General features: G+C 35.4%; 26 protein-coding genes, 1 long non-coding RNA gene, 1 other non-coding gene and 1 pseudogene across 43 annotated transcripts; 12 read left to right on the plus strand and 17 right to left on the minus strand.

The window, feature by feature from the left end:
* Nucleotides 1–7,046: 7,046 nt before the first annotated feature.
* On the plus strand, nucleotides 7,047–12,830 carry LOC133680556 (5-methyltetrahydropteroyltriglutamate--homocysteine methyltransferase-like). Its single transcript, XM_062103568.1, has 12 exons — nucleotides 7,047–7,225; nucleotides 8,267–8,620; nucleotides 8,728–8,815; nucleotides 9,406–9,533; nucleotides 9,628–10,019; nucleotides 10,110–10,273; nucleotides 10,572–10,652; nucleotides 10,752–10,918; nucleotides 11,022–11,127; nucleotides 11,226–11,476; nucleotides 11,566–11,767; nucleotides 12,321–12,830. The coding sequence occupies exons 1-12, from the start codon at nucleotides 7,062–7,064 to the stop codon at nucleotides 12,687–12,689; spliced, it is 2,466 nt and encodes an 821-aa protein (XP_061959552.1). The 5' UTR covers nucleotides 7,047–7,061; the 3' UTR covers nucleotides 12,690–12,830.
* Nucleotides 12,831–13,943: 1,113 nt separating this feature from the next.
* On the plus strand, nucleotides 13,944–17,210 carry LOC133679210 (double-stranded RNA-binding protein 1-like; annotated as a pseudogene).
* A 994-nt stretch (nucleotides 17,211–18,204) lies between these two features.
* LOC133679867 (inactive protein RESTRICTED TEV MOVEMENT 2-like) lies at nucleotides 18,205–19,433 on the minus strand. The gene is made up of 2 exons (XM_062102585.1): nucleotides 19,247–19,433; nucleotides 18,205–18,947 (listed from the first exon to the last, which is right to left on the minus strand). Exons 1-2 carry the CDS (start codon nucleotides 19,359–19,361, stop codon nucleotides 18,325–18,327), a joined length of 738 nt encoding a protein of 245 aa, XP_061958569.1. The 5' UTR covers nucleotides 19,362–19,433; the 3' UTR covers nucleotides 18,205–18,324.
* A 796-nt stretch (nucleotides 19,434–20,229) lies between these two features.
* On the minus strand, nucleotides 20,230–21,496 carry LOC133679155 (inactive protein RESTRICTED TEV MOVEMENT 2-like). Its single transcript, XM_062101662.1, has 2 exons — nucleotides 21,341–21,496; nucleotides 20,230–21,125 (listed from the first exon to the last, which is right to left on the minus strand). The coding sequence occupies exons 1-2, from the start codon at nucleotides 21,456–21,458 to the stop codon at nucleotides 20,410–20,412; spliced, it is 834 nt and encodes a 277-aa protein (XP_061957646.1). The 5' UTR covers nucleotides 21,459–21,496; the 3' UTR covers nucleotides 20,230–20,409.
* Nucleotides 21,497–23,258: 1,762 nt separating this feature from the next.
* LOC133679888 (17.6 kDa class I heat shock protein-like) lies at nucleotides 23,259–24,891 on the minus strand. The gene is made up of 2 exons (XM_062102615.1): nucleotides 24,587–24,891; nucleotides 23,259–23,856 (listed from the first exon to the last, which is right to left on the minus strand). The coding sequence occupies exons 1-2, from the start codon at nucleotides 24,777–24,779 to the stop codon at nucleotides 23,351–23,353; spliced, it is 699 nt and encodes a 232-aa protein (XP_061958599.1). The 5' UTR covers nucleotides 24,780–24,891; the 3' UTR covers nucleotides 23,259–23,350.
* A 1,038-nt stretch (nucleotides 24,892–25,929) lies between these two features.
* LOC133679872 (uncharacterized) lies at nucleotides 25,930–28,517 on the plus strand. The gene is made up of 3 exons (XM_062102593.1): nucleotides 25,930–26,284; nucleotides 26,360–27,830; nucleotides 27,962–28,517. Exons 1-2 carry the CDS (start codon nucleotides 26,099–26,101, stop codon nucleotides 27,059–27,061), a joined length of 888 nt encoding a protein of 295 aa, XP_061958577.1. The 5' UTR covers nucleotides 25,930–26,098; the 3' UTR covers nucleotides 27,062–27,830; nucleotides 27,962–28,517.
* Nucleotides 27,583–29,280, minus strand: LOC133679873 (17.6 kDa class I heat shock protein-like). The gene is made up of 2 exons (XM_062102595.1): nucleotides 28,995–29,280; nucleotides 27,583–28,249 (listed from the first exon to the last, which is right to left on the minus strand). The coding sequence occupies exons 1-2, from the start codon at nucleotides 29,185–29,187 to the stop codon at nucleotides 27,744–27,746; spliced, it is 699 nt and encodes a 232-aa protein (XP_061958579.1). The 5' UTR covers nucleotides 29,188–29,280; the 3' UTR covers nucleotides 27,583–27,743.
* Nucleotides 29,281–30,359: 1,079 nt separating this feature from the next.
* LOC133679871 (uncharacterized) lies at nucleotides 30,360–40,792 on the plus strand. Of its 3 annotated transcripts, XM_062102590.1 has the most exons (14): nucleotides 30,362–30,733; nucleotides 30,809–31,459; nucleotides 31,857–32,063; nucleotides 32,525–32,830; nucleotides 33,299–33,384; nucleotides 33,620–34,807; nucleotides 35,796–35,937; nucleotides 36,042–36,201; nucleotides 36,466–36,629; nucleotides 37,261–37,343; nucleotides 37,702–37,801; nucleotides 38,460–38,521; nucleotides 39,134–39,293; nucleotides 39,999–40,792. In XM_062102590.1, the coding sequence occupies exons 1-14, from the start codon at nucleotides 30,548–30,550 to the stop codon at nucleotides 40,164–40,166; spliced, it is 3,663 nt and encodes a 1,220-aa protein (XP_061958574.1). In that variant the 5' UTR covers nucleotides 30,362–30,547; the 3' UTR covers nucleotides 40,167–40,792. The 3 variants fall into 3 exon arrangements, with proteins under 3 accessions (XP_061958575.1, XP_061958576.1, XP_061958574.1); XM_062102591.1 differs by lacking the exons at nucleotides 38,460–38,521; nucleotides 39,134–39,293; nucleotides 39,999–40,792 and adding an exon at nucleotides 38,126–38,453 and having other exon boundaries at nucleotides 30,360–30,733; XM_062102592.1 differs by lacking the exons at nucleotides 38,460–38,521; nucleotides 39,134–39,293; nucleotides 39,999–40,792 and adding an exon at nucleotides 38,140–38,349 and having other exon boundaries at nucleotides 30,360–30,733.
* Nucleotides 40,793–41,908: 1,116 nt separating this feature from the next.
* Nucleotides 41,909–42,337, minus strand: LOC133680230 (uncharacterized). Its single transcript, XM_062103038.1, has one exon. The coding sequence runs from the start codon at nucleotides 42,335–42,337 to the stop codon at nucleotides 41,909–41,911; it is 429 nt and encodes a 142-aa protein (XP_061959022.1).
* A 1,873-nt stretch (nucleotides 42,338–44,210) lies between these two features.
* On the plus strand, nucleotides 44,211–57,410 carry LOC133680645 (indole-3-acetaldehyde oxidase-like). 2 transcript variants are annotated; one of them, XM_062103677.1, is made up of 11 exons: nucleotides 44,211–44,370; nucleotides 47,021–48,721; nucleotides 48,862–49,121; nucleotides 49,268–49,319; nucleotides 54,212–54,369; nucleotides 54,565–54,783; nucleotides 55,060–56,025; nucleotides 56,310–56,405; nucleotides 56,567–56,665; nucleotides 56,751–56,940; nucleotides 57,104–57,410. In XM_062103677.1, the coding sequence occupies exons 1-11, from the start codon at nucleotides 44,211–44,213 to the stop codon at nucleotides 57,319–57,321; spliced, it is 4,119 nt and encodes a 1,372-aa protein (XP_061959661.1). In that variant the 3' UTR covers nucleotides 57,322–57,410. The 2 variants fall into 2 exon arrangements, with proteins under 2 accessions (XP_061959661.1, XP_061959663.1); XM_062103679.1 differs by lacking the exons at nucleotides 56,567–56,665; nucleotides 56,751–56,940; nucleotides 57,104–57,410 and adding an exon at nucleotides 56,537–56,560.
* Nucleotides 50,196–50,332, plus strand: LOC133680688 (small nucleolar RNA Z247). Its single transcript, XR_009836369.1, has one exon. It is a non-coding gene; the product is annotated as a small nucleolar RNA Z247 (small nucleolar RNA).
* A 614-nt stretch (nucleotides 57,411–58,024) lies between the features above and the next one.
* On the minus strand, nucleotides 58,025–58,456 carry LOC133680231 (uncharacterized). The gene has a single exon (XM_062103040.1). It carries the CDS (start codon nucleotides 58,454–58,456, stop codon nucleotides 58,025–58,027), a length of 432 nt encoding a protein of 143 aa, XP_061959024.1.
* Nucleotides 58,457–62,458: 4,002 nt separating this feature from the next.
* On the plus strand, nucleotides 62,459–69,651 carry LOC133679973 (indole-3-acetaldehyde oxidase-like). Of its 2 annotated transcripts, XM_062102729.1 has the most exons (10): nucleotides 62,461–62,775; nucleotides 63,951–65,651; nucleotides 65,791–66,050; nucleotides 66,197–66,406; nucleotides 66,605–66,823; nucleotides 67,100–68,065; nucleotides 68,350–68,445; nucleotides 68,607–68,705; nucleotides 68,791–68,980; nucleotides 69,144–69,651. In XM_062102729.1, the coding sequence occupies exons 1-10, from the start codon at nucleotides 62,613–62,615 to the stop codon at nucleotides 69,359–69,361; spliced, it is 4,122 nt and encodes a 1,373-aa protein (XP_061958713.1). In that variant the 5' UTR covers nucleotides 62,461–62,612; the 3' UTR covers nucleotides 69,362–69,651. The 2 variants fall into 2 exon arrangements, with proteins under 2 accessions (XP_061958714.1, XP_061958713.1); XM_062102730.1 differs by lacking the exons at nucleotides 68,791–68,980; nucleotides 69,144–69,651 and having other exon boundaries at nucleotides 62,459–62,775; nucleotides 68,577–68,711.
* Nucleotides 69,652–73,147: 3,496 nt separating this feature from the next.
* LOC133680046 (uncharacterized) lies at nucleotides 73,148–78,256 on the plus strand. The gene is made up of 10 exons (XM_062102844.1): nucleotides 73,148–73,329; nucleotides 73,596–73,848; nucleotides 73,927–74,131; nucleotides 74,519–74,609; nucleotides 74,705–74,853; nucleotides 76,119–76,362; nucleotides 76,448–76,552; nucleotides 76,717–76,899; nucleotides 77,015–77,222; nucleotides 77,560–78,256. Exons 2-10 carry the CDS (start codon nucleotides 73,629–73,631, stop codon nucleotides 78,042–78,044), a joined length of 1,890 nt encoding a protein of 629 aa, XP_061958828.1. The 5' UTR covers nucleotides 73,148–73,329; nucleotides 73,596–73,628; the 3' UTR covers nucleotides 78,045–78,256.
* A 2,520-nt stretch (nucleotides 78,257–80,776) lies between these two features.
* On the minus strand, nucleotides 80,777–133,440 carry LOC133680044 (wall-associated receptor kinase 2-like). Of its 2 annotated transcripts, XM_062102841.1 has the most exons (4): nucleotides 133,281–133,440; nucleotides 82,757–83,616; nucleotides 82,429–82,578; nucleotides 80,777–82,190 (listed from the first exon to the last, which is right to left on the minus strand). In XM_062102841.1, the coding sequence occupies exons 1-4, from the start codon at nucleotides 133,292–133,294 to the stop codon at nucleotides 81,037–81,039; spliced, it is 2,178 nt and encodes a 725-aa protein (XP_061958825.1). In that variant the 5' UTR covers nucleotides 133,295–133,440; the 3' UTR covers nucleotides 80,777–81,036. The 2 variants fall into 2 exon arrangements, with proteins under 2 accessions (XP_061958825.1, XP_061958824.1); XM_062102840.1 differs by lacking the exon at nucleotides 133,281–133,440 and having other exon boundaries at nucleotides 82,757–83,832.
* Nucleotides 89,434–133,162, minus strand: LOC133680043 (wall-associated receptor kinase-like 8). 4 transcript variants are annotated; one of them, XM_062102837.1, is made up of 4 exons: nucleotides 94,242–95,213; nucleotides 93,874–94,026; nucleotides 91,115–92,360; nucleotides 89,434–90,349 (listed from the first exon to the last, which is right to left on the minus strand). In XM_062102837.1, exons 1-3 carry the CDS (start codon nucleotides 95,116–95,118, stop codon nucleotides 91,144–91,146), a joined length of 2,247 nt encoding a protein of 748 aa, XP_061958821.1. In that variant the 5' UTR covers nucleotides 95,119–95,213; the 3' UTR covers nucleotides 89,434–90,349; nucleotides 91,115–91,143. The 4 variants fall into 4 exon arrangements, with proteins under 4 accessions (XP_061958821.1, XP_061958822.1, XP_061958823.1 ...); XM_062102838.1 differs by lacking the exon at nucleotides 89,434–90,349 and adding an exon at nucleotides 90,667–90,989; XM_062102839.1 differs by lacking the exons at nucleotides 89,434–90,349; nucleotides 94,242–95,213 and adding an exon at nucleotides 132,451–133,162 and having other exon boundaries at nucleotides 90,667–92,360.
* Nucleotides 115,703–118,726, minus strand: LOC133680045 (wall-associated receptor kinase 2-like). The gene is made up of 3 exons (XM_062102842.1): nucleotides 117,684–118,726; nucleotides 117,355–117,504; nucleotides 115,703–117,116 (listed from the first exon to the last, which is right to left on the minus strand). The coding sequence occupies exons 1-3, from the start codon at nucleotides 118,540–118,542 to the stop codon at nucleotides 115,963–115,965; spliced, it is 2,163 nt and encodes a 720-aa protein (XP_061958826.1). The 5' UTR covers nucleotides 118,543–118,726; the 3' UTR covers nucleotides 115,703–115,962.
* LOC133680047 (uncharacterized) lies at nucleotides 125,262–128,315 on the plus strand. 2 transcript variants are annotated; one of them, XR_009836267.1, is made up of 3 exons: nucleotides 125,262–125,366; nucleotides 127,345–127,449; nucleotides 127,587–128,315. It is a non-coding gene; the product is annotated as an uncharacterized LOC133680047 (long non-coding RNA). The 2 variants fall into 2 exon arrangements; XR_009836266.1 differs by having other exon boundaries at nucleotides 127,871–128,315.
* Nucleotides 133,441–137,663: 4,223 nt separating the features above from the next.
* On the minus strand, nucleotides 137,664–141,477 carry LOC133679795 (wall-associated receptor kinase-like 8). Its single transcript, XM_062102493.1, has 4 exons — nucleotides 140,344–141,477; nucleotides 139,999–140,154; nucleotides 138,131–139,376; nucleotides 137,664–137,952 (listed from the first exon to the last, which is right to left on the minus strand). Exons 1-3 carry the CDS (start codon nucleotides 141,215–141,217, stop codon nucleotides 138,160–138,162), a joined length of 2,247 nt encoding a protein of 748 aa, XP_061958477.1. The 5' UTR covers nucleotides 141,218–141,477; the 3' UTR covers nucleotides 137,664–137,952; nucleotides 138,131–138,159.
* Nucleotides 141,478–142,262: 785 nt separating this feature from the next.
* On the minus strand, nucleotides 142,263–155,732 carry LOC133679672 (structural maintenance of chromosomes protein 3). Of its 2 annotated transcripts, none has more exons than XM_062102343.1 (30): nucleotides 155,482–155,732; nucleotides 155,113–155,153; nucleotides 154,945–155,020; nucleotides 153,679–153,717; nucleotides 153,504–153,571; nucleotides 153,328–153,399; nucleotides 152,278–152,357; nucleotides 152,086–152,164; nucleotides 151,856–151,973; nucleotides 151,598–151,773; nucleotides 150,930–151,175; nucleotides 150,720–150,841; nucleotides 150,118–150,262; nucleotides 148,643–148,815; nucleotides 148,463–148,562; nucleotides 147,532–147,668; nucleotides 147,169–147,370; nucleotides 146,456–146,543; nucleotides 146,219–146,372; nucleotides 145,759–145,906; nucleotides 145,448–145,639; nucleotides 145,171–145,354; nucleotides 145,020–145,090; nucleotides 144,795–144,946; nucleotides 144,297–144,465; nucleotides 144,050–144,196; nucleotides 143,560–143,655; nucleotides 143,057–143,231; nucleotides 142,722–142,913; nucleotides 142,263–142,633 (listed from the first exon to the last, which is right to left on the minus strand). In XM_062102343.1, the coding sequence occupies exons 2-29, from the start codon at nucleotides 155,125–155,127 to the stop codon at nucleotides 142,723–142,725; spliced, it is 3,615 nt and encodes a 1,204-aa protein (XP_061958327.1). In that variant the 5' UTR covers nucleotides 155,128–155,153; nucleotides 155,482–155,732; the 3' UTR covers nucleotides 142,263–142,633; nucleotide 142,722. The 2 variants fall into 2 exon arrangements, with proteins under 2 accessions (XP_061958327.1, XP_061958325.1); XM_062102341.1 differs by having other exon boundaries at nucleotides 142,263–142,583; nucleotides 155,482–155,731.
* Nucleotides 155,733–158,917: 3,185 nt separating this feature from the next.
* On the minus strand, nucleotides 158,918–159,687 carry LOC133679800 (protein CHLORORESPIRATORY REDUCTION 42, chloroplastic). The gene is made up of 2 exons (XM_062102498.1): nucleotides 159,279–159,687; nucleotides 158,918–159,179 (listed from the first exon to the last, which is right to left on the minus strand). The coding sequence occupies exons 1-2, from the start codon at nucleotides 159,563–159,565 to the stop codon at nucleotides 159,077–159,079; spliced, it is 390 nt and encodes a 129-aa protein (XP_061958482.1). The 5' UTR covers nucleotides 159,566–159,687; the 3' UTR covers nucleotides 158,918–159,076.
* A 1,139-nt stretch (nucleotides 159,688–160,826) lies between these two features.
* LOC133680337 (serine/threonine-protein kinase TOUSLED) lies at nucleotides 160,827–170,428 on the minus strand. 3 transcript variants are annotated; one of them, XM_062103215.1, is made up of 16 exons: nucleotides 169,309–170,428; nucleotides 168,295–168,384; nucleotides 167,880–168,086; nucleotides 166,402–166,452; nucleotides 166,106–166,213; nucleotides 165,989–166,033; nucleotides 164,980–165,092; nucleotides 164,522–164,588; nucleotides 163,763–163,829; nucleotides 163,073–163,170; nucleotides 162,787–162,966; nucleotides 162,407–162,617; nucleotides 161,986–162,250; nucleotides 161,734–161,788; nucleotides 161,305–161,466; nucleotides 160,827–161,201 (listed from the first exon to the last, which is right to left on the minus strand). In XM_062103215.1, exons 1-16 carry the CDS (start codon nucleotides 169,576–169,578, stop codon nucleotides 161,106–161,108), a joined length of 2,085 nt encoding a protein of 694 aa, XP_061959199.1. In that variant the 5' UTR covers nucleotides 169,579–170,428; the 3' UTR covers nucleotides 160,827–161,105. The 3 variants fall into 3 exon arrangements, with proteins under 3 accessions (XP_061959199.1, XP_061959197.1, XP_061959200.1); XM_062103213.1 differs by having other exon boundaries at nucleotides 167,880–168,092; nucleotides 169,309–170,417; XM_062103216.1 differs by lacking the exon at nucleotides 166,402–166,452 and having other exon boundaries at nucleotides 167,880–168,092; nucleotides 169,309–170,419.
* Nucleotides 170,429–171,571: 1,143 nt separating this feature from the next.
* Nucleotides 171,572–175,778, minus strand: LOC133680338 (uncharacterized). Its single transcript, XM_062103217.1, is given in 8 exon segments — nucleotides 171,572–172,065; nucleotides 172,067–172,818; nucleotides 172,984–173,091; nucleotides 173,891–174,007; nucleotides 174,150–174,311; nucleotides 174,708–174,869; nucleotides 174,968–175,156; nucleotides 175,303–175,778. Coding segments are annotated over 8 exon segments (1,998 nt in total). The 5' UTR covers nucleotides 175,642–175,778; the 3' UTR covers nucleotides 171,572–171,896.
* A 1,136-nt stretch (nucleotides 175,779–176,914) lies between these two features.
* Nucleotides 176,915–178,952, plus strand: LOC133680651 (protein disulfide-isomerase LQY1, chloroplastic). Its single transcript, XM_062103686.1, has 4 exons — nucleotides 176,915–177,292; nucleotides 177,404–177,440; nucleotides 178,225–178,308; nucleotides 178,658–178,952. Exons 1-4 carry the CDS (start codon nucleotides 176,978–176,980, stop codon nucleotides 178,708–178,710), a joined length of 489 nt encoding a protein of 162 aa, XP_061959670.1. The 5' UTR covers nucleotides 176,915–176,977; the 3' UTR covers nucleotides 178,711–178,952.
* Nucleotides 178,953–179,973: 1,021 nt separating this feature from the next.
* Nucleotides 179,974–181,479, plus strand: LOC133680650 (carboxylesterase 15-like). The gene is made up of 2 exons (XM_062103685.1): nucleotides 179,974–180,966; nucleotides 181,099–181,479. Exons 1-2 carry the CDS (start codon nucleotides 180,281–180,283, stop codon nucleotides 181,403–181,405), a joined length of 993 nt encoding a protein of 330 aa, XP_061959669.1. The 5' UTR covers nucleotides 179,974–180,280; the 3' UTR covers nucleotides 181,406–181,479.
* A 476-nt stretch (nucleotides 181,480–181,955) lies between these two features.
* On the minus strand, nucleotides 181,956–184,269 carry LOC133680232 (uncharacterized). The gene is made up of 2 exons (XM_062103041.1): nucleotides 182,700–184,269; nucleotides 181,956–182,600 (listed from the first exon to the last, which is right to left on the minus strand). The coding sequence occupies exons 1-2, from the start codon at nucleotides 184,267–184,269 to the stop codon at nucleotides 182,305–182,307; spliced, it is 1,866 nt and encodes a 621-aa protein (XP_061959025.1). The 3' UTR covers nucleotides 181,956–182,304.
* Nucleotides 184,270–192,469: 8,200 nt separating this feature from the next.
* Nucleotides 192,470–201,449, plus strand: LOC133679194 (kinesin-like protein KIN-12E). Of its 2 annotated transcripts, none has more exons than XM_062101727.1 (22): nucleotides 192,470–192,958; nucleotides 193,090–193,245; nucleotides 193,325–193,408; nucleotides 193,541–193,660; nucleotides 194,138–194,251; nucleotides 194,536–194,628; nucleotides 194,962–195,051; nucleotides 195,260–195,330; nucleotides 195,425–195,499; nucleotides 195,618–195,705; nucleotides 195,916–195,974; nucleotides 196,115–196,178; nucleotides 196,392–196,457; nucleotides 196,654–196,812; nucleotides 196,901–197,002; nucleotides 197,093–197,328; nucleotides 197,821–197,890; nucleotides 197,978–198,034; nucleotides 198,131–198,187; nucleotides 198,977–199,036; nucleotides 199,123–199,202; nucleotides 199,423–201,449. In XM_062101727.1, the coding sequence occupies exons 1-22, from the start codon at nucleotides 192,668–192,670 to the stop codon at nucleotides 201,140–201,142; spliced, it is 3,912 nt and encodes a 1,303-aa protein (XP_061957711.1). In that variant the 5' UTR covers nucleotides 192,470–192,667; the 3' UTR covers nucleotides 201,143–201,449. The 2 variants fall into 2 exon arrangements, with proteins under 2 accessions (XP_061957711.1, XP_061957709.1); XM_062101725.1 differs by having other exon boundaries at nucleotides 192,471–192,958; nucleotides 196,898–197,002.
* A 1,891-nt stretch (nucleotides 201,450–203,340) lies between these two features.
* Nucleotides 203,341–208,795, minus strand: LOC133679639 (mediator of RNA polymerase II transcription subunit 19a-like). 2 transcript variants are annotated; one of them, XM_062102297.1, is made up of 7 exons: nucleotides 208,452–208,795; nucleotides 206,961–207,024; nucleotides 205,674–205,957; nucleotides 205,286–205,519; nucleotides 204,905–204,964; nucleotides 204,611–204,754; nucleotides 203,341–203,677 (listed from the first exon to the last, which is right to left on the minus strand). In XM_062102297.1, the coding sequence occupies exons 2-6, from the start codon at nucleotides 206,989–206,991 to the stop codon at nucleotides 204,704–204,706; spliced, it is 660 nt and encodes a 219-aa protein (XP_061958281.1). In that variant the 5' UTR covers nucleotides 206,992–207,024; nucleotides 208,452–208,795; the 3' UTR covers nucleotides 203,341–203,677; nucleotides 204,611–204,703. The 2 variants fall into 2 exon arrangements, with proteins under 2 accessions (XP_061958281.1, XP_061958283.1); XM_062102299.1 differs by having other exon boundaries at nucleotides 206,961–207,060.
* An 810-nt stretch (nucleotides 208,796–209,605) lies between these two features.
* Nucleotides 209,606–217,029, minus strand: LOC133679638 (molybdopterin biosynthesis protein CNX1). 2 transcript variants are annotated; one of them, XM_062102296.1, is made up of 13 exons: nucleotides 216,766–217,029; nucleotides 216,562–216,688; nucleotides 216,396–216,484; nucleotides 216,116–216,217; nucleotides 215,957–216,040; nucleotides 215,096–215,323; nucleotides 214,729–214,919; nucleotides 214,493–214,597; nucleotides 214,026–214,334; nucleotides 212,276–212,430; nucleotides 212,046–212,152; nucleotides 211,540–211,596; nucleotides 209,606–209,960 (listed from the first exon to the last, which is right to left on the minus strand). In XM_062102296.1, exons 1-13 carry the CDS (start codon nucleotides 216,916–216,918, stop codon nucleotides 209,742–209,744), a joined length of 1,926 nt encoding a protein of 641 aa, XP_061958280.1. In that variant the 5' UTR covers nucleotides 216,919–217,029; the 3' UTR covers nucleotides 209,606–209,741. The 2 variants fall into 2 exon arrangements, with proteins under 2 accessions (XP_061958280.1, XP_061958279.1); XM_062102295.1 differs by having other exon boundaries at nucleotides 216,360–216,484; nucleotides 216,766–217,028.
* Nucleotides 217,030–218,651: the final 1,622 nt, after the last annotated feature.

The following is a 218,651-nucleotide window of genomic DNA, read 5'->3' on the forward strand; positions in this document are numbered from 1 at the left end:
TATGCACGATCGGAGAGTGTTGTGTTGATGGTCACTGAGATCTGCCGATTGAGCTGGGCAGAAGCTACATTGTACAAAACTCCGAAAATTAACGTCCTGAAATGTTCATTTGAGACCTTGGTTCTGGATGAGGAGGTTGGATGGATGCTTTTAAGGGCTTTGGTTATATCATCTTCATCGATAAGAGGGTGTTTGTAGGGGTCAGCTAGTTCACGGGCGATTCCACTAGTGCTAGAAAGTGAAGGGCCTTTGGTTGCTATGATTAATGGGGCATTTGGTAGCTTCATTTCTTGCTGTGCTTCTAGTATCCTTTCCGTCAGTGCTGCTTTCAACTCCTTCATTTCACCTCTCTATCACTTGAAAGTCTCTAACTGTGATAATTATGGAGGAGAATACTATTTTCCTAGTGAATGAATATTGAGGCAATGAAATGACTATACTGAAAAGATCTAAAACCTGCCAAGTTGCTTGAATGAAAGCAAGAATCTCAATCGGGCACCGTGGAGAGCAAAATCTTGATTAATTTTTACAAAAACAAAAGGTGGGGAAAGAAAGAAAAAGAACTCTTAATGATTCAGTGGTAGATGGCAAAAGCCAATGGGCCAGGGCTTATCCTTCACAAATTAAACTAGTTCTGATTTAGTGATTTTCCATGCTTGCAATCAAGAAACAGGTGCATATCCTAGTGGCATCGCAGAAAGTAAGCATCTTGAACTTGGAGTAAATTGAAGGCAATTCTTGTTTGCTTTATTCTTGAAAGAGAAGTTTTAAACTAAATGCAGCACAGATTCATGGGAAAACAGAAGTAGATCGGTCTCTGTCACAAGAAAAGTACTGATCTTCAGTCTGCCTGATCTTTCAGAGGATTCCGAGCAGGCTGGCTAGGAAAGGTATTGAAGAAAGTAGAGACTAGAACAGTTATTGGCATTGTAAGGTGTTGGTCTCCAGTTCTTGATTCTATTCTATTCAATCTCAACTGTCTTGCAGAAAACATTCTCGTTCGCTCCGAAATAAGCTTGACCATTTTTATTGCTGATGTATATTTTTTGCCAATTCCTGACAGGACCAACAACAAAAAGAAACTCCAACATTTGCGCCTGTGTGAAACACTCTCTGGGGAAAAAATTAGGGTTTTCCAACCTCTAAAATCACACCCATAAATTATAGAGAAAACTAGTTTTTTAAATGGTAGCTAAAATGAAACTTAAACCAAATAAAATTATGAAACTTTATTAAAAATAAATCTGAAAATAACTAGAAAAAAAATTGAAACAACATCTTCTCAATCTAATTTATCTTAACTAGTCATGGTGAGTTACGCGATTCATTAAAGAACTAGATTTAGAATTTAATCGCAGCATGGTCTAGCAGTTGAATTAAAAATTATCCATTATTATCAAAAAGCTGATTTGACTAGTACAGGCTTCTCCTCAAAAGAAAATACATGATAGGCTGCCGGCATCAGTCACGAATGATAGAGGATCTGGTGAGGTGCGCCTTGTCTGTGAAGGTTTCATTTTCATACCTGGAATTGGAGAATTAGAGATTAATTAGACGGCAACAAAGAAACCTGAGGGAAGTAGCAGGTGTGGCAGCAGCTAGCCAAGCTCCTAGTAGTAATTATTCCTCGCAAATATGCTGTGAATGGAGAAAAGTTGAAGCAAATTGGAAGGGAACGAAAAGGTATGCTCCATTACATTTAGTAAACCAGTAATATGTAGCTTGGAATTCTCATGTAGAGTATTTGGAAATGTATTTGAGGTAATTTTTTAAAGTGTTTTTATTTTAAAATATATTAAAATAATATTTTTTTAAAAAAAATTTATTTTTAACATCAATATATTAAAAAGATTTGAAAATTTATCTAATTAATTTTTTTTATTAAAATTATATATAAAAAGGGACGAGTGGTTCAATTAACGTACAATTTAATCTAAAAATATTTCTTTCAATCGAATTAAAAAATATAGTTGTGATTCATGTTCATTTGGTCTTTTGAAAAGTTTTTTTACGATGCATTGCTGCTGAGCAAATATATTCTTATAAGAAGTTGCATGGGTGGATAAATTAAAAACATAATATTTGAAAATTGATTTTGGTCGTGTTTTTAGTTGAATGATTTATAAAATTTTATTGATTTTAATAATTTATTAATTAATTTATTAATTATTTAGATAACTTGTATGGAATATACCATCATCAAAACTATTTTTTTAAAATATAAAAAATATTATTCTAATTCATTTTTAAGTTAGAAATACTTTAAAAAATAATTATTTATTATATTTTCAAACACTATTTTGATCTAAACTCGATTCATGAGTTGGTTTGGTGAATCCAAGTTTATTTGAATCAATCAAAATAATATTATTTTAAAAAAATAAATTATATCTTAATTAAATTAGATTTTGGATTAAACAAGTCTCAATTTCACCTAATAAGCTGAGTTGTGTCGAACAGTATTGGTTTGGTAAAGTAACTAAGCTTTTTTTTTAAAAAAAAAAAGGGTTCTTTAGTGATTTGGTAAGTATATTGTTTGGTTCGGATTAGGGGTGGCTCCTCAATCCTTGCGTGGACCCTCCAATCTTTGAGCCTCGTTTGCAATTCTGGTTAGGAGAGGTGCCATGGTGGAGTAGATTTTGGCCAATTTGATAGTTAGGAAAAAGAGGGATTGGAACTTCATAACTTTGACTTTTTGTACAAAAAGAAACGTAGAGACTGTCATCTTGACCACTGGCACAAATTTGCGAGTACATGGTTTCTTGTAACAAATTGCCACGTATCACCATACTCTCTTTTTTCTTCCTGCCGTGCCGTAACAAGTTTTTGGATGTGTTTTGGTAGGGACGCGTTTGGTATTGCTATAGCTATTATGGTTATAGTTTAAAAAAAATTATTTTATAAAAAATATTTTTAGTTGTGGTTGGTTTGAAAAAATAGATGTTTGGTTAAAACTATGATTGAAATTGAGGTTGAAGAAAAAGTAGTTTAATATGTTTGGTTAAGAATGTTTTTGAAATTGAGGTTATAAAATAATTTAAAAAAATATAAATTAATATTGATGGTTTTTAATTTAAATATTGTGGATTTAACTATTGCGGTAACATTATGAAATAAATCATACTTTATATATAAAAAAATTTATTGTTCTATTAAACTATCTATAATTCCATTACGTACAAAATTTATCTGACAAGAACTACAGTTTCCATAATTTTTTAGCGTGTAATAAAATTAGATAAAATATTATCATGTATAAAATTCACTCTAAACTAGTTTTTTTAAAAAAATTAACAAAAAAAAAATTAACACACTAATAGAAAAAAAAAAGGTCCACATAGTGCAAGTGAACAGTGAAAGAGAATTGCATTGTTCTCTATTTTTTACATGAACAATGCATCATTTTACAATGTTCATGTTGATTGCACTGTTCATTGAACAATGCAATTACGTGAACAGTGCAAAAAACAAGGAATTCTTGCTTCGAAAACACATAGAAAAAAGGTGGGACCCAGTGAACAGTATACTAGCCGCAACCGCATAACCAAACGAGCTCTAATATCAACATAAAATGAGTATTCTTATTTTTCGAACTCGATCACTCTTAAAAGAAAGAGATGCATTCATTGAGTTATTGTTCATTGATTAGTTTTTAGCATAATACATTGAATATATATTTGGAAATATTTAAGCTGAATTTTATACATATAATTCTATCTTGTTCACACTAATGTTACTAGATTGTATTTAAAAATGTAGTTGAAACTATGTTTTTTAAAAATAAATTTTTTATTTAAAATAAATTTTTTTATTTTTTTATGTTATTTTAATAGGTTAATGTCAAAAATAATTTATATATATATATATATACTATTTTGATGTATGTTCAGAAAAATTACTTTCAATCACAATTGTTACCATTATCTTAAACACCTATTTAATATTAAAAGTTAAACTAAATTTTAATCACATTAGATTAAATTAAATCTTAAATTCAATTCGCATTTTTTGTGGTATTTTAGCCAATTTGAGAGTCAATAAAAGGAGGAATTGGAGCCATCTAACTTCGACTTTTTGTACAGAAAATGCTGTGATTGTCAATTATTTTATCTGGGTCACCAGCACAAAAGTCTGTCGGTACAGAATTATTGCAGCAAATTGCAAAGTATCCCCTTACTTTTTTTTTTCTTGGTGATGCAAGCCCATGGATCCGTTTTGATGGGAACAATATTCGACTCTTAGAACTTGAAAATTCTTAAGAGAAATAGAAACGCTGATATTAATTGAGTGATAATTTATCCATTAATTATTAGCTTTGTTTGATAGTATACTTGGATTTTCTTCGAAGATATTAAACCGAGATTTTTTCAATGGTTTTTACCTTAGTATTATTCAAAAATATTAAAAAAACGTACAAAATAATATATATATATATATATATATATAAAGAGTGTGGACCATGGAGGCTTACATGTGAATATTGAATGATGGTCCGTCTCACCAACTCATTTTACTAACATGCTGATAGTCTTGCAATGACTAATTTTCTAATGAAAATTAAGTTCTTTTTTTTTTAATTTAATAACTTTGTCACCCTCTTTCTGTTTTTTTAATTGTCATAATCACAGTTTGATAAACTTCATTCTTCTCTGTTCATATAGTTTGCAGAATTTTAATTTTATCCCTGCTATTTTCTAAAATATTGTACCATACTGACTATAAATTTTTTTAAAAAAACCTGTTTTTTCATTTTTTTCCCTCATTTTATCCTCTCAAAATCATCGATAATTTTATCCCTGCAGTTTTCTAAAATATTGTACCATACTGACTATAAATTTCCCAAAAAAACCCACGTCTTCATTTTTTCCCTCATTTTATCCTCTCAAAATCATCGATAATCCATTGCAAGGTCGCTTAAATATAATAAAATAGACTCTTAGTTACATGATAATGATGTTCCTCCAATCTCCATCTAGAATTTAAACTTGTAATCTCTCACTTAAAATCCCTAGCATGTTTTTAATTGTTTTTTAAAAGTACTTTTTAATTAAAAGTATATTTAAATAATTTTTTTATTTTTAAAATCAACATACCAAAATTATAGAAAAAACTAAAAACATCTATTTAATATTTTTTAATGTCAAACACACTAAAACACATGTAGAAATAAAATGTCAAGCAATTGTAGTTAGATGTCATGAAGAACTCAACGATCAATGATAATTCAAAACTTTTTGATCCATAAAGGGTAAAATTGAAAAATTATAAATCACAGGCCCCGAAGTGGAACCTTGATGAATCTATAGTGGCAAAACACGGCTTACCTCATAGTTGGAGTAATTTTTTTTTTTTAATTCATGTGGGGTGTTCGGGCCAGCTTGCGCGCACCACGATTAATTCCCACGGTTCACTGGACATCTTGCAAGCCCAGGAGCAGGTTAGGCATCGCGGGGGTGACAGACGTGCATATAGAGGGTCGAACCCGGAACAGAGACGGAACAAGTCACATAGTTAACCACAACAACTAGACCCTCAAGTGCATAGTTGGAGTAATTTGCTTTACAGGAAAGTGGCCTCCCAGTATACATCCACTTGGCCACCAACCTCATTGACGTGACATTGGAAATTATTATAAAAATTAAAAAAATTTGGAGCTTTGTTCTATGGTCGTGGTCACATTCATTTTGGTTGAGGATATAAGATTTTAAAGATGACTCGTACCCACCTACCCCTCTAAATAAATAATAAAAAAAAAGAGATTGAAGTAGGTGATGGATTTTTTTTGTTAGGTAATTTTTTCCCTCGAATAAATTAACCTGCTAAAATCTTCACTATGCTTCTTTCTGTGATTTAATTTGTTTTTTAAAAATATTAAATTTATATAAATTTTTGATATATTTTTTTATAATTTTATGGAGCTGATGTTAACAATTATTTTAATTTAAAAACATTTTTTAAAAAATATACACCACGTTATTAAAACCGTACTAAAATTTATGACTTATTCATTAAACTTTATAATGTCATTAATTTTTAGCTCGTACATATTCAATTTATATTGATTAAACTTATCAATAGAGTTGACTATACAAATATCATGCATTTACATCAATTTCATCCCGTGAAACACAGGATGGTGTCAAAAGCAATTCGATTTTATCATGCAATTTACATGTATTCATAACAAATAATTAACGAGGGGATCTCTAAATATAGGATTTAAAACATGTTTAAATCATGGATATTCAGGTCTCCTCATTGAAAAAAGAAAAAAAACATCATGCTTTTTATTTTTAGCATTTTTCCTCTTCTAATTTTTATTTTCTATATAAAATTGAAAAACATGTTCATTATACTAGGAACAGAGATGATTTTTTTTATTATAAAAAGGGTAAAGATCAAAACAATTTTTTTCCATAGAAAATTAAAATTAATAATATTCATCCTAACGTGCTGCATTCATGGTAATTTAATTATATAATACCAATTTTTTATTTTACTCAAAATCTAAAATTATTGTAAGAAAACTACACTGTTAACTAAAATTTTTTTTATATTAGATTTGTTTTACCTTGGACATAAACTGAATATAAGGATATAAAAAAAATAATTTTAAATTTTTTCATTACTCAAAAACTACTATATAAAAAATATAGCTCACTTTTTATTTAAAAAACAAAGCAAAACTTGTAAAGAAAAATGATGAAAAATACTGTATTTGAACATGAAGCTCTTTTTTTTTTTTGAGTTTTTTCAAAACATTAAATTATTATTTCATCTTCAAATAGTCCTTTACTTCAATGGTGTTTTACCTTTTCACCATGCATTTTTTACCACTTTTCTTGGCACTGAAAAACATGAAAATATCTAAGAACTGGATAAAATAATAAATGAAAACAGAATAAAAAGGTGGCAGTACTTTTTTTTAATGAAATAAAAAAAATTAGTATCAAATAAATAAATCTTAATAATAATAATAATAATAAAAAAAAACCAGTTTGGGTTTAGATCTGAAGAGAGAGTGGGACAGTAGAACAGCGTGCAGGATTTTAGCGTTATAAATGAACCAAGTCTCTCAGCACATACTCGCGCCGTTCACATCTCTAAGAGTCATCTCGGTTGGCTCTCTCTCGTTCCCATCTTCTTTCACTATCTCCAACTCCAACTCCAACTCCAACTCCAACTCCAACTCCCCTCCTTTTCTTCTTCGCTACTTCTCTGTTAGGTACTATTTCGTGCAAAGCACATAACTTTATTTCTGAAATCCAATTTCTGGCACCTGATTGTTCTCTTGTTTGCTTGTTGAATGAGTGAATTCTTGGTAGATCTGATGGAGAGTATGCAAGTTCTTGTCGTGAGTTTGTTTGTTCATTGATCTGGTATTGTTTGCAAGTGGGGTGGTTTTGTTTTTTGTTTTTGTGATGGAAATGGTGGAGTTTGGACTGGTGAAGTTGAGGTTTTTGGGATCTTGAAATGGTTAAAGACTTGAGCTTTTGGTTTGGTTTTTTGTTTTTTAATGAAGGGTTTGTTTGGCTATAGTGTTTGAATCTGGATTTGGTGTAGGAATTTGATTCAGATCTGGAAATGGGTAATGAAAGGGTGTGGTTGACATATGTTTATGTCATGTTTTTCATTAATCACGGCAATGGTTGTTATCGTTGGGAGTTGTGTTAGTTGATTAGATATAAATATGGTTAGAAGGTTTGTTTGGATATCGGTTTTGAATCAAATTGGATTTGGATCATTACTTTTGATCCAGTTTTCCTTTTCTTGTTCATTGATGGGATAAAGTTTGAAATTTTGTCAACTATATAGATAGATCCACTTTTGTTTATAGGATTTTGGCTAGATCCCAAAAGGTGGAGGTTGAACTTTTGATCGAGTTGTATGGAAATTCCCTGTTGACTGTGCTCTTTTGTTGTTTTATTCTAATGAAACATTCTGTGTTTAATCATTGGTCCAGTTGCTCTTCTCTTTTCCGTGTCAATAGGAGTTAGTTTGGGTTTAATGAAATTAACCCATTCTTTTGTTCCCTTATTGTTATATCTGGCAATAGTATTATCAGATTTGATGCATTGTCTTTCATTTTTTAATGTATTTGTTGATGCCATAGTCCTTTTCTGCGTTTTGTTTTAGGATTGGCAGTTTATAACACTTCATTTATTATTTTGTGAAGCAATTTTATGGTTGTTTTATATGCATGTTGGCTGTTGTTTAAGACATGCATTGGGATCTAAGCTTTTTTTAATGGCTGATGTTGAAACAGAGCAATGGCATCCCACGTTGTTGGTTATCCTCGCATGGGTCCCAAGAGGGAGCTCAAGTTCGCTTTGGAATCTTTCTGGGATGGAAAGAGCAGTGCTGAAGATTTACAGAACGTGGCAGCTGAACTCAGGTCATCCATCTGGAAGCAGATGTCTGATGCTGGAATCAAGTTTATTCCTAGCAACACCTTTTCATGCTATGATCAAGTGTTGGATACTACAGCAATGCTTGGTGCTGTTCCTCCTAGATACGGATGGAATGGTGGTGAGATTGGGTTTGATGTCTATTTTTCCATGGCCAGAGGTAATGCCTCTGTCCCCGCCATGGAAATGACCAAGTGGTTTGATACCAACTAGTAAGTGTTGAAATTTTTTCAGTCAATGTGATATTCTTCTTAGTTCGTTTGAAGTCTAACAATGATGCAACTAACGCTACATGAATGACATTGAAATATTGGTGCAGCCATTACATTGTCCCTGAATTGGGACCAGAAGTTAACTTTTCCTACGCATCCCACAAGGCTGTCATCGAGTACAAGGAGGCCAAGGCTGTAAGTTATCCTCTCTATGTTATTTATGATTTCTCTCTCTTTTTTTTTCTGTTGATATTTGAATGGTTTTCTTTGTACATGATAAATAATCACGGGGACCCCTGAATCTTCCACGGATATTCAGCTTGAATATGATATTATGGAAAGAGAATGAGGATTTCTTATTCGGAATAAAAACCAAAATGAAAGTTCATGAAACATGCATGTCAATATAAATAAATAGAAGTATCATGGTTACAGAACAACAACCTTCTTGTCTTGATATCCACACTTTTACCTTGGTGCCTGTGTTAATTTTAAACTTTCGCATAGAAAGTAATTGCTTAGTCCCACCTGACAGCCTCAATCATATCGTTGACACATTGTGTTAGGATAGTGTCTTCATGAGCATGTGTTGCATAATTGAGGGAAAATAGATTGCTGGTGGTATATTTTAAATGTCCAATGTAAATTGAGCATCTTGTGCTGATTGCTGTTGTTCGGTGTGCTGCTGGAACTATTCTTGGCGTTTGAATTCAAACATTATCCTACTTTATTGTCTCTAAAGGATTTTCCTGGTTAACTAACAATCTTTTGTCTCTGTGATGCAGCTTGGAGTTGATACTGTGCCAGTCCTCGTAGGTCCTGTTTCATACTTGTTGCTATCAAAACCAGCAAAGGGTGTGGAGAAATCCTTTTCACTTCTCTCCCTAATTGACAAGATTCTTCCCGTCTATCAGTGAGTGCCCAACTTTTTTCCCTTTGGGTGGATAATAGGTTATGCTATTTGTTTCCATCTCGAGAATCTATGCTGATGATTAGTTTCTTTCCAGGGAAGTTGTGGCCGAACTAAAAGCAGCTGGAGCAACCTGGATTCAGTTTGATGAGCCTAAGCTTGTGATGGATCTTGGAGCTCATGAATTGCAAGCATTTACTCATGCTTACTCGGCACTTGAGGCATCCCTATCTGGTTTGAATGTTCTGATTGAGACATACTTTGCTGATGTTCCCGTTGAGGCATACAAAACACTAATTTCTTTGAAGTGTGTTACTGGGTTTGGGTTTGACCTGGTTCGAGGAACAAAGACCCTAGATTTGATTAAGGGTGGATTCCCTTCTGGAAAATACCTCTTTGCTGGAGTGGTTGATGGAAGGAATATTTGGGCTAACGATCTTGCTTCTTCCCTCAGTGTACTACATGCTCTTGAGGGCATTGTGGGCAAAGGTATTAATGCTTTCGTACTGTGTTTTATCATTGCCATTTTGTTGTTCTTGACATGAAGTTGAAAAATGAATCTATCTTATGCTTCTACAGACAAGCTTGTAGTATCTACTTCCTGCTCTCTTCTCCACACCGCTGTTGATCTAGTTAACGAGCCTAAGTTGGACAAAGAGATCAAGTCATGGCTTGCGTTTGCAGCACAGAAAGTTGTTGAAGTAAATGCCTTGGCCAAGGCACTCTCTGGACAGAAGGATGGGGTACCTCATTACTCAGTTTTCTCATCTTACACAACGCCTTATTTAAAACTTAAACACTGTCTGCATTTTTTATGTTTATCTATTGTGCTAATCAGGTTCCTTTTAGACATTTTTAAACCCAATCTTCGTCTAATGCATTCTGTTTCAAATGAATTGATTTATGGCTGGATGCATTCATACGTATTGAGTTGTTTGTGGTCAATTTTAGAAAACCAAGAAACCTTACTCTTAAAAGGTTCCTTAATAGAACTAGTAAAAGCTATACTAATTTCCTTTTCTCCTACTTCTGTACATCCAGGCATTCTTTTCTGCAAATGCAGCAGCTCAGGCTTCTAGAAAATCCTCACCACGGGTCACCAACGAGGCTGTTCAACAGGCTGTAAGTGGTTTCTAGTTCAACCTTAATGCTGCTGTATGGCTTATGTTGGATAGCTTGCTCTTACGTTGCAGTGTTGATCCTTCTTGGCTTCTTGCTTAGGCTGCTGCTTTGAAGGGTTCAGACCACCGCCGTGCAACCAACGTTAGTGATAGGCTGGATGCTCAGCAGAAGAAGTTGAACCTTCCCATTCTTCCAACCACCACCATTGGATCATTTCCTCAGACCTTGGAACTTAGAAGAGTGCGCCGTGAATACAAGGCTAAGAAGTGAGAACTACTGTTGTGAAATTGCTCCTATGATTTAATTTATTAGTGCTTGTGTTTCAGCTTAGCTGGTGTTGATTTCTTTTTTCTTTTTGATAAAAATTAGGGTCTCAGAGGAAGATTATGTTGAGGCCATCAAGAAGGAAATTAACAAAGTCGTCAAACTCCAGGAAGAGCTTGATATTGATGTTTTGGTGCATGGTGAACCAGAAGTGAGCTCCCCCCAAAATAAAATAGCTTAGTTTTGAATTGTGATGCATTTTCTTCCCTTTGAAATTTTACTGATTGGTAATATTTCCTCGCAATGCAGAGGAATGACATGGTTGAGTACTTTGGAGAGCAATTGTCTGGTTTTGCCTTCACTGCTAATGGCTGGGTCCAATCTTACGGTTCTCGCTGCGTCAAGCCTCCTATCATCTATGGTGATGTGAGCCGCCCCAAGGCCATGACTGTGTTCTGGTCTTCATTGGCTCAAAGTATGACTAAGCGACCCATGAAGGGAATGCTTACTGGTCCTGTTACCATTTTGAACTGGTCCTTTGTCAGAAATGACCAGCCCAGGTAGGAATAAAAATATAACTAATTAACCATGCTTGGTTTGCAGGCTGTTAATTTAATATATTGACAATACCTATCTATGTTTGTACTAGATTTGAGACCTGTTATCAAATTGCTTTGGCCATCAAGGATGAGGTTGAAGATCTTGAGAAAGCTGGAATTACGGTCATCCAGATTGATGAAGCTGCTTTGAGAGAGGGCTTGCCCCTAAGGAAGTCCGAGCATGCTTTTTATTTGAACTGGGCTGTTCACTCTTTCAGGATCACTAATTGTGGTGTTGAAGACTCTACCCAGGTTCTTGTCTCCTCCTCTCTCTCTCTCTCTGCGTGTTTTTTATTTTTATTTTTATTTTTGAAAGATACATAGTGGATGTTGGGCTAAATGGTGGGAGGTGAATCCACCCCCCTCCCATTCCATGATCTTTAACTTTAAAATTCAAGTCGGAAGTACCAGGTGAGCAATCCATCTGGAGTTTGTTGGCACAACTTCAAATGAAATGTCAAAAGTATCCAATAAATTTTATGGAAATTGAATGGAGAGTAGGTACATTTATAAAGGATAGTGACAATTCACCTTAAAAAAATGTAGTGCCAACGTCACCCACCCACCCCTAAAATCCCAAGATCATGATTTATACTTAAATGTTCGGTGGGCAATATACTACTGAAACTTGCAAATTCAGGAAAATTCTCCTACGGAGATTTTGGTGCATACAGTTGTATAGCATCCTGGATTTTGGGGAGAGGGGTGGGTGGAAGGTGTGCTTTTGTATGGCTTTACTGGCATCTCTTTGCTGGATTAATAATGCTAGCACTTGTTGATGATGCTACAACAATGTCTTGGACAGATCCACACCCACATGTGCTACTCTAACTTCAATGACATCATTCACTCAATCATTGACATGGATGCTGATGTGATCACCATCGAGAACTCCAGATCAGACGAGAAGCTTCTCTCAGTCTTCCGCGAGGGTGTGAAATATGGAGCAGGCATTGGCCCTGGTGTTTATGATATTCACTCTCCTAGGATCCCCTCAGAAGAAGAAATTGCCGACCGTGTTGAGAAGATGCTTGCTGTCCTTGAATGCAACATTCTCTGGGTCAACCCTGATTGTGGTCTAAAGACCCGCAAGTATGCTGAAGTCAAACCTGCCCTCAGCAACATGGTTGCAGCTGCCAAGCGTCTCCGTACCAAGTTTGCAAGTTCCCAGTGAGTTCAGGAAGTGTCCACGAATTCAGACTGAAAGTGACGAAGAATTCAGACTGAAAGTCCAGTGAGTTCAGGACGTGTCGACGAATTCAGACAGAAAGGATTTTATGAACTAAAGCTTGAATAAAAAGCTGTGTTTTTCTGAGATGAGTATTTTCCTTGTTTTTTTTTCTTTTAATTTAGGAATTAGTTCCTATGTAACTGGATATGCACTATAAGGTTATAAAATTTCCTAGAAACCATGGTTATAAAATTCAAACTGGAATGTTCCATTTTAAAAAAACTCTTGTTTTGGTAAAAAAAATTGGGTTGGCCATCTGACTTGTGAGCTGGCTAACCTGTGACTTCAGCTTTGAGTTGAGTTAGATTTTTCGTCGGCTCTCAGAGCTGAATATAAGTTTATTTATATATTCTCTTCAATGATAAAAAACCATCTTCGTTCTCTGCTAAAAGAACCGTTAGAGTAACGGCTAGATATGCTGGAAGATGAAGATCATCGTTCTCTACTCTTGTCTTTGGTGCTGTTGGGTTATTGTTTTTTCATTTATGTATTCTTTAGGTTAATTTCTTTTTGATCCCTGCTGATTGTCTCACTTTCTAGAACCCTAAATCGTTTCTCATGCCATTTTTCCTCTCTCAAAAAGGTAAATGTAATCTCTCTTATAGGTGAACTTGATTATAATTATTCAAAATAAGTGTAAAAGGTCTTCTGCATGAGGCAGAGAGTCGGAGACAAAACACATGCAATTCACACCCCCCTTAGCCCTTGCTTGCTTGCTTCTGCATTTTCCATTTCTATGCTGCTTTGTGATCAAATGTAAAAATTCTAAACCTGGCCAAAGATCCGGGGTTAGGTGTACAAAAAAAGTCAACTTGAACTAACTTAGTTGACTTGGTAAAAACCTGATTTGATTTTTTATTTTTTTCTAAATGATATCGTTGTCTTTTTTTATATATATAAATATTCTTTAGTCGGTATTTTCAACAAAAATATAACTTAATCCTTCATGATTGAAAACCTATAACTTAGAGAAAAGCAATGTGGATCAAAGAATCGACATATATATATATATATATATATATATATATATATATATATATATATATATATATATATATATATTTAAACATAAAGGACTAAGTTATAACTGCATTTAAATCCAGGGACTAAAAGATAATTCACTCAAAATATAACAGAACCATGGAAAAAGAGCAGGTGCATGCAGGAAGCATCATTAACAACATTATAAGCGTTTGATTTCATGCTACAAAAACCACGACATTAACATGAAATCGTTAACAAATACTGGCAACAACTCTTCTTCTTCCTCTAGATAATTGAGTTTTGAATCAGAGATTAGAGAGAAATGTACAAGACTAAGCTACAGGAGGTGTGCCATAAGAGGCAATGGGGCTTGCCAAAATACTCAGCTATGAAAGATGGACCTGATCACACCCCTTGTTTCAAGGCTTCTGTTTATGTTAATGGCATCTCCTTTCATTCTTCTGCTTCTTGCAAATCTTCCAAGGATGCCCATAATGATGCTGCCAAGATGGCCTTCCTTCACTTCACTTCTCCCCCACCTCCAAGTAATGCACTTAACACTCATTCACTCACACATAATTGTAGAATTTAATATTGTTCTCTGAACTGATGAATTCTTGGAAATCAATCAATCTCACGGCATTCTCTTCTCTGCTCGAAAGGAAGTTTTTGGATTTGCATTTCAGGCTTTCGATACCTTTTTGTACTTGTTGTTTCTGTCCTTGTTCTGTTTGTTTCGAGAGAAAAATTTCATTACGTGAGATTTATGAGTTTCTTACAGAATAGTTTCAAGAAAAAACTTTTGAGAAGGAACACAGAAGGAAGGGAATCAAATTCAGTGTCTAATTTTTCCTCTCTACCCAGTTCCTTAGAGCTGTAAGCCTGCAGCAAATTTTTGCTATGGTTAATTTCTTGGATTATACAGTATCTTGTTAGTTGACGAAGGTTTACTTTTGTGGAAACTACATACCGTGGATTATCTTCATTCATAAATGTGATCTTTGCTTCAAAAGTTCTTTAGTCTTTACATATTGGCAATAGTAATGGATGATTGATTCATAGTTCAAGAAATATACAGTGCAAAAATATTCAATTGTTCCACTAATTTGGCTGATTTTAACCATGTTATTAAACTTACTATTTACGATGCATATTGCAGCAAAATTTAGTCTGTCATATCTCTGACTCCTTTACTATCAGGTTCCTTCATGATTCCTGGAACCTTGGCCGACGGACCGGAAACTAATGAAACATCTCAGGAACTTGATAGTCATTCAAGTGTTTCTGATCCTAAAAATTGTAAGAAATTCAGAATGAACTTGAATGAATTTGATAGATCTCTTTATTTGAATTATATCATGTTCTTGATCTTACTGAATGAGGCTCTAAATTGTTGATTGTATCAGAACTAGAACCAGCTTGAAAAATAGCCTATGCTTTTAGTGCAATTATCTTTCTCCTCTTGTAATTTTTATCTTAGAAAATCTATGAATTAGCTATGGACTCTAAGGCTGCTAAGATTTTGTCAGGGACCACTGAATAAATCTAGATACAAATGCATCACGGTAGATTCTAATTTCCAGTGAAATTACGCTTGAAGCTATTCTCTCTAAGCACATGTTACTTCTTACAGATGCTTTAATCTCAAGTGCTGAGCCAAATGCTGGGGGGCAAAATGTTAAAGAAACAAATCAAGGATCAGATGTTCAATCCCTTAGTTTGGGTGTCAAAGCTGGTGGGCAGTGAGATATTTATGATTTCATCTTCTTTTTCCTTGCCTAATCTATGGAATTTATGAGTTATTCTGAAGCTTACATTTTGTTGTCAAAACTACCATAAAGTACCAACACAAAACCACCTTCTTAACATCCGACTCTTGCTTTCAGATACGCCTTTGAAGTACAAGAGCCACCTGCAAAACTATGCTCGATGGAAAAACTGTGATTTGCCAATGTACTCCAACACACGTGAGGGTCCCTCTCATGCTCCATGCTTCAAGGCTACTGTCACAGTTGACGGGCATACCATTGAGAGCCCAGAATTCTTCAATACTTTGAAGGCAGCTGAACATGCTGCTGCAAAGGCTGCCTTAATGTCGCTGTCAACAAATGGATTTCTTGAGGCTAGTTTATTTTACTGATCACACAATTATACCTGCTGTATCTAGTTTTTTGGGTAGTATGAGTGTAGATAATGTCAACTCATGAGTTACATTTGTTCATTCTTCGTGCTGTCCAGGATGACTCTGGCTTTTACAAGAATGCCTTGCAGGAGTTAGCTCAGAGAGAAGATCTATCCATGCCGGTTTATAAAATTATAAAATCTGGTGCACTTCACATGCCAACATTCTTTTCCTATGTGGAGATAGAAGGAGAGAAATTTTATGGCAAAGCGGGAAAATCCAAGAAAGAGGCAGAGTTGAAATCTGCAAGAGCTGCTTATACTGTTCTGATGGAGCGTAAGTCAATTCATTCTTTTTATGAGGCTGCCTCTACCATTATTTTGGGCACCAAAAACTTTGGTCTTCTGGTTAATTTCACCAGCATTTATGAACATATGGCTGGAAGATAAATTTCCATTCAAGAACCTGAGGTTCATTACAGCCACCTCTTCCCTAGAACAGGCATACTGGAAAATCCATGGAGGTCCATCTGATCACTAGTTGTTTTCTTTCTTATTAGGTGCATTGAACAGGAATGCAGAGTCAGATCCCCCAAATTCTTCACCAGATGAAACTCTCAACTCTATTCCTGGCTTAGACATGACCACAGCTGTAAATCTGCAACAGAACCTCAAACAAAATGGTCAATTATCATCTCCAGTCATTGTTGATGAAGAACATTCTGCAGAAACTAAAGACAGCATATCACTCAAATCTGGTTTGTGTTAATGTGATTTATATTTTTAGTTTATCCTTACAAGTTCCTAGCCTGGAACTACACTGCCGGACTTATATATCTGGGATCATGCTTATCACAGATGCAGTTCAAGAGGTAAACTTCGCTGATCCTAAATCAGGCAATGCCGAAGTTGGGCCTGCGGATTCCATACTGTCACCATCACCTGAAAAACCTGCTATTGTTGAAGTGATTGAAAATCAGGAATCATCCTCTTGTTCTGAATATGTTCCTACCTCATCACCAGAAGGCTCATCTTCCTCTACTTGGACACATAACAGCAGTTCCGCTCCCACAATTTCTGACTCAAATGTGAGGAAGGCTACAAGACCACGAAGCTACTTGCTTTGCAACAGGGTCAGGGTGTATCCATGCTATCCAGACATTGCTTTACCAAATGGCATCACTGTGATGCCAATTAGCGACAACCAATGGGTGGCTGTGAGCTTGGAGTTCCCAATGGAACAAGGTTATTGATTCAGTGCAATTGATAGATCACTTTCTCCCTAGCATATAATTATCACCTTGTAATGAGCACTGCCCAAGGCCCATAGGTATTAAACTCTAATCAATTTTTCTTTGACGCTGAGAAAAATTGACTTGTAAAAGACCTTTTAATCGTCATAACAAGTGTTTGGAACAAAAAAGCAACAAAAAATCAGAGTTTTCTTAGAAAATGAATATAAGCTATTGCCTTGAAAGCCTAGTTACAAGATCACAAGAACAAGAACAAATGACAAGAATTCTATAACATTTTTTTAAGGAATGAATACCTGTTAGATTCACAAGAAGGGTGTCAAATCCAGCCTCTCGCACCCATTCCATTGTTGGATCAATAACTTCATAGACACGACCATTAACTTTAGCCAATGGCTTAGTACTGTCCATCTTAGGCTTTCTATTGATACGATGAAGGTCCCAAATTTGTTAATCTCTTTCTCCCTGATGCATCGCCTTTTTGCGAGTGTGTTCATAGTTTAATCAACTTGATTCCAATCCCATCCGCACCTGGCTGGTTCCAGGCACAGGTCTGATCCCTTTTGTTTTGTTTTTTCTATCTTTTTCATTTTTTTTTAAATAAAGTTTCTGTAAAATATTTGCTACCTATATAATTATATTATATTTTTTTTCTTTATATTTCATGAAATGAATACCAAATAAAATTAATTAATGAAAGTAAATTGTAATTTATATATATATATATATATATAATGTTTTTCAACATTTACATAAAAAAAATTTTAAGATAGATTTTTTTCATCGAATGAATAATTTATTTTTTGCTTATATTAAAAGGAAAAATATATTATTATTGAAAAATTGTATTGAATAAGTAAAATATACGTGATATAGTAAAATGAAAACACAATGCTTTGCCTTTTAATTTTCATCAGAAGTGATTGGAACTCAAAAGCAACAGAAGATCAGAGTAACAGACCATCCAATTCTACCCTTTTTTTTTCACAAAAAAGGGTTATTTTTCTATTTATATAATATTCTTAGATGCTAAAAAAATCTGAGAAATTAAGCTGGAGAAGATTGCAATTTCAGCTTCACTTCCCTGAAGTACAATTGCATAATCTTCAAATTTTGACCTTTTATTCAACTTGTTTACCTTTCAAACATGTTTTGACACCCTGCAGAATTTATTCATAAGCACACTTGAAAAATCAAGAGGTAGTGTGTTCTTCGATCCTCTAGCTCTCATATTCTCCGTGAGACCTCATAGCTTTTTGAACATAAAGCCCAAGAACAAGAAAAAGAACAAGAACAAACAAACCAGCTGACACAACCACTGTTGTTGATATTCTCAGCTTCTTTTTATTTGCTACCAAGCCACCACCGCCATCAGTTTCATGCTTTTCACTTGTGCCCGTGGCCTTTCCCTCTTCAGGCAAGATATAATCACTCTTCTGATCCTTCAAGTTAGCCTCAGTTGAAGTAGCATTTGTTTTCTCATCAATATCTCGCCCTGTTTGTCCTTCTACCTCGGTCTTTGGAGGTACTTCTTGAGCAGCCGGATCTTGTCCACTATTTTGGTCTTCTGGTTTTTCATTTGCTGGCTTTTGAGGCTCTACAGATGGGTCTGCATTATTTTCCTGCACTGGTTTGGTTGGACTTGTTATCTTCTTGGGGTGTTTGATATAAAGAACTCCATCCACAAACCTTGCACGGACTTGATTAAGATCATAATCTGATGAAACAGTAAGCTTCTTGTAAAGACGGATCCTTTTATTGTCTCCTTGATGGCTCTCTCCTGTGATCTTGAGTTTTTGTTCACCTATTTTTGCCTGGATCCTTATTTGCTGCTTTGTAAAACCTGTAGGATCAATATAAGCAATCTTATTACACAATCCAAAAACTTAAACGGTTAGGTAAAATAACAAGAATGATTTTATATTTTTTTTGTTACACATCTTTTTAAGTGATATTGTATCAAAAAATCATTTTAATTCACAAGTTTAAGCTATTAAATTATATTTTAAGAATGATTTTATCTAATATTGAGCACGAATAAAGCAAATTACTGACTAAACACCCTTTAAAGCAAACAAATGATTGTAGACAAGAACAAATGACTAGAATTATAGAACATTTCAAGGTATGATGAAATTTCACCTGGCAGATGCACAACTAGGGTGTCGAATCCAGCATCTTTCACCCATTCCATTTTAGGATCAATATCTTCATAGACATGATCCTCAACTTTAGCCAATGGCTTAGTGCTATCCATCTCAGGCTTTCTAATGATATGTACAATCTTTCAAGTGAGCTTGAAAGGTTCCAGATTTCCTGGTTTTATACACAAGGTAAAGAAAGATTTGTAATGTTATTTCTCTTATTATTCATTACGTAAATTGTTTCTTTTCCTTCCGAAGCTTCTTTGATTTTGCCTCCTGCGCGAGGCAAAGCGCGAAATTCTTTGTGTAAGTGCTTTACAGCCTTTTATTCCCTTTGATTTCTTTTGAAGAGAGCTTTAAAGCCCATTTAAAAGGATCAAATCTGTACAAAATACAATTGCTAGATCTCTTTCTTCCTAATGTATTATCTCTTAGTGAGTACGTTCATATAGCTCAAGGAATCAACCCATTCGATTTTCAAATAGAGAACATAAGCACTAATTCATCTCTTCTTGACTCTTTCCTTACTATACTTTAGAATTACGGGTGAAGGAAGTATGCGTTATTGGTCGAAGATAGGTTAAAAAAGGATACCTTCTTGCTTCCCGAAATAACAGGTGAAGAGCGAGGATGGTATTCCAGTTCAGTACTGATCTGTGTATAGTTTAATTGATTTTTCTTTCATGCTGACAACATGACCTGGATATATAATTAAAAGCCCTATAATTGCTTTTAGAAGTTCTCTGGAACTAAAAAATGCTGAAATTCAAGGTTGTATTTTTGATGTTATAATAAGCTATTTTTTTGAAACTTCTCAAAAGATGCATTCTGTGAGTTGTCTGCTACGAACATGATTAATCACATGCTTTTCAGCACCAAATCTCAGGTTGCGTTTGATTAGTGTGTCTCATAACAGGAAAAACAAATACAAAAGGGGTAGAAACGTGTTTGTTTGAAGGAACGGAGACATGCAAATAAATCTTTTTCTAGCACATAAAAGAAGGGTTATTCCTTCTCTTTATTTAATATTATTCTGTACATATTTGCAGAAATTCTTCAATTTTTGAGCCCTTTATTCAACATTGTACATTTTCAAACATGTTTTAAGGTCATTTGCCACTTATTCAAAGGTTTACAGCACAATTCTTAGTCTCGGATCCTCTAGTTCTCAGCTTCTCCATTAGATCTGATAGCATTTTGAACATAAATCCCAAGTACCAGGACTAATAAACCAGCAGCCACAACAAAGTGTGTTGATTTTCTTGGCTTCTTCATCTCTGCTATCAGACCTCCAAAAACCTGCTTAAGATGTGCTAGTTTAGCTTTAGAAATACCACTAACGACAGCAGTTTCTTCTTCCTGTTGCATCTTTGCAGCATTCTGGACAGAGTAGCCGTCATCTTCATGCTTTTCATCACCTGTGCTGGTGTTCTTTTCTGGTTCGGCCAAGCCAAGATCACTCTTCTGATCCTCCGAAGTCTTGGGAGGAACATGAATATTGTTAGCCTCAGTAACAGTAGCATTTTCCAACCCATTGATTTTCCCACTTGTTGGTTCATCAGTTTCAGTCTTTGGAGGGACTTCTTGATCAAATTGCTCTTGTCCACTTTTTTGATCTTGTGGTTTTTCATTGTTGGGCTTTTGAGGCTCTGCAGTTTCCTGCACTGGGTTGGCTGGATTTGTAATCTTCTTGGGGTGTTTGACTTGAAGTATGCCACCCTCAAACTTCGCACTTATTTGATTAACATCATAATACAATGGAATAGGAAGCTCCTTGTGAAAACTGCTCCATTTATTGTCACCATGAGAGCGTTCGCCCATGATCCTGAGTGTTCGAGTTGACGTCACCTGAACCTTCAGTTGCTGTTTCTTAAAACCTGCAGAAGCAACACAAACAACCTCATATCAGCAAACTCTCCTCTTTTTCTTCAAGATGCTGTTATTTCTATGCGGTCCTGCCGAGCATAATTACAGAGAATTGCGAGACTAAACCTGCTTTAAAGAAAACTAACAATTACTAACCAGAGCTGTTAAAAAACAAGGAGAACTAGTGAATAAAATTCTGAAAACATTTAAAGGGATGGAATGTCACCTGGTATATACACAAGTAGGGTGTCGAATCCAGCATCTCGAACCCACTCCAATGTTGGATTGTAATCTTCATAGGCTTGATCGTTAAGTTGACCAGCCATTGCCTCAGTAGTATTCATCTTAGCCTTTCTATTGGTACGTATCTTTCAAGTGAATATGAAATCTCCCAAATCTGTTGGTTTTTTTATACTGTGAAAGAACTTTCGTTTTTTGACATGTTTTCTTTGGTTTCAGTTATTCCTTTTCTCTTTGAAGCTTCAATGGATTCGCCTGCAGAGGGTCTTTCGGCTGTGGAAACTGTAAAGGGCCTGGAGTATATATGCTTTGGATGTGTAGAGAGTTGATCACCTCATGCCTAAGGCAAAGGGGAAGTTCTCAAGTAAGCTTTAGAATTTGAGGCTAAAGACTCTGACATGTCCATCAGATGATGAGAATAATAGTGAACAGAACTTGCGTTATAGTTTATGCTCTTTGTTCCCCAAAACCCTAGTCTACAAGAATAAGGAAAAATAACAAAAATCAATTCGGAAATTCATAGATTGAACTCAATTTCAATTTTTTTAAGGACAGGATCCAGTTGTGATCAAGCAATCGAGCACTTCCTTTTGTCTGGAAATGATCAATTAAGAAATTGAATTAATTAATTATTCAATCATGATATCGGAGCCAATATTTTGGATGCCTCTATTTACTAAACACTCTCATAGCTTACAATGCTGGGTATGCTTGTATGAAGTCTGGCATGTTAAAAAGTTAACTCGGTGACCAAGCTAATCTTATTAAACTCGGAACGGGGTTAATTCTAAGATTTTTTTTTGTTCAAATGATATTATTTTTTTTTTAAAATTATCCAAAATAATGTTGTTTTATTTTTTAAATTTCAAAACGACATGATTTTAGATTTAATCTAGCAAATTTGTAGCTTAAGTCTTAAACCGGGTGTCATATCCATGCCTAAACCAGCTAATTTTCTTTTTTCATGTTAACCCATGTCTTCCTCTTTTCACTTTTTGCAGTGGCCACAACATTATTGGAGACCATAGTTTTGAAAGAAAAAAAAATTCTGAAGGAGCCCCTTTATTCCCAACACCCCAATGGTTAATACAATTTTATAGTTCTTACAGTAGTTTTAAAATCGTTCCAAACACTCTGATATGGTTATCCAAATTAGCATCTAATTTAATATTAATCTAATTCATGATTTACAACATTATCGTGTTTGCTTCTAATGTTCCAAACAACCCGGTGATTGTCCTAAGCATCCTCATCATTGTCCTAGTTCATGATCTGGGAAAGTTTCAGAGAGAGCTTCCTTGTTCCATGAATTGTAATGTTGTACCTTCAGAATTCTTTCAATTCCTGAACTTAGAGAAATGCTGACAGCACTAGCTGCCCCTTTGGTCTTGATTTGAAACAGCGTTAATGGTGTTGCCCTTAGTCTAAACATGCTCCTTATGTATATATATAGTAGAGTGGCATTGAACTTGCATGGATGGTCAAAGTTTCTGACCTGTGAGGCCTTTCGAGGGACTAAACTACAAGTCCATTTGGCTAAAGTAGACAACACCTCACAAAGATTGGGTTAAGACCATCACATTCAGTGATCATGAGATGAGATCCACGTAGAGATCTTGAGTTATCTCCTCGACGAGGATTTAAGGGATTGAACGAGGTGAGCCTGTCATGATCCCATATCAGATGTGTACTAGACTGATCTTAAGCTTATATGGTGTCAAAGTTACAAACCTATCATGTCCCTTTTGTGGGACAAAACCATTAGGCCAATACCTCGCATGGACTGGGCTAAGATACCGTCGATATACTCCTGGCTGTTTGAAATACCCTCAACATTTGTTGAAATATATGCTCCATTGATATTTTTTTGAAGTTTGGTTAACGCATATGTATATATATATGAATGAAAGGAACTTTGCTACAACTGTTGAATTATTTAAAATGCAAACATGGTTGCAGTTGTTGTAGATTCATATACAGATGTGCATCAAACGACTTAATTCTCAGATTTCTTGAAGGACCAGCTGATGGCTTTCCTGGCATACATCCCAAGTACCACAACAGATAAAATAAACAGAACCAGGTTCACCAATTTTCTTGGCTTCGTCATGTCCATGACCAAACCACTAAAATCCTTCCTGTAACCTTCCATATTTAGTTTCTGAGCTCCACTGACGAGTCCTTTTGCTGCTTTATCTTTATCCATCCTTGTAGGTTGCTGTGCCTTTTCCTGTGGTGGCTTCCCATCCAGCGTTGATGATTCCACCGGCGGTTGCTCGTTTTCCTGTAGCTCAGCATCGTCTGGAACAATTAGTTTAGGATGCTTGACATAAAGGATTCCCGTTTCATACCTTGCTGAGATCTCCTTATGGTTATAATTTGATGAAAGAGGAATCTCCTTGAGGAAACAGCTCCATCTATTGTCACTGAGTTGGCGTTCTCCACTTATCCTTAGAACACGCGATGAGCTTACTTGAACTTTTATCTGTTCTTTCTTGAAGTCTGTAGGAAAACCAAAACATGACAAGTAAAATGTTAGATTAGCCTTTCTCTGGAATTCTGTGTTAAGAATTGCACACGGATCGGGATAAAAAAAATCCCACAAGGAAATTCATAAATTCATTGAAAGGCTTATGTATGGGATGAGATATCAAAAATATTTTTTTTTTATTTTCTAATTTTTTTAAAATTTAAAACTTTCATAGGCCGGCTGTAACATTATGTTTAATTTTATTTATTTGATTAGATAAAACAAGATGATGAGATTTAACTGTTTTGATGATTAAAAATGCGTTTGGGTATAAACCGTGTTTCTAAATAATTCAATTTTTTTTTGTTAAAATTTAATATGATTTGTATGTTTTGTATCGTTTTGATGTGCTAATGTTAAAATAATTTTTTAAAAATAAAAAAAATCATTAACATGCATTTCAGCACGAAAAGTTATTTGAAAAACAACCACTATCACACTACTAAACACTCTTTAAAACTTTAGTAATCATTTCAACTTACATAATTGAAATTGAATATGGTTAAATTAGATTTTAAAAATAATTTTATATTATGATCGCAGTAAATACTATTGGCTATGCTCAACATTTCCAGGCTAAAATAACAAAACTCATTTCACAATTTTGTTCTTAATTAATTATTCTTGAAAAAGAAAAGGGAAAAAAAATACTAGAATACACTGGAAAAAAACTAAAAAAAATAAAAATTAAGAAGCCTAGACCTGGCAGGAGGACTCGCAGAGTGTCAACTCCAAGCTCTCGATCCCATTCCATTTTTGGTTCAAACTCTTCGTATACACGTCCTGCAGCAATAACTGCACCAGAACCCCTTGGCTTTGATTCCATTTTTGGTTCGAACTCTTCGTATGCACGTCCTGCAGCATCTGCAACAGCAACCCTTGGCGTTGAATCCATTTTTTAGCCTTTGTTTGTTTTCAGATTTTGTTCTGAAATCTCTGATGATGAGTGGAGAAGAGCTATGGATTCTTGGTTTTTATGCAAGAGAATTTATATAAATAAATTTGATTGCTAGAAGCCTCGTGTGTTCTGTTTATTTGTTGCTTTGGACAGTGCTATTCTTTGTGTAATTGGTATGCCATTGTTTTCGATTTATTCCTTTCAAATTGTTTCCATGGCTTCAAGTATGCTTTGTTTGGCAATATAGAGTTGGTCACTCCATGCGAACGCAAATCGCAAAAGGGAAACTTTTTTCTAGGGTTAATTAGCTAAAAGAAAAGACAGAAGATTGTGCCCAATTAGTTGCAAGGAAAACTTGATTTATATAAAAAAATCATACAATCTCCCAAACACATTCAGAAAAAAGAGATTTTTGATAGGAATAAATTGCTATTAACTAGTATGGTTCATATATATATATATATATAAAACCTTACTATTAATTAAAATGAAAATGAAAACATTTTTAGCTTGTGCTTCATCATCATATTGGACTAGAAAAAAATAAAGATACTGAAAATAAAAATATATTTAATTAAAAAAACAAAAACACAAAATAAATGCATCTTTAAAATAATTTAATTTGAATTTTTATAGCTCTAAAACAGGAAGTCCATACATATCTTTTCTATCATCATTATTTATATTTTTTCTGTTCAAAAATAATAATTAAATGCTATATTTTTTAAATATTGGTTAGTTGATTGCTTACCTATATTTTTTTTTCTAAAATTTAATTATGGTTTTTCCCACTTCATTAAACCAATTTTTACATACTAATATTGATTAAATCCTAAATCTTCTAAGAGATTGAACCCGAGACCTTCAAAATTAATCTTAAATCTTAACCATTGGCGTTTTCACTTAGCTCTTAAAAAAAAAAAACAATTCCTTTTTTTCGCTCAAATTGTAAGATGGGCCGGACAGGTAGTCCATCCCGATGGTCATGGACTTAGACCCAAGCCCACCAATAAAATCTCAATTAATTATGAACCGGATTCTCACTCATCAAAATAATCAAAAACCTAGCCCAGCCCATCTCTTAATTTTTTAGCCTTTTTAAAAGAAAAACCAAAATAGAGGGAAAAATAAATTCAGAGACAGAAAGGGAAACAAATTTCCTTTCGATTTATATCTCGGCGGCCTGCAATTTCAAAAAAAACAAAAAGAAAGAAAAGAAAAGAAAACTGAGCCGCCGCTGCCACTGCCACCGTCACCGCCAGCAGCAGCAGTGGAGAGTCTGAGAGAGAGTGTGGGAGAGATCGAGAGGAATTAAAATGGCAGTCGACACGAATTTCTCTTCATTTTTCGACAAATTAAAACTACTAGAAGAAGATCCACTGATACTCCCTCCCAAAACCTGGGAATCAATCCCTTCCCAAAATGCCCCAACTTCTTCTTCCTATTTGCCCCCCCAACCACCGCCACCACTCCTCCACCACTCTCCCTCTCCTTCCCTCTCCGTAAGTATCAATTTATTTTTCCTGATACTTCTATACAAAAAATTAATAATCTGATTTTTTCTTTTATTTTTTTAGGAGGAAAGTTTGGTGAGGCTAGCATTGAACGCACTGCAGGGTTCAGAATCGGCTCTTATCAGTATCGAAAAGCTCTCTGCTGTGTTCATATCCGACCCGGCCGATCGGACTTACCATACAATTCCCAATCTATGGAACCGGTCTACCAGCACACACGCATTGGGGAAGTTTCTGACCTCCATTGCTCGTTCCGGTTTCGTAATTTTTCTTCTCCGTAAATTTGTAGATTATTTTAACAATTTTAATTTCGAAGCATATTTGGACGCGGCCTTTTCTTATAGTTTAGTTAATCAAGCGTTTAGTGTTGCGGTAGGGAAGGTTTTAGAAGGGTATATGAGTGCGCTTGGTACATTATATGCTTCGATAGATTTGAGGCGCTCCTCGAAGACTCATGGTGTTGATCTTAAGAATTGTAGAGTGTCGTGCTTTACGAGTGTGGTGCATTCTGAAGTTACATTGTTGGAGGTGTTTTTGCATACTAAGGAATTGAGGACTCAGGTTGAAGTGCTTGGGAATGTGTGTAATGTTCAAAGTGTAGCTCTTTGTTTCTTGGAGTCTTCGGTTGAAGAGTTGACTGCGAAAGCAAGCTTGGAGTTTTGTAATTTCTATAGAGGAGGGGATCTTCTTACTTATTTGTATAGGCAACTACAGGTCAGGTTAATTAAAGTTTCAGAGAGAGCTTCCTTGTTCCATGAATTGTAATGTTGTACCTTCAGAATTCTTTCAATTCGTGAACTTAGAGAAATGCTGACAGCACTAGCTGCCCCTTCGGTCTTGATTTGAAACAGCGTTAATGGTGTTGCCCTTAGTCTAAACATGCTCCTTATGTATATATATAGTAGAGTGGCATATTGAACTTGCATGGATGGTCAAAGTTTCTGACCTGTGAGGCCTTTTGATGGACTAAACTACAAGGCCATTTGGCTAAAGCAGACAACACCTCACAAAGATTGGGTTAAGACCATCACATTCAGTGATCATGAGATGAGATCCACGTAGAGATCTTGAGTTATCTCCTCGACGAGGATTTAAGGGATTGAACGAGGTGAGCCTGTCATGATCCCATATCAGATGTGTACTAGACTGATCTTAAGCTTATATGGTGTCAAAGTTACAAACCTATCATGTCCCTTTTGTGGGACAAAACCATTAGGCCAATACCTCGCATGGACCGGGCTAAGATACCGTCGATATACTCCTGGCTGTTTGAAATACCCTCAACATTTGTTGAAATATATGCTCCATTGATATTTTTTTGAAGTTTGGTTAACGCATATGTATATATATATGAATGAAATGAACTTTGCTACAACTGTTGAATTATTTAAAATGCAAACATGGTTGCAGTTGTTGTAGATGCATATACAGATGTGTATCAAATGACTTAATTCTCAGATTTCTTGATGGACCAGCTGATGGCTTTCCTGGCATACATCCCAAGTACCACAACAGATAAAATAAACAGAACCAGGTTCACCAATTTTCTTGGCTTCGTCATGTCCATGACCAAACCACTAAAATCCTTCCTGTAACCTTCCATATTTAGTTTCTGAGCTCCACTGACGAGTCCTTTTGCTGCTTTATCTTTATCCATCCTTGTAGGTTGCTGTGCCTTTTCCTGTGGTGGCTTCCCATCCAGCGTTGATGATTCCACCGGCGGTTGCTCGTTTTCCTGTAGCTCAGCATCATCTGGAACAATTAGTTTAGGATGCTTGACATAAAGGATTCCCTTTTCATACCTTGCTGAGATCTCCTTATGGTTATAATTTGATGAAAGAGGAATCTCCTTGAGGAAACAGCTCCATCTATTGTCACTGAGTTGGCGTTCTCCACTTATCCTGAGAACACGCGATGAGCTTACTTGAACTTTTATCTGTTCTTTCTTGAAGTCTGTAGGAAAACCAAAACATGACAAGTAAAATGTTAGATTAGCCTTTCTCTGGAATTCTGTGTTAAGAATTGCACACGGATGGGAGAAAAAAAATCCCACAAGGAAATTCATAAATTCATTGAAAGGCTTATGTATGGGATGAGATATCAAAAATATTTTTTTATTATTTTCTATTTTTTTTTAAAATTTAAAACTTTCATAGGCTGGCTGTAACATTATGTTTAATTTTATTTATTTGATTAGATAAAACAAGATGATGAGATTTAACTGTTTTGATGATTAAGAATGCGTTTGAGAACGCGGTACAAACCGTATTTCTTAGTAATTCAACTTTTTTGTTAAAATTTAATATGATTTGTATGTTTTGTATCGTTTTGATGTGTTAATGTCAAAATAATTTTTTAAAAATAAAAAAAATCATTAACATGCATTTCAGCACGAAAAGTTATTTGAAAATCAATCACTACTACATTACCAAACACTCTTTAAAACTTTGGTATCATTTTAAATAATCATTTGAACTTCCATAATTGAAATTGAATATGGTTGAATGAGATTTTAAAAATAATTTTATATTATAATTGCAGTAAATACTATTGGCTATGCTCAACATTTCCAGGCTAAAATGACAAAACTCATTTGACAATTTTGTTCTTAATTAATTATTCTTGGTAAAAAAAAGAAAAAAAAAACTAGAATAAACCGGAGAAAAACTAAAAAAAATAAAAATTAAGAAGCCTAGACCTGGCAGGAGGACTCGCAGAGTGTCAACTCCAAGCTCTCGATCCCATTCCATTTTTGGTTCAAACTCTTCGTATGCACGTCCTGCAGCAATAACTGCACCAGAACCCCTTGGCTTTGATTCCATTTTTGGTTCAAACTCTTCGTATGCACGTCCTGCAGCATCTGCAACAGCTACTCTTGGCGTTGAATCCATTTTTTAGCCCTTGTTTGTTTTCAGATTTTGTTCTGAAATCTCTGATGATGAGTGGAGAAGAGCTATGGATTCTTGGTTTTTATGCAAGAGAATTTATATAAATAAATTTGATTGCTAGAAGCCTTGTGTGTTCTGTTTATTTGTTGCTCTGGACAATGCTATTCTTTGTGTAATTGGTATGCCATTGTTTTAGATTTATTCCTTTCAAATTATTTCCATGGCTTCAAGTATGCTTTGTTTGGCAATATAGAGTTGGTCACTCCATGCGTAGGCAAATCGCAAAAGGGAAACTTTTTCTAGGGTTAATTAGCTGAAAGAAAAGACAGAAGATTGTGCCAAAGAAAACTTGATTTATGGGAAACAACAAGGAAATATTTTTTAAAAAAATATTAGTTGTATGGAAATAATCATACAATCTCCCAAAACAATCAAAATAAAAAAAACAAGGATTTTTTATAGGATTAATTTGCATTTAACTAGTATAGTTAATATATATATATATTTTTTTTTTATCATACTCACTATTAAAATGAAAGCGAAAACATTTTAGTTTAAGCTTGATTATCATACAAGATAAAAAAAATATATAGAGATAGTGAAAATAAAAATATATTTAATTAAAGAACAAAAGCATAAAATAAATATATTTTTAAAATGAATTTTTAGACTTTTAAAAGAGGAACTTCATGCATATCTCTTCTATTCTTATTATTTATGTTTTTTTTTCCTGTTTAGAAACAGTAATTAATTAAATGCTATGTTTTTTTAAATATCGGTTAGTTGTTTGCTTACCTCTATTTTTTTTTTCTAAAATTTAATTATGGTATTTCCCACTTCATTAAACCAATTTTTACATACTATGATTAAATCCTATAAATCTTCTAAGAGATTGAGCCCGAGACCTTCAAAATTAATCTTAAATCTTAACCAGTGGCGTTTTCAGTTAGCTCTTAAAAAAAAAAAATTCCTTTTTTTCACTCAAATTGTATGATGGGCCGGACAGGTAGTCCGTCCCGATGGTCATGGACTTAGATCTAAGCCCACCAATAAAATCTCAATTAATTATGAACCGGATTCTCACTCATCAAAATAATCAAAAACCTAGCCCAGCCCATCTCGTAATTTTTTAGCCTTTTTAAAAGAAAAACCAAAATAGAGGGAAAAATAAATTCAGACACAGAAAGGGAAACAAATTTCCTTTCGATTTATATCTCGGCGGCCTGCAATTTCAAAAAAAAACAAAAAGAAAGAAAAGAAAAGAAAACTGAGCCGCCGCTGCCGCTGCCACTGCCACCGTCACCGCCAGCAGCAGCAGTGGAGAGTCTGAGAGAGAGTGTGGGAGAGATCGAGAGGAATTAAAATGGCAGTCGACACGAATTTCTCTTCATTTTTCGACAAATTAAAACTACTAGAAGAAGATCCACTGATACTCCCTCCCAAAACCTGGGAATCAATCCCTTCCCAAAATGCCCCAACTTCTTCTTCCTATTTGCCCCCCCAACCACCGCCACCACTGCTCCACCACTCTCCCTCTCCTTCCCTCTCCGTAAGTATCAATTTATTTTTCCTGATACTTCTATACAAAAAATTAATAATCTGATTTTTTCTTTTATTTTTTTAGGAGGAAAGTTTGGTGAGGCTAGCATTGAACGCACTGCAGGGTTCAGAATCGGCTCTTATCAGTATCGAAAAGCTCTCTGCTGTGTTCATATCCGACCCGGCCGATCGGACTTACCATACAATTCCCAATCTATGGAACCGGTCTACCAGCACACACGCATTGGGGAAGTTTCTGACCTCCATTGCTCGTTCCGGTTTCGTAATTTTTCTTCTCCGTAAATTTGTAGATTATTTTAACAATTTTAATTTCGAAGCATATTTGGACGCGGCCTCTTCTTATAGTTTAGTTAATCAAGCGTTTAGTGTTGCGGTAGGGAAGGTTTTAGAAGGGTATATGAGTGCGCTTGGTACATTATATGCTTCGATAGATTTGAGGCGCTCCTCGAAGAGTAATGGTGTTGATCTTAAGAATTGTAGAGTGTCGTGCTTTACGAGTGTGGTGCATTCTGAAGTTACATTGTTGGAGGTGTTTTTGCATACAAAGGAATTGAGGACTCAGGTTGAAGTGCTTGGGAATGTGTGTAATGTTCAAAGTGTAGCTCTTTGTTTCTTGGAGTCTTCGGTTGAAGAGTTGACTGCGAAAGCAAGCTTGGAGTTTTGTAATTTCTATAGAGGAGGGGATCTTCTTACTTATTTGTATAGGCAACTACAGGTCAGGTTAATTAAAGTTTTTTAGTTTTTGCCTAATGGTATCATTTGCAAGTGATTGTTTATTCTGCAATGTAAGTTATTAACTCTTTTGCTTGTGTTGCAAAATCTGATAAAGGTTTAAACTCTCAATGATTTTAGTAAAAATATGAGGTAATTGTGAACTATGGTAAATCCATTGCTCAAATGCTACCATTGTTGCGTCATCTTTGTGAATGGAGGTGTTTTGGTGGTTACCTGGCTTTTTGCTGCTGAACCTTTAAAGTTTTATTTTGTTTAAAATTCTTCCAGATTGCTTCCGGGTTTTGGATATTTTTTTTGTTTCTTAAATTGTGAAAGCATATTTTCACATTTCTTGTGGTTTTGCTAAAACAATAGTTCTTACCAATACTTTTTTTTAGGTTGCTGATCCTGCTCACCGTGCTCTGCTCAAGTTCCTGTTTATTCGCTCATGTCAACCATATATTGGATTTATAAGATCGTGGATATACGAGGCAGAGATTAGTGATCCGTACAAGGAATTTATGGTAGAATATGCTGATAATCTATCTCCTCATCCACATTACAAAGGTGGCATCCCTATCGACTTTGTGTTGGCAAGTATTCAGGTAATGTCTTTCATCCAAAAAAAAAAAAAAAGTACTAGGAAAATGCAGTTTATATTAACATTCCTACATTGAATTTGAAGACTCTATTGAGGTGCTGTCAAAGTAATCTTATCTGATATATTGTGGAATCTGACTAGAAATCCAATGGATCTTGAGACATTAAAACAGAGTTGGCTCTGATAATATATATATATCAAAATCTAAAGATTTCAATCCAATGAAAAATTTGGGACTAGATAGCTAGGAAAATATTTAAAGAAATATTTTACGTTAGTATTTTGAGTTGTTGATTCTCATAATGTGAATTTTCTCATTGATCAAGAAAGTCATTTGGGGTACTCAATCGAATTCAGGTTGAAACTAGGTTCAGGCCCAAGCTTTTGACATGTGTTGTACTCTGAATATTTTGTGTTAAAGTAGATTCTCATAATATGGTTGGGTACTGTTTACTTCATGAGCAGGACAGGGTTGCTGTTCCTTGTTTTCTGAAGGACTTTTTTATTCCAATTGTCAGAGCTGGTCAGCAGCTTCAAGTGCTAAAGAAATTGCTTGAATTATGTAATTATGTTGGCCCTGAAGAGTATACTTGTGAGGATTTGCTTCCCAGTTGGAGGGGATATTTAAGCAATCATTTGTTTTCTGCCTCTCCATTGACTTTCAGTAAAGGATATCTAGAAGCCATGGTAATTGCAAGGAACAATTATTATGAAAACATGCTAGAGAAGATAAAAAATCTGTCGTCGAAGTTGGAATTTAGGCATCGGCAGGTAATAGTTTTGTGATCAGAACTCAATTTCCTTGATATTTTTTTTTTGCATTCTGCTATCATTGATGGTAGAAGATTGAAATTCACTATCTTGATACCCTTTCTCTTGCCTTTATATCTTGCTGTTTGCTATATAGTGAAAATGCCAGTTTGCTTGGCATTTGGGATGGGCTATTGTTATGACTTCATTTAATGGTGAAGAAAGTAAAAATAAAATCAATATTGTTACTCGTAACTGGTAGAACCATGATCCATAATGTCTAGCCCCCTCTTGGTTCCATTCCTTATATAAAATAAATATATTCACTGGTAGTTATATGCTTTACAGTTTGATAGTTTTCTAGAGGGGAAGATTCTTTCATGTTCAGTAGGTGATTGTCATGCCTATATGCTTTTATGGAGGCTCTTTTTGCTGCCTTGCTTTTATGATAATCATTCAATAGGTGATTTATATATTTCCATTTTTCAGGTTGTTCCACATGGCACTATATCTATTGCCTTTGACAATGGTGAAGAGAGTTCAAAGAATGCAGTTTCACATATGTTTTTTGACAGGTTGATTGTCCATCAACATCTGTTAAATATGTGCAGTGTGTATATTTGTCTGTTATGCGCTTGAAATTCACTTAACCATATCATCTTGAGAGTGCTTGGAGTGTCACGAGAGACGGGTGATACCCTGTAACTTGTATTGCATTTATTTCATCATTTATCATTCTTGCTTTTATCAGTCATTTTTCTTTTCTATTTTTTTGTTATGTCCACTGATTTTGTGTTTCTGTGCTTCTAGGGCTGTTGATAACACCAATTTTGATGACTCTAGCACAAGTGATGAGTTCTATGTGTTGGGTACATCTGATTCATCTGAATGTTCATCTTTAAGTGGGTCTGAAGAGCAAGCTGAGGCTGAGCAGCTAATTGAGCAGGGTAATGGTTTGGTTGGAGATGAACAGAGATACTTATCTTCCTTGAGGTTTTCCATGAGTAGCCCAACTGATACTGCATTGCGAAAGCCTACTCGAAATGAAATTTCACATGACATCGAAACTGACTCATGTAAAATTAGTGAAGAAAACAATTTTGTTGGCCATTTCATGTGTGTTTATGATAAGAAAAGAACTTCGAGTCATGAATTTCCACCCCCTGATTCAGAGGAGTCAAATTCATCATGCATGTTTGATAATACAGATAGTGTAATTGGTAAGTGCTGGCAGCTTGGCGTTCCAAAAAATTCTGTTTACAATGACAAATGGCACAGCTTTTATCCATGGTTAGATCATTGTGACTCTGTCCAAGAAGCGAGTAAAACAAATATGGGAATTTTGAAAGCAGATCTACCATATTTTACCCATTTGACTTCTGCTAAAGATGTTTTAATAGAGAAAGCCTCAGGAGCTGATCAACTTAAAAACAGAAACTCTACTTCAAGTTTATTTGCATTACAGCCATGGAAGGTTAATTACCACTCTAATTTTCTAAGTAGAAACCCAATGTTGAAAAAAAATGCCTGCTTTCACCTTGTAACCATGCCCAAAGAGAAATGCAGCACAACATATGGACCATCATTACCTTGCTTTGACTTTTCAACTGTTGAAGACCCTTGTAAGGCATCTGTAGAAAAGTTCGCTGCCAGTTTCCGACATGAATTTGGGTCTCAGGTTCCGCTGCATATTACTTCTCCAGCTACCAGTGGTAAGAGTCATGATAAGGGTAAACAAGGCTGTGATGGAGAAGCTGTCTTGTTTGATAATGCCAGAGCATGTGTTAGTGACTCGTCAGTACACTTGAATGAACAAGATAAAGAAGCTGTTGTTTCAACAAATGGTTGTGGTGGGACTAGTTGGCAGAGCCTGCTTAAGAGTTTTAGTTACACTGAAAATAAAAGTGTTGGAGATCACAGGGAGAGTTTGTCATCCACATTCGAGATTCCACTCGATTTTGTCATCGACAAATGCTTGCTGCAGGAAATCTTGCTCCAGTATCCTTTTACAATTATTTCTTAGTATATATGAATGTGCTCTAGATGCAGTGCAAAGATTAATCTGATACTGTTTCAGTTTTTTACCTTTCCCCCCTCCTTTTATGAGCCCTATACTCTTTCTTCACATGGCTTCCCAACAGCATATTTGTTTGTAAAGGACCACCTGCCTTTTACATTAGCCTCTCACTGTATTTCATCATTGTCTTTTGGTATTTTGTTTCTGCTGTGTATAGATTTCTAGGCATTTATTTATGAGGTTTGGTGCTTGTTTTTTCTGTGTGGTTTAAAGAGGCTGTAAGAATAGAGTTTTCCGAGGGACCCAATTATTGAATTATTTTTTAACCTTTTGAGCTTTTGAATTGGCGTCCTTTTCTTTAGTTTTATAAATGGGAAATCATAGATTCCTTTCCTTGGTGGCCATTGCCTAGTCCAATTGTAAAAAAAATGATCTTGCATCCTGAGAATACAAGTTCGAATAATGAGAGCAGTCACTTCATGCAAAAAATGATAAAGGATAGGGCTTCTCAAATTCTCCCTCTTAGTAGGACTCATTTTGTGGGGTTCATATCTAGGTGAAAAGCTAACAGAACTCTTTACTTCCCTTGTCTTTGAGCATGTATTGGATGTTTGTCCAGGGGTTTGGAATCATGAGAGAAGCCTTTGAATAGTCTTTTTTGAGACCTGCAATTATCTAATTCAAATCAGAAACCTGAGTAAGTTCTTGAGGGTTTCTTGTTGGAACTGATAATTGATTTCTCGTAAGCAATCTTAATGAAATGGAATACAATGGAAGTTCTCTGATGTTTGGAAGAATCAGTGCATGCTTTAGAAAAGGTGTTGCTGATTTAGTCTTTCCTTCTCATCTTTCTTCTTTCTGTTTCTCAGCATTATATATCATGCATATCCTTTCTGATTTCATGCTTAACACGGTGCCTTTAGGAGAGAATTTAATTTTGAAAAACAAAATTTCCCTTAATGATGCTAGATATAAATATGTCAGCAGGCTTGCTATTAAGCTGCTTGAAGAGGGTTTTGATTTGCAAGGACATTTACAGGCTTTGCGGCGGTACTACTTCATGGAATCAGCAGACTGGGCAGATTTGTTCATCATGTCCCTTTGGCATCATGTATTTCTGTCTGCTAATCACTTTTAATGTGTTACTATTATGGTAATTTGATTCAAATACCAGAGCTTCTGATCTTTTCCTTCCTTTTTTACATGAAACAACAGAAGTGGTGTGTTGCCAAGGCTGAGCAGAGGGTGTTAGAAATTCAACGGTTCCTTGAGTTGTCAGTTAAGAGGTCATCATGTGAACGAGACCCTAATAAGGATCGGTTGTTTGTCTACATGAAAGGGAATGACACAATGCCCCTTTCAGCATTTACAATTGGTAATTTTTTTCATTGCAGTTTAAGTGCTAAGAGACTGACAAGTCATTTCAATTATGTATAGTTTTCATTTTTTTTCTATCCGAAAAGAAAAACATGCACCTACTTTGCACCATACTTGTGTGCTCTGGAAGACTTTGGTACCTTAGTCTTAGTGCACCTTGAGTCTTAAATAGAATGTTCTGAATATGATTTAGGCTTACTACTGTGAACTCTTTTTTTATTATTTTAGTTTGTGCTAATATTGACCTTGTCAATGATGGCAGGAGTGCATTCCTTCAATTTTTTGGGTTTGGGTTACCGAGTGGATTGGCCAATTAGCATTGTTTTGACTCCAAGTGGATTGAAAATATATGCTGAGATATTCAGTTTTCTGATACATGTGAAGCTTGCTGTTTTCTCTTTGACTGAAGTATGGCGCTCACTGAAGGTATTAATACCCAGATAATGTCTTAGTTTTTGAAAGACAGGATGAATTGGTACTTTGTGATCGTTCTTAGTTAGACAGAACAAATCTAACGGTTGGCTGTCAACCGCAACAATACCTGTGGGGTTTTTCCCTAGAGTCCCAGACTGATCATCTTGCATAAACTGCTCTTGATTATTATATTTCAAACAATATCCTTGTGTTGTTGCAACTACTTTATGGATTGCTTAGAAATAATTTTTTTTATGATCCAATGATAATTGAACTACTGTTGCACCATATTTATCTTCTCTTTGTTACACTGTTCTCAGAGTTTCTGAGTTGCGCAATTGGTTGTCTGTATGGTCCTTTTATGTAGTTAATTCTATGTGTTTATGAAAGAATGGTGCATCTTTGAAACATCACTTAAAACTCAAGTCTTCTATCCTTTTTTGGATGGAAGTAAAATAAGTGTTTTAAATTAAATTTTCAGAGATCACAGAAGCATGTAAGTTTTGAGAAGGTTTGATAAAATCATCCATATAAGAATCAGATAGTAAATCAGCTTCTTGGTGTTTGATTTTGAATTATGGAAGCTAATGGAACTGAATTGGCATTGTTTGTAAATTTATAACATGTCACCTATGTTTTACAGGATATGATGCACATGGTGACCCGAAATCATTCTACAACACAAGAACGCGGAATTCGCCATCTTAACATTTTGATAAAGATGAGGTACTCAGAACTCTTTCTTTCTTATGTAAATTTTATGACATTTATTTCCTTCTGATGCCAGAAGGTGCTTTTACTTAGTTGATAATGATAATAATGGCATTGTCTTCAAGTATATATGCTTTTGTATTAATTGTTGATTATCTAATGATGACGACGATGACGATGATAACATGGAAAGTTTTTAGAGTACTTGGTTATGTGAAAGTTGCATGAAATGTCAAAATGCTGTATATTAGTCGAAACTTCTGCTGGTTTAGCGTGATTTTTTTAGGATGCTATTTTTAGCTTCGAAGGTAGTTTTACATTAGGCCTGAATTTTTATACAAACAAGTATATTTACTCCTCTGCTCCATGACAGGCACCACATCAATCATTTTATATCTGCATTGCAACAATATGTGCAGTCACAGTTATCTTATGTGTCATGGTGCAAGTTTCTCCACTCCCTAAAGTATAAGGTTTGAAGCAACTTACTTTCACTTCTTTTTTTTCCAGTCTATGATATATTTCTTTGGCTTCACTAGTATGTGTACTGCTGATATATATTATTCCCGCATACTTTACGTGGTGGTTGAATTTATGGTTTACTGCTGAAAATGATTGCGGAAAACAATTTAATGTTATTTCCAATTTCTAATTTTCCATTGGATTTTGAGGCATTATACTTTGGTTTTAACTCTGCATTTCTCCTTTCCTGTGATGTGGCATATCTGTAATATGAATTTAGGACAACTATCTAACTTATTCAATGTTGAAAATTTGAAATCAAAATGAGAAATCAGTTCTTCTTTGAAAGGGAGAAAGAAGAAAGGTTTTTGGAGGCGCTGGACGAGAAACATTCCAATTGTTGTGTCCTTAGATCATGGAGATGGAGGATATGCTTGAAGATCGAATGTGCTTGGAAAGAACTTAATGATTTTCAACAAGAAAGCTGTGGGGACTACAGACAGTATTCACAACCTTGATTGAACGTGTTCTAATATAATGCAAATTTGTGACACTATTACTGCTGTTATGAGAGACCATGGAAAGATGAAATGCAATTGATGGAGATTTTTAATGATAGAAGGAAATGAACCTATCCATTGACCAGTCTTGAACTTTGTTGTTTTCTAGGTCAAAGACATGATGGATCTGGAGTCAGTGCACATGGCATATTTAACTGATTCACTACACATGTAAGTTGAGGCCTTTTTCTTGTTTGAAATTATTGGTACTTTGTGAATGTGGAAAAAAAGTTTTTCGAATCAGAAGTTTTTGTTTCTTGTACAGTTGTTTCAATACACAATGGAATTTGATGGTGGGGGGGGGGGGGATTTGAAGTCTCAGTCATTTAATCATTTAGCCTAATTGTGCATGTGCATGTACCAGCGCACTATGAATGAGAGATGGTTATATCCTTTCATAAAGCACTTGCCTAAATATTCTTGTCAGATTTTAAGATACATGTATATCTGAACCCAGAGGGGCATACTACACTCGAATTGAGTTGTGTCATTTTCATCATTTTCAAATCATATTCAACACCACATTTTTGTTTTACAATGTCTTAGTGACAGTTTCCTTCGATATATTTTATTAAAAAAAAACTTTGCGCCTTTTCTTTAAAATGCAATTAATTATTTGCTAGGTTGGTGTTGGACTGGGAAGTGTGTCAAATTTTATACCTGATTAACTTTTGGTTGATAATGTTATTATCCATGCCCCTGCATACCTTCCATGCCATTAGATGCTGACATCTATCAAAAAAAGAAGAGATTATCTGTTAACATTGAGCTTGATCTTCGCAGATGTTTTCTCTCTAATGAAACACGGTCTGTAGCCATCATTATTGAAAGCATTTTGCAATGTGCCTTTGAGTTTCGGTCCTGTTTTACTGGTGGCATGTGGGATATGGGACTGGATCAAGGAGACTTGTTGGGTAAACTTTCTAGAATCAATATATCCCAGGTAATTCTTGCACTGTATCTCCAATGTGTTGCCTTTACAACTAAAAGCTGCATTTGCATGCATAGGTATTGACATGATTAAACTTGTGTTGATATGGATATATTTCTTAAGAGTCAGGTCTGACAGCCTACCATATATCAAATATTGAGACAACTTATGTGTTTTATTGACTAAATGTGCATATGTCACTATTTGCCTATTTGTCTTGATATACGTGAGTCGTTGCTTCTTAATATGTCTGTGACCTTCACCTACTGATAGCATGCATGTGTTTTGGCTCAAGAATATTACACTTATATTACTGACAGTGGTTATGACAAATTAAGGCGTGCTACTAGTGTAAATTGACTTCTAGTTGTTGGACAATGATTGAGTTTGTTGTACACATGAAAGATAATCCATCCTTTCAAAAAGAAATATACTGTAAAACTAAGGATCATTATATTGAGCTTGTGGATGGGATAATCCATCCTTTCACATTTCGGTTTCATATGGCAAGTGATTCATCTTAGTTTGAAATGTACTTTGAGGGTTCCATGAAACATGTTAATGCACAAGGTCTTCTTATGTGCTTGAATTATGACTGCATGTACTGTGCAGTTACAATTCTAGTTTGCGTTAGCTTTCTAGTTTTACAGCTCTCTGAAATGTTTTGAGAACAATAACAGACTGCATATAAGCTTTACTGGTGCATCACTTCTGCAGGTGCTTGCCATAAAGCAAAAGTTCGACAAAAATTTGAAACAATTGCATTTATGCTATCTCAAGTTTCCTAAGCATGGGGAGTTTGGGCTATCCCGTTTCTGGGGATATCTCAACTACAACAAGTACTACTCAGATGTTGGAAATGAAATGGACCTTTATGCCTTGTGAGCCTAAAGTTCTATGACATGCCTATGATGCTGAACAGTGGATTGCATACCAACGTGCAAAGAGATAATAATCCAACCGAGTTCCATAACAGGATGGCGTTGCCAAATGCCAATCCCAGTTGCTGATATCTTAAGGGTCCTCCTGTTGTTCACCTAACACTCGCAATTTCAGCCGTTGTCCATTCAAGGTGGGAGCTTCCTCTTCTTTTAGGGTTTGGTGTTGTGATGCTGAGTTTTTCCTTTGCTATAGGGTATAAAAATAGGTGTGATGCTGAGTTGTAAAATCAATCTCCATGGTGTGCTGTTTTAACCATCTAAAGAATGGGCAGAGATTCCTTCATTCTTTAGCCATCTGGGGGCATGTATTATACTTGCCAGGTTTATTAGCCTGTTGGTTTGTGCTAGGGGAAAGGAATTATGTACTTTAGTGGGATAGTACAAAATCTGTATTTGTATGGTAGCATAGAAATTACTGTGCGTACACTCTCTATACAATGTAAATGTGTACAGCCAGCCGCTTTGCCAAATTTATGTAACTAGAGAGTGCCCCGCACGATGCTGTAGGTAATATAATGTTTTATACTTTCAAAATACTTTGGCATATAAATAAATGATAAAATTGTCGTATACATTTTTTTTATTTAAAAAAAGAGTAATATATAGTTTCAATGCATAGGAGCAAATACAAAATAATAATAATAATAATAATAATAATAAATTGTTGTATACATTAATGTTAAGATCTTATTTAATTGAGGTTAAAATATTTTTTTATATGGTATCATAGGGTTTTGTAACTAGACAGTTAATTAAATAATTAAATATATTATAGTGGTGAGTCCATGTAAATTTTGTGCAGTAATAAAGCTAAGAAGGAGCAAAATTATTGTACAGCAAAATAGTACCGATCTCTCTCATGAAGAGCAGGACGACGTACAAGGACAAGCAAGCTCAAGGTGGGCAAACTTTGCAAGAAAAGAATGGCCTGAAGGTTCAGGTGGAGATAGCTTGGAAAGACGTGGAAATACAACAGCTCAAGGACCAGCTTTATCTAAGAGATGTGGAAATTCAGAGGCTTAAAAAGATTATTGATTCTGATAAGAATGCAGAGATCCAGAGGCTTGAGAAGACCATTCAGTCTGCTAACGACGCTTATAAATGATCTTCGCAAAAGCTTTCACGGCTGCTTAAAATGCGTTTACACCTCCAAACGAATTGTCCAAAGTTGAAACGAAGTGCAGAGAAGAAAAAAATAATCCTTGATGTTAAGCTGATCAGGTTTGGACAGGTCTACCCACCGAATTATTCGATTTAAATTAAAACTTGACTTGAATCTATGATTTTTTGGGTCAATTTGCTGACCCGAGCTAAGTTTAAGGTTGGGAAGGAAATGATGATTAAAAAAAATAGGGCATGGCATTAGATTTCATAGACAATAATGATAGCAAGAATCAAATGAACGATAACTAAGAAATACTCACTCACATAAAATGCGACCTTGTCATAAACTTCAAAATTATCGTGGGCAACTTTTTGACACAATGAAACTTAACCTCCATGATAAAATCAAGAATCTACCCAAGCAAAAAAATAAAATAAATTGCTCTAATTCAACTCAGAGTTCTCTCATAGCTCTCCTCCATCTCTTATTTCCAACAATGCTAGAAAATAAAAGTTAATAACCCAAAACTTATTCAACTTGATGCAGGACTTGGCGCATTCTTAGGAATCCTTGACATGTTATTAAGTAGAACTTGGCACGACTGGTTCAGGACTTGGAGCAGATAATAGTGAAGCACAGCGTTTCCTGATCCACAATGGAGGCAAGAAAGGATCAAAACTAAATCCTTTAGGCTTGCACTTGTCATCAATTACAGCCAAGGCACTGCAACATTTAGGGCCGACTAAGTTCTTTTGAAAGGTCAGCACCAAGGAGGCAACCTCATGCAAGCAAATATCTGCGTGCGCCTTGATGGTTGCCAAGCACTCTTGAATTTCTACAGGGTTCCGACCGAAAAATGGTGTTGCAGGAGCTGCCGCTACACCTGAGGCGACCACCATGAACCCAAAAGCTAGCGTTAATACAATCGAGCATGTCATGGTAGCTTGAACCATCTTGGGTGAAGATAGACGTGGACCAGCTAAGTGTGATGGAAGGGTAGAGGATGCCATTTTAAAGGACCATGCATGCAAGGCATAACGTCCTTGTAAGTAATGTTGATTTAATTAGCTCCTTTGTATAACCGGCTAGGCATGGAGTTAATTGAGTTTGACCATCTTCGCTGTTTGTTTGTTTCTTTATTTGAAACTGAAACTAATACGTTTTAAAAGCATATTTGGTATAAAAAATATTAAATTAATTATTTTTTAGTATTTATTGATGGTTTTAACAACGTGTTGATATAAAAAAATAAATAATTTATTTATTTTAATATATTAAAAAACACATGATATCAAAGAAATAAAATTACGGTTTACTGTGTTAAAGGATTGATTTATTGGTGGGTCAGTTTTCTAAAATCCAGGAAGATGAATGGATAGAAAAAAAAAGTATATGAAAAACATAACAAAAAAAAACTGATTAAGAAGAATTATATTATTTTAGTTTAACAGTAAATACTATCAATAATTACTAGTTAATTACTCCATAACAGAGATAGATAAGGAGAAAACAAAAAGAAAAATCAGAGAGAAAGCTAAAAAAAAATCATCTGAGAAGAAATATTAAAATTTAATAGAATTCATCATAATTCTTTATTTTCTCTAAGTAGATTCATAGAATAATTATTTAGAATTATATTAATTTAAAACTTCTTCGATATAATACTTAAAAAACTTACTGCATTAATTCAAGTCAGTTTACAAGTTAGGTATGTTGGATCTATCTAATAATCTTTCCAGTACATATATCTTGGATTAATTCGATGCTGGTTGGATTTAAATTATAGTTAATTAAGCTTAATTTGAGATTGAATTGATATCAAATTCAAGTTATAAATTGAATATATTAACTCATTGACTAGGATAATTTTTTTAAAAAAATTAAATCAAATTTTAATTAATTTAAATGAATTAAACAGATCAACTTCTGAATAATGTTTTTCATATAAGCCGGGTCCGAAGATCGACATATGGAAATTTAATAAAATATTGTATACAGGAGATATTTATAAAGTTGATTTTTGGGCTTTAGGTACAAATGAATGTCACTTTCTATGATCCCTTTCCCCCACTTATCTCCAACGTAATCAATTTTGTCCCTCGCTACTTAACTGTCTCCTTGTCCTAGTTTTACCCAGAAATATGAGAAGTCTTGTCTAAAAAGAGTTCGAGTAATTTCCATTGTCGGTCAACTCTAGAGTTGTCGAGACAACTCGGGTAAATTTTTTTAATTAAACATCGTTATTTTGTTTTTTTATTAAATCACTAATGTTGTCATTTGATCACGTAAACATCCTTTTCCATTAAAATTAAAATATATTCAGATTCAAAATTTTTAACGGTAAGTTTTTCAGTTGAGCACATGCAAGCCCGAGTTAAAAACTATACTCTTTACAGTTATCATATCTTATATACTAACCATGTATTAATATAAAAATATTTGAAAGTGTAATAATGGTTATTTTTTATTCATAAATAAATTAAAATAATATTTTTATTTTAATAATTATTTTTTACATCAGCACAATGATTCAAAAACATAAAAAAAATATTATTAATTTAAAGTAAATAAAAAATAAAAAAATTTAATTTTTTAAAAACACCGGAAAACAACAAGCTGTACATGCATCTTATCGTGTTGCGTGCATATTTAACTTGCAGACTGACCCATGCGAGGTGGAGAAGGATGTCTGAGCATGCGACCTACGTTAAAATATACAATGGGGCCAAATGAAATGAAAAGGAAAGTGAGATGCCCCTCCATTTTATAAAGCAACTAGGCTCTTTGAATGTGAATTGTTGGTTTTAGTGTGTCTCTCATCAGCCATCACAAATAATTCTGATCCATTTTTGTGTCTGTCACGCACAAGCATTTTACACAGTAATGGAAGAGAAGCAGAGGGAAACAGGCAGAGGGAGTCTAGTTTTTGCCGTCAACGGACAGAGGTTCGAGGTGTCGTCGAGATTAGACCCTTCAACAACCTTGCTTGAGTTCTTGCGAACCAGGACGTCTTTCAAGAGTGTCAAGCTCGGTTGTGGCGAAGGTATTGTTTGCCCTTTCTTTTTCCAGCACTGCACTTGATTGTACGTTTGCATACCGTGTCTGATGTGTGATAGGCATAGGGTCATCTATGAACTGTTTTTGTCTGTTAAATTATAGATGGATAACATCGCCTTGCATTTCACCAATGTTTTTAAGCTTCGCAAAGCCTGTGACTCGGTGCAAGGCTTGAGTTACCGGAGAAGTAAGTTAATCCGAGTAAATTACAACGATGCAATGATATCGCTTTGAATTCTCTTCAAAAAGGTAAAGTCTTAATTCGATCAAGTTGTGGGTTGACCTATTATAACTGATCATAACAGTTAATTCTCATCTAAATTTTATTTTAAACACAGCTCGAATCAGGTGTCAAGTTGACCTGTCAAGTTGGATTTAATATCACTACATCTCATATGCGCATTGTTTAGAATATTTTCCATTTGCATCTTTTTTTTTCGTACAAATTTTAATCAATGAAAATTCATAATCTAGCAAATATAAGTTCAAATAGGCTAATAGCAAATATACACATCAAACCACCACTATGATTTCAATATGGTATTGAAACTCTAAAAGCTTACAATATTACTATTTGAATCTCAGGTCCGTGACCGGCAACGCATGAACAATGTCTAAAAAAACATTTCATTTATGTTAAGCCTCAAACATGCTTCTTATAAAACGAATTGTATAGAATCACACAATATTTCTTACACTTTCAAGATATTTCTCAAAACCAATAAAAATAATAAATAATTCAAAATAGTCATTACATTAAATAAAATTCAATATTTGAAATAAAAATCTAAATTTGAATAAAAAAAACATAATAATAAAGTGTCTAAGATACTAAATAAAAAAGAATAAGAAGAAAAACCTCACAGAAACAAGCAAGACATGTTAACAAATATAGTAGGAATTCTTAACCAAAGGTTAACTTGCCAACATAAGCTAAAAACCTGAAAATAATATTAAAATGAAAGGGTGAGTTCAACTAACTTAATAAGAGAATAATATTTAATATACATTATAAATATTCACAAGTTATAAGCCAAAATTTAATATATTAGGAATATAAGAACAGAAACAAGTGTATATTATACATATTAAGCATATTAGTAATATAATAGTGAAATACATGTTAGATAACAGGCGAGACCCTAGTGTTTTGATAATAGACAAGGTTTGTGGCTCAGATAACTATGAGAGAATTAGTCGTCATAGGCTAGTGTCTCTCTTACCAGCTAGGTGTACAGACTATTATATACACATAGACTAACTACTTTATCTTAGTATTAAGTTTTTAACTAGTATACTGATATCAAGACATAATAGATACCCGCATAGTTATCAAAGCAAATGAATTTCATATCGAATAGAATTTAATTCAATGGAATGCGAGTGTAAATTCAAGAATGGATGAGTACTCGAAAAATAAAGTAACATATATAAATATTCAAGAGTTTACCAATTTTACTCGTCATATAATCAACATGCATATATTATTTATATTACATGCATATTAAAAATTATCTCACTCATCCGACAAACAAAGGTAAAAGACAAACAAATATAGAATTGGGAACTGTTGATGATCACTAGAAGAAACGCCAGCAAAACCTATAACAAATACAAGAATTACACAAAAAAAAAACTCGAAGCAGATAATATAAAAGATTTCAATTCTAATAGTAGAGACCAAAATGAAATTATAAAACTGAAACAAATTCACCCAATTTATCTTGAACATCTCCCAAACTGATCGAATTGAAAAGAATCAATCAGACCTTACTGCTCAGTCAACCGGTCAACTAAAATAACCAACCAGTCAACCACCACCAGAAGCCAACCAGTCAACCGGTTAATTGAGACTCCATAATACTAATTTGCTAGTTTCCAAAAAATTTACAAATCCTTAAACCAATAATTTCAATTCTCAGACAGTTTGTTCTAAGCTAAAATTAATATCTTAAACATCAATTATACCTCTTAAATCATCTATATATCAAATCAATATATTAAACATCATATAAACCCTAAAATACTTTTTTAATTCATCAAATATCAAATTTCCAATAAAAAACAACAGAGAAAGGAGTCATGATACTTACTTACTTCTTTAACCCTTCTTAAAACCCAAAAGTTTAAGTTTTAGAGCTGAATCTCTTAGTGAATATGAGAGGGAAGTCACAGGGAAAAGAAAAGAAGAAGAGAGAAAAAAAATCAATTTTCTTGCAAAAGTTCTCTTTAAATACATATGTTAGATTGGGTTCGTGGGTTTAGGCTAAACTTAGACTTGAGTTTTTGTACCAAAACACGGGTGTTACATATAATGTTTCCCAAATCTATTATATTTATTTCAATAGTTTTTTTTCCTTTGCTCTAATCAAACGCCTCTTATTTGGAAAATAAAGGGTAATGAATGGATTATAATGAAAGATAGATGGAAAATATTCTTATCACAGTTGTTTGAGGGCTCATTTGAAACTTATATTATTAGTTGGGAGGCATTTTTAAAACTTGATTTTTCAATATTACTCTTTCCGGTTCAATCAAAATTTTGAGGCTATGATGGTTTTTTTTTCGAAATTTCTTTTTATAAAAATTGAGCCTTCAGGTGGTTTCTCATGATTTGTTCTAATTTATGGTTTCAGGTGGTTGTGGTGCTTGCATTGCTCTACTCTCCAAGTATGATCCTGTGCGTGACCAAGTCGAGGATTTCACAGTCAGTTCATGTCTCACACTGCTTTGCAGTGTGAATGGATGTTCAGTTACAACATCTGAAGGCCTTGGAAATAGCAAAGATGGATTCCATCCGATTCACCAGAGGTTCAGTGGTTTCCATGCTTCTCAATGTGGCTTTTGTACTCCTGGAATGTGTGTTTCACTCTTCGGAGCCCTTGTTAAAGCTGGAAAGAATGGCCAAAGGGAGCCTTCTCCAGGATTCTCCAAGCTGACAGTCGTTGAAGCTGAAAAGGCTATCTCAGGAAATCTTTGTCGCTGTACTGGATATCGACCCATTGCTGATGCGTGTAAGAGTTTTGCAGCTGATGTTGATATGGAAGATTTGGGATTAAACTCTTTTTGGAAGAAGGAAGAGAGTCACGAAGCGAGGATGAGTAGGCTACCTTTATACGACCATAATCATGAGATATGCACTTTCCCTGAATTTTTGAAAAGGGAAATAAAATCTTCCTTGCTTTTGGATTCTGAAAGATATTCTTGGTGCACACCTGCTACTGTTGAGGAGCTTCAGAGCTTATTAAAAGGCATTGATGCCGACTGCAAAACCAGGATGAAACTAGTGGTTGGTAACACAGGTATGGGTTATTACAAGGAACTAGAGCACCATGACAGGTACATAGATCTCCGATGTGTTCTGGAGCTCTCGAGTATTAGGAGGGATGAAGAAGGAATCGAAATCGGGGCAGCTGTCACTATTTCTAAAACTATTGAAGCTCTGAAGGAAGAAAATAACAGTGAGTTTAATTCAGAATGCAAGATTGTGTTTAAAAGAATTGCATTGCACATGGAGAAGATTGCTTCTGAATTTGTTCGAAATACAGGCAGTGTAGGGGGGAATTTGGTGATGGCACAAAGGAAACATTTTCCATCAGATATTGCCACGATACTGCTGGCAGCAGGTGCATTTGTTCACATTCTAACTGGTACCTTGCATGAAAAGCTTACTTTAGATGAGTTTCTGGAAAGGCCTCCATTGGATTCCAAAAGTGTGCTCTTAAATATTAAGATTCCAAATTATGCAGCATCCAAGAACATATCTTCTGAAATGGACAGCAGGTTGTTATTCGAAACTTATCGCGCTGCACCGCGACCCCTTGGAAATGCATTGCCCTATTTAAATGCAGCTTTCTTGTCTGAAGTTTCCTGTTTGAAATCTTCTGGTTCAGCCGTGTTAAATAAATGCCGGGTCGTTTTTGGTGCTTATGGAACCAAACATGCTATCAGAGCAAAGGACGTTGAGAAATTTTTGTCTGGAAAAATACTAACCATTGGTGTTCTATATGAAGCTGTTAAACTGGTTAAAGCCAATGTGGTTCCTGAAGATGGCACGCCGAGTCCGGCCTACAGGTCAAGCTTAGCTGCTGGTTATCTCTTTGACTTTCTCTACCCCTTGATAGACATCAACTCTAAAATTTCTGGTGTTTGGTCGGATGAATATTGTAATACTTCATTGTTCAAGGATGCAAAAATAAAACAGAAGTACAGCCAGCTTGATCATGTTCAATTACCCACTATGCTGTCATCATCAGAGCAGGTGCTTGAATTAAACAATGATCATCATCCTGTTGGTCAGCCTACTAAGAAAGTTGGAGCCGCCCTTCAAGCTTCTGGTTTGTATTCCTTCCATCATCGAGTTGCATAAATAAAGATCAGCGTAATCTAAGGGCTGCTTCCCTCATAGAATTAAGTGCTGGTCTCATTTATCTCACTTTTAGGTATCTTCACTTTACTCATCTATCAAATTATGCAGGGGAGGCTGTTTTTGTGGATGACATTCCCTCTCCTACAAATTGTCTACATGGAGCATTCATTCATAGCATGAAGCCTTATGCAAGGGTCAAGGATATCAAATTCAAGTCTAAATTACTACCAGATGGAGTTTCTGGGCTGATTTCGGTCAGAGACATTCCAAAAGGTGGGGAGAACAGAGGTTGCACGACTAGGTTTGGCACTGAATCTTTGTTCGCGGATGAGCTTACGCAGTATGCTGGAGAGCGTCTTGCTTTTGTGGTAATCACCTCATCCAGTATTTTTATCTCATAACATCCACCTCAGTTCTGTTGATTTTAGATGTCATTATTTAAGTGAACTATGGAAATATATAATTGGATTGTGGGAATTTGTGCCTAATCTAGTCTACCAATCGACCCTCTCAGGTTGCAGATACACAGAAACATGCTGATATAGCATCCAACCTTGTTGAAGTTGATTATTGTAGAAGATCAAGTAATGGTTACTGAATTCAAGGGTGAAGATATTGATCCACCCGTGAATGCAGTGACAGAGACTGTAAAGGATCACACCAAACAATCCTATGAAGAACAGGAATCTGATACACCCGTGATTACAGCAGCAGCAACTTATCCTCCGTGAAAGCAGCAGCAGATAAATGATTTGAAGATATGATTATATGCATTCAAAATCAACAGCTGGTAAAATACGTTAGAATCTGTTAATGTAATACTATATATATATATCAGGATATGTACAGAACAAATAAGAAAGAAGAAGTGTAATTCTAATATACACGATCAGTTTGTATTTTCTTATATGGTATCAGAGCATCAAAAGACTAATGTCTAAATGTCTTCCTCAAATTCTCCTGCAACTCCACCCCACTCTTCTGTCATCGCCATGCCTTCTGTTGCTACTGTCAAACTCAACCATGACAACTTCCTTCTCTGGAAAGCACAGCTTGTACCATATTTTAGAGGACAAGATCTCTTCGGTTATATAGATGGTAGCATTCCCAAACCACCTAAAATCATCTCTGTTACTCACCCTGAAACTTCTGTTGTCTCTGAACGTCTAAACCCAGCCTACTCTCAATGGGTTCGTCAGGATAATCTCATTCTCAGCACTCTTATGACTTCTCTGTCTGAGCCAATTCTTGCTCAAGTTGTCACTTATACATCTTCCAAGGCTGTATGGAATGCGTTGGATGATACCTTCTCCTCTCGGTCTCGTGCGCGCATTCTGCAAATCCACACACAACTTGCAACTGCAACAAAAGGAAGCAAGACAGCCACTGATTACTTCCATTACATCAAAAGACTCACTGATGAATTAGCTGTTGCTGGACAACCACTGAATCATGATGATATTATAACATATATTCTTGCAGGACTCAGCCATGAATATGACAGCTTTATGGCCTCTATATCAGCACGTACTGATGACATTACTCTTGAGGAAATCTATTCTCTATTACTAACTTCTGAAGCTCGCCTGTCAAGGCATCAACTCACCCCTGTCATCCAGCAACCTTCTGCCAATATTGCATATCGACAATACAACCCTCCAAGGCGTGGTGGTTTTCGTGACAGGGGGCGTGCTAGTCGTGGTGGTTATAATTCCAGCAACAAGAATCATGATCAACCATCTGTTGTTTGCCAGATATGTGGTAAGATTGGACACTCTGCTAAGAAATGCTATTTTCGTTTTGATTTATCTTACCAGGAAGCACCTCCTCTACCAACAAAACACGGCCTGGTCGCTATGCGTAATAATTCCAACCATACATGGGACTCCGCATGGCATGCAGATACAGGAGCCACACATCATTTTACCAATGATGCGAATAACTTGACTCTTCAGAAATCCGACTATGCTGGTGGAGACAGTGTGCAAGTTGGAAATGGCCAAGGTTTGCAAATCTCAAAAACTGGGACTTCCAAAATTTCCACTCCCTCTTCTACCTTTGTTCTTAATAACATTCTCCTTGTTCCTGAAATACATAAAAATTTACTGTCAGTGCACCAGTTCTGTGTTGACAATAACGTGTATTTTGAGTTTCACTCATATTATTTTCTTGTGAAGGATTACTCGGGGAATGTCCTTCATCGAGGCTATCTTCATGATGGACTGTATCAATTCACCAATAATTCCAGTCTTCCTCAAGCCTTTTCTTGTGTTCGTTCCTATGAGTGGCATCGTAGACTTGGCCATGCCTCTGCTCCAGTGGTCAATCAAGTTTTATCCCTTCTTTCTTTTCCCGTAGAGAAAAATAAAACACACAATGTGTGCCCTGAATGTCAAATGGCCAAAAGCCATGATTTGCCTTTTAAAAATTCTACTTCTATTTCGTTGCACCCTTTGGATTTAATTTTCACCGATGTGTGGGGACCTGCATCGGTGCCTTCCACAACCGGTGCTAAATATTATGTTAGCTTTCTTGATGATTATTCCAAGTTTCTTTGGTTATTTCCTATTCACCTTAAATCTGATGTTGAACGTATCTTTTTAAATTTTCAGACTTATGTTGAAAAACAGTTTGACAGAAAAATAAAAGCAATTCAATCAGACTGGGGTGGGGAGTATCGACGACTAAACACTTATTTTCACCAAAATGGTATTAATCATCGCCTAGCTTGCCCACACACTCACCAACAAAATGGCTCTATTGAACTCAAACATCGACACATTGTCGAAGTTGGTTTGAGCTTGTTAGCTCATTCACATTTACCTATGATATATTGGGAAGATGCATTTCAAACCGCGACCTATATCATAAACAGATTTCCAACACCTGCTTTACACCACAAGTCTCCCTTTGAAATTCTTCATAGTAGGATCCCTGATTATCGTTTTCTACGTGTATTTGGTTGTGCCTGCTGGCCAAACTTAAGACCATATAACAGAAATAAACTCAATTTCAGATCCAAAACCTGTATTTTCATTGGTTATAGTCTTTGTCATCAAGGGTACAAGTGTCTAGATCTCTCTACGGGTAAAATCTATGTTTCTCGCAATGTTATATTCGATGAAACTCTTTTCCCTTACTCACAACCCATTGTCTCCGTGAGTGATCAACCTTCTCCTTCCACGTCTGTTTCTCTTCCTCACCACATCACTGTGCCACAATTCCTATGTCCCATAGAGTTGCATCCTAACCATATTACTACAGGCACACCATCTGCACCTCTTATGTTGATTCCTGCAGAAACAGATCAGGCTCCGCCTCCAACACACTCTCCAGAAACAGAACCTGCTCTGTCTCCCATTGTTTCTCCAGCTACGACTCCAGTTACACATGCTGATACACTGCCCGTTCCTACCAACATTCACTCTATGGTCACAAGGTCCAAAAATAATATTCATCGCCCTAGACAATCAAGTGATGACTTCATTCGCTATCCATTACCGAAAGCATTGACAGCGGCACTTGTTCCCACAACAACAGAACCAACATCATACAGTCAAGCCTCCAAATCTGTGCATTGGCGAGAGGCCATGAATCAAGAATTCTCAGCATTACTTCACAATGGCACCTGGTCCTTGGTCTCACCTCCCACACATGCAAATATTGTTGGTTGCCGATGGATTTACAAAATAAAAAGAAAGGCGGATGGAGCTATTGAGCGTTACAAGGCTCGCCTAGTAGCTAAAGGATTTCACCAGCGAGAGGGGGTTGATTTCTCTGAGACATTCAGCCCGGTCATCAAACATGCCACCATTCGGTTAGTAATTTCTATTGCAGTAACATATAAGTGGCCTATCAAACAGTTGGATGTGCAAAATGCTTTCTTGAATGGTGACTTGCATGAAAATGTGTTTATGCTTCAACCACAAGGCTATGTTCATCCTCAGTTTCCCAACCATGTGTGCAAACTGCACAAATCACTTTATGGTTTACGCCAAGCTCCCCGCTCTTGGTTCTCCAAACTTTCAACCAAGCTCCTGTCCCTGGGGTTCAGTGAAAGTAAGGCAGATACATCTCTCTTCGTGCTACAGAAATTTGATTCTGTGATCTACATTCTTATCTATGTTGATGATATATTAATTACTGGCTCCAGTGCATCTGTCATCAACAATATCATTCATTCTCTGCAAACCACCTTTGCTGTCAAAGACTTAGGTAGTCTTGCTTATTTTCTTGGTGTTGAAGCACTTTGGTGCACCGATGGCATGTACTTGACTCAACGTAAATATATTGCTGATTTGCTTAAAAGAAGCAAGATGGAGAATGTTAAACCCTGCACCAGTCCCATGGCATCCAACTGTCGACTTACTTCTACTGATGGTACTCCATTTGAAGACATCAACCTTTATCGCAGTATAGTAAGTAACATGCAGTATTTGGCTTTTACGAGACCTGATTTAGCATTTGTTGTTCATAAAGTGAGCAAGTTTATGCACAATCCTCTGGACACTCATTGGCAGGCTGTCAAGCGTATCCTTCGCTACCTCAAGCACTCTATTTCAACAGGTTTGTTCATCACCAGCAATGTTAATTTCACCTTGCAGGCATTCTCTGATTCTGACTGGGCCGCCAACAGAGATGATCGCAGATCAGTTGGTGCTTACTGTATTTACATGGGTTCCAACTTAGTTTCTTGGAGTTGCAAACAACAACCCACAGTAGCACGCAGCAGCACAGAAGCTGAGTACAAAGCAATTGCCAATGCTGCTGCAGAACTCATCTGGTTCAAATCCATACTTCGTGAACTCGGTCTGCCCCCGCAACATAGCCCAACCTTGTGGTGTGATAATATTGGTGCAACTTACCTCACGTCCAATCCCAAATTTCATGCAAGAACCAAACATATCGAGATTGATGTTCATTTCGCCCGTGACCAAGTTTACAACAAGGAACTTGTAGTTCAGTTTATCTCCAGCAAAGATCAGTTAGCCGACGCCCTTACCAAGCCTTTGCCACCAATTAAATTCAAAGAGGTTCAACACAATCTGAATGTCCGTGACCTACCCTCCAGATTGAGGGGGCGTGTAGAAGATCAAGTAATGGTTACTGAATTCAAGGGTGAAGATATTGATCCACCCGTGAATGCAGTGACAGAGACTGTAAAGGATCACACCAAACAATCCTATGAAGAACAGGAATCTGATACACCCGTGATTACAGCAGCAGCAACTTATCCTCCGTGAAAGCAGCAGCAGATAAATGATTTGAAGATATGATTATATGCATTCAAAATCAAATGATTTGAAGATATGATTCTATGCATTCAAAATCAACAGCTGGTAAAATACGTTAGAATATGTTAATGTAATACTATATATATATATCAGGATATGTACAGAACAAATAAGAAAGAAGAAGTGTAATTCTAATATACACGATCAGTTTGTATTTTCTTATAATTATGACATTGAAAATCTAGAACCACCCATTTTAACTGTAGAAGAGGCCATTAAGAGATCTAGCCTTCTCGAGGTTCCTCTTCTCCTCTACCCCAAACAAGTTGGTGATATATCAAAAGGATTGGTTGAGGCTGATCACAAGATTCTCTCTGCCCAGGTACTTTCGCTCCCTCTTCCCTCCAACTCACTCCACTCATTTGAATAGAAAATAGAAATGAAGAAAATGTTCTTTTATGAGGGCATAGATAGTTACAAGCCTAAAAAGTACACAGACTAGGTGCTTTTCTAGCATCAGATTTCAACGTTGTGCATCTGTGCTTACTGCTAACTTTCTGCTGCTTCGTTGCTTTAGATAAAACTCGGTTCACAGTACCATTTCTATATGGAAACTCAAACTGCCCTTGCGATTCCTGATGAAAACAACTGCATGGTGGTTTACAGTTCAACCCAGTGTCCCGAATATGCACATGTTACCATTGCAAAATGTCTTGGTATTCCTGAGCATAATGTGCGTGTGATTACAAGGAGAGTCGGAGGAGGCTTTGGTGGAAAGGCCATGAAAGCAATTCCTGTGAGTTTCATTCTAAACAAATCTCCATGTCTTAAACTTCCGTCAACAAACTAAGTCTTGGTTTCAATTCCAAACTTATTGATCTTTTGTTACTACGTTCCTGTTCTCTTGTGTTTAGTGCTGAACTTTCTATAAAATTTGTGATATAATCCTTTTTTCACCGCTTCAGTCCACACGATTTTCAGTTTATTTCTCCTTGATGATAGATTTACTATTCCATTTCTCTGTTATCAATTGGTGCGAGTACTTACAATGGGATGGAATGTTAACGTTTAGGTTGCTACAACATGTGCTCTTGCAGCGCACAAGTTTCGTCGCCCTGTGAGAACGTATTTGAATCGCAAGACCGATATGATAATGGCAGGAGGAAGGCATCCCATGGAAATAACTTATAATGTAGGATTTAAATCAAATGGGAAAGTCACAGCCTTACAGCTTGATATATTAATCAATGCTGGAATATCTTTCGATATAAGTCCACTGATGCCAAAAACCATTCTGAGTGGGCTAAAAAAGTATGACTGGGGTGCTTTATCTTTTGATATAAAGGTATGCAAAACAAATCATTCAAGTAAAACTGCAATGCGAGCCCCTGGGGAGGTACAAGGATCATACATTGCAGAAACCGTAATCGAACATGTAGCGTCTACCCTTTCCATGGATGTGGATTCTGTGAGAAACATAAATTTTCACAGATACGACAGCCTTAAATTATTCTATGATGTTGCCTCAGGTGATTCTGTAGAGTATACTCTAACATCAATATGGAATAAGTTAGCAGAATCTTCAAGCTTCAAACAAAGGGTTGAAATAATAAAGGAGTTCAATAGGTGTAAGGTGTGGAAGAAAAGAGGTATTTCTCGAGTGCCTATTGTGCATCAAGTGTTCGTGGGACCAACTCCGGGGAAAGTAAGCATTCTAAGTGATGGGTCGGTTGTCGTTGAAGTCGGCGGAATAGAGTTGGGCCAAGGGCTCTGGACAAAGGTAAAACAAATGGCTGCATTTGCTCTCAGCTCAATCAAATGTGACGGGGTAGAAAATCTTCTGGACAAAGTAAGGGTAATACAAGCTGATACTCTGAGTTTAACTCAAGGAGGAATGACTGCAGGGAGCACCACATCAGAGTCAAGCTGTGAATCAGTTAGACTTTGCTGTGCAGTCTTGGTTGAGAGACTGGCACCTCTAAAGCAATCGTTGGAGGGGCAAATGGGTTCCGTAACATGGGATGCGCTCATTTGCAAGGTACTTGTTTACATTTCTTGAACATTCTATTTGAGATATTTCTTAGTTCGAACCTCGAGACCGAAACTTGTCAATGATTCCTTCAATAATGTGGTCCTTTCAGGTAGGTTTTCTTTTCTTTCTTTACATTCAAGTATTTGTTATGAGAAGAAATCTTCATGCATTTTTCTGAATTGATTGTCAGGCTGCTATACTGACAGGATATGAACTTCGATATTCTTTTGATATTGACATTTAGATGCTCAAGTTCTTTGCTACCTTACTCTTAGTCATTCAAAATGCAGGCATATCTGGGATCACTGAATTTATCAGCATCTTCACGTTACATCCCTGACTTTACTTCGATGCACTACTTAAACTATGGCGCTGCAGTAAGTGAGGTAAGGTTTTCCAGAACACCTCTATCTAATTTCCTTCAGTGCATGATCTGAAACTAGAGTAAAACTTCTGAATACAAACTGGAAGATGGGAATCCTGCTTCATAGAAGATTACATGCCTAATTTTCTGCAGGAATACTAATGTGAAGCTATGGTGACACAGGTAGAGGTAAACCTTCTGACAGGGGAAACTACTATTTTGAGATCAGATATTATATACGATTGTGGACAAAGTCTCAACCCTGCGGTGGATTTAGGACAGGTTCGCTAGCTGTGACAACTCTGAATCAAATTCTTAAGTTCATAGCTGTTTGTAAATTTTAAGAGGTTAGGATTGGTGCATGTAGATTGAAGGAGCCTTTGTCCAAGGGATTGGTTTTTTTATGCTTGAAGAGTACACGACGAATTCTGATGGACTAGTGGTTGCAGACAGCACATGGACATATAAGATCCCTACAATAGACACCATACCAAAACAATTCAATGTGGAAATACACAACAGTGGACATCACCAGAAACGTGTTCTCTCTTCAAAAGGTAAGCTTTTCATAGTTTTGTTTCTTTTACAGAAGAGCATAATGGAAGTCTCTATGGATGCAAGGCAATATCTTTTACCTTGCCATGGATGAATGCAAGTAGTTGGTCTTCTTAGACTTCCATTTATAGGTGTTTGATGATGAAATTATTATGCTTTGTGCAGCTTCCGGGGAGCCACCGCTACTCCTTGCAGCATCAGTTCACTGTGCTGCAAGAGCAGCTATAAGAGATGCTAGACAACAGCTTCACTCATGGGGTTGCATGGATGAGTCTTACTCAACATTCAGCTTGGAGGTCCCTGCCACCATGCCTAAGGTGAAGGAACTTTGTGGGCTGGACAATGTGGAAAGCTACTTAGGGTGGAAAATGGGTAGAAAGTGAACTTCTTCAAGATTGGGCTGCATAATTTGTGGGAAATGCTGCTGTTTTTAGCCACAAAAAAAAATCATATAGCCAGAGAGGTCGGTCATCTAACAACATAAAGAAACATAAAACATTACAATACTGCTAGTACTTGCACACAACACATTAGATTGTTGCAGTCGTAGATGTTCTAACTCGGGCTTTTTTATTGATGATATTGAGATGTATTCTGGAGTGTTTAGGTAAGATAATGATTATTTTTTAAAGTGTATTTTTATTTAAAAACATATTAAAATATTTAAATTGAAACCCGATTCGAGTGGATAATTTCTTAGATCAATTTGCCGAGCCAAACAAAATTTAAAATTGGGAAGGAAACGATATAAAAAAAAATTGGCATGGCATTAGATTTCATGGACAATAATGCTAGCAAGAATCAAATGAACGATAGCTAAGAAATACTCACTCACATAAAATGCGACCTTGTCACAAGCTTCAAATCGTGGGCAACTTTTTGACACAATGAAACTTAACCTCCATGATAAAATCAAGAATCTACCCAAGCAAAAAAATAAAATAAATTGCTCTAATTCAACTCAGAGTTCTCTCATAGCTCTCCTCCATCTCTTATTTCCAACAATGCTAGAAAATGAAAGTTAATAACTCAAAACTTATTCAACCTGATGCAGGACATGGCGCATTCTTAGGAATCCTTGACATGTTATGAAGTAGAACTTGGCACGACTGGTTCAGGACTTGGAGCAGATAATAGTGAAGCACAGCGTTTCCTGATCCACAATGGAGGCAAGAAAGGATCAAAACTAAATCCTTTAGGCTTGCACTTGTCATCAATTACAGCCAAGGCACTGCAACATTTAGGGCCGACTAAGTTCTTTTGAAAGGTCAGCACCAAGGATGCAACCTCATGCAAGCAAATATCTGCGTGCGCCTTGATGGTGGCCAAGCAATCTTGAATTTCTACAGGGTTCCGACCGAAAAATGGTGCTGCAGGAGCTGCCGCTGCACCTGAGGCAACCACCATGAACCCAAAAGCTAGCGTGAATACAATCGAGAATGTCATAGTAGCTTGAACCATCTTGGGTGAAGATAGACGTGGACCAGCTAAGTGTGATGGAAGGGTAGAGGATGCCATTTTTATAGGACCATGCAAGGCATAACGTCCTTGTAAATGTTGATTTAATTAGCTCCTTTGTATAACCGACTAGGCATGGAGTTAATCGAGGTGGCTGTTTATTTCTGCATTTTAAACTGTATTTAGATATGTTCTAAAAATATATTTGGCATGAAAAAAATATTAAATTAATATTATTTTAGTATTTTTCAATGATTTTGACAATATTAAATTAATATTAAATATATTTAGATATGTTCTAAAAATTATTTTAATATATTTTTAAATAAAAAATGGTAACAAGCAAAGAAAATTACTGTTTACTGTATTAAGAGGTTGGATTTATTGGGGGGTCAGTTTTCTAAAATCCAGGAAGCATTGGGTATTGGGCTAGCGTATAGATGGATTCCGGACATTTAACCTTGTTTGTGAAGAAATATCAAATGTTTCCTTAGCACAGTTTATCTTTCTTTTTTTAAGTGTTTTTTTTTAATAAAATAAATGATAAGCGTAATCGTACGTCTTGATATATTCAAAAATAAATTATAAATTTTATAGGTCAAAAACATGATTTTATCTTCAATATGACATCATTTTTTGAATGAGTTTGTACATTAAGATAAATTTTTTATATAAATTTAAAAACTTTTAAATGATATATTTTAAAAAGTTAATAAATTTTCATGAATTAAACATATGTTTTTTTTTTAATTATTAAGTCAATTCCTTGTCACCCCCCCCCCCCTCTCCCACAGCAATACATCGAAGATGAATGGATAGAAAAAAAATATAACAAAAACATAACAAAAAAAAAAAGAAATGAGTAACAACGATTAAAAAAACAGAAACTGATTAAGAAAAATTATATTATTTTAGTTTAATAGTAAATATTATCATTAATTACTCCATAACAGAGATAGATAAGGAGGAAACAAAAAAAAAAATCAGGGAGAAAGTTAAAAAAAAAAAAACTTATCTGAGAAGAAATATTAAAATTTAATACATAATTCTTTATTTGGTCAAAGTAGATTCATAGAATAATTATTTAGAATTATATTAATTTAAAACTTCTTCGACATAATACTTAAGAGGTTCATATTAGGAATATAAAAGAAAAACTTACCGCATTAATTCACCCCAGCTTGCATTGCAGGTTTGGTACGTTGGATCTATCTAATAATCTTTTCAGTACATATATCTTGGATTAATTCGATGCTGGTTGGATTTAAATTATAGTTAATTAAGCTTAATTTGACACATTGACTCATTGACTAGGATAAATTAAAAAAAATCAAACCAAATCAAATTTTAATTAATTTAAATGAATTAAACAGATCTGAATAATTCTGCGATATAAACGTGGTCCTAAGATCGGAATATGGGACCGAACTGAGTTTAATAAAATATTGTATAAAAATCTACTGAAAAGTAGAGGAGATCTTGGCAGAGATATCATATTTGATTATTGGGCGTTAGGTACAAATGAATGTCACTTTCTATCCCTTTCCCCTACTTATCTCCAACGTAATCAATTTTGTCACATTGACTCATTGACTAGGATAAATTAAAAAAAATCAAACCAAATCAAATTTTAATTAATTTAAATGAATTAAACAGATCTGAATAATTCTGCGATATAAACGTGGTCCTAAGATCGGAATATGGGACCGAACTGAGTTTAATAAAATATTGTATAAAAATCTACTGAAAAGTAGAGGAGATCTTGGCAGAGATATCATATTTGATTATTGGGCGTTAGGTACAAATGAATGTCACTTTCTATCCCTTTCCCCTACTTATCTCCAACGTAATCAATTTTGTCACATTGACTCATTGACTAGGATAAATTAAAAAAAATCAAACCAAATCAAATTTTAATTAATTTAAATGAATTAAACAGATCTGAATAATTCTGCGATATAAACGTGGTCCTAAGATCGGAATATGGGACCGAACTGAGTTTAATAAAATATTGTATAAAAATCTACTGAAAAGTAGAGGAGATCTTGGCAGAGATATCATATTTGATTATTGGGCGTTAGGTACAAATGAATGTCACTTTCTATCCCTTTCCCCTACTTATCTCCAACGTAATCAATTTTGTCACATTGACTCATTGACTAGGATAAATTAAAAAAAATCAAACCAAATCAAATTTTAATTAATTTAAATGAATTAAACAGATCTGAATAATTCTGCGATATAAACGTGGTCCTAAGATCGGAATATGGGACCGAACTGAGTTTAATAAAATATTGTATAAAAATCTACTGAAAAGTAGAGGAGATCTTGGCAGAGATATCATATTTGATTATTGGGCGTTAGGTACAAATGAATGTCACTTTCTATCCCTTTCCCCTACTTATCTCCAACGTAATCAATTTTGTCACATTGACTCATTGACTAGGATAAATTAAAAAAAATCAAACCAAATCAAATTTTAATTAATTTAAATGAATTAAACAGATCTGAATAATTCTGCGATATAAACGTGGTCCTAAGATCGGAATATGGGACCGAACTGAGTTTAATAAAATATTGTATAAAAATCTACTGAAAAGTAGAGGAGATCTTGGCAGAGATATCATATTTGATTATTGGGCGTTAGGTACAAATGAATGTCACTTTCTATCCCTTTCCCCTACTTATCTCCAACGTAATCAATTTTGTCACATTGACTCATTGACTAGGATAAATTAAAAAAAATCAAACCAAATCAAATTTTAATTAATTTAAATGAATTAAACAGATCTGAATAATTCTGCGATATAAACGTGGTCCTAAGATCGGAATATGGGACCGAACTGAGTTTAATAAAATATTGTATAAAAATCTACTGAAAAGTAGAGGAGATCTTGGCAGAGATATCATATTTGATTATTGGGCGTTAGGTACAAATGAATGTCACTTTCTATCCCTTTCCCCTACTTATCTCCAACGTAATCAATTTTGTCACATTGACTCATTGACTAGGATAAATTAAAAAAAATCAAACCAAATCAAATTTTAATTAATTTAAATGAATTAAACAGATCTGAATAATTCTGCGATATAAACGTGGTCCTAAGATCGGAATATGGGACCGAACTGAGTTTAATAAAATATTGTATAAAAATCTACTGAAAAGTAGAGGAGATCTTGGCAGAGATATCATATTTGATTATTGGGCGTTAGGTACAAATGAATGTCACTTTCTATCCCTTTCCCCTACTTATCTCCAACGTAATCAATTTTGTCACATTGACTCATTGACTAGGATAAATTAAAAAAAATCAAACCAAATCAAATTTTAATTAATTTAAATGAATTAAACAGATCTGAATAATTCTGCGATATAAACGTGGTCCTAAGATCGGAATATGGGACCGAACTGAGTTTAATAAAATATTGTATAAAAATCTACTGAAAAGTAGAGGAGATCTTGGCAGAGATATCATATTTGATTATTGGGCGTTAGGTACAAATGAATGTCACTTTCTATCCCTTTCCCCTACTTATCTCCAACGTAATCAATTTTGTCACATTGACTCATTGACTAGGATAAATTAAAAAAAATCAAACCAAATCAAATTTTAATTAATTTAAATGAATTAAACAGATCTGAATAATTCTGCGATATAAACGTGGTCCTAAGATCGGAATATGGGACCGAACTGAGTTTAATAAAATATTGTATAAAAATCTACTGAAAAGTAGAGGAGATCTTGGCAGAGATATCATATTTGATTATTGGGCGTTAGGTACAAATGAATGTCACTTTCTATCCCTTTCCCCTACTTATCTCCAACGTAATCAATTTTGTCCCTCGCTCCTTCACTGTCTCCTTGTCTTAGTTAAACAATGTGTTCTTTCTATGAAACCACCGATATAAAAAAATATTAATTTAAAACAAATTAAAAATTAAAAAATTAAATTTTTAAAAAACACTAAAAACCAAACTGTACCTGCATCTTATTTTATTTTATTTTATTTTATTTTTTTGCAGACTGACCCATATATATGAGGTGGAGACTGATGTTTGAGCATGCGAGCGACGTTAAAATATACAATGGGGCCAAATCAAATGAAATGGAAAGTGAGATGCCCCTCCATTTTATAAAGCAACCAGGCTCATCAGCCATCACACATAATTCTGATCCATTTTTGTGTCTGTCACGCACATATATTTTACACGGCAATGGAAGAGGAGCAGAGGGAAACAGGCAAAGCTGGGAGTCTAGTCTTTGCCGTCAACGGACAGAGGTTCGAGGTGTCGTCGAGATTAGACCCTTCAACAACCTTGCTTGAGTTCTTGCGAACCAGGACGTCTTTCAAGAGTGTCAAGCTCGGTTGTGGCGAAGGTATTGTTTGCCCTTTCTTTTTCCAGCACTGCACTTGATTGTACGTTTGCATACCGTATCTGATGTGTGATAGGCATAGGGTCATCTATGAACTGTTTTTGTCTGTTAAATTATAGATGGATAACATCGCCTTGCATTTCACCAAAGTTATTATACTCGTGACTCCTTGCAAACTCGAGTTATTGGTTAAATAGGTTGATTCAAGCCCATTAAAAGTATAATAATATTGTTTTGATTTTTTTTTTAAAAAAAGTAAAATCTTATTTTGATCAAGTTGTGGGTTGACTTATTATAATTGAATATATCATTTAATTCCCACCTAGTTTTTTTTAAAATGCAGCTTGAGCCAGCTTTCGAGTTGAGCTCTCAAGCCGGATTTAATAACACTACATTTCACATGCATTATTTACAATATTTTTCATTTGCAGCTTAATTTATTTTGATCGAGTTGTGGGTTTACAAATTATAACAGATTATACCAGTCTGCTCCCATCTAGTTTCTTTTTAAAACCCAGCTCAAGCTAGGTTTTAAGTTGACCCGTCAAGCCTAATTTAATAACATTACATTTCATATGCATTGTTTTTTATTATTTTCTATTTGCATCTTAATTTATTTATTTTTTACAAATTTTAATTGGTGGAAATTCTTTGTCTGACAGATATAAATTAGGACAGGCAAATAGCAAATATACACATGAAACCAACAACATGGTTTCAATCTGGTAGTGAAACTCTAAATGCTTAAATGTCATGACCCAAATATCTAGTTCATGACTAGTAATGCAGGAGTGGCACCTATAAAAACACTTTATCTATGGTAAACCTCAAACATACTTCTCACAAAACAAATTATAGAGAATCATTCAATACTTCTCACAAAACAAATTATAGAGAATCATTCAATATTTCATAAGCTTTTAAAATATTTCTCAAAACCAATTAAAATAATTAATAATTCAAAATACTTATTACATTAAATAAAATTTAATCTTTAAAATAAAAATCTAAACTTGAAAAAAAAAACAGCATAATAATAGAGCTTTCCAAGACTATTATATTACTCTTTCCGGTTCAATATTATTGGTTGGGAGGCATTTAAAACTATTATATTGATTTTAAAAAAAAATTGAGCCTTCAGGTGGTTTCTCATGATTTGTTCTAATTTATGGTTTCAGGTGGTTGTGGTGCTTGCATTGCTCTACTCTCCAAGTATGATCCTGTGCGTGACCAAGTCGAGGATTTCACAGTCAGTTCATGTCTCACACTGCTTTGCAGTGTGAATGGATGTTCAGTTACAACATCTGAAGGCCTTGGAAATAGCAAAGATGGATTCCATCCGATTCACCAGAGATTCAGTGGTTTCCATGCTTCTCAATGTGGCTTTTGTACTCCTGGAATGTGTGTTTCACTCTTCGGAGCCCTTGTTAAAGCTGGAAAGAATGGCCAAAGGGAGCCTTCTCCAGGATTCTCCAAGCTGACAGTCGTTGAAGCTGAAAAGGCTATCTCAGGAAATCTTTGTCGCTGTACTGGATATCGACCCATTGCTGATGCGTGTAAGAGTTTTGCAGCTGATGTTGATATGGAAGATTTGGGATTAAACTCTTTTTGGAAGAAGGAAGAGAGTCACGAAGCGAGGATGAGTAGGCTACCTTTATACGACCATAATCATGAGATATGCACTTTCCCTGAATTTTTGAAAAGGGAAATAAAATCTTCCTTGCTTTTGGATTCTGAAAGATATTCTTGGTGCACACCTGCTACTGTTGAGGAGCTTCAGAGCTTATTAAAAGGCATTGATGCCGACTGCAAAACCAGGATGAAACTAGTGGTTGGTAACACAGGTATGGGTTATTACAAGGAACTAGAGCACCATGACAGGTACATAGATCTCCGATGTGTTCTGGAGCTCTCGAGTATTAGGAGGGATGAAGAAGGAATCGAAATCGGGGCAGCTGTCACTATTTCTAAAACTATTGAAGCTCTGAAGGAAGAAAATAACAGTGAGTTTAATTCAGAATGCAAGATTGTGTTTAAAAGAATTGCATTGCACATGGAGAAGATTGCTTCTGAATTTGTTCGAAATACAGGCAGTGTAGGGGGGAATTTGGTGATGGCACAAAGGAAACATTTTCCATCAGATATTGCCACGATACTGCTGGCAGCAGGTGCATTTGTTCACATTCTAACTGGTACCTTGCATGAAAAGCTTACTTTAGATGAGTTTCTGGAAAGGCCTCCATTGGATTCCAAAAGTGTGCTCTTAAATATTAAGATTCCAAATTATGCAGCATCCAAGAACATATCTTCTGAAATGGACAGCAGGTTGTTATTCGAAACTTATCGTGCTGCACCGCGACCCCTTGGAAATGCATTGCCCTATTTAAATGCAGCTTTCTTGTCTGAAGTTTCCTGTTTGAAATCTTCTGGTTCAGCCGTGTTAAATAAATGCCGGGTCGTTTTTGGTGCTTATGGAACCAAACATGCTATCAGAGCAAAGGACGTTGAGAAATTTTTGTCTGGAAAAATACTAACCATTGGTGTTCTATATGAAGCTGTTAAACTGGTTAAAGCCAATGTGGTTCCTGAAGATGGCACGCCGAGTCCGGCCTACAGGTCAAGCTTAGCTGCTGGTTATCTCTTTGACTTTCTCTACCCCTTGATAGACATCAACTCTAAAATTTCTGGTGTTTGGTCGGATGAATATTGTAATACTTCATTGTTCAAGGATGCAAAAATAAAACAGAAGTACAGCCAGCTTGATCATGTTCAATTACCCACTTTGCTGTCATCATCAGAGCAGGTGCTTGAATTAAACAATGATCATCATCCTGTTGGTCAGCCTACCAAGAAAGTTGGAGCCGCCCTTCAAGCTTCTGGTTTGTAGTCTTCCATCATCAAGTTGCATTAATAATGATCAGCGTAATCTAAGGGCAGCTTCCCTCATAGAATTAAGTGCTGGTCTCATTTATCTCACTTTTAGGCATCTTCACTTTACTTATCTAACAAATTATGCAGGAGAGGCTGTTTTTGTGGATGACATTCCCTCTCCTACAAATTGTCTACATGGAGCATTCATTCATAGCATGAAGCCTTATGCAAGGGTCAAGGATATCAAATTCAAGTCTAAATTACTACCAGATGGAGTTTCTGGGCTGATTTCGGTCAGAGACATTCCAAAAGGTGGGGAGAACAGAGGTTGCACGACTAGGTTTGGCACTGAATCTTTGTTCGCGGATGAGCTTACGCAGTATGCTGGAGAGCGTCTTGCTTTTGTGGTAATCACCTCATCCAGTATTTTTATCTCATAACATCCACCTCAGTTCTGTTGATTTTAGATGTCATTATTTAAGTGCACTACGGAAATATATAATTGGATTGTGGGAATTTGTGCCTAATCTAGTCTACCAATCGACCCTCTCAGGTTGCAGATACACAGAAACATGCTGATATAGCATCCAACCTTGTTGAAGTTGATTATGACATTGAAAATCTAGAACCACCCATTTTAACTGTAGAAGAGGCCATTAAGAGATCTAGCCTTCTCGAGGTTCCTCTTCTCCTCTACCCCAAACAAGTTGGTGATATATCAAAAGGATTGGCTGAGGCTGATCACAAGATTCTCTCTGCCAAGGTACTTTCGCTCCCTCTTCCCTCCAACTCACTCCACTAATTTGAATAGAAGATAAAAATGAAGAAAATGTTCTTCTTTTATGAGGGCATAGATAGTTACAAGCCTAAAAAGTACACAGACTAGGTGCTTTTCTAGCATCAGCTTTCGACATTGTGCATCTGTGCTTACTGCTAACTTTCTGCTGCTTCGTTGCTTTAGATAAAACTCGGTTCACAGTACCATTTCTATATGGAGACTCAAACTGCCCTTGCGATTCCTGATGAAAACAACTGCATGGTGGTTTACAGTTCAACTCAGTGTCCCGAATATGCACATGTTACCATTGCAAAATGTCTTGGTATTCCTGAGCATAATGTGCGTGTGATTACAAGGAGAGTCGGAGGAGGCTTTGGTGGAAAGGCCATGAAAGCAATTCCTGTGAGTTTCATTCTAAACAAATCTCCATGTCTTAAACTTCCGTCAACAAACTAAGTCTTGGTTTCAATTCCAAACTTATTGATCTTTTGTTACTACGTTCCTGTTCTCTTGTGTTTAGTGCTGAACTTTCTATAAAATTTGTGATATAATCCTTTTTTCACCGCTTCAGTCCACACGATTTTCAGTTTATTTCTCCTTGATGATCGATTTACAATTCCATTTCTCTGTTATCAATTGGTGCGAGTACTTACAATGGGATGTAATGTTAACGTTTAGGTTGCTACAGCATGTGCTCTTGCAGCGCACAAGTTTCGTCGCCCTGTGAGAACGTATTTGAATCGCAAGACCGATATGATAATGGCAGGAGGAAGGCATCCCATGGAAATAATTTATAATGTAGGATTTAAATCAAATGGGAAAGTCACAGCCTTACAGCTTGATATATTAATCAATGCTGGAATATCTTTAGATATAAGTCCACTGATGCCAAAAAACATTCTGAGTGGGCTAAAAAAGTATGACTGGGGTGCTTTATCTTTTGATATAAAGGTATGCAAAACAAATCATTCAAGTAAAACTGCAATGCGGGGCCCTGGGGAGGTACAAGGAGCATACATTGCAGAAACCGTAATCGAACATGTAGCGTCTACCCTTTCCATGGATGTGGATTCTGTGAGAAACATAAATTTTCACAGATATGATAGCCTTAAATTATTCTATGATGTTGCCTCAGGTGATTCTGTAGAGTATACTCTAACATCAATATGGAATAAGTTAGCAGAATCTTCAAGCTTCAAACAAAGGGTTGAAATAATAAAGGAGTTCAATAGGTGTAAGGTGTGGAAGAAAAGAGGTATTTCTCGAGTGCCTATTGTGCATCAAGTGCTCGTGAGACCAACTCCGGGGAAAGTAAGCATTCTAAGTGATGGGTCGGTTGTCGTTGAAGTCGGCGGAATAGAGTTGGGCCAAGGGCTCTGGACAAAGGTAAAACAAATGGCTGCATTTGCTCTCAGCTCAATCAAATGTGACGGGGCAGAAAATCTTCTGGACAAAGTAAGGGTAATACAAGCTGATACTCTGAGTTTAACTCAAGGAGGAATGACTGCAGGGAGCACCACATCAGAGTCAAGCTGTGAATCAGTTAGACTTTGCTGTGCAGTCTTGGTTGAGAGACTGGCACCTCTAAAGCAATCGTTGGAGGGGCAAATGGGTTCCGTAACATGGGATGCGCTCATTTGCAAGGTACTTGTTTACATTTCTTGAACATTCTATTTGAGATATTTCTTAGTTCGAACCTCGAGACCGAAACTTGTCAATGATTCCTTCAATAATGTGGTCCTTTCAGGTAGGTTTTCTTTTCTTTCTTTACATTCAAGTATTTGTTATGAGAAGAAATCTTCATGCATTTTTCTGAATTGATTGTCAGGCTGCTATACTGACAGGATATGAACTTTGATATTCTTTTGATATTAACATTTAGATGCTCAAGTTCTTTGCTACCTTACTCTTAGTCATTCAAAATGCAGGCATATGCGGGATCACTGAATTTATCAGCATCTTCACGTTACATCCCTGACTTTACTTCGATGCACTACTTAAACTATGGCGCTGCAGTAAGTGAGGTAAGGTTTTCCAGAACACCTCTATCTAATTTCCTTCGGTGCATGATCTGAAACTAGAGTAAAACTTCTGAATACAAACTGGAAGATGGGAATCCTGCTTCATAGAAGATTGCATGCCTAATTTTCTGCAGGAATACTAATGTGGAGCTATGGTGACACAGGTAGAGGCAAACCTTCTGACAGGGGAAACTACTATTTTGAGATCAGATATTATATACGATTGTGGACAAAGTCTCAACCCTGCGGTGGATTTAGGACAGGTTCGCTAGCTGTGACAACTCAGAACCAAATTCTTAAGTTCATAGCTGTTTGTAAATTTTAAGAGGTTAGGATTGGTGCATGTAGATTGAAGGAGCCTTTGTCCAAGGGATTGGTTTTTTTATGCTTGAAGAGTACACGACGAATTCTGATGGACTAGTGGTTGCAGACAGCACATGGACATATAAGATCCCTACAATAGACACCATACCAAAACAATTCAATGTGGAAATACACAACAGTGGACATCACCAGAAACGTGTTCTCTCTTCAAAAGGTAAGCTTCTCATAGTTTTGTTTCTTTTACAGAAGAGCATTATGGATGTCTCTATGGATGCAAGGCAATATCTTTTACCTTGCCATGGATGAATGCAAGTAGTTAGTCTTCTTAAACTTCCATTTATAGGTGTTTGATGATGAAATTATCATGCTTTGTGCAGCTTCCGGGGAGCCACCGCTACTCCTTGCAGCATCAGTTCACTGTGCTACAAGGGCAGCTATAAGAGATGCTAGACAACAGCTTCATTCATGGGGTTGCATGGATGAGTCTTACGCCACATTCAACTTGGAGGTCCCTGCCACCATGCCTAAGGTGAAGGAACTTTGTGGGCTGGACAACGTGGAAAGGTACTTAGGGTGGAAAATGGGTAGAAAGTGAACTACTTCAAGATTGGGCTGCGTAATTTGTGGGAAATGCTGCTGTTTTTAGCCACACAAAAAAAATCAAATGCCCAGAGAGGTCGGTCATCTAACAACATAAAGAAACATAAGACATTACATTACTGCTAGTACTTGCACACAACACATTATGTTGTTGCAGTTGGAGATGTTCCAGCTTATGATGGTGCGGTGTTGTCGGGTTGTTTATGAGTATAGTAGTGATTATTTTTAATGTATTTTTTATTTGAAAATATATTAAATTAAAAAAAAATTAAAAAATTTATTTTTGACATCAACACATCAAAATGGTCTAAAAATTTTAAAAAATAATTTAAATAAAAAAATAAGTCTTATTTTCAGTTTTTTTTAAAATATATATTTTAGAAATAAAAAACAAACCTCCCAACCAAACCACAATGAAACCCAGTTACATTAACTTAACTAAAATGTACCCGACCCGGTACTTCTACGTGATGAAACAATAACCCTAGAAGTTAAACGATAACCTGGCCAAACCAAAATGAAAATCAGTCGTATTAACTTCATTTTTTTTTTTTAATATCTAGAATAGTATTGTTCAGGAAAAAATGATTTATTATTGGATTTTTAAATCTTAATTAGGCCAAGCGTCTAAGTCAAAATAAGTATTTAAATCTTAAATCTAATCTGACTCTGAATCTAATATGAAAACTATAGTTTTCAAACTATTTACATTTTTTGAGGTTTGAAACACGGCAATAGATTAATATATGGCCGACCTTTCGGCTATGGAAAGACATGCTCGTCCACATGGTTTTGCTTTGCTTTGGTGTTTATTTTGTCATGTAGTGTTATTCTACTAATTTTCTTGCATGATCAACGGTATCCGATCCGTAACACGCCCGTCGCCAGCTATGCATGTCATGTCATTGTCCCTCATCTTTCCTGTTATTAATGGCATTTTTGGAAACGCCGTCTAACTCTTATTTTTAAAATTTTAAGTTTTTTTATTTAAAATTAATTTATTTTAATATTTTTGAATTGTTTTGATATATTGATATTAAAAATAACTTTTTAAAAAATAAATAAAAATATCATCTTGATGTATTTATAAGTTTAAAGTATTTTAAACCGTAATCGTTACCACAATCTCAAACAAAACTTTAAAATAATATGATATACCACCTCATATTTTGATTAATTTTCTTTTCTCTTTTAAATATTATTATTAAAGATTAAATTGTTTCAAGAACTTGCTAGATCCGAGTTTTAAAAAAATTGAATAATAGTTAATCTAAGTAATTCATCAGGTCTATCCATAACCGGATCATGCAGTTAAAATTTGGTTGGATATCATGAAGTCCATCATTAGATTTAGATTATTTATTAACAAATTAAAGTTTTGTGTTCGTAACGGTAATATTCTTGAATGAGTTTAAAAATCCTGATGGGAAAAAACAAAAAAGAGACAGGTCTGAACAACTTTTAAACAACCTTTAATCAAAGTTGCCCATCCCCTTGTCGAAGGAAATTGGTTGGCTTTTCAAAATTATATATAAATATTTCCTCAGTGATTTTATGAATATAGCAAAGTATTTTATTAAGTGGAGTTTTTTAAAGGAAATTGGTTAACTTTTTAAAATATTAAATAAATATTTCTTAGATATAAAAATGTATTTTATTTAGTGGGATTAAGTCGTATTTTAGAGAGAAAAAACATAATATAGAGTACCGAATTGTTGATTTTTTATTCTCAAGTAAAAAAAACTATGAAGAGAAAATATTAAAAGACAGGTGGTCACTGGGCTATGGGGTGCAGCTGGGCCCATGGGGTAAGGATGATAAATCAATTACTTGAAAAGTACAAATTGTTTGCATCCTTCCTCTCTCTCTCTCTCTCTCTCTCTCTCTCTCTCTCTCTCTCTCTCTCTCTCTCTCTCTCTCTATATATATATATATATATATATATATATATATATATTAATTTCCTTCACCTAATAAAACAAGCAACTAAGTTGTCCGATCATGCTTCTTTTGGAACCGTTTCGTCACTTAACATAAAATATTTGTTTTCAACCCCTGCTTTGGGTCTTGAAATCGATTGGGCAGTAAAAAAACCTATATTTTTTTAAAAAAATAATGTTATACTGGAGTTTTTTTAAATAAAATCTAGATTAATTTATTTGTTTTTATATTTCAAAAATATTTTTGAAAAAACTTAAATTTTTTTCTTCAAATTAATATTTTTTTGTATTTTCAAATCATTATAATATGCTGATGTCAAAAATAATTTTTAAAAAATAAAAATATATATAATTTTAATACATTTTCGAATGAAAAGTATTTTAAAAAACAATCATTATCACACTTTCAAATATTCATTTATTTAATATTTTTGAAAAAACTTGAAATTTTTTCCAAATTATTATAATATGTTGATGTAAAAAATAATTTTTTAAAAATAAAAATAATATTATTTTAATATATTTTCAAATAAAAAATATTTTTACTATATTTTTAAACATCTATTTATTTAACATGACCAGCTAAACAGGATTTTTTTAAAAATTACTTCATTCCCTTGGTAGGATTCAGCCTTTTTTTTTTTAATTTAATTTTTCAGTCCAGCTTGCATCCTTATCTTGGCATTTTCAAATGTTAGGCAAGTTAAGCTGCTTGCTTTTCCTTTGTCCACAAATGAAAAGGATTAAGAGTTTACTTTTAATGTTATCCAAAAGGGTATTAACAGTATATTTGATATTATAAAAATAATTGATTTTTAAAATATTTTTTGTTTGAAAATATATCTAAATAATATTTTTTAAAATTTATTTTTGACACTAACATTTTAAAATAATAAAAAATATTACAAAATTAATTTTAAATAAAAAAATTCAAAAATTTTAGAAACACGCGGCCAGCTATATTTTCATAGAAGCTCGATGTGCACGACAAGGACGTGTAAGATAATTTAAGAAATAAATAAAAATATGTGTTTTTTATGCGTTTTAAAATTGGATAAACTTTACTCTTGCCAATGTAAATTCATCAATGTTCCAATAGTTAATCTTGCCTGATGTTATTGAACATCTATTGATATCTAAAGGTTAGCCCTCCTTTTAATTTATTTTAGATTTTTAAGTTAATGAAATATTATCACATTTATGAGTAGATGGTGGTATGCAAATGGATTAAGTAGATAGCAACAATCCAATTCATGTATTATTTGTTAATTGAAATTCTCATTTCTCAAGTCGAATTAATTTTTAAATTATTTAATTTACTTGATCAAACTCTCTTAATTTTAATTACCCCAATTCTATTTTTATTTGCTTTAGATCCATTATTAACTATCATTTCAATTAAAAATATAATTTAGAAATTTTTAACATCAGAACAGATGGAAGATATTTTACAAGCATATAAAAAAGTTTTTTTAAAAAATATAATTTTCATTTCCTCTTAATCATTTTAATTTAAATATTTTTTGGGTTTCACCCCATTCGAACACATTCTCTAAACCACATCTTAATAAGAAAGAAAAGGGAAAATAAGAGAAAAAAGTGGAGTAATTTTGAAACCTTTTGAAAAAAAAGGGATATTGTTAAGAGATTTTAAAATGTAGGTATGAAAGTGGAAAAAGAATAAAATCACAGGGTCAAAAATATAGTTTTCCCTTCAAATCTTGTCCGTTACTTGCAAATTAAAATATCCAATTAAAGTGAGATTTTGAAAATTGAAACCACCCAAAGTTAGACAAGGAAGAAAATGATAGTAATGGGTTACAGACAACGTCACAAACTTCTCTATAAGTAGACAAAGCTCTCCTTGAAACTCCAAACCCGAGCGCTTAGCAGTGAGCACTGTGCCTTTTTGTAATCCAAAGCCAAACCCTCTCTCTCTCCCTCTCTCTCTCTCTCTCTCCCCCCCCCCCCCCCTTCCCCTTGGAAGGTTAGCCTGATAGCCTCTGAGATTTCACCTCACCATGTGAGTTCAAGAAAGCTCTGTTGTCATTGTTGGTTCTTGTTTTTTTTTTTTTTTTTAAAAAAAACTTGTTTAAGTTCTGAAGTTGCACTTTCATATACTTCATTGTGGTTCTTTAATGAGTGTGTGAAGATTGAAGTTCTTGTATCCATTCCTCTGTTTCCTCCCCGCTTTCAAGTGTTTTTTTTTCTTTTCTCTCTCTCTCTCTGTTTGTTTTTCTCTTTCTTTGATTCTCGGATATTGAATTGACTTGTGACTCGTATCTGCAGATATCAAGCGAGTAGGTGATTTGGGGAGCTAAAATGGGGAGATTGTCAAGACCTATTTTGGGATTTCTATTATTATGCTGCTTGATAGTAGCTGGTGAAGCAGAATACCTGAAATACAAAGACCCCAAGATCCCAATAGGTGCAAGAATCAAAGACTTGATGAAAAGAATGACATTAGAAGAAAAGATTGGCCAAATGGTGCAGATCGAGCGCACTGTTGCCACTCCAGATGTCATGAAGCAGTATTTCATTGGTACTCACTCACCTCCACAGTCTTTACGGTATTTTCCAGTATTTAATACTTGAATGATGAGTTGTACTGTAAATGTAGGGAGTGTGCTGAGTGGTGGAGGGAGTGTGCCAGGACCAAAGGCCTCAGCAGAGGCTTGGGTGAACCTGGTTAATGGGATTCAAAAGGCGTCTTTATCAACCCGTCTTGGAATTCCTATGATTTATGGGATTGATGCTGTTCATGGCCATAACAATGTCTACAATGCCACCATTTTTCCTCACAATGTTGGGCTTGGAGTGACCAGGCAAGTTTTTTTTTCTCTTTAATTTTGAACAAACAAGGTTATCTTACCATTTTTTATCCGATTAGTTAAGATTATAAATTCTTGTCTTGTACTCAACTGCTTGTCAAGTTTGTCTTTGTTTAATTTTAGAGAACTCGTGTTAGCTGTCAAGGTCATCTTAAAGATTAATCTATGTAATGTATGCTGTTGGTTACCGCTTTTTTAAAACACTGTTACTGATTTATGATAGGGACTGAGGATTTTATGATTTGTAGTTAGCACTCGACAAATACGCAGATTAATTGTTAGATTAAAGTGTGAAAAAATCTAGTGTTTGAATTGCAGTACTATAGAGTGATTAAATGATATCAGCTTTATTAGAATTCTGACATTCTTTGCTTCCACCAGGGATCCTCAGCTAGTCAAAAAGATTGGTGAAGCAACTGCTCTTGAAGTTAGAGCTACAGGAATCCCTTATGCCTTTGCTCCGTGTATCGCGGTACTAATATGACAACAAATTGATTGTTATATGTTATAGAAAATTTTAACCAATTTTTCAAGTATGTGATTTGTCTTCTATGTTTGATTTTACAGGTTTGCAGGGATCCAAGATGGGGTCGCTGCTATGAAAGCTATAGTGAGGATCATAGGATTGTTCAGTTAATGACCGAGATCATACCTGGTTTACAAGGAGAGTTACCTGCCAATTCCAAAAAGGGTGTTCCCTTTGTTGCTCCTGGAAAGTAAGTGACATCCCAGCACGTAGCTATTTTTATCTCTCTTGTTGACTCGGTGAAGTTAGGGTCCTAATTACACTTGTTGCATAGTTTTTGCCTATCAAAGCTTTTGCTGCTGCTCATAATTCTTCCCGTGATTGAAGCCCTTTGATTGAATTTCGGAGAAAAAAAAATGAAAATGTTTTCTTCAACTTATAACTGTGCTATTCAACATGCTGTAATGTGTGATAAACATCTAATATAATCACACAACGTTAAAGGGTCAAAGCCCTCTTAATTTACCATTATTTTCCTATTTATTCCTCTAAATAAGGAACAAAAATAAATGGCAAGAAAAATAGGTAGGTCAGACCATATTCAAGCTTCATCTAGAAGACACTTCCATTATCTGATTTTAGGGGAAAGTGTCAGCATCCTTAGCACATATCAGTTTGTCATTTACCTGATGTATACTAGTAACTTCTTTTTTGGGTGGTCCAAAGCTCAGCCACGTGAAAAAGTGGCCCGCCTTTATTGGTGGGGCATCGAGTCCTGTGGATAATCATCGAAGATCATAGAACATGGCAATATAAATCTTCCAGCATGAGCATTTAGTCCTTTAAGATCAACTCAAGCTTCATATTTTTGACCTAATGTGCTTGCTTGCTTTTGTGGGTCTAAAAATGTCGGTTCATTTTGAAATTTTAAAATGGTGGACCAATAGCTTTAGATGCTTGGGAAAATTGTCTGCCTTTTCAGTCACAGGAAATATCTTGTAAATACAAAATTTTCTAGCAGAATAATCACTGGCAGTCAGGTGCACGTGCAATTAATAGGTCCCATATGCCAAATCCATTCATTGGATAAATGCTAATCAACTGCTGATAATATTGAACCTGTATGTCACCAAATCTTCAAGCTTAATGCCATATTACCATTAGCCTTTTCACCATCAATGGTTAAAGATACATACTAATATGATCAGATGATGTATACTAATACCATCAATTATAAGAAAAATCAGGTGAGTCCAGAAGTCATCTGGTAGTGTACCCTATTGCTTAGTTATACAGACAACTTCCATTTTCTGGTTTCTTTTCTGGATTGATTCTGAAAAATGAACTTCAAAAAACAGGTCTTGCTGGAATATTGTTCCTTAATTTATGGGTTTATAGATAATCAAGAAAGTAGTTTTGTTTTCTGTAATGAATTTAGTTCATTTGGAAGTATTATTTTACACTAGAAACCTTATAAGTAACATTTTCCCCTAATCAATTTTTTACTTTGATCAGTACCAAAGTGGCGGCCTGTGCTAAGCACTTCGTGGGAGATGGTGGCACAACAAAGGGCATTGATGAGAACAATACTGTAATCAGTATGAATGGATTGCTCAATATTCACATGCCAGCATATTATAATGCCATCAGCAAGGGTGTTGCTACAGTTATGGTGTCTTACTCGAGCTGGAATGGGAAGAGGATGCATATTAATCGTGATCTTGTTACCGGATTCCTCAAGAACAAGATGAAGTTCAGGGTAGAACAGCTATTAAAATGTCCATTTTTTTCTCGAGATGGTTCTGGACATTCCAGACATAACTTGTTTCGATATGTTTTCTCAGGGATTCGTGATATCAGACTGGCAGGGTATTGACAGGGTTACCTCTCCTCCACATGCTAATTATTCCTCTTCTGTGCATGCAGGAGTTGATGCTGGAATTGACATGGTTAGTCAAACTTTACTGTGATCTAGAAAATAATTATTTCAGCATCACACAATGCAGTAAATGAGTTGAAAATTGAATCCAAAGGATGTTCGATGAGCAGAAGCTTTAAGTTTCTTATTTGCTTTTTCCTTGTTTCCTTGCTAATGGGTGTCTTTTGTTTGCAGATTATGGTTCCATTTAACTTCACAGAGTTCATTGATGATCTAACTTATCAAGTGAAAAATAACATTATCCCCATGAGCAGGATTAATGATGCCGTACAAAGAATTTTAAGGGTTAAGTTTGTCATGGGTCTCTTTGAGAAACCATTGGCTGATCTCAGCATGGCCAACCAACTTGGCAGTCAGGTTTGCCTATTCAATCTTCATTCTTTAAAGGCTTGTACATTTCATCTGTCCTTGTAATATGGTGAAATTATGGCAAAATTCTGTATCTGTTGATCACATGAAGTTCACTAAACAGGAACATAGAGAATTAGCGAGAGAAGCTGTGAGGAAATCACTTGTTCTGCTAAAGAATGGCAAGTACAGTACTGCTAAGCCATTTCTACCACTTCCTAAGAAAGCGCCAAAGATACTAGTTGCAGGAAGCCATGCTGACAACTTGGGCTACCAATGTGGAGGCTGGACAATCACATGGCAGGGTCTTGGTGGCAATGATCTCACAACTGGTATGTTTCTCTTATTACTCATAGGCACTGAAAGACTTGCCAGGAAAACCGACTTTGTTGCAAACCCTGAAACAGTTCCAATTATTTGAGATTCCCAAATGGTTTATTGGAAGGAATTAATTAGTGAGTTTCCACCATATTTTATTATCAAGCAGCACACGCCGTCGTCAAGGGATCCTAATTTTACTTCCTTACACGTAGATAACAGCTAAAATGTATTAAGGCTCACCGATGGTTAGGAGAGATGTCACCATTTTCTAGAAATTTTAGCAGAATTAATCTTTTTTCTCCTTGTGTTATTATAATGTTTGTAATGAATTACCATCTTGGTAAACAGGTACCACAATCCTCAATGCAGTGAAGAATACAGTTGATCCTACCACCCAAGTCGTCTACAATGAGAATCCAGATGCAAACTTTGTCAGCTCCAACAAATTCTCCTATGCTATAGTTGTCGTTGGTGAGCCACCATACGCTGAAATGTATGGTGATAGCTCCAATCTAACTATATCTGAACCTGGCCCTAGTACCATCAACAATGTGTGTGGAGCTGTCAAATGTGTCGTCATCGTTATATCTGGCCGCCCTGTTGTGATCCAGCCCTATCTTGAAAAAATAGATGCTCTTGTTGCTGCTTGGCTTCCAGGAACAGAAGGCCAAGGTGTTGTTGACAATCTTTTTGGTGACTATGGGTTCACTGGCAAGCTTGCACGAACATGGTTCAAGACAGTTGACCAGCTTCCAATGAACGTTGGCGATCCACATTATGATCCTCTATTTCCATTTGGGTTTGGTATCACAACTAAACCTGCCAAACACTAGAAAAATTCGCCAATTTCTGAGTGATGTCCTGCATTATTCACATCTTGTCCCACTCCTTCGTGGTAAAAAAAAACTTGAGGCTATTTCCCCTCTCCATGAGGAGTTCTATAGAGTGTTAAGAAAGAATAGAGACAAGGTGCATGGCTGCTCCAAGCTGTAAGATTCTAAAACCTTTTTGGGTTTTAATGACTAGCATCGTATCTTCAAAATGATCCAAGGTCCAGGTTGTGAAGTGATCAATTCAATCTTTTAATCAATACAGAGGATTAATGTTCCAATACAAAAGAAATACAAACTTATTTGATTGATATATAATAAATTTAAACGATTTTATTCTTTCAAAACAAAATTAAAATTATGTACATTAAAACGAAAGAGATTCTATGAGATTAATCATCTTATTAAACTAAATGTTTTTTTATTTATCACGGTGTTTTTATTCATAATTATCTAAAAATATAAGTGTGTGATTTCTTGCATGAAAATATGGACGGTTTAAATCCACTATCACACTCATGATTTAACACAATCCAATAGAATTGGAGTCAAAATCAATCATCAAAACTATCCGAATTCTGCTAGAAAAAAGTGTCACAATCACTCACAAAGTGTGACACCACTACTATTATAAAACCAAACACTCACTCCCCATGTATTTGTTTCAGTCAACAAATTATGGGTTCACCTCTGTCACTCTTACTAGGTTCTGGACGTGATCAGGTAAGCACTAGTTGATATTGTTACAAGAGGTACGAGGATGTTGTTCATGTTCATGTGAAATAGTTCGTTTTATTTTTAATCAATTCTCTCTCTCTCTCTATATATATATATGTGTGAGTGTGTGTGTGAAATAGTTGATTTTATTTTTAATTAATTCCATATGTGTATATATGTTTTGATAGTTTTGAAGTCTCAAAGAGTTTCTTCAAAGACAAGAAGATGTCAAGGATTCCAATCCTTATAGTGGGATTTCTCCTGTTATGCTGTCTTGCAACTATTATTCAAGCTGAAGAAGATTACATAAAATACAAAGACCCGAAATAGCAGACTAACGTACGAATAAGGGACCTGATGAGTCGAATGACATTAGCAGAAAAGATTGGTCAGATGACACAGATAGAGCGATATGTTGTATAACATCTTGAGGGATTACTCTATTGGCAGCATCCTAAGTGGTGGAGGAAGTGCCCCTCACTTTAACGCCAAAGCTCAAGATTGGATTCATATGATTAACGGATTCCAAAATGCTTCACTCTCTAGTCGTCTTGGAATTCCTATGATTTATGGGATTGATGCTGTTCATGGGCACAGCAATATTTGGCCACTATATTCCCCCATAATGTAGGTCTTGGAGCTACAAGGTAAGATATCATTTACCTTTCAAAATTATTATTATACTCGGATATTATGATGACCGATTAAATATATCATATGAAAAGAATGAATTTTTAATATCCTATTCTTTCATAGAAAATAACCTTGTTAAAAAGTTATCACCTAATAGTATAGTCATTATAAACCCTAACTATAAAAATATAGTTTCAACTCTGATGTTGGTAAATATTATATAGTTATAAAAATAAAATAAATTTAAATTAATATTTTTATTCTTAACTCTAGCGTTAATAAATAAAAAAAATATATTTTTACATATATATAAAATTTTTATATTTTTATTTTGTTATTTTTTAGACTGGATCCAGCTCAGCTCATATAAAATGTGTTAGACCTAGCCCAACCGGTCACTGACCTAAACCAGTGACTCCGCTGCGCGTGTTGCTACACTGTTAGTGAATTAAAATGCACTTGAACAATGAACAGTACAACGTTGATGAAGTTGAGCGCTTTTCTAGCTATTCCTCTGTTCTGCTCCTTCTCCTCTCAGTGTCTGCTTGGTGTTGGAGCTGGATGACAAAGACAATGGTGCAGATGTGTTGATTGGACAAAGCTAGCTTCAGGTAATTTAGTCTCCAGCCATCTGGGCAGCTAGCACATATTAATTCTTGGATTCTACATGTAAATCTGCATTTATCCTTTGATTCAGCAACTACCCCATGCTGAATTTCTTAAAATGCAGAAAAATATTAAAATAACTTCTTTATAAACAAACATTTGGATATGAGATTCTTGTGATTAGATAAATTCACCTTTTATACTTCAAAGATACATCTATTAACAGTTTTGATAAGTTTTTCCCCATAATTGTAGATTATATATTAATTGATCCGTCCCTACACACACACACACACACACACTACTCCTAGTATGAGAACTGAGAAATTAGATGGGGGCATGGTTTTAAAGCATCAGCGAGAAAGGATTTACAATAAGTCAGAGGTGGCAAAAGCAACGAACAATTATGATGATCATCAGAAACTTGGCCAAGGTGGTTTTGGCTGCGTATACAAAGAAGTTTTACCATATTATACCCAACTTGCAGTCAAGAAGTTTAAGGGAGTAGACAAGGCTCAAATGAACGAGGAATTTCAGCATGAAATTTTAATGGTTGAGCATCTTCAAAAAGGTTTTGTCCTAGCTTTTCAAGAAAAAAAAATTTCCTAGATTTCGTTGCTGAGCTTGCAAAAACGATGTATAAATAGCAGCACTCCTTGAGGCCAAGCATTTGCTTGGCTAACAGCACTCCATGAAGACTTGCGGGATCAGAAAAACAGTGAAGAGATAGAGAATTTGCTAGGCAAATCAGCACTCACTTTCCATGATAATGCAAGTCCTTCAGAAAAACCTACCATGCAAGGTAAATTGATCGCTTTATTACGATCTTTATCTTGTAAACCCACAATTTTTACTTTACATGATGAAAAAAGAAAGGATGAATCCAGAAACATGTTGAACTTGCAGGATCCTGGAGGCAATAATACTCAATCACTACCAATAAAGCTGCAACTTAATCAAACAACCTATTAAGTACACGCTTGACAACAATTTCTTGGCCCTCCGAAAGTGCAGCATGTTTCCTTGGCAAATTCAAATTTTAAATGCTATCGGTGTAGTTTTCAATCTCAAAGGATATGACAGTTTGGGATTGACTCGTGGGAGGACTTGCGTTGTTGCGGAAAGATTGTGATGATTCGCCTAGCAAGTGCTCTGTCTCATCGCTATTTTGCTTGGCCCATGATTTCTGATTAAGGGCTTTCAGCTTAGCAAGCTCCTCGGACACTTCCTTCATGGATGGGCGGTTTACTCCTATGCTATTCAGGCATCTTTTAGCAAGCTCAGCAACAGCTTCTATCTCATCCATCTCAGCTTCATCAGCTGCTTGAAAATCCAAAATCCCAAAAAGATCATTATTTTCCAATGCTGAGTTGAAGTACTGAATAAAGTTCCGTTTATTTCCTGACTTGGCATTTGAGTTTGGCTTCTCCCCTGTGAGAAGCTCCACAAGAACTACCCCAAAGCTATACACATCACTTTTTTCAGTTAAATTACCCGTCATAAGATACTCTGGATCCAGGTAGCCGAAAGTTCCTTGTATTTTCGTGGCTAAAATATTGGTCTGGCCTGGAGAAATAAGCACCGAAGCTCCAAAATCTGCTACCTTTGCCGTGTAATTATCGTCTAATAGAATGTTCACCGACTTGACATCCCCGTGAATAACTGGAGGGTCCGCTAGAGAGTGCAAATAATCAAGCGCGAGAGCAGCCTCCGATGCAATCCTCAGACGATTGCTCCAGGAAGCCAATACCTGTGACCTTTTGTCATGGATGTGCTTGAAAAGGGTTCCATTTGAGATGAACTCGTAAACTAGTAATGGCACTTTGGTCTCCAAGCACAGGCCCAGGAGTTTTACCACGTTCTTGTGGTTGACCTGTGAAACAACGCAGATTTCATGTTGGAAATCCTCGTTCATCTGAGCTTTGTCCACCCCCTTGGACTTCTTGACAGCAACTACTGTATTGTCTGCTAAAACTCCTTTGTAAACTGAACCGAAACCACCTTCCCCGAGTTTTTTATCATCATCATAATTGTTGGTTGCTTTTGTCAGCTCTGCCTCACTGAAAATCCTTACTCTTTGATGCTTTAAAACCGTTCCCCCATTTTCTCTGAAGTTCTTGTCCTTTCTTCTTTTACTCAAGATCATGAAGAGCAATAGACAAATAATCACCAGGGAAACTATTGCGCCTATGACTGCATACAGAAAATCAATGGAAAACAAATGAATCTCTTGAACAGAAACGTTTCCATGCCATATTTAGTGGCTATGCTAATCTCATGTGTTGAGAGGGAGGAATAAAGGATGTATGCAAAGCAGAATCCAATACCAGGAGCTTATTGGTTCTCTGAGTACTAAAGGTGGAGCTCTGGAAGCAGTCAAAGCAAGCAATAGCAACCACTGGTATAGAAGAAAAATGCAAAGGACATTTACCTGCTATAATGGTAGTGATAGCAAATCCTTGACAACCTACTTTGCCATCACCATGCATGCCAAGTGAACATTTACATTCGTAATCCCCAATGGTGTTGTGGCATTTACCATGACATGAGTATTTCTTGGGATCCTTGCACTCATCAATATCTGTAAACATAACAAATTATGAATTGACCTTAATTCAATACAATTTAGTCTACACGAATATAAATTCTAGAAAAGTTCTACGCATTTAGAAGTTGTTTTGTTTCATCAATATCTGAGAAGAGGAATAACAATCTTTTAATTTCAATTACGTAACTACTGAAGGCATCTGTCACTTTACCTTGGCATCCTTTTTCAAGATATGGGTTTCCTTCGAACCCTTTTTTGCATGCGCAACGATATCCGTGGCCATTATCAGAGTAATTGCAATTTGTATTGATGCCACAAGCATATGAACTCTTAGTGGCCTGAGCCTCTTCGCATGTCTCGTTTTGAGCTACCCATTCGATCACAACATTTGATGTATCATTAAGTTTTGGAGTACGAGAGAGTGGCCAATCCGACAGGTCAAGGGAGTCTTTGTCCTCAAGGAATGCAAAGCCACAGGGGTTAAATTCGGAAACATTCATGTGGTTGTCATTGCTCCCAATGGTAATATTCAGAGACTTGAGACCCTTGGGAATCGAGGTCTGGCAGCATCCAGAACCTGAGCAGGGATTATTCTTTGACATGGTAACATTTACAGTGCATAAAGAGAGACAGGCAGCCCCGAATGTCTCCTCCTTGTTGGTCACTGCGGAAATGGTATCACAACCAACTGCTGTGAACATATTTCTAGAGTCTGAAAATGTGTAGGCTGGTCCAAGTGTCATAGACTGATTGAAAAGCTGCGACTGTCGCCCTGATTTTTCATAGCAATCGAACGATGCAAAAATGCCTACAGTGACTGTGCCATTATGCAATGATATATTGCGAGTAGGCATGTTCTCTCCCAGAAACAGTTCATGATGACCATCATCAGTGGAATTGCAATGTAGAAAGAAGTTTTCATTCATGGCACATCTTTGTTCCCCAATCCCAAACGGGTAAGGAACAATAACATCCCCACACCTTTCTTGGCAGCCATCTCTCACATCTGGATTTGCTGTTGCTCCTGTTACTGCAGCCACTAGTAGCAACATCATCAGCAAAAACACCCACCTGATCTGAAGTATCATTTCCTATACACCACCACCCAACTTAATATATGTATACAAAGAAGCTCCGAACCAACTCTCTCCCGCTAATTTTTAATTGTGCAACTTCATTTCCTGGTAGACAATATATAGCTAAGAGAGACTGACAGAAAACACTCATCATATGACCAATTCCGAGATGATCAGGTCAACGAAGTCTTGTGAGTCCTTTCTTCGATCTTTCTTTTACAGCAATCCAAAATTATCCCATCCGAAGTCATGAGTCAATGAGGCCCCTGTAATTAATGAATCATGAAGACTAAAATAAATGATGTGAAAGAAACAATAGGAGAAACAGACAGGGAAAAGAAAAATCCTCCTTAGAATACACTATACGCTAGTGCTACCTAGAAGTGGTCAAGGGACCAAAGTGTCCATTTGTTTTTTCATTTCAAAGTTTTTTTTTAAAAAAATTAAAAATGTTGTTTCTACTCTAAATTAATTTTTTTAGTATTTTTAAATCATTTTAATATATTAATATTAAAAAAAAAATTAAAAATTAAAAATTATTCTAATATATTTTTAAATAAAAAATACTTTAAAAAATATTATTTAAATCAACTTCTTCGTTGGTATCTTATGGTGACCATATCCGCTGGCATGTAACTGGTGTAGACCGACGTCTGTGGTTCCAATTCTTTTGGAAAATTCAGTCTTTCTTGTATTTTTTTTTTTTTATCCTATTGGAAAATATCTCATCCTAAGTCAATAGACAATGAGGCCTGAAGACAAAAACAAATGTTGTGAAGGAAACAGACAATGAAAAGAAAAGTCCCTCCTTAGAATAGTACTGTTCTATCGGGATACTCCACCACTTAGGCAGGCAGCCTTTTCCTCAAGGTATGTTTTAGATCTCATTGGAAGATTTACTCTTTGAAAATGAACATAAAGCGTGTTAGTTTTCTTCTTCACAAAGCGTTTTTAAAGGTTTTTGAATTCTTTTTCTTTAAATTCTTTTTATATATATATATATATATATTTTAATCGTTTTGAAACTGCAGCGTTTCCAAACAAGCCCTCGCCGTCTCTACTCAAAACAAAAAGGATGTTTAACAACCATGCTTGAAACAAAGCAGAGGACAAACCATGCATACAATTTCTTCTTTCAAGATTCTTTTCTTTTTTTATTACATGCGAGTAATTCGTAGAAGATGATCATACACTGTCAAACACTCAAGACTTTCCTTGACCTCAAGCAACTGAACACCTTTTCTACGTAGGTGAGAGTTGCATGTGATTTCAAGGAACAGTATTAAGCTAAGATTTCAGCAAAGTGGGGAAACTTGCTCAAAGCAGTAGCATTCACAACAGGGGTTGAAAAAGCTTTCATACCTCTTTGAAGAACTGCAGTGCCATGGACTTCATGCTGCCCCTTCATCGAGAACACATGCTCGCGCCGGTTCTTTGGTCGTGCTCGATAAAATCTAGTGCATCTTCCTTGGAGACAACATTGACACGGCTCACCCTGTTTTTGTGTGTCACCCCATATAACTTGTCGGCAACCTTCACAAGTTCTGGCCTGAAAGTGGTGGTTATAAATTGTGTGTTGGCCATATCAGCCAGGCGACGAATCATGTCTAGCGAAGAAAGTAATTAAGGATCACCTCCAATGGTTACATCTGATGAATAAACAATAGCTAAAGACAATACAGGGGACACATGACTACACACCAACAGCACTTTAGATTTTCTTTACAGATTTGACATTCCTATTTTCACTGCTTGCAGATACAACCCAAGATCTTGCCATACATATGGACCTACAATATCAGATGAGCAGGAGTTTCAATGTTCCCAATAAAACAATTTTTTTTTTATTGTGGATAAAAAACATTTTAGTTTAAATACTTCAATTTAAAAAAATAACATAATATTTTTTTAATGTGGAATTTAAAATCCATTAGTATATATACTCTATGTTCACAAGAAAAAAAGTCATGTTTCTTCAATGTGAGATTTAAAACCCATTAGTAAATATACTCTATGTTCCCAAGAAAAAAGTTATGTTTTTTCAATGTGAGATAAAAAACTTTTTTGGTTTAAATACTTCAACTTAAAAGCTTAACATAACATCTTTTTAATGTGGGATAAAAGAACTTTTCAAAATATTCTTTTAAACTTTATTATTTACAATATGTATATGTATAGCCTATATTTACATTGATTTTTTTTTAATTTTTTCAGATAAAATATTAAAACTTTAATTTTTTTTATTTTTCCAGGTTGACCCAAGTTGACCCGGGTTGACCCATGAAACTCGGAACCCAGCCCCTTGGCCGGATCAACTCCCGGACCGGGTTTAATAACTATGGTTTTTTCCAGGCAATTTTTTATTAACGTGGGTATCCGGGCCAGCTTGTGTACACCTCGACTAATCCCACGAGCCCTGAAGTTAATGACCATATAAGCCTCCAATGACCCTGAGGCTTGTGAGACTCGAGCTGGTGATATCTAAAGAGTAAACTTTGAGTCTGACCAGTTAAATTACATCCTTCAACGTTTATAATTTCTTAAACTTGGGTGTGGAGGCTTTTGGTTTGGGGCTATTTGTGGGACTGGTAACAAGGTAATGTAAGATCATTTCTAACTCTTTCTTTTTTGAATTATAACCAGTAAATTTGACATGTTAGGGTTTGATAAATAAATTTAGGTTTAGAAGGATTTTTATATTTTTGATGGAGTCGACTATGGAAAACTTCTATTTCAGTTTGATGCTCTTCCTTTTCTCCATGAGTTTGTATAACCACCAGCTACCAATAAACAGTAACAACACTCCAACAACAGCTGCATTTCTAATAATAATAATAATAATAATAATTTCATGATTGTTCATCATTTAATGTTCATATTAAGGGTCGTTTGTTTACTTGAAAAGTGGTTTTTTGAGAGCTACTTTCCAAACTTTCTTGTGTTTGTTTGTCAATAGAAAAGTTGGTCAACGAAAAACATTTTTCAGTCAAAGAAAAATTTAACTTGATTTCTAGAAAAGTATTTTCCTTTTATTTTGGGCTGAAAATACTTTTCAGAAGTTATGAAAAAATTAGAGATATCATATTATTTGCTGATTATATCAAATTTGGTCATTAAACTTTTGATTAATATATATTTTGTTTGAATTTTTTTTTTCAATTTTCTCCCTTAAAATTTAATTTGATTTGATTTTTATATTAACTTCGGTCCTCATTTTTATGATTGTTATTTGCTTTTCTCTTATCATTTTTTAATTGAAATTTTTTATCTATCAAATTTAATCCTCATTCTTTTGATTGTTACTTATTTTATTTGAAATAATTTATGAAATTATAATTATTATTATTTTAATTTCATTATTTTTCAAATTTTTTATTTGTTATATTTGATCTTCATTATTTTGATTATTATTTATTTTATTTTAGATAATTTATGAAATTATATTTTTTTTTCAATTTCATTCTCATTCAACGTTTTAATTTGTAAGATTTGTTACTTATTATTTTAATAAATTTAAAAAAAAAATAAAACATTAATAAGCTATTTTCCAGCTCATTTTCCATAACATAACCAAACACGAAAATATTTTTCAATTTATTTTTTATAATAGTACCAAATATCAGAAAATAATTTTCTTTCTAAAAATTCACTTTCTAAAATAAATATTTTCTAAAAATAAACTACTTATTAGCAAATAAATCATATCTAAAAATCCACTTGGAAATTTAGTACTATCTGCGTTCTCAAAATCAGAAGCAACAAAAGTATATTGGAGTTTTAATGTGTTACCAGTCTCTGGAGTTTTAATGTGTTACCAGTCTCTAAACCTAAAAAGATAAATAGCTCAATCTAAAAAATGTGGCAGATGAATTAATAATTTAAGGTTTATTTTTTTATACTACTGCATATAGTTTTTTAAAAAATTTATTTATTTTATTTATTTTTGAATTTGATTAATGTTAAAAATAAATTTAAAAAATTATTATTTTAATACATTTCAAATAAAAAAATATTTTGAAAAATAACAACCACCACAATTATAAATACTAGTCTAGATAGTCTTTGTAAATATGATAATAATTATTTTAAAAATTTTTAAAAATAAAAAAATTAATATATTAATATATTTTAAATAAAAAAAATCTTTTAAAAAATAACCCTCATTATAATTATAAATATGTTTAGATAGTGTTTATAAATATGATAATAATTTTTTAAAATTTTTTTAATAAAGTTTTTTAAAATAATATATTTTTTAATAATAAAATTTTAAAAAACACAATTTAAAACCAATCAGCCATTGAATATGCTTCCATAAATTACATATAAGATAGTTGAAAAACAAGGAATACCTACCACTGCCACGTATTGAAGTGGATGCACATTAATTACCTGAAATAATAATTGTAATGATACGGCAACCTCTTTTGCCATCACCGCTCATGCCAAGTGGACATTTACATTCGTAATTCAGGGGAGGATTTTTTGTTAGGAAGATAAAATTAATATAATAAAATATAATATTTATTTTAATTTATTAGACATGAGTGGTAAGAAAAATTAGTTTTATTCAAATAATTTATTACAAATATATAATAACCTTTGTATAAGGTACAAGATTTGGAGCAATACCAAATTGAATTAAAATAATAAAGTTAATTTTATTTTATTGATTAATTAGGTATTTCTAAATTTAAACATGATTGCTTGGATCTATAATTAAATGAGTAATGTCGATTCTAGTAAGAGGTTGCTCACTAATCAACGCATAAACTGAAGCACATTGGGATTGCCCAACCATAACTTTAACATTACATATTGGAGTTGATTTATTAGGCTGTGAATTATATATATATAAAAGAATCAATTTTTCTTATTTTGCTCATGGTTCAACCTAAAATCAAAACGTATATTGTGAGAAAAAATTGATATTTTTGGTGGCTCTGCTAAAAAAAACATAAAAAAATTCAAATATAACCAAGACAAAACAATAAAATATATAATTAATTAAAAAAATCACTATAACAAGAATTTAAAGATAAATTAATAGAACTAACACATCTGAGTAAAAAAAGAAAGCAAAAATGGTAGAATTATAAAAAAAATTTCATTAAATTCTTAATAAAAATTTTAAAATAAAATAAAAATAAATTTTAAATTTGAATTATCAATGAGCAATTACCTTATTTTATTAGATGAGAGATTAGATGAAAGATGAATTAATTATGGAATTCCGCTTGCTTACTAGTTATCTCCGAGTGTTTGGGAAATTCTGCTTGTGATTTGTAATTTTTTTTTTTTTTTAACTTGCTGCGCTGCAGCCTGTAGAGAGAGAAGATAGCAAAGTACATTTAATTGAAAAAATTATTAATGATTTTATATTTTTTTCTTTCCACGTAAGTACCATAAAATAAGGAGTAAATTTAAAGATAGCAAATATATTTACTGTAAGAGAGCCCAAATTTTTAAAATAAAAAAAAAAAATTGAAATGTCTTGCAAGGCCCTGCTTGCCTCCCCTTAATTCCACCCCTGCCCAATGGTGTTATAGCATTTACCATGGCATGGGTATCTCTTGCCGGCATCCTTGCACTCATCGATATCTGTGAACATAACAAATTATGAATTTACATTGATTCAACAGAGTAAAAGTTAAAAGAAGTTCTGGCAGGACTACGGATATCTGAGAAGAGGAATGAACAGTCTTTTAATTTCAATCACTCAACTACTGAAGGCATCTGTCACTTTACCTTGGCATCCTTTTTCAAGATATGGGTTTCCTTCGAACCCTTTATTGCGTGCGCAACGATATCCTTGACCATTATCGGAGTAGTAGCAATTTGTATTGATGCCACAAGCATATGAACTGTTACTGGCCTGAGCATTTTCGCATGTCTCGGTTTGAGCTACCCATTCGATCACAACATTTAATGTATCTTCAAGTTTTGGAGTACGAGAGAGTGGCCAATCCGACAGGCCAAGGGAGTCTGTGTCCTCAAGGAAAGCAAAGCCACGAGGGTTAAATTCGGAAACATCAGTGTGGTTGCTTGTGCTCTGAACGGTAATTTCCAGAGAATTGAGACTTGTCCTATCGCACAATGAGCTGGAACCACCATCTTAAGTGGTATCTCAGCCGCAGTTGATCCAAGTGTTGGGTAATTCCAGAACTCAAACTTGGCCAAGGTAGTTTTGGCTACGTATACAAAGGAGTTTTACCATATTATACCCAACTTGCAGTCACCAAGTTTAAGGGAGTAGACAAGGGTCAAATGAACAAGGAATTTCAGCATGAAATTGGCTACAAGTCAATCGCAAGAATGTGGTCAAAAGCTACTTGGACTATTTTTACAGACCAAAGAGCCTTTACTAGTTAACAAATTCATCTCAAACGGAACCCCTTTTCATCATATCCATGATAAAAGTCCCAAGTGTTGAGAACTCGGACAAACCGTTTGCTTGCACTTGCACTTTGATTATTTGCATTCTTTTAGCAAACCCTCCAGTGAGCATACTTCAGGATGAAGATTTCACAGTAAAGATAGCTGATTTTGGAGCTTCAGAGCTGATTTCATCGGGTAAAGCTGATATAGCCAAAAAAAATACAGGGGAATTGTGGCTACCCGGATAGTGAGTGTCTTGTGATAGGTAATTTAACAGTAAGGAGTGATGTCTTCAGCTTCGGAGTGGTTCTCGTGGAACTTCTGACAGGTCAGAAGCCAAACTCCAATGCCTGCAGAGAAGCGTAACATCATTTTCATCTCATCATTGGAAAACAATCATCTCCTTAAAATTCTAGATTTTGAGGTAGCTAAAGAAGAACCGGAGGAAATAGAAATGGTTGCTGAGCTTGCAAAAAGATGTACAAATAGCAGCTGTATAAAAAGGCCAAGCATGAAGTATCTGATGAGCTATCTAGGCTAACAGCACTTCATGAATACTTGTGGGGTCAGAAAAATAGTGAAGAGATATAATCTTTGCCAGGCAAATCATCACTCTTCTCCGTGAGAATGCAAGTCCTTCAATAAGTGAACCTAAGACAGACAGTCATTTCCTTGGAGATTGAAAATTTCCTTATTGAAGTCCAGAAAGTCCGCTACAATCACAAAGTCCAAATTAAATGCTACGTTGAAGTGGTCTAGCATCGTCCTAAATCACTGGGATCAAAATTATATCACGTCTCAGGAATGGCCTTTCGGTCCACAGTAAACTTCAACAGGACCATCCGGCCACCATAGGGTATTTGCCATAGCAGAAACAGAGGAGAGCTAGGGACTTTTACCCATAAATTAGCCTACAAGACAATAATCCCAGCTTTTGGCGCCATTAGCAACAATCTGAGGAGGGACTGTAACAGCCTAGTTTCCATTCTCCTTCAGTGGATGACCAAAAAAAAAGGGACAACGATGGCTTAAAGCATTTCGCAAAACAAATACCGAAACAAATGGTCTTGAGTTTATCCAAGAACATTAGGAAAAACGAAAAAGGAAAAACTTACAGAGTCGAGACACGTTTCTTATTAATGGATCACCAAGTCTTGAAAGGGACCAAAGGTTCGACATCTGATGATGATAGAGCCTGATCAACTTGAAAACTGCTGCAAGTAATTGATGTAGAAGCATCATCCCACGCACTGACTACTTCAGCCGTGATGCTCTCAGCTTCTTCGTTATTTTGTTGAACGTTCTTCTTTTGTGGCAATTGAATGATCCTCTCCAACTCTGATGTGACTTGTTTCATTGTCGGTCGATTTTTTCCATTCAAATTCAAGCATCTCATTGCAATATTAGCTACACCGATGACATCCTCCTTGGGGCAGTGCTCCTTAATTTGAGCATCAACAATATCAAAAATTCTGTTCTCTTCCATCAAAAGAACAAAATGTGCAGCCAAGTTTTTGCGTTCTTGTGACTCGTTTGTAAGAATTGCTTTTTGTCCAGTTAAGAGCTCAGCAAGAACTACTCCAAAACTATAGACATCACTCTTATCTGTATACTGACTGGACCAAAAGTATTCTGGGTCCAAGTAACCATAGGTGCCTTGCACACTAGTCGTCAAATGAGTTTGATCAACGGAGAGTGATCTTGAAGTCCCGAAATCAGCAATCTTTGCTCGATACTTGTGATCTAAGAGTATGTTGGTGGACTTTATATCTCGATGATAAATTGGAATGGAAGCTGCTGAGTGAAGATAGCAAAGTGCCCCGGCAGTTTCAGCAGCAATCTGTAATCTCATTTCCCATGATAAAGGGAACTCCTCATTTTGGCGAAGGAGATACTCGGAAAGAGTTCCATTAGGAATAAATTCATAAACTAAAAGAGGAACTTCTGCCTCCAAACAGCAACCAAGTAGCCTGACTATATTTCTTTGGTTGATTTGTGAAAGAATACAGACCTCGTTGATGAATCCTTCAAGGTTTTCTTCACTCACCATTGTGGACCTTTTGACCGCAACAATTACTCCATCTGATAGCATCCCTTTGAACACGGTACCTTGGCCACCTTGACCAAGTATCCTATTCACATTGAAACCATCTGTGGCAGTTTCCAACTCCTCTGAGCTAAATACTTTGGTTTTGGAAATACCACCTTGATCACTTGAGGATAAATGTTGCTGTAACAGTAGACCACCATTCTGTCTGAAAAACTTCTGTTTCAGTTTGATGCTCTTCCTTTTCTCCATGATTTTGTATAGCCACCAGCTACCAATAACCAGTAACAACACTCCAACAACTCCAACAACAGCTGCATTTCTCAAAAAAAAAATTAAAAAATAATAATTTCATGATTGATCATTATTTAATGTTCATATTAAGAGTCCATTTTGGGAATGCAGTAGTATATGCGCTCTCAAAATCAGAAGCAACAAAAGTATATTTGGGAATGTAGTACTCTATATGCGTTCTCAAAATCAGAAGCGACAAAAGTTTATTAGAGTTTTACTGTGTTCCCAAAACGGTCTCTAAATCTAATAAGATAAATAGCTCAATCTAAAAGTATATTTTCATTAATTATAAAAAATCTATAAGTCATAATATAATAGATATGAATATCTAATTATATACCGATTGAGTCATTAATCATTATTATATTGCAAACAAAAGTTAATCGATGAGCAGTATTGAAATTTTCTTATTTCTATAACATTTTCAAAAATTATAGTTTTTTTTTTAATTTCTAAAGCTTTATACAAAATTTTAAATGGTTGAGCATCTTCAAATAGGTTTTGTCATAGTATTTCGAGGAAAAAATTTATTCCTTTAAAGTTTTAAAAAATTTAAATTTATTTTAAGAAATTTATTTTTTATGTTTCATGAGATTTTCAAGAAAGACAAAGACGATCCACTTTTATTATTTATTTATTTATTTTATCCTATGAGAGAATAACTTGTTATTAAATATTGACTTTGAGTGGCATATGCGACAAAGCATTGGCGAGTGAAGGGGCCATCACTTTTCAATTATTTTCAAATAAAATTCTATGATAGATTTTCATATTTTGAATATTTTTTAAAATAAAAAATAAACCAGTTTTTCGATTCGTCTAATTTTGTAATTGAACTGAAATTAAACTGAATTATAAAACCTAGCAAACTGAATTAGATGAACAAAACTAACATAGCTAGTTTTGGCGTCGATTTTCATGGTGTCGAGGAGAGCGGCACGGCTGGTCACGGTGCTGCTGCTAGAAATTGCGAGGAGATCAGGTGGTTGCTTTTTCGGAGGAGTTCGGGTGGTCTGTGAGGCTACTGCTGTCAGGATGAAAGTAGGAAGGAGACAGTCCATCTGTGGATTTCCAGCTGGAGTTGGCGTGGATTTGATGGTGTGGAGGAAGAGTGGCGCGGCTGGTTCGTCTGGCTATGGTGGTTGGGATGGTAGATCTGTGGCGGCTGGTATCTGGTGGAGAGAGAAGTGGGAAATGGTAGTTTTGTTTTTTTATCTCTAGGGTGGTTTTATCAGGGGGTCATTTTATTTCGTAGCTAAACAGTGTTGGCAAGTTTTATAACATTATTTTATTATTTATTTAAAAATATATTAAAATAATATTTTTTTATTTTTCAAAATTATTTTTAATATTAATATATTAAAAAATATAAAAAATAATTTTTTTAAAAAATATAAAATTTTAAAAAACACAATTTCAAAACCAATCAGCCACTCAATATGCTTGCATAAATTACATGTAGGATAATTGAAAAACAAGGAATACCTGCCACTGCCACGTAAGAAGTGGATGCATACGAAGGACATAAATTACCTGCAATAATAATTGTGATGATGCGAAACCCACGGCAACCTCTCTTGCCATCACCATGCATGCCAAGTGGACATTTACATTCGTAATTCCCAATGGTGTTATGGCATTTACCATGACATGGGTATCTCTTGCCATCCCTGCACTCATCGATATCTGTGAACATAACAAATTACGAATTTACATTAATTCAACACAGAGTGAAAGTTTTAAGAAGTTCTGAGAAGTTGTTTCGTTTCATAATTTACCAAATTATGAATTTACCATGACTGTGGATTTAGAAGTTCTTTTGTTTCAAGTATATCTGAGAAGAGGAATGAACAGTCTTTTAATTTCAATCACTCTACTACTGAAGGCATCTGTCACTTTACCTTGGCATCCTTTTTCAAGATATGGGTTTCCTTTGAACCCTTCATTGCATGCGCAACGATATCCTTGGCCATTATCGGAGTAGTAGCAATTTGTATTGATGCCACAAGCATATGAACTCTTATTGCCATGAGCATTTTCGCATGTCTCGGTTTGAGCTACCCATTCGATCACAACATTTGATGTATCTTTAAATTTTGGAGTACGAGAGAGTGGCCAATCCGACAGGTCAAGGGAGTCTATGTCCTCAACGAAAGCAAAGCCACAGGGGTTAAATTCGGAAACATCAGTGTGGTTGCGAATGCTCTGAATGGTAATATCCAGAGACTTGAGACCCTTTGGAATCGAGGTCTGGCAGCATCCAGAACCTGAGCAGGAATTATTCTTTGACATGGTAACATTTCTAGTGCATAAAGAGAGACAAGCAGACCCGAATGTCACCTCCTCGTTGGTCAACATGGCAGTGGTGTCACAACCAACAGCTGTGAACACATTTCGAGAGTCTGAAATTGTGAAGGGACCTGATCCAAGTGTGATAAACTGATAGAAAAGCTGCGACTGCCGCCCTGACTTGTCATAGCAATCGAACGATGTAAAAATGCCTACAGTGACTGTGCCATTCAGCAATGATATCTTGCGAGCGGGCATGTTCTCTCCAAACCACAGTTCATGATGACCATCATCAGTAGAAGTGCAATTTAGAAAGAAGTTTTCATTCAGGGCACATCTTTGTTCCCCAATCCCAAACGGGAAAGGAACAATAACATCCCCACACCTTTCTTGGCAGCCAGGTTTCACATCTGGATTTGCTGTTGCTCCTATTACTGCAGCCACTAGTAGCAACATCATCAGCAAAAACACCCACCTCTGAAGTATCATTTTCTATACACCACCACCCAACTTAATATATGTATACAAGGAAGCTCCGAACCAACTCTCTCCCGCTAATTTTTAATTGTGCAACTTCATTTCCTTGTAGACAATATATAGCAAAGAGAGACTAACAGAAAACACTCATCATATGACATAGATGATCAGGTCAATGAAGTCTTGCGAGTCCTTTCTTCGATCTTTCTTTCATAGCAATCCAAAATTAATTAACCCAACTGTGATGTAAGTAGATTTATTTTATTTAGTTTTCTATTCTTTCAAGTTCGGAAAATATCCCATCCGAAGTCATGAGTCAATGACGGACGCCCCAGTAATGAATCATGAAGACTAAAATAAATGATGTGAAAGAAACCACTAGGAGAAAAAAACAGGGAAAAGAAAAGTCCCTCGTGAGAATACAGTACTATACCCCACAAAGGCAGCCATATTGGAATATTTTCTTGTTTCTGCAAGCTAAGGTTCCCTTTCCTCAATAAAAATGGGTATGGTATTAATGAAGTTATCTCATTGGAAAATTTACTTCTGAGTATGAACATAACTTTATCATAGCTAGTAAACTTCAACAGGACCAGCCGAGCTCCATAGGGTATTTACCACAACAGAAACAGTGGAGAGCTTGGGACTTTACCCATAAATTAACCTACGAGACAATAATCCCAGACTTTGGCGCCATTAGCAACATTATAAATAGTGTTTTTGGTCTAATCAATTTTTTTTTAGATTTAGATTTTTAAAATTTTTCTTTTTATGCAATTCTACTCTCATTTAATTTTTACTTTGTTAAGAAATAAAATCATTAAGATGGTTGGGAAATATTGTGAAGATATGTTTTTATAATATTGATAAATACTTATTTTTTATATTAAATCATTTTTTTCGCTTTATTTGTTCACTACAAGATTTCACAGTTTTACCAATGGAAAAATTCCGTCGGTGTGTGATTAGAAGTTCGTCGGTGATTTTTTTACCGACGGATTACGTCCGTCGGCTTTCCCTTCGTCGGTGATTCCCCATTCCGTCGCTATATCGGTCGGAAAAACAAAAAAAACATTTGCCGATGGTTTTACAGACGGAATTTGCGCGCCAAAAAAAAAAGATTCCCGCTTGAAATATACCGACGGATTTTTAGTCTGTCGGTATATTGTGATTAACCGATGGAAACTATCCGTTGGTAAATCTGTCGGTGAATGTATGAAATACCGACAGAATATGTCCGTCTGTAACTTCGTCGGTGATTGTGGAAGCTACTGTTAAATGCCGACGGTTTAATTCCGTCGGTAATTCTGTCGGTGAGTGTTTAAAATACCGACCGAATTAATCCGTCGGTAAAATCCTTGGTAATAGTTTTTTTCTTAATTTTTTTTTTAAAAATTATTTAGGATATATAATATAAAACTATATAAATTAATTGTAATACAAACCAATTATGCAAATAAAATTTATATTAAACATAAAAAAAAAAAAACAAAGTTAAATAATATTCATTACAAACTGAATATGTTTCAAGAAAAATAATAAATGAAGTTTTAAAGGTAAATAATGTTGATTACAAATTAATATAAAGATGATGGAGCTTGAGGAGGAGGAGGAGATCCTGGCGGAGGCTGGTGGTTATACGGCCAAAAAGGATTAGGCGCACATGTTCCGTTATTTGATAATTTCATAATCATTTCGTAAAGCTGGTCATAAGCCGCGTTTTGCTGTTCATGAGCTGCTTCATACTCCGTTTTTTGTTGTGCTTGAGACGCTTTGAAGTGCTCAGACTCCGCTCTTTGTTCCGCTCTTTGTTGTGCATGAGACGCTTTGAGTTGTGCGTACTCCGCTTGTAGGTTATCGTATTTCTCGATGAGTTGCTGCAAAGCCACGAACTCCTTAGATTGGGAGCTCGATATTGATTGGGAGCTCCCAACGGTTGAAACACTACGGGTCGACCGCAAGTTGTTGCCTGTAGTGTTGGAGAGCCCGTAAATCCGATTTTTATCGGGTCCACCTGACGAGCCAACCTCCATCCACAAATCCGGATCGAATTCCGGATGGGTCAAAGTATCGTCCCCGTATCTCTCCCTCAACCGATTATTATAGGTCTCCTGAAAATAAAAATAAAAAAGTAATCATCATATTCAATACAATAAACATAATAACTTACAAAATAAAATGGTTGAACAAACATACCACGAAATGCTGAGCACGGTTATCAATGACCTGTTGCGCCCCCTTCTAGCGGTCTTGACTCCGCACGTGCGTCTCCACAAACAGCTCCATCGGGCTCGGCTCACGTCCAAGAGACGCAGCCTATAATGAAAAAAGATATATTAACAACAACTGAATTTAACGATATATTTCATTTAAATTAATCTTACCATCCGTTTCGCATGTGCAGCAAACGGAACGGAGCCGCCAGTGTGAGTTGTCACCGCGCCATGAATTGGCCGATTCCGGTTGCCAGCACCGGACTGTGAGTGTCGTGTGAACCGCTCAAACGTCACGTGCTCAAGATAGTGCGGCCATATATCTTCCGGGATGTATATCGGTTTGAAATCCCTCCCAACCGCAACATCGTTCCAGCCTTGGAAACCCCTATCCCTCGCGGTTTTTTTGCCTTTTTCTGTGCTTCATACCAAAAATCACGCAACCTGCTTCACGCAACCAAAAATTACATTTCGAAACATAAATTTTTGTCTAAAAAAAATCCTGTATTGTTTTCGATCTTACCTAGTTGCCGCGTGATTTTCCCACACCCTCCTCACAACGGTGTTATGCTCAATGTCCCAGCAGAATTTGTACTTTGTATAAATAAACAAGTTTAAATAAAAATAATAATTTATTTACAATTATATTAATAAGCTGAAAATTATAAATTAATACCAACCTCAAACCTGTTAAACCATGCATTGATTTGAGGCATCCATTCAGGATGCTTGGATATCTGACTCCATTGAAACAATGGAATCTCCATCGACGATTTAAACGCCGATGATATTACTCGGGCGGCTTCAATGTTTGTGAACCTGAAAATAAATGAAATAAATTCAATAGTGATTACTTCATACATTATGTTGTAATTTTTTTAAAAAAAAAACTAAAACCTTAACAAACTTACATTGAAAGGTCGTCCTTCCACTGTGCCTCGTACTTGCGGGTAAATTGATTCCGCTGCGAAGGCACGCTGCCTCTGCGCTGTGAAGTACCGCTGGAAGAGGCAGCATCGGTTGACGGCGCAGGTGGTGTAGGTGCCTCTTCTTGAGAGGCACCTAAGGAAATATCATCATCGCTGCTAGACGAACTAGCTGCGACCGTACGTGAGCGACCAACTCTGCTTTTCATTCTACGCATCTACACAATTTTATACAAATAATTATATAATTAAATTCAAATGTTAAAAAAAAATTCGACAGCACCTCCCCTATACCGGATACTACCCAAATCCACAAACCTGCACATATTAACAATAGCCACAACTAATTTACCCAATCTATACTAATTATTCCAACATATTCAATTACTAATCCTAAGGTAAATTCAACATTAAGAATTACAATTCAAGTAATTATTCAATAAATATGCCAATACAACAAAACAATAAATTAAAAAAAAAACTCTAGAATAACAATCAAAATAAATGGAAAAAATTAAACACAAATCATGCAATAATAAAGTAAAATTAATAATTATTCCAACATATTCAATTACTAATTCTATGGTAAATTCAACATTAACAATAAATATTCAACAAATTAACTAATAATAATTATGCCAAAAAAACAATAAAAAATATTCAATAAATTCAAAAAAAAAACTATAGACTTTAGCAATGAATTATGCAAAAAAAAACTATAGACTTTATCTACATTACAAAAAATACACCAAAACAAAAAAAATAACCAAAAAAATAGCAAAAAAAACCATGAAAGTAAAATGAAATAGAGGAAACACTAACCTTTTAATCTGATGGAGATTCACGATAAAAAAAGCTTGAGATCGGAGTAAAGAACGGAGTGAAGAACGGAGAGGAAAAAAATGGTGAAAAACTGAGGAGAAGAGAAAATGAACTGAAGAGGCGGTCGGGGTAGGTTAGAAGCCAGTTTTACCGACAGATTTACCGACGGATATAAAATTAATTATTATTTTAATTTATTCCGTCGGTGATGTGTTATAACTCCGTCGGTAAATTTTGAATTTCGCACCAAAATTTTTAATGCCCCTCTGTGGTCCGTCGGTATTTCTGTCGGCAAGATTACGCGGTCAGAGGCGCATTTAATGTGCAACCCTTTGAAATTCGTGCGGTCCGTCGGTAATTTTGTCGGTAAAATTGACCCGCCGACAACGTACCGACGGATTTAAATACGTCGGTATTTACCGTCGGTGATCGGGTGGCATTTCAAGTAATTATTTCCGAACTCTCTGTGAAATGTCGACGGACTTAAGGCCGTCAGTGTGGCCGTTGGTGATCGGGTGGCATTTCAAGTAATTATTTCCGAACTCTCTGTGAAAGGCCGACGGACTTAAGGCCGTCGGTGATCGGGTGGCATTTCAAGTAATTATTTCCGAACTCTCTGTGAAATGCCGACGGACTTAAGGCCGTCGGTGTCGCCGTTGGTGATCGGGTGGCATTTCAAGTAATTATTTCATGTCACAAAATATATCATCCATGATCAATAATTATTTCAAGTAATTATCTCATAATTGTGGCATTTGAACTAATTATTTCAAGTAATAAATATTTTGTGTTTCAAAATATATATATCATTCATAATCTAAATTACATGAACAAAAGGGTTTTACATAGGGCTTCATTTTGGTAGTTAGTCAGAATTTTCTTCTTCTTCGTCATCAATTGAATTGTCATCACCTTCATCGCAATCTTCAATATGAATATCATCTTCTTCATCGATATTTGGTTGTCCGCTAGAGCTCAAAACAAAATTTAACTCCTCTGCGTCAACATCAACAAGACTATCATTGAAAACACGAAAATTTGAATTTTCTTCGAATTCAATCGAAGGAGCAACTCGATATGGTTCAACCACCTCACTAACTTGAAAGACTTCATCTCGCACACTTGTGTCTTCGTTCTCATCCTGAACAACCTCGACACGACCCCGGGGTTTCGTTTTTAAAACGGACAACCAATCCACTCTTGATCGATCCTTTCTAAATGAAGGGGTGTATGTGTAATAAACTTGTTGACATTGCTTTGCGAAAACAAAGACATCGTTTATGTTGCGGAGTCTAGCTTTTGAGTTGATTTCGACCAGACCATAGTGCAGATCAACTCTGATTCCTCTGTCAGTCGTGTCATACCAATAGCATTTGAATAAAAACACTATATTCTGCTCGTTATGATATTGCAGTTCGACGACCTCTTCTAATCTACCATACTAGTCAACTTCTAACTCACTACTAGTGGATCCCTTAACACAAACACCGCTGTTGTATGTCTTTCTTCCTTGCCCGTAATCTTCAGTATGGAAAACATATCCATTGACAAAATACCCGTTGTTGCACTTACATTTTCTTTCAGGCCCAAGGCTTAGTGAAGACAATGACTTAGGTGCACTCCTTCCCATTTGATAAACCTTGTATGTAATGTACATCAATAAACAGTAAATGAACGAGAATCTCGTAATGACATGCATACGTACAGTAATTTTGCAAGTTAGAATGAGTTTGTGATAGTGCTTACATGTGTTCTGAACCACGTGGCAAACTGCTCATCTTGTAATTGAAAGATCTGGGATTCGGTCAGCTGTGAGTCATTAGAGAGCAAATATTGACGATGTTGCCTGCAAGTGATAATGAGTGTATGATATTACAATATATAATTAACAGTATATTACTAACAAAGTTTACTTAGTATAAACTTACTGAATAAAAGGTCTCAGCTCATCACAGTTAAATAGAACATAGTTGTGTGCTTGTTTGAACTCTATTTCCGACAAATATCTTCCTCTTACGACATTTTTAGGTGTGGGTCGTCCAGTATTGGAGAATATTGACAAGTTCCCACTAGAAGGCACTTCACCGCCATCATCATGCCGTGGAACACGATTGATTCTCGTTCTCAGATGAGGTTCGAAATAGTACGAGATAAATGTTGAGATCTCCTCAACAATATAGGCCTCACATATCGAAGCCTCAACATGCGCCTTGTTCTTAACCTTTTTCTTGAGATTAAACAAGTACCTGCATTGAAATATTAATCAAGTATTTTCAATTAAGAAAAACATATAAAATACTTTTATATATGAATTACATTGCAACTGTAATATCTAACCGTTCGAATGGGTACATCCATCTATATTGGACCGGTCCTCCAGCTTTTGCCTCGAACGGTAGATGTATAGGGAGATGCTCCATTGAGTCAAAAAATGGAGGGAATATCATCTCAAGTTTGCATAGTGTCTCGACGATATTCGTTTGAAGCCTCTCAATGTGATCAACATTCAACTTGCTGGAGCATATATCTCTAAAGAAACGACTGATCTCCGTGAGTGCATCCCATATTCCCTTTGGCAACAAATCACGAAAAGCTAATGGGATGGGTGTTTGCATAAACACGTGGCAGTCATGACTCTTCATTCCATACAATCTGCAGTCCTCTATATTAACCAGCCTTGATATGTTCGATGCATGTCCATCTGGAAAACGCAGACTCTTAAGCCATTTGTAGACTAGCAGTTGTGCGTTTTTCTCTAACACGAAGCTTGCTCTTGGTTTTGCGACCCGTGACTCATCATAAACCAACTCCATATTTTTACGGTTACAGTATAAAGCTATATCCAATCTAGCCTTGATGTTGTCCTTTGTCTTCCCCTTCACATCCATGACGGTGTTGAAAATGTTCTCAATCATGTTCTTTTCGATGTGCATGACGTCAAGGTTATGGCGGAGCAGATTGGTCTTCCAATAAGGAAGCTCAAAAAAGATACTTCGCTTTACCCAATTATGGGTCAAACCAAAACCAGGAAACTTTTGCTTACCTGATTGAAGGCCAAACACAATGTCACCGTACTCTGAGACAACATCATGCAAGTCTTCACCAGAAAGACGCGGGGATGCAACATCTTTTTCAATTCTGCCAACAAAGAAATCTTTTCTGTTCTTTCTGTACTTGTGATGAAGTGGCAAGAAGCGACGGTGATAGTAAAAAAAAGAAGCTTTACCTCCATTTGCTAGCGTGAATGCCTTGTTGTTTTCCATGCAGTATGGACATGCGAGTTTCTCATGCGTGCTCCAACCAGAAAGCATTCCATAAGCTGGAAAATCATTGATAGTCCACATCAATACCGCCCTCATAAGGAAATTTTATTTCCTCGATATATCATAAGTCAGAGCTCCAGAGGACCACAACTGCGCCAACTCATCAATCAACGGTCGAAGACAAACATCTATATTCCGCCCCGGGCTTCTTGGACCGGGTATGACAGTAGATAAAAACATGAACTCCGGCCTCATACACATTCCCGATGGCAAGTTATAAACTGTGAGTATGACCGGCCAACAAGAATAAGGAGCAGCAAATGACCCAAATGGGTTGAATCCATCTGTACACAACCCAAGACGCACATTCCTTGATTCAGCTGAAAAGTGAGGATGAACACTGTTAAAGCGTTTCCACGCTTCGCCGTCAGAAGGATGAACCATCACTCCATCAACCGCATGGTGTGCTTGGTGCCATGTCATGTGCTCAGCAGTCCTTGGTGACATGAATAACCTCTGCAGTCTAGGTGTGATCGGGAAATATCTAAGTTTTTTATATGCCACTAGAGTCTTTCCCCTGCCAGTTCTAGGTTTGTAACGGGAATGCCCGCATGTCATGCACTTGGTCATCTCAGCATTTTCAAGGTAGTATAACATGCAGAAGTTAGGGCACATGTCAATTTTCTGGTATCCTAAACCGAGGGGTTTCATCATGGACTTCGCAGCATAGAAGTTCTCTTTCAGCCTGTTCCCTTCAGGTAAAATGCTTCTTGCCCATTCAATAATCTTGTCATACTCGGCCTCACTCAACCCGTGATCTGACTTGATGGTGAACACCTGTGCTACGGCCGATAATTTACTGTGGTTCGTGCAGCCATCCCATAATGGTTCGTCAGAATCTTTCAACAAATCAAAAAACCTAGCTGCATCTACATTAGATTCTTCTTCTACGATTGGACATTGACTGCCATTACCTTGATTCATTCTCATTGCATCCATAACCATATTTCTGTAAGGATTAGTGTTGTCATTTGCCGTTTCATGCACGTTGCTAGCACTAGAAGTAGACCCAACCACCGTTTCTTCCATTCTCCTCTCACTCTCGCTAACAAATACTTCTCCATGTGCATACCAACACTGGTAATTCTCCATAAACCCTTTGTGTAGAAGATGCATCATTACAACATCTGGATGCAGATACTTTTTATTTTCACACTTCCTGCATGGACACCTAATACCGCCTCCGGTAAAATTTCTGGGAATAGATGTTGCGAAATTAATAAAACCCTGAACCCCATTACAATAATCCATCCTCCGCAATCCTTGGGGTGAATCTCGATACATCCATGAACGATCATCCATGACTTATATCGAACCTCTATAAAATTATGATGACATCATGTATTAATTAACTAAGTTAAGTAAATAAACTTGTAAAAATATTACTTTACCTCGAGATTATCCAACAAACCATTCACAACTTCTCATAAATATTAAATATTCATTATCATTTATCAACGTCCATATGAATTAAAATATATAAATTTACAGAAATTACCACTCCGCAATACCATTGATAAAACTTTAAACGGGCCCATTAAGCAAGCTATTAATTATTTCAAAATAGCACATGTAATTCGGTAATTCCATAAAGAAATAACAAATTACAAACAAATACAATCTTACAAAATCTAAAACAAACCATAACAGGTACAAAATTATACATTCATATACTACAAGTTTGTTTGAGAAATAACAATAAAACATGTACATCTACTAACAAAATACATATACTAAAAAAACAATAAAATTGACATTTAATTAAATCTTAAAATTTAAAAAGATATAATTACTTACAAAAATTGATAAAATCCGTCGGTAAATCAGAACACGGATGTTGTGACCACAAAATTTCAAGAAATATAACTTGTTGTGCTGATATGAGGAAGATTTTTTTTTTAAAGGGGGAGGGGGGGCTGGTTGTTTGCAAATGGGGAGAGTTGGGATGAGGAAGAAGAAGGAGAAATAGGGGATGAGAGGGTCGGCAGAGCTGTCATATATTAACTTTTTCCAACGGTTTTACCGACGGAAACTCCGTCGGTGATTACGTCGGTGATTCTGACGGAAACATAGACACGTCACCATACGGATCTGCCATTTCAAATCCCTCGGTGATTCCGTCGGCAATTTAAACGGCGAACCGGTCGCATCACTGTATAGGCTGTCGTTTTGAATCCGTCGGTGATGCCGTCGGCAACAAATAACCCGCTAAAACCTCCACGTTAGCGACCCGCCTTTTTTTTAAATTCGAAAACTTTTCCGTCGGTAATTTCGACCTCAAAATACCGACAGAAATATTCCGTCGGTAAATCCGTTGGTATTTAGCGAATTTCTGGTAGTGGTTGTTGAGATCTTATTTTTTAATGATATTATTAAATTAATCAGGTTTATTAAACTCATTTGAGCCAATTACCTGAACATTATATATTTTATTTTTTAAAAAATATTGATTTTTTTTTATATATTTTTTATATGATAAAAAAAAATTGATCCGCGACGTAGTGCAGACCATCTAACTAATGCTGCCTAAAAGTGGTTAATCATTGTACCAAGTGTCCATTTATTTTTTCTTTTCAAAGTATTTTAAAAACAATTAAAAATATTGTTTTTATTTTAAATTAAATTTTTAGTATTTTTAGATTGTTTTTTTTGTGTTGTATTAAAAATAAATTAAAAAAATAAAAAATTATTTTTAAATATTTTTTATAAAGAGTAATTTAAAAAAAATCTACTAACACAATTTTAAACGGGGAGTAAATCACTGGCAGCAAAATTACTAAATGATATCTTTAATTATCTCAGGAATGGGAAAGATTTAACGTGGACATGGGAGCTTTGGCAGCACCTTTCCCACGTCATTTTCAGCCCATGATATGCCTACAAATCTTGAAATCTGAATGAAATCCCCTCTTAAATATATTCTAAGACCTGCAACGTAATTATTAAGAATTTGTAACAAGAAACAGAACTGTTTCTGTCAGGAATACCATTACCATCATCATCATCATCATTAATACTACTACTATTACTACTGATCATTTCTTCATTGTTGTTGCTGTTGTTATATTATTATTGTGATAACTCAATTTTTAACTTTTTATATTTAAATTATTTTTATTACTGAAAAAATGATGAAAAAAATGATAAAAAATAAGTAAAAATAAAATAAATAAAGAAAGAATTAAAATTTGGGTTAAGAGCAACATAATTGGAAGTTTAAAGATTTAATTAAACTCTTGACTAGTTTAATTAATCAAATCAATGGTTTAATTGGAGAATTGATAAGTTTTGAGACTTAATTGATCTTGGAATTAATTTAATTAATCCAATTAAGGGTTTAATTGGAGAATTGATAAGTTTTAAAACTTAATTAATCTTGGAATTAATTTAATTAAGAGTTTAATTGGAGAATTGATAAGTTTTAGCCTTAATTAAGTTTGGAATTAACTTATTCAGGGATTTAATTGAAGCAATATTAAAGTGTGGGCCAATTACAGTTTAAACGAGGGGCTTCATTACAAAACGTTTAAAACTTCAAGGGCCAAAATAAAAATAACCATTAAACACAAAAATAGTGCCATTTCTAGACATTGTTCATCTTCCTCAACGGTTCAGTCGCCCGCCGCCACCATTACACCTGCAATCAATGGATGAAACGGCATTGTTCTCTCGATATAAAAGCCAGAGAACGAAAGGCCACAAAAAAAGGGGGCATAACCGAAAAGCCACTGGTGATCATAGAACCGGGGGAGAGGAGAAAATAAAAACAGACTTTCGTTTTCCTCTATTTCTTCTCAAGGAAACAGAGGAGGTGAAAGAAAAAAACAAAGCAACGAAGAGGGGAAAAAGGAGCAGAACCGAGAAAAAAAAAAGAAAGGAACAAAACCAGGGAGGGAGGCTGTACAGAGGGGAGCAAAATTTGTGCCCCGGTTTCTTCTAAAAGAAACACAGGCGTTCGGCGCCATTCTCTGGTAAGCCAGAGAAGGCCACAGAGAAGGAAACGAGTAACTTAGGGGGCACCACCTTCCCCCCTTCCTACTGAACTCACAGACGAGAGAAAAGGCCATGCACGCGGAAAGAAAAATGAAGAAAACAGAGGAGTAATGACAGAACCGGGGAGGGAGAAGAGCAGGGGAACTGGGAGGAGAGAGTGAAGGCAGAAGACGAAATAGAGAGCACGAACCAAACCAAGAAAAACACAGAGAGAGAAGAAAAAAGACGACGAGCAGGGGAACAAACCGAAACAGAAAAGAAGAAGACGACAGAACAAGGAAAGCTAAAACAGAGGAGAGGAAGCAGTGTTGGTGGAACAGCCCTTCCACACCGCCATCTTCGTTTGCAAGCAGCAGATTCCAGGAACAGACGAAGAAGGAGAAGAGAGGGAGAGACCGGGCGATAGAGGACTGATAGACAAGAAACCAGGAGGGAGAAGACATCGTCCGGCCAGAGCTAACCGGTCGCCACCTTCATCTTCGCCTTCACCCCGCAGCTGCACCACCTCAGCAGCTCTTCCACACCGTGAACATCCAGCAGTCCTCCATTGAAGCAGCCGTGTCCCTCAGCCTTGCCAGGTAAGTTCTTTAGTTTTCCTTCTTTTGGTAAATTAATTACCCTACTACTATTGCATGCATGCGCGAGTGATTCACGCATGCATACAACAGTGGCAGCCGGGTCACTGGTTCAAACCAGTGACCCAACCTTTTTTTTTTACCATGCAACATAAATTAAAAATAAATTTAAAAAATAAAGAAAAAAAACAGAAAAAATAAAAAAGTAGAAAAAAAGATGTGTGTGCATGAATAAAAATAACATAAATTTATTGGTTTATTCACCGATGCCAGAGTCAAGAATAAAAATACCGGTTTAAATTTATATTATTTTTATTCATTATATTTTATTTTATTTAGCTAGAAAAATAAAAAAATATGTGCATGTGTAAAAATAAATTTATTTTATTTGTTTATTCACTGACGCCAGAGTTAGGAATAAAAATATTGATCGAAATTTATTTTATAGCTATGTAATATTTACTAATATCAGAGTTGAAATTATTCGTAGTTGAATATTTATTGGCGCCAGAGTCAAGAATATTGCAAGTAAACCATCAGAGCATAAACCAATAAATATTTAGAAATTTAAGACAAAATCAGTAATGCAGTTTGCCTCAGGCAGAACTTTTAAGGGGTGATAATATCTTCCCTTTTACGTAACCAATCCCGTACCATAGAATCTCTGTTGACCAGTTAGGGTTCCTAGTGACTATAATACTAAGTGACGACTTTTCCCCTAAAAGAACAAGATGTCAGATATCTGTTCTTTTTTCTTAAATCAGAAAATTATTTTTAAGGTCGTCGCGATGTCGGTTGCGACAATTACCTTCTTTAGTTTTAGTTTTTATCTTAAACAGAACTTTTCTAATGTAAAAATAATTTCTCTCTTTTGCTATCTCTGTTTAGTTTTAGTATCTTGATGATTAAACTTGCTCAAAGCAGCAGACAACAGGGGTTGAAAAGGCTCTCATACCTCTTTGATGAAAAACTGCAGTTTTTCCATCCTTTCACACTCTCCTCATCCTCAACGTTTGTGATATATCCCACAGTTTTGCCAACATTAAAAAAATTATTGGAAGCAATGGTTGTTTAGTCTGAAATCAATGCAACATCAAAATTTATAAAGATTCAGTGTTAAACAAATAAGATTCAAGAGGATGGTTGAAGGGGAGATAACATGACGTGGCATGAGAGAGATGGAGAAGGGAAAGAAAAAGTATCTTAAACCAAAATTTAACCCAAATGTGATGTAAGAAAAGTCTAGTGGAATTGGATTTTTTAATAATAAAATTATAAATTAAAGTTGTTTGGACGACAGAAAAGGAAAGGGTTCTTTCCCAGCTAGCTTTTAAGCACTGGTTCAGCTGCTCATCTTTCTGTGATGCTCTTACTCCGACCGCTCAACTTCGTCGTTGGCATCTTGTACTGTTCCCTCCCTGTCTGTCCACCTCTCCGAAGACAATATCTTGGGTGGTGACCACATCCTCTGGGATGTGATGTTAATTTGGACATAGAATCGAGTCCTTGTAAATGGGCAGAGCCAGGGAACTGACGTCTGTGGTCCCATGAGGCCAATTCTTTTAAAAATTCTGTCTTTCTTATATTTTTTTTTGTTTGCGTTGGAAAATATCCCATCCTAAGTCATAAGTCAATGACGCCCCAGTAGTCAATCATGAAGACTAAAATAATTGTATCATGTTCCCATTCAAAATCCCCATATGATCAAACTCTAATCTCTCGTCTTAACTAATTAGCTGAATTTAATTATATTAATCAGTTGATTCTTTTATATAAAAACTATAATTTTATATAAAAAATTTAAATATATTTTAGAAATCAAAATATTCATTTATATCCAACTTATAAAATAAAAAATAATTAAAATCTCTAAAGCTTATTGTTCCCAAACAAATTATATGAAAGGCCTAGCAAAAATATTTATAAACTAATGGAATAGATCTAAGCGTAAAAAGAGATCTGGTTATGCCATATCAGAACAACTGTTCAAAAGAGTTTTAAATTTTGATCCGACCATTGGATTACGCTTAAAATTTTACAAGAGTTTTTAGGGGCTATTTTTTTTATTGTAGCTACTGCATAGCTAAATAGATTGTCGGATCTTTGAATATAAAAAATCTCGCCGGGACCTTATGGTTTTGATAAATTTGAGATTTTCCTCGTTATTTTTGGAAATTCGTTGACTGGTTTCACTGATCTTTACGAACCGGTCGACTGGTTGAGCTAGAAACAACATAGTTTGACCATGTCGCATTTTTAAAACATGACATCTCAAACTATGTTATTTCATCAAATCTTTTTGTTTTTATATAATTCGTTAATTTTTTTAATTTTGTGTTCTAATTGCACAATTTATCCCTTTTTTCTCATTACAAATGGGTTGTTTTTTCATTGGAAAATTTACTTTTAAGAATCAACATAAAGTGTGTTTGTCTTCTTCTTCTTTCAAAAAAACGTTTTTAAAGATTTTAAAATTTTTTTTCTTTAAATTAAAATTTTTTTAATCAATTTGAAAATGAGCAATCATTTTTTTTAATGTTTTTTAATACGTTAAAACATCGTTTCCAAACAAGCCCTCGCCGTCTTTACTCAAAACAAAAGGGATGTTTAACACCTATGCTTGCAACAAAGCAGAGGACAAACCATGCATCCAATTTCTTCTTTCAAGATTCTTTTCTTTTTTTATTACATGCGAGTAATTCGTAGAAGATCATACACTGTCAAACACTCAAGACTTTCCTTGACCTCAAGTAACTGAACACCTTTTCTATGTAGGTGAGAGTTGCATGTGATTTCAAGGAACAGTATTAAGCTAAGATTTCAGCAAAGTGGGGAAACTTGCTCAAAGCAGTAGCATTCACAACAGGGGTTGAAAAAGCTTTCATACCTCTTTGAAGAACTGCAGTGCCATGGACTTCATGCTGCCCCTTCATCGGGAACACATGCTCGCGCCGGTTCTTTGGTCGTGCTCGATAAAATCTAGTGCATCTTCCTTGGAGACAACATTGACACGGCTCACCCTGTTTTTGTGTGTCACCACATATAACTTGTCAGCAACCTTCACAAGTTCTGGCCTGAAAGTGGTGGTTATAAATTGTGTGTTTGCCATATCAGCCAGGCGACGAATCATGTCTAGCGAAGAAAGTAATTAAGGATCACCTCCAATGGTTACATCTGATGAATAAATAATAGCTAAATACAATACAGGGCACACATAATGTTAGGATATTGCCATTTAGTGGCAATACCCCACCACTAATTGTGGCTTAGTGGAAGCACCACTAGTGCCACAATTAGTGGCATGATTTTAGAATCCATTGTCCCCTTGATGTGCTGGAGAAGGCTACTAAAAAATGCATATAAAGGAGGCTTATATTTGAGAGCAAAGTTGAGAGAATTGTAGAGGGTTGAGAGAGTGAGAACGTGAGATTAGAGAGAAAAGAGAGAGCTGCAATGACAGAAGCCTTGCTGCCATTGCAGCAGCTGTAAGTGCAGCAAAAGAGTTGGGAGTTGAGTTTGAGTGAAGTGATCCTCCTCCTCCATGTATGTTGTAATCCTTTCTCTATATATCTCTAATAATATGGACTCTCCCGTGGATGTAGGCGGTTTTGCCAAACCACGTTAAATATTGTCTCAGTGTGCTTAACCCTCCTATGAGTAACTATCATAACACCACCGGTCCGCGCATGGAGAGCCAGAATCCCCAACAATTGGTATCAGAGTCTAGTTTAAAGGGGTGTTTGATTTTTGCTCAAAAATGAAAGTTGTTAAAATTGTGTTTTGACCATACCACTGTGTAGAGGAGGAAGAGACGAAGCCACTGGTGAAAACGGTGTCAGAATCGGACGTCGGACATGACCGCACTCTCCATCACTCCCTGGCAAGGCGTCTGCCCACGCGCGCAGACGCGCCCCACGCGTCTTCTTCGCCCGGATGGGCTGACCCGACCCGAATACCAGTTGACCCGACCCATGTGACTGACCCGGATATGGATGACGTCAGCATGGCATAATTGTGATGTCAGCATACACAGTAGGCATGCCAGGGATGACATCAGCCTGATGTAAGTGTGATGTCAGCATGCACAGTCAGCAGACACGTCAGCAAAGTGGGACCCATCTGCCATATCATCAGCCGCGAGCCGAGCCGAGGGACAGGATCCAGTGTAGCTGATCCTATGTACAACCGAATCTGAGATTGAATCTGAGCCGTTAATCAGGCCAGAATTGTTTTGATCAAATCTTAGCCGTCTGAAGTGCAATTTGGACGATATCAGATTGTTTCCAGCTAATTTGATCGTTCCAGATGTAATGGTACGGTCCGATCGTTGAGATTTGGGACCAAAAGTGGTGGTGGTGAATTATTAAAGAGAGATTGCCCGATCAGGAGGCATCCGATGGTCTTCATGGTGGTCGATGAAGATGAAGAAGAAGGTGCACATGTTTACCCAATTACATGTGCTGAACTGCTAAGTGGGGAGAATTTTTCAGTTGCCTTGAGGAAGGGGAAAAATGGTACACTCTGGACACCCGATCAAGTGGACAATTAGCGGTGTAGAGTGAAAACTGATGAAGACCAATCTTGACGAATCTAAGAACTGGTAGTCTCGCCAGATATTGAGAAATCATGTATTAAACCAGTATATTCCAGATCACTTGTAAAGGAAAGCCGGGACAAAGCTAGCAAATGGTTGTATATACGGAAAGACAGTACGATGGATAGATATGGCCTGAGAAGTTATGTCTAGGAGATTGGGTTTTAAGCGGGATCAGTGTGACCCCTCCAATCTTTCCTGGGAACTTGCTTAGTGGAAGGATTATCCATACGGTACTATTTTCGTATATATAACAGTTTGTAATGAAACAGTTGAAGACTAGCAGGATGACGGCACAAGGGAACAGTTGGGTTCCGTATGATCAAGGATCTGATGAAATGGTGATTTCTCCAAAGAAGTTAGATTCGGTGACTGTGATTTCTCGAGGGAAGAATTGATGAAGACCCTGATAATGGAAGAGAAATACAGCAAGGGGATAAAGATTGGCACCCTATTTTGACTTAGACAGGTGTTATGACAGGATGAGCTGCTGTCAAACATAAGCAAGGAATAGGAAGAAATTTGGAGAACATAAATTGCACGAGGGCACACAAAGATTGTGCAGGAGTACCCGTAGGATCCAACGAGGTACTGTAATGAGACAATAGGTGCAAGGAGAAGAAGAGTTCCGAGATGAAGCTCAGAGCAGAGACTGTTAAAGTTTGTACAACAGGAAGTCTCTTGTGCTCTTAATGAAGACAACAGGCGAAGACATTTCCAATGCATGCAAGGATGGAAAGAGAGCTGTTGCAGAGGCACCTAATTGAGGGGGTGCAAATGTTTGTGATATAAGGCAACCGCCTATGATGAAAGGCGAAGACACCAAAGAGAGTTGGTGTAGGTGGAGCTGTCAAGCAGAAAGGCACAGAAGCTCCAAACATAGAAATCGAGGTGGAGGATTGCGAGGAGTATACCGCAACTTTCTCTTTCTATGTAGTTAGTGGCAGTAATCTCTCCCATAGTGCACATGGTGGTAGAGACTTTTGGAGCCACTTTGAAGCATCTCAGCTGAAGGAGGATGCGACCACCTATGAAAGGTGAAGACACCTTAGATGGAAGGTGTGAAGGCAGTGATAGAAGCCCCAGTTCATACCGTCGTATGGTGACGAGCGGAGACACCTAAGGAGAAGGTGTGTGGGCCACGATATGAGCCCAGTTCAGAACAACCCCAGAGCCAATGTGATGTCTAGATATGAGTGGACAGGTGTATAGCCAATGAAGTGGCTATGATAAGTATGGAGACAAATGCAGGATTGACTTTCATGGATATTGCCCCCATGCTAAAGATCAATAAGCTCGAAGACATTTGCCTTGGACAATAAGTGTGTGACTTGTGGAGCATTAAGACGCGGCTGCTATGAAGAAACAGAATGGCATGCACAGGTTCCGAGAACGAGTTGACTCTTGTCAAGGTGGTGAACTCGGTAATGTCATTGTAATACTCAGAGTATGAAGATAGATATGGATCAACCTTTATGGGCTGCCCCCATGGTTAAAGGTGGAGAGCTACCTGGACTCTTACGACTAAGAGCGAGAGACTCACGGAGAAGTAAGGCATGGTTCCTAGGGTGGAACAGAGGGCAGGCGCAACTCCTGGATGAGTAGACTCTTAGAAGAGTGGTGAGCTTGTGATCACATTGAAATACTCAATGACTGTTGCACTTGGAAATATTTGTTTGAGGGGGTGTTGTAAGCCTTGGTGTAAGGCTTGAAAAATCATTCCGGACCGAGCATGGTTGATACGCTCGAAGGGGAATGTTGTGTTGAAGACGCTCTCAGAATGGTAAGCTTGGAAGAACTGCAAGATGCAAGCCTGTGCTGAAGAAGCAAGAAGACAATTGCCCACACAAATGGCAAAAGGGGTGATTGTTAGGATATTGCCATTTAGTGGCAATACCCCACCACTAATTGTGGCTTAGTGGAAGCACCACTAGTGCCACAATTAGTGGCATGATTTCAGGACCCATTATCCCCTTGATGTGCTGGAGAAGGCTGCTAAGAAATGCATATAAATGAGGCTTATATTTGAGAGCGAAGTTGAGAGAATTGTAGAGGGTTGAGAGAGTGAGAACGTGAGATTAGAGAGAAAAGAGAAAGCTGCAATGGCAGAAGCCTTGCTGCCATTGCAGCAGCTGCAAGTGCAACAAAAGAGTTGGGAGTTGAGTTTGAGTGAAGTGATCCTCCTCCTCCATGTATGTTGTAATCCTTTCTCTATATATCTCTAATAATATGGACTCTCCCGTGGATGTAGGCGGTTTTGCCGAACCACGTTAAATATTGTCTCAGTATGCTTAACCCTCCTATGAGTAACTATCAGAACACTACCGGTCCGCGCATGGAGAGCTGGAATCCCCAACACATAACTACACACCAACAACACTTTAGATTTTCTGTATCCACATTTCTGCAGAAAAATAAACGCAGACCTTCACTTTCACACCTATGTATTTCTCAACCCTTCCCTCCAAATCTGCCTCACGAGGTCCGTCATCATCATAATCATCATCCCCACGATCACCTTCATGTCAAGATATTAAGCCATGACATTTTTAAAATGCACTCCTACAACATCAAAATCAAGAAGAATACTGATTAAGCTTGGAAAACAATAAAAAACACAAATGAAAAATGATTTTTATTTAAAATTTTTTAAAATCAACTAAATAAATCAGTAATACTACAATTAATTAATCAATCAAACCCAAAGTAAAATCTTCAAAACCCTAATCTTCAACAAAACAAAAAATCAAAGCTAAATAACATAATTATACATAACAATCTTATATTTTAAACTTATTTTCTTTACCTATCTTCTGATTCCTTTATCTCTTTCCCTCTTCTCTATTCTTCTTCTTTCTCCCTTTTCTTCTCTCGTGCCTGTTCTCTCTCTCTCTCAAATTAGATTTTCCTCTTTTTATTTTTTTTATTCTATTTATATTTGTCAAGCTTTATTCAATTATAACAATACATCTTATTTATTTATACCTATATTTAAGCCTCCAAGTGCCTTTTCCAATTTATTTTTCCAAAACATCACAATTAAAATTACGTACAGTGTTGTAACAGTGTTAGAATGCAGATTTATTTATTAAATTTCAACTGCTCTATTTTAAGGCAATAATTGAAGTCAAAACCCTAAACTTATTCTAACAGTAGATGTTGCGAAATTCTTGTTCAAAGAAAACAAGCCATGAGATTGTATTTTCCTGATAGATACATAATTAATTCCGCTAAAAAATGGTGGGTGAGACTGCTGCAAACAGTGTTGCTTTTGCTTTCGACGTTCTTTACTTCTTCTCTATGTGATTTTTGATTTGTGCAACTGTTGGATTGTCTAACAGAGTTGGCACTTCATATACTCGTTCAATTGCTTCCCATAGATCATTAGCATCAAGATAGGCTTCAATTCTAACAGCCCATACTTGATAATTGATCCCATCAAATATTAGAGGTGCAACTGTAGTAAATGACATTTCTGAGTTCATATTAGATGTGTTGTGTTTAGATGAAAAGTATTTGAAGGTTGTGTTTAGGCTCTCTCAATCTCACAAGTATTTGAAGGTTATGTTTAGGATCTCTCAATCTCACAAGTCCCTCAAAAAAATTAGCTCTGATACCAATTTGTTATATATATTGAAGAGAAAACAAAATTTTGTTGTTGTAGTTGCAGTAGAACACATTACTTTATTGATTTTCAATACGATTATTTATACAATAAGAAAAAACAGAATTGCAAAATATTCTCTTAGGATATCTGATTTTCTGTTACATGGAATAAAAATAGCCATTAGACTAGCAACAAGAAACAAACTCTAATACTGTAAACAAACTTATATTCTGCTGAGATTTTATTTTGATCAACACCAAGCATGAAGTATCTGACGAGTTATCTAGGCTAACAGCACTTCATGGATGCTTGTGCGGTCAGAAAAATAGTGGAGGTATAATCTTTGCCAGGCAAATCATCACTCTTCTCCATGAGAATGTAAGTCCTTGAATAAGTGAACCTAAGATGGGTTCCTTATTGAAGTCCAGAAAGTCCGCTACAATCACAAAGTTCAATTAAATGCTACGTTGAAGTCCAAAATCATGCTGATCGCTTTATTATGATCTTTATATCACATCTCAGGAATGGCATTTCGGTCCATGGTTCCACAAAATCTACCATGCAAGGTAAATTAATCGCTTTATTATGATCTTTATCCTGTAAACCCACAATTTTTACTTTACATGATGAAAAAAGAAAGGATAAATCCAGAAACATGTTAAGCTTGCAGGATCCTGGAGACAATAATACTCAATCACTACCATTAAAGCTGCAACTTAATCAAACAAACTATTTAGTACACGCTTGACAACAATTTCTTGGCCCTCCGAAAGTGCAGCATGTTTCCTTGGCAAATTCCAATTTTAAATGCTATCGGTGTAGTTTTCAATCTCCAAGGATATGACAGTTTGGGATTGACTCGTGGGAGGACTTGCGTTGTTGCGGAAAGATTGTGATGATTCGCCTAGCAAGTACTCTGTCTCATCGCTATTTTGCTGGGCCCATGATTTCTGATTAAGGGCTTTCAGCTTAGCAAGCTCCTCTGACACTTCCTTCATGGATGGGCGGTTTACTCCTGTGCTATTCAGACATCTTTTAGCAAGCTCAGCAACAGCTTCTATCTCATCCATCTCAGCTTCATCAGCTGCTTGAAAATCCAAAATCCCAAAAACATCATTATTTTCCAATGCTGAGTTGAAGTACTGAATAAAGTTCCGTTTCTTTCCTGACTTGGCATTTGAGTTTGGCTTCTCCCCTGTGAGAAGCTCCACAAGAACTACTCCAAAGCTATAGACATCACTTTTTTCAGTTAAATTACCCGTCATAAGATACTCTGGATCCAGGTAGCCGAAAGTTCCTTGTATTTTCGTGGCTAAAATATTGGTCTGGCCTGGAGAAATAAGCACCGAAGCTCCAAAATCTGCTACCTTTGCCGTGTAATTATCGTCTAATAGAATGTTCACCGACTTGACATCTCCGTGAATAACTGGAGGGTCTGCTAGAGAGTGCAAATAATCAAGCGCGAGAGCAGCCTCTGATGCAATCCTCAGACGATTGCTCCAGGAAGCCAATACCTGTGACCTTTTGTCATGGATGTGCTTGAAAAGGGTTCCATTTGAGATGAACTCGTAAACTAGTAATGGCACTTTGGTCTCCAAGCACAGGCCCAGGAGTTTTACCACGTTCTTGTGGTTGACCTGTGAAACAACGCAGATTTCATGTTGGAAATCCTCGTTCATCTGAGCTTTGTCCACCCCCTTGGACTTCTTGACAGCAACTACTGTATTGTCTGCTAAAACTCCTTTGTAAACTGAACCGAAACCACCTTCCCCGAGTTTTTTATCATCATCATAATTGTTGGTTGCTTTTGTCAGCTCTGCCTCACTGAAAATCCTTACTCTTTGATGCTTTAAAACCATTCCCCCATTTTCTCTGAAGTTCTTGTCCTTTCTTCTTTTACTCAAGATCATGAAGAGCAATAGACAAATAATCACCAGGGAAACTATGGCGCCTACGACTGCATACAGAAAATCAATGGAAAACAAATGAATCTCTTGAACAGAAACGTTTCCATGCCATATTTAGTGGCTATGCAAATCTCATGTGTTGAGAGGGAGGAATAAAGGATGTATGCAAAGCAGAATCCAATAACAGGAGCTTATTGGTTCTCTGAGTACTAAAGATGGAGCTCTGGAAGCAATCAAAGCAAGCAATAGCAACCACTGGTATAGAAGAAAAATGCGAAGGACATTTACCTGCTATAATGGTAGTGATAGCAAATCCTTGACAACCTACTTTGCCATCACCATGCATGCCAAGTGAACATTTACATTCGTAATCCCCAATGGTGTTGTGGCATTTACCATGACATGTGTATTTCTTGGGATCCTTGCACTCATCAATATCTGTAAACATAAGAAATTATGAATTGACCTTAATTCAGTACAGTTTAGTCTACACGAATATAAATTCTAGAAAAGTTCTACGCATTTAGAAGTTGTTTTGTTTCATCAATATCTGAGAAGAGGAATGAGCAATCTTTTAATTTCAATTACGTAACTACTGAAGGCATCTGTCACTTTACCTTGGCACCCTTGTTCAAGATATGGGTTTCCTTCGAACCCTTTTTTGCATGCGCAACGATATCCTTGACCATTATCAGAGTAATTGCAATTTGTATTGATGCCACAAGCATATGAACTCTTATTGGCCGGAGCATTTTCGCATGTCTCGGTTTGAGCTACCCATTCGATCACAACATTTGACGTATCATTAAGTTTTGGAGTTCGAGAGAGTGGCCAATCCGACACATCAAGGGAGTCCTTGTCCTCAAGGAATGCAAAGCCACAGCGGTTAAATTCGAAAACATCCGTGTGGTTGCTAAAGCTCTGAATGGTAATATCCAGAGACTTGAGACCCTTTGGAATCGAGGTCTGGCAGCATCCTGAACCTGAGCAGGAATTATTCTTTGACATGGTAACATTTCTAGTGCATAAAGAGAGACAAGCAGCCCCGAATGTTGCGTCCATGTTGGTCACCATGGCAAAGGTATCACAACCAACTGCTGTGAACATATTTCGAGAGTCTGAAAATGTGAAGGGGCCTGATCCAAGTGAGATGGACTGATTGAAAAGCCCCGTCTGCCTCCCTGACTTGTTATAGCAATCGAACGATGGATCAATGCCTACAGTGACTGTGCCATTCAGCAATGATATATTGCGGGCAGAGATGTTCTCTCCAAACCACAGTTCATGATGACCATCATCAGTGGAATTGCAATGTAGAAAGAAGTTTTCATTCATGGCACATCTTTGTTCCCCAATCCCAAACGGGTAAGGAACAATAACATCACCACACCTTTCTTGGCAGCCATCTTTCACATCTGGATTTGCCGCCACTAGTAGCAACATCATCAGCAAAAACACCCACCTCTGAAGTCTCATTTCCTGTACACCACCCAACTTAATAAATGTATACAAAGAAGCTCCAAACCCACTCGCCCCCGCTAATTTTTAGTTGTGCAACTTCATTTCCTGGTAGACAATATATATATAGCTAAGAGAGTGACAGAAAACACTCATCATATGACCAATTCCGAGATGATCAGGTCAATGAAGTCTTGCGAGTCCTTTCTTCGATCTTTCTTTTATAGCAATCCAAAATTAATTAACCCAAATGTGATGTAATTAGATTTATTTTATTTAGTTTTCTATTCTTTCAAGTTCGGAAAATATCGCATCCGAAGTCATAAGTCAATGACGCCCCAGTAATGAATCATGAAGACTAAAATAAATGATGTGAAAGAAACCACTAGGAGAAAAAAAACAGGGAAAAGAAAAGTCCCTCGTGAGAATACAGTACTATACCCCACAAAGGCAGCCATATTGGAATATTTTCTTGTTTCTGCAAGCTAAGGTTCCCTTTCCTCAATACAAATGGGTATACTGTATTCTCAGGATAACAAAGTTATCTCATTGGAAAAATTACTTCTAAGTATGAAAATAACTTTATCATAGCTAGTAAACTTCAACAGGACCAGCCGAGCTCCATAGCGTATTTGCCACAGCAGAAACAGTGGAGAGCTTGGGACTTTACCCATAAATTAACCTACAAGACAATAACAATAATCCCAGACTTTGGCGCCATTAGCAACATTCATGTATAGTGATTTTGGTATTATAATCTAGGTTACGATTTTAAAAGTTAACAGTAGTAGTTGATTTTTTTTGTCATATTTTTTTATTTTTCTTTTTATACAATTACTTTCTTTTTATTTTGTTAACAAATAAAATTATGGAGACGTTTTGGAAATATTATGAAAATATATTTTTATAATATTAGCAGGCGTTCATCTTTTGTAAAGAATCATTTTTTTTTTCATTTTATTTCTTATTAATATCTTATTTTCTAATGATATTATTAAATTAATCAAAATTTTATTAAACTCATTTGAAGCAATTACATGAACATTATATTTTTAATTTTTTAAGAAATGTTTAATTTTTTTTAATATTTTTTTTGCAATAAAATAGATTAGCACGTGATGTAACGCAGATCACATACCTAGTGTTACCTAAAAGTAGTCAAGCATTGTAGCAAGTGTCCATTTGTTTTTTCATTTTAAAGTGTTTTTTTAAAAAATAAAAATATTTTTTTACTTTAAATTTATTTTTTAGTATTTTTAGATTGTTTTGATGTGTTAATGTTAAAAATAAAATTTTAAAAATAAAAAATATATTTTTAATTTTTTTAAAACAAAAAATAGTTTGAAAAACATAAACAATGATAAACAAAATCACCGGCATCAAAATTACTAAATGATATCTTTAATTATCTCAGGAATGGGAAAGATTTAACGTGGACATGCATGGGAGCCTTGGCAGCACCTTTCCCAGGTCATTTTCAGCCCATGATATGCCTACAAATCTTGAAATCTGAATTAATGAAATCCCCTCTTAAATATATTATAATACCTGAAATGTAATTAATAATTTGTAACGAGAAACAGAACTATTTCTGTTAAGAATATCATCATCATCATCATCATCATCATCATCATCATCATCATCATCATCATTGTTTTTGCTGCTGCTCTGCTGTTGTTGTTATCATTACCTCCTTTAGTTTTAGTTTTATCTTAAACAGAACTTTTCTAGTGTAAAAATCTCTCTCATTTGCAATCTCTTTTTAGTTTTAGTTTAGAAAGTTTGTCCGAAAGAAAGATAATAGACTGAATTAATGAAAAATCAATTTATGAATAGATTTTGAAGAAGAAGAAGAGGAGGAGGAGGAGGTTATATATCGCTTGGTTGACATCATTGACGTAATTAATCAGTGAATTAATTAGGATCAAGTGTATCTTAATGATTAGTAGGTTAATCAATACAAACTCCAAGTGTGCTATTTTTTCAATTATTTTTTTTAATTGTGTTACTTTGATAATTTTTTATTTATTGTGTTAAAAAAAACCCCTCTTGGTTCAGATACTCCGACCTCTCAACTTCTTTGTTGATATCTTATGGTAATCAAATCCGCTGGCATGTAACTGGTGCAGACCGACGTTTGTGGTCCCATGAGGCCAATTATTTTGGAAAATTCTGTCATGGTAAACTTTAATATATTTTTTAAATAAAAAATACTTAAAAAAATAACTACTAATATAATATTAAATGCCATTAAAAACATGTCTTATCGTTCTAAAGTTGGGTTGGGTGCATGAACTGTTGACGGTTTCATGTTTCTTCAACAGCCCCTGCAGCTAGCTAGGTGGAATCCAATGTTAATTTCTAAGGATTTATATAACCATTTGTATATATTATAAATGGATGTTAACATCAAGCTTAAAATAAGTGACACTAGACCTAGAAATTAACATATATATATATATGTTAATTTCTATATATATATATATATATATATATATATATATATATATATATATATATAACCATTTATATAACCATTTGTATATATTATAATGGATGTTAACATCAAGCTTAAAATAAGTGACACTAGACCTAGAAATTAACATATATATATATAACCATTTATATAACCATTTGTATATATTATAATGGATGTTAACATCAAGCTTAAAATAAGTGACACTAGACCTAGAAATTAACATATATATATATAACCATTTATATAACCATTTGTATATATTATAATGGATGTTAACATCAAGCTTAAAATAAGTGACACTAGACCTAGAAATTAACATTGGATTCCACCTAGCTAGCTGCAGGGGCGGTGGATTCAAGACCACAAGCAGGCACGAATGCAGCTAGTAAATGAGAGAAATAAAATGAAAATGGCATACATAGACAGCAACCTTGAAAGTCAACCTTCTTTTGCAGGACGCCATCTCTTCAACGAGATGTCATCTACTTTGGTCTCAAAAACTTTGACATTTCAAAGCGACTTGCAAATTAAATGCTACGGGCTCGTGTTAATTGTTTCCATTTTCCTCCAAATAACAAAAAATAAAAATAAAAATGAAGTTGATTAGCCAATCATACAGCAGTAGATTAAAAGTACCAGTAGTCCTAAGACCGACAATTGCAAGGTCAGACGTAGTGATCATGCACGCACTGCATGTTTCCTTCCTCCATTGCAGTGAAAGGATACATTTTACCAGGGCTATTGAGTGTTGTCTCCAAAAACATAAGCATAAAAAAAACTGGCCAAACCTACCGTGTACGTAGCTTCATCCAAAACAAACAAGGCAGGCTAACCTAGCTACTTCCAGGGCATCATCAAGGAGTAGGACACGGAAGTGTAAAAGGAAGTAAAAAACGTATCTTTACTTTGCCTATATAATTAGCTCCTACTAAAAAATAACTTTATCATAGTAAACTTCAACAGGACCAGCCGAGCTCCATAGGGTATTTGCCACGCCAGAAACACTAGAGAGCTTGGGGCTTTACCAATAAATTACCCTCCAAGACAATAATCCCAGACTTTGGCGCTATTAGCAACATTCATGCTTACTACTGATTTTGGTATTAATTATAATTCAGGTTAAGGTTTAAAAAATTAATAGTAATAATTGATTTTTTTGTTTTATTATTTTAGATTTATTTAATTTTATTTAATTTTTACTTTGTTAACAAATAAGATTATTGAGACGTTTTGAAAATATTACGAATATATATTTTTATAATATTGACAAGCATTCATATCTTGCAAAGAATCATTATTTTCTTTCCCGTTTTATATATTGTTGATATTTTATTTAATTTATAATGATATTATTAAATTAATCAAATTATTAAATTCGTTTGAGTCAATTATCTAAACATTATATTTTTATTTTTCAAAAAAATATTAAATCTTTTTTATATTTTTTATGTAATAAAAAAAATAGTGTTACCTAAGAGTGGTGAAGCATTGTACCAAGTAAAACAATGAGGCCAATTCTTTTAAAAATTCAGTCTTTCTTTTATTTTATTTTTTTCCTATTGGAAAATATCCCATCCTAAGTCATTAATTAGACAATGAGGCCTGAAGACTGAAACAAATGTTGTGAAGGAAACTATATAAATATAGGAGAAACAGACAATGAGAAGAAAAGTCCCTCCTTAATTAGAACAACCCAACCAACCATTGCATAGGCAGCCATTGCATAGGCAGCCATTTTGGAATGTTTTTACGTCCCCGTCAACTATCTAAACAACGAGAAGAAAACTTCATTTTGTCTACCTAATCTATCGAACATATCTACGTAACAATTTTAGAAAGATTTACAATTACATCATAATTTATTATTTGCTATTTGTGGAGGCCTAGATTGATGAGTCAATTGAAGTCCTTTCAAGAAAATAGAATATTTTTCCTAATGACACCCCACCACATGCACATAGCTTCCCTTTTCCTCGAGGTGTGTTTTCTCATTGGAAGATTTACTTCTTTGAAAAACTGCAGTGCCGTGGTCTTCACGCTGCCGGCCCCTTCATTGAGAGCACGTGCTCGAGCTGTTCTTTAATTGAAGGGGGAGGCGACTGTGAGAGAATGATTTTCGTGGAATATTACTTCCTCACCAAAGGAAAACTTGTGCACGAATTTTAATTGGGAGAAAGCATCTAGAAGCGCGACATGAAGGCTGATGGAAATCCAATCAGCAACAGTGCCAAGAAAGAGAATTTTCCAATAATTAAATTACAGAACATATTGAAAAACATGAAGGCTGATAGAAATCCAATCAGTAATGGTTTATCACTGGAAATCAATTTCACCAAATCCCAGATCTCACTCGAATATTGAAAATATCAAATAAACAAGAAAATGCTGGTGTTTGGCTCACCCTGTTTTTGGGTGTCACCTCATATAACTTGTCAGCAACCTTCACAAGTTCTGGCCTTGGTGGTTATAAATTGTGTGTTCGCCATATCAGCCAGGCGACGAATCATGTCTAGCGAAGAAAGTAATTAACGATCACCTCCAATGGTTACATCTGATGAATAAACAATAGCTAAATACAATACAGGGCACACATAACCACACACCAACAGCACTTTAGATTTTCTTTACAGATTCGACATTCCTATTTTCACTGCATGCAGATACAAGCCAAGATCTTGCCATACATATGGACCAGCAATTTCAGATGAGCAGGAGTTTCAAAATCTTACTGTCAGTCAAATTATTCAAACCAGTAGTAGCTTAAGTGGACAAATTATCTGCAGATGTAAAAGCAGGTATTCAATTATGGACGAGGAGCATGCATTTAAATATTACCAACTTCCCGTTAGATATAAATAACTACTTCCACTCGAGGAACCTAAAGATCAACTCCCTGCAATGGGTGGCAGCAATAGGTGAAGGGCACGGTGGTAATGCAAAATCTACATCTAGACTCAATACCAATAGCCAAAACAAGACCACAAAATAGAAACCATTAAAGCTTTAGGGAGATGCCGAAAAAAACGACATAGAAATAGGATTTTTCCAACAGCAGTCCTGTACTGGGGGTCCAGTGCTGCGTCTATCTCATCAAAAAGATAAAAAGGCAGCAGGATCACATCGTTGTATGGCAAATATCAATGTCAGGGCTACCACAGTTTTCTGACCCCCTGATAACCGCTTCATTGATTGTGTTTCCCCTTGCCCTGTAAATGAAACCTACATACCAAAACCAACTTGAGAAGCAGATTTAAATTCGAGGATGCCCATTTTCTCGAGGATAGAAGATGCTGTAGGCAAAATACTTCTGCTCACCCTATTTACTAGAAGGCAAAATTACAAATGAAAACAACATTTGCATGCATTTCATGGAGTACTGCTTTTAACAAGACTAGCTGAATCCTAATTAATCTCACCACTTTTGTCAATTTCAATACACAGAAAGTGCACTAAAAGGCTATTTACTATCCAATCCATCCTGTTTTTTTTTTTAAAAAATAAAATTCTGTATCCACATTTCTGCACAAAAATAAACGCAGACCTTCACTTTCACACCTATGTATTTCTCAACCCTTCCCTCCAAATCTGCCTCACGAGGTCCGTCATCATCATAATCATCATCCCCACGATCACCATCATGTCAAGATACCACAGATGTAAGCCATGACATTTTTAAACTGCACTCCTACAATTATCTCAAAATTTCAACATCAAAGACCAAGAAGAATACTAATTAAACTTGAAAAACAATAAAAAAACACAAATAAACAATGATTTTTACTTAAAATCTTCCAAAATCAACTAAATAATCCATTAACAAAAATACTACAATCAATTCATCAATCAAACCTAAAATAAAATCTACAAAACCCTAATTTTTAACAAAACAGAAAATTAAAACTAAATAACATAGTTATATAAAACCAAAGTATAAATCTTATATTTTAAATCTATTTTCTCTAACTCTCTTCTTCTTCCTTTATCTTTCCCTCTTTTCTGTTCTTCTTCTTTCCCCCTTTCTCTCTCAAATCAGATTCTTGAGTAATATGGTTGAAAATCAAAGCTAAATAACATAGTTATACATAACCAAAGTTTTGAAATTCTTTGTAATGTTTTGAATTAATGAGTAGAAAAATACAATAAAGTCCTTGGAGGCTTAAAAGTTGGAGTATAAATAAATAAGAGTATTTTAGTAATTAGATAAACATAAGAAATATAAATAGAAAGAAAAAAAAAGAAGAGATCTGAATATTTTGAGTGACAAACCGTGAGAGAGAAGGGAGAAGGGAGAAAGAAGAAGAAGAAGAGAAAAGAGGAAAATTAGAAAGGAAATAGAAAGGAGTTGGAGGAAATAAGTAAAAAGGTAAGATTATGTATAAATATGTGTTAATTAAGCTTTAATTTCGGTTTTGATAAATGTTAGGGTTATGAAGTTTGTGTTTTGGGTTTGATTGATGGTTTAATTTGAATGTTATAGAATTAATTGTTGTGGGTATTTGATTATTTGGATGATTTTGAGAGTTTGTAGATGATTTTCAGATATAGTTTTGTTGAATGGTGAATTTGTGTTAGAAATAAGGAAAGAACAGTGGGTTTTCTGTTGAAAATTCTGGGTTTGAGGTTGAAGATGACAAAAATTCAATTTGGTCCCTCAATTTGTGAAAATTACAGTTTAGTCCCCAAACTTTGGAAAATTTGCAGATTGGTCCCTGAAGCATATTCCGAGATTCTGAACAGAATAACATATTAATTATGGGCAGAATTACTGTATAGATATGAAAATTTAACACAATTTGGTCCTTCAATTTGACAAAAATTACAATTTGACCCTAAAAATTTGGTAAAATTCCAGAATGGTCCCTGGAGTATAATGAGATGATCTGGACAGAAATGAGGATGAATTATGGACATAATTCCACTATATTAATGAATTTATGATATGTTTAGTTTGGTCCTCCAATTTGACAAAAGTTGCAATTTGACCCTTAAAAATTTGGTAAATCCCAAATTAGTCCCTAGCTGTAATATTAGCTTTTTCAGATTAGTTTGATGAATAATTAAGGGTTATTTAGTGAATTATTGCCAATTTTATTAGTTGTTTTATTATGGATTAGATTTCGGGAAAACCGTTAAATTTTGGGTTTTTGAGAAAATTGACTAGTTAGTTCAAAAACATTTAGGGTTATGGAATGCACCCTTAAATAAGTGTATTGAATAGGTTATATATATTCTTTTGAGTCATTCTTGAATATGTCTCATTTGTGTTCAGATAATCCTGATATTCTACCGGCGGAATGTTAGTAGGATTTTCTTCGGTGTTTGCTTTTGACTTCTGTTTGCTTTCGAGTCAGGTGAGTGGATAATTTTCCATATGCATGAGAAATATTATAAATATTTGATTTGTTAATATGAATTGGATCATGCTTCTTGATAATATATATGTTGATTATTATCCTTGTTTTGATAAAGTATGATCAATTGTTGAATCTGAATTCTTGATATGAACCAGTATATATTTTGAATTGAATTCTAAATTGATAGCTCCTCATTTGATTGATGTCATGAGTTGAGCCTTGAGATATGAATATGTCTGTTTGATTATAATTATGAACCTATGGTATGTCAGTCAGAATACCCATGCTAACAGGATAGTGTTAGTCTTTGTGCACATCGTATCTGAACCCTAGTTGGTCGGGGGAGTCACCAACCTGTGTGGACTGATCATCCCACAGTACGAAGCCTCATGCTCATTGCATTTTGATTTTCTGACGAGCTTTACCTTCTGATATTCTTGTTATGACCTATTTGAGAAACCTTTCTATAAGAACCTAGAGTCATACTTGTATATATATTTCTTATTGTTGTATTACCTCGTGTGTGTATATTGAACGTTATCTACTCATTGAGTTGTTGAACTCACCATCTCATTATTTATTCCTTTCAGGCTTATAGCTTGATAGCAGATCATTTTGTTGGACCTTCAGAACCTGCTCTTTTGGTAGTAATTTGCACCTTCTTTTATGTTTAGTTAGTGCTCCAAAACTCTGAACTTATATAAACTCTTGTATTAAGACAATTCAATTATATTATGAAGTTGATTTTATTATTAATGTTGCGTTGAACTCTGATTAAGTTAGGATAAGTTTGGGTTCGCATAGGTATGGAACTTTGAAGGGAAACATTGCCTATGTGCCGGTCATGGATCCGGGATTCGGATCATGACAACTGCTTAGTTAAATTTCTTATGTTTTTTATTAAATTATGTATCCAAAACCAAGTCATAGAATATTATGAAAAGCAAACAATTGTAACCTTTTGCTTTCACTTTTTGAATGTCGCAGGGTTTTGTCATCTCTGATTGGGAGGGTGTCGCTAGGGTTACTTACCCTCCTCATTGAAACTACACAGAATTAGTTCTGAAAGGAATTTCAGCCGGCATTGACATGGTTAGTTGATTCCTACCTCTCTATTCTCAAAGACTAGCAGAACCTTGCCTATTCTTGTCAAACAAAATGTTTTTTTTTTCTGGTTAATTAGAGCTGTTGCTTTCCTTGACATTGAAGCTTTAACATGTGTGTTTCAGATCATGATTCCATACAACCATACCGAGTTCATCAATATTATGACTGACTTAGTAAATAACAATTATATGTCCATGGACCGTATTGAATATGATGCTGTCAGGAGGATTTTGCGAGTGAAATTCACTTTAGGTCTATTTGAGACTCCCTTAGCTGATGAGACCTTGGTTGACCAGCTCGAAAGCCATGTAGCTTTATATGTCTGAATCTAAGCATTCCTTTCCCATTTTAGGAGATTAATTATTTGTCCGAAAACTTGCCACTTGTTATGAAAACTGGCTCACAGAGATTTGGCAAGGGAAGCTGTGAGGAAGTCACTGGTGCTGTTGAAGAATGGAGAGAACGCGGATGCCCCAGTTGTACCCCTCTCTAAAAAAGCATCTAGGATCCTTGTAGCCGTAAGCCATGCCAACAATCTGGGCTATCAGTGTGGAGGATGGACTGCAACTTGGCAAGGCGTTGATGGCAACAATTACACTGCTGGTATAATTAACATGCTTCTCCTTTTTGCTTCCATTTCAAGCACGATTCTCTTGAATTTAAGTATAATAGTAGCAGTATTGATGGAGCTTGTCCTATCGCACAATGAGCAGGAACCACCGTCTTAAGTGGTATCTCAGTCGTAGTTGATCCAAGCACAGAAATCGTCTACAGCAAGAACCCTGATGTTGATTTCGTCAAGTCCAACAACTTCTCTTATGCCATTGTTGTGGTCGGAGAGACTACTTATGCTGAGACAGCTGGAGACAGTTTGAACCTAACCATAGGTGAACCAGGTCCAAGTACGATCCTCAATGTTTGCGGCAATGATAAGTGCGTTGTTGTCACAGTATCTGGCCGTCCAGTCGTGATTGAGCCCTATGAGTCACAAATCGATGCTCTTGTTGCTGCTTGGTTGCCAGGCACTGAAGGCCAAGGAGTAGCAGATGTGCTTTTCGGGGATTATGGATGTACTGGAAAGCTGCCTCGAACTTGGTTCAAGGCCGTTGATCAGCTCCCAATGAATGTTGGTGACTCTCATTACGATCCCCTCTTCCCCTGTCAATGCTAGCTATAAAATCTGCTTTTGAAGACATGTAATGTTACAAGACACTTAGCGGAGTCATGCTTTTTGCTTTGTTTTTCTTTTTTTGAACAGATTGTTGTTTGAAGTTTCAGTTAGTATGGAGATTGTTGATTTGATATGTCTATGCATTGCATGCCATAACATAGGAGTTATGTTAGCTAGAAACTTGTTGTTTTTGGATAGATTGCATGATTAGGTACCAACTTACTTGGTGAAATAGTATTGTTGAAAGAAAAATTTTATTTGAAAAATAGTATAGCCGAAAAAAAATCTTGGAAAATCATATTTTAAAAGATTGTGCCACAGTATCTTTGAAAGGTTGCCTCAATGAGAGTAGAGCAACTTTAAGAAAAAAAAGTAATTTGTTTTAGTTCTTAGAAATACAATCAACTTTGATCAAGGCAATATTATATCAGAACTAAAGTAGATGGTCTTATGTGGTATCGCCACAGTAGCTTCAGGTAATTTAGTCTTTAGCCATCTGGGCAGCTAGCACACATTAATTCTTGGATTCTACATGTAAATCTGCAGTTATCCTTTGATTCAGCTACTACCCCATGCTGAATTTCTTAACATGCAGAAAAAAATCAAAATAACTTCTTTATAAACAAACATTTGGATTTGAGATTCTTGTGATTAGATAAATTCACCTTTTATGCTTCAAAGATACATCTATTAAGAGTTTTGATAAGTTTTTCCCCATAATAGTAGATTATATATTAATTGATCCGTCCCTACACACACACACACTACTCCTAGTATGAGAACTGAGAAATTAGATGGGGGCATGGTTTTAAAGCATCAACGAAAAAGGATTTACAGTGAATAGAGGTGGCAAAAGCAACGAACAATTACGATGATCATCAGAAAATTGGCCAAGGTGGTTTTGGCTGCGTGTACAAAGGAGTTTTACCATATTATACCCAACTTGCAGTCAAGAAGTTTAAGGGAGTAGACTAGGCTCAAATGAACGAGGAATTTCAACATGAAATTGGCTACAAGAATGTGGTCAAAAGCTACTCGAACTATTTTTGCAGATCAAAGAGCCATTACTAGTTTACAAATTCATCTCAAACGGAACCCCTTTTCATCATATCCGTTTGAGGGTAGCTGCTGAGACTGCACTTGCACTTGATTATTTGCGTTCTTTAGCGAACCCTCCAATCGTTCATGGGGATCTCAAGACAGTGAACATCCTTCCGGATGAACATTTCACAGTAAATATAACTGATTTCACCAGGTGAAGCTGATATAGCCAAAAAAAATACAGGGGAATTTTGGCTACCTGGATAGTGAGTTTCTTATGACAGGTAATTTAACAGTAAAGAGTGATGTCTTCAGCTTCGGAGTAGTTCTCGTGGAACTTCTGACAGGACATAAGCCAAACTCTAATGCCTGGAGAGAAGCGTAACTTCATTTTCATCTCATCATTGGAAAACAATCATGTCCTGAAACGGAGGAGATAGACATGGTTGCTGAGCTTGCAAAAAGATGTACAGATAGCAGAGGTGTAAAAAGGCCAAGCATGAAGTATCTAATGAGCTATCTAGGCTAACAGCACTTCATGAATACTTATGGGTTCAGAAAAATAGTGAAGAGATATTATATTTGGAAATGATCACTCTTCTCCATGAGAATGCAAGTCCTTCAATAAGTAAACCTAAGATTGGTCAGACAGTCATGTCCTTAGAGATTGAAAATTACCTTATTGAAGTCCAGAAAGTCCGCTACAATCACAAAGTCCAAATTAAATGCTACGTTGAGGTGGTCTAGCATCTCCCTAAATCACTGGGATCAAAATTATATCACATATCAGGAATGGCCTTTCGGTCCATGGTTCCACAAAATCTACCATGCAAGGTAAACTGATTGCTTTATTATGATCTTTACATGATGAATAAAGAAAGGATAAATCCAGAAACATGTTGAGTTTGCAGGATCCTGGAGACAATAATACTCAATAATCACTACCAATAAAGCTGCAACTTAATCAAACAAACTATTTAGTACACGCTTGACAACAATTCTTGGCCCTCCGAAAGTGCAGCATGTTTCCTTGGCAAATTCCAATTTTAAATGCTATCGGTGTAGTTTTCAATCTCAAAGGATATGACAGTTTGGGATTGACTCGTGGGAGGACTTGCGTTGTTGCGGAAAGATTGTGATGATTCGACTAGCAAGTGCTCTGTCTCATCGCTATTTTGCTTGGCCCATGATTTCTGATTAAGGGCTTTCAGCTTAGCAAGCTCCTCTGACACTTCCTTCATGGATGGGCGGTTTACTCCTGTGCTATTCAGACATCTTTTAGCAAGCTCAGCAACAGCTTCTATCTCATCCATCTCAGCTTCATCAGCTGCTTGAAAATCCAAAATCCCAAAAAGATCATTATTTTCCAATGCTGAGTTGAAGTACTGAATAAAGTTCCGTTTCTTTCCTGACTTGGAATTTGAGTTTGGCTTCTCCCCTGTGAGAAGCTCCACAAGAACTACCCCAAAGCTATAGACATCACTTTTTTCAGTTAAATTAGCCGTCATAAGATACTCTGGATCCAGGTAGCCGAAAGTTCCTTGTATTTTGGTGGCTAAAATATTGGTCTGGCCTGGAGAAATAAGCACCGAAGCTCCAAAATCTGCTACCTTTGCCGTGTAATTATCGTCTAATAGAATGTTCACCGACTTGACATCTCCATGAATAACTGGAGGGTCTGCTAGAGAGTGCAAATAATCAAGCGCGAGAGCAGCCTCCGATGCAATCCTCAGACGATTGCTCCAGGAAGCCAATGGCTGTGACCTTTTGTCATGGATGTGCTTGAAAAGGGTCCCATTTGAGATGAACTCGTAAACTAGTAATGGCACTTTGGTCTCCAAGCACAGGCCCAGGAGTTTTACCACGTTCTTGTGGTTGACCTGTGAAACAACGCAGATTTCATGTTGGAAATCCTCGTTCATCTGAGCTTTGTCCATCCCCTTGGACTTCTTGACAGCAACTAGTGTACTGTCTGCTAAAACTCCTTTGTAAACTGAACCGAAACCACCTTCCCCGAGTTTTTTATCATCATCATAATTGTTGGTTGCTTTTGTCAGCTCTGCCTCACTAAAAATCCTTACTCTTTGATGCTTTAAAACCGTTCCCCCATTTTCTCTGAAGTTCTTGTCCTTTCTTCTTTTACTCAAGATCATGAAGAGCAATAGACAAATAATCACCAGGGAAACTATAGCGCCTACGACTGCATACAGAAAATCAATGAAAAAAAAATGAATCTCTTGAACAGAAACGTTTCCATGTCATATTTAGTGGCTATGCTAACCTCATGTGTTGAGAGGGAGGAATAAAGGATGTATGCAATGCAGAATCCAATAACAGGAGCTTATTGGTTCTCTGAGAACTAAAGATGGAGCTCTGGAAGCAGTCAAAGCAAGCAATAGCAGCCACTGGTATAGAAGAAAAATTCAAAGGATATTTACCTGCTATAATGGTAGTGATAGCAAATCCTTGACAGCCTACTTTGCCATCACCATGCATGCCAAGTGAACATTTACATTCGTAATCCCCAATGGTGTTGTGGCATTTACCATGACATGTGTATTTCTTGGGATCCTTGCACTCATCAATATCTGTAAACATAACAATTATGAATAGGCCTTAATTCAATACAATTTAGTCTACACGAATATAAATTCTAGAAATTTCTGGCAGGTCTACGCATTTAGAAGTTGTTTTGTTTCATCAATATCTGAGAATAAGAATGAACAATCTTTTAATTTGAATTACGTAACTAGTGAAGGCATCTGTCACTTTACCTTGGCATCCTTTTTCAAGATATGGGTTTCCTTCGAACCCTTCATTGCATGCGCAGCGATATCCTTGACCATTATCGGAGTAGTAGCAATTTGTATTGATGCCACAAGCATATGAACTCTTATTGGCCCGAGCCTCTTCGCATGTCTCGGTTTGAGCTACCCATTCGATCACAACATTTGATGTATCATTAGGTTTTGAAGTTCGAGAGAGTGGCCAATCCGACAGGTCAAGGGAGTCTATGTCCTCAAGGAAAGCAAAGCCACAAGGGGTAGATGTGGAAACATCCGTGTGGTTGCGAAAGCTCTGAATGGTAATATTTAGTGACTTGAGACCCTTGGGAATCGAGGTCTGGCAGCATCCAGAACCTGAGCAGGGATTCTTCTTTGACATGGTAACATTTCCAGTGCATAAAGAGAGACAAGCAGCCCCGAATGTCGCCTCCTTGTTGGTCACCGTGGCAGTGGTATCACAACCAACTGCTGTGAACATATTTCGAGTGTCTGAAAATGTGTACGCTGGTCCAAGTGTCATAGACAGCCGCCCTGACTTGTCATGGCATTCGAACGATGTATGAATGCCTACAGTGACTGTGCCATTCAGCAATGATATATTGCGAGCAGGCACGTTGCGTCCAAGCAACAGTTCAAGATGACCATCATCAGTGGCATTGCAATGTAGAAAGAAGTTAGCATTCATGGCACATCTTTGTTCGCCAATCCCAAACGGGTAAGGAACAATAACATCCCCACACCTTTCTTGGCAGCCATCTCTCACATCTGGATTTGCTGTTGCTCCTGTTACTGCAGCCACAAGGAGCAAAAACACCCACCTCTGAAGTATCATTTTCTATACACCACCTAACTTAATATATGCATAGAAAGAAGCTCCAAACCAACTCTCTCCCGCTAATTTTTAATTGTGCAGCTTCATTTCCTGGTAGACAATATATAGCTAAGAGAGACTAACAGAAAACACCCATCATATGACCAATTCCGAGATGAAATGGTCAATGAAGTCTTGAGAGTCCTTTCTTTGATCTTTCTTTAATAGTAATCCAAAATTAACCCAAATGTGATGTGTAAGACGCTACGATGAATTGAATATGGATTTATTGTATATGAATATGGTGATCAAAACAATTCAAAAACATAAAAAATATTAATTTTTAAAAAATATTATCCAAAAAACAAACACATTCTATAATAATTATGAAATAGAGTCGCACCTAGAAAGAGTCCCCGTTGCTGCAGTCAAAATCCAAAATTAAAGGATGTATAATTATATATATACACGCGCGGGCAAAACCCCAAACTTGACTTGATCGAAGTACTCCACCAATTCTCTCATCTACCAACAGACCAAAAATAAATGTATGTATGATTTGTGTTGTTTTGTGTATAATCATATTTTTTTTGTTAAAATCTTTTGGTGATTGTTTTAAATCTTACAATACCTTTTTTAATTCAAGTTGTTCTTTTTTTTATTATTGTTGAAGGTATTAAAATATTTTTATAATAAAAATAATTAATATTAAATTTTAAAAAGCCGATGACACATGTGATGTTGTTTGATGGTGGAACATGCCTTTTCGCTCCCCCTTTGAATGCGTCGTCGCATCTTCTTTCTCTTGATAAGGCGCATGTTATCAAAGAGTGGATTATTTGTCTTTGGTCAAGCATTTTTTTTCTTTGTTTCTCTCACCTCCTTCCTAAATTATAGATTAGTCTTCTTGGTTTTTTATATTTCTACTTTAGCCCCTTTTCATTTAATTTTTTTAATTTTTATACTTGGTTTTTTAAAAAAACAATTTCTTTTTAATTTAGACCTTCAATTAAAATTTATATATATTATATTTTTAAATTCAATCCTTATTCTTTTCATTCTTTTTTTTCTTGGCCTTTTTATAAAAGTTTTATTGATTTTAAATTTTATTATTCAATCCAAGTTTATGTTGTGTTATTATTTTCAATTTGGTCCTTATTTTTTTTATTTTTTTTCTTTTTGTTGGAGTTATTTTTCTTTCAAATTTAACCCTCCAATCAAAAATTTGTCATTTCTCTTTTAACTTCTTAGTTTTTTCCTTGCCCTTTTAACACAAGTTTTATTTCTTTTGAATTTATTTTTTCAATTATAATTTGTCAAATATTTTTTTTTAACTTGATCCTTATTCTTTTAATTTTTAATTTTTAATTTTTCTCATTGGCCCTTTTATAAAAAATTTATCAGTTTTTAATTTTATCTTTTAATCCAAGTCATGGTGTGTTATTTTTAAAAAAAAAACATTGGTCCTCATTCTTTTATTTTTTTTTGTTGGAGTTACATTTCTTTTAAATTTAATCCTCCATTCAAAAACTTTTAATTGCCCTCTAATTTATCTTGTATTTTGATTTTCACCATCATTCTTTTAATTACCATTTTTTAATTTAGATCCTTTTGTGTTGTTAATTTTTGCCCCCTATTTCATTCTTCAAAGTTTAATTTGTTAGGGATTATGCTTCACCATTTTTTCATGTTTGAAAAGTTGATGTTGGTTGACATTCTTTTTTTTTTTTCAATTTCACCATTCATCATTAGTTTTGTTTTTTTTTGAAGAATTGACTCTGTTGTTTTCTTTGATTTTTTTTATAGAATTATCTCGATCTCATGACCTGGACCATGAGTTTTGCGGCAAACCACAGGTTGACTAACCCCTTATTATCTATTTCATTATCATTTAGCATTAGTGTTTTTTTATTTAAGAATTGACTTTGTTGTTTTATTTGATTTTTTTATATAGAATTATCTCGATCTCATAACATGGGTGTAATGTTTTGTATTAAAAAAGATAGGAAAAGACAACAAAGCCCTTGGAGGCTTAAAGAGAGGGTATAAATGAATGAGGGGTAGTGTAGTAATTCAACAAACTTGATAAATATAAATAGAAAGGAAAAAAAAAGAGATCTGAAAATTTAAAGTGAAAAACTGACGGGAGAGAGAAGGGAGAAAGAAGAAGAAAAAGAGAAAAGAAGGAAATTACAAGGGAAATAGAAAGGAGTTGGAGGAAATAAGTTTAAAGGTAAGATTATGTATAAATATGTGTTATATAAGCTTTAAATTTTGGTTTTGATGAATGTTAGGGTTTTGAAGATTGTATTTTGGGTTTGATTGATGAGTTAATTTGAATGTTATAGGGTTAATTGTTGTGGGTATTTGATTATTTGGTTGATTTTGAGAGATTGAATTGAAAGATTATGATTTTGAGTTATGATTTTGTTTGAATGGTGAATTTGTGTTATAAATTTGGAGAGAACAGTAGGTTTTCTGTTAAAATTCTGGGTTGGAGCTTGAAGATGACAAAATTTTGGTTTGGTCCCTCAATTTGTGAAAATTACAGTTTAGTCCCCAAACTTTGGAAAATTACAGATTGGTCCCTGGAGCATATTCCGAGATTCTGAACAGAATAAAATATGAATTATGGGCAGAATTCCTGTATAGTTATGAAATTTTAACACTTTCAATTTGGTCCTCCAATTTGACAAAACTTACAATTTGACCCTAAAATTTTGGAAAAATTCCAGAATGGTCCCTGGAGCATAATGAGATATTCTGGACAGAATTGAGGATTAAATATGATCAGAATTTCAGTATAGTCATGGATTTATGGTATTTTTAGTTTGGTCCTTCAATTTGACAAAGTTACAATTTGACCCTTAAAAATATGATAAAATTCATATTGGTCCCTAGCTGTAATATTAGCTTTTTCATATTGGTTTGATGAATAAATGAGGGTTATTTAGTGAATTATTATCAAGTTTTATTATTTGCTTTATTATGGATTGGTTTTCGGGAAAACCGTTAATGTTGGGTTTTTGAGAAAATTGACTGGTTAGTTCAAAAACATCTAGGGTTACAGAATACACCCTTAGTTAAGTGTATTAAATAGGTTAAATGTTCTTTCAAGTTGTTCTTGAATATGTCTCCTTTGTGTTCAGATAATCCTCATATTCTACCGACGGGACGTGAGTAAGATTTTCTTCGGTGTCTGCTTTTGACTTCTGTCTGCTTTCAAGCCAGGTGAGTGGATACTTTTCCATATGCATGAGAAATATTATAAATATTTGACTTGTTAATATGAATTGGATCATGCTTCTTGATAATATATATATATATATATATATATATATATATATATATATATATATATATGTTGATTATTATCCTTGTTATGATAAAGCATGATCAATTGTTGAATCTGAATTCTTGATATGAGCCAGTATATATTTTGAATTGACTTCTGAATTGATAGCTCCTCATTTGATTGATGTCATGAGTTGAGCCTTGAGATATGAATATGTCTGTTTGATTATGATTATAAACATATGGTATGTCAATCAGAATACCCGTACTAACAGGGTAGTGTTAGTCTTTGTGCACATCATATCTGAACCCTAGTTGGTCGGGGGAGTCACCAACCTATATGGACTGATCATCCCACAGTACGGAGTCTCATGCTCATTGCATTTTGATTTTCTGACGAGTTTTACCATCTGATCTTCTTGTTATGACCTATTTGAGAAACCTTTCTATAAGAACCTAGAGCCATAATTGTGTATATATTCATCATTGTTGTATCACCTCATGTGTGTGTGTGTGTATTGAACGTTATCTACTCACTGAGTTGTTGAACTCATCTTCTCATTATTTACCATTTTCAAGCTTATAGCTTGATAATAGGTTACTTTTGTTAAACCTTCCGAACCTGCTTTTTTGGTTGTAATTTGTACATTTTCCTTTATGTCTAGTTAGTGCTCTAAAACTCTGAATTTATATGAACTCTTGTATTAAGACAATCAAATTATATTATGAAGTTTGTTTTGTTATTAATGTTGCGTTGAACTCTGATTGAGTTAGGATAAGTTTGTATGTAAGTTTGGGTTCGTATAGGTATGGAACCTTGGAGGGGAACCTTGCTTATATGCCGGTCATGGATCTAGGGATCGGATCGTGGCAATGGGTCATGAGTTTTGAGGCACATCATGAGTTGGCTCACCTCTTATTATCTATATTACATATTTATCCCTCTATCTCGGGTTGACTTAAATTTTTTTATCACTTTTTATCTGATTTTGTGCCTTTATGATTTTTTTTCCCACGGTTTCGTGTTTTTTTTTTAAGAATTGTTTGTTCACAGTTGTTGCGTATTCTTTTATCATCTAATTAAATTTAAACCAACTTATTCATCTCAATTTCTCTAATTTCTTTGAAATGCGCTTGCAATATCTTAATATTATTTTTACATGACCATCCGGCCACCATAACAGAGGAGAACTTGGGACTTTTACCCATAAATTAGCCTACAAGACAATAATCCCAGCCTTTGGCGCCATTAGCAACAATCTAAGGAGGGACTATAACAAACCAGTTTCCATTTTGCTTCAGTGGTTGACCCAGAAACTCAAGCATTCAAAGATGTCCCTTCTAGGCACACCAAGATCACTCCATTTCTTCTTGTGATTAATTTGCTATATTTTCCCAAGGTGAGAAGAGAAATAATAAGATTAAGAGAACGTGAGCAAGATTTATATAGAAGAAAAAACAGTAACACCGATGGCTTAAAGCATTTCCGCAAAACAAATACCGAAACAAATCGTTTTAAGTTTATCCAAGAACATTACGAAAAAAGAAAAAGGAAAAACTTACAGAGTCGAGACACGTTTCTTATTAATGGATCACCAAGTCTTGAAAGGAACCAAAGGTTCGACATCTGATGATGATAGAGCTTGATCAACTTGAAAACTGCTGCAAGTAATTGATGTAGAAGCATCATCCCACGCACTGACTACTTCAGCCGTGATGCTCTCAGCTTCTTCGTTATTTTGTTGAACGTTCTTCTTTTGTGGCAATTGAATGATCCTCTCCAACTCTGATGTGACTTGTTTCATTGTCGGTCGATTTTTTCCATTCAAATTCAAGCATCTCATTGCAATATTAGCTACACCGATGACATCCTCCTTGGGGCAGTGCTCCTTAATTTGAGCATCAACAATATCAAAAATTCTGTTCTCTTCCATCAAAAGAACAAAATGCGCAGCCAAGTTTGTGTGTTCTTGTGACTCGTTTGTAAGAATTGCTTTTTGTCCAGTTAAGAGCTCAGCAAGAACTACTCCAAAACTATAAACATCACTCTTATCTGTAAATCGACTGGACCAAAAGTATTCTGGGTCCAAGTAACCAAAGGTGCCTTGCACATTAGTCGTCAAATGAGTTTGATCAACGGAGAGTGATCTTGAAGTCCCGAAATCGGCAATCTTTGCTCGATACTTGTGATCTAAGAGTATGTTGGTGGACTTTATATCTCGATGATAAATTGGAATGGAAGCTGCTGAGTGAAGATAGCAAAGTGCCCCGGCAGTTTCAGCAGCAATCTGTAATCTCATTTCCCATGATAAAGGGAACTCCTCATTTTGGCGATGGAGATACTCGGAAAGAGTTCCATTAGGAATAAATTCATAAACTAAAAGAGGAACTTCTGCCTCCAGACAGCAACCAAGTAGCCTGACTATATTTCTTTGGTTGATTTGTGAAAGAATACAGACCTCGTTGATGAATCCTTCAAGGTTTTCTTCACCCACCATTGTGGACCTTTTGACCGCAACAATTACTCCATCTGGTAGCATCCCTTTGTACACGGTACCTTGGCCACCTTGACCAAGTATCCTATTCACATTGAAACCATCTGTGGCAGTTTCCAACTCCTCTGAGCTAAATACTTTGGTTTTGGAAATACCACCTTGATCACTTGAGGATATTTGTTGCTGTAACAATAGACCACCATTCTGTCTGAAAAACTTCTGTTTCAGTTTGATGCTCTTCCTTTTCTCCATGATTTTGTACAGCCACCAACCACCAATGAGCAGTAACAACACTCCAACAACTCCAACAACAACTGCATTTCTCAAAAAAAAAAAGTTCTTGATTGGTCATTATTTAACGTTCACTTTAAAAGTGTCTTTGGGAAGATGGTATAACCCGCATTCCTTTTTTAAAAAAAATAAAAAATAAAAACATCAGAAGCAAAAACTTTTAATTTTGTTTTAGAAGATCGGTTGTAAGATCCAGAGACATAAAAGGACTCAAGAAAATTAGTGAGCCCAAAACAGTTCATAATGCAAGTATGAGAAATTGTTTTCTAAAATAATTAAAAATTATCTAGTAAAATAAAAGGAAAACAATGTTTAAACAAGAAGGGTGACTTTTGGAGTTTTTTATTTCTAAAACTCTACGATTGAAGATTTTCATATTTTGAATATTTTTTAAAATAAAAAATAAACTAGTTTTTCAATTAGCCTAATTTTATAATTGAATTATATATTTCAGTTTGATTTGATTATTTTTTTCTAACCCAGAAGGCAAATCCCTAGTAAATGATGCAGGTTGTTGATAGCCCAACTTATTGTTTTGGACTTTTGGGTGGATTGATGGATTAATTAATAAATTAAATATAGGATATTTGAAAAACAAGGAATACCTATCACTGCCACGTATTGAAGTGGATGCACATTAATTACCTGAAATAACAATTGTGATGATGCCAAACCCACGGCAACCTCTTTTGCCATCACCTCTCATGCCAAGTGGACATTTACATTCGTAATCCCCAATGGTGTTATGGCATTTACCGTGACATGGGTATCTCTTGCCGGCATCCTTGCACTCATCGATATCTGTCAGCATAACAAATTATGAATTCCCCTAAATTCAACACAGAGTAAAAGTTCTGTGAGGTTGTTTTGTTTCATAATTTGCCATGAGTGTGGATTTTGAAGTTGTTTTGTTTCAAGGATATCTGAGAAGAGGAATGAACAATCTTATAATTTCAATCTCTTAGCTACTGAAGGCATCTGTCACTTTACCTTGGCATCCTTTTTCAAGATATGGGTTTCCTTCGAACCCTTCATTGCATGCGCAGCGATATCCTTGACCATTATCGGAGTAGTAGCAATTTGTATTGATGCCACAAGCATATGAGCTCTTATTGGCCCGAGCCTCTTCGCATGTCTCGGTTTGAGCTACCCATTCGATCACAACATTTGATGCATCAAAATTTGTTGGAGTTCGAGAGAGTGGCCAATCCGAGAGGTTGAAGGAGACTTTCTCCTGAAGGAAAGCAAATCCACAAGGGTTAAATTCGGAAACAGTCGTGTGGTTGCGAAGGCTCTGAACGGTAATATTCAGTGACTTGAGACCCTTGGGAATCGAGGTCTGGCAGCATCCAGAACCCGAGCAGGAATTCTCCTTTGACATGGTAGCATTTACAGTACATAAAGAGAGACAACCAACCCCGGATGTCCCCTCCTTGTTGGTCCCCATGGCAATGGTATCACAACCAACTGCTGTGAACATATTTCTCGACTCTGAAATTGTGTAGGGGTCTATAAGATCCATTGACAGCTTGTAAAGCCTCGCCTGCTGCCCTGACTTGTCGTAGCAATCATATGCTGGAACAAAGAATATAGTGACTGTGCCCTCCTCCACCGATATATGGCGAGCAGGCACGAATCCAAACCACAGTTGTTGATGACCATCATCAGTTGAAGTGCATCTTAGAAAGAAGTTAGCATTCATGGCACATCTTTGTTCCCCAATCCCAAACGGGTAAGGAACAATAACATCCCCACACCTTTCTTGGCAGCCATCTTTCACATCTGGATTTGCTGTTGCTCCTGTTATTGCAGCCACCACTAGTAGCAACATCATCGGCAAAAAACCCCACCTCTGAAGTATCATTTTCTAAGCACAACCCAACTTGATAGATGTATATAAAGCAGCTCCAAACGTTCTTTTTTTGTTCTTTTTTTCTTTTCAATGAATCAAGAAACTCGTTCAAGGAAGAATTGTTACAAAATGGGGCCACACCTAGATAGGAGTCCCCCGTTGACCTTACCGGATTCCAGAATTACGGGGATGTATGAAACCCCAGTGAAACCAACCATCTTAGCGAACTCCACCAATTCTTTTTTTTTTATAAAAAAAAAAAAAGAAGTACTCCACCTATTCTCTCAGCTACCAAAGAGAGAAAAATAAATGCTGCCTTAAAATAGTCGAGCATTATACTAAATCAACGACATCAAAATTACTAAATTCTATCTTTCATTATCTCAGAAATGGGAAAGATTAGCGTTGACAGGGGAGCTTTGGCAGCAACTTTCGCAGGTCATTTTCAGCTCTTGATGTGCCTGCAAATATTGAAATTAGCATAGTTTTTAAAGTCCAGGTCACGGGTTCTGCTTGGGTCAGTATTCAGATCAACCTCAATTTTTTTTATAAATCAAAACATCATTTGGGTTAAAAAAAAATAATCAACGAGTTGTAACCGGATTTTTGAGTAGGTTTTGCTAAGTCACCCAGATTTTTTACTTTCATTATTTCATTTTAAACCCGGTCCAGTTCCAGCCTCGAGTTAGTCGAGTCCCGAGTCAACCCATCAGGCCGGATCGGATTTTAAAACTATGAAAATTAGAATAAAATCTGTTTTTCAAATTATTTTTTATTTGAAAATATATAAAAATAATTTTTATTATTTTTTAAAATTTAATTTTATATCAGCACATTAAAATAATTAATTATTTTTTAAAAAAAATCATTAAAAAAAGAGAGAAAATAATTTTGTGTTTGGATGAGAGAGAATTTCTAATCTATTTTTAGTTTGAATTTATAATATATTATATAAGAGTGTAGTTTAGTTTTTTCATTTAATTTGAAATTTTGATTTTAATTGGGAGAAAGCATCTAGAAGCGTCATGAAGGCTGATAGAAATCCATTCAGCGACAGTGCCAAGAAAGAGAATTTTTCCAATATTTAAATAACAGAACATATTGAAAAACATGGTTTGCATACTTGCCTAGGTAAAAGATCCGCACAGCTGCAGATCTCCAAGGTTTCCATCAATTTTGATACTGAACTAGTTCCTAGGCTAATATTGAAGAGACATGAGAAGCTGTGTGCTAATATAGCTCTGAGCTGTTTAACATCTATTTACAATCTTGAGATTCCAGCTAAGAAAATATAGTACATGGTAACAGCAAACAAATTTATCACGGCATCCTCGTATAGATCGATTTATCAGTCCTCCATCAGACCATCAGAGTTTGGCTGCACCAGCCATGAAGATGAAATCAGATCATTTCAGTAATGGTTCATCACTGGAAATCAATTTCACCATATCCAATATCTCACTCAATTGAAAATATCAAATAAACAAGAAAATGCTAGTGTTAAAAATATTCCGACCTTATTCAACATTATGAGATTGGTCGTGCTCAATAAAATCTAGCGCATCTTCCTTGGAGACAACATTGACTCGGCTCACCCTGTTTTTGTGTGTCACCCCATATAACTTGTCAGCAACCTTCACAAGTTCTGGCCTGAAAGTGGTGGTTATAAATTGTGTGTTTGCCATATCAGCCAGGCGACGAATCATGTCTAGCGAACAAAGTAATTAAGGATCACCTCCAATGGTTACATCTGATGGATAAACAATAGCTAAACAGCCAAAACAAGACCACAAAATAGAAACCATTAAAGCTTTAGGGAGATGGCAAAAAAACAACGTAGAAATAGGATACTTCCAACAGCAGTCCTGTACTGGGGATCCAGTGCTGCGTCTATCTCATCAAAAAGATAAAAAGGAGCAGGATCACATCGTTGGATGGCAAATATCAATGTCAGGGCTACTACAGTTTTCTGACCCCCTGATAACTGCTTCATTGATTGTGTTTCCCCTTGCCCTGTAAATGAAACCTACATACCAAAACCAACTTGAGGATATTTAAATTTGAGCATGCCCATATTCTTGAGGATAGAAGATGCCGTAGGAAAATTACTTCTGCTCACCCTATTTACTAGAAGGCAAATTACAAATGAAAACAAGATTTGCATGCATTTCGTGGAGTATTGTTTTTAACAAGACTAGCTGAATCCTAATCTCACCACTTTTTCAATGTCAATAAACAGAAAGGGCACTAAAAGGCTATTTACTATCCAATCCATCCTTTTTGAAAAAACAAAATTACTGTATCCTCATTTCTTAAAAAAATAAACACGTATAAATGAAAGAACAAACACATACCTTCACTTTCACACCTATGTATTTCTCAACCCTTCCCTCCAAATCTGCCTCACGAGGTCCGTCATCATCATAATCATCATCCCCATGATCACCATCCTGTCAAGATATCACAAATGCAAGCCATGCCATTTTTAAAATGCACTCCTACAATTATCTCAAAATATCAACATCAAAGACCAAGAAGAATACTGATTAAACTTGGAAAACAATAAAAAACACAAATGAAGAATACAAGTGCATTGTAGAAGAAAAAATTGATTTTGACTAGTTATTTTGTCAACATTTAAAAAAAATTCATCATCACAGCAGGACAAACAGTGCAAAAGTTAGATTTTGAGCAAGAAAAAATATGCTTATGGGACACTAAGAAAGGAATGGATTTATAAATTATGAACCAGCATATTGATTAGAGCAGTTAATAAAAAGTGAAACAGTAGTTAGAGATGGGAAAAAAAATGAAACTAAGGCTTAAAACACTCCTTTGACTAACCTTTTTCTTCATCATGACCAGATGACCATGACCACCCTGCACAAGTTCAGAGAATACTTCGCGAAAGTGTCGAGCAACACCCTTGAAAGTGCGTTCTATTGATTCATCCTTCCGCTGATCTAGAGCAGATATAAGTTCTCTTATTTTCTGCAAAAAGGCATTAAAGTAAAGATACAGAAATCATGAACTCATGTTAAAAACAGTAAGTACAAAAGAAGAGATTTAAATATAAAATTCCATACAATACCTCGTCACCTGCTTCCAGTTCAGCTTGCCTTTTCTGAAGTTCCTCCCGTTGCTCTGTGAAGTTTACATATTGATCTAGTGCCTTCTTGTTTACATGGCTGAACTGCTGAAGTTGCTCATTGCACCTATGAAGCATTTTATGCAAATCTTTCACGCCTCTCCGCTTATACCTATACGCTCCAATACAGGAGAGTATGTCATTTATCAAAAGAAACAATATATAAGTGGAAGCATGCAAACATTACCTGTTTCAACAGGTACCAGGTACATGCCAAGGCAAGACAAAAAAAAATCATCTTCGAAGATTTCAACATAAATATTGGCGGGAAAAACAGGCAGAATAAATCAATTAAAAAAACCTCGGGTCTCAGTTGATTACAAGACATGACAGTTTAACAATACAATAAAACCCAAGCACGAGAAAACTGAAGCTCAGATTGAAGTCATTATCACATGAAGAAACAATGAGGTAAATTTGAAGTTCAGAGAGAAGCTATACGTTTCAAAAGCATCTGATGACAAAGGACCCAGTTCCCTAATTTTGTTAGAGTATTCCTCCTGTTTAGCAAGAAAAATACTTCGTTTACTCAATAGCTGTTCCAGTTCTTTTGCTTCATCTTGAAGTGTTTTTTCATATCTGTCTTCCAAAACCTGTAAACACAAGTTGTCATCTTAGCTGCTGCAACAAATCCTAAAGATCAACAGTCTGCAAAAGGTGGCAAACCTTTAGTTCTGTCTTTTTATCTTTTTTCTCCTTTAGTTCCTCCTTTAGTCTATCTATCTTGTCAGAAACTCCTGAGAAGAGTAACCAGTCAAAAAAAAATTCTTCTTACATTTAATTATTAAAATCAAATTTTTAGAAACTCATAGCTCACTTTTGAGTTCCAGTGTTGTGACTTCAGCCAGTGATTTAGCATCGTTCAGTTCCTGCCTCTTCAATTCATCTTCACCATGTAACGTGTCAGAGTCAACCGTTGATATTATGGCTTCCAACTCTTGCTTCCGTCGTTTCAGGTTAGTTGTAAGATTAGTCTCTAGCTCCGCTTTTCTTGTTTCAGTCTATGTAATGAAAAATGCACATTCATGTGAAACAGAACACATTCCACAAAGGACACTACAATTACTACTAGACAAAAGGATGAGATTTCTAACCTCGATGCGATCTGTTCTACAGGTAATAAGCTTCTCTTTAAGGTCTTTTATTTCAGGGTTGAGTTGGGATAGTTCATATTTTTCCTCTGGTGTTAAGTGATCAATGAGCTCTGTGCCCATCTCTGCTTGTTTCATGACCATACTGGCATTAAGCTGTTCTATTTGATTCCGGACATCTGCAAGTGATTTTTCCTATAAATAGGATCCATTGAAAGAGGAATAAGAATACTAACAGCAACAATGTAATGGACACTCAAGAAAGGATAATCTGCCAGTGGTAAGGTAAGGGTGACTTGACAGTCTAAATGTACCTTATTTTCAAGAGCCGTGGAAATGAATTGTTTCTGCTTATTAGCATTAGCTATGTCCTGCTTAAGCTGTTCCAACTCTGATTTATCATGAGCCCGCTTGGCATCAATTTTCTGCTGCTCAGTGACGCGTTCAGTTATTCTCTGGTCTATATGTGAGATCAATTTAGCGAAAACAAAGTAGACAATAATAGATGGATGTAATTTAAGCTAAGGAATTAAGGAAACATCTGTTGAACTCTTCAAAAGATATTTTAGCAGTCAAGAGTTCTACTGTTCAACAATCAAACATCAAGCGTTGTTTGTTTACAAAAATTTTAGGAGTAAGATAGCATGGGGGATGTATTTACACATTTTTGCGACTATGGACAAGAAATCATACCCTAGTTTTACAATTAAATGAAAGCATAAACTAAAAGCACTCATTCAAAAACATTTTAAAAAAAAACAATAGTGAAAAAGGATATCTTGTAGCATAAATCTGACTTTTTCAAGTTCTTCTTCCTTAATGTTAATAGATTTTGTATTCTGCATAATCATGTTCATAAACTTCAACTTTGAGCGCCGATGGTCATAAAAGCCCCCTGTCATACCACCTTTCTTGCTTACTTGATCACCTGATCAGTAGTAAATTGTTACGGCATCTCGATCACATATGAAGGTCATAGTGCAAAATAAAAAAGAAGATTTCTATGCTAACCATCCACAGTTATGCAGTCCAAACCATCAGTTCGGGCAACTCTTGTGGCCACATCCAAATCTCGACAGATCACGGTTCTAGCAAATACCTGGAGAAAAAGAAAGAATATGTGGCAATATAAGCATGTAGCACATCCCACACCACTCCAGGAATCGTATCAACATCATAACAGTTTTAGCTCATGCAAATTTTCAAAAAGTGTTAACACATTTATATACAAGACCAATGGCATCAACAACGTTTCACAATCCAAAAACATGCCAGTCAAATAATTTAAGAATGCACAAATATCACATCAGGGAAAAAGTGTTTCACTTCACGAGTCTAGCATTGTGGTTAGGGGTGGACGACAGTAGCATATGTGTAGGTACTTCATAGCCTTCACTTACTTTTTTAAAGTTAGTGCCAGTCACCCAAAATTATCAAGTTCAAACTTTTTCCCATCAATATCCATCCTTAGATTCCCAAAGCAATCACTACAAGCTTCTCACAAAAAAAAAACTCCAACAAGAATAAATAACTACTGAAAACATCAGCAATCAATTGATAGAAAACACAGAGAAATAACCTCCTAGAACAAAATAGCACAAGAAATTACTGATTTTCAGTTATGTGCAGTCCGACATAAAAATTTCTAACAACAAAACTCACATCAATGTTTCTGCTGGGTCAATACCGTTTCAGTAAGAACAAACATGAGGAGGAGAACTAACCTGAGCAAATGCTGGCGTAAAATTGGGAGAGAACTTCAACTTCTTTAGCAAAGGTACCACATCAGAACTCTGTGGATAAGTTACTCGAGGTGCCTTTACCCTGTTCAGTGGAATAAAAGTAACTCGTCCTCCTTTCAATGCATTAAGGTGCCTAATTATCTGAGTTGATATGTTATCATCCTCAACCACAACATGAAATAAGCTGCTCAAAAGACAAACAGATATTAAGTACATCATTCAACGATGAAGTGATCAAAGCATAAGGTCAAAAGACTAATAGCGAGTATGCCAGCTTGTCAAGCAGATTGAGAACACGGCTCCAAGAGAGAAAACAATGAACATAATAGAATAGATTTTACATACCTGTTTCCAGCTGTAACTTCAACAGCAGTAAAATATTTCTCATCACAATCAAGCAGCTCTATTATTGGACCGAAAACTCCACTAATTTTGTACTCTCTGCAGATACGCCGAATAGAATTGAGCCCTCTCCTCACATCCTGATAACATAACATTGGCAAAGTTGCCAGAAACAGGAAGGGGTTCAGATAACATATAAAAACTAACTTCTACCAAATGATCATTGTTGTGTCCAGCCATCAAACAAGCAGGACATTAGGCTAATATGAATGCCTACGGCATTAAAATCAACCAATTGCAATGGAGCACATATTGCTTGTAACATGCATATTTTGGATGGAAGATAAGTTGAACCAAGTGGCTTAAACTTTCCTTCTATGAAAAGGATTTTTAAGCTGAGCTTGATCATGATTTATTTTCAGACATGGCTTGCTGTTTAGAAAGCTTGCAACTTGTTGAGCTTGGCCCAAATGCTCAGTTCATTCACAAATGACTGGTCACATGGCAAGTGATTTTATCAGTGTTGAGACTAAAACAGAAGCCAGAGAAATGTAAGAATTAATTAAAAAAAGAACGAGGTTGGCATGCTGCCCGGGCATGAAACATAGTCAATTTTGTTCATTAAACTGCTAACCATTTTAGCTTGTATTCTAAAAATATTACACAAGGATCTCAAGTACAAATTAAGGTCAGAAGAGTGGGCCTGAAAGTTCATGTTCATGGGCCCATTCAAGGCAAGCATGGGCCTGATTGGTCTTGACTTCAATCACAAACAAGCCTCACTGTGACGCTTGAACTTGGTTGTAATGAAACAATCAAAGATCAAAGAAGCTTTTTGTCAAGTTCAATTCAAGCTGTTCATACTCATGGAGGCATTTTGATAACTAAGTTTGTAAAATTAAAAGCTAAATAAATAAAGGAAGAAATCACTCACACCAGGAGTTGCATGATCCAGGCTCTTCTCTGCCTTGTCAACTTCTGTTCTTAGCTTATCAATTTCAGCAGAAAGTTCACTTTCCTTTTTCCACAATGATCTACAGAAACAAGAAAAAAAAAGTCAACCTGAGTACTTTCAGTAGGCCTGACCAAAATAAATACAGAAAAATAACCATACTTCCGCTCATCTTGCAGCTTGTCTCTCTGTGCTTTATGACTATTGAATCCTTCACGTGACTGGAAAATGAGAGAGTCTAAGGTTGCAATTTCAGCTTTGCGACTCTCAATGTAGGCATCTCGCTCTTTTAAGTCTGCATTCAGCCTATAAATTTCTTCGTGGAGTTTTTGCTCCTGGGGATATACACAAGTAGACAGCTTATTTAGCATCAGAATATTGAGGAAACAGCACGAGAGGCACATGGACTTGCAACAACAGAGCTAAGAAGTTCAATTCCGTACACAAACCAACTAACAAAACTTCTTCAATGAATCCAAACAGGCATGCACAAACCTTGCAGACAGTTCAACATAGAAGTAGAAATTCTCTTATAGCTCTTGTTTTTCGTTTAATTGTGGGCACCTATTACTTACTGCTATCGACCTAGACACCATAGCCATGGTACATACACTATCCAGAGATTGCACCAAAGCAGAATAAATGCCGAACATTTGAAGCCAGGACAGCATATGGAAAGTGTAACAGCTTTCTCCTCAAAATGTCCAGTTCATGCAGAAAAGAAAAATTAATTATTTCTCATAGCATGAAAGTTCCATTTCCTTGGTCCATTTTACTAGGGGTAAAATGAAAAAAATACCCAACAAGGAATGAAGGGTAAGGAAAAAAAATCTAGAAATCCACAGGAAGCTTCCTTGAATCTACAAGTGGAATTGTTGACATCCACATGCAAGGAATTATTCAAAATAGCAGAAACTCAAAACATGCTTCTAGTATTAAGACTCAGAAATATATGTGCAAATATAGGTGCCCCAAACCCTACAAGGTCAAACCAAGCCAGGAATAAAATCCCAATTAATTCTTAAATAATGATGTTCTAATTACTTATTAGCAAATCCTCCATCTACAGTATGTTCTATTATATGTGTCATGTCAGCTGTATGCATTAGTTTATTGACAGTAAAGAACAAAAAACTAATGTGAGAGGCACTTTCAGCTGAAATCATAGCTTAGGGAGTAATTTACAGAAACTTTTAGTTGAAAAGAGACCTTACATTTTAGCCTTTTCTAAGGTATACCACTACTAGTCAAGAAGTGCTAACATTGTTCTTTTCACACCTAAATTTACTAAAGAGAAACCTCCTGAGATTGCATACCCTAGAACAAAAGAAAAGGAGGAAAAAGACACCTAGGACAACTAGCCTATAAGGGCTGTAATCCATGGATTGGAAACAGGATACAAGAAATTGAACAAACAATATACTAATGAGGTTAATCATTCTATTCAAAAAAAAAAAAAACTTGACATTGTGTTTTGATCTTTGAATTATCTGATAAGAGGCCTGGTCCTTTCTTAATTAAATGATGGGCATGAGATAAGAAAGTGCCTCCTAATCTATCCACTAGGAAAATCCTGACAACAATAGTTCATCAGAGATGATGTTCAAGTATCAGAATAGATTAATGTGAACTCTTGCCTGAGCCAAATTTGAAGAAAGAACTCGTTGTAAATCATCAATTTCCTTTTGAAGCCATTTGTCACGAGCAGCTTTGCTGGAAAACTGGGTTGCACGACCTTGTTTTTGATAAAGTATGCTAAGCTGCTTTTCACGCTCCATTATTCTGCAAGTTGCCAAAACCGTTTATGAAAGAAAGGTACCGCACATGGCACAAGCTTTTCTCCCAAATAAATGTGCTATTTTGGCATAGACAATGAACCATCAAAGGCCAAGAAAGAAAATACACTTCAGGAGCGCAAAGAAAATCAAGAAATTTGTAAAATAAAGCAAACAAAAACTTTTTACTGAATAAATCTATCAGAAAAAAAATTTTACTGACTTGACATCATGACTGATCTAAGGCCTCCTTTACATGTCCGAAGTAATGGAGCTGCAGCAAACCCTGGACACTATCTGAATGCAGTCTGATCTTTAGCATGTTCACTTTAAGTACCAGACAAGACTAAAACCCATACACTAGGACCAAGCAATCTCAGAATTCTAGTAGTAGACAAAACAATTGCGCCTGGTCCATGTGCAATATGCAAAAGCATGCGCAAAACTGAGAATTCTTGGCTTACCTCTTGGTGATATCCTTTTCCTTTGAAAGGTGTTCTTCATAGATGGGACTGATTTTGTTGAGCTCCTTCTGAGAATCCTGTATTTCTTTCTGTAGAATATCAAGTTGCTTCATGGCATCATCCTGAAAGCATGTGCATACATTGAATAAAAACATTCAGCATTCTTTATCCTTAAAAAATAATTAACATTTCTCTGTTAGAGTTTAATACTTTGGCTTGGATATTTCCAGAAAATCTCTCTAGCATATCTTTCACATCAAGCTCAAGCTCTGTCTGCTTCTTTATTGCTTCTGTTTGTTGTTTCTCTGCTGCCTCTTTCTCTTTGTTCAATGCTTGAACTTCTTTTGTAAGATCTTTGAGCACCTTCTCCAAGTCCTTGGACTCTTCATGAGCATTCAACACATCGTTATACATCTTCGCTGATTTTTCAGAAACCTTGCTCCGAGCATCCTCAACCTGAGATGGGGACAGATAAATATATATAGGCACTACCTCACCTCAGAAAAAAAAAACGAAACAATAAAGTTCAGACCCTGGACAGGTCTTAACATTTAAGGCCAAGACAATCTAACACTGCTACAACACCAGTTCCCCATTCAAAACTCCAAAATTATCTCATAATAAATAGGCGCATAAAGAACAAGGTACAAGAACCGGTGGAAGAAATGAAAGAGTTAATACATCTAAAATAATGAGTTTCATCACATTTATTTGCTGTCAGCTAAATTTTGAGCAGCATATCCTATTTATGTTTAGTCAGTGAAATGTCTGTCCGGTATATACTTCGACTAGCAATTTGGTGTAACATTCTTCATGATTCATAAAAGCAGTACATGAAGAAACCTTTATGCATGTCCAAGCATCTGACATGTACTAACCTCCAACAATTTCTGTCGAGCATCATGGAGTTCCTTATCATAAATAGTATATTCTAGAGATTTTCGCTGCTTGTCAAGCTGCTGATATTTTCTCAGCTCCTCTTTCTCTTCATCCAGTTCCTTCAGCCTCTCATCCAAGTACTGAACAACTTGAATTATCTGCTTTCTTTTGTTCCCTGCTTGACAGAAAACATAAAATTATACACATACTGGAAAACATCCACAAAAGAAAACCCAACTCCACTATTCCTTCCTTGCCTGTTTCCTGCATAATTTTCAAACTCTCACGGCGTCTCTCTTCATACACTCGGGTGCCACCGATTTCTTTCAATAAATCGAGACGTTCAGAGTCTTTCATCAATGTCAACGATGCTATCTATGATGTATCACAAGAAACAAAAAGGAAATTAAAAAATAAACAAGCAGGAAAAGAATATACATAAATTTTAAGAAGATTATGCCATGAAGAAAGGTTTAAGGTGTCAAACCTTTCCTTGCTGCACTACATAGTATGGATTAGAGCGAGAGAACCCAGCACTTTCCAGTAAATTCATAACTTCAGTTTTCCTACAAATTATCAGACTTTCTATCATTGAGCTTACAGAAACAAATTGAAACGCAGTGAGAAATAAAGTAAATAAAGAACATAGATTTCTTTTCTAAAAAGGACAGATACTCACGTAATGTGCTTTCCATCCAAAAAATACTCATCCTTTTTCAAACCGATTGTTCTTCGAAGACGCACTTCCTCCTTATCAACCTGTTGATAGGTGAAAAGGCATGCTTAACATGTGAAAGAACAAGAAGAAAAGGACAAATGAAAGCACACCATATGTAACAATATCTCTTATGAGGAAAACAAAACATGGATCGAGGGGACATTGTATAAAGCAGTTTGCAGCCATGTTAAGATAATATAGCAACAAAGAAGTGCCAATCAAATTTTTTTTCTCCTCTTCCACAATTCTTGCATGACCCACACACATAACTGCAACAAAAGGCTATTCCCCAAAAGTGTAGCAACCATTTTCTATCACAAAAATAGCCATGCCAGTAGCTTGCCATTTGAGGTGGCCATCAACAGTGATAGAGTTGGTTCCAGTTGTTTGATGCAGGGACTACATAGTTGAAATAGAGACTTCCAGCCCAAAACCCCAGGAAGCCAGGAGTATAAGGACTTGGCATGATGGTAGTAATTAAAGACAAAAGCCTAATAAAATATTAACCAATCTGGGTTGATCTATATGATAACAGATTTCACAAAGAACGAGGTGGAGATTGAGCACTTTGGAAGAAGAAAAGAGTGATCAGGTTCCTTTCATCTTTTGAAGGTTAGGAGGGATGAAGAAAATAGAACAAAAAGAAAATCCAATGGCCACATTTATTGTTTTTTTTCCCTAGTTCTTCCCGTAAAGCATTAAAAGGTTGCCAATTTTATGCATGGCTGCAAGGATAGTGGCAGAATCCTGGATCATTGTCCTAACTGATGGAGGCCACAGCTTGTCTTTATGAACTTCTTAAACAAAATTATGCCCTCATCAGAGAAAAACTAACTCAAAGGAAATTCTGGAGCACAATGGGAAAAGAGTAACAATATCGAAAACTTATATGTTAAAAGAAGAAAAAGATGAACATAAAATAAGGATCTTTCTCCTTTTGTAATAATATCTGGACCATTATTTAACCTCCATAACCCAGTAAAGAAAACGAAGTAGGTTGTGAAGCATTACCGGGATGCGATTGTCAGAATTATCAAACACAATCTCCACAAAAGCAGATAAAACTTGATGGCCTGCACCTTCCTGTTCAATAGCAGAAATCAGCATAACTCAAACTTAAAAGGGTGACAAAAAAAAATACCTTGATCTCATAGATTGGAATTGAGATAGTATATGATGAAACATACATGGAGTAATTGATGCCTGTCATCATTGCGCAGGTTTTGGAAGAGATCACTCAATACAAAACGAATGGCTACAAAAGAAACATATCATAAGCCTGTGATAGATGTTCGATTTCAATTAATTTCAATAAAAGTTTATCAAAAAAGAAAAAAAAAATTCAGGGACATGATCACTCACCATGGAAAAAGTTTGTCTTGCCAGATCCATTAGCACCAACTGCAGAAGACATATAGGACTTACAGAAGAATTCACACGATAGCCCATTTTATATGGATCAAGTCAGAAAAATAAATTGACAGAGCAAAGAAAGAACAATAAATTAAACATTAACCAAGATCCAATCAGTTCCTTGAAACAGGGAGCTGCAAAAAAGAAATGCATTCCTCGTCCCTGTCATGGTCTTGGCTCCCCCTCTTTTAACAGCCATCAGGTACTCTTTTTGGCCTCCCAACTTCTCTGAGCATATAACTCTCCATACCCTTCACACTTACAGGTTGTTTGGAAACTTAAGGTTCAAGTAGAAATGATATCATTTCAACACCATTTACCTAATTCTAGTGTTTGCAAAGCTTTAAGCAGCATAGATGAATTTTAAAACCAATTAAAATTTGAGATTTTCATAGATTTGCAAATCACACTAAAAGGGGGGTGATTTGCTTCAAAATTGACCCATTAGAAATTAATCCCAAAAACATCCCTCTCTCTCTCACACACACACACACACATACTTGGAATAAGTTTTTCAGGGGTGGGGGCAAGTTGGGTAAATAATTTATTTTCATTAACTCAAGTTAATGAATTCCTCGATTTTAAAACCTATTCCAAACAAAAGAATTCAATTAGCAAATCAAATCAATTTAATCAACTTAAATAGTTGAAATCATTTCTGGTACAGCATTGGTTCTGAACAAGCTGTTATAGTTTTAACATTTTCAGAGTTTCAAGATTTTAAAAGGGATTCCACACACGCACATGTATGATGACAAAGTGATGATATGTATATTACATGGCAATGCTTCTATTAGATGGCAAAGTTATGGAACTACCAAACTTTCTCGGGATGATTCTTGGTGCTGTACATTACTAGATGGACAATTTCTGTTCTCTTTTGAGAAGATGTGGAAATTCTACATTTGATGAAATTTTGTGGGAAGTGGTTCCTGATCATGCCACATTTTTCCGCTGCTTACAATTTAACTTCACAGACACCCGTAAAGAATTGGAAAGCTATTCTTAGAGAGACACTGCATAAAAATGCCCTAATCTAGGTAGGTTTCCATATTAAAAAAAAAATTGAGAGGGAGAATTGTGTAAATTTAAGGGGACCCTGGAACCACAGCTCCTAGGTTTCAATCAAAAAAGTATTACCACTCATCACTCAATATATTATATCCCAAAAAACAAGTTAATAAAAATAAAAACCACAATGAAAAACAAACTTACCAACACAATTAACCTTCGGACTGAAAGGCTCGGTTGCAATCTGTTCTCGATAGCTCTTAAAACCCTCGATTATCACCTATATCCAAACACAAATCAAATTCAGTTTTCTAATTCCAATAAAAAAGAAAATACATGCAAAAGGGGGGGGGGGAAACAGCATGGCATTACCTGCTTTATATGCATCCTGAAATTACAAAGTAACCCAGCCTCTGTCAAATAAATCAACGAATAACACCGTTAGTGGATTCAGTACTATTTTCCTTCCTGTTATTTCAAGTATTGAAAAATAAATAAAATTTAAATTTTCAAAAAAAAGCAAGAAATTAAAAGGAAAAAAAAACAGTGTCCGAATTAAAAATAAAGAATTAAAAACCTAACAACGGCTAACTGATTCATTTGAAGCACGAAAACTAGGGTTTCAACTTCCAAAAATTTACAGAGAATACCAGAATCGAAGGCTCAAACCCTAACCACTAAATAACAAATACAGACACTGAGACGACTCCGTAGCTAAGCTAAACTATCAATAAAACTTACAAAGTTGTTACTTCATAAGGTAGAGAGAGGGGTTTGACTTGGAGAAGAGAAACGGAGGACTGGGAGCAAGTGAGCGAGCGAGTGAGTTGGTAATTTAGGCGAGTGATTCGGATGCGCAGGTCAAGGCCATTAAGCAGAGAGCCCTAGCGGTTATTTTAGCGCTGCTTGCGGGTTTTAGCGAGGGAATGAAAAAAAAACATGGGCGGGCAAAGCGTGAGTGAAATTTAGTGAATGGATAGAGGAAAATGAGGAGAGGGGCTCTGCTAGTATGCGCTTGAAGCGTATTGTGCAAGGCTGGGAATGGGAGAGGGGTGTTTGTTATATGGGGTTGGGCTATCCGAGCTGTGGATAAGGAAAGCCTTATCATTCTTACTGGATCTTCAAAGGACCCATCATTTTTTTATTATTATTATATACCACCTTTGTCTAAAATCTTTGCAAATCTTTAACAAAAGAAATCATCAAAATGTTCCAATCAAGTAGAGAAAAAGGTTATAGTTGAGAAAATGCTCAAAAATATAGATTTTATGGTTTATAAAATATTAACTATGCTTAAAACTAATGCTAATTCAGTTAATTATAATATTGAATAGATTAATATCATGTATCCTATACATGTATTGAATTGATTTTATATTCATATTCAATGTTATCAAATTCAACCTGTTTTATCATATCAATTTATTAATTTATAATTTATTTTAGATTAAATTTTAATTTTAATTAAATTTAAATTTAATAAAAATTAACCTGATTGATTCATCAATTGATTAAAAAATTATTTAAATTTATTAAAAATAAAACTTGAAACAATGATATTTTTTTACTTACGTACAAGACTAACCTATTTAATCTGTAACTTAGCTAATATCCTTAAACTTTATTAATTTTTGCCGTATTCATCACTCGATCAATGGATAGATTTATAGACTACGGTAACAAGATTTTATTTCTTATTTTTCCCATCATCAAAACACTAAATTACTATGGTTTTATTTTATTTTTTATTTTGCATTTCAAAAATATTTTTGAAAAAAATTAATTTTTTTTAATATCTTTCTTTACTCAAATTATTTTATTTTTTTTATTTTCAGATTATTTTGATGTATTAATATAAAAATTTATTTTATATATTTTTAAATAAAAAAATAATTTATAAAATAATCCTAACAAACTCTTATACCCGTTAAATCAAACATTGAATTCTTGAATAAAAATTTTGTCGTGCAAGGTTTTGGACCGGAAGAATTTGGTCCACAGTCCTGTAAACCTGGGCTCTTTAGCAAAAGCCTTGTAACAAGGGCCTTTGTTGGTCTGGGCTCTTGTTTCTTCTCGTCAACAAAGTGTAAAGTCTCGAATTAAAAACAAATATCAATTAAGTCCCTTACAAAAATAAGTTTTCAACCAGGTTCTCCATTATTAGACTACGCAATTAATTCTCACGTAAAACTTTTAAAAATTGAAAACTAACTGGTTTGGTTCGGTTATTTGACTTGACTTGATTGATTTTTCAAGACAAAACCAGCTTGATTGAATTTTTTTATCCGAATCAAACTGGATTAACCACTTCTCGTCCCTAATTTTAATAAATGATGGGGATCCTATTAAGAAATTTTTTGTCTGGCTACCTTCTTGACAATCAAGTGATAATTGGGGAAAATTTATCCTTGTACCCGAAAAAGACTTGATTCTATCCGTTTCCGCGTACAACAACCAAACCGACCTCGTCACAATCCTATATTACCTTCAGGAAAAGAGCCACCGCCTATAAAAACAACCAACCTGCAACACTTCCTCTACGTTCCACGAAAAACAATTTTTTCCTCTACTTGTCACTGAGTTTCCTTCAATTTTCTCTTTCTTTCTCTGTTGATTTCTTTAAAAACAATGGAGTTCGACAAAGGAGACAAAGTGGAAGTATGTAGCACACAAGAAGGCTTTCCCGGGTCATATATTATACAGTACAGCAACAGTGGTCAAGAAACTTGACACCAACTCTCATGCAGTGCAATACAAGAACTTAGTCGAAGAGGAAGATACGTCAAAGCTACTGATAGAGACAGTTTCTGCTGATGAGGTGAGGCCAGTGCCACTGGGAATCAAATTTGGAAGCGGGTTTTCTATGTTTGATAAGGTTGACGCTTTTGACAATGATGGGTGGTGGGTTGGCAAGGTTACTGTACAGAGAGGGCCTCTGTATTTTGTCTTCTCTGAGACAACAGGGGATGAGATAGCTTACCATGTCTCAAGATTGAGGATTCACTTGGATTGGGTTAATGGCAAGTGGGTTTCATCAAAAAAGATAGTTTCTTGAATCATCTACTAAGTTTCTTTCTTGACAAGGAAACATTATTATTATTGATATCTGTAACCGCAAGCAAGATTGAGGATTTGTTTCGTAGATCGAGTAGTTAAACTGGGAAAACACACTGACGAAATTATCGGTTCTCCGTGTTAACTCTTGATCAATACTTGTTTAGATTTGTTGAGATGTTTCGAATAATCTGGTGAGCTTTACTTTCTAGAAGTTAAAAGAGTTCGGATTTCTCAGTAGAAGTAGCTGATCAATTTATCTGTTTGATGGAAAAAAAAGTTGCTAATGGCCATTTAATTGTGTTTAGAGATGGAATATCAATGATCAACTCTACGAATTACTGATTAATTTCTTATTTTGGTAGTGAACTCTTGATCATGTTTTCATCATATAATGTGGTTTCGGATAAGAGAAGACCATAATTAAGATCTAGCGCATTAGGTTTTTGTTTACAAGGTTCTGTACTCTGTGAACTTTGTTTGCCTTGGCAAATTGAAATCAAGAGAAGTGAAGGGAAATCTTGTTTTCTGTAACCAATAAACCATACTTCCATGTGCCAATGCCTTCAGCTATCAGCTATTTCTCAGGGAAAAATTGAAAGAAGTAATGTTCAGGCTCATTCATGGCAATTGGCAATCACACTCCTAACTAAAGGAGCTACCTCCTCTAATTTTGGTATTTGTCTTAATGGTATTTATGCGCGCCCATTAACCTATCATTAGCACAGTAATCCATTCACTATCCATATTCACCTCAGGTTTCTCTTTTATAATCAAGCAGCATAAGATGCTTGTTTTATCAAATAGATGCAGTTTTGCCACAGATCGATGCAACGAACAGGGCGAGGATCGAATGGGATAAGAATTTGTATGGCCATGGTACAAGCCCTTCCTTCCCCATTGTACAAGAACCCCCTTCTCTCATCCTCGTGGATCACCAGCTGGGCTCTAGAGTCCTGTCTTGACTCGCAGTCATGCCAAGTTGGCTATACATTTCTACAAAGTTTATTGAACCTGCATCTGAAAGATGGGGGTCTAATTTTCTTGTCAAGAAAAAGATTGCCATTGATGCAAGTTCCTGGAGGTGAAGTCCTCTAGTTCATGCAGTGTTAATTATGATATATGGGCACGAAGAGAATATCATATTGATAAATTAAGAAAGAACAAGAGAGAAAAATCTCAAGCTTTGCCATGCAAGGCGTGTTCTACTACACTTCCATTATCACACCCGTACAGGAGCATGAAGTCTTCCGATCCCACCTGAAAGCAACCTCGTAGCTCATCATTCACTGAGCTCCAAGGGCTTGAAATATTTGCCATCTATGAGATAGGTGCCAATAGCAAGACGAACTGCCCACACATCCTTGGGCTTTCTTGACACAATTCTGCACATAACACATATCGAATCGTATATTCATCAATACTCGGTCAAGAACAATCTGCTATATATGCACACATCTTCAAGAGAGCGAGAGAAGGGTTACCTTCCCACATCACCAGGCTTAACCAAGCCAGTGTTAACCCGGAGGCAGGGCATGGTTGCTGCTGTCTTGATCATTTTGGGAGCCTCAATAACAACTACAGGAGACCCTATCCCAAGTTTGGTAGTACTTTTGGCTGGCAAATTTGTCTCTGACGATGATGATTCTCTAGATTCACATCTAGTAACCACATTGAGTTTTCGGTTCCGAACATTATTTATGCTGTGATTGGATTGCAAAGTCGGGTTTGTTCGTGGGATTGTGGAGGTAGAGGAGAAAGATAATGCCATCAGAAGTTTAGCAAAGGCAAGTAGAATTCTATGCGATTGGGATAATATTTGCGTGGTTCTAACTGAGTGGTCTGTGTTGGATGAAGTGCTAGCCAGTTCTTAGTTTTATTGCAACATTTGCCTCTCATGTATATGCACAGGATACTCAAATACGACCTGATCACTAACAAACATAAGAGGTGACTTCGATATTTTTTTTTAAGTATTTTTAAAAGATATTGATTCATTAAAAAAAATAAATTGAATTGCTATTCAATTGAATAATTGAATTGTTGAGTGAACAATTCCTTGGTTAACTCAAGATAATCGTTTTTAATTAAAAAAGAAAGTTCATTTCTTTTTTTTTTTAAAAAAAAAAACAAATTCTCTGGTGTTCACGCATTAGAATTTGAAAGAGATTTGAGCTACGTTAAATATTTCTTTTAGTTTAAATTAAAACACGATTTGGGTAAGAGATTATGAGAAGCTATACACCTTGAAGTGAAAGTGTCACATCTACCAAAAATAATTAATATTTGGACTAGTCCCTTGATCATCACGAGAGAATAAGGAAAAGAAAAGCAAAAAACTCCATTGCATATCCGATATAGGAGCTCTAAATGGACATGATTTTTTGGTCATTCTCTCCTCATAATACAAGCCCTAATGATTAGCTGAGGTAATATTCTGGCTGCAAACATCGATCCTGTGATATACACATCCATTTAATATGAAAAAAAATGCGTTATCTATTTTAAAAATAAATTAAATACTAACATTTATATTTCCATATCACGCTGGCTAGCATCCAAATTCAGATGCATAATTTTTAGCACATTATTTTATCATATCTTGGCCTTCAAGAAACTGTACTTAAGAAATGAATTAGCTACCACCACAGGAATATGGAACTGTTAAATGAGATTATTTTGTTAAACTCGAATTCTTGGAAGAATATTTGAACATATGTAGGAATGATAAATTTAGTATTAAAATGATGGTTAGTCTCCAACACACGTGCTCGCTTGCCTCCATTGATGCATGGGTCAAAACATTGCAAGGACTGATATCAAATGAGAATGGGGTGTTGAATACCATACGGACTTTGTGCGTGCATACTGCGTATCATGCCAATCATGGGGAGTGAGGCGATTAGTGGGGCTGGATTCTTTGAAGCAGGCTGGTGAAAGGATAAATGTCTAGCAAATAAATCGGTTCTCAAGAGCACGCAAAGTTAGGTTTGGCATGAGCACCAAGCTTGCCTACTGACCATTCCGTCAAGTTAAACCAATTTATCTATATATTTCATTTTCTTTTTTCCTGAAGGCGGAGAAGATACAGGCAAGAATTACAACGAACAAAACAAAAATGAACTAGGAGGGGACAGGAGAGCAGCTGCCTAGATTTGTTACCTTGAAAAAGCACGAGAAAATTACAAATCTTTACAACCTATACAAAATTCCAAGTTTTACGGCAACAACTTTGTTTCCAGCTTGGCCAAAAGGAAATCTTCCACCTCCCCGCCCTCTACAAATCTTTAATCTGTGACTTTGTACACTCTTTACCTCTTTACGTAAGTAAGGTATGGATCTTGAGCAATGGTCAAGACATCTGGTCTATCTGCTTGGTTATAGGTTAGACATCGACGAATCAAATCCTGTAATCCATCAGGAATATGTACAAAGTCATTGTCCGGCCAGTGCAGTGAAAATAAGACCCAAGCAAACAAGCAGTGAGAACTGCCAAAACACGTCACTCACCTTTGCCTCGTTTGAGATAGTAGGCTTTGAAGGGAATTCAACCCTGCGAGCTTTTATAATTGTATCTTCACGAAGTATTCGTTCTTGGGTTTGGTCATGCCCAAAAGGACGTCTGCCATAGAGCATTTGGTAAAATAGTACTCCAGCTGACCAGACATCAACCTGTATCCCAAGAAAGAGCATTTCAAAGAAGGTTAAAATAAAATACACGAAGTTTAAGCTGTTGATTGTCTCAGGTGATAACCAACTTGGAAATTCTTAAGCAGGACTAAACAGACTCAACCACTGAAAGGCTGATGAGCACACAATTCAGAGGAGCATGAGACCCAAAAATATGAGAAATCCTCATTTCAGAAAAATGCATTGTTTTTTTCTTGGCTCTGGCTGTGACTAAATGTCTTCGATGGGGAGAAAATAGAGTTCACTTACCTTTGAAGATATTAAAGGTGTCTTGCTGAGCTCAAAACATTCTGGTGGCAAATACCTAAAATTACAAAAGAAAGCAGAATCAAAATGTTGCCCAGGTAGCCAAACTAGAAAAGATTTTTTTATCACTAGTACGAGTGAAAGAGATGTCTAGTAAATTAGTGCAAGTGCAATCATGTCTTGAAAAAAAAAAAAGAATAGAACATTTACAACATCCAGGATAAATCACAAATGACAAACTGCAGTGTTACTCACCAATACGTTCCAGCTCCCTGAGATGTAAGTTCCATTCCCTGTGATCCAACATCTTCCTCCACAATCTTGCTAAGACCAAAATCAGTAACTTTTGCAATGCCAAATTCATCAAAAAGAACATTCCCAGGCTTCAAATCATAATGGATAATCTTCTGTGCTCTTTTATTCAAGTATACAAGGCCTTGAAATATCTGGACAATAATAATCCTAGCTTCCCTCTCAGGTAATACAGGTGTAGCTTTAAGAACGGCATCGAGATCTTTACCTGAGAAAAAAAAAAGGTAAATGAAAAGAAAAAATCTGAGTACTGGAGGCAAATTCTATAAATGAAAAGAAAAAATCTGTAAAAGATTGAGTTTTTAGTCTACTATACATCAAACTATAAACAGACCAACAGTTGTCAAGAGATTAAATGCCATACCACTACAGTACTCCAAGACAGTGCAGAACGTATTCTGGTCAATTTCAAAAATGTCCCAAAGCCGAACAATGTGATTATGCACCAATGTCTTATGAATATTGTACTCCCGCATTGCGTGCCGAATGTAACTTTGCTTCTTATCCTCACTCCACTGAGCATTCAGACCATGAAGCTTACATGCAACATATCTATGGTCCACCAAATCATAAGCCTGCTGGAAATTTCTCACTTCAAATCACTGCAAAAAAATATGCTTTTACAATTGCCAATGATGGCAACAAAATGATCTAGACTTTTGTCATGGTAAATAGGAAACTTGATCAAACAAGCAGTAGTTAATATTTGAATCATCAAATGAACTGACTTGCCGAAGTTCTGACCTTGTAAACCTCACTAAATCCCCCTTTACCAAGAAGATTTAGAAGGGCATATCGGTGATTTAAAATCTGAAAATTATTAAAACGTGAACCATCCTCATCTCGTATCCGTTTCATTTCACGTATGAGCCGTCCCTTTTCCAGTTCATAGCGATCTCTTTCACGCAAAATAGTCTCTTCCTCCTGCAGTGAACCAACAACTCAATTGCAAGGGATGCATGTATAAATGAACATTTCCAACTTTTGCAATCCTTACCAACTGCAGCATGGAGATAACAGAATGACTTACACGCTTCATGCTCACGAGACGAGATTTAAAAATCTCATCCTGGATGAGAAAATCTTCTTCTTGTACTCCTGATTCTGCATCTGTACCATCACCCTTGTCTTCACAGCAACAGCAACTACTGTTAATACTCAGGAGGTTGCTTCATAAACAAAAAGTAACAGGGGGGGGAGGGGATAATACTAAGCGTGCATTTATTTTCTTCTCATTTACTTGTTGATAGGTTACATTTTTTGCTGGTGTTTGAGGCCACGACACCTCAGTGAGACATCAGTCTGTCACCCTGTAGTGCAGGGGGTGGCAGTTACAAGTGATAATAAACCATTTAGCACCAAAAGGTCAAACAAAATCCACCTGAGTTAGGAAATTATACACACAGGACAACATTTGAGCAATACATTATCATACACATATTGGTATGTAGGCATGCATGACAGCAAGCATGAGGCTTATCAGGAAGTAGATCATATCTATGGGGGTAACTTGGAAAGCCACAAAAGCTTCTCATAGTTTCTCGTAGCCAGAGGCACATGCCAATATTTTAGAGCACTGACAGTCATGATGCCCTTGTGACCAAAGATCGCATAAGATTATATGTATATGTATGCTTTAATCATAGTCTAAAAGGGGCCAAAAGTATGCAGAAGGAGTAAAAAGAAGGTATTGCCAAATATTACAAGAAATATGTTTTACCAGATTGTCGTTTCTTCAATGATTTCCGCTGCCGCTCAATTGCCTCCTTGGTTTCTAATAACTGTCTCTGAAAAATAAATCATGAAAATAAATATTACAACCATAAATATAGTTCATTAAATAATTCCTTAACTGGAATTATTGCCTATTGAAACTAAAGACTGAAAAAACACAACAGAAAATTATAGCGACAAAACATGAAAGGCTGCAGGATTAAAGATATAAAACCCGTATATTGAGTTTAGTGGAATCATGGTGAAAATAGAAAGCAGCAAGCTATTAGTAGACAACATTTAAAACAATGTATTTTGGGATCTGTCAAAGCATAAGATGGGCACATTACCATTCAATGTGAAAAGAGCATCTGTAATAGAACTGGCATAACAGCAAAAATCATTCAGAAGAATGATTATTGTATGAGCCATCAAGAAAATTACCAAAACCAAGAACATTAAAGATATGTGTATACATAAACCAAACAAACATTTGTGTGTGTGGCATTTAACCTAAAAACAACTTCTATCAGATTTTATTTAAAGAATGAAGATATGCCTCAATCCTTGTCTTCTATATCCACTTCTGCTTCACGTGTTCTAAATGCACGGTAATTTAATTTAGTAGGGGGAAAAATCAGTTTATAAGGACACAACCTTGAAAACACATAAAAAAAAATCATTGTGAAGGAAAAATTGAGCTATATGAAGGTAAATGAACTAGGTAGGGGGAAGAGAGAGAGAGAGAGATCTGACGACAACATACAAGATGAATATTTAGATCTTTCAGCATTTGCCCATCCTCCCACGTCTCAGATATGATAGTTCCAGCTCTGAAATGGACAAAAGAACATAAGAACTCCCATATTAAGTGAAGGATGTAAGGAACTCGCGAAAGTTATAGATCCAAAACTTGGTGGTGTTATAGATTGTGTTTTTCCAAGTAGATTGTATTGGCCTTGTGTGAACAAACATGATCATTCTAGAGCCTATGCAAATGTTATAGAATCCAAAACTTCACATAGGGATAAAACACAGTTCAAGAGATCATGGACCCAGTTTGTTTGAGCTCCCTGCTGTCCAGATGCTGTTTACATTTGGTGGTCTTTTTCATCAATATTTTTTTTTCATCTTTCTGCTTTTAAATCACTCAGACAGGGCACCAAGAGGAGGTAAAGGTCCATTCAAGCACATTTAGTTGAAGCTTAAAAGATGTGGGTATACCTGATAACACCCACACTGCCAAGTCTTAAAGAATCCTGGCGAACTTTCATCCTGGCTTCTTGTCTCTCTGCTTTTGAAACAGATATCAGCAGATCAGATATAATTTTCGTTCTCTGCATCGAGAAGGAAATGAATATTAAAAATGGTTACAACTCTGCTAATCACAAACTTATTACACTGTTCCATGAGGAAGCAGATTAACTTCCCAGTGAGAAATGAAAGCATCAGTATCAGGATTCCAAACTGAAGTCATGTGCAGATGGTATTAACTGACAATTTCAAATCAGGCCAATCAACAAGCACAGAACTCTTCACCAATGAATTGTAAGAATGCATGCCTAAGACTGCAGAGTTGATAATAACTGTGAACAATGGTTGAATTCTTCAACAATTTTCTCAAAAACAACTTCAATCGCAGAGCATAAGTACATTATGCCACTATGAAACTGCCTTGCAAATGCATCCCATAAAACATCTATGGCAACCTTTATAACAGTTGATGTATTATCATAGCAGCAAAGAAAAACCCACCCACTACAAAGTCTACCATAACATTCAAGAGGGAAGAACATAGCATGTCTGCCTCAATATTGTTATATTTGGCTCTCAAAATTCTGTTTTGTAGGTGATGACATAAAATGATTGAAATAGGCAAATGTACAATCTAACAAGAATAATGTCAGTGCTTTTCTGCTAAAACAACATTAAATGTCTAGTTCTTTTGAAGTTTCATTGTCTCCAGAACCTTCCCGAACCATTTAAACATTCACTGTTAAACAGCAAACATTAATCTCTTTGTCACCTTTAATCTGTTCCCAATTTAAACGATGTAATTCTTTAGTAAAGCTCACAAAATTTGAAGCCAACAGCTTAACCAATTTGCTAAGAATCATATGGTATCATAGCATGCAAAGAAACTTAAAACATTTGGGTAATTTTATTACTATATATTATTTAATCAGCATGAGAGAGAGAAAAATAGATAAAGACCAAACTCCCAATAGCATACCTTTGGCTTCATTTGTTGTTCATAATCTTTGAGTTCCTTCAATTCCTGTGCAGATAAAATAAAAGAGTATTAGCATTGCGGATAGTCAAAATCCATAAAGTAATGGCAAAAGTATACCTTTTCTAACTGGTGGCAGAGATCATGATTATTAGAGGCCTCTTGACGAGATTTACGAAGATCTTCCTCTAGAATGGAAACTTTTGCACGTAAAGATGCAAGATCTTCCTAAATTAAGTTGAAAAAAAAAGGGATTAGATTTGCATGTAAAGAAGCAATATGGAAGCACCCTGAGCCTTGAGGAAACCATTCTGCAAATTGCAAAGGAAACAACAACAAGAACAATAATAAAATCTAACAAAATGCAGGAATTCTAGGAATAGAAACAATTCAATACCAAATCACCCAACTGATACCTCTAAGGATATGTGATCATCATTTCTGAAGTGCTCTTTGGGCCTGTTATCCTGCATAGTGAATATTATCTGTCATTCTAAATAGATTTCTATAGACTGCATCCTATATTTCTCACCATTAAGCTGCAGCATAGGAGGTCAGTATGAATGAATAAATGTTTATGGCTGTGGTCTTCAGTTCCTTACAGTCAATTACAAAAATAAATCAAAGGAAGAAACATCAATGAATTCAAAAAAGAAACAACTCAAACGCACTCGCCACATAGAGCTTAACCAAGGGAAAACTGATAGATGGCCTTCAAATCAGATCAACTCACTCATGACAATAAAAAGACGTGTGACTATTTTTATGACCTCTTTTACAGTCACTGCAATCACATATCAGTGTTATGATAATAAACATTAAATGAATAGTATAAGAGTTACTAAAAACAAGGAGGGTTTGATTTGAGGAAAAAGAACTAAGAGTATTTTTAATCAAAATACTTAATGAAACATACGAAAGCCATTGCCAAATAAGTTTTCAAATTAAAATACAATTGGACAAGCCCACTAAAATCATATGTCATTTGCCCATAGAGGCATAAGGCTGTTACTGAAGCTCACTATCTGTTCCTCACTGGCAACCATCAGTCAGGTACCCTGCTGCCACAGGTAACTACCACAGTTTAGCATAGCCACCAAGATGTCTTATCTGGTTTGTTCCCTCATCAAACAATGAGCATTTCCTTTCTAGTGAATTCTCGATGGGTTCCAAAAAAAATAATTAATTGGTTATCTTGACATCAAAAGGCACCATGTTACAGGGAGAAACAAAGTTGTGGCTTTATTTTGGTAGTCTTATATGTGCAAATATCCCCTAAAGTTATGTAAAAGGGTATGGTAGTGCAATGTACTCCTTTTAGATGTGGTTATTACAACTCACTTCTTCAATAAACTTTGCAGCTACTCATCTAGAGCCTCAAAAATGTAGTTAATACCCTCATTTTCAAACAAAAAAAACATGGCATGCCTGGCTGCAGAAATGAAATACCAGATGTAGATTTCCCTAGCACATAATAAATTTCTTCCTTACCAACATACTTTCAGACACCAATTAATGGATCTAAAAGCATTCAATGCACACATAAAGACATAAAGTATAAATGGCGCAACCATACGAGCAATTCAATCTATCATATGATCAGAAAATTGGCTCATTCAGTCATTTGCATCTCAACCTGTGCAGTCGCATCTTTAAAGTTTCCAACACACCCCATGGGTGTGGAAACTCCCTCTTTCACACAATGGTAGTTTATGTTGTTGAGGCATAAATACATATTTTTTTGTCCTACACCAAATTAAGAGTAGGTGAACTGAGCCCCTAAAAGGGGTACCCCTTTTCTTTGCAATGATGAAATGAAATCTACAATAAAACTTAATTTTGTTAATTAGAGGAACCCAGGATTTTGAAGAATTTGTCAAGATAGAGAATGTACCTTGAGATACGAGTTCTCAAGCTGACCATTTGAAGGTGAGGCTGTTGAAACAGAAACTTGTGATCTAATCTGATCATTAGCTCTGGAACCACGACCTCTACCAGAATTAGACTGACCCCTGCCACGACCTTGTTTTTTCCTGTTTGTATCAGAACCGCCCTTGGTCTCTTCAGTTTCCCCGGTCTTTTGCCTTCCATCATTCACTGCCTGTGTCTTTTTATTGTTTTAATCAGAGATTAGTATGCAAATATTTTGCCTAAAATGAAAGTCAAAAGGAGGATTTATGGAAAAGAAACAGCCATAAGCAATATCTAACTAAACCTAGAAAAATTTATATAAGGATATGGGCTAAAGCACTTGACATGGAAACAATTTTACATTTCAGACCAAAGTAGATTGTCTAACATCAATCTACCTCAAGATGTTCAATGACAGCTGAATTATTAATTTCTTGTAATCTCTGGCGCTTCTGAGTGTTTGCTTGTATAAGAAATTCCCCTCCATTCTGCATAGAAGAATAAAAAAGACAAAATCGTGGATCAGGAAAAATGAACAACTGACAAGTGACTGTAACGAGACAATTTTTATGCAAACAAGATGGCCTCAAAGTGAAAACAATGCACAAAAACTTATTGCCAATTTCCAATCCAGTAGAAATTGCAAATATTTATTTCGCAAAAAGGTTTGATCAACTTCCTTGATCAAAATGAAAAGCTTTTCTGCACATGTAGCATTGCTACCCAAGTGCAGCGCGCATACTCAAAAAATTCCATGTGCACCATCCCAATCTAATTGTAACAGATCAACAGATTTTTCATGTGTATAAAGAGCAAAAAGAAGTTGCAATCACAAAGCCAGAAACTGACATGAACCTTGCTAAAATGTTTTTTACAGAAGAAACATTCCAACTTGAATATCTATTCATTGTCAGTTTTATCTAACCCGACACAAAGCAGAATGCTCACAGAAGCCATCCTCTTAAACTCCCACACATAGAAACCAGAAAAACGAAAATATAATAAACCATGTTTCAGAAATAAAGAAAACTACTTTCTCTAAGTAAAATCATCGTCCACTTTATCCCATCAGGAACATATATTATCAATGCGTAAAAATTCCACTTACATCTACAGGCTCCTTACAAAATCCAAACGAAAGAAGACCAAGTAATCAATTCAACTTTCAACCAAAGTATGGTAAAGTACAAGCACATATGGAATGAATATGAAGATGTTATGCCCTGGCATATATAAAGTATGATCAAACAAGACATATAATGATTCATAATTCAATAAAAAAAATATCAAACAGGTCAATGTAATTATCCTCCAACGTAACTCCACAATCAAAATTTTCAAAATTTCTGTAAAACCCACTTCAAACTCATCGGCAAAACATAAATAAATACAATGACAAATGAAAAACTTACATCATCGTCAGAATCACTAGACTCTGCCAATTCCTCAGGAGGCCCAAATTTCGGACCAGGAGAAACAGAGGACCAAATGGGTTGCTGTTGCTGTTGCTGTTGTTGTTGATGCTGCGGCTGCTGTTGCTGTAGCTGAACAGGGGGGCCAGGAGTGACAGAAGGTACCTTGCCAGCCATACGAGCTTCAAGTTTAGCAATTTTAGTAGGCAAAGACTGGTCTGACTGGTTCGAAGAGTTTGAAGAGAAATGCATTAACATATCATCCGACATTGTGCGTAGAAAAATGGGTTAGGTTTGGAATTGGAAAATAAACCCTAAAATGTTAGCTTTTTGTGGGGAGAACCATGGGTTTTGGAAAAGTAGTGATTTTTACAAGGAAATAAAGAGGGCATGATCAAAGAAGAGACTAAAGAAGGGTCCTTTTTTAGGGTTTTGAAGATTAGTAAAGAAAAGAGGAATCAGAGAGGGAGTGAGGGAATTGGTACGGACAGGAATAACCTGGGAAGGGCAAGGTCAAGTAAAGAATGATGAGGCTTTGGTTTGGTTTGGTTTTTTTGAAAAGATTTTCGTTTTGAGTGTATTTCTGGGCAAAGGAAAAACTGAGTGTCAACGGGGTATGTGGGTGTGTACTGGTTTTGATTTGGTCATGGGATATGTTGCGTAGATGGGTTTTGTTTAACTATTTTGAATTGGAAAACAATAAAAGAGACTGACTGAATAATGACTGTTGTGGAGTTATGTTTCGTGCTGGAGAGAGTTGTGGGGTAAAGAATTTGAACAGGTTAGGTCAAGAAAGGAAAGGAGAGAAGGGAATGGCAAGGAATGAGGACATGATGGATTGGGATGGTGCTGTGACTTGGGGCATTAGGGGGGGAGGGCTAGGGAGATCTGCCTAATGTCTTTGATAGCAAGGCATGTGATGGGAGCAAGACCACTCGTTTTAAAGCTATTCTATTGATCTTTTTGCGCTACTAGTGTTGTTGAGATTTGAGAAAAGAGGGGAGGAAAGGAAATATCTCAATTAAAACCCTCAAATTCCTCTTGTTTTCAATCAATTTGTAGTAAATTCGTAGTGATTCTTGGTGATAAAACATGACTAGAGTGTAATCTTGTAAGCTCGATTGACAAGTACAGCCCTGTTTACAGAGAGGTCATGAATTTAAATACAGGTTCTCGAGAAGTGAAATAAGTGGGTCAATCAAGACGCAGCTAAGGCCTCATGAAATGAGCTACGCTTACTTCACCCTGTACAAAAGAAAATTGTGCAATGGGTTGGACTAAGGTTTCATGACATCTGGGCTGGTACAGCGTAACCTGTGATAGGACTTGTCACTTGTGCCGAAATAACACGTGAACCAGTATGTAGACAGGCTGACAATATCCTAATTTTGAGCATACAGGTTGGCCAGCAAACCTGTGATTTAGAAGACCAAGTTAGGTTTCAATTCTATAAAATCTCATCCAAGAGGTTTAAAAGAAAAGAAGAAAGATTATCTTATTTTAATAAAATAAAAAAGTTATCGATTCAATAACTAATAAATTGATCTAATAATCTAATAACTCGGATGAGGATTTTTTATCATGTCAAAGCTCGTACCAAGTTTAACAATTATGGTTGATTTTAAAGTAAGGTTGATAAGAATCAGTTTTTTTTTTTTTAACATAATCATAGAAGTTAAAAGAGAAGCTGGGTGAACATGACTGCATATTCTTTGCTGCTTTGGTTGCATGACATGCAAAGTAGACAGTCAAGATTCTAGGCCATGCAAGGAAGTACATGAAGGAAGGTGGGGTTCTGCTGGTGAGGAGTGTAAAAGGGGCTCGAGCAATTCTTTACCCTGTTGGTGGAGCAGGATGAGCTTAGCTTTGAGTTTCTCTCCATCTTGTTCTCCTCCGCCGACCGGTGATTTCAAGAATAAATGCTTCCATCTGCTTTGCTAAGCTGATCCTGGAGCGATTATGGAGTTACATGGGATGCATGTCAGTCTTCTCCACCAGCTGACAATAACTAGATGGTTCCTGCTAAAATATTTGGCTATTGTCTCTGTTCGGTTTTTATTGTCTCTGTTCGGTGGAGATTTTCCTTTCCGGCAAGAGATGCGGTATTCCTAGCAAGGAAGGAGGGAATTTTATGGTGCTAAAACTGTAACTAACGGATACAGAAATAAACACAGAAAAGAGAGAATCATATTCAGTCCCCTAGCCTCAAACATTGAATATTCCAAAATTTCAACTTCTGAAGTGATCTTTTGGAAGTCTGGGATTCAAGAAATGACAATGATTCTGACATAAATAAATCAACAAAGTTCTTTCAGAAAGAATGGGGTAAAAGTAAGTTCCTCTCAACTTAAACCACTACCTATCCTACAAAGGTTACAGCAAGGAGTGTGGATACATGCATTGAGGAAAGAATGTATAAATCACTAGAACAAGAGCATCCATGTATGAAAAAATGATTTGTCAATAACTTGCGCGCCAAAGGGATCAAAAAATTACATAACTTAGATGACTCCCGGAAAAAAATTTGGGTTCCCCGCTTCAATAGTTGGAATATAATTCGCATTTCTACCACCAACCATTGTCTCTCCTCATCCCAGTATTGCCAGAGCTGCCAAATGTGTAACCAGAGTTGCCATATGCATGGCCATAGGTGTTCTATGCATGCCCTGAGTTGTTGTGCACATACCCTGAGTTGTCCTGTGCATGCCTGAAGTTGTTATATGCATATCTGGAGTTGTTGTGTGCATGCCCGGAGTTGTTGTATCCAGGGCCGGAGTGACTGTATGCATGCCTGGGGTTGCTGTATGCATGGCCAGAGTTGCTGTATGCATGGCCGGGGTTGCCAAACCTGGATGCTGAATATCTATGCTGATAAGGTGTTGCCGACCCTTGGAATGCTGAAGTTCCTGAATGACTCCAGCTATTTTTCTTAAAAGTTTGAGAACTTGACATATGATGGCCAGAAGTCATAGGAGAACTCTTGCAACCCTTGTAAGAAGGTGTTGAAGGAGAATTGAAATGGTTCTTGGAATTAGACCAGGATACATCTCCAGGATCCTCTGTAATCCATCCACCTTTGTGTTTTGATTTTTTTGGTGTTGATTTAGATACATCTCCAGGATCCTCTGTAATCCATCCCCCTCTGTGTTTCGATTGTTTTGGTGTTGATTTAGATACATCTCCAGGATCCTCTGTAATCCATCCCCCTCTGTGTTTCGATTGTTTTGGTGTTGATTTAGATACATCTCCAGGATCCTCCATAATCCATCCACCTCTGTGTTTTGACTTCTTTGGTGTTGACTGGGATGAATTTGTTAGATGCTCTGCAATGTGGTGACCTTTGTGTTTTGATTTTTGCGGTGTTGTGATGCCTTTCTCTTGGGACTTGGCTTTTCTCTTTTTACGAGCCTTGACAAGATCATGCGGGGCAGATTTAATTCCCAAGCTTTCTTTATTTTCTCTATGAGCTTTTAGAGTCGGGGTTAATAATTCACGATTCCTCCTCCCACCCTGCTTATGGTAAACAAATACTCGCTTTACTTATATTTTTAGGGAACACACACAATATTCTATGAAGGGAAACAGAATCTTTTGATGCTGAAGAAATGAAATATGATTAAGCGGCATATAAATGAACCCTCAGACAGTGATACACATATTTGCTGAAAAACTTACCCTAGCAGAACTGGTGCACTCACGTGCAAAATGCCCTCCTTCCCCACATCTGTAGCATGAACTAGGTGATTCTGTCATAGAGGCTTCCTCGTGTAACCTTCCACAGTCCTACATAGATTGATACCAACGCATTGAAAGAAGGCTGGTCACCAGCAAGAAAATTTTGAAAAAAAAAGTTCAAACCATCTCGGGAACAGTTGGGTGAAGAGAAACAATGTTGCAATTACATATGCCAATGTCAAGGGATTTGTCAAGATCCCATAACAGAGATTCCAAAGCATGGGCAATGTCAAAGTAGCCACAAGAGGTGTCTTGCACAAACAAAATCATATATTAGCAGTATAAAAACATGTGCACCAAGAATGTTAATGTCATGTAGGTTGTAAAAATAAGGCACAACTCCAGACCATATATTATCAAAGAACAACTTATCTAGAAAGCCACGCTGTATGTACGAAATGTGATATAATGTCCCTCACTTGCAAACTTAACAACAAGAGAGAGAAAAGTAAAGCCAAGACAATTGGAAAGAAAAACATCAGCAAAAGAAAGTTTCGCCAACACTTTAAAATTCTAAACCACCATTGCTTGGACATCTACTGGGATCATGAAAGAATAACTATCAGCAATTGAGACAGTAAAACAATATTGTCAGAGCTGAACCAAATAGCACAGGGATATTAATATAGAAACTATCATATTGACAGACCTAAACCTAAAATCACAAAATACAGTGCCACTCTTTTCCACACATCATGTCAGCATGCATTCAGTCCAAGAAAGTATAGTGCACTTACAGATAAAATTTTGTCCTTAACCATAAGCATGAAAGGATATGCAGAAGGCACAAAGAGAGATGCCCATGAAGAGAGACACGTGGATATTGCAAGCAATGAATGGGACTTACCAAACCAGTATGACCCAGTTCACCACATCTGTAGCAAGAAACTTGTCTTGGACCATCATCACCAGAGGTAAAACAACATAAATGGCCAAAACTCTTGCAGATGTAGCATTGTATTTCCTGAATGATGATAAAAAATTAAAAAAAAAAGAAGATAAGAAACAATAATGATAATGATTCAAATTAGAATAAGACCACAAACTTGTAGGCATGCAGGAAGGGAAAAAAATTAGGCAACCACTGATGAAAAAGGTAGAACAACCTTGAGATCATCAACAGAATAATCGTTCATGCATGAGAGCATCTCATGCCCGGATCCCCCACATTTCAAACATATTTTTGAACTCTGATGAGTACCCTTATATTTCTCTGGACAATCTCTTGCACGGTGGCCATTTTCCTTGCAAATAAAGCAATCTTGTCCCTAAATAAAAAGTCAAGCATAACAAAACCCAGATTAAGCAGATTCTTCAGCTCCCAAACCATTTACACAGAATCTCAACACAAACATAGACATATAGACAAAATATTCCGTCATTCCAGTGTTCTTATGTTCAGGTAAAATATTCTGTTTTTTTATAGTTTGCTCTCATCTATGATATTTACACTTCAAACGAAGGAACTAAGCTATCCATATTTTCATAAAGGGAAGGTAAAGGTCCTAGTGATTCAAAGCAACTGCAGACAAATACATTCAGAGGCTACTTACCACACATGTCTAAATCAAATAACTCAAAGCCCACATGTGTAACATTTAAACAATAAAAGTCATAGATAAATAACAAGTCACCAACTTCTGAATAGTTATATCTTCACAAACCTTAGTGCATTGCTTAGCCCCATGCTCCAAACTCCCGCAAACAAAGCATGGCTTAATCTTCTTTGTAAATGTCGGACAGTTCACCGCCATATGACCTTCCTCCCCGCAGTTATAGCAATTTGACCAGCCACTATCTAGAGTATCAAAGTACCGTGGCCCCCGCTGACAGAATAAGTAAAACAGAGATACCAATCTAAGCCTTCCCATGAAAAAAGTGTTTCTTTCAAAATTGCAGATCACAACAAATATTTTTTACTCACAAGAAGCTTTCGGAGCACAATATTAACAGAGTCCTCAACTGCATTTGCACCACCATCTTCAACCAGTTCTGCAGCCTCGTCTACCTCTACCTTCTCACTCTTCTCTGCCTTCTCCATTATCTCCGCGTTGTCAACTGTTTCCGCCTCTTCAATTTTATCCACCTCCTCTTCTTCTTTCGCAATAACAACCTAATTACACATAATTAAGTACACAATCATTAAAAAAAAACTAATAAATCCTTAATACCAAAAGTAATCAATTTTCAAGCTCTAATAGTAGTAAATAATCAATTGAATTAAGAAAAAAAAATCAAGCTCTAAGAGACTAAACTCACTGAAACTTCCATCTTCTTCTCAACATTCTTTCTCCTTTTCCTCTTCTTCACCCCACGGGAACCCGCACTCGCCGATTCAGCCTCCATTGACGACGTCGACTCTATCTCCACCGCACCACCGTCTCGACCACCACCACCATCATCTAGAACGACAAAACCGTTGCCGTTTTCAGCCAATCTCGCCGCTCGCATTAACAGTGATTTCTCTACAATCTTCAAGCTCAGATCTTCATTCGCCTCTTCATCATCGCTACTAACCTCCGCTACAAATTTCTTCGGCTTCTCTTCTTCTTCTTCGATTACTTTGATTTTCGCTTTTCGCTTCTCTTTCTTTGCCATTTAATTAATTAAATTTAAGAAACCCTAATTTTGAAAAATCTAACCCTAATTTGATTTTTATGACGAGCGCAGGAGGAGAGATTTACATTCAGCTAGGGTTTGTGTCGGTTCTTTTATTCAAATCGGTTCCATCCATGCGGTTCTGATTCTGATTTAAAGTTTTAAAAAACCTCAAATTAGTCCCTAGTATATTATCTAGTTATCCTGTGAGTTCCAAGAATAATAGTTGTTGATTACGTTGCTGGTTGTTTTAGACATTTATTCAATTACATCCTTCTTTCCAAGTCTGTTAATTTTTCTGCCACATTTTCTTCAAAACCATGTTGTTTTTTACACAATCATGCACTACGAATCATAGTACTTAAACTTGATCTGATATGGATGATTAATTTAAGAAATTCAGGATTTAAAGCGTGGCTTAAGTTAGATTTTAAGTTAAATTAAAAAAATATTGATTAATTGAAACTCAATTAATTCAATAAATTTTTAATAATTTAATTGACTCAGTTAAAACCAAGCTAAAACCAAGCGTATTGTTGTAAAATATAATTTTAATAAATTAATTTTACCTTAATTAACTTATAAATTGACTTGGTAATTTAGTGACTCAGATATTTTTTAAAAGTCAGTATTTATACCAAATAGAACAATTATGTCTTGGATTCATGTTGATTTAGGAGTGTAATAACTTCTATTTTTTATATTTTTTAAAATTATTTTTAATTTAAAAATACATTAAAATGATTATTTTCATGTTTTTATTGTATTTTTAACATCAATACATTAAAATTATCGAACAAAACTAAAAAAACTCAATTTTATATCTTTTCAAAAGAAAACATGTTTAAAAAAAAATCTAAAAACAAAAACAAATGTAGTCCAAAACAAACAATAAAAATATTAGCACACATTATTAACTATTTAAATGTATATAATAAAATGGTTTATCGGTAAAGAAATGGGTGTTATGGATTGATTCAATCTTTTGCTCCCTACTTTTTATTTTAATATAGATTTTTTTATAATTTTTATATATTCTTATTGTTGCCAATAAATGCAATAAAAATAAGACGCGCGCATATATATATATATATATATATATATATATATATATATATATATATATATATAAAGAATTAAATAGAAAATTGGAAGAAAGCTGAACGAAGGGACCATATTAAACACGTTTTAACCAGTTAAAAAAAAAAAAGATCATATGGACCATAATAAGAAAATATAAAAAAAGGGGACCAAATATATATGACTAATCCAAAGAAAAACAAAGAGAAAACTCAGTACCACTGGCCTCCAAAAATTCTCCTCCTCTCGTCCATCCATGGCTCCACTCTCTTCTTGCTCCTCTCTCCACCCTCTCTCTTCTCTCTCTCCCCCTTCCTCTTCTTCTTCAAAAACACGTCACTTTCTTCCAAAACTACCCCCCTCGAAGCCTGAAATCCCCTCTCTCCCCCGCTTCTCCTTTATCAACCATAATAGCAACTATAAACTCTATCACCACCAAGCCACACCAAGCCTTCTTTTTCAGCCACAATTTTTGCTCAGTGGCTTGGATACTCCTTTGGATACCCAAACTGCCCTCTCTATTATCAGTGTCTTTGCTGCCATTGCTCTTTCTCTGTTCCTGGGCCTGAAGGTAATCTGCATTCCTTTTCGTTTTCATGTTTTCCTTCATTTCTTGCTTTTAGTTTTACGAGTGCTGAAAAATTTTAGATTTTGATTCATTAATCTTAATGGGTTTTTGCAGGGGGATCCTGTGCCTTGTGAGAGGTGTGCAGGAAATGGTAACTTCTTTTTCTTTTTTAGCTTTTCGGGTTTTGATGATTATGTTTGATGAAAGCTTTAAGCATTACTTTTAATTGCTTGTTGTGGAAATGTTAACAATGAGTGCATGAATTATCCCACCAAAGTGAACTAACAAATGTTGAATAGTTTAGCAGTTAGCTCAGGACTCATAAATTTGAAGTTTTAGGACTGCCAATATTTAGAACATTGGAGTTATATTATTGAAACGAAGGCAGCACCAAATTTCGATGCTTATTGTGTCAATTTGGGTTTGTGATGGTGTTTTTGTGACCGTTGTGTCAATTTATTGGTTTATGTTTTGGTATCTTTACTATTTGGTTTAGGTCAATGTGTTCAATAATTAACCTGTTTCTGAAATGGATGCTTTCAGTTTAATTTTGAGTTAAACAGGTCTGTTTAGTGCCAACGTTTGGGGGTTTTCTTGGCAATTCAGTGTTGTGTTTGAGTTCTGTAATCATGTCATTATTGAAAATACCACCTCTCTCCAAAGAAACTCCACTCTGCGACTGGATTCATTATAGCAGCATAGTTTGACAAACTGTAATGGAGACCTGCACTGGAAGCTTGGCTGTGAGACCTGAATTTGAGCAGGAGAGAAAGCAACTCAATTCAGCTTATTGTTAGAAGCACTACGTTCAAAACTGACTATTATGTGCAGCCTTCTCTCGCTGTTAGCAGAAGTCCTATTAATTTTGTGTTCTCATTGGATTATTGCATTAATTGGAAAGAGTGTGTCTTAATTGAACTTGTTACGATGTATAGGCGGCACAAAATGTGTGTTTTGCAATGATGGCAAGATGAAGCAAGAAACAGGCTTGATGGATTGCAGGGTGTGCAAGGGTGCAGGTAGAATCTCTCATGTTCAGATAGCTGTCACTAGCACCAATGGTGTTTTTTGATATCCAAGTATTTAGTATATGATTGATAACCTCACTTCTGTTCTTGATTACCATTAGAGTATCATTAGTTAATTCTATATAACCAGCTAGTGCATTCAGATGCAAAAATATAACTTCCCAACTCCATTCATGGAAAATTTTTGCAAGTGGATATTATTTCACTCTTGATTGTTGAACAATGTTAGTTTTAGGCGCTATCTAATTTGACTCAATTTTAAATTCAAAGTGACAAGGACATATTAAATCGCAAACTATTTGATCTGTTCACTCTCATTTGCTCCTGATTGCCTTTGTAGGATTGATACTCTGCAAGAAGTGTGCGGGTTCTGGCTATTCCAAACGCTTATGAACTTCAGATGTATTCTGCATGAATCACATATTTTTGGCCTGTAACACAAATTTGCTGAAGGTTTAATTCTTTTTTCCAGTTCTTCACTTTTTTTATATTTATTTTTCCATATTCTGTAAATTATTTTCCCTCTTCTCTCATATCCAACTTTATTATGTAATTGCAATGAGGTGGGGATAACAGAAATGTAAATACTAATGTAGCTATCTTTTAATTTTAAGATCATTTGATTCTTTAAGCCATCTCCAGCTGGCCAGATGAATTTCTCAAAAAAGGGAGTTCATTGTGTTTCTTTCTTTATTTCTTTTGCCCTTTGGTTTTGTTCTTTGAATGTGAGCAATCCTTAAATAATTCGGCACCATGGAGAGAAAATATTATTGCATGACTGTGAGCAATCCTTACATTATTCCGCACCATGGAGAGGGAAAAAAAATATTATTGCATGACGTAAGCTGGGCCTGTGGATATGAAATTTGTCAGCATTTTCTTGTGAATTTCCCACCTGAAATATCCCTTAGGCCTTAAACATCAGTTGATAGTGTACGCTTCGTAGATTATAGATATTTTTAAACTTTAAAGTCCGCCTTCTCTTTTAATCGGGGTAACGTTTTTAAGAATGCATCCCAACCCTGAGAGAACTATATTCTTACTGAAAATAACTATCGTAGGAACTTCGAGCACAGGGCATTGGAAATTATTCTAAAATGATCAGAAATTATTTCCATGTAGAGAATTTCCCAGTTGCAGTAAGTTTCTTGTCTTTATGCTGGATTGTTAGTCTTTCCGATTGGCATGTAATTACTAAAATTGCAGTTTTACTTCCATGTGACCTTGGAGTCTTGCTTGCTATAGATTGTTTTTGAATTAACGAGGCATCTTAGAGATAAGAAACCATATGATAGAAGAATTGATTAGAAAATGAATTGATCCAAAACAACCACAGGCTGGTGCTATTGTAAATGTGTCTGATCTGTTAGTATCCCTAGCATGACCTTTCAGCGTACTGTGAAATCCACCGTCTATTTTCCAAATACAATTTTCTCAGCTTGGAATTCAAAACAAAATCACTAGAACTGCGTGCATCTCCTCGGTTTAACACAGACAAAATTCTGTTTCCTCTTATGGTAGGGGACTGGGAATGCAGGGCTTTGTTGAGCTTGATCTATAGTCAAGCGGTATATGGTTCTGCAATAAATTGCTATTTTATGACTGTTTTCTATCTTTTGACAAGTCTAATTTATCTTTTTAGGGTAGATGTTTGCAGCTTTCTGTTAGAGAGTTCTAATGCTCGCCACGTAATCCACAAAGAAAGAATTGTCTATTGGTATTCTCTGCTGGCAGTATGTGACAAACACAAACAGTGAAATAGAGAAGCATCTAAAGTACTTTGTCCTGCCCAACCAAACCATACAAAAATCCAGAAACAACAAGCCATCTGTCTAATAAAGATATTCTAAGAACTTAAAAGAAAGCCGGCTCTTTTGACTCTTTCCTTGTTCTAGCTCTGTGCTTCTATCCCTCTCCTTCTTAATCCCCACTTCTTCAAGTCTTCCCTCACCATCAGAGAGAGATGTCCAACATAACTACCGGTGCCGCCGCTGCTGAGCAGCCATATGAGGTTGATGAATGCCGTGGAGTCCTTCGCGTGTACAGTGATGGCTCAATCTGGCGTTCTTTTGAACCAAGCTTCAAAGTTCCTGTCCATGATGATGGTTCTGTTGTCTGGAAAGATGCTTTCTTTGACTCCACGCATGATCTCCACCTCCGTCTCTACAAACCAGCTTCCCCCTCTTCCACAAAGCTCCCTATCTTCTACTACATCCATGGTGGTGGCTTTTGCATTGGCTCCCGTGCTTGGCCTAACTGCCAGAATTACTGCTTTAAGCTTGCCTTGGACCTCCAAGCTGTGATAATTTCGCCTGACTATCGCCTGGCTCCAGAGAACCGGCTCCCAGCTGCCATTGAGGATGGTTACATGGCCGTGAAATGGCTCCAAGCACAAGCTATGTCTGAAGAGCCGGACACCTGGTTGACCGATGTTGCTGATTTCAGCAAGGTGTTCATTTCTGGTGATTCAGCTGGTGGGAACATTGCTCATAACCTGGCAGTTCGGTTAGGAGCTGGTTCTCCAGAGTTGGCTCCGGTTCTTGTTAGGGGTTATGTTCTTTTGGCACCCTTTTTCGGCGGGACAGTGAAGAGTAAATCAGAGGCCGAGGGACCGAAAGAAGCATTCCTGAATTGGGAGCTTATCGACAGGTTTGTACACACCATTTTTCACGCTACCATTACTAGTTGTCAGACTAGACTCAAAGTTTAACTCGAATCAATCTATATTCTGAGTACTATTTGGTTTCCTGAGAAGTTACTTTTTCATTTAAACGTGGCTAGGTTTTGGAGGCTGTCTATTCCCATAGGAGATACAACTGATCATCCACTGGTGAACCCATTTGGACCACAAAGCCGGAGTCTTGAACCATTGGAACTTGATCCAGTCCTGGTAGTGATGGGAGGTAGTGATCTGCTCAAAGATCGAGCCAAGGACTATGCAGAGAGACTCCAAGAATGGGGAAAAGATATCCAGTATGTTGAGTTTGAAGGACAGCAACATGGGTTCTTTACCATTAACCCTAACTCCGAACCAGCTACTAAACTGATGCAAATCATCAAAACTTTCATAATTGAAAAATCCACCTAGTACCTGTTTGCCACCTCCACTATAATAAACTTGTATGAGCTAAAATAAAATGATACAAACTTTTATTATTCTTATATGGGATTTAATGATTAGTTGATTCCTACTTAATTTAACATAAAACTTTATTCTGATTAAATTTTAAATTGGTGATTCAGTCACTAAATTAAACCGGGTTTAATATTAAATTCATAAACTGCCAAAAGTATTAAAGCCTGGTATTCTCCCTAGAAACCAAATCTCTCATCATTCCAAAAGCTAACTATTTATATCATAAAGCTTACGGTAATATTGTGAGGTTTTGAAAGTAATTTATCCATAGCTTTTTTTTATGATTATACAAGAGAGAAAGTTCAAAAGAATAATAACATATGTCAGTATAATTATTATTATTAGTTTAAAATAAAGGATGGGCACATATAAAACGAGTGATGATTTCTTTTAGAACTGGATTCGGCATAAATTGGCTCTAATCAAATCCACTGAGAAATTTATTATCAATATGGATTGAGTCACTGTATTCAAATACTAGTAATTAGATGAAATGATTAAATAAATATAAAAACAATCGGAATTATTTCTTAAAAATGGAGCCATAGATCCAATTAGGAAATTCATTACTCAAAAATCACCAGAAATTCAAAGATAAAGGCAAAATTTGATAGCATTTACAATAGAATGATGAATCCTTGTGCAAATTTACTTGCCAAATGAAGGGATCAGGAAAGTAACTGAACAGCTCTTTCTTGCACTGCTATGAACGGGAACACCTTTTTGCTGTAGCATACAGGAAGGCAAAAATCTGCACCTTGTCTTCTTTCAGGGGCAAGCAATCTTCTAAGATCATTTACTTTGAGCCTCCCTACAATGGAAATAATGTTATCAGAGTTTGTTAATACTTCTTACCTTGGTCTCCGTCTTTTATAAGATTGAGATCCTGATGGACCTCCGCTATCAATATCGCCCCCCGCCTTTCTTTTCTTCTTGTTGGCTTCTTCTAGTTGCAGATTGTACCGAACAAACATCTGATCTCGTAGACGATGTTGTTCATGTTGATTCTGCTCTTTGCATACCAACTTCTCGGCTAGGCTCCTGTCTAGGCTGTATCTGCCAGACCCATCACAAGTCTGGCTCAAGATACGAATGGCTAGTTTCTGCAACTCGGGGCAGCGATTACCATAGACCGACCACCACAGGTCTGCAATTGATGTTACATAGAATACAAGTTTAATGTAGCCTTACTCAATACTGAATGCGCGAAATAATTTTCTAAGTATCCTGAAAGAAGTTACTTTACCTGGATGAGCATTGTTCATTTCACCTTCAGCGTATCCGTTCTCGAAATCACCATCGGCTCGGCAGTACTGGGCTGCCTGTTTATTAATAAGGTATTGAATACGCTGATCGTTTTCCATCCGAATAACGGAGCATTGAAGTCCACTCGAGACTTCAGTGTCCAGATGGAAATTTCTATTATAAAAAAAGGTGGGATTTAGGTAATAAGCAGCAGCATGGAGAGGGCTATGAAGAAAATCATCCCATATTTCGTCAATCAATTCCCACAGCGGAATGTGTCCGGACTTACTGTCTCTGAACTCATACTGTATTGCCTCCTTTATCTGATCCATTGTTTCATATATGAAGCCAATCGAAGGCTTGTTATCGGCACTGATCTTGTCAACAACACGGATGAGTGCGGTTGTTGCCTTTGATGCCATTCCTGCTCTCTTCCAAAAAGAAGAACTCTTCACCAAACCAGCTGCCTTCTTGCCTTCCACTTGCTGTGACCAAAAACAAGATTTCCACTCTAATGAAGTGAACATTTCTTTCAGTTCTTCTTTGTAGGAGAGGATGCTCTCCAGGATCAAAAAGGGAATTGCCGACCTCATCTTTGAAGGCTTGAAAAGGTTCTCCCTTTCAGAGCCTGTGAAGTCTCTAAACATCTTAAGAACTGCTGCATTGTTGTGAACAAACCTGACAAGGCTTGTTGCCTCATCCAACACCCTTCTAATGTCATTTACAGCAGCAATCTTCTCTAGCATGAGACCCATGCAATCTGATGCACTTACGGCCCAGAAAATGTGCATATGACTCTTCCTAATCTGCTTGATAACCGGAAACATCCAGCTTGTTATGGAACAAGTCATGACCTGAACAACATTTTGTTGCCCAACCTCCTCAATAACACCATCTAATAAGTTCTGCAAGGCAACAGTGTTGCCAGTTATATCTGTAATATCAGCTGACCGCAGATAAACAAGACCATCCGGGCAATCTACCAGGAAATTGACCAAGCACCGATCATTTCCATCTACCCATTCATCCATCAGAATGGTACAGCCACTGGAAGCCCATGTTTTTCTAATTTTTTCCACCTTTTCCTGCACGTCCTTTAACTTTTCTTCCAGAACCTCAAAATCTAGTTCATAAGAAATGGTTTCACCGAATATCCCCTGAAACCTTGGCGGATCTGAAAGCTTTACATTGATCCCCGTTTCGAGGAAGTATTCGGCAACTTCGTTTGAAACCGAGGTTTGTGATTCTCCTTCTCTTTCTACCAGCAACCCTCCTGTCCATGCATTAACTGCAGCTGCACTTTGATCATTCCTAGGATGGTCTGACTCTTGAACGAGACTTTTGCCTTTCGCTTCAAGAATTTGCCACCTGAATTGCTCCCTGACATTAAGGGGAGCAGCATCACAAGGAGCAACATCGCCCCTAACACCTCCTATGTGGAACTTTAGTCGATAAAATCCACTCACCACCTTGTCACAAAACTTGCATTGAACTTTACTCTTTCTGTCATCCAATGAGACACCATACTCATGGATGCTGACGGAGGTGACGTCATCGTTTAATCGTGCCATTTTCTGATCTCGAGAAGAAACTTGAAAAATAAACAAGAGGAAGTAAAACAGTCAATACAAGAATTAATTGCTAGAAATTATCAATAAATATATTAATAATGCATAATTGTCAATCATATTTAAATTAAAATGTTATATATTTTTCTTTTGAAAAAAAAGAATGTTGATAAAGTTTTTCATGGGGTTTTGCTCTATAATCTTTTGTTTTTTTTTTTTTTGGAGAACAAAACTTGACGTATAGGTTATTAATTTCAAATTTTAATTTTCTCTATTAATTAAATTACGCAGATAAATTTATAAGAGTTTTTTTTTTAAATTACAACTTGCACGAGAAAGGGATCAAAGTGAGACCAATATATGTTTCCACTGGATAAGATAATTGAATCAAACACTAGAATCCAATGGATATTTAAAGCATTAAAACCAAATTTAAAAATTGAGTATAATCTAAACTCTGAAATGGTAAGATATCAATTAAAATTTTAATTAGAAAAGAAATAAAAGAGTTTTTTGGTAACATTAAATTAAATACATCATCTGGTTATTCGATCCAATTTTTCTTTTGAAAGAAAATATGGAATCCAAATTCTTTCATATATATTTAAATTAATTTTTTTTTGGGAGAATTGCTTGTTTTATATTTTTTAAAAACAATCTTAATAACTTAGCAGCCTATGTGTGCAAGTGTGTACGAATGTGTGTGTGTTTGAAAAAAGAAATTCTTTCAATAAAAAGTTCATAATCGAGTAATAATTATAGTAGAACACCTTGAAATTGAAAGGAACCATATTAATGATTAGTTTCAAGTTTAGAGTTGACAAAATTATTTCAATAACAATTTCATAAGTTCTATTTATTTTTTCATTTCAAAAACGTTTTTAAAAATTTCTTTACTTTAAATTAATATTTTCTTGATGTTTTTAGATCATTTTAATGCATTGATATCAAAAATAATTTTTTTAAAAATAAAAAAATATATTATTTTGATATTTTTCTAGTAAAAAATATTTTAAAAAACAACCGTAACCACAACATGTCTAAATCCATTATATCAAGCTTCATCAATAGAATAAGTATTAATAGGATAAAATCATTAATACAGTGAAGTACTTGTATTTTAAAAATAATTAATGTTAAATTCAAAAAGCAATGGAATTAACAAATTTTTTGAAGAGACATATATCTTAATGGGAAGATTAATTAATTAACAAAAACATTCAAAGAAAAAGGCATTAAATTTATGAAACACAGAAACTCTTTTATATACCGAGCAGCATTTTTCTTCTTTTTCCTTGCTCTTTCTAATGGCATAAATTTAACAAATATATATATATATATGGAGGTAATTAATGCAAATCTCAACAAAAAGATAAAAAATATCAATATTAATTAAATTTTAATCAAACTATTCACGTATGCTTTCAACTATATAATAACATACATGCATAGAAACCAAAAAGCTCAAGTACTGATCATAAAGAAATCTAAAATATTCTTAGTAAAAGCATAGGCATGAAATTAAAAGGAAAGGGAATTAATGTAATTAGATAATATATACAATATGGAGATGAAAATGAAGTTGATTTTTCTATCAGCCACAACATTGCAAGGTTGAGAGAGATCGATGAGATGGAGTGCTTTAGTTTTTATTTTATTATAAAACAAGAATATTCCAATATGTGATGCAAGTTTTACTATATCAAAAATCCATCAGAGTAATTTTATAATTTTATATATAGTTTCATATAAAGATAGGTTTTTTTTTTTTTAGATTTCATCTACTATTTAATTCTGGTTATGTCTTTACTATTTCTGAAATACATGTCTCTTATATATAAAATATCTGTATGTTAATTCAAATCTAAACTATTTAAGTAAGTTAATTAAAAATTGATTGTTTAAAAGTGCTAATCTATACTCTTTTTTAGGAGAATTGCTTGTTTAATATTTTTTTTAAAACAAATATATTCATAATTTAACAAAAGTTCGAAATCAAGTAATAATTATAGCATAACACCTTGAAATTGAAATGAACCATTTTAATACTTATTTCAAAGTGAGAGTTGAATGGTTAGAAATATAAATAATCTTGTAAATAATCAGATTTTGGTCAAAATTGTTTGAGTAAATTAACCGGCAATAACAAGCTTTGTCAATGAGATAAGGTTATTGTAGCGAAGTAGTTGTGTTTTAAAATAAATAATTAATGTTAAATTCAAAAAAATGTGGATTAAACTATTTTTTAAAAGCTATCTAATTAAATGGGAAAACTCATTAATTAATTAATTAGATCACCAAACATTCAAAGAAAAGGGCATTAAATATATGGGGAAAAAATTAAATCTTTTATCAGTCGCCATTCTTTTCTTCCCCTTGCTCTTCTAATGGCATAAATTTAACAAGTCTATACAGAAGTAGCAAATATTAATTGAAGGGAAATAATAATTTTTAATCAAACTGTTCACAAGTGCTTTCAACTAACAACATTTATACATGCATAAGAACCAAAAGGCTAAAGTGATCATAAAAAAAAAAATATTCTTAGTGAGAGTATAATTAAACATGAAAAATAAAAGGAGATTGTAATTACCTAATATAATATAAAGAAAATAAAATATAATCAAACTATTCACAAGTACTTTCAACTAGTAACATGTACGCGCATCGAAACTAAAAGGCTCGAGTGATCATAAAAAAAAAAATCTTAAATATTTTTAGTAAAAGCATAAACATAAAAAAAAAAGGGGAAATATGATTACCTAAAACAATGAGATGAAAAGGAAATGAATAATGATTTTCCTATCAGTAACACTACAAGGTTGAACGAGATGAAATGAAGTACTACGATGAAGCACTCTAAAAACCAAAGGTGTAATTATCGAGTGGAGAAAAAAAATACAAGTTTTATTCTATCAAAAATTCATCAGAATGAGTTAGGTAAAGTTACAAATAGTTTGATATATATATATATATATATATATATATACATATACATGGGTGATTATTTTTGGTTCAGTTTGATTTTTATTAAAAAAATAACCAAACTGAATTTTTTAAAAAATAAAATTGAAATTGGTTCAAACTAACCTGTTTCAGTTCGGTTTTTAGGGCAAAAACTGATTCAAACCGGTTTGGTCAGTTTTGACTCGGTTTTTTCAGTTTGACTTGGTTTTTTCAGTTTGACTTAGTTTTTTCAGGTTTGAGTCAGGTTTGAGTTCAGTTCGGTTTTTTCAGTTTCAGGCTTATAAAACCGAAACCAAACCAAACCGGCCGGTTTTTTTTTAAATTTTAATTGGTTTTTTTTCACGGTTCGGTTTTTTTGATTTTTTTTTTAGTTTTCTCAGTTTAATCGGTTTTTTTCTCTCCTCTAATATATATATATATATATATATATATATATATATTTCAACTACTCTTTGATTCTTTTCAGGTGTTCATAATTTCTAATGCAAGTGTTTCTTATAAAATATCATTATATTAATTCAAATCTAAACTTTTCGAGTAAGTTAATTAAATTTTGGTTGTTTAAAAGTATTAATCTAAACTATAATTTTTTAAGAGAATTGCTTGTTTTATATTTTTTCTTTCAAAAAAAAAAACTCTTCATAATTAATTCAACAACCGGTATGCAGATATGTATGAATACGTGTGTGTTTGAATAAAATTTTTCTTTCAATAAAAGTTTGAAATTGAGTAATAATTGTAGTAGAACACCTTGAAATTGAAATGACCCGTCCAAATAATTAGTTTCAAGTAATTGTGTTCAGATTTGATTGTTTAGAACTATATATAAATCATTTTGGTCGAAATTGGTCCAAAAAATCCACTATAGCAAGATCTATCAATAGGATAAGGTCATTTACAGTGAAAAAAATAATTAATGTTGAATTAAAAAAATAATTAAGAAGCTATCTAAATATTGGAAAAATTCGTCGATTAAATCACGAAAAATTCAAAGAAAAAGGCATTAAATCTATGGACATAAAACGCTTTTATCAAGCACCATTTTTTGTTTTCTTTACTCTTCTAGTGGCATAGATTTAGCAAATCTATACAGAGATAATGCAGATCTCAGCATAATAATAAAAAATTTAATCGAACTGTTCACATGTGCTTTCATCTAAAAACAAACATGCATTTAAATCAAAAGACTCAAGTAATCACAAGGAAAACTATTAGTAAAAGCACAACCATAAAAAAGAAAAGGGAATTGTGATTACCTAAGGAAGGTGAAAAGGAATCAAATAATGATAACGAAGCTCTCTGGTATTTGTTTCACGATGAAGTACTCTGAAAAACCTAGTAAGTTATTATCAATAGGAGAGGTGATATAAGTCTTACTCCGTCAATAACCTATTAATATGAATTTTTAAAATTTATTAGCGGTTTCGTATAAAGACAGGTCATTTTTCTTCTTTTGAGACTTCACCTACTCTCTAATTCTGATTAGGTCTTTAATGTTTTCAGAACACGTGTCTCTCATTAAATGTTATTATATTAATTCAAATCTAGTATATTTCAGAAAGATAGTTAGGAATTCAATTATTCAAGATTCGCAACCCGTGTTTCTCTTATAAAACATCACCGTGTTAATTCAAATATAATGTATTTCAAAAAGTTAATTAAGAGTCCCATTGTTCAAAACTCTTCACCCCATGATATTGAGAGGTTAAATCAACAATCACCATTTATATTTACAAGAGTAACTTGGTAAATATTTGTCACTTGCAATTATGTTAGAAGGAATATAGGTCTTCCAAGAGTTTGATAGTGAGAAACTATCTCTATGACTTGAAACAAAGCAAATATTTGCATCCAAAACCAAAGTCTCGAGTCCTTGATTGTCAAGGGCATTTAAAAGTTGTTTGGATAAAACTTGGGCCATGGTTAAATTAGATATTCAACGGGGGTGTAAAAATAAATAACTTTAACATGTTCCATTTCTACACTCGGTGGGGGCAATTGCCTTTTAAAGGTTTTTCTTCTTTCCTTTGGTAGCCTATCTTGATTGGGTTTTTTCATGTGCCAGAATCATCTAACGTGGCCGTCTGTTGATGCTCTCTCTCATTATCCAATGTTGTCAAGTTTTCTCCTATTTTATTTTATGGAAATTTTTATTCATAAGAACATTAGAATCAATTTTTCTCGAGATTTTATATATAAAAAAATGAATTAAATAAAGGATTGGTAATTATATACTTATTTAGATCTATGTTTTTATAATTTAATTCGATAATCAGAATCAACCATAAACTTTATTTATTAAATTGAATTGAGATTCATTACCCAGCAACATTTATTCAAATGAAAATACATTAAAATATAAAATTTTTTAATCTAGTATTTGTCTTCTATTTCTCCTAGTCCTTTTTAATTAGCATGAATTTAACAAATCAATCAATAAACAATGCAATTTCATTAAATGAAAAAAATCTAACATCATATTGAAATGCTTTTGATAAATAACATGCAAGAAACACACACTACGATATAACAAAAAAAAAAAACTCAAATCATAAAAAAAAACAACATATTAGTGACGAATAGGATGAAAATGGTGAGTACGAAAATAAAGGGAATTGTTATTACCTTAAATGGTGAGTATGGAAATAAAGACAATGATTCTACTGTTGACTGCTCTAGATTTGGCCGAGTGAGATGTATAATAAGTCCTTCTATAGTTCTATGTTCTTACAAAACACGTAAAGATCTCAGATTCTCAGTAACTAAAAAAAAATAATTAAAAGATACGGGTTTACAGTTTACTATCTCGACAAAGATATTATATAACGACATGGTTGGTTTTTTAATCCTGAATATGTCGCTATTTTATGACAGGGGTGATTATTTTCAGTTTAGTTTAATTTTGATAAAAAAAATTAATTAAATTATTTTTTTTTAAAAAAACTAAAATTGATTCAAATTGACTGATTTCAGTCCGGTTTGGTTTTTTTAGACAAAAACCAGTTCAAACTGGTTTGGCTTGATTTTTTTTGTTTTTTTCGGTTTGAGTTCGGTTTAGTTCGGATCGGTTTGGTTTTTTCAATTTAAGACTTATAAAACTAAAACCGAACCGAACCGGTCGATTTTTTTAAAATTTTAATTGGTTTTTTTTACGGTTCGTTTTTTTCGATTATTTTTTTTATTGATTTTCTTGATTTAATCAGTTTTTTAGTTTTTCTACTCACCTCTATTTTCTGATCATGATTACATATTCATTGTTTTTATGACACATGTTTGTCATAAAATATCATTTGGAAATTCAAATCTAAACCATCTTAGCAAGTTAATTAAAATTTTAGCAGTTTGAAAATGTTAATTGAAAACGTGTTTCAGAATATTGACAAGTTAAATCAACGATGTACATGAGTTATCATTAACATTTATAAAGTTACATCACAATGCAATAATAATTACTCGTCAACTAAAAAGTATAAAAAAGTTATAAATTCTTATATGAAAATTATGTAGTTGTAACATGATGTAGAGTTTGGATTGTCCGGGTCAAATTATAAATTCTTATATAAAAATTATGTAGCTGTAAAACACAATTTAAAATCATTTAAAGTTTAGATTATCGAGTCAATTTATATGTCATTATATCCATATATAAGTTGTAGATTAACCTAAATCAATAAAATAATAATGTTATTTTGGATCAAAAAAATAAAAACAACATCATTTTGAATAAAAAACAAAAAAAAACCCTCATTATAATTGATCCTATAAAACCTTATAAACTCTAACTAGATTCATCCGTTAAATCATAATTATTTAAATTTAACTAAATTAATATTTAAAATGATTCAAAATAAAACTTAAGATAAATAAGACTCGAGATTAATATATTATCAAGTTAATTTTTGTGACTAGACGAGTAAATATATGTTTGGTTTAGAGATGTGGTGATTTTTTTTAAAATACATAAATTTTTTTAAAATATAAATCACACCTTATAAAAATAAAAAAATACATATTATATATATATATATATATATATATATATATTTTAAAAAAAAAAACCAATCACATTTTCAAACCAAACACTCCTAAATGTCCCTGCATTGGCGCGCATGGCAGGGATAACTATCGCCATCCGTTCACATTTTCATGATAGACTAGCTTGATTTCAATTTTTATTGGGCCTGGATCATCTAACTGGGCCATTGTAGATTGCCAGGTCATCGAGTTGATTTTTGTGCCTAGTCGGGTATGATATCCATGCATAGGCGCGCAAGGTGGGGGTAATTCCGTAATTGTCACCCTCTGTTCACATTTTCATGACAGATAGCTCGATTTCAGTTTGTACTGGGCCTGGATCATCTAGATGGGCCATGAACTGCATGGTCTCCCATGTATCGCATATTCCTATTTTATTTTACGGGCTTCGATAGATTTTTCATTTATAAAAAAATTTAAATCGAAACATCCCCGTGGAATGAAATTAATAAGGGACTTATTACATGAGCTCTTGGTTAACAAATGCTTTGTGAAGCCCAGAGCAGTGGGCCATACACTATTACACCAGAAAAATAATAAATAAAGAAAAACAAAACCCATCTTTGGAATTGAATTTTATCCTTGTATTGAGAGATACTGTAAAAAACTAGTATAAGAAATTTATAGATGAAATATTATTTCTGACATCAATATATTAAAATAATAAAAATATAAAAAAATATAATTTAAAGCTAAATTTTTTTTAAAATCTTTAAAAAATATAATTTAACTACAATCCCAAACAAACACTAAATAAACAAATATAAAAAATACACTCTAATCTTAACTTTATATCCAAATTATTTTTTATACCAGTTTTATAAACAAAGAATTCTTAATTAAAGACTTTTCTAATGATTTTTATTAATATTTTTATTTAGATTATATTTTTTTATAAAAACAACATTATTTTCGTAGAAGTTTTTAATAAAAAACAATAATTTAATGATAAAATTGATATAAAAATAATTTAAATACAAAATTATTAGTTTTTTTAATAATTTAATGACATATTTAATGTTTTTATAAACTCTACTGCTGAGCTGTAGTTTTATAATCATAAAGTTTTAAAGTTAGGTTCCCCAGTTCGAACATTTTCAAACCCTCAAATCTCAAACGGTCAAAAAAATTAAAATCCAAACCCTGCTAACCGTTTACCCAAGCCTCTCTCCACCGTCCGATCACTCGCTAAATTTTCAAATCCCTCATTTTCCCTCAAAAACTCATTTTTCCAAAGAAAACACTCTCTCTCCTCTTTTCTTCTCCCTCGCTCTCTCCAGATTTTCTCACCTCCCAAACATCCTCTCCTATCCCTAAAATCTTGCCCTAGAATTTGCAATCAACTTCGAAACCCTAGAAATTTCACTACAGGAACTCAGTTTCCTTTACGAACTCTAAAATGCCTTTCTTACTGGATACTGCGAGCGCGATTAAGAGGCGGTTCGGGTTCCAAGACCATTCCGTCTCGGAATCCGTGCCGTGTACGCCAGATCTACTGAAATCTGTTTCTCGAGATCATCACCTTGCTTCCACCCAATCTGTCTTTGCCACGTCAGCAGTCCGGAGAATTAGTGACATGGATGATGATGATCACGGTGGCGCTACAGGCTCAGAGGTGGCCGCGCCGCGTCATGCACAGAGCTTTGAGTTCTCCGAGGATCCTTCCTTCTGGAAGGACCATAACGTGCAGGTTTAATTTACTTTTAATAAGTCATGATTTAGTCCAAAATATCATGACTTGATGCTAATCAAGCTTTAAATTAAGTGAATTTGTTATTCAATTAAGCTATGGTTTTGGTTTGATTATTTTTATTTTCTTAGGTTATTATAAGGTTAAGACCGTTGAGTGGTTCGGAAATCTCTGTACAAGGGCATAGCAAGTGCGTTAGGCAAGAAAGTTGTCAGACAATTACCTGGACTGGGCATCCAGAGTCGCGGTTTACTTTCGATCTTGTAGCGGATGAAACTGTTACGCAGGTATACACTTCTTTTTATTGTTTATTTTTCGGGTAGAGTCTCAATTTCCATGTTTAATTTGATTACTGTGGTGTAACAGGAAAAAATGTTCAAAGTTGCTGGATTACCTATGGTGGACAATTGTATGGGAGGCTACAACAGTTGCATGTTTGCGTATGGCCAAGTGAGATTTTGCTTACGGTTTTCAGCTCTAATGTGATAGCCTAGTTGTTTTAGTGTCTAAGAAAGATAGATTAAAAGGAAAATGTTGTGAAAAGCAAAAAAATCTTGTTTACCTGGCTGAAATTATGTGCAGACTGGAAGTGGAAAGACTCATACAATGCTTGGAGACATCGAGGGAGGTACTCGAAGACACAGTGTTAATTGTGGAATGACACCTAGAGTATTTGAGTATTTGTTTTCAAGAATCCAGAAGGTTTGTGATTTTTCTCTTGGACATCAAGTTGAACTATGAATGAATTCATTTTAGATTTTGGTGTGAGGCTGTGTTTAGGAGGACTATTTTTTGGATATTTGTGTGCTACTCCCGAAGAATTAATTTTATGCCAGTATCTATTTAGCTAAGCCAGAAAATATGAGCCAAATTGCACAATTATAACAAGGAAGATGCTCTCTCATTGATTCTGCCTTTATCATGAATTGCGTTTAACTGTTTCTAGGATTTCCTTAGAATTCTGTTTAATTTATGCATATCTGGTATCTTTTTGTTCGCAAAGGAGCAGAGATTAGCTGCTTGCCTTTTTTCCTTTTACATTCACATAATTCATATCCAAACTCTTGGCCAAAGGCTGAAGTAGAGAATAGCTTTCTTTTTTAAGGGGTTGCTGATATCACTTTTGTTGGTTTCTGTGACAAGAATCTAAATGTGGTTTTAATTGTTAATTTGTTTCAGGAAAAAGAGGCTCGTAAAGAGGAAAAGATAAAATTTACGTGTAAATGCTCTTTCTTGGAAATATACAATGAACAGATTCTTGATCTCCTGGATCCATCATCTTCCAACTTACAGGTACAGGTTAATTGAAGTCCGTATCTCTTCAATTTATATGTTTTCTTTTCCCTGGCTGCAATAATAAAAACCAATTTGCAATGTGGAAATGAATTCTGCCATGAAAGAACTCTAACTCTCAAATTCCTATTTTTTTGCTTATGCTGTAAACAACATTGTTTTCATCAATTCATTTTGAACAGTATCAAACCATGTGAGTGCATATGAAGTTGTGCTCTTTTTACTTTTATTGAATTGAGATTTTTGGTGAAATTAAGAATATTTGGTGGACATTATTATTACAGATAAGAGAAGATGTGAAGAAAGGGATTTATGTGGATAATCTTAAGGAGATAGAAGTTGCAAGTGCTCGAGATGTGCTTCAACAACTAATTCAGGTATACAAATTGCCTTTCCACACTGTGCTCTTCAGAGCGAACTTACTGTGAGAAATAAGTTTTAATCAGTCTTCTGTTTTGAAATCTCCAATTGTTTCTGATTATCAGAACAAGCACTAAGCTTCCAAAATTATAAAGCAAAAACTATGATATTACAAGTATGAGATTGTTGCTGGAAAATTGGGAAAAAACACAAATAGAAAAAGTTTTACATGGAAGAAGAATTCTTTTTTAGAATAAATCACTCTTCAGAACTTATGCATTTACATGGATGATTCTTGCTTTATTTCCTCAAAATTATACTTAACCAAGATTCATGCACTGTTTTTTCAGGGCGCAGCAAATAGAAAAGTAGCAGCCACTAATATGAATTGTGCAAGTAGTCGTTCTCATAGTGTATTTACATGCATCATTGAGAGTAAGGTTAGTGTTCTTTCTCACATTTTATAATTGAAAAAAAAAAGTTAGACAAGAGTTCTTTGTTGAATTTCTTGAAAAATAACATATACTGAATGCCTTCTTTATCTCATTCCTGAAAGATATTTGGTTTCGCATATGAAAAAAAAGTGATCTGAATTCTTTTAAATGAGCTGGTTTGATGTGGCAATTCTAATTGCTGGTTTGTCATCAGTGGGAATCCCAAGGTGTAACTCACCATCGGTTTGCTCGGCTTAATCTTGTTGATTTAGCAGGATCTGAGAGGTACAAGGATGTGGAATAGAAAATTGATTTTATTGAAGAAGGCAGTTAGTAAAGATTTCAATTCATTTTGATAACCATGTGTTTATCATCACAGGCAGAAAAGTTCTGGTGCTGAAGGTGAACGTCTTAAGGAAGCTACCAATATTAACAAGTCACTTTCAACATTGGGGTGTGGTGTCCCACTTATTCTTAATTTCTTCAGTCATATTTTTTGTTATATGTGGGAACTCAAAGTATTAATTCATTGTCAATTATTAATTTCATTTAGCTGGTTTTGATGTATGCAGACTTGTTATTATGAACCTTGTAAGTATATCAAATGGGAAGTCTCTCCATGTTCCTTACAGGGATTCAAAGCTCACATTTTTGCTTCAGGTAGACCTTTTCAGTTTAATACTGTTATTTTATGTGGTGTAGTTGAAGAGTTCATAAAATTTAGTTTTTTCAAAGAGATAAAAGCTCTAGCATTTTGTAATATTATTTTACATTAAATGTCTTGATTGTTTTAGAAGTTGTAATTTCCTTTATCATAGATATGGCTGCAATCTATTTAATCAACATTTTTTTTTTATCTTTTCCTTTCAGGATTCTCTAGGAGGAAATTCAAAAACTATCATAATTGCTAATATTAGCCCATCTCTTTGGTTTGTTGCTATCTATTTTTTCATAACTGTTTCTTTTAGGTTCTTGCCATGCAAACTTAAAAATAAATTTTGACAAGCATGGCATATTTATGCGTGGATATTCACATTTCAGTATAACAAATTTTATGGTTTCCTTGCAGTTGTTCCTTGGAGACGCTTAGCACATTGAAGTTTGCACAACGTGCAAAATTCATAAAAAACAATGTATGTGATGTGTACTTTCTATAATATTTAATTTGCCTTGAAGTTTATATATGATCCATACCTGATTATGAGCAGTCAAAAAATAGGGAATAGGGTATCCTTCTGTAACTGATACTATTGTAACAAATGGAAAATTAAAATTTAGGACATACTTTTCTTTCCCTTATACAGTACATCTAATTTCTAATTGTCAACCATCATTCTGTTCTCCAGGCAATTATCAATGAAGATGCATCGGGAGATGTTATTGTGATGCGAATGCAAATTCAACAACTTAAGGTATTGTACTTAATTTGAGATTCTCTCTTTTAGCTTGTGATCAGTATGAGATTACCTTTATTTCAGAGTACTGCACTTTCGTTTTGTTTTTGCGATGCTGTTATATCACTATTACCTAAAAAAACTCACTATTGCTCTAAGAAAAGTGACAAGGACAAATTTTTTTTACCCACATTCTTTGTTCATATACTTTCAGAAAGAAGTGTCCAGACTTCGCAGTTTAGTCAATGAGGGTGTTGAAAATCTAGATAACGATACTTCATCCTTAAGCTTTCTTGGATCTCCTGGACAATTTAAGTGGGAAGGGCTTCATGGTTCATCTAGTCCGCTTATGCCTGAAAAAAGGATGTCTCAGGTACCCATCGGTTGTTCTTAACCTTGAATATTTGATTCAGGATTGTTAAATGACCATCAGCTAAATTTTCCCCGTGCTTTCTTAGAAGAAAGATTATGAAGTTGCCCTTGTTGGGGCCTTCAGGAGAGAAAAAGATAAGGACATAGCATTGAAGGCATTAAAAGCTGAAAATCAAGCAGCTATGCAACTGGTATGTGTGAAACAAATTGCTTGGATTTAATTAATATTTTGATATTTTTTCTAGAAGTGAATTTTGGTAATTTGAAATGGAATGTACCAGGCCAAACAAAGAGAGGATGAGATAAAAAGCTTAAAAATGATACTACGATTCCGAGAAGCTGGAGTAAAGAGGCTAGAAGCAGTTGCTTCAGGAAAGATTTCGGCTGAAACACACTTGTTGAAAGAAAAGGAGGAACATCTCAAGGAAATTGAAGTTTGGCGAACCCAGGTTGATCGCAACCAAGAAGTCACAAGATTTGCCACAGAAAATTTGCGTCTGAAGGAAGAAATTAGAAGGCATGCCTTTTTTAGCCTTTGTCATTCTTTCTATTCTCAGTAAAGTGGCAAGACAAATTATATGGTGTTGATTTATATACATTGGTTGTCCATTCTGAGAATTCAACATGAAACAACCACATAAGATTAATGTAGTGATCATGGAGTATCTTTGTAATAATAAAAAAAAAAAACAGAGCTGGATGTAAATTTATGTAAAACTGATGCTGATAGAAGTTCATCATATTAGCACTAAAACTGAGGTCAAACATTTCTGATAGCAATAAACAGTAGCTTCCAACAAACTGAACCGTGAGAAATGGGAATGGTCCAAAGAAAGTTTGGAGTAAAAAATCAGAAAAGGTACATTTTCATTTAATCAGGCCATGTATATTCTTTGTATTGGTTTTTGTTTGCAAATAACAGATTTCAATTAATAGTTCTGTGTTCAATTAAAGTTACATTGTGAAACTATTTCTTGTTTTGGGTGCTTATTTTGGTTCTACTTCACAGATTAAAGTTGTTCTGCGAGGAAGGTGAAAGGGAGATGATGAATGAACAAATCATGGTCTTACAGAATAAGGTAGAGAAAACAATGTCTAACTTGTTTTAAGCTGTGTTTGTAGTCAAATTATCCTGTTTCTGAAACATCTTCTAACTGTATATGCAGTTACTAGAAGCACTAGATTGGAAACTTATGCATGAAACGGATTCCTTGGCAGTTCAGGTTCTTCACAAGCTTTGCTGTGAACTATGAAAATGCATGGTTATATTTAGTTTTTTTCCTCATTAACTGTGAGTTGTTGATTTATTTCCATTACAGAAAACTAGCTTAGACATGGAGACAGAAGTTCAAGATGATCTACCGATTTCAATTCAGGTACAATTCAAGCAGATGCATTTCCCAAAGCTTTTTTCACAACATTGTAGCTACTTTCCCATATAAGTTTAACTTTTAACATATCAGTTTTGATTACATTCATTGAGATGGGATGTAAAATATGCTAATGGCTTGTACTTATTCATGAAAGTCTGGCGATTATGTTTTTAATTTCTTCTTCATTGTTGCAAGAGTTTGTTGCTCGCTAGTATGATATCTGTAGTTGCTTTTCTGTTTATTCAATAGCAATCATATCCCAGACTTCAAACTTGTGTTAAATGCCTGTGTAATTAGCAGTTTGACTGCTGGGTACTTGAACTTGATTTCGCAACAAGAGGCACGTCCACAGGTGTGACTGTTATTATAGGCAACGGGGAGGTTCCTAGATTGTATACTGCAACCATCCTGTAGCACAAATTTAATGACATTGTAATATGATAGTTAGAGAATATTGTATTCACCGTTCTATATTTCAGAATCTCATTGCATTAGTCATCCGACCCCATTATGTATGATATTTTTGTCAAGGACAAGGCAGGCATTCTTGCTTTTACCAACCATTATCATTACATAAAGGAAAAAAAAAGCAGCAATTCTGCCTGATTGAATGTTTGAGATTCACATATAATTTTGTTTCTAGTATATCATGTTATACTGGCAAGTGCTTGCTGTATGTTTTGAATTATCTTACAAACTGTGCTATGTATGCTTTTTTTGGTGTTTGTATTACTCGTGCATATTTTAGCACTAAAGACTTTGTGGATATAAATAACACTCTTGTTAACACAGGAACCAAGATCACCTTGTCAATCTTCAATTAATGAGGAGAACGAGTTCCTCCGCATACAGGTCTGCTGCCCTGCTTCTTTGTTCACAAACTTTTATGTGGATTTCATTTGATACAAGGGACATAAACATAATTTGTTGTTTTATAGACTATTCAAAACCAGGCTGAAATTGACTTGCTCCGTAAGCAGCTGGAGTTCTGTTTTGAAGAGAAGGATAGACTAGAAAGGTAAAAATTGACTCTTAATTCTTTTACTAATCAAAATGTTAGAAGATTCATTTGATTGAATTCTTCAATTAACATGTTTGATTTCTTTTACCTTTAACTTGATAACAGCTGATGGTGAATGTATGTTTGTGTAGAGACTCGAATACCTAATAAGTTTGTGTATGCATGTATGTTCTGCACTATCTCAAAATGCTGTCAGCCTGACCAGATTATTTTGTAGGCATGCCAATGATCTCATGATGAAACTTGAAGAAGAGAGATCTTATAGAGCTACAAACGAGAGAACAGAGCAACTTGAGCTTCCTTTATCAACTGATGCATCAGTTGTCAATGCCAATGATCAAATGGAGCTCAAAACAATGGTTGATGCCATTGCTGCAGCAAGTCAACGAGAAGCTGAAGCTCATGAAAAAGCTATTACATTGTATACGGAGAATAATGAGCTGCAGTTGAAGCTTGAAACATTTATTGTGGCAAATGAAGAGCTACAGTCAAAACTTAAAGCATTAATTGAGGAAAAAAACAGTCTCATTGAAATGTATGAACGGGCAGCTTCAAAAAGTAGCTACAACAATGTGAATGATTCTGAGAGTGAACAAAATGGCATGGAGGTTCATGATGATGATAATAGTGCTGAGAGGGGACAGAATGGCATGGAAGTTCATAATAATGATAGTGCTTCTGAACTTGCCAACTTAAGTGAGCTAGAGATGAGAACAGTTGAGAACCTAGAGCAGCAGCGTATGGAATTGCAAGAAGAAAATGAAAAGCTGATGGGTTTGTATGAGATAGCTATGCATGAGAGGGATGAACTGAGAAGAAGGCTTTCTTCTTATGAACAGAACAGAGTTGAATCTAGCGGAGAACTTCATTGCCCAGAAAAACACGTGGAAGTTGATGGAGAGAAATGTCTTCAGTCTTGTGCTCCTCCTATTTACCTTGGTACAAAATTTTCAATGGAGGAAATCCGTGCCCGTTTATTGAACGCGGAGCAAGCTTTTGTTGACTTTGATGAAGTTTTGAGAGAAATTGAAGCAACAGAAGAAGGGCTTCAGCTAAAGCAGGAAGAGTTTAGATCCCTTGAGCTACTTTCTTCTGAAATGCAAGATAAAAAAGCTCTTGTAGATAAGAAGTTATCGGCACTGAGATATTCTCTATCGAATTTTTCTTCATCGGTCGCTTACTATGAACATCGAGAAGTTAGAGCAAAGGCAAGGGTAAATGCTTCAGTGTCTTATTTTAGGAAAAAGAAAGAGGAGTTGGCTCGTCTGCAAGTTTGCAAAGAAGATGCTGAGGCTAACCTGGGAAGGATCCAACAATCTGAAATTGAATTGAGAAACATCCTAGCAGTTTTGAAATCCAAACTCGAGGAGAAGAATCAGAGACAGGAGAGTGAAAAGGTTCTTTTTGCTATTGACAACATCGAGAAAGTAGACACCTCACAGAGAAATTGGCAATTAGGTGGGAAAGCTACAGAGCTACTGAAGTCCGAGGAAGAGAAAACCAAGCTACAAAGTGAGATGAAGTTGTCCCGAGAAAAGCTTGGTCTTGTAAAAAGAGAATTTGAGGATTTGAGTAAGAGATTGGATAAGATAGATAGTGAAATACGAGCTGTTCAGATGGATATACAAAAAGGATCAAAATCCGTGGAGGAAATGGAACTTGCACTTCAAACTGTAATCCATGAGAAGGAAACTCTCCTAGAAATCACCGAGAATGGAATGTCTGAAATTCAGAGTATGATTCTTGAGTACCAGCAATGTGTCTTTGATACAGATCTCAAGGAGGCAGAGTTGAAGACACTGGAAGAAGAATTACAGCTGGAGTTCAGAAGAATCGAAGAGTTAAGAAAAGTGCGGGCAGCGGCCTCTGAGAAGATGACCAGGCTGTTGCTAAACACAAGCTCCCATTCTTGCTTCGCTGAGAAGATGGAAGAGTAGCTGCAATGTGTTCAGGTTTCTATTTTCGAGGCAAAGACATTTGCTCAAGTAGGTATCTTGTCAACCTGTAGTTAGATAACACTTGCACAGTATCACATCGTGTGGCCTGATGCATCTTTTATTAGCTAACAGTTACTTCGTAGAAGTTTATTCTTTATTAGCTTACCACATTGACCTCCTCCTCCTCCTCTTCTATATATTTACTAGATCTAGATGTTGCTGCAATTCAAAAAATCATAGGGTTTCGGATATCGATATAGCTATTTTGATGCTCAGGAAAAAATTATAACACTTTGATTTTTTGTTCTGGTGGATTATCATTGAATTTCTCTTCAGCTCCTCACCAGTAGTAACCTTTCCCTCAAAAAGTATAACCTTTCCCTCGAAAGAAAAGAGAAAAGAACACAGAACTTCAACCATCCCGCACTAAAAATAGTTGTGAGAGTATGAAAATCTTGATGATATAGTCTTGGAGAATGTCTAAATAAATCTATTTCTTTACACCAAAAAACAGGAGACAAAAGCGGTGGTTCCATTTTCTTGATCTAGTAACACCACAAGAAATTTTGCGACATAAATTTCATCCATATTCTGTTCAACATCTTTTCCATTGACCCACCACACTATCTTCTCTCTTCACCACGGGAGGCAGATTCAACAGACTTATAGTACCGTTAAAGAAGCCACAATCCATTTTCCACAAACATAAACCAATCGAACAATTGAAACTGAAGGCAATCGCCCTGTACATGGTATTAAGCATAGTTAGTAGTGTTATTAACTCAGTTTAAGACTCAAGGGTTAAGAGAAGTCAATCTGATTTATGATTTTTTTTTTAAAGAAGAAAACCTCTTGAAATAACTTTTTTTTTTAAAAAAAAAACAAGGACAATGTTGATTTATGAAAAAAAGGGGGGGGGGGTTAAGAGACAGGTTAATCTGATTTATAATGTTTTTTTAAAGAAGAAAAACTCTTGAAATAATTTTATTTTTAAAAAAAACAAGGACAGCGTTGTTTTATGATAAATATAAAATCGGATTTAATAACTATGGAATTAAAAATTAGGTGGGCTATGACCATTTTACCATACAGACAACAGAAGAATTGCATGCTAATACTCGTACGAGTTACCCAAAGAAATGGAATACTTGTATTCCATTGGATCTTAAGGGCATCAAGAACTAATTGAATCTCGTGCATGCACTCCTGCTGTTAACCACTGGGGATTCCTTCACTTGCTTTTCAACACCAAGTTAATATCCTGTGCTTTGCTGAGCTCATCATTTGAAATTCCAAGAAGTTCTCTTCTAGAATATCCAGCACAGTAAAGACCATTCTTCCCTTTCCAATAATCAGGAAAACTTCATTTTGGAATTCCATTTTCAACAAAAAGGCCATGGCCACACTGCAATGCAATATGAGAATTAGTTAAAACACATTGCTTTGCGAACCCACTCCCAGGGACAAATACAAGAGCATCAGATGTTCATGTATCTCATGTAAAGAAATTTATTATAAAACTATTTAAAAAATAAATTTATTTTATATCCATGTCTGGTTACTCCAACCAAACACATCTATGCTCCTCAACCTTGGGTTATGAGAGAGCCGGTTCTTTCCATTGTTTTGTGTTCCTCAATATTTGGTTCCACATCATTCTTGATTGCCAAGCATGGGGATGCAACAGGAAGGGCGTCTCTACAGTCAACAGGAGGTGATGCTAAAAAACGCAGGGTAAAACCTCCTATGAACTTATTATTGGTAATTGCTACTATGGCCTAAGCACACACCCCACTGATTCGGTATGGCTCACAACTTGATAGTCAGCTATGCTCCCCGCCGTCATATAGAAATCACCCGTCCATTCCCAGCTGTTCCCAAAGAGATACGAAAGTTTCACTCAAACGAGCTGGTGGAATTCTTGTCCCTAGTGTCCCCAGAATTATTGGCTGATCCAGAGCTTGGCATGCAGTTTGAGAGGCTTCATGTTGGCGATGTCTACTGTTTTTTTTTGGGTTATTCTGGGTTCTGTCAAGTCCTTGCATCACAGATTTTGGGGATATGTTGGTATACAAATGAACACGACACAGAGATTCAGAATCCCATAAAAGTAAAGCATTCAAGTGAATGTATGCAAGCCTGACCATTTTAATTCTGGTTGGTTAACAAAGATGCACGTAATCATTGCCATAAAACACTGGGGAAGAAAGGAATTAATTTAATATACACAATCCCTATCCTAAAACATGTTCTTCCTACAACTCAAAAACTGAAAAATACTAAATGAAACTGATTATAGAACGAAGCTTTGAACTACCCTAAAAAGGATAAAATGATTACAATAATGTGTGTACATGCTGACATTATCCAATGTACCGGAAAAGCTAAGGAAAAAGTGAAGGGATGGAAGTTTTCCCCTATTACCAGAAACTATATGATACAAGTTCCATTTTCTGCAAATTTCTACCCGGCATCCAAATGTTCTTGTCAGGTGAATTCACCATCTTCGCATTTTCAGTCAGTTCAAAACCTACCCTGCATAAAAATGAGAACGTAACATAAGACATGTCTCAATGGTGTTAGTGAAAATAAGCAGAGGCAATGGTCGATGCTAAAACATATAGTTATACTCTGGTAGATAGAAGACTGCAGAGTGTGAGGATCAGAGGCTCCCGTGTTTGGGTGCTTCATACTCAAATCAGCCAAAAATTATCATTCCTACACATCTTTTTAGATAATGCCTGAGGAGAGCTTCCTCTTATCTTTCAACAAATAATAAAACTTCAAGAAGTGGGACCACAGTGAGAAAAAAATTAGAGAACTTATACAGAACCCTTGGTGGTTAGACCCAAAGATGGAGTTCAACAAGATACTTTCTAGCATCTTTAGGATTGAGTTTCAAAACCATGGTAACGAGATGGCAAACAAAAGTACAGCACTCAAGATCTTCTTTAGCCACCTCCATCTCAACCTTCACGCACCCTTAATCTCCTTCAACTTACTCTCCAAAAAAATAAATAGATAAGGGGCATTGGAGACCCACATCGCAAGTGAGACACCTCTTTTTTTTTGGTCTCCTAATCACAATGTGTCTAGTTGATAATGGATCACATACAAACCAACTTGACCAATGTAGTTTACAAGACAAAATCAGGATTAACGTCTTTTTTAGCCTTAAAAGGGGGGCTAAAAACAATGTAGTTTACAAGACAAAATCAGGATTAACGTCTTTTTTAGCCTTAAAAGGGGGGTTAAAAACATTCTCCGGTGGAAAAGTTATTTCAAACATGTTCATAGAAGTCATTTTCGGTAGCCAAGAGCTGATAGCTTTTATATAACCAAAATTTACCATTAATTTATTTGTTTACTTTGGAGAGGGAGTATCTAGTAGGTGCACATTCACAAAATTAGTTTTTACACATCAAATCAAAAGCAGGATAGAAATCATATTCTGGCAAAGGTATTTACCTCAGAAAAAAGGACAACTTTAAGTCAAAACCCCTTCCAAACTGTCGACTACAACCACTTCAAACAAAAATGAACTATAGTATGCCAACCGTTTCAGCCTGCTACCTTTATCACACCGATTTCATCAATCTTTGAGCTCTTATGCTGCAAGAGAACAGATTATAAAATATACGTCTTGTTTAAGGAGAACCAGGAGCGAAGGAGTGAAAAGCAGGCAAGTAATTTATAACAAAAGGAGAGAGATGAGAATGAACATACAGCAAAATTACCATTACTTCAAACAAATATTATTACCTTACTTTTTTTGTGCTTATGCACATCATTAAGATCTTCATCCCCATCATGCTTCCTTTTCTGAAATCATACAACAAAAAAGTCAATATGTCACAATGCCATTGAGCATTCAATAAAATTTAGAAAATGAAAACATCACAGCATACATAAAAAATGGAATGTCAAAACCTCTGAGTAACAACAGTTCCTTCCTAGCCATCAGCATTATTTCAATGCTGAGTATGTCATTTATTTGCTTAGTAATATATACAATCATGCAACAACAAGTTGACTTCTTTACTATCAATATCAAATACCATGCAAGAGTAACTTAGCCCAGAAATTTCACTACTCCAAATTTATCAATCACATGTCAGTTGCAAGCGAGTAATGAGTTCTAACCTTTTCGTGGTGTTTTTTGGAGTGATCAGCACCAGAATCATGATGCCCACTTCTATCCTTCTTCTTCTCCTTGTCTTTGTCTTTACTCCGATCTTTATCTTTATGACGGCGTTTATGTTTCTTATGCTCTTTATCCTTCTCCTTATCTCTGTCTTTTTGTTTTTTATGCTTCCTATCCTTGTCCTTGGACTCACCTTTTGATTTCCCAGCTATGGTAGGAGTCCCCTTCTCTGCCTAAAGAAGATTTTTTAAAAAAAAAACATAAAACAAATTAAAAAAAATTCATTGGGACATCAAACAAGAGCCAATGACAATTTGATCGAGTGAGCAAGACTAAACTAAAGAAACTGACAATCCCATGAAATTCAGGGCAAGATAGATTTCTTACAGAAGGCAAATCTATGGGAGTAGTTTCCTTCAGTTGGAAGGCCTCTCTAAGTACATTCAAGTCAAAGGGCTGTATGCGTGCATTACTATCTCTGGAGGTATTTTGGATAAGCTGATCCAATTGCATCCCTTCTCCTTTCCTAATTTCAGTGTCTCCCACCACATTGTGAAGATAATGTGTGTCAGCAATTGACAAAGGAAGTGACCGCTTGCAGAAATATTCGTAATGGGGCAACAGCTTGTAATGACTTATAAGATCAACAGCACCAGTCAGCTCTCTTGGTCCTGAAATTTCAAAAGGGCACCATCTCATAACCGTAACGAGCAAAATATTGTGCAAACCTCATTATATTCATTTTCACATTCTGAGTTTCTTCTTCATTGCCCTCTTCCTTTCCCTTCTTCATGTGGATGGAGAAAGTTTACGGTATTTGAACGACAATAAGAAAAAAATAAACTAAGCTAATATTGCTGTGTAAATAAAGACAACATGAAATCTGGTCTTACCTTTTCAGGTATTGAGAAACAATCAATAAAGAAGATAAGCTGGGCACACAATGACAATTGGGGGTAAAATAAGGTTTTTTTCTTAATTCACAGAAAAAAGGGGGTAGGAATAAAGCCCAGTTGCATATGCATGCGTTACATCCAATCCCATGTATAAATGTATACAAAGATGATAACAAGATGAGGCTTTAACAAGTCAGTGATCAACAATGCTAAAGAACTTAAACTGTGTTGAAAGATTATTTATATTTATGTTTCTAAATAGATAATTTCAGAAGAGCCCATGAATTGTTAACTAATCATTCTCCACTTTTGAACCAAAAATACTTAATTAAGGGTTATAGACCTAACAATCAATCCTACCTACACTCTTTTATATCAATATTTGTTTCTATAATACGTTCTTGGATAAAATTTACAGCAGTTTTCATACCCCAGGAGGTCTGGTGAAAACACATGAACTATGTGATAGAACAGGACACGTTGGCCTTAACTTTCCTTTGGACCGTGTGATAGATGATAGAATTGGTGATATCATTTCAGCTTTGGTTTATGTACCGTTTTAATTTGGTTTGGGAGGAGGGCAAAAGGAATTATGCTTCACAAATACAAGAAAGCTACGTCCCCATATCATTCGAGAAAGATCCAGCTATGTAGTGATTTGACATGGGTAATGATGATAACACAATAAGGATTCAAAAATATTGTTTACAAGCAAAATCAAGAGGGGGTAGGGGTAAAGCAGCAACAAACCAAAAATATTGTAAAAACTAACTCTTACCTCTTCCAAACTTCTTGCTTTCCGAATCCATGGGTCAATGTTTCATGACCAGGTGAACCACCAACTGCGTGTTATTTATCACAAAGAAAAGGCTTCATAACTATCAAATACCATTAAAAATGAATTTCAGCATATAAACAAAGAATGCATCAAGCAGCTACCTTTCCAGTCAGACTAAATCCAAGCATATACAGAACAAGATGTTTGAAAAAATAAAACTGCTGCCAAAGTTGGGCAACATAAAAAGATCACAACAAGCATCAAATATAGCATGCTCACATGTTAAGTTCATGCTATAGGCAAAAACTCAACAAACATGCAGGCTTTCAATAAATCTTTCTCTTGTTTTATAATATGTTAGATCTACACTGTTCAATATCTTTTGTAGGGTCACTATATTTTGAAGAGGAAATTGGATATTCTTTTGTCAATAGAAAATATTAACATTGGGAATTTATATAAACTTCTGGGAAACAAGGAAATCTATAATGCTCATAATTCCAAACACCATATAAAGCATTAGGAGAAATCCTCAAGTCCAAAAGATGCAACAAGGCAGAGACCTGGCAGCTTGAAGATCACACATGATTCATAGGATGAGAATTTCAATAAAAAAAAACCCTGTAAATTAGGGCATGTGATATCTGTCAGAGAGTTATTATACAACTTAACAGCTAGCCATCAGAAATAAGCTTCCGAATTTTCTAGAAAATGATAATATGACCTAATTAATTACTCAAGTCAGTTTCTTGGTTGTACTACTTATGTATAACATAGATAAACTTTTCCAGCTAAACTGGGCTATAAACCGTTCCTAGACAACACTCAAAAGATACAAACGCAAAAGGAAAGAGAAAAAGAAAACCCAGATGAGAAGCAATGTAAGGCGATGCTTTCACACGATTTAAATGAGAAAAACCATCACAATCTCATTATTTCATACCAGATCATATTCACTTGCACAACCCTCTTCTAGACATACAACTATCAAAGAAAACTCAACAGACACACAAAAAGAAAGAAAAAGAAAACCCAGCCAAGTAATGTAAGGCAATGTTTTCACAGGATTTAAATGAGATAAACCATCGCAATCCCATTATATCACACACACCAGATCATATTCAGCTGCACATACAATTATAAAACAACGTTTTCCCTTCTTCCATACATACATGATGGAAGGATTCAAAATTGCACGATCACTCCTAAGCTAGGAAGCACGCATAAATCAATGCACCAAAAAGATCAAACCTTTTGACAAACCCCGAACACTAATTACTCTGTAAGCTAGCTGTCTTAATCATTCTGAAAAGTCGATTTTAACCCGAAAAAGTCTCACCGCCACTGTTAAACTAAGTCCACGAATTCTCTAAATTCACTAACCTAATCGCATTATCTCAAGCAGGAATGGCATATAGTTATAATTTCAAGGAAATATCACAAAACCCTAATTTTAGCAATCAAAAAGATAGAAATTTTGCTTAAACAAACCTTTGGCATGGATCCAGAATTCGGGTATATCTTTACTCTTCAAGATCACGAGGACAAAACCATAAATTTATGATACCCTTCCTCCTCCCCCTCCTTTTCCACAACCCCTCTTTTCAAGTTCGGCAACAAGGAGCTTAAAAAATCGAAACCTTCTTGGCTGTGAGATTGGGAATTGAAAATTGGAAATGCCCAATTGCAGGAATTGGAGAGAGAGAGCAAAAGAGCGAGAGCGAGAGCACGAGTGAATTTGATGGATCAGAGAAGATTCGAGAGGGAGAGAGACAGGGAGTGAGACAGTTTATTTATAGCAGACGAAATTGGGTGCTTTTTTAGGGTTTATTTTGAAAGGGTCCCCAATTGGGAGTCTTAAATGATCGGGGCAAGCTCATGTTAGTCCCTGACCAATACTTTTATTTCTCAATTAGATTCCTAAACTATTTTTGTTATGCAATTTAATCCATAGTCTATGAAATAATTATCAATTGGACGATGAATACTTCCGTCAAAAAATATGCCTCAGCATCTGCAAGGGCATTTTTGTTAATAAAAGAATCAAATTGAGGATTATTGGATTTGTTGGTAATGAAAGCACAGGTCTGGAACTCAATTTGTAAAAAGACTCGTGGGTCAAGGATTCATTTGATATTACTCCATAACAATTTCAAGCAATGTTATTAGTTAAAAAAAAACCTGGAATTGATTAAATTTGAATGATATGGTCAAATTTTAATTTGAACTTTTTTTAAAAAAATAAAAGTTATTTTCAGCTTTTAAAAAATTAAAACAATATTATTTTAATTAAAATAATTATAATTAATTCAAATTAAATCACCTTACCCGTAAACTAGGCCTGCCTTGAGACAGTCGAGCTAGTTCTTGATTGGTCTCTCCATCGTTTTTTCCAATTTATTTTGATTATTTTACTCAGACATGTTTCTCACGTTTTCCTCATTTTGCCAAAAATCACTCTATTTATTTAACCCGATAAAACTCTAGTAGCCATCTCGAGCAAGAAGGAACATGTTTTTGGGTTCTTTAACCCTAGCTCGAGCCTACGTTATGTTTTACTGGCAAGAAATCATCCATGGCCTCAGGGCTCCCAAGAAGAAACAGACTGGAATTCAAACGAGAGAATCAAATGAAGAGACGGTGGATAGACAAGTTGAGCGGGTAAAATAGATGAAGTCAACTACAACCAGAGAGTTATTGATACAAAATTCAAACTCTATAAGAAGTCAACCACTAGCAAACATAAATTACATGTTTTCTGTTTTCTCCTCCCCGATATACTTAATGGGAACATGAACAGCCGGGCTCCGTGTGGTTGCCAGAGGCCAGCTTATGGCTGCGTTCCCATGTATCTACAGGTTCTGCTTCTGCATGAGGAATGTGACGAGGATGTTTCTCTCTCTTGTCTCCCTTGATCTGCTTTAGTGCATGCTTGAGAGCAGGCAACAAAGCCTCCACGCATTCTGCAACCGCATTAGGATTCCCAGGCATATTGATGATCTGAAAATATGGTTGAAAAGGCATGGATCAAGGAAAGCAAGGGTGTACTGGAAATGATTTATGTCATTGAGTCCAGACCACACTGGATCACCAATTTGGCAAAGGCAACTCAAAAGATGGGTATCAACAGTAATTTATAGCAAATCAAGAATTGTTCTCAACAACACAACCATCATGTCAAAACAATCTTGACTGTTATTTTTAGCCTACAGTCCAACTTTCAGAGATAACTTCAACGTTGATTTGTAATTCTAACTATGAACTATCGATTTTATTTCCCTGCTGCACGTTATTAATGTAAGTTCTTTTCATAATCCCTACCAAGGTTGTTAAAAACACATTTTTAACACGACACGAAAAATATAAAATAAACTCGGATCGTAAAATCATAAAAAAAAAATTTTTTTATAGATAGTTCAAGCACCTGAAAATACATGGTTCAAATAAAAATTCATGCATAATTTAAATAATTTTTCATTAACTAACAATTAATAAACTTAAAACAAACAATATGGTGTGTCATGTAAACTAAAACTTATATTAAATATAAATACAATATATTTATTTTATATTATTTTTTAATTTGCTATTTTGATTGTCTTTCTAACAATATAAATGGTCCTTTTCAATTACCTTAGTTTTAGAATTTTTATTTATTTATTTGAAATCATTGATGTTACATATTTTTTTTTTTGTATTTGAAAAGCTTTTGATTTTTTTGATTAAATTTTTTTAAAAATAATTTTGAATTCTTAAAAAAAAAAGAAAAAATAACATGATAAATGATGTCCAGCACGTGCCACCCAAGCAATCACAATCTCTCTCGCTCTCTTTCTCAAATAATCGTCATCATTATCAGTCTTCTTTTTCCTTCTCCTCTCTCACTTTCAAGCTCATCTCTTGCGCTCTCTTTGTCAGGACAAACAACTTAGTGTCATTTCCATGACTTTTACTCATTACTTGGTTGCTATTCCCACTGAACCCTCAGATCTCACAAAAGCTGCACTCTTTAACACCTCCTTCTCCTCCAGTCCTCCTCTCCTCCACCTCCTCCCACCCCGCTTTCTTTTAATAAAAATCACTTTGATTTAACTTTCTCTTCTACCTCACTGAAAACTAAAGCACTCGATTTGTTAATAATAGTTGTTTTCAAGAAAGGCGAAGGCAAAAGAATCAGAAGTTTTAGTAGTTTTTGTTAATTTTGTCAAACTCGGTAAACTCGGTCCGAGTTTACCGAGTTAACCGAGTTTGACCGATTTTAACCGAGTTTGACTGAGTTTGACTGAGTTTGCTAATGTTCGAGTTTTCTACCCGATTTAACACTATATATCTGTGTTGACTCGTAAAATCGTACGTTTTTACGAGTCAACTCACGAGTTTAACAACCATGATCCCTACAGTTGAAAAGTGTTTAAAGTTTGCCTACTGATAAATCCTAAATAAACGAACAACAAAATTAAATCCCTGATGACTGCTGGAAGCATTTGCGAGAAAAGAAATAAAGAACAGAACATTGAGATGCTTCCCCTCCACACTATTGTTTAGAAGATTAACAATTTAAAAATGATTGTGACCTTACCAATGTTGAGCCTCTTATTCCTGCTGCAGATCGTGATAGCATAGCAAAAGGCGTCACCTGTATTAGATGAGGAAAGGGAAGTGAAAATTCTTTTGAGCAAAAAGTGCTTCTGCAGCGGTAAGATCACAGCAATTTCACCAATGTTGGTGTTGTTAGCAGATTAATTTATGGCCAATTCTCATTGTACTTATAGAATCTCATCGCAAACACAAACACTCCCTTAAAAACATGTAGTGTGAGAATTGGATTCACAAATGGAATGAGCATGATCTATTTTTTGCACTTCAAATGTACAAATCAATGCTGCTTGGCTGCATCTCCAAACACACAAAAGTTCTATCATTGAATCAAAAATTAGATGCAACATAAGAAAGAAACCAAGAAAAGCATGCAAAATGCATTGCTTTGAGTTTCCAATTTACACCACCATTTTCGGAGTAAATGAATAACATACCTCATGGATTTAAACATTAGTAATATATAAAAGAAGGCAGGTGTTATGGTACCTTTAAACTCTCTTGCATCATGACATATAGAAGGCCCGGTGTTTCCTTCTCAATTAACTCCTTGGTTGCTTCAGGAGTCACATCTCTCGGGCTAAAGCCAGTGCCACCTTCATTAAATAAAATAACATTAGAAAAGGGGAAAAGGCTCGAGAAAAGAAGAAGGAAGAAGCAGTATTGAGATGCATTCAACTTAAGAATTTGGCAAGGTAAAGAATTATGAAGAACCTCACCTAAGGTAAGAATGAGATCCATTCTATCAGTATCACTCCATTTCTGCACAACAGCCTTGATTTTGCTCACATCATCTGGGACAACAGCTGTTGAAACTACTCTTGCTCCTAATTTTTCTGATGAGGAATTTACAACTGACACTGCCCTGGGGCCACTGCAAATGTCCAAACCCTTTTGAGATTATTCAACTTTCAGAGCTTAGATAAACCCGGGAACATAGAAATAGAAATTCATGATACTTATTTGTAATTCTAAACTCAATCAATTTAAACAAACACATTTTTCCCAACAAGAAAAGGACAAACAGTCTAATTTCTCCAGACTGGCAAAGCTAGGTTTCATAACAGTCCACACTTCAATCTCTTTGATATGACACCATAGACAAGCAAGTCAGAATCTAAAAATCCACGTCAAGGATATAATTTTACATCCCTTATGAAAATCATAGTTGTGTACTCAGTTCAGCAACATGTACACGTTCGAAAAGAAGAAGGTTTGGGGTAAATAGTTCAAGATAACAAGTTCCAAGGAATGGGTGGAACCATAGGCATTGAGAATTAGTTGGGGCAACAACAGTGACTTAAAGTTGAAATATCATATGCAAGAAGGGGATAAAATATGCATGGAAAAATATTAAGAGATGACTAAGATTTCAAGGCAATGTGTTTTAGCAACAGAGAGAAACAAATCCAAGTTCCAACAGGCCTCAATGGCTTGAAATAATTGGAAAAGGTTTTTGTGGTTGGAAATGGATGGTTCTGAGCTGGTGGAAGTTTTTGTATTCATTTGGTATCAATGAGGACAATAATCTACCGAGAAGTCTTGTGATCATTGTAGTTATGAGGATCTGGACAGGAAAAGAAAAACTTCTTTAAAAAAAAGTCAGAAATCACTCCTTCCCAAAGCGGTTATGGTATAGAATATGTTTGTGGCTTCCTCATGGTTTTCTACTACAAAGGAATTTTTGCAAGTGTATTTAGCAGATGTTAAGGAATGGGACACCATTTCACCTTTTTTATTATATTCTTTCTCTTCTTGATTTGCAGATATATCTTATCCTCCTCTTTGTAGGTTTCAACTAAAGTCATCAAAACAACTTGCTGAGACAAGAGAATCCCATCAATATGGCTTGCAGACCTAGCTATTATTTAAAATACTGTTGCAAAGTACTCAATGCTTTCCATGTTTAACTCTGACAAGGAGCAATATTGACTTCGCTCTTTTGATTTAGCATCAATTAAGTGACCCTTCTGAAATAATTATTCAGACAGGTGTATCTAGATGCATTAATACATACAATTTGAACCATCTGGGTGTGTTAAATGATTTTTTTTCTTCAAATTCATTTTTTTAGTGTTTTTGGATCGTTTTGATGTGCTGATGTAAAAAAAAACATTATTTTGATGCATTTGCAAGCGAAAAGCACTTTAAAAAGCAATCGTTATCATAATGTCAAACACACTCAGAGTGTCATTAAGTTTGGTTTGGCATATAGGTCTGTTACCTTAAGATATTGATCAATATTCAATTTAAAAGTAATGAAACAGCCACAAGCACCTTGAATCTGTTCATTCACAAAAATTCATGAGGTAGGTGGTTACATATTCAAACAATGCAAATCACCATATTTGAATAATATGTTTTGTGATGGCAAGGAAACTAATAGCAGTGCTTAGTCTATCAAGTAAGTAACAGCTTCTGTGCAGTTGACGCTAAAATGTTGGGAAAAAGCAGCATGCGATACCATACCTTCGATCAGGCCCAGCCCCTGATGCAACAGTGTCACTCACTGTTAAAATAGCAACTTTGAACTCACCATTCAAGGTCTCACCAGCAATTGTTTCTCTACAAGTATTTCTCTGTGCTGAAGAAGCTGCATCTGATGATAAGCCAATCTCGCTACTAGAAGTACTAGTTAAATCAGAAATTATGATGGCTGAGACAGAAGTTCCGGCAGGAATCACACTGCCTGTTGCGGGCAACTCCAATAAAGCATTAGCTGATTTCATACTTAAAAGCCGACTGCTCATTTGATGACCAGTGCTCTCAGCAACAAATCTGATATCCACAAGAATGGGACACATTTTAATACAGTTGAGTCTTTCTTATACTGGGTAAGCCAAATAACCCAGAGGAAGTCAGGAACAAGTTGGATCCAACTGAATCCCAACCCTCCAGGGCCCCACATCCAAAGGCAATATCTCTAAGCAACATACCCAGGATTGCCTGATCCATCATTGGCCTTCCATCTAATAATTGCACGATGAAATTCCGGTCGCACTGGATCTGCCTTTATGGGCTGGTGAAGACAAGCCTGCACTCTGAGTAAGAGATAGTAAATTAGAATCTCATAGTCAAATCTATCACTCTAAATTGCAGTCCAACGATGAAAGAAATTGCAACTGGAGTAAGCATGAGAAAAGAAGAAAAATGTTTTAGAAGTCTCAGCAACCTCAGAAGATGAGGATTTGCACATCCAGCAACAAGGCGGATGGCAGGGACTACAAAGAGATGGAAACAAACTAGACAGCTCACTGGATTTCCAGGCAATCCAAAAGCCAGAATTTTCCCTGATGCAATATTGTCAGCTGGTTTCGAGTTGATTTCTGCAAATGTCAAAGGTTTCCCTGGCTTCATGCAAACCTGGAGATGATCAACACCAAAACAACGTGATGTAGAATTGATTGTAGCTTAACGCTTATTTCTTCCAATTATCACCACTTAATCTGGACCTACTAAACCTCAGAACATGTATTTATAAAACAAAACACTGCCAAAGTAAACTAATAAAAAAGGCATACAAATGGACACAAATTTACCTTGTTAAAATGTACGGTCCCTCTGTTTTCGAGCAATGGTTTCACAAAATCCCTGTCTCCCATGGAAACACCACCAGAAGTCAGAAGAATGTGAATCCCAGCAGAAAAGGCTTTATCCAGGATCCTCTCAAGTTCTTCCTTGTCATCTCGAGCAATTCCAAGGTCGAGAATCTTGCATTGCTGCTGTATTGCAGCTGCCAGTAACATAGCACGGTTGGAGTCCCTAATCTACATAGAGCTGAATAGGATAAATTTTTTAACTTAAGAAACACAAACCACATGGAAAATATTGTGTAACATTGATGGACAACAAAGGGATCTGTCTATGAATTGGAATAAAAGATGGTCTTATTCATGCTAAATAGCCATCCTGCAACCAATTCTGATGAATCCAATATGGTAGTTTACTGGAGTAACATCAATGATAAGACACGGCAACTGCTCTCTGCAAAGTGCCTAAATATTTATGCTGCTAGGAAAAATAAAATAGCAACCAGTTCTAAAAAAAGTCTCAAATCCATGAACCTATAAAATTATTTACAATAAAAATAATCATTTTCAATCCAAAAGGTCCATTCTTTAAGTAGAATAACATCTGAATCCACATGTTTTTGTGTTTAATTTCTTTGCCATGGATCTGTTATAAAGTATGCAAAGAGAACAAGAGATTTCTCAATCTAAGAAATTTCAATTTACCTAAATCAGTCAGTAATTTACTTAAATTTTACATGATTTCAGTGAATTCACTGTCCTAATGCATGGTCGTTATAGCCCATTTTCCCCTCCTTGCATTGAATTATCTTAGGCACTGCTGCGTTTAGCTTCAACCACCGAGTTGAAGTTTCCAGAGAAATATAATACCTGGCCACGATTTAGAACACCATTTGTTGGCTCCACGAGTTCATCTCCAGTAGAAAGCACCGCAATCGTAGGCATAGGATATACCTAAATGACAGCACAATCTCTCATATTCTGGATGAACATATTAATCAGTCATAAAAATGAGAAGCAAAACAATACCTTCACCATCATTACACCAACAGTAGCAAGCAACCCAATCTCCGAAACACCTAATCTTTCTCCACATTTTAATACCACAACATCTTTCTCAATGTCACATCCCTGCCAAAATACACTAGTTATTAACTAAAAAAATACATTTCTATGCGAATTTCGACCACAGTGAAGCTTTACAATTTACAGCCAATTTCATTCCACGTAATGTTCGTACACATAATTCTAACCCTAATATTCAAAACCATACCACAGGACGAATATCAACGCCTTTGCGAGTCTGTACCATTATTTTCACTCGCTCAACCAAAGGGTCTTTGACCTTTCTGGTATCCTCAACCTGGACAACTGCGTCCGCTCCATCAGGTATCGGTCCTAAAAACAAAATAATTAAAATTTGAACAAAAATACAAATAAAACCCATCACCGGATTCTGTTATCATAAAATTTACCTCCGGTAGTAACATAAGCAACGGTTCCAGGAGTTAAGGTAACACCAAGTCCATCATTTCCGGCTCTTGATTCTGTTATAACCGGATATTCTCCGGGTCCGTCTGATGCTATCACTGCATATCCATCCTTTCAAGAAAAAAATTATTAAAAAAAGAAAATTAATCGTTTTAAAAGTCTTATTTTATTAATTAATTAATGAAAACCTTGACTGAGGCAGGATAAGGAGGGAGAGGATCGGGGGCGCGAATATCTTCGGCGAGGACTTTGCCAAGAGCGTCGTGAAGTGGAACGGAAACAGGTGGCAGACGCTGAGCGACTTTGAGAATGGTTTGGAGAGCTTCCTCTGCTGATATCATCGTCGGATAGTATTGCTGATTCTGCGGCGGAGACCGTACAGTCAAAACGATGGAGACGAGTGAAAGAGGGCGAGAGAGAGCCGAGGACTGTTTTTTAAACACTTGTTTGAAGGATGAAATTCAATTGAATTTATAAATAAATTTAAATTTAATTTGGAATAAAATATTAAATTATATAATTATATTATATTATACTTGAAAATTGAATTAATAATTTTTTATTCAAAAAAGTATTATATAGATGGCTTGTGCTACATCGCGAACCGGACTAAATTATCTTAACATAAAAAAATATATTCAGGCAGTGATAATCCAAGATAAATCTGATTAAATTTACTGAAACGCAACTTGGAATACAAAATCAAAATAACCTACAAAAATTAAAAAAAAAATTAAAGTTCAAGATCTAATAACATAGCATCAAATAAAAAAATATAATGATAAAGAAAAAAACCTAAGTCAACTAGAGCTAACTTAATGAATTCACAACCTGCAATATAAGATCGGGATAGAAAAAAAATCAAAAGAAGAACCTACAAAAAAAATGAACAAAAAATAAATAAAAAACTCGGGTTAACTTTACCAATCTGCTCTCGGAATAACCAAACATATAACAAAGCTTAAGGACAAATAATTTAATGCAAAATAATAAAATTGAAAATAAAATCATAAAAAACCAAGGAAAATAAAATTGAGTCAACTTGGGTTAACTCGACTAGCTTGCCACCCGCGACATGAGATCGGGGTAAAAAAAATCATACTTGCAAAATAAGGACCTAACAAAAAAGACCGAAGTTAAATAAAAAAACATTGAGGAAAAAATACAAATTAACCCCGGTTAGCTTGACCAAACCTGCTCTCGAAATAACAAAACAGTAAAAGATGTCAATAAATAACAAAGTTCAAGGTCAAATAATTTAATTTAAAATAATAAAATTAAAAAACAAATCATTAAAAAATAGAAAAAAAATCCGAGTCCACCCAGGTTAACTTGACCAATTTGTCACTCACGACATGAGACCGAAACAAAAAAAAAACTGGATTTCCAAAAAAAAACACTTAGCAAAAAAGACCAAAGTTAAATTAAAAAAAAAAACTTCAAAAGAAAATGTAAGTTAACTTAGGTTTACTTGACTAACTTGTACTCGAGATAACTTTGCATAAAGAAGACTGAAAAAACCACATAGCTCAAGGATGAAATTGTAAAAAAAATTAAGTAAACAAAATTTGAGTCAACCATAGTTAACTTCATTAACCTATTACTAAGAATATGAGATCAAGATAACGCAACAAAAAAAAAGTAGAACAAACAATGAAACTAGTGACTTTAATAATAAAATGCCTAATCATGAATTTGAAAAAAAAAAACATTAATTTTCAATAAAAGATTGCATGGTTGGAAAGGAACCATGAAAAAACAACAAAATAAAATATTCAATTATAAAACAATTAAAAATAAAAACAATGCATACCAAATATGATATAAAAAATAAAAGAAAATAATCAGGAAAAATTGGAAAAAACTAAGAAAATAAAAAAAATCGAAAGAATTAAGACCAAAACTGGATATAAAATCAAATGAAATTAAATGTTTAGGGACAAAATTAAAAAAAATAAATAAAAAAAAATGATAAGAATACAACAATCAAAAGAGTCATGACCATATATGGTTTAAGAAAACGAATGCAATAAAATCGAAAGGGATGAAATTGCTTAAAAAAAATCAATAAAAG

This window comes from Populus nigra, chromosome 19, assembly GCF_951802175.1.
Source record: "Populus nigra chromosome 19, ddPopNigr1.1, whole genome shotgun sequence".
Classification (NCBI taxonomy): Eukaryota; Viridiplantae; Streptophyta; class Magnoliopsida; order Malpighiales; family Salicaceae; genus Populus; species Populus nigra.

What these genes read in the sequence shown, in the direction of transcription:
- LOC133680556 (XM_062103568.1), top strand. Translation starts at nt 7,062, where the DNA reads ATGAACCAAGTCTCTCAGCACATACTCGCGCCGTTCACATCTCTAAGA. An exon ending in ACGAGGCTGTTCAACAGGCT is followed by an intron (nt 10,653 to 10,751) that starts GTAAGTGGTTTC and finishes CTTCTTGCTTAG; the next exon opens with GCTGCTGCTTTGAAGGGTTC. An exon ending in TGGTGCATGGTGAACCAGAA is followed by an intron (nt 11,128 to 11,225) that starts GTGAGCTCCCCC and finishes CTCGCAATGCAG; the next exon opens with AGGAATGACATGGTTGAGTA.
- LOC133679867 (XM_062102585.1), bottom strand. Translation starts at nt 19,361, where the DNA reads ATGGATAGCACTAAGCCATTGGCTAAAGTTGAGGATCATGTCTATGAA. An exon ending in CCTAGTTGTGCATCTGCCAG is followed by an intron (nt 18,948 to 19,246) that starts GTGAAATTTCAT and finishes TTGATCCTACAG; the next exon opens with GTTTTACAAAGCAGCAAATA.
- LOC133679155 (XM_062101662.1), bottom strand. Translation starts at nt 21,458, where the DNA reads ATGAATACTACTGAGGCAATGGCTGGTCAACTTAACGATCAAGCCTAT. An exon ending in CCTACTTGTGTATATACCAG is followed by an intron (nt 21,126 to 21,340) that starts GTGACATTCCAT and finishes TTGCTTCTGCAG; the next exon opens with GTTTTAAGAAACAGCAACTG.
- LOC133679888 (XM_062102615.1), bottom strand. Translation starts at nt 24,779, where the DNA reads ATGGATTCAACGCCAAGGGTTGCTGTTGCAGATGCTGCAGGACGTGCA. An exon ending in TCTGCGAGTCCTCCTGCCAG is followed by an intron (nt 23,857 to 24,586) that starts GTCTAGGCTTCT and finishes GTTTTCCTACAG; the next exon opens with ACTTCAAGAAAGAACAGATA.
- LOC133679872 (XM_062102593.1), top strand. Translation starts at nt 26,099, where the DNA reads ATGGCAGTCGACACGAATTTCTCTTCATTTTTCGACAAATTAAAACTA. An exon ending in CTCCCTCTCCTTCCCTCTCC is followed by an intron (nt 26,285 to 26,359) that starts GTAAGTATCAAT and finishes TTATTTTTTTAG; the next exon opens with GAGGAAAGTTTGGTGAGGCT.
- LOC133679873 (XM_062102595.1), bottom strand. Translation starts at nt 29,187, where the DNA reads ATGGATTCAACGCCAAGAGTAGCTGTTGCAGATGCTGCAGGACGTGCA. An exon ending in TCTGCGAGTCCTCCTGCCAG is followed by an intron (nt 28,250 to 28,994) that starts GTCTAGGCTTCT and finishes GTTTTCCTACAG; the next exon opens with ACTTCAAGAAAGAACAGATA.
- LOC133679871 (XM_062102590.1), top strand. Translation starts at nt 30,548, where the DNA reads ATGGCAGTCGACACGAATTTCTCTTCATTTTTCGACAAATTAAAACTA. An exon ending in CTGCAGGAAATCTTGCTCCA is followed by an intron (nt 34,808 to 35,795) that starts GTATCCTTTTAC and finishes TAATGATGCTAG; the next exon opens with ATATAAATATGTCAGCAGGC. An exon ending in AAGTATGGCGCTCACTGAAG is followed by an intron (nt 36,630 to 37,260) that starts GTATTAATACCC and finishes TATGTTTTACAG; the next exon opens with GATATGATGCACATGGTGAC.
- LOC133680230 (XM_062103038.1), bottom strand. Translation starts at nt 42,337, where the DNA reads ATGGCATCCTCTACCCTTCCATCACACTTAGCTGGTCCACGTCTATCT.
- LOC133680645 (XM_062103677.1), top strand. Translation starts at nt 44,211, where the DNA reads ATGGAAGAGAAGCAGAGGGAAACAGGCAGAGGGAGTCTAGTTTTTGCC. An exon ending in AGCCGCCCTTCAAGCTTCTG is followed by an intron (nt 48,722 to 48,861) that starts GTTTGTATTCCT and finishes CAAATTATGCAG; the next exon opens with GGGAGGCTGTTTTTGTGGAT. An exon ending in ACGTGTTCTCTCTTCAAAAG is followed by an intron (nt 56,941 to 57,103) that starts GTAAGCTTTTCA and finishes TGCTTTGTGCAG; the next exon opens with CTTCCGGGGAGCCACCGCTA.
- LOC133680231 (XM_062103040.1), bottom strand. Translation starts at nt 58,456, where the DNA reads ATGGCATCCTCTACCCTTCCATCACACTTAGCTGGTCCACGTCTATCT.
- LOC133679973 (XM_062102729.1), top strand. Translation starts at nt 62,613, where the DNA reads ATGGAAGAGGAGCAGAGGGAAACAGGCAAAGCTGGGAGTCTAGTCTTT. An exon ending in ACAAGATTCTCTCTGCCAAG is followed by an intron (nt 66,407 to 66,604) that starts GTACTTTCGCTC and finishes TCGTTGCTTTAG; the next exon opens with ATAAAACTCGGTTCACAGTA. An exon ending in CTGCGGTGGATTTAGGACAG is followed by an intron (nt 68,706 to 68,790) that starts GTTCGCTAGCTG and finishes TGGTGCATGTAG; the next exon opens with ATTGAAGGAGCCTTTGTCCA.
- LOC133680046 (XM_062102844.1), top strand. Translation starts at nt 73,629, where the DNA reads ATGGGGAGATTGTCAAGACCTATTTTGGGATTTCTATTATTATGCTGC. An exon ending in CATGAAGCAGTATTTCATTG is followed by an intron (nt 73,849 to 73,926) that starts GTACTCACTCAC and finishes CTGTAAATGTAG; the next exon opens with GGAGTGTGCTGAGTGGTGGA. An exon ending in AGAACAAGATGAAGTTCAGG is followed by an intron (nt 76,363 to 76,447) that starts GTAGAACAGCTA and finishes ATGTTTTCTCAG; the next exon opens with GGATTCGTGATATCAGACTG.
- LOC133680044 (XM_062102840.1), bottom strand. Translation starts at nt 83,633, where the DNA reads ATGATACTTCAGATCAGGTGGGTGTTTTTGCTGATGATGTTGCTACTA. An exon ending in TCTTGAAAAAGGATGCCAAG is followed by an intron (nt 82,579 to 82,756) that starts GTAAAGTGACAG and finishes TTATGTTTACAG; the next exon opens with ATATTGATGAGTGCAAGGAT. An exon ending in TATCACTACCATTATAGCAG is followed by an intron (nt 82,191 to 82,428) that starts GTAAATGTCCTT and finishes TTCTGTATGCAG; the next exon opens with TCATAGGCGCAATAGTTTCC.
- LOC133680043 (XM_062102837.1), bottom strand. Translation starts at nt 95,118, where the DNA reads ATGATACTTCAGAGGTGGGTGTTTTTGCTGATGATGTTGCTACTAGTG. An exon ending in TCTTGAAAAAGGATGCCAAG is followed by an intron (nt 94,027 to 94,241) that starts GTAAAGTGACAG and finishes TTATGTTCACAG; the next exon opens with ATATCGATGAGTGCAGGGAT. An exon ending in CATCACAATTATTATTGCAG is followed by an intron (nt 92,361 to 93,873) that starts GTAATTTATGTC and finishes TGAGAAATGCAG; the next exon opens with CTGTTGTTGGAGTTGTTGGA.
- LOC133680045 (XM_062102842.1), bottom strand. Translation starts at nt 118,542, where the DNA reads ATGAGACTTCAGAGGTGGGTGTTTTTGCTGATGATGTTGCTACTAGTG. An exon ending in TCTTGAACAAGGGTGCCAAG is followed by an intron (nt 117,505 to 117,683) that starts GTAAAGTGACAG and finishes TTATGTTTACAG; the next exon opens with ATATTGATGAGTGCAAGGAT. An exon ending in TATCACTACCATTATAGCAG is followed by an intron (nt 117,117 to 117,354) that starts GTAAATGTCCTT and finishes TTCTGTATGCAG; the next exon opens with TCGTAGGCGCCATAGTTTCC.
- LOC133679795 (XM_062102493.1), bottom strand. Translation starts at nt 141,217, where the DNA reads ATGATACTTCAGAGGTGGGGTTTTTTGCCGATGATGTTGCTACTAGTG. An exon ending in TCTTGAAAAAGGATGCCAAG is followed by an intron (nt 140,155 to 140,343) that starts GTAAAGTGACAG and finishes TTATGCTGACAG; the next exon opens with ATATCGATGAGTGCAAGGAT. An exon ending in CATCACAATTGTTATTTCAG is followed by an intron (nt 139,377 to 139,998) that starts GTAATTAATGTG and finishes TGAGAAATGCAG; the next exon opens with TTGTTGTTGGAGTTGTTGGA.
- LOC133679672 (XM_062102343.1), bottom strand. An exon ending in TTGGATGGAAAGCACATTAC is followed by an intron (nt 152,165 to 152,277) that starts GTGAGTATCTGT and finishes GATAATTTGTAG; the next exon opens with GAAAACTGAAGTTATGAATT. An exon ending in ATGTAGTGCAGCAAGGAAAG is followed by an intron (nt 151,974 to 152,085) that starts GTTTGACACCTT and finishes GATACATCATAG; the next exon opens with ATAGCATCGTTGACATTGAT.
- LOC133679800 (XM_062102498.1), bottom strand. Translation starts at nt 159,565, where the DNA reads ATGGCATTATCTTTCTCCTCTACCTCCACAATCCCACGAACAAACCCG. An exon ending in AAGCCTGGTGATGTGGGAAG is followed by an intron (nt 159,180 to 159,278) that starts GTAACCCTTCTC and finishes TGTTATGTGCAG; the next exon opens with AATTGTGTCAAGAAAGCCCA.
- LOC133680337 (XM_062103213.1), bottom strand. Translation starts at nt 169,578, where the DNA reads ATGTCGGATGATATGTTAATGCATTTCTCTTCAAACTCTTCGAACCAG. An exon ending in AAGATCTAAATATTCATCTT is followed by an intron (nt 163,830 to 164,521) that starts GTATGTTGTCGT and finishes TTTATTTTTCAG; the next exon opens with AGACAGTTATTAGAAACCAA. An exon ending in CACCTTTAATATCTTCAAAG is followed by an intron (nt 161,467 to 161,733) that starts GTAAGTGAACTC and finishes CTTGGGATACAG; the next exon opens with GTTGATGTCTGGTCAGCTGG.
- LOC133680651 (XM_062103686.1), top strand. Translation starts at nt 176,978, where the DNA reads ATGGCTCCACTCTCTTCTTGCTCCTCTCTCCACCCTCTCTCTTCTCTC. An exon ending in CTCTGTTCCTGGGCCTGAAG is followed by an intron (nt 177,293 to 177,403) that starts GTAATCTGCATT and finishes GGGTTTTTGCAG; the next exon opens with GGGGATCCTGTGCCTTGTGA. An exon ending in CAGGGTGTGCAAGGGTGCAG is followed by an intron (nt 178,309 to 178,657) that starts GTAGAATCTCTC and finishes TTGCCTTTGTAG; the next exon opens with GATTGATACTCTGCAAGAAG.
- LOC133680650 (XM_062103685.1), top strand. Translation starts at nt 180,281, where the DNA reads ATGTCCAACATAACTACCGGTGCCGCCGCTGCTGAGCAGCCATATGAG. An exon ending in AATTGGGAGCTTATCGACAG is followed by an intron (nt 180,967 to 181,098) that starts GTTTGTACACAC and finishes AAACGTGGCTAG; the next exon opens with GTTTTGGAGGCTGTCTATTC.
- LOC133680232 (XM_062103041.1), bottom strand. Translation starts at nt 184,269, where the DNA reads ATGGCACGATTAAACGATGACGTCACCTCCGTCAGCATCCATGAGTAT. An exon ending in AATGAACAATGCTCATCCAG is followed by an intron (nt 182,601 to 182,699) that starts GTAAAGTAACTT and finishes CATCAATTGCAG; the next exon opens with ACCTGTGGTGGTCGGTCTAT.
- LOC133679194 (XM_062101725.1), top strand. Translation starts at nt 192,668, where the DNA reads ATGCCTTTCTTACTGGATACTGCGAGCGCGATTAAGAGGCGGTTCGGG. An exon ending in AGCTCACATTTTTGCTTCAG is followed by an intron (nt 195,706 to 195,915) that starts GTAGACCTTTTC and finishes TTTTCCTTTCAG; the next exon opens with GATTCTCTAGGAGGAAATTC. An exon ending in ATCTACCGATTTCAATTCAG is followed by an intron (nt 198,188 to 198,976) that starts GTACAATTCAAG and finishes TTGTTAACACAG; the next exon opens with GAACCAAGATCACCTTGTCA.
- LOC133679639 (XM_062102297.1), bottom strand. Translation starts at nt 206,991, where the DNA reads ATGGATTCGGAAAGCAAGAAGTTTGGAAGAG. An exon ending in AAGCAAGAAGTTTGGAAGAG is followed by an intron (nt 205,958 to 206,960) that starts GTAAGAGTTAGT and finishes TTGAAATTTCAG; the next exon opens with GACCAAGAGAGCTGACTGGT. An exon ending in ATAAGCACAAAAAAAGTAAG is followed by an intron (nt 204,755 to 204,904) that starts GTAATAATATTT and finishes GTTCTCTTGCAG; the next exon opens with CATAAGAGCTCAAAGATTGA.
- LOC133679638 (XM_062102295.1), bottom strand. Translation starts at nt 216,918, where the DNA reads ATGATATCAGCAGAGGAAGCTCTCCAAACCATTCTCAAAGTCGCTCAG. An exon ending in CTTATCCTGCCTCAGTCAAG is followed by an intron (nt 216,689 to 216,765) that starts GTTTTCATTAAT and finishes TTTTCTTGAAAG; the next exon opens with GATGGATATGCAGTGATAGC. An exon ending in GTGTTCTAAATCGTGGCCAG is followed by an intron (nt 215,324 to 215,956) that starts GTATTATATTTC and finishes AGCTCTATGTAG; the next exon opens with ATTAGGGACTCCAACCGTGC.